The sequence below is a fragment of the Schistocerca serialis genome, unplaced genomic scaffold (assembly GCF_023864345.2).
Source record: "Schistocerca serialis cubense isolate TAMUIC-IGC-003099 unplaced genomic scaffold, iqSchSeri2.2 HiC_scaffold_1458, whole genome shotgun sequence".
In the NCBI taxonomy this organism is placed as follows: domain Eukaryota; kingdom Metazoa; phylum Arthropoda; class Insecta; order Orthoptera; family Acrididae; genus Schistocerca; species Schistocerca serialis.
Genome location: NW_026047689.1, coordinates 500,865 through 789,222, shown reverse-complemented (window position 1 = coordinate 789,222; position 288,358 = coordinate 500,865). Strand labels below are relative to the sequence as shown.

At 42.4% G+C, this 288,358-nt stretch overlaps 4 protein-coding genes across 6 annotated transcripts; 1 reads left to right on the top strand and 3 right to left on the bottom strand.

Moving 5' to 3' along the window:
* Positions 1–17,095: 17,095 nt before the first annotated feature.
* Positions 17,096–42,075, bottom strand: LOC126443344 (poly [ADP-ribose] polymerase tankyrase-1-like). Its single transcript, XM_050090939.1, has 3 exons — positions 41,495–42,075; positions 24,908–25,057; positions 17,096–17,670 (listed from the first exon to the last, which is right to left on the bottom strand). Exons 1-3 carry the CDS (start codon positions 41,902–41,904, stop codon positions 17,184–17,186), a joined length of 1,047 nt encoding a protein of 348 aa, XP_049946896.1. The 5' UTR covers positions 41,905–42,075; the 3' UTR covers positions 17,096–17,183.
* Positions 42,076–82,587: 40,512 nt separating this feature from the next.
* Positions 82,588–144,520, bottom strand: LOC126443339 (ankyrin-2-like). 2 transcript variants are annotated; one of them, XM_050090932.1, is made up of 6 exons: positions 144,499–144,520; positions 130,488–130,622; positions 130,318–130,365; positions 111,206–111,767; positions 106,650–106,799; positions 82,588–83,875 (listed from the first exon to the last, which is right to left on the bottom strand). In XM_050090932.1, the coding sequence occupies exons 2-6, from the start codon at positions 130,573–130,575 to the stop codon at positions 83,368–83,370; spliced, it is 1,356 nt and encodes a 451-aa protein (XP_049946889.1). In that variant the 5' UTR covers positions 130,576–130,622; positions 144,499–144,520; the 3' UTR covers positions 82,588–83,367. The 2 variants fall into 2 exon arrangements, with proteins under 2 accessions (XP_049946889.1, XP_049946890.1); XM_050090933.1 differs by lacking the exon at positions 144,499–144,520 and adding an exon at positions 142,651–142,746.
* Positions 144,521–153,319: 8,799 nt separating this feature from the next.
* LOC126443342 (ankyrin-3-like) lies at positions 153,320–196,232 on the top strand. Of its 2 annotated transcripts, none has more exons than XM_050090937.1 (6): positions 153,320–153,400; positions 173,585–173,754; positions 173,870–173,914; positions 180,699–181,275; positions 184,086–184,235; positions 195,702–196,232. In XM_050090937.1, exons 2-6 carry the CDS (start codon positions 173,667–173,669, stop codon positions 196,192–196,194), a joined length of 1,353 nt encoding a protein of 450 aa, XP_049946894.1. In that variant the 5' UTR covers positions 153,320–153,400; positions 173,585–173,666; the 3' UTR covers positions 196,195–196,232. The 2 variants fall into 2 exon arrangements, with proteins under 2 accessions (XP_049946894.1, XP_049946893.1); XM_050090936.1 differs by having other exon boundaries at positions 153,342–153,434.
* Positions 196,233–235,198: 38,966 nt separating this feature from the next.
* On the bottom strand, positions 235,199–244,605 carry LOC126443343 (speckle-type POZ protein-like). The gene is made up of 2 exons (XM_050090938.1): positions 244,053–244,605; positions 235,199–235,433 (listed from the first exon to the last, which is right to left on the bottom strand). The coding sequence occupies exons 1-2, from the start codon at positions 244,595–244,597 to the stop codon at positions 235,310–235,312; spliced, it is 669 nt and encodes a 222-aa protein (XP_049946895.1). The 5' UTR covers positions 244,598–244,605; the 3' UTR covers positions 235,199–235,309.
* Between the last annotated feature and the right edge of the window lie 43,753 nt (positions 244,606–288,358).

Genomic DNA, 288,358 nt, shown 5'->3' with positions numbered 1-288,358 from the left:
ACTTAAATCTATACTCGATGTTAACAAATTTCTCTTCTTCAGAAACGTTTTCCTTGCCATTGCCAGTCTACATTTTATATCCTCTCTACTTCGACCATCATCAGTTATTTTGCCTCCCAAATAGCAAAACTCCTTTACTACTTTAAGTGTCTCATTTCCTAATCCTATACCCTCAACATCACCCGACTTAATTCGACTACATTCCATTATCCTCGTTTTGCTTTTGTTGATGTTCGTCTTATATCCTCCCTTCAAGACACCACCCATTCCGTTCAACTGCTCTTCCAAGTCCTTTGCTGTCTCTGACAGAATTACAATGTCATCGGCGAACCTCAAAGTTTTTATTTCTTCTCCATGGATTTTAATACCTACTCCGAATTTTTCTTTTGTTTCGTTTACTGCTTGCTCTATATAAAGATTGAATAACGTCGGGGAGAGGCTACAACCCTGTGTTACTCCCTTCCCAACCGCTGCTTCCCTTTCATGTCCCTCGACTCTTATAACTGGCATCTGGTTTCTGTACAAATTGTAAATAGCCTTTCGCTCCCTGTATTTTACCCCTGCCACCTTTAGAATTTGAAAGAGAGTATTCCAGTCAACATTGTCAAAAGCTTTCTCTAAGTCTACAAATGCTAGAAACGTAGGTTTGCCTTTCCTTAATCTTTCTTCTAAGATAAGTCGTAAGGTCAGTATTGCCTCACGTGTTCCAGTATTTCTACGGAATCCAACGTTGCTAGTGAGCGATAACGCCCCCGCTTTTGTTTCTAAACAGTTTAAACAATTCTGTTTTGACCGGGGTATTTCTCATATTACCACTACACCTTATTATCCCCAACCGTCCTTCGCTGAAAGAGTCCATAGGAATTTAACGTCCGCGCTCATCGCGTACCATTCTGGGTCACAACGACAGTGGGATTTCTCTCTCCACTGGTTATCTTTTGCTTTTAATACCGCTCACCACGAAGCGCACAAATTTTCTCCTGCTAAATTAATGTTTGCCTTCCCGTTGAATTCTCCCTTGTCCAATTTGTGTTCGCTTAATGATCTGCTACCAGAGCAGGTCAACCCGGAGGAAAGTAAAGTCAACTGGGAGGCAGCACGCAGAAACATCAGGCTGGTACATCGCCGGGAGCAGCTGCGTTACAGTAAGGGTAGGCAACCCGCGCAAGTCCAGATGGGGCAGGAAGTGTACCTTAAGAATTTTTGGGGTCAGAGTCAGGCCAGTCAAGGTGTCACTGGGAAGTTGCTGCCTAGCTTTGTGGGTCAATATAAGGTTATTAAGATACTCTCACCGGTGAACCTTCTACTGCAGGACCTTAAAACAAAAAGAAAGGTGAAGGCAGGGGTCAGCTCAAATTGAGTACGATTGATCGCCGTTGAGAATGTCAGGGGGCAAACGCAGGTTTTCCAGCCCCATTTCCGCCTTTAAAAGGGGGGGGGGGCGGAGATTAAACCGTATCATCTTCATCTTTGCCTAGGTTTGGTGTGTCGTCTTTCAGAGCCTCGGCTTTGCTCTGCCGCGATTGGTCCGTTTGCTTATGGAGGGCGCTGCGTGCGAGGAGAGACCTGCTGACGACAAGGGTATCGAGTGCTGCTGCCAGAGTGAGACGGGGAGTTTTGTTTCCGGTTGTGTGGCAGCGCAATGTTGCGGGAAAGGTGGTATAACTTCCTGTGAACGCACGTGATTGCTACGAGCGTGTGTACTCGGGAAGGCGGCAGTCGTTCTGGACGGGCTGTGTGATAAGGAAGCTCGGCGTGGCAACTGTTGACGCGGCGCTCCACGTTGCTATGGCGGATCTGGGGCGGTTGACATAACCCAAGTTGGTGCTGGTTGCAACCTGTCGCCGAATGCTTGTCTGCCTTCTGGACTAACGATGAGAATTTCTTGACTTGAGGTGTCTCACTCAATTTCTGCCCGTGTCGTCGGGTGTGTTTTGCTCTAAGGGCGTGTGCCATGGTGTTTCGCAATTTTAGTAGGCTCAGGCGTGCCCGGAATCCCGATTCAGTGATCTGCTGTTATATTGTCAAGTGTAGCTATCACTAGAAAAGAGTGTTAACTCTCTGTGCCTTAATAACTGAACCTAAAATATTATCTGTGGTTGAAATTTTATTCTGACCCAAGTGCAATAACGATCTTGTATTTTACAATTTGTTGTGTGGTATTATTATTTAGGTCTGGCTGTCACATTTACTAAGATGAAGATTTACGAAGGCCAGTGGGCGTCATCAACAGCTCCTGCCTAGATAGGAGTTATATTTTGAACCATGTCTTTCAATGTTTAGTAATTTTTATTTTATGTGTTATAGAGAATTGCTGTGGTGCCCTATGTGAACGATTCGCCACGTAGGTGAAGTTTCTAGTTGTTCTGCTGGTCTGCGCCATATTGCTAAAGCAGGCAGTCCTAGCACAGCTGGCCAGCCGGAGTGGCTGAGCGGTTCTAGGTGCTTCAGTCTGGAACCGCGCGACCGCGACGGTCGCAGGTTCGAATCCTGCCTCGGTCATGGATGTGTGCGACGTCCTTAGGTTAGTTAGGTTAAAGTAGTTCTAAGTTCTAGGGGACTCATGACAAATGTTAAGTCCCATGGTGCTCAGAGCCATTTGAATCATTTGAACCTAGCACAGCTGATTGTAAGTTTTTCCTAGTTGTGAGGAGCACGGGCTGGTTTCAAGTGCTAACTCACTAACTTCAACCATTCTCAAATATTTATTACTACTGATATTCAGGCCCTTCAGGCCGAGTAGCGACGTCACTACCCTTTTTTGGTTATTAATTTTATCTTGTTAGCTTGTTTCATTAAAAAAAAACACACACCTTTGGAATATGAATTTGTCATTTTGTCTTTACTGTTCCTTTGGAGGAAGTAAATTAACTGTTGGTTTTGCATTCTTGTAGCATTATCAAAACAGTATTTGTGGTTATATTTGATTGGCGTTTCTGGCCTAATGATTAAAGTCATTCCTTCGAGTAACTTATTGTATTGGTGAATAATTAATCAAAAGTTTTGGGTCCTTCAGACCGTGATTACCTCCTTATGTTGAATCTTAAGGTTGTCATTCTGACATTACAGCTGTGAATGTTCAGCCGCCCTTCAGGCCTGGAATTTAAAAAATATTATTGTGTTTTGTGATATATATATATATATATATATATATATATATATATATATATATATATATATATATATATTTGTACCAGTGCACAAGTGTTTTTCAATGTTTAATAAAATTATATACATTACTGGTCATTAAAATTGCTACACCAAGAAGAAATGCAGATGATAAACGGGTATTCATTGGATAAATATATTATACCATAACTGGCATTTTCACGCAATTTGGGTGCATAGATTCTGAGAAACCAGTAACTATGACAACTACCTCTGGCCGTAATAATGGCCTTGATATGCCTGGGCATTGAGTCAAACAGAGCTTGGATGGCGCGTACAGGCACAGTTGCCCATGCAGCTTCAACACGATACCACAGTTCATCAAGAGTAGTGACTGGCATACTGTGACGAGCCAGTTGCTCGGCCACCATTGACCAGACGTTTTCAATTCGTGAGAGATCTGGAGAATCTGCTGGCTAGGGCAGCAGTAGAACATTTTCTGTATCCAGAAAGGCCCGTACAAGACCTGCAACAAGCGGTCGTGCATTATCCTGCTGAAATATAGGGTTTCGCAGGGATCAAATGAAGGGTAGAGGTACGGGTCGTAACACATCTGAAATGTAACGTCCACTGTTCAAAGTGCCGTCAATGGGAACAAGAGGAGACCGAGACGTGTAACCAATGGCACGCCATACCATCACGCCAGGTGATACGCCAGTACGGCGATGACGAATACACGCTTCCAATGTGCGTTCACCGCGATGTCCCCAAACACAGATGCGACCATCATGATGCTCTAAACAGTACCTGGATTCATCCGAAAAAATGACGTTTTGCCATTCGTGCACCCAGGTTCGTCGTTGAGTACACCATCGCAGGCGCTCTTGTCTGTGATGCAGCGTCAAGGGTAACCGCAGCCGTGGTCTCCGAACTGATAGTCCATGCTTCTGGAAACGTCGTCGAACTGCTCGTGTAGATGGTTGTTGTCTTGTAAACGTCCCCATCTGTTGACTCAGGGATCGAGACGCGGCTGCACGATCCGTTACAGCCATGCGCATAAGATCCCTGTCATGTTGACTGCTAGTGATACGAGGCCGTTGGGATCCAACACGGTGTTCCGTATTACCCTCCTGAACCCTCCGATTCCATATTCTGCTAACAGTCATTGGATCTCGACCAACGCGAGCAGCAATGTCGGGATACGATAAACCGCAATCGCGATAGGCTACAATCCGACCTTTATCAAAGTCGGAAACATGATGGTACGCATTTCTCCTCCTTAGGCGAGGCATCACAACATGGTTTCACTAGGCAACGCCAGTCAACTGCTGTCTATGTATGAGAAATCGGCTGGAAACTTTCCTGATGTCAGCACGTTGTAGGTGTCGCCACCGGCGCCAACCTTGTGTGAATGCCCTGAAAAGCTAATCATTTGCATATGACAGCATCTTCTTCCTGCCGGTTAAATTTGGCCTCTGTAGCACGTCATCTTCGTGGTGTAGCAATTTTAATGGCCAGTAGTGTAGAAGTTGCCGGCAGCAGTGCTGTATTCTGTCTGTTTACATATCTCTGTGTTTCTATAGGTGTGACTATACCAGTTGCTTTTTTCCCTTCAGTGTATATGTGGTGTCCGTTCTTTCAGACATCTCCTAAAGAACGGGCACCATATGTGTATTTAATAAATGCTTTTGTCAAACTGACATACATATTTCAAATGACGACGTGATACAAGCAAATTCAGTAAGATGAGTTGTGGTCACTAGCAGGTTTGAAGTGACTGATGAGGCTGCTTCTATTACATGCGTTTGTGCTTTCCTTGCGGACTTGTAGTTTTCGTCAAAGCCTGGGCAGACGTTCCGGTCTTGAGCTTCCATGCGATCAGCGCCTGCCTTTCCATATCTACATCTGCCCTCCGTAAGTCGCTTACGGTGTGTGGCGGAGGGTATTTCTGCTACCACTGTTAATTTCCTCCCCCCCCCCCCCCCCCTTGCTTGTTCCATTCTCGAACGGTGTGTGAACCGAATGGCTTTCTATAAACATTCGCATTGGTCCTGCTTTCTCTGATTTTCTGGTTGTCCTGATTTCACATGTCATGCGTCTCTTATTTGATCGCACAATCTCGAAATCTCAGCAGCAACCCACTGCATGGTACAAGGCGCCTGTCTTGTATCGACTGCTACTACCACTTCCTAAGAATGTTTGTAAGATTCCTGCGTCGAGTGGACGATCCCGTGGCGAAACGCGCGACTCGTCATCGAATGTTCTCCGTCTCTGCCACTCATCCTTCCGTATGACTCTCGTACGCTCGGGTCGGTGCTCTGCTGTCGGGCAGAGGCTGCACAGCGACTCCTTATAGCCGGGGATTGCGCTCTATGCGTTTGAGTGAGCCAACACCAACTCTAGTTAGTTGGCCATAAGTTTTCTTCGAGATTTCCGCTGCCAGCTGCTTATCCAACGACCATTTTCCAATTCTTGATTAAAAATCGTTTATCTATACAATTTATTATTAAAGGGGAGATAAAAAGTACCACAGAGGAAATTCGGGCTTTTACTTTAGTAGTGGAAAGTAATTAAAGCTAAACAGCACATTTTCAGTGGACTTGCAGACCTGGAAAAAGCGTCTGAGATCGTATAGTCGATACCTAAGGAAATATAGGTAGAGGGTGACACTTGCTGGACGACATGAAACAAAATCGTCAAAACTTCTGAACGGTTTGCGTTAAGACGTTCGAACTGCACGGTTGGCTTCCGGGCAAGATGGGAATTAATATGCGCATGCCGGTTTGGTTTAGCGACGAAGCCCACCTCATTTACTTGGGTTCGTCCATAAGAAAAACTGACGCATTTGGGGGGCTGAGAATCCACATTGTCCGACACATCGCTTATGTAAGTCGAGATAACTGGGGGTCCTTCTGTAGTGTCTTCCGACATACACACAGTGGGACATGGGTTTCTGTTGAGCTGTCGCTCTCTGTTATTTTATAGTGTACGAGGTCTGTTAAAAAATTTCTTGAACATTCGTAATTTCGGACCAATGGTGTGTTGGGACGAATTGGGTTGGCATCCCTGAAAACGCCTGTGTTTAACGTGTAACTGTCCGCCCCCATTAGCTGAGTGTTAAGCGCCACAGAATGTCAGTCCTAAGGGACCGGGTTACATGCCTGGCTGGGTCAGAGATTTTCTCCGCTCAGGGAGTGGGTGTTGTGTTGTCCTAATCATCATTATTTCATCCCCATCGACGCGCAAGTCGCCGAAATGGCGTCAAATCGAAAGACTAGCACCCGGCGAACGGTCTACCCAAGGGGAGGCCCTAGTCACACTACATTTACATTTTAACTTGTAACTACCGGAAGTTCCATTGCTGTATGTCCGTTAGTTACGGTTCAGTGCTGTAGTGAGTAGAAAGTTGTATCATACAGTGTGCAAATTTCACGATGGCAGAGTTAGAGGAGCACGGCGTCTGCATTAAATTTTACGTGAAAGTCAAGGAAACCTTTACAGAGGCCCACCAAGTGATGCGGGAAGCCTACGCTGAGTAGTTAAGCCGTTACGAATGTTCCACACGGTTTAAAAACTGCCGGACGGAAGTTGAAGATGACCCTCGTTCAGGACGCCCTTCGACGTCTGCCGAAGACGCTGTCAGGAACGTGAACGAAATTGTACCTGTCAATAGAAGACTGATTGTCCGAGAGATTGCAGTAGAATGTAGCATTTCAGTTGGATCATGTCACGAAATCCTGACACAGCATCTTGGAATGCTCCTAGTTGCTGTTCGATTTCACAAATGAGAACGAGATGTTCTTTAAGAGAATCATAATTGTGATGTGACGTGGCTCTATTGTTATGATGTTGATGCCAAGGAATGATGTGGAAGGAAACATCAGAACCCTAGGAATCAGAGGACGGAGAAGGAAAGTAAATGGGAGGAAATTGTTGAGAAGGCTATGACCCATGCATCGTTGTAAAGGCACAAAACTAATTAAAATGGTTTTGCAGCCTCATCAAATGTATATCTCATTTTTGTGTAGTTAAGAGTTGAAGTAATGAGAACTGGTCTGATTTTTCAACAGACTCTGTTAATAAGGTGTGTTGGTAGGTAAGTAATTATTGATTCTTCTCTCAGAAATATAACTCGTACGCATACAGGGTGTTTGGAAATATCTGTTACAAATCTAGGACTTACAGAGGTGAGTTCATAATATCTTGAATAGGAAACCACATCTGTAAACATACTGTTTTCGTTCTATTACAGTTTCAGTTCAGATACTGAACTCATCCACTTATACTTGATGAATTGAATGATCCGTGACACAGTATAGTTATCAGGTAACAATTCGAAATGAAACATAACGAAACATGGATTTATCACTTAGGCACATTTATATGTATTAGCACTTTAGCGTCATGGCCTGTGTGTTTGTACAAAGAGCTTATGTGGCTCACCATGTAATTTTATACAAGACAGATGAGGAAACAGCATATTTACTAGACATTTTTGCAACACAGTATGTTTACATTCGTATCAAGTTTTCACCCAACACAAGAACATTTGCAGTATCCCACAGCATACTACAGTATGTAATGTACTGGTAAAGTATGTTATTTTCATCTGGAGTACGCAGAGAGCGCCAATGGCCTTGCCGCAGTGGTTACACAGTTTCCTGTCAGATCACTGCAATGCCTGACAGCTGGGCCTGCCACAGCCTGAAATTCGTTTCGATTGAAGTTCGCTGACAGTGCTGCCAACAGCCGAGTGCACGGCATTACCAATATTCTTTTGCTGTTGTTGAGGAGAGTGAGGAAATAGGCCTTGTATTCAAGTGGCAAGTTTGAGCTTATTGTCTCTGAGAGAATCAGTTTGTTGTGCAGAACAGACCATTGTGTAACATGCACGCTACCCCCTGCAGACTAAGGGAACGACTTAGAACAGTGTATCAGGACAGCAGGAAAGATGAACAGCTGTTCTTGTTCCAGAAACATAAAAAAATTCTGAGTGATGTTACATTAGTTGCTGACATTTTAACATATCCCCTACAGTACATGGTAGTAGCAGCTTCGTGTTCCTAACTATCTGCACTGCAATTTCTAAGTGTCAGCACGTGAGATATAAGAGTCTGTTTTCATTGAAGAACCGCAGACTTTAGTAACGTGCAGCTTTGAGAAGTATTATCGAAAAAAAACCTGGGAGATTCATACCATGATCCAACATGTTCAAATTTGTTTTAAAATCAACGTCTTCTGGCTGTTTGCCGCTTTACCATAGAGAAAGCTAAAAATGCGGTTATGGATTATCTCCAAGCTAATAGCAACAATACCAACCATATAACTGTTAAACTATGACACATGGCTTACGGTTTCTTTCTTTTTCGTGTGCGGTGAGATTTACAAAGAAGGTTTGAGAACCCTCCACGTGTGTGATACCACTGTTAGAGATATTTACAAAATTTTTTTTGAATAAATTGTTTCATATTTGTCTACACTATGGCCTCAATAGTTTACAAGCAGATGAAGTTAAAATACAGCGACAAAGAGCATCAGCAGACGAGAGATCGGCGGAGCAGCGAGTCCCAGCAGCGGTTTTATAAATGTGTGCCTATTGTTCAGTAAGAATCCGGTGACAGTAGTTGTTACTGTATTTATAGGATAGACACAGCAATTTTTCAAGGTGTTTACTTAAATTATCTAGCAAACATAGGCTGTACATGTATAATCACCTTACACCAGTCTGCCATTTACTGTGCATTGCACTGTTGGGTTCCTCAACACCAATACTCACACTGTACAAACCCTACAGGTAGGTGGCAGTGGACCATTACAACTGTACGATATGGTACTCTTAACTTCTGTTTTCTTTCCATTCTCATGTGGAACACAGAAAGAATGCTAAATTTAAATACTACAGCGAAATACTGTTTGTGATGTCCTTTTTGTAAGCTTTTAAAATCCCCTGTTAGTTCTATTCTCTACAAGTCCAACATACTATATCAACGTTCAAGAATGGATACAAAGGAGTTTTGTTGGCTGTTTTCTTGTAGACTCACTGTATTTTCACAATATCAAGCGAAATAATCGTAGTCTGTTATCTACTTTACCTATGACTGTGCTTTTGTGGTCGTTATGGCCATATCCCTACAAACAGTTATCCCTAGGTATCTCTATGGGTTGACTGATTCTAGATTTTATTCACTGATATTCAAATCATAGAACACAACATTTTCGCATTTTGTATAATGCACAGTTTTATATTTCTGATCAATTAAAGCTAGCTGCCACTTTTTGTATCGCTATTAAACGTTATCAAGTTGTTACGATTTGTGCACTTCCTCCACCTAACTGCCTTTATCCATGGTCTTAGGGGTATCTTGCGAGGAAACCGTGAGCTGGAATTTTTATGACCAGTGTCTTCAAAGTCGATGCAAATTGACATGGATTAGGTTAATTTTTTCTGCATACTTATCAATGAATACTGGAGATAAACATCTGCAAAACATGTTTGCAATGAAATCTCCTTATTCACTGTTGAACATGGAATGGTTGACTGATTATTGTGGAGGGTATAACTTACTCAACATTTACATAGAGTAGTATGAGACATTCATAGCCTGCAGCTGATTTTGCTTGGAGCCATATTGGATACCTTAACTTTTACAAAAACTGAGAAGAAATATTTTGCTTTAGCATCCTGCAACAGTCAGAGCCACTCTATAATTGCGATCAATAAACCTATCGACCTTTCATTTGATTACTGAAGCACTAACTTAATTTGAATTATGTACTTGATTTATAGGCCAAAGTAGAGAATTTTATTGCCAGTACTCTAACTACAACCGTAATTGCACCCTTGTGGCTGATGTGTGTGTCCAGCATTGTGAACTATGTGTTGCTGTTTTGTGCCCATAGTTGACTGTCTGCCTTCTGTCTGAAGTGCAACTTCAGTTCTTTTGACGGTTGTATTTTGGTGGCACAAAATAGGCAGGACAATATTAAGATTATACTAATTTTATTTTTCGTATGCGCCGTCTTCCATTCACGGCTGTATTAGTGCATCTCGTCACCCCTTCAGCTTTCTTTACTCTAAACGAAATTGATCTGTTGTTCATATTTCATTGAATATAACTTGCTTTTGGATACTCAGTCTCAAAGAGTATTGTATTACATTGTCATTATACCAAAGATTGTTAGCTGTTAACTGGCAGTCCCTGGCAATCCTCTGTTTGAGAACTGACTCTGCTGACTGTAATCTTCTACTGTCTGTTTTGGCGAAACCGAAAGATCTCTCTAGCTTTGTAGCCATTTTTTTTTTAAATAGCTTGAGTGGTTTCAGGTTTTACCCCTTGAGAGTGGAGTGGCATTTGCACACTATCTGACATGTTAAATTTTCTGACACAATCGCCCACACTAATTCCTCATTCACATGTACATTTCCTGCAAGCAGTAGTTGGTCAGACTGATGCCTGAGGCAATGGAGATGCTATCGGCAGGGGCGGCTGTCTGGCCAGGGCTGCTGTGCAGCTGGTAGCAGGGCGGCCCCTGCAGGTGCGTTGTAGACGTGATGCCTGACAGAGGAAAATGCACTGAGGACGGCCAAATGGAATATGTGGAAAAAGAGAATAATTTCTCTGGCTTCCTGTAATGTGATAGAGGAGATCAATGTTACATGATACCTGGTAATACATCTCCTAAGTGGAGTATTACATCTGTGAGTTTTATTTCTGATCATATGTGAATTCTTTTTAATTTAAGATAACCTATTGCGCTTTTCAAATGATCAGCACATAACTGATTATTGCTGCAGTTGCCACACTGTAATTATGCAGATTAATCACTGAACCATCTGTTTTCACATACATGAGTAAATTTGTTCTGGTGTAAAGTCAAACCCCATCACACCAGTCAGGAACGTTAGAGCAAGAGGGCTGTGGAGAAGATATCAGCCAATAGCACGCCTCTCGAGGACGACAACGTGGAAGCAGCGGCCTCTAGGCGAAGAGAACATAAGCGCCACGCCCGTCTAGTCGCTGTCACTTCTACAGCAGCATCGAGATTAGGAACATCAAGACCAGCGACTTAGGAATTGTATATACTGAAGAGATTTCTTATTTGCATGTCGCCCTTTCCTTGCCACACTTCTGTGTTATTGTCAAAGTTAGGTATTGTCATTGACTCATTTAGTAATAAGTCTCTTTAATACTATTTGCTTCAATTGCTGTCTAGAAACCCCCGAAGCAGGTTTCCTAGGCTCCCCATTTGCGACATCGAGGGAGGATGCAACATGAGCGGTGAGTATTAAGAGGAACCCAGTGCATGATGGCCACTGATTCTCTTTCGTGTTTTGTTGCCACCTTAAATCTACATTGGCTTTTCTTTGCAGATGCGTGTTTACATGCTTCAATAGTGTATCTTATAGTGTTTTTGCTAATCAGTGTTTTCAGGAGGGCGTTGCGGAAATTTTCTTTGCTTTTGTACTTACTTTTTTGCTTGCTTAGTCTGTTTATTGCATTTCTCTCTTCCAAAATGAACAACCCACCTCTCCCAGCCCCTGCTCCAGGGCCACAGCGGCAAGTGATAGATGCAACGCACCTGACACAGATCACAAATGTTTCAGCTGCAGACTCAGCAAATCGCAACTCTACAGTACAGCAGCTGCTCACCGCTCAAGTCACTAATGCAGCCCAAAATACCCGCCCTCTAGCTTCGAGTGTCATACTGCCTTTTCGCCAGTTCAATTAATAACAAGAGGAAGGGCTCGAATGGTTGCAACAGTTTGAAGCCCAAATACCTGGTCACAAATACCAGGTACTGTGAAACTCCATTATTTCTTATCAGCAGTAGGAAGTGCTGTGTTTCGCCTCACTCAGAGATTATTCCCTACTACAGCTCTGAGAGAACTTTCTTGAGATCAAGTTGTAGATTCGATAATTAAGTATTATGACTAACAAGTCACTGTTGTAGAAGCTAGGTATCACTTCTTTCACTGCAAGAAACGGTCAGAACAAACTTATCATGAGTGGTTAACAGATTTGCAGGGTATGATCAAGAAATTCAAATTAAAATGTGCTTCTGGTGCTTTATATTTAGATGTTATGTTGCGTGATGCGATCATTTACAATGTAACTGATGTCACACTTAGAGAACAAATTTTGAAACTGGCCGATCCACCATTTCAGCAAGTAGTGCAAATACTAGATCAGTGCAGTTCAGGTGCCATGTCGGCTGATAAATCTGAGCGGCCACCGGTTTGTCGGGCTGAGTGTCTTGCTCACGAGCGGCCTGTCAGGCGGCGGCTGCCTGCGCACGCCGCGCCTCGTAAACAGTTCTCTACTCAGTGTAAGCAGCTCTCTGTAAGGTAATGAGAGTTGAGTCATGCCCTTTGTGCTATTCACAGCACAAACGCCAAGATTGCCCTTCTAGACGAGTACAGTGGTATGCCTGCAGAAAGAAAGGTCACAAACAGTCAGTATGTTTGCAACTGAACAACCATAAGATTTCTGTTCACTCACAAAATTCTAGTCATAAGACCCATGTAATCAATGCAGTGTACTCAAAGCCTGCTGCAGGTATTAGCATAACTAGCAACCACAAACGTTTTGTTAATTTGCATATTAGTGAAAAACGTGTGAAATTTCAGTTGGACATGGGTGCCTCTGTAACGTACCTGAATCGTAACACATATGAACTTTTTGGCTCCCCATGCCTGTCTAAAACTAGCACGCACCTGATGGCCTATAATGGACAAGACGTTCATGTTCTCGGAAAATGTACTTTGCCTGCAAAGTATCACTCACGTACACGAACTGTAGCGGTCACTGTGCTACAATCATGCGATTGTGAGAACATACACTACGTGATCGACAGTATCCGAAAACGTGGATGAAAATGACTTACAAAATCCTGACGCCTACCATCGATAATGCTGGAATACAGTATGGTGTTGGCCCACCCTTAGCCCTGATGACAGCTTCCACTCTCGCAGGCATAGGTTCGATCAGATGATGGAAGGTTCCTTGTGGAATGGCAGCCCATTCTTCACGGAGTGTTACACTGAGGAGAGGTATCGATGTCGATCAGTGAGACCTGGCACGAAGTCGGCGTTCCAAAACATCTCAAAGGTGTTCTATAGGATTAAGGTCAGGACTCTCTGCATTACAGGGACGTTACTGTCGTGTAACCACTCCGCCAAAGGCCGTGCTTTATGAAGAGGTGCTCGATCATGTTGAAGGATGCAATCGCCATCCCTGAATTGCTCTTCATCAGTGGGAAGCAAGAAGGTGCTTAAAACATCAATGTAGGCCTGTGCTGTGATAGGGCCACGCAAAACAGTAAGGAGGGCAAGCCCCTCCATGAAAAACACGACCACACCATTACACCACCGCCTCAGAATTTTACTGTTGGCACCACACACACTTACACATGACGTTCACTGGGCATTCGCCCAATACACACCCTGCCATCGAATCACCACGTTGTGTACCATGATTTGTCACTCCACACAATATTTTCCTAAGAGGACAACACCTGAATTGTGCTACTTGATGTTGTCGAGTTCATTGGCACAGCAAAAGGAAACTTGCTATTAGCGTATACCACAACTAACCAATGAGTGTTTCAGAAAGATCCCACAAAGTCTATGTTTTGTCTCGAATGCTTGCCTGCTGTCTTAGGGTTGGACAACAGCCCTGATTTCATGTCAAATGAATTTAGAACATTCTGTGTACGCAATGGCATACAGCAACTAACTAGTGCACTGTTCCATCCACAGTCAAACTGGAAGGTGGGATGTTTTGTCAGAACTTTCAACCAGCAGATGGCTGAACATCGCAAGGCACACATTAGGCATCGAGCAATGCAACTGTTTCTTGTCTCCTATCGTTCACGTCCACGAGATGGAACATCGCTGGCGGACACTACTCCACCCTCCTCAACATCCGGCGCCCAAGTAAGGACACAGAGGATGGGTGTGAGACGAGATCGTTCGTCGACTTGGCGCTTGCATGTATCTGATTTCAGGCTGAGACGGATTGCAGGGCCCACTTCACAATCAAATTTAAAAAAAAATGTGTGTGAAATTTTATGGGACTTAACTGCTAAGGTCATCAGTCCCTAAGCTTACACACTACTTGACCTAAATTATCCTAAGGACAAACACACACACCCATGCCTGCGGGAGGACTCGAACCTCCACCGCGACCAGCTGCACAGCAATCAAATTCGCCACTGTTAGTGCACAGTGACTCTTCTGTGCCTCTTCCTCAAGATTCACGTATCCCGTGGACATTGCGGCCACAGCAGCCATCAGTGGGTGTCATCACAACATCTTGGGACACAACGATGGAGACGGTGCCGTCACCTCCTCTAGTCCTACCGATGGCGCTGGAACCACCCACACTGCAGCATCTGACGCCTCCTACATCTGGTTATTGGCTTCCAGAGGTGGATGCAAACCCTTCTGGTCGTTTTCTGGGGGACGTTTCCGCCAGAGTGAAGGCCGGATGGCGGAGTACCACTGGAAGCCTGACATCCCCTGCAGCCACAGCTTCCGGTCCATCGCAGCGACCACGACCCTGCCTCCCCTTCCCTCCAGACGGCAGTCCGTCGGTTTGGGAGGGGAGGAAAGTTCCGGCAGAAAGCCAAGTGCCGGCACGCCAGTCGGGAACGTTAGAGCAGAGAGGGCTGTGAAGAGGACGTCAGCCAATAGCACGCTGACCGACCGACAGCAGCGGCCTCTCGCCGAAGAGAACACAAGCGCCGCTGCTGACTGGTAGCGGCCACTTCTATAGCAGCATCGAGATTTGGTACATTAAGACCACCGACTTAGGAATTGTATATGCTGACGAGATTGTTATTTGAATGTCACCCTTTGCTTGCGACACTTCTGTGTTGTTGTCAAACTTAGGTACTGTCATTTACTCATTTTGTAATAAAAGTCTTTTATACGTTTTGCTTGAGTTGTTGTTTGCCAATCCGAGAAGCGGATTTCCTAGACACACCATATTCGGCAAATAGGCAGGATACAACAAAATTCAGCATGTAATCGAAACTAATGTGCTGTAAGTACTGGTGATAATACCACTTTGAAACTACACACCAAAGATGCGGGATCATCAGCACATTAGATACAGAAGTAAATTCGGTCGAAGATCTAAAATGAAGACGTGTTTTAAGTACAGAAGTTATGTGTCAGGAGTCTGGAGTTTTATACAAGTTCCAATAGCACCAAACATTTACCGAACAAGTATTTAATAATAAATATTGTGAGAAAACTGGTGTTTAATAGTAATCGAGAATTATTCAATTTCTTTTGAATTTTCAGCAAAAGGAGATTCCCTCTGATATGGCGCCTGCCGCTATCCTGTGATGTTTAGAGCGCACGCTATAATGGATTATAGTTCACTGTTCTGGTGCGAGTGGCGCTGCGGTGGTGATTTGCTGTTACATCACTGGCGTGTAATTGCAGTGGCCGGCGGAAAGCGAGAGGGTAGTCGGTTTCCGGGTACTGCACGGAACGTGAAGTTCGCTATGCCTGACCTGCTGGTGACTAGCGCTAAGGTTGTTGTGCTTCGCAATATGAGCAAGGTGGTCTGGGGCGGAGGCGACTCGCCGCTGTTCTGGCCATGCGGTGGTGATTAATCTGAGTTGGCGTACTTGTTCAGCCTGCCTGTCTGATGTGGAGGTCTGGTGGTGTCCTGTGATACTCTGGCCCGGAGACAATTAGCTGCTGAATTTTGGAGTCGTCTGCTAGGTTGGGATGTGAGGGTTGGTTAGTCAAATTTTCCGCTGGAAGCTCCAGAACCGGTTTCTGAACTTCATTCTGATGTGGGACGGCGTTGCTGGAAGTTTGTGCTGTGTGTGTGTGTGGCGCGTAACGATATTTGTTGGTACTAATTTGTTTGCTCAACTGGAGTACCTTTTGGTTATCCTGCTGAGTGGGTCGTTGCCCACCCAGTCTGCTCAGCGTTACCTTTGGTGGTATCTGTTTGTTCCTTTTTTGAAGTAATTCACGTAGGTGGTTACTGTTACCTACCCGGAGTTGTGTTCATGAATATTTGGCATTTGATGTTTTAGGTAAAGTCTGCCTAAGACAGGCGTTTTTGGAAAGTATATGCATACTGATTTACTGGTGCTTGGTATATGTGGTCTTCTGCGACCTGAACAACATGATCTCGTCAATTTGGTTTGTGTAACAGAATTTAGTGATATGTTTTGTATTTTTTTCTCACTTTGTTATTATTAACTTGGTGGAATAGTCGTGTTTGGTATCATTAAGGCACTTCTAAGACTGTGGTTTTACTATTCATATGCGCTTGGCTTTTATTGTTTTGTTTTAAGAAGCGAGAATTGCTTATTAATATTTGTGTGTGTTGGCTTCCGGCACTTGTTAAGAGCGCCCGAGTTAACGGCGCCGTGGTTATCATGTGCTGTCGGGATGTTATATTGTTATTTGATTTTTTAATTTTATCTTGTGTTGATGTTATCTGTCGTGTGTTACAGAACATAACCAAGGTGCATAAGTAGTGGGCAGTTGTGGGAGGCATGTCAGGGAGCTCTCAGTGGTTTATTTCGGGGACTGTTTCTAGTGGGAAGGCTTTGAAGTGTTGAGAGCTCGCTCGTTTGTGATTGCATTGGGGATTGGCCTTGCCCTTTGGTTGTATCAAATTATTATTTTGTTGTTATATTTATTGGTTGTGTGTTGCGCTTCTTCGATTTTATAGTGCCAAGTGCCATTATCTTTCTCAAGGTTTTTTTTATATAAATGATTTTAAATTGTAACATGAATATGTTATTACTTAAAAGAGTTTAGCGTTGGCAATTTAATAAATTGTGTACAAAGTCTGCTGTTTTGATATTATTGGGCGGAAATCCGTGGATAGTTGTCCTATAAGGACACACATTCCACCCTCCTTCTACCTACAGTTCTCACTCTAGTTGTAACGGTAATGGATCCGTTGTATGTACTACGTAAATATGGGCGCAAAGCAAGACTGCAGGATTAACTTTTCTGAATTGTTTATTTTAAAAGTAGCAGAGGTTACACAGAAAGCTTTATTTATTTTACTCCGTAGTCGTCTGCATTACACTCAGCTTGATCTTAGGATGTCTATGAGCGACTGGTGGTTGTTCCGCTCGGCTAGGTCCAGCGGCGTGTCCCCACCATAATTCCTGTCTTCCCTGTTGGCCCCTGCCTCTAACAGTGCAGCCGCCGCCTCTGCACGGCCACGCCGTGCTGCATCGTGCAGTGGCGTGCTCCCACTTTGATCCATGGCGTTGTGGTCGGCAGAAGAAGCTGCCAGCAGCCGCACCACAGCTGCATGACCTTTCCATGCAGCCAGATGGAGAGGCGTGTTCTGCCAGCGGTCCCTGGCGTTAACGGCTGCTCCTACCTCCAGCAGACGGGCCGCCACCTCCCCGTGCCCCATGACTGCTGCCCAGTGCAATGCTGTCCGCTTGTTCTCGTCCTTCGCCTCCACGTCCGCCCCCATTGCCAGTAACGTTCGCACTTTGCTCACTGACCCCTCCTTAGCTGCCGCAATCAGCATCTCGCCCTTCATGTCTCCAGATAGATTTCTGCAACAAAAGGACAATACTAACAAATTTCTTCAAAGACGCACGTCTGAGGACGAAACACTATCGCAGAAGCAGAACTGTGATGAGTTCCAAGAACTCATGTCCCCAAGAAGGTTACCACAATACACTGATCTCCAAAATTAAAGCAACAAACTGCGATTTCCCTGTCCTGTGTCTAATTCACGATGTGATCATGCATACTATCTACAGATGTCAGCACCATCGTGTTCTACACGGAAGACAGCATTCCAGTCTACAGACAACCAAGCTCACAATGAAGTCAGTGCACCTATGAAATGGGGTAGTGTTTTCTGGGTAGTCAGTCCCACATCCACAATCTCTGTAGGCACAGTCACAGACGGTGGAGTATGGTACAGAGAAGACGCATGCCAGGCTCTCTGCAGTGGAGGGCCATAGGATGAATGGAAGGAGCACAATCACAAACTGAAGTGGCCTGGTGGCTCAATGTGGATCTTACTGTTGTTTCTCAGATGTGGCGATAGTTTGTAGAGACAGAAACTGTATCTCGAAGACGAGGGCAGGATCCAACACACGTGTTGGTTCCTGCCCTCGTCTCCGAGATACAGTTTCTGGCTAAAGGGCATCACGGTACTGCCTTACTACTGCATGGCAACTGGCATCACACCTCGCAGCATGCACTGGATGTGTTGTATCGAAGCCAACGTTATACAGAAGGCCTCAGCAGAGTAGCCTATATAGTCAGCGACCTGTTGTATATGAACCCCTGACACATCTCCACAGAGAGTAATACGTAAAGTCATCAACACGCCAACTGGATGGCCGAACCATGGGCCAATGTTATTTTCACAGGTGAGTCCCAGTATGGACTGTAGAGTGATTATCGACAGATTTGCATATGGAGGGAACGTGGAACAGGATTTTGGAGCCCAAACATTAACAAGCCTGTTATCCAGAAGGATCTTTAATGGTGTGGGCAGCGATTACGTTGACAACTTGAACACCTCTTCATGACACTGTATGGGTGAATTGGCAAGGGTTAAGTCCTGTCAGGTATCGTAACGAGATCTGGGGAACTCATATGCCATTGTTGCGAGGTGCTGTGGCCTCATAGGGATATGCCTCACACAGATCGGGTGATTGACGTTTTCTTGGAAATAGAAGATATTGCACACATGGGAGATCCCAATTTGAATCCCATTGAGCATGTTGCATATACACTAGGGAGACGGGTTGCATCACATAAGCATCCACAAACAATTCCATAAATGTTGTGAGTTGCTCTGCAGGAAGAATGATGTTATTGCCTCCACATGAGAGTGATGACTTCATTCGCAGCTTGCCCTGTTGTTGTCAGGGTAGTATCAGCCACAGGCGGTCACAAACTATGCTGAGCACATTAAACCAGTAGTCGAATTGAGTGTGCAGTTCCGTTAAGTTGGAAAAAAAACGAAGAACATTTTCGTCTACCATAGTGGTCAGTGCTAATAGACAAGCAACACTGCGTGAAATAAATGCAGAAATCGATATAGAATGTACGACTAACGTATATGTGAGGACAGTGCGCCTAAATTTGGGATTAATGGGCTGTGGTAACAGATGTCCAATGCTAGTACCTTTACTAACAGTATGGTATCACCTGCAGCTCCTTTCCTGGTCTCGTGACCAAAATGGTAGGATCCGAGACGGCTGGAAAAGCTTGGTCTGGTCAGATAAGTCTCGAATTCCATTGGTGAAAACTGATGGTGGTGTTCGAGTGTGACGTAGACCCCACAAAGCTGTGGACCCTAGTTGACAACAAGGCACTGTGGTGTTGGCTCCATAATGGACTCCATTTCCTCAAACAACGATATAATGAGCCACAACTGTCCGCAACTGATTTGAGGAACATTGTGGACAACTGGTGTAAATGATTTGGCCATCTGGATCGCGCAACATGAATCCCATAGAAGATTTATGGGACATAATCGACAGGTCAGTTCCTGTACAAAATCCTCCACCAGCAACACATTCGCAGTAGTGGGTGGCTCCAGGGACAGCACAGCAAAATATTTTTACAAGGGACTTCAGCGACTTCTCGGGTCCCCGCCACGTCGAGTTGTCGTACTAGGCTGGGCACAAGAAGGTCTGACACGATATTAGGAGGTATCCCACAACTCTTGCCACATCAGTGAATGTAGCTGTATTCCTGTCTTTCTCTGAACATTTCTATATTTTCTTCTTTCGTCGATCAGTTGCAGTATTTCTTCTGTTACTAAAGGTTTCTTCGAAGTTAGCTTCCCTTTATCTGTGTTGTCTGTCCACCGTCGGTGATTTTACGTTCTAGAGATGTACACTCGTCTTCAACTGAACAGCCTACTGTGTTGTTCCTTACCGCCATATCCACATCATTGGTAAGCTTCAAATACATCTCATCATTTCTCAGTACTGCATGATGATACATCCTTCTACACTGATTCTTCTGGACGATTCTCTTGAACTTCACTCTACTCTTCAAAATTATTAGATCTGTATTTACATCTGAGTACACCTTACAGTCCAATATCTGATTTCGAAATCTCTGACCATGATGTAATCCAGCAGGACTCTTTCAGTGTCTCTGGGTCTCTTCCAAGTATATTTTTTCGTCACACGATTCCTGAACAGAGTATTCGTAAATACCATCTCACATTGGTTGCACAACTCAATTAGACTTTCATCTCTGTCATCCCAATGCCAATCCCATATAGCTGATGACCCTTTCTGCTTCTCCTTCCCATGCAACCGCATTTTAATTTCATACTTTCTTTTCTCCTTTTTACTTGTGTCATTGGCATGTGTACCTGAACTGTCGCTGTCTGCATTCGTTTGATGTCGAATCTGGTGAGAGAAACTCTGTCGTTGAGAAGTTCACAGTAGTCCGCTCTCTCCCCTATTTTCCTATTCATAACGAACCCTGCTCCCAACATACCATTTCCTGCTGCTGATGATATACCTCAATGTGTCTTAAGATAAATGCTTAGCCTTTTCCTAGTTCACATCAGTGACCCCCAATGTATCTAGACTGGGCTTTTGCACTTCCGTTTTTAGACTCTAGCTTTCCAATTACAATCAAACTTCTGAATTCAAAGCTCCAAGTCATAGAATCTTATCCCACAATAACTTATTCCGTCTCTATTTCATAGTCACTTCCCCCTTGGCAGTCAATTTGCAGAGATCCAAAAGGGTAACTTGTCTGGAATCTTTCCACAATGCAGATGGCATCATAACCGTTTTCCTGTTACTGTTATATTTCCTGTGGATGCAAGTTATGTGGTTTTAATTTATTAGATTCCATTGCCTTCTGCATCCTCATGTCATTGATCACTTTTGATTCTCCAGCTTTCTAGGGGCAGTTTACTACCTGAAGGGCAGTAGAGTTCCTTGAAGCTCTATCCTTTCCTCCTCCCTCTTAGACCCTTCTATTATTGGTTGTCAGGAAGCTGATAACCTCGGCGATGAGCACCTGTAGCCCCAAACACACACACACACACACACACACACACACACACACACACACACACACACATTCTTTGGCCTTTGTCAGAAAGATGGTGACTTCTTATACTGGATGACTTCTGCTGCCACTGCTCTTAGTTTTTTTCAGAGGTTAAGCAGCGTCTGTGTTCGAATGTTTTCATTACTAATCAATGGCGCACTCCTAAACCATTGGTATATAACAGAAACACTGTCGCAGCATTTATTTGACTATCTTGCAAAAATGTGAAGTAAGTTTTTGAAGAGCTTTTTGAGATTCTTGGTGACAATGTTAAAAAACGTCTTTTCCCTTTGCAGTGGTATATACATTGACGGAAAAATATTGCAGCACGAAGAAGTAGTGTGACAGAAACGAAAGTTGGTACGTGTGTTTCTACATCTGAATGATGATGACTCTGTGGCAGTCGCGTCGCTTAAGAGTGGCGCTAGTAGTACCATTATGAGGAAGCAAATCAAGCTTGTTGTAATTACACGCTGTAACGAGCGTGAGCGTTAGTTACCTTTGAGATTAGATGCAGGAAGCTGATGTTAGTCAAAATTTCCTTCGACACGACAAAGACGCCGTTATGAACATCTCACAGAGATTAAACGAAATCTGTAATAGGGGCTATGAGAAGCTGGATGTTCCAACCGTGATGCATAAATATTTGACAGGCATGTAGCCACTATGCAGGCCTGCTGGCTGCGGTGATTCCAAGAATATTCCGTCGCAAGAAGACTGGGTTCCAGACAGCCACGTGACACTACTGAGATGGAAGACCATCGTGTTCACCGTATGGCTCTGGCGCACTGTAATACATCTCCAGCAGCAGTTTGAGCAGCAGTTGGCACCAAGTAACATAATCAAGTATTACAAATCGGTTACTTCACGGACAGCTCCGAGCCAGATGCTCTGTAGCGTGTGTTCCACTGATCCCACACTGCACCGTTTGGCACTTCAGTGGTGGCAAACTGAAGGGAATGGTCGAACTCTGTTGTATTTTCTGATGAAAGCTGGTTCAGCCTCGCTACCGGTAATGACCATGTTTTGATTTAGAAGGAGGCCAGTTGGGGGCCTACAACCAACCTGTCTGTGTGTTAACACATTGGACCTAAACCTGGAGTCGTGGTCTGGGGTGCGATTTTATATGACAGCAGGAACACTCTCGTTGTTATCCCACACACCTTTAGTGTAAATATCTGTTTCAATCTGCTGATTCGATCCATTCTGGTGCCATTAATGAACAGCATTCCAGGGGGAGTTTTCCAACAGGATAACGCTAGCTCACTTACCGCTGTTGTAGCCCCACATGCTCTATAGAGTGTTGACATGTCTCTTGGCATGCTCAATCATCAGGTCCGTTCCCAGGCGAGCAGATATGGGACATCATCATACAGTAACTCCAGCATCATTCACAAACAGCATTACAGTCCCTGTACTGACCAACCAAGTGCATCTGACATCGAACTCCATTCCACAAACTCTCGTCCGATACTTGTGCAACACAATTCATGCATGTCTGCATGTTTTAATTCGACCTTCTCACAGTGTATGACCATTTCACGTTTCCAGTGGCTCATCTCACACCTACATTGACCTGCGATCTTGCAATGATAATCAGTTAAATATGTTACCCTGGCAAATGTATCCTTGATGTTTCACTACTCTGTATTGACAAGTTTTTGGTTTTGTGATTCTTTTCTATCAGTGTATTTATGATTGTAAACTATTTTTGTTTAAAGTAGTTGTCGCTTTTAGTCTTCGAAAGACTGTATTTTTTTATGTAGGACCTTTTATTAGTCACCACAACTGTCTGATGCCCAAGAAAAAAGGAAGCCTTCACTGTCTTCGCCCTGTACATTGTTATTCACATCAGTACCATGTTACGCTCGATCTGTTCCCCAGCCTGGTTTTCTTAACTCTCTGTCAACAAACTTTTCACTCCATTATCAAGTATTTTGTTAATATATTTCATTTCCTGCTCTTTATGTTTTATTTCCGCCTGCTGTTGTTTCCCTCTCGATTTTTAGCCAGCTTTCTCAACTTTTTATGTCAGTCTTTTTATGCTGAAACATTCTTCCCTTCCATGTCTTGTTTCTAAGTCAACCACAATAATTTATTTTCTACTTTGTTGTCTGCTGCTTTTCTACTGAGATTGTACTAATTTCGTGTCCAGTATGTGCAACGTAATTTAAAGGCTATCCCTGAAATTGCATTCAGCGTTATTAATTATGCTGCATAATGAGTTTCTGGATTATCCACAAAGTATTCTTCCCTGTGCTCTCTATCTTTAGTCTTTCCTGCTACACTTCCTTATCGTCGGTTGTCTTCTTATGTTGAATGGCTGATGCTATTTGTGTACGAGAAATTAGGTAAATACCCGTCAGGCTATCTTATTTACATAATTTCACCATACCTTCTCTGTATCGTTCAACATTATCAGACCCATGGATGAACTTTTGTTGACTGCTTGTGCTGCGAAAGGCGTTCAGATTGGGATAAGTATTCTTATAAGTATTTGCTCAATTTGGCACAGACATTAAATCTAATGACATTGTACATCTGTGGCTGACCATAAAAGGTAATTAAAGTCCGAAATCCTTGAATAACTGGGAGAGATATGTTTTCTTAAGTCACCTGAAACATTACTTATCCCATTTTCAACGTTAAAATACTGGGTAACCTTCCTTATTTCCCCTTGAATAGGTACAGACTCCTTTATTGTCCAATAACTTGTTGGATTCTACTCTGATTAATTGTAAAAGCATGTTGAATACTCTGAATTGCCACTTTTGGGCCTGTAGAATTCAGCTAGCCACTGAAATGCATTTTGCAACAATATCAGTTCACTATCAGACTATCATTGTTTCACGAAGCGACAGTCAAATATCTGTGACTACCACTACAGATCAATAATTTCAAAGAAGAAAAGTGACGTGATGACGAATTTACGCTGAAGCTGGTCTGCAGTGAATAAAAAGAAAACTTTTGCAATGTCAGCTGGAAAACTCCCTGAGCCACAGAGGGTTTTACAGCTGGCGAGATATGGCTGCTGTGTCCATCTCCACTCAACGATCCCCACGCATTACAATTGACCTGATTTTTATTGATCCAACATGCCTGCGTTAATCAGCAAGATATCGACAGTTTAGTAGAGGCTGATGTTGTCACGAATGATTTCCAAAAACTGCCACTAGAGGTTCTCACGTACATCTTTCGTAGTAGGGTAAGACATGGATCTCAACTGATTCTCCTCCCCCAGTGGTGAGGTTCCCACAGACCCTTGAGAGAATATCTCATTATAGTGTTGGGAGAGTAATCGCGGAAATGCAAGTGACGGTGGGAGTTTCAGAGATTCCTGGTTATTTGGTGAGGCAGCCCAATACTGAATAATACTGAACGTGGTTGCAAGTCAGAAGAAACAAACAAGATCCAGTCTCTGCAGAATTAATTCATAATATAGCAAATCATCGCCGAAAACACAAATTGCCTCTAACTCACCAACACAGTCGCTATCTTTGGGGAAGTATCTTACACAAGTAACTGCATTAAGTGGCTCAGTTGTGTTAGGAACTGAAAATACGTCACGATGCAGACCTGTAGATCCTTGCCTCGTCAAACAGCATAATTTATAAAAGAAATCTTAATACCAGAACTATAACATCTGCTTCGTCAAAACATAAAGTAGCAACATTCGATTTCTTCACTTTAACACTGGGCTAACTGCCCAACGCGTAACGCTGTTATTGTGACAGAACTCACCGCAGGTGATAGACGGCAGCGTCGTCAGGCTGTGGAGTGGCCTGGGGAGTGGTGGGGGGCACAGCTGTGGCTGGGCTCCGGCCGTCGTCGCTGTGGCCACTGTGCGGCAGCGAGGAGGGGCCGGTCCTGCTCTCTCCAGCGCCTGGCGTGCTGCGCAGAAGGAACACTGCTTCGAGAAGGGTTTTCACATCGAAGCCAGTGGTCAGATTACCACAGACAGTACTGCTGAGGTACTGTCCCCACACAGATAATGGAACACACACTACCAAAGACAGTAGTGGGACAACTAAGGCGTTCAGCTAACCACTTCACACATTGCATCTCCTAATTTTCTCATACTTGTAGGCTAGCATACTACACAGTATTTGGTGCAAAATAAAGCACAAATGAAAGGCTCATACTAAGCTCAACAAGTATGCTTATGACAACTATTAGTCAACATAGTTTCAATACATAACAATATAAATCACAAAGATATTTGAATGTCAGTATCCCTCCAATGCACTTAATGTAGTGCTGTCGTTATGGGATGGTGTTCCTAGCTCGTGTGTTATGGGGGGTAGGATGTCAAGCCGGCCGACTTGGAACAGGAGAAACACCAGAGGACATTTTAGTTTCCACAGTCTATACTTTTACAAATAAAATCATAAAACTTCGTCAGAATGTCCAGGAAGGATTCAGTATTCACACTCATAGCAGTGGAACTGCAAAAACATAAAGAAAAAATTTTTTTTACATGTGAAATTTCATAATTTTTCCTCTTCCTATCGGCTGCAGCTGTCGCTATAGGTACACCTTTCTTCATAAGTAAGAGAGATCTTTCGATGAATCTTGCACGGAATACAAACCATGCTTACAGGTACATGAAACTCTAGAATTTATTTAATTTATGAAAAAATGAATGTGCTGTAGCATTTTTAACTTCATCTTTAGAGAAAACTCAAGTTTTATAGTCATATTACCTCAATTTTTAGCACAGTTTTTAATCGACTTGCAAAATTATAGAGATTTGCATTAAGGAGTTCGTGTTTAATGAGCATACCAAGTTTGAAAGTAATAGGATACTTATTATGAATGTTACATGCACCTAAGTTAAGAAATGTCTGTTTTGCGGAAAATGGCCATTAAAGTTTCTGCTTGTGTGTATCATTCCTTTAGAACTGTCCAGCACTATAAGCAAGTTCTTTTCCATTTTCTTAGTCGGTTTTCTTTCTTTTCACATTCCTGATTTTATCACCTCCAAAAATAATTTATCTCCTTTCACTACACACTCTCTATCGCATACAAAGCTTTGATGCAGTTCACTCCGGTCTTTATTCCCATTTTCTCTAAAACATATTTCTTGCTTTGCACACAATCGTTAAAACATGAAACCGCGTCATAAACACAAATAGCAACTGCATTTTGTCCAACAAAAATGGTTTTAGGCAATATTTCCCATACACATTGGTTAAAACTTTCATTTGGTTTTTGGGTGCCACCATGAACACATTTCTTCAATAAGTTTTCATTTGCAAGGTCCCTGATATAGGTTTGGTGGCTTCCATTAAAGTCCTGAGCCATTGGTGTCACATTTGTTGCAGCACCCTTTGCTCTGTATTTGTTGCCCTGGTGACTTTGTGTAGGATTCAAGCTGTGCAAAGGGGTTTGGCTTGTAATCACTAAAATGTATATTTTTTATACATCGTACTATTCAGGAAGATATGCGGTACAAAATACGCATATCTTTAAAAAATCAATTTTCTAAAATTTTTGACATTCTCCCCTTAGCAGTCACGAATCCGACTGTTGGGGGAAGAATCTGGAGAGACGTGTGCTAAAAATCTTTTTCGGTTGTTTCGTCCCTGTTGTGTGTAAGAATGATACGAAAATAAACCTAGAACACGAAGAAATGGGATACAAATTACAAAGGGGAAATTATACCGGTGATATGATGTTGTGCAGTGTTGTTAGTTCGAGGGATGTCGGTTCCTAAGATTATCGGTGCATTCATATCGCAAATTAATTTGTACTTCTACTTGTACTCTAAACATCACCATACACTTATTTTTTCTCCAAAATGTAAGTAATATATACAGATTGAGTTATCCCACCATCTTTTACACATTACAAACATAGAAATTCTTCTACAGAATAGGAGTTGTCAAGGAGAGACTTTTTCAGTTTATTTTCACATTTCACCTTGCCATCTGTTAGACGTTTTATATCACTGGGTAAGCTGCCAAAAAATTTTTTGCAGCTTTGTACACCTCCTTCTGTGCTAAAGACAACCTTAATGTTGATTAATAAATGTCATTTTTCTGCTAGTATTGTAATTATGTACCTCATCGTAGCTTTTGAACTGTAGTGGATTATTTACAAAAAAATTCATAAGGGAGTAAATATACTGTGAAGCAATGGTCAGAATACCCTACTCCTCAAACAGATGTCTACAAGGTGATCACGGGTAAGCACCACATATTGTTCTCGCAGCACGTTTCTGGGCAGCAACCTCAGATCATTATTCGATATGACATTACTGAATGTAAATAAGCAAAATATGTAAACTTACTGATTTCTATCTCTTCAAAATTTGCTATGACTAAGTTAAAACGTGGCTAAACTAAATTGTTTTAGGGGTTCCGAAATTTGTGTTTTTTCCAATTTAAATTCTCATCAATATGGGCACCACAGAATTTTTAATTTCCCACTATATGAATTATTTCATCACAACATGTTACACTTATCACTGGTGCAGTACCCCTGGAGGTATAGAACTGAATAATATGTGGCTTTGTGAAATTCAGGGTGGGACCATTCGCAGAAAACCAGTCAATGATACTTTCGAGAACTTTGTTCACCGTTTTCCCAATTTCTGCACGTATACTGGGAGTGATTACCATATTGGTGTTACCTGAAAAAAGAACTAGTTCTGCTTGTTGTACATTAGACTGTAGATCATTTATATATGTGAGAAACGCTAGTGGACGTAAGATTGAACCTAGGGGAAACCCATACGTGATTTCTCCCCTGCCAGAATTATGTCCCTGGATTCTGTTTGTTGAATTACTAATAAGTACAAATTTTCGCATTCTTTTGGTCAGATATGACTTGATCCATTGGTTGGCTATACCATCAATCCCAAAAAACTTCAATTTATCAAGGAGTATGCTATGATTTGCACAATCAAATGCTTTGGATAGGTCACAGAAAATACCTACCAGTACTATTTTGTTATGTAATGCTTGTAATATCTGGTGTGTGAACATGTAAACAGCATTCTCAGTAAAGCAACCGTTCTGAAACCCAAATTTTGATTTTCTGAGGACATTATTGTTGCCAAGATGTAATACTCTTTTAGAATACATCTCATTCTCAAACATTTTGGAAAATGATATCAGCAGTGATATAGGTCGGTAGTTACTGATGTCTCTCTTATCTGTGAAATAAAAAGTGTCGACATTCCAATTCGAAACTGAACGCTATTCATTCTGTGAATCCCAAGAAGAGCGAAGACACGGATTGAAACAAGTGTGCTGTTACGAGTCACTGTTCCATAACTAATAATTCGCTGCCTGACAGATAAATTGAAGCATACAGGGAACACAGTCAGAGGTCGCTGTGGCTTTTCCGTGACGCGCCGGGAATTCTGCATCAAGAGGATCGAAGATAACAAGAAGAATTCGCTTCAGCAGAGGAGGTTCGATCCGAACCAGTTTTGTCATACAAATATTCATGCACAATAGCGGTAACAAGAAAAGGATGTATGTAAATTTACGAATGCTGAATGCTGAATACATGTATTGAATATTGAAGGTCTGTTTCTATTAGAGCCAGTTAAAGTTCACACAGGATATGTGTACCTTCCATTTTTTTTCAATCATTCTTTCAAAATTTACTTTTTAATTATTTAAACAGCAAATATTTATTCAGATTTCCAATATATATCACATTTCTAGTCCCCCCGCCACTATTCAATGGCAACCGTGACACGACGGCGCCGAGAGGAATGTGAACAGACCTTTCAATTCTTGAAGAAAAAAATTTTTTTAGGTAAATGATCCATTTCAGCTGAAAAAACAAAATTCATGACAAATACAAAAAAATGCACCAAAATACATAGAAACACAAATAGGTAAAATAGAACGAGTAAATAAATTTAAATACCTTGGAGAAACTATACAACAGATTGGACTAGAATAATCTGGAATAGATGTAAGAATTAACAAAATGGAAAGAGCATATGGTTTGACCAAAAATATTTACAACAAGAAATGCATATCTAGAAAAATAAAACTAAAACACTACACCACAGTGGTACAACCAGAATGTTTATATGGATCTGAATGCCTAACGATGAACTGCAAGATGGACAAACTAGAGGTACTGGAAAGAAGGATTATTAGAAAAATAATGGGTACAATGAAAACCGCAGATGGTTGGAAAATAAGAAGTAATGAGGAGATCTACAAAAATATAGAGAAAATATCTGCAGTAATGGCCTAACGAAGATTAACCTTTTTTGGACATCTCCACCGAAAGAATGGAAATAGACCAACAAAACAAATACTGCTATATTTCTGGAAGAAGAAATCGACAATAGCATGGATTACAGAAGTAAGAAAAAATCTTGAAAGAAACAACATAAAAGAATCAGAAATAGCAGAAAGAAACCATTTTAAAAACAAAATACTAAATTTGGAAGGCTTTCAAAGGAGAAGAAATAAAAAATCGTGAACAGCATGGACAGAAGAAAAGAAGAGACTTCATGGGGATGAAATGAGGGAATCCTGGAAAAATAGGATACAACAACAATGGAAGAAGAGGAACTGAAGTTGTTAACGTGATCCTAGTAAGTCAATACGATTGTAAAAAAAAAAAACAAAAAAATCGATTTTATCGTTACAAAGAACTAATGAGGCCTTTGTTGGATTTTTACACGTCCGTGAGGTTGAAACTATTAACAACTTGAAGGAGCAAATTAAAATGAAATTCTCCCTACGAACGAGATGTGCTGGGAATGCGAATTTCAGCGGTTAAAGTAGGAAGTTGCTACGCTGTATGCTTATATGGCCCTGCTTGGCGCCGTCTCTCTCACAGTAGATCCTTGTTCCTTCCAATTAATATCCTTTACGGAAAGTGGATTTCTATAGAAAAGACGAAGATATGTGTAAAGTCAACATTTAATTGAAGGATACGATTCAAACAAAATTTCATGTTTAAAATTATTTTCCTTTCATAATTTTAATAGAAACTGTTCAGAGTGGAGTCAAAGGAAATGGCCATTGTTGAAAATTCATTACAAAATGCAATATGCCAAGATGGCGGAAATTCGAGCTTGTCAACATTTGAAGGTCACGCACCAACTCGTGAACTGGCCAATGACTACCAAAACGACGAGGTTGGCGTCCCATTATTAAAAAATTGTGATACTGGTAATATAACTAGTCATGAGGCCGCTCATATGACGCTCTATGAGCCAATTTCTGAGGTCTCACCGGGAAACATTTTCTAAAGTAGAGAATCTGACGTGCGCAATAGCGAAAATTTCTTTGATTATCTGCTCACGACGTCGCGGACGCAAGCACAGGAAACAGTTCACAAAAGCAATGCAAATACCAGTGAAACACACACTCTGACACAGCTAATGCAGCTAATAACACAACAGTTTGCACAGCAAAACCAGGCGTTTAACGATTCCAAGAATAGTATTAGTCAACAGTTGAGAGAGGTGGGCAAAAATGTACGCACTGAATTATCTGACGAATTATCCGGTAAGTTCACAGAGCACGGTAAACAACTAAAACAAGAAATAATTACCGACATGTCCCGCAATATAAATATGTTAACGGAAAAGGTAAGATCCGCAAATTGTAATCGGGAACAACTTGCAGGTGAGTTGCAAAACCTCAGTAAAGCATTTAGTCAAGTTCAGGACACGCAATCCCATGTGGATGCGTCGGTAAAAAATGTCACGAACGTAGTCAACGAGCTGCAAGACGTATGCAAAAACCTAACTACAGAAATACAAAACTTGAGTCTAAGAGTAGATCATTTTAGAGTCAGAATTTGCTAAAAACAGAGAGGTATGCTATGTGTAGATGTAAAGGAAGTAACTGAAAAAGCTGAACCCGGGATGCTGGAGAAGGGCAGCACCCTTGCTGGAAAGGTAGTGTCAGAATGCAAAATCTATGTAGGTACTGTAAAATTTGTACATTTGTGGTAAGATCTTATGGGACCCAACTGCTTAGGTCATCGCTCCGTAAGCTTATACACTTAACTAACTTACTTACGCTACGGACAGCACACTCGCCGATGCCCGAGGGAAGATTCGAACCACTGACGGGGGGAGCCGCGCGGACCGTGACAAGACGCTTTAGACCGCACGGCTACCCCGCGTGGCCCTTATGTAAATCCTGCAGGGCTCTTTAGAGCTCTAAAAGAGACGTAAAGCCAACTTCTTGCTAAAACAGACTAGGGTTATAGGAAGCAGAGGAAAGGTTGCGAGGCAGTGTTGCTAAAACTACGGACATTCCAAAACAGCATATGACAGAAAACAAAGCTATGCTCTTAGATGCCTTCACTGGTTACCAACAATTCAGGATTAGCCCTTAGAAGGGAAATAGCGAAGGTTGCACAATGCAACTTGCAACTTGCCGGCAGTTGCACCTGTCGAGCAGGCGCAGTTGCCATGGATACGCCACAAGCGACCATAAACACGACTGTCACTGACAGCGCGGCCTGTTTGTCAACATTACTTGCAGATGAATGATTACTTACGCATCGACATTCCCGATATTTGCTTCTGAATGGAAAAGAACAGACCCTGTGGTCTTTATCAGAGCATTTCGACATGTTTTACCTCGTACCTGGACCGAAGCCCAGAAAATTAGATTTCTTCTTGGATACACACAGGGTGACGTTCTACTGTAAGCTACGGACATATCGGAACGTTGCCAATATTATGAACGGAATGAGACGGCATTTCTGAGTAAGTATTGGTCTGAGGCCGTACAAGAGAGGCTCAACGTGAAGTATTTAACCCAGCTCCGTTCAATAGCAAGTATGGAAGCTTACGAGGATATTTTGAAAAATATTTGAATAAAACTAGGTCTGGACGATCCAGCTAAATTTTCAAAAAAATTTAAAGAGCCGTATTCCTGCCCACGTTAGGGAAAAACTCATTAACATCCCGTAAATCGACACCGAATACTTTCTATCTCTACTGGACTCAATAGATTTGATAAACGAAGAGATACCAGTACAACCTAAGCCTGTTAATAACCCGATAGCGTCACAGAGATTTACGGATAATGGTAACGATAATCACAACGGCAATGGAGAAAGTCGTAAATGTAAAGGCGCATATAAGAGAAATGGGCAAAACTTTAGCAAAAACAACTACAACAGGCGCGTAGCGTAAGGCCAGCCTGTACAGTATGTACAGACACAAGGCACCGGCAACAGTCAGCCGATCGTTGGCAAACGCAAAACAATAGTAGACAACCAAATAACCCACAGACAGCGGAATGCCGCCAGAAATGTAACGCAAATGTGCTGAATAACGCTCAGAGGCAAAGAGAATTTCAGTCGAAAGCCTCACAGGATACCAAGTGGTGTAATCAAACACCAACACTCCACACAGTGGAAGCTACACCTAACTCAGAGGCCGATGCCATCGCGACGCCAGAAAACTTGAACCGGTCACGGTAGGCCCCGACCGAGCGAGGTGGCGCAGTGGTTCGACACTGGACTCGCATTCGGGAGGACGACGGTTCAATCCCGCGTCCGGCCATCCTGATTTAGGTTTTCCGTGATTTTCCTAAATCACTCCAGGCAAATGCCGGGATGGTTCCTCTGAAAGGGCACGGCTGACTTCCTTCCCCATCCTTCCCTAATCCGGTGAGACCGATGACCACACTGTCTGGTCTCCTTCCCCAAACAACCAACCAACAACGGTAGGCCCCCGTTCCGTGACCTTGGAGGAGAGTGGGGCACATGTTTGATCGACACTTGCTTCATAAGGTTACTTTGAATAAAGAGGTTTAGGGTAGCATGTACAGCTCAAAGAACAGATCGTGCTTGCCCTAGCTGCACATGTCACTGTGTCTGTCTCTGATCTGAGCAGCCCATCATTGTGTCCGTCACTAGAACGGAACCTGCTGCGGCCACAGCTAATGTTCATCTTTCTTCAACCACTTGATAGGCTAACGTAAATAACAGCTTGCTGTACACATGCAATTTAATACAAATGACGACTGCAAATAAGACCAAAATAATTCACAAAGCTATGAACGTCTTGGCTATTGCAGGATTTTTGGAGGCTAACTTACGTGCTGACATACTGAGTTTAGTACGGTGATTTGATGAAACTCTTACGAGAATTTTACGAAAGCAACGTGAGCCACCAGAAAATGCTATTGCTAGTTTCAGTGTCTGTGTTTAAGAGCCTACTATGCAATGTCCTTCAGACATGCATGCATGTCTGAAAAAACAGATGCTGCTGTGATCTACAGCTGTGTAAAGTACAGGAAACTTATTCACAATGGCGAATACGTCACTCCAACTGCACAGTTTACTGTTGACGTATGAAACTTGATACCAGACCTGGACAGGAATCAGAATTTCCCACTGTACATGAGTGGTCGCCGTAACCACTTTGTCTATGCGAGCGTGCTTCAGTGCCCGACCCAAAACTCGACACATCACCGTGAGTTTCCATGTCTTGCTGTAGAACAGTCACTGTAACACTCACACAGGAAGAAACACACTTATTGTTGTTGCGGCCTTTGCCTGGGCATGTAAATACTACTCACAGTGCCTGTGTTTAAAAACCTTCTATAGCATGTCCTTCAGACAAGGATTCATGTCTGAAGCAACAGACGAAATGTGTTCAAGTTGAGAATACGATCACATTCCAGCTCTGTAATTTATTGGTGACGTATGAATATTTGTGCCAGACTGGGATCCCAACATGGATATCCCACTTCATGCGAGCAGTCGCCTTAACGACCTCTGCTATTCGAGCATACTTCCAGGTTCCGGGTTCGAGTCTCAGTCTGGAAGAAGTTTTACTATGACTGAAAAGAATGGCGGATATTGGAAGTGCTATTCATGTGCTGCTCTCATACAGTGGATTGGAACTGCGGGGCTCGTATTGTTAGCTATACAAAAGATTGTATTAGTAACTAGGAAGTGTATTATTAGTGAAAAATTACACTTTTCGAAATACACTCCTGGAAATGGAAAAAAGAACACGTTGACACCGGTGTGTCAGACCCACCATACTTGCTCCGGACACTGCGAGAGGGCTGTACAAGCAATGATCACACGCATGGCACAGCGGACACACCAGGAACCGCGGTGTTGGCCGTCGAATGGCGCTAGCTGCGCAGCATTTGTGCACCGCCGCCGTCAGTGCCAGCCAGTTTGACGTGGCATACGGAGCTCCATCGCAGTCTTTAACACTGGTAGCATGCCGCGACAGCGTTGACGTGAACCGTATGTGCAGTTGACGGACTTTGAGCGAGGGCGCATAGTGGGCATGCGGGAGGCCGGGTGGACGTACCGCCGAAATGCTCAACACGTGGGGCGTGAGGTCTCCACAGTACATCGATGTTGTCGCCAGTGGTCGGCGGAAGGTGCACGTGCCCGTCGACCTGGGACCGGACCGCAGCGACGCACGGATGCACGCCAAGACCGTAGGATCCTACGCAGTGCCGTAGGGGACCGCACCGCCACTTCCCAGCAAATTAGGGACACTGTTGCTCCTGGGGTATCGGCGAGGACCATTCGCAACCGTCTCCATGAAGCTGGGCTACGGTCCCGCACACCGTTAGGCCGTCTTCCGCTCACGCCCCAACATCGTGCAGCCCGCCTCCAGTGGTGTCGCGACAGGCGTGAATGGAGGGACGAATGGAGACGTGTCGTCTTCAGCGATGAGAGTCGCTTCTGCCTTGGTGCCAATGATGGTCGTATGCGTGTTTGGCGCCGTGCAGGTGAGCGCCACAATCAGGACTGCATACGACCGAGGCACACAGGGCCAACACCCGGCATCATGGTGTGGGGAGCGATCTCCTACACTGGCCGTACACCACTGGTGATCGTCGAGGGGACACTGAATAGTGCACGGTACATCCAAACCGTCATCGAACCCATCGTTCTACCATTCCTAGACCAGCAAGGGAACTTGCTGTTGCAACAGGACAATGCACGTCCGCATGTATCCCGTGCCACCCAACGTGCTCTAGAAGGTGTAAGTCAACTACCCTGGCCAGCAAGATCTCCGGATCTGTCCCCCATTGAGCATGTTTGGGACTGGATGAAGCGTCGTCTCACGCGGTCTGCACGTCCAGCACGAACGCTGGTCCAACTGAGGCGCCAGGTGGAAATGGCATGGCAAGCCGTTCCACAGGACTACATCCAGCATCTCTACGACCGTCTCCATGGGAGAATAGCAGCCTGCATTGCTGCGAAAGGTGGATATACACTGTACTAGTGCCGACATTGTGCATGCTCTGTTGCCTGTGTCTATGTGCCTGTGGTTCTGTCAGTGTGATCATGTGATGTATCTGACCCCAGGAATGTGTCAATAAAGTATCCCTTTCCTGGGACAATGAATTCACGGTGTTCTTATTTCAATTTCCAGGAGTGTAGATCAACGCCTATTGACATTAACAAATTAGAAGTAGAACAAATCAGATGTCACTGGTGTTTGTTGAGGATTATGGTGCGAGTCGTTTTCGAGATACAATATTCTGAAAAGTTTCGACACTGACATTTATATGTGATATTCAACCTGCTTCGTTGCTAGGTACAGTGTTGTTAAGTTTGCTTACTGAGTGCTTGTGTGTACCTTGAGTGCATTTCGACTTGCTGTTCAGGTAGTGTCTGAGAATCCAAGCAGTAGGTCGCGAGTGAATAACGGGATTTACCAATGCAGATAATGCCGGCATCTGTATGACGTATGGAGAGTGTAGGAAGAATGCATTTCTCTCTCGTACAGTGTATGTGGAGAGATATCCCAATAAACATCAGCCACCTCAGCAATTAGGGCCAATGGCCTTGCCGCAGTGGTAAAACCGGTTCTGGTCAGATCACCGAAGATAAATGCTATCGGGCTGGGCTAGCACTTGGATGGGTGACCATGCAGTCTGCCTAAAGCTGTTGGCAAGCGGGGTGCACTCAACCCTTGTGAGACAAACTGAGGAGCTACTTGATTGATAGATTGATAAGTAGCGACTCCGGTCTCGGAAACTGACATACGGCCGGGGAGAGTGGTGTGCTGACCACATACCTCTCCATATCCGCATTCAGTAACGCCTGTGGGATGAGGATGACACAGCGGCCGGTCGGTACCGTTGGGCTTTCGTGGCCTGTTCGAAAGGAATTTAATTTGCATCTTAGCAATTATTTATCAACCTCCAAGTTCATTAACTGAAAGAGGTAATGTAACACATAGACAACGTAACAGAAAGAAAAAAGTGACGACAGAAGAGGGGCAATTTAATGTGCTTCCTGATGTTCCAGATTAGCTGCCGTGTAATCGCATGAGGACGTGGCATGGGTCAGGCAATTGTCGTACGTATTGTTCCTCGACATATGTTCCATTACCATCACATCTCTCTCTCCATCAAGAACTGCATGGAAATTATTATGACAAACGTGTTACCTTCTATACATGGGCCTTAAGACAGAATACTCCAGGTGTATCATGTATCTTGTTCAGTGATGAAGCCACAGTTAATAAACATGGCCAAGTAAATCATCGACACATACCCTGTGGTCTGTTGACAATCGCTGTCGGCTTCGTCAGATGGAGCGTCAGCATCCATGGAACGTAAACATACAGTGGGATAGTGAACTGCCAGTTCACAGGTCCGTTTTTCATATACGCCAATCTGAATGCAAACAAGTATCACAGCTGCCATCATCCATGGATGCTCTGCTCTTCCTCTGCAGACTAGGAGGAACCTGTGGTACCAACATGATGACTGTTCAACCAATAGCGCACGAAGTACTGCAGTATATCTTCACGAATTCTTTCCAAATTGCCGGATTGGATGCTGAGGACCTGTACCTTGGCTGTCCCACTCCCAAGATTTTACGCCTGTAGACATTTTTCTGTGTGGAAAGCAGAAAGTCTCTGTCTACGGGGACATACAGACTACAGTCGATGATATGCAGCGACGTATTACTGCAGCCTTCTTGGACATCTCCGCTGAAATGCTAGCATGTATGGAAAGGTCGTTGAAACCAGACCGGAAGTGTGTTTTGCCGTTGCTGGTGCTGCTTTTGAACCCAACCTGTGATGGTCAACTGCCTCGTTGCTGGCCAGAATCCACATAACTATTGTATGCACTTCTGCTTTTCTTTATTGTGTGCTACCACAGACACTCTGATCTGTAGATTGAGAAGGAAGAATGAGTAAATGAAATTAAAAAAGAGATTTTATCCTACGTTCAGAGCCAAATAAGTCACTGGGAGAACTTGAAAGCAACACAGCATGCGGTGTAGATGACGTTCCGGCGGAAATCTTAAAGAGTTTAAAAGAAACAGGCAAAAATGAGTTGACCTCTCTCTGCAACTACATCTGCGACAAATGTGAATGGGCAGAAGACTTTCTCGTAAGTATAATAGTCCCAATCCCAAAGACTAATTATCCTAAAAAGTGTAAAGACCACGGGACAATCAGCCTCATACCGAAGGTAGCAAAAGTAGTTCTTCGGATTCTAAAAAGGAGGCTATATGGAACACTGCAAGAAACACTTGGTGAAGAACACTATGGTTTCGTAAGGGGAAAGGTGAACACGAGATGCCATTGCGGTTCTAAGAACCATCAGCAAAAGATACATAGAAAAGAGCATAGAAGTGTATGCTGTCTTCATAAACCTTGAAAGGACATTTGATAGAGAGCAGTTCGATAAGCTGTTAGGTCTTTAGAAAAAGAAGGGAATAAAGTGGAATGTGAGAAGACTGATGGCAAATCTGTACCTGGATAAGAAAGCTTGGGTACGAATAGGTAATGAGATGTCTGGAGACAACAGGATTGGGAGAGTTGTTAGACAGGGCTGTTGTCTCTTGCCGATCTTATTTAACATCTGTCAGAAGGAAGCACTGGAAAGCCGACAAGAGGCGTCAGGATAGGTCGACAAAATATTGAATGTATAAGATTTGCAGATGACATGGCGATCCTCACAAAAAATCAAGAGAAGCTGACTCAAGTGCTAAATGACTTGAATGAAGTCTTTGTAGTATATGATATGACAATTAATAAAAAGAAAACCAAAAGCATTGCCATAAGCCTAAAGAAAAGAAAAGTAAAAATTAACTTGGAGTCAGAAATCATAGAACAGGTAAGAGCATTCAAGTATTTGAGAACTTGGATTAAAGAAGATACGGACTGACAACAAGATATCAAAGTGAGAATGGCTCGGGCGGAACACGCATTTCAAAAGCAGAGAAGACTCTTAACTAGTTGTTTAAACAAGGAATTAAGGAAGCGACTGGTTAAGTGCTTAATATGGAGCATGGCCTTGTATGGAGCAGAAACGTGGACTTTGATAAAGCAGAATGAGAAGAGAATTAAAGCTTGTGAAATGTGGATATGGCGTGGAACGAAGATCAGCTGGACTGATAAAGTTAGGAATTACTCAGATATACTGAGGAGAGTTGGAGAAGAACGGAGGATGCTTCTAGCGATGTAGGACAGGAAACTAAACTGGATAGGCCACAATCTAAAAAGAGATTGCCTTCTAGTAGAGACAACTGAACGTTTCCTTCTGGGAAAGACAAGGAAGGGCAGAAGAAGGTTTCAGATGCCGAATGATGTCTGCGGGCCACAAGGTGGGTACCAAAGAATGAAGAGAAACGCAGCAGACAGAGAAGCATGGAGGGCTAGGCAGTTAAAACCCGCTGCAAGGCAGACAACCCAAAGATGATGATGATGATGATGATGATGACCACAGCTATAAGTTTTGGCGTGGGGACTTTTCAAAATACGATATGTCGTAATTGAGTCACATAGAATCCTACACCAAACAGCATCGACATTCTAATTTACCTTACTTTTTGTTGATTAGTATCACTGGCATTGTTCCTTTTAAGGAATTGAATGTTTTCACCAAGAAAACCCATTCTATGTATTATTACAATCTATTGATATATTTTGTTGATTAGTATCACTGGCATTGTTCCATTTAAGGAATTGAATGTTTTCACCAAGAAAACCCATTCTATGTATTATTACAATCTATTGATAAGTGAATAACACGAGTCCCTCACTATTAATCAATTTTGTGAAACTGCACATCAATTGTGCTTTCTATTTTTACATCATTTGCAAGTTTCCAGTGATTCACCCTATATTGTGTACTTGGCGTGTCATTGTATTAGCAGTTGCAAATGCATTTCTTGTATTTTATACAGCTGTCGGTCATAGCAGTGTGTGTTCCCACAGATATGCATGCATGTATGGAGGGTATTCCATAACAAATAAAGACACTGGAAAATTTTTACATGTCTAGGAAAGACCATGACAATAATAAGTAAGTTTCTTTCTGAGTGAGAATCAAAGCATTTGTGCAAATGCAGGATGTGGACACATGGTGAAGTTTGGAGGTGTGGAAGCGTGCTTGGATAGCTGAAGTGGTTGAGGCAAGCTGTCCCATAAAGTGGCAAGCCTAAGCTCGAGCTCCACTGCAACACAAATTCTAATATGTCGTCAGAGAACTGTACAGCTGGAGTCTCATCCTACTTGCAGCTGTAAATACATTACTTACATGATGTGATCAAAAGTATCCAGACACCCTCCAAAACCATGAGTTTTTCATATCAGGTGCACTATGCTGCCAAGTACTCTATATAAGCGACCTCAGTTGTCATTAGACATCGTGAGATAGTAGAATGGGGTGCTATGCGGAACTCACGGACTTCGAATATGGTCATACGTCTGTACCAGAGATTTCCACAAGCCTAAACATAACTAGGTCCACTATTTCCGATGCGATAGTGAAATGGAAGCGTGAAGGGACATATAAAGCACAAAACGTTCAGGCCAACCTCGTCTCTTGACAGACAGAGACTGCCGACAGTTGAAGAGGATGGTAATGTGTAATAGGCAGACATCTATCCAGACCATCACACAGGAACTCCAAACTGCATCAGGATGCATTGCAAGTACTATGACAGTTATGTGGGAGGTTTGAAAACTTGTATTTCATGGTCGAGCAACTACTCATAAGCCACACATCACGCTGGTTAATGCCGAACCACGCCTCGCTTAGTGTAAGGAGCATAAACGTTGGACTATTGAACGGTGGAAAAAACGTTGTGTGGTGTGACGAATCACGGCACACAATGTGGCGACCCGATGGCAGGGTATGGCTGTGGTGAATGCCCAGTGAACGTCATCTGCCAGTGTGTGTTGCGCCAACAGTAGAATTCGGAGGCGGTGGTGTTATGATGTCGTCGTGTTTTTCGTGGAGGGTTCTTGCACCCCTTGTTCTTTTGTGTGGCAATATCACACCACACTCCCATATTCATGTTTTAAGAACCTTTGCCACTGTTGAAGGGCAATTCAGGGATGGCGATTGTATCTTTCAACACGATCGAGCACCTGCTCACAATACACGAGCTGTGTCAGACTGGTTAGACGAGAATAACGTCTTTGTAATCGACTGGCTTGCACAGGGTCCTGACCTGAATGCTATAGAACACCTTTGGGATGTTTTGGAACGCCGTGAACTCCGTGAAAAATGGGCCCAAAGAAACCTTCCAGCAGCTGTTATGAAGGCTGAGGATGGGCCAACACCATATTGAATTCCTGCATTACCGATAGAGGGCGCCACGAACTTGTTTGTCATTTTCAGCCAGGTGTATAGATACTTTTCATCACATAGCGTATACAAGAAACTGGATATTGTAAGTAGGCTGTTTAGGTTTTTATATTGGTAACGCCACGTAGCGCTCTGTATGAAAATCACTGGCTGTGCTGTGTGCAGTCTGTGGCTAGTTTGCATTGTTGTCTGCCATTGTACTGTTGGGCAGTTGGCTGTTAACAGCGCGTAGCGTTGCGCAGTTGGAGGTGAGCCGCCAGCAGTGGTGGATGTGGGGAGAGAGATGGCGGAGTTTTGAAATTTGTAATACTGGATATAATGAACTGCTATATACATTATGACTTTTGAACACTATTGAGGTAAATACATCGTTTGTTCTCTATCAAGATCTTTCATTTGCTAACTATGCGTATCAGTAGTTAGTGCCTTCAGTAGTTTGAATCTTTTATTTAGCTGGCAGTAGTGGCGCTCGCTGTATTGCAGTAGTTCGAGTAACGAATATTTTTGTGAGGTAAGTGATTTGTGAAAGGTATAGGTTAATGTTAGTCAGGGCCATTCTTTTGTAGGGATTTTTGAAAGTCAGATTGCGTTGCGCTAAAAAAATATTAAGCACAGTCATGTATAATTTTTCTAAGGGGACGTTTCAATATCAATAGTAGTGTATTTTACGATGCAGGCACATCTAATTACACTTAGTGGTGGACATTTTAGGCTTGTCAGTACGCACACGTAGAGCTGTGTAACACAGATGAGCAGCTTGTCTCATGCTTACCTGGTGTCTGTTGGTGTCTCTGCAATCAGGTGAACCAACTCCATAAAAGTTTGTGGGTCGCTGACTACAGCCTCATCCCAGCCCTGCGTCGCCATCACACTGAGCAAGTGGGCCTTTATGAAGGCGACGGCAGCCTGCTTCAGCATGTTAGCGGAGTGCCTAATCGCGAGAACACCTGTGGCTGATGCAGTCTCGACAGACAGCTGCGCGGCCACCTGTTGCTCGCACTGCACCTTCAGTACTGACAAGCCGTATTGATCAGCGGCGACCAGCAGCTGCGGCGCCATGCTGGGCAGCTGTGGGGGCTGGAGGGTGTAGAGGTGTGCCAGCACCTGGCGCAGCACAGGGCCCTCTATGTCGGAGAGTGCGAGCTGGCTGCTGCTGGCCTCTAAGGTGAGACGACGGAGCATGCCCGCAAACACAGCGCTCCTGGCGGCCAAGATAGCCCTGTGTACCACTAGCTGTGTATTGTCCCCGGCCAGCAGAGTCACCACAGCGCCGTCTCTGGCGTCCAGCAGGGCACCCAGATCCACGGCCGTGGCCTCCTCAGCCTCATGAACTCGTCCCACTGTTAGGGCTTCTGGAACACGGTGTCACTGAGCAGTCCTTTGCCCTCATTCAGTACCCTCTACACTTGTATGAGCCACAATCAAATCTGTATAAACCTCCAGTTGGGATCTGTTTCCAATCACACGCCATTTGCAACAATATGATATACTTTCTGTGTCAGACTGATGCCACAAGCGAATAGATGCAAATCATTAAAAAAACTGTTTCGGTAGGTATGTAACAGAAAATGTTTATTTAAAAAATCATTACAGCCACATTTATTAATGTAGAAATCTAAAATTTTCCGTGCATAAAGCAAATGAGCAGCGTTTTAACAGAAAAATATATTGAAATAAGCAGGATTAATAATTTGCAATTAATTTGAATTTTTAATTTTTATTGTTTTCTTATAAAAAGCCATAACTTATATTCTAACCATGCAATTAATTTGAAACTTTTATTGTAGTGTTCTAAGAAGGTTATAAGACCATTGAACCGCAGTTATTAATCTATGGCACAAACTGTGTCATTAAGAAAGTTTTTAATCTTGCACATCCAAAATTAACTTTTTCTACATATAATCATCTAAAATTACGAATGTATTTGGAGGATCTCGAATTTTTTAGTTCCGAGGAGACAGCAGTACGTGGCGAACACTTCACGAAAATTTCAAAGCATTAGAGCATATACTTTTTGATAAAAGGTTTCTAATAAAGTAAAAATTGTGAAACAGAGGAAATGATGTTCAACGTTTATCTTCTCATATTTAAACATGCAATAATCTTACCTCAATTTTAAAATCCTCCATACTGATATTCCTCATCCTTCAGGTTTCTCTTCTCTCCTCTTCGAATCTCCCTGGCCTGCATTTGCAGCTAAGACACTGATCTGTTAGCTTTCTCGATGGTGTAAAATGCTTTTCTTGTAAACACATCAAGATATATACCAACACTCTTCAGAACTTCAATTCTGCCATTATTTCCGTTATTGTGACATATAACTGCATAATAGACACCTATTTTGAGTACTTCAAGTGCACAGAATGTCCCTTTTGAGCATCTAATCCAAATTAAATAACTGAGGCTTTCATTTTCATTTTGTGTCTCTCCATGAAGACACTTCCTAAATAAAGAAGGTTTTACAACAAACCTGAATGTGGGTTTAAATGCATTCATAACATGTTCTGGTTATGAGTGTTTATGTAAATACGTCTCATTTCTGTTATTTAACTTACACAGATTTGTGCATTGGTGCTTGGTCAGTGGATAAGCTGAGAGCTTATATTCTTCATTTCTAGCTACTTATTCTTTTTTGTTGGTGAACCGATTTCCATGAAACTTCCATCAGCTAAACACAATTTTTCCACCACCCATTATGCATAAATCTAGACTTCCACATATAGGTTTGCGAATTCCACTTTCCACCTACAAATATGTGTTAGTATTGTCAAAACGTAAATAAACCACATAAAACCAAGTTTTCAGGCAAAGATATAGATGTCAGCCAAAGATATTGAAAGAAAATAGCTTCAACACTGACAAAAATTGCGCTGAAGCCACCAATTCCCCAATTGTCGGGAGAGGTGGGAGTGGCCTGCAGTGCAGATTTAATCAGTTTAACAGTATAAAGGCATTTCTAAAACTGCTATCACGATAAAATTCGCACACAACATAGATTAAAGTGTGTAGATCAACAGAATGATATTTTTGAAAAATCGATTTTTCGGACCAAAATCTCCCCTTAAAACTTTCCTATTTGCTAGTACAAAAAGCCCCAGAAGGAATAGAGACCTCTTATCGTTAGTCTCTTTCTACAATTATTTGCTCAGAATATCAAAATGGAGATCTATCAGATTACTAAGAGCGTCAGAACGTACTGAATTCGTAATTTATTCAACACAAAGTTCCGATTTCTAAAGTTATTTAAGAAAAATATGATATTTTACGCCTGAAATCTGTATCACACTGTCCTTAACCGCCAATCTAACATGTTTCTCTGCAGGAACTGATACCCACAGCGGATCAACTAACTGCTATCATAGTCTGGAATGACTTTCTAGGAACATTACATCAAGGTGGCGGGCATAGCTGGATGGCAACTTCTGACATAGTCCAATATCACAACACACAACGTCGTGTACAGTAGTGGCATTGTTACACCCCATACCCCCACCCACAATGCATAAAATTAAATTTCGTGAGGGATAAAGACAAATGTGTCTATCTGTGTTTCGATCACAATACTAAATTATTTAAAAAAAACGTCGCTCTTATTCTTACTGCTTCATAAAAGTATAATAGTTATTACATAGGTTACCATTAATTAACTTTTACTTTCAAAAATAGCATTAACGAATGACACAATGTGGTGAGGATAGAGCTAGTCAAATGAATGTATGAACCTCATCTTCCACACATAATCCTCCTGCTGTACAGAATAGTTCGTACTTTTTACCATGCACCTATGATAGATAAATCGAGACATATAAATCATGTATGCTTAAATATCTCATAAAGGTTCTTGCGATAGACCAGAAATTTCTTCATTTCTCACTTCATCCAAAAAGCATTGGCAAGTTGAAATCGTTCGATTTCTAACAGTTAAGAAGTAAGGTTTCCCGCAGTCATGTGCTTTAGAAGCAGTAAGTACAGTGCGCGGATTTTAGCTTCATCCATTTTAAGTAAGGCTGGAGCGAGAGGGTGAAGCAACTGTCATGAGAGAGAGAAGTGGTGTAGAGGAAACATGTTTTCTAACAAGTGTATACCGTCAGAGCAGACCGTTAGTTAACTTTTGTTTTTGAGGAGCAGTAAATGCAATGAGAAAGGCTACATCAGTCTATGAAAAATGGTTATTACAAATAAGAAGTACAAATTGTGTCATTGACTCATTAGTCTGAGGTTTAATAAAGCGTCTACAAAATCTGAGTATAATTTATGTTTCATCATTCGGGAAACAAAAATTACCAAAGAAAATATTCTTCTTTGTAAAGTTCAGTTAATCGGTAAAGATGATGATTTGGTGTGTGTGTATGTGTTTGCAAGTCCTAGCTCTGGTACTATGGTTGGAAGCTATTACTGCAGGGCGATATGTCAGGGCCAGTTATGGAGAATATGCCACCTTTTCAACTAACATATTTGCCATCATTTCATAACTGATGTCATGCTACCACATTGTTCCAGGTGGTATTGATAACTAATCTTTCTTGATATAAGTTCTTTATTACACGGTATAATTAGTGCTGAAGATAGTCATAGTTCCAGTTACTACATTAGACGATCAGGTTGATCCTTTAAATGACATGTTAAATGATTATTATTTATTGCAGTTTTGTATCAACTAGCTCTGAGAATCCTGAGAAACAAGAAAGCACAAGGGAAACACAACATTCCTGCTGAATTTCTCGAACCCGGAGGAATCGAAATCAGAAGTGTGTTATATACTCCTAAGTGCAAGATATATGAAGAGGGAAAACTATCCTTAGATTCTAGAGAAACATAAAATTAATCCTAAAAGGAGGAATGTCTTAAAATACTAAAATTGCCGAAGTCTTAGCTTAGTTGTAAGTGCCTCATAAAATAAAAGCGTCCATTGTCTTCGAATCTTCGAACAGTTGACATAAGATTATCAGAGTCAGTTTGGATTTAGAAAAACCCGAAGTATCGAAGAAGGAATAATATCTTTAAACTTAATTTTGAAATGTAAATACACAGCTTATTTAGGTATACAGAAAACGTTTCATAATGTAAAATGGCTAAATAAACTTTGAGTTATAGAAGAATGTAGGAATATGCGCAGACACTGATATGTTCTGTGGAAGCTGTATACGAAAAGAAAGGACTTTTATTGGTGTGCGCACTACACAGGTTCTACACATGTTCAGAAATGAGCCCAGCAAGGAAGTGTGCTATAAACAATTATTCTTAATCTATTCAACGAATAGGTAGAAAGTGAGAGTGGTTTTACATGTACAGGTAAGCATGGCACAGCTGTTTTTTCTGAAAGTGAATCCAATCGAGGCCCATGCCAGTTGAATCTGAGTGCCCCAGAGCCAGAATGCAGTCTCCAAAGTGCTTCTCGAGGACATCAAACGCTCTACTGCTTCGATATGGGTCGAGCCCATTCTTGCACAAATCACATCTCGTCGTAATCACTGGCACTTTCGATAATGGGGATGAAATCATTTTTCAACACCTTCACGTACCATTCCGTAGTCACCAAAGGAATATCCACCGATTATTCGGTGAATGGAAATTGCAAACCACACAGTCTCCTGTTGAGAGTGAAGAGACTTTTCGACCGCCAAATGTAGACTCTCAGTCCCCCAGATGCGCCAATTACGCTTATTGACGAATCCACCCAACTGGAAGTGGGCTTAGCCGCTAAACCAAACTGTATTCACATCAATTCTGTAGACAATAGTGTTGGCGAAAAATAACGGCTGTTCAATGGCCCTGGGAGTTAAAAATGGCTGATAGGTCTGAATTTTATATGGGAAGAAATGCGGGTCTTCAACAACAATTTCTTTCAGTGTGTCCCAGTAGATTCAAAGCTGTTATGCAGCTCGTTTCACCGATTTCCTGGGGCTAGTTTGAAACAATGCAAGCGTCTTCTTGGTGTCTTCAGGCGTTTTCATCCTTTTTCGACGACCGACATTGCGAACTCAGTCAGCACGAACGCTACCCGTCTCTCAAACTTGCGAATCATATTCTCGATCGTTAGCACACTTGGACCGGTTGTCTTTAGCCTGAACTCGGTCGCAACACTTCCTCTGAGCCGCAGTTGGGCTGTTATTGCTAGCACAGCAGGCCTTCACAAGCGCTCTATGTTCAGGTACGCTGTACCGTGACGTTTTCTCGCGCAAATAGACGACAACAAAAAGGAGAGCGCGCATACACGTACCAATTACAATCATGCCCCGCGGCTAACCGTACAGTTTGAACGTCATAACGCAAACCATTCAGAAGCTATGACGATTTCTTTTCATGGTTCAAATGGCTCTGAGCACTATGGGACTTAACATCTGTGGTCATCAGTCCCCTAGAGCTTAGAACTACTTAAACCTAACCAACCTAAGGAAATCACACACATCCATGTCCGATGCAGGATTCGAACATGCGACCGTAGCAGTTGCGCGGTTCCGGAGTGAGCGCCTAGAACCGCGAGACCACCGCGGCCGGCTTCTTTTGATGTAGATCAAAAATTGTCATCCGGTATGAATAACGTAAATTCCTGATTTCCATCATAAACATGTTGCTGCTGTTGTTGTGGTCTCCAGTCCGGAGACTGCTTTGATGCAGCTCTCCATAATACTCTATCCTGAGCAAGTTTCTTCATCTCCAACTACCTACCGCAAACTACTATATTAGTGATGCCTTGATGACTGAGAACATGTCCTACCAACCGATCCCTTATTCTAGTCAAGTTGTGTCACAAATTTCTCTTCTCAACAATTTTATTCAGTACCTCCTCATTAGTCACGTGATCTATCTATCTTATCTTCAGCATTCTTCTGTAGCAGCACATTTTGACACCTTCTATTCTCTTCTTGTCTAAAATATTTATTACCATGTTTCACCTCCATACATGGCTACACTCCATACAAATACTTTCAGAAACGACTCCCTGACACTCAAATCTGTACTCGATGTTAACAAATTTCTCTTCTTCAGAAACGCTTTCCTCTCCACCGCCAGTGTACATTTTATATCCTCTCGACCATCATCAGTTATTTTGCTCCCCAGGTTGCAAACTAATTTACTACTTTAAGTGTCTCATTCCCTAATCTAATTCCCTCAGCATCACTCGATTTATTCGACTACATTCCATCATCCTCGGTTTGATTTTCTTGAGGTTCATCTTATATCCTCCTTCAAGACACTGTCAGTTCCATTCAACTGCTCTTTCAGGTCCTTTGCTGTCTCTGAGAGAATTAGAATGTGATCGGTAAACCTCAAAGTTTTTATTTCTTCTCCATGGATTTTCATTCCTACTCCGAATTTTTCTTTTGTTTTCTTTACTGCTTGCTTAATATATAGATTGAATGACATCGGGGATAGGCTACAACCCTGTCTCGCTCCCCTCGTCACCACTGTTTCCCTTTTATGCCGTGGAGTCCTATAACTGGCATCGGGTTTCTGTACAAATTGTAAATAGCCTTTCGCTCCCTGTATTTGACCGCTGCCAGGTTCAGAATTTGAAGGAGAGTATGCCAGCCAACATAGTCAAGAGCTTTCTCTAAGTCTACAAATGCTAGTAACGTAGGTTTTGCCTTTCGTTAATAAACCATATAATCATAAACATACGCCAGTGTCTTGCTCTTACATCACTCACCTTAGGGAAATACACTTTCTTCAACTTTGGAAGGCAAGACACAACTATAAATGAAAAACTAACGTAGGGTTGTGAGTGCAGGACAGGAGAGCATAAGTCTGCTGGAAAAACAGGTTATCACAACTACCCAGTGGTCGCAGGAGCAGCCTTGACGCAACCATTGTCTGTCTTACTTCCATGGATAGTGTTCCTTTGTTAACTACAGAGCTATCGCATACAGATACCTTTGAAACAGGCTCACAGAATTGACAGCCAGGGTGTAGTTCGTAAGAAACGCAAGGGGTGAGGGAGGCAGATCGTGTCACTACCTGTGGGTCCTTTTGGAGGGAGCCACCTGGCTTGCAATGGCGATGCCTGGAACCTAGAACAAATGGGCGATGGAAGGATGCATGGGGCTGGTCGTTAATTCTTGCTGCTGCAAGGTCCATGTCTACATCAAAATTTGCGTGATTACTATGCTACTCACAACAAACTGCCTGGCAGAGGATTCAATGAACCACCTTCAAGCTGTCTCTCTCCCGTTCCACTCTCGAAAGGCGCGGGGGAAAAACGAGCACTTAAATTTCTATGTGCAAGCCATGATTTATCTTATTTTATCTTGATGTTAATTTCTCCCTATGTAGGTGGGCGCCAACAGAATGTTTTAGCAATCGGGGGAGAAAACTGGTGACTGAAATTTCATGAGAAGATCCCGTCGCTACAAACAACGCCTTTGATTTAATGATTGCCACTCCAATTCACGTATCATGTCTGTGACACTATCTCCCCTATTTCTCGATAATACAAACCAAGCTGACCTTCTATGAACTTTTTCGATGTTATCCGTCAGTTCCACCTGATGTCCAACCCACACAACACAGCAATACTCCAGAACAGGGGGGAAAATCGTGGTGTAAGCAGTCTCTTTAGTAGACCTGTTGCAACTTCTAAGTGTTCTGCCAATGAATGGCAGTCTTTGGTTTGCTCTACTCACAACATTATCTATGTCATCGTTCCAATTCAGGTTATTTGTAATTTTAATCACCAAGTATTTAGTTGAATTTACTTACTTGAGTTTTGTGTCACTTATCGCGTAATCGAAATTTAGCGGATTTCTTTTAGCACTCATGTAAATAACTTCACTCTTCTTTATTCAGGGTCAATTGTCACTTTTCATACCATACAGCTATCTTATCTAAATCATTTTGCAATTCGCTTTAGTCATCTAATAACTTTACAAGACGGTAAATGACAGTATCATCTGCAAATAATCTAAAGACGGCTACTCGGACTGTCTCCTAAATCGTTAATATAGATCAGAAACAATAGAGGGCCTATAACACTTCCTTGGGGAACGCCAGGTATAACTTCTGTTTTACTCGATGACTTTCACTCTATTACTACGAACTGTTACCTTTCTGACAGGAAATCAAGAAACCAGTAGCACAACTCAGGAGATATTCCATAAGCATGTAGTTTGGTTAGAAGACACTTACGAGGAATGCTACCGAAAGTCTTCTGGAAATCTAAAAGTATAGAATCAATTTGACATCCCCTGTCACTTGCCCCCATTACTCATTACTTCATGAGTATAAAGAGCTATTTGTGTTTCATAAGAACAATATTGTCAGAATCCAAGGTGATTATGTGTCAATAAATCGTTTTCTTTGAGGTAATTCATAATGTTCGAACACATAGATGTTCCAAAACCCTACTGGAAATCCACGTTAGTGATATGGGCCTGTAATTCAGCGGATTACTCCTACTTCCGTTTTGGGGTATTGGTGTGACCTGAGCAATTTTCCAGCTTTTCGGTACGGAACTCCCTGTGAAAGAGAGGCTGTATATAATTCCTAAATATGGAGGAATAGCATGAGCATAATCTGATGGGAACCTGACAGCTATACAATCTGGACCGGAAGCCTTGCATTTATTAATTAATTTAAGCTGCTTTGCTACAACCTGGATGTCTACTTCTATGTTTATCATCTTGGCAGTTGTTATTTATTGGAATTCAGGAATATTTACTTCGTCTTCTTTGGTGAAGTTTCAGAAAACCGTGTTTAATAACTCTGCTTTAGTGGCACTATCATCAATGACTTCCCCGTTGTTATCGTGCAGTGAAGGTATTGATTGCGTCTCGCCACTGGCGTGCTTTATGTATGACCTGTCGCTGTCCTTGATCACTGTCAACTGTCTTCAGTGCGTGATTGGCCGTAGACACGCACTGCTGCTGGAGGAACACCGGTTTCTGGAGCTGAGCCGTTGAATAAAGGTTGGAGAGTTGTTTTGCTCTCTATGCAAGTCTGTCTGGAGACTACAGATCGTGTTCCTCGATGCTCCAAATGCACTCTCTATTCTTCTCTTACGTTCCTCCTTTGGGGTTTCTGCACCTGGGGGGGGGGGGGGGGGGGGAGGGGGTCAGCACAGATCAGGCGATTGCATCAGTCTACGCCTTTCATTCGTCAGTGAACACTATACTGTTATATGCATTTTGTTAATTCTCTAGGATTTATCTATAATATCTGGTCTCATTCCTGAATAACGACGGATGTCTCTGCTGTACACATATTAACTCTGTTTGTTACCAGATTTTTCTGACACAATGTTAAAGATTTCTGACACAGAATTTAAAGATTAATGGGATTAACTTTACTTGTATAGGCATTTAAGTATTTAGGAACCATGTCTAGATTTTTATATATTTTACGTACTGCACCATCGTAATTATACCTCAAAGTGGACTACCACTGTCGCTACAAACTTTCTTTTCGCCTCTATGCATCCACACTTCAGCACCTGACCTACTGACCACAGGAAGGTACATTTTTAATGACTTGCTTGTGCCATCCGTACTTGCAAATGCTAACAGGTATAAAAACATACGCTCTGTAACAGCTATAATTATAAGTCTGCAAATCGTGTAAGTACTGATATAGTATTGTTTAGTAGACTGTTCTCACTCACCGATAGAACTATCTGTACTTATACACCTTGCACCATGTGTGTCTGTCTATATGTAGGCAGTTAAATGGCTCTGAGCACTATGCGATTTAACTTCTGAGGTCATAGGTCGCCTAGAACTTAGAACTAATTAAACTTAACTAACCTAAGGACATCACACACATCCACGCCCGAGGCAGGATTCGAACCTGCGACCATAGCGATCGCTCGGTTCCAGACTATAGAGCCTAGAACTGCACGGCCACTCCGGCCGGCTGTAGGAAGTTATATGATTTGGACGTATAACTAACTACACACACTAATCATTTGCATGTTATATATACCGAAGAACCAAAGGAATTTCGTATAGCGCCCCCCCCCCCTCCCGATCATGCAGGAGTGCCGCAAGACAAGACGACGTGGCACGGCCTCAACTAATGTGTGAAGTAGTGCTGGAGGGTACTGACACCATGAATCCTGCAGGGCTGTCCATAAGCCCGTAAGACTACGAAGGGGTTCGAGATCTCTTTTGAAAAGCACATTACAAGGCATCCCAGATATGCTCAGTAATGTTCATGTCTGTTGAGTCTGGTGACCAGTGGAAGTGTTTAAATTCTGAAGACTGCTCCTGGAGCCACTCTGTAGCAATTCTGGACGTGTGGCGTGGTGCATTGCCCTGCTGGAATTGCCCAAGTCCGTCGGAATGCACAGTGGACACGAATGGATGCAGGTGATCAGGCAGGATGCTTATGTTTACGTCATCTGTCGGAATCGTATCTGGACGTATCAGGGGACCCATATCACTCCAACAGCATACGCCCCACACCATTACAGAGCTCTCACCAGGTTGACCAGTCTCCTGCCGACATGCAGCATCCACAGATTGATGAGGTTGTTTCCATACTCGTACTCCTCCATCCACTCGATACAATTTGAAACGACTCACCCGACCTGGCAATATGTTTCCAGTCATCAACAGTCCAACGTCAGTGTTGACAGGTCCAGGCGAGGCATGAAGATTTGGGTCATGCAGCCATCAAGGGTACACGAGTGGGCCTTCGGCTCCGAAAGCCGATATCGATGATGTTTCCTTGAATGGTTTGCATCCTGATTCTTGTTGATGGCCCAGCATTAAAATATATAGCAATTTGCGGAAGCGTTGCACTTCTGTCACTTTCAACGAAATGGTTGTACGGGAAAGTCCCCACTTCATCGCTACTTCGGAGATGTTGTGTCCTGTCGCTCCTGAGCCGACAATAACACCACGTTCAGACTGATTTACCTCTTGATAACCTGCCATTGTAGCAGTAGTAACCGATTTATCAAGTGTGCCAGACACTTGTTGCCTTTGTAGGCGTTGCCGACCACATCGTCGTGTTCTGCCAGTTTATATGTCTCTGTATTAGATTACGCAGGACTATATCAATTTCTTTGGTACTCCAGTACGTTCTTTGCGTATTGCCCGTTGGCTTTTCCTTTCACACACTTGTAACAACGCGAAAAACGTTCCGGTGGTTATGTAGCTTCGTATTTATATCCAGACATAACTTACCAGGCTTGGTCATTAAATGTTCTTCTCATATGTCTTCCTGTGAACACACACGTACTCCTTTAAAAGTACTGATCACAGACAATCGTCTTCTTTTCATATTTATCGTTTGATATACACAGACCAACGCAGTACTTTTATTTCAGCCACGTTAATTACTTAAGACTGGATTTTCGAGTTATACCGAGTACTGGGCAAGTGATTCATGCCGCTCAAAACAGAGGAAGTATTTCTGTTTAAATTCTGTGCAGTCAAATATTTTGGTCACTGAATTTTTTCTCCTTTTCTGTCTGGTGCACACACGAATAAATCAGAACACATTCCAACGTCTCATAAGGCCACCTGCAGCATTTGAGAAGCATGGATTCGCCAAAATTTAGTACTCAGACTTGTAGCGAACATCGCTGTGCTTTGTTGGTGGTCTCTGAAAATGTGAGACGCATCGGGAACAGCAAACCTTTCAGCTTGAACGGCATATCTGCTGGGACCATTGGGATGCGTCGTAGCAGTATATCTTTTCCTGCCATGCTCCCATTTAACATAGTGGCTTCAATGATATTATCATCGTTTTTTGCAGAAAACGTGGTGCCGCAGCAAAATCGTAGTTTCTTTATGTTTCGAAGAGGAATGACAGCCAAGAAAATTTTCATATTTAAACCGTGCAGCGAAAGGCCTGGCAAATCAATAAATTCAGGAACTTGATTGAATTTTTAAGAACTTAATTCTGATTCATTGCAGTATCAATACATAGAAATACAGTCGCTTCGCCTGATACTTTGTTTTAAACGCAGAAGTTGACGGCACTGACATCGATGAATAGGTATGTTTAGGGATCCGTAGTTCATGAAAGAACTAGTTAAAATGAACTATTCTGAGAAAGGATCTGTTAGAAGTGTCCTTTCTCTTACTAACATGTAGTTCATTTCTTCTGCCTTCCCCTGCATATTGGAAATTAGAATCCGTGAGAACGAATTTCCCCTCCCTCGATACTGAGCGCAGCCGACTCCCAGGACCTAGGTGTCCTTAGTCCTGACATCCTAATGGTGGACTGTGCGGACGGCATCTGACTGGAAGACTGAAACCATTCCGTCAGTTTGCAATCTCACCCCTCCTTTCCCTTTCCATTTATTATCCACATTAAGCAAAGTTTTTTATCAGGAGTTGAGACGTGCGTAGTTTACAATAATCTTTCTAGTATGCTTAGCGTGCCATGTTGAGTTGGCTCCAGTTCTTCTTGTCTTGGGGTCTGATTCTTTAAGATGTAAATGTCAGATCAGATCCTCTCGGTTGGTTTAAACCAAATAAATTTGAATATTGTTGTTGGAAAAATTTTTGTATGTAGATGTATTTTCTCACATTTAAGTATATCATACAGTATTTTGAGTTTTCACCTTAACAAAGCCGAAATTAAATTGTTCGCACAAAAATACCTCCCATCACGTCATAGGCATGCTTACGACTCTCTTACCCTGAGGAAATAACAATATTTCAAATGTTTTACTACTTTTCTTAACAAATGAATCCCTTGTAGTTTTATTTACATTATTAATTTGTATTATTATTTCATAAATGAATCGAGAAACAAATACAGTAAAAAGTACAGGGCTATGTAATTAAGTATAGAAATTTTAAGTGTGCCAATAATTATCAATTTGAAGTGTTTGCAAAAAAATTATTTTAACTATATATCCAGAAGTAGTACGTATCGGTTATAACATCGAAACTAAAATATCGTATGAAAATAGTTACTTTTCGTAAATTTTAGCTCGAAATATAACATACTGTATATAAAATTATCTGAAAGTTTTCAGAAAACCAACTGAGATAATACTGATCTGTCCTAAATTCGGAAAATAATACTGGTATCGACAAATACTGTTGAGGAAAACGAAATGCTAGAGGAGGACACGGTCAGAAGTTCTGTTACTTAAGTTCAGGCTCCATTTCCGAACTGTGCCAACTGTGTAGGATAGAAGAGAGAAACTGTTCCCTTAGTTCACTTAGTTCACCTCAGTCTACAGTACCTGTATGTAAACATTTCTTTCCTGTGTTAAGACTTATATATTCAATAAGAGCTAGTTTTTTCTATTTCTAGGGCTTGTTAGATAAGAAAATTAGAAAGCAGATACTCACTCTTGGTGGCAAGGAGAATACTTCCATCTTTAATGCCTCCCACATCCCGGGTTCCCAAGTAAAGGCCTAGGTTAAAACTAAAAACGCTCAGCCATGTGTGTGAAAAAGATTGCATGTAAAAAAGTCGTAGAAATGTGCACTCTGGTTTGTTTCTGAAGGTCATTCAGTTTGGTACCCCGCCTCTATCGCTGAGTTCGGCTCGCGCAGCCGTGTGATGCGGACGTCTGCTCGCGCCCCGCCTGTTCTGGAGTGCACACGCGCCATTTCCTTGTTTACCTCTTGCCGCGGTTTCGAGTACTGCGTCCCTCTTATGGGCGAGCCATGGCGCACACATAACACTGGGTAGCGATCAAAATAACATTTCAAGTTGAATATGCATAATTACGACCTTTTGAATCGAGAACTTTGCTCGGGATGATGTTTGCCTGGACCCACGGGACGTGACTGGCATTCACTTTCCCATTATCGGAAACGTTGTAGGTATCATAATTGTGTACCGATATTGAGAATCAGCACGTGCAACACCTCAACCTGACGGACATGTAGAGGCCTCCATTCGATCAGTGTCTTTGACCTTCCATTTGAGGTCCCACCAGACATCATCATGTTGGTTTCCAAGTCATATGCCAATGTACTCAATCACCAGGTCGACAAATGGAAAACCTTTGATACCTATACTTCTCTCTGTAGTGTCCATTAACTGAAAACTGAATTAGTGAAACATGTGCCATTATACCTGGTTATAGGACGACGGAGGGTCATCATCACATATGATAGGCTGTAACTAGGAAGGACATTCCGCCATAACTGTCTCTGACGCCAGCTTAGAGAGACACCACTCAACGACTCTGCCCCCATTGCGACGTCCACTGTCCATCCCGTGACCTATGCCGTGGTCACCACACGATCTTCAGCACAACTTACGTGATCCACTACAAACAAAGACTGCCATCACAGTGACTGATCCGGCACTTGTAACATCACTGTTACCTGAGTTTTCAATGAGGGGAGAACTCTCCTGCCTAGTACTGATGGCAACAATACAGAAAGAGCACCTAGTGTTGTAGCGACTTCTGCCTTCCTTCCATTGGGCAATGAGTCAACAAACAATTGCTACCATTTTAAATCTGAGCTGCATGTTCGAAACAAAGGTTGCCATGGAAGCGCCAGAAGTGGAAACGTGACACTTAGATGATTACCTTCAACAAATGGCTGTATGATGGCAATAAAATGTTCGATGACACAAATTCCTGTCACCTTGGCCCACAAATGCTTCATGTAATAGTAACACAGTGGCTCATCCCACATGACTTCCCTCTTGTGACACCAACTCCACTTGTGTGTGCAGTAGACGACCCACCAAACGACAGAATATCTGTACTAATGAGCTTCTGGGCATATAAGGTATAGGATGACACCATACTACCACCTTGTACCACAAAAGATAATGTCCTGAAGGAGGTACTGGGCAGAGCAACGACAGAGTTACTGACCACACTGTGGATGCCACAGCTGGTACACCCAAGACAGCTACTGACAGAGTGCATTATCACATTCCAGGTAGACATGGGAACTCAGCAGTACCGACAGGCCATGCTCAACGTCAATAACATCCATGTGGAGCATAAACTGACGAGGTTACATAATACACTGAACACAGCAGATATAGACATAGCCATCCCTCAGGAGGTATATGTCAGGGATTTTATAGAGCGTTTCGAATACGACACACACATCACCCACACATCTGGCACTGGCAGTGGCATGGGGTTCTTCTATTGATGGCTTAAGTGCCAAAGACATCACTATTCTCCTTGGCAGGAGCATCATTGCGTACACTCTTCATAGCACCAAATCCATAAACATCTACACACCCTCCGGATTAGGCCATCATGGAGAATGGTCTCCTTATTTCAGGATGCCTTCATGCCACTCTTGATGGGTGTCAGGATTTCATTTTCGGTGGTGATTTTAACTACATCCAGGTAGCTAAGGGCCAACTGCCACACTACACTCTATGTGTAGCCCTCTCCACCATCGGAATCAGCCCACAATTCACTGATGTGTGTGAAAATGTACATGTCGATAGGGAGGGTTTCACACACCATATCAGCCACTCCTCCAGCCACATAGATCGTAACTATCTCACATGCTCCAATGTTTGGGGCAAAGAAGTCACTTAAACATGGCTCATTGGCTTTTCCTATCATGCAGCCTGTATAGGTACTTTCACCTTTCAGTGCCAGATGGTATGGCATTGGCGAGGCCACTGGAACTTGAATGTGTCTCAACTACATTTTCTTGTATGTCAACAGCTAATGGGAGCCTAGTGGACATCCTGCATCCTCCTGGCTTCCTTTTAGGGTTGCTTGATTCTGTTGATAAACCAAACAGAGGATCTAGCGTCAGTGACTATTGGCTCTGTCTTCCATGAACTCTTCACTGGCTTTTGGCAGCCAATTTGAAAAGTGTTACCTGCTTAGTGGTACACCACAACTAGGCATCATCATGAGGTAATTACAACTTCTGGACTTCCTTAAGTCGATACTGTGACAGGACTGCATTTATGCAGACATGGTGCGTGATGGTACTCTCGGCCTCATTTTACTCCAGCGAGGACTTTGATGGGGTTAATCACTCTTATCTGGCAGTGAAGATCCAGAACATGGAATTCCCAGACAGCTCTGGGATACGACATCTTGGATTATGTACTATGGTCGTCGGTCGTATTATACCATCTATCCTGGTCCAAGGACTGGTATGGAATGGATGCCCTGTTTCCCCAGTCCTGTACGTTGGCACCATAGATCTGTTACTTTGCTGCGTCTGCCGACACTTCATTGACTCTTGGCACCGACACTTCTCGTTCCATGGCCTAGGGGGGTGGCCTGGTCGTCCACCTACGCAACAGCAACGTTGTTGAAGCAGCAATGGGGTGGGTGGGGAGGTATCATACTCCTTCAGTAGCGTCATTACATTCACCAAATCTCGTGCACTACCTATAGTACATGGGCTGCCTACTGATTGTGTCACACCCGTGCAGGTCTGTGGCATGACAACATATCTAGGTATTGATCTATGGACCTTAACAGTAGGCATGTATTATGTTAGATCCGGCCAGAGCTCTTTGACCATCAACTCTGAACTGTGGGCTTGCTGCAAAGGACGTGCTATGCAAACATTTATGTCACATTACAAATCCTGCACATGGCCCAGACTTTCCAATTCTGCCATCAATGGTGAGTCGAGGCATGTTGTTTAAGGTCAGCTATGAGTTCCTCATACTTGTGAAGGGCAAAGGAGGCCTCAATATCTGTCAGCTCCTAGATCAAAGAACAATCTTGCATGTCAAGATGCGGCTACGTATTCTGACTTGCCTCACCAGCCTATTGAGAGGACCCTTACCCCAATCTCTCTCATTGCTACAGAGCCACTGACAGATGTCGCAGCACCTTTTTCCTACTTATGCTATTTCTTTCTTGAATACAGCTACATCCAGATCCTGCTTCCCCCTCCACAGCCTAGTGTAGTGTATGCGTTGCTGCAATCGCACCTTTCACCAAATATACCTGAGAAAACATATGACCTCTTCTGGTGGAATTCAGTGTGGAGGGAAGTGCAGACCCCTATGCTCATGTCAGATGTTCAGTCCACCTGATACATGACTGTCAGTGGAAAGCAAGTATGAAAGACACGTCTCTACCAGATACATCTGGTAGCATCGCCATTATGTACCACATGTGGAGTACAACGATGGCCATCTAAGCGAGGCGAGTGATGTTTAGCCTTTGGTCCACCAGATGTTGATATCATCTCATGCATGAATCCTGACATCATTACAGCACAATTGATTCTCATCCCTGGCACGGACTATTATTTGTGGACTAAGATCTACTCAGTAATTTGGATTCGTGGACACACTGTCCACTACCTGTCAGGTGGTGGTGAAAAATGATCTCTCAGTATCTGGAAATACCTTAACGACCAACAGTGTGAAGTTTTGAACAACCGTAAGTACCAACGATATAAATCGAAATTTCTTCAGAGCACTTCCTGCAACAACCCTTGTAGCTGGATCACCCATACTACAAGCATCTGACATACCTTTCTTTCCTCCATTGTACAGAGATTCCCACAGCAGTTATTTATACACACTTGTGAAGAGATAAGCATCAGTGACCTATAAATACATCTCCCAGTGATGTTCAAGGTGATGTCTTTGTGAGGATGTGTTGGTGCGACAGAGATGACTAAAAAAAAGAGGTGGTAGATGTTAATGGTGTCTTACTGATTGGGGCCTACACATGAAGTGGTGGATATTATTTGGTTTTGGGGGGGGGGGGATGCTTCTTATTAAGTTTAAGGTAACAGTGGCGATACCATTGGCTTCTTTTCCTTTGTAGGCCTAGGTGTAGTAAGGAATGTGAGGAATGTGGTAAAAAATGTGGTCAGTGCAGCGTAGCTGATATTTTCTCCACTCAGAGATTGGTTGTTGTGTTGACTTCACCATCATTTCATCCACATTGACACGCAGTCGCCAAAGTGGCTTCAGCTGAAATACCTTGCAACAAGTCGCTGTACTCTGCACAAGTGGGTCTCCTGGCCTGGCCACATGCATCATCATTTTATTCAGTTTTGTAGGCAATGAAATTATTAAATTTTGCTTTCAAATTATTAGTTTGTAGGCATTTATTAGTGCTCTTGTTTCTTGGCCCCTTTACATAAAAATTAATTATGTAACTAATTTGAAATGGTTGATCGAACTAATTCAATAGGAAGAAATACCTCTAAAGGAGTATTTGCGTACAAAATGTCTAACGATCTTTTTAAAATTCTGTGGGATATTTCGAGAAATTGGAGGATCATTTTGTATGTGATTGCTCTGACTTTGTGGATGTTTGTTGGCAATGTGGTACAGTGTGATGATTTATCGGTTGTTATTCTCCCATTCCAAATATAAAACAACTGTGCAGCACAACGTTCAACAAATGCATCATGTTGCAGTCGCTCATTCATATTCATCTCCAAAGTCAGATTTGTACCTCTTGCCGTAATACCGATGGTTGAGAAGTGCTTTCACTTCATCAGTGGCTGCTGAATACGGTAACATTTAGAAATGTTTCACCAAACGTCTTGTCTCGCCCACCTCTTACAGAACTGTCATTTTGCCAATTGACTGTTGCACAATTAACATCTACTTCAGCAATGAGAGTATGACTTGGAAACTTATGTACTAGTGAACTTAGGTTTTCTCTATAACTTTTTGGTTGCATCTGGAGTAAGTCTAGAAAATGATACAAGGACCATATTCGAAATTAATACCCGCCCTTGATACTTTCTCAGACAGAGAAGTTAAAAAATGGTCACTACTCAGTGACTGACGAACACTGTTTCAACTCCCTCACTTGAAAGTCGAATCGAAGACATTACTCGTGCCGACCGCCGTGTGACTGTGGAAACTATAGTCGATAAGGTTCCAGTTACTACTGGTACAGTTCATAACATTATCGGTAACAAGCTGAAGTACCGTAAAACATGTGCAAGATGGGCCCCAGAGGAGTTGACGCGGCTACACAAGAAAACAAGGTTGAGAGTGTGGACAGAGCTAAAGGAACGTTATGAAAGAGAAGGTGAGCACTTCCTCAACAAAGTTTTAACTTGTGATGAAACTTGGGTTCACTGTTGTGAGCCAGAATCAAAAAGACAAAGCACCGATTGGAAGAACATCAACTCACCTGTCAAGAAAAAATTAAAAACCAAAGCATCAGCAGGAAAAGTCGTGTTGACGGAGTTTTGGGATGCTGAAGGTCCAGTTTTTTGTGATTATCTCAACGATTAGCGTACAATCAACAGCTAATACTACTCGGATTTGCTTTTAAATGAGGTGAAGCCAGCCATGAGAGAGAGAGGTCGTGGATCTCAAAGGAGAGGTGTGATTCTCCAGTAAGACAACGCACGTCCTCATATTGCTCAACTAACACATGAAACCATCGACAAAATAGGCTGGGAAGTACAGCCTCACCCCCCTTACAGTTCTGATTTAGGACCTAGTGATTAGTGATTTCCATTTGTTGGGTGCACTGAATCAGGCATTACATGGGAAGATGTTCGAGGACAACGAGGACATGAAAAAGTTTTTGGGAGATTGGTTGAAACATGTAGGTAAATAGTTCTTGGGAGCCGGCATGAAAAAGCTTGTAGCCCAATGGCACATGTGCTTAGATTTTCAAGGGAATTATGTTTGAAAAGTAGAAAAAGTATTGTTGCGAAAAAATAAACGTTATTTTCTCCAGACCAATTTGTCTCTATAATTATTGAATGACCCTCGTTTAATGCGTCGTCAAAAGAAACTGTTGTTTTGTCACATATGGCTGGACTGACTATATTTATTGCTAGATTGGGATTGCGATCTATAGCAGTCTAGCTACATGTGGTGATTTATGGTGAGGTTTGTGGTGGTACTGCGCACCCGATAGGAATATCCGATCTATTTGCGTATTTAATTACATTCTCGAAGTGTTTTACTACACTTGCACCTTCCAAAACTGAATAAAATGCAGAGTATGATGAGCTATTCCTGCCAAATAAAGAGACTCAAGCACAGAAAATTGTTATGAAAATTGAATTTTGTAAATAAAAACTATAGCCTCTGCACTGTAACTGACACTATTAGATGATACGGAAAGTCATCCTGCTGCATGACCATTATTACTGAACGGTATTCTCCTTCTTATTCTCGTCCATTATCTAGCCTTTCCAATCGCCATGTAGGGCACTATGAAGATAGTCTTCAGTTGAATGGTGGGTTAGAGCGTAAGGACTGATTGCTTTAAACTAAAGTTGACATTTGTAGCAAGTACTGTGCATTGCGTGTTACAAGCTTGGTGACAGTTTTTGTGACTTTATGCCAACACATGAAACATATGTTTTCCAAAGTGCTTACTTCAGTTACTTAGTGAATCTAAATCCGACATGTGAAACAAACCTACAGCAGATCAACACTCAATATTATACAGTTTTGTGACACGAATGCTTCAGTTGATTTTTCTACATCTTTTCTTGACCGAATTAATGTTCGTCGCCCTAGACGAGAGACTGTATTTGTGAAACGCACAGGCCTAAATAAGCACAGTTACGGGAAGCTTAATACAGCCACCATGCCACAGGTTACCATCCACATGTCTAAAGTGGTCCTATTGCTTCAGTTGTTTCTTTCATATAATCAGGAAACTTTTTATAGGGGGGGGCATCAGTCTTCTGACTGCTTTGATGCGGCCGCCACGAATTCCTCTCCTCTGCAACCGTTTTATCTCAGAGTAGCACTTGCAACCTACGTCTGGGCGTATTCCAGTCTCTGGCTTCCTCTACAGTTTTTGCTCTTCACAGTACCATGGAAGTCATTCCTTCATGTCTTAACGGATGTCCTATAATCCCGTCCTCTCTTTTTGTCAGTGTTTTCTACCTATTCCTTTCCTCTCCGATTTTGCGCAGAACCTCCTCTTTTCTTACCCTATCAGTCTACCTAATTTTCAACATTCGTCTGTAGCACCACATCTGAAATGCTTCGATTCTCTTCTGTTCCGGTTTTCCCAAAGTCAATCTTTCAGTACCATACAGTGCTGTGCTTCAGACATACATTCTCAAAAATTTCTTCCTCAAATGAAGGCATATGCTTGATACCAGTAGACTTCTCTTAGCCAGGAATGCCCCTTTTGCCAGTGCTGGTCTGCTTTTGATGTCCTCCTTGCTAGAGCCATCATTGGTTATTTTGCTGCCTAGCTAACAGATTTCCTTAACTTCATCAGCTTCATCACTCCTGATGTTAAGTTTCACGCTGTTCCCTTTTCTGCTGTTTGTCATTACTTTCGTCTTTCTTCGATTTACTCTCAGTCTATATTCTGTACTCATCAGATTGTTCATTGCATTCAGCATACCTTGTAATTCTTCTTCAATTTCACTGAGGGTAGCAGTGTCGTCAGCGATTCATGTCGTCGATACCCTTTCACACCGTATTTTAATACCACTCCTCAACCCTTCTTTTATTTTCATCATTGCTTCTTCGATGTACAGATTGAACAGTCGTGGGGCAAGTCTACATCCCTGTCTTACATCCGTTTCGGTTAGAACGCTTCGTTCTTGTTCGTCCACTCTAATTTTTCCCTCTTGGCTCTTTTATATATTGTATATTACCCGTCTCTCCCTATACCTTACCCCAATTTTTCTCAGAATTTCCCACATCTTGCACCATTTTACATTGTCGAACGCTTTTTATAGGTCGACAAATCCCATGAATGTGTCTTGATATTCCTTTAATCTTCCTTCCAGAACCAATCGCAATGTCAGAATTACCTGTCATTTACCTTTACCTTTTACAAGGCCAAATAGATCGTCATTTAGCACATGCTCAATTTTCTTTTCCATTCTTCTATGTACTATCCTTGTTAGCAACTTGGATGCATGAGCTGTTAGGCTGATCGTACGATAATTCTCACACTTGTCAGCTCTTGCTGTCTTCGAAATGATGTGTATGATGTTTTTCCGAAAGCCAGATGGCATGTCCCCACACTCATACATTCTGCACACCAACGTCAAGAGTCGTTTTGTTGATGGTGATTTTAGAAATTCTTATGGAATGTTATCTACCCTTTCTACCTTAGCTCTCTTAAATTCTTTTTCTGGTACTGGATCCCCTATCTCTTCTAAATCGACTCCTGATTCTTCTTCTATCACATCAGACGAATCTTTCCCCTCTGCATTTAACAGTGGAATTCTCATTACACTGTTAAATGCAGAGGGGAAAGATTCGTCTGATGTGATAGAAGAAGAATCAGGAGTCGATTTAGAAGAGATAGGGGATTCTCATTGCCCCGTGTGGAGTTTGCTGGTCTCCCATCGGGCGCCTCCCCAGGTGGCGGATAGGGGAATGCTCACCAGATATGGTGGGTACCGGGGAAATAAAATACCCGGGGTGGACCAAAACTAGCAACTGCTGCCTTGTAGTATGATATTGGCTTATCAAAGGCTAAAGGAAGAAAACCTTGAGTAAAAATTACCTGGTCCTCCGGGTTGGGGGTTGTGCAGTGGGCCAGCTCCTCACTCACATAAAAACATAAAAATGCTAAAAAACCTAATAATATGCCTCGGAAAAATTGGAACTTTGGACGACGAACTGGCGATGAGAAACGGAAAATTATGTTTGGATGCTGGAATGTGCAAATGTTTCCACTAAAATAAATTTACTACTTGCAGAACTTGACATGTTCAGCATGGATGTTGTCGTACTCTCTGAAACAAAGAAGGAAGGCCAAGGAGAAGAAGAACTGGATAATTATTTACATATCTGGAGTGGGGTATCAAAAGCAGTAAGAGCCAAAGCAGGAGTCTCCATTATGATAAAGAAATCATGGAAAGAAAGAATCACAAATTGGACATTCATCAATCAATGTATTATAACTGTTGAAATGACATTATTTGCTAGGGAAGTTATGATTATTGGCGTATATGCACCCACGAACGACACAAAAGATAAGGAGAAAGATACATTTTGGGACACCCTCAGGGAGACTATTGAAAAAATCCCAAGAAGAAAGGAACTGATTATCATGGAAGATCTGAATGGAAGGGTAGGAATTAGAGAATCTTGTAGAATAGTAGGAAAACATGGAGAGGACGAATATAATGACAATGGGGAACGATTGATTGCAATTTGTGAACAATTTGATCTAAAAATTACCAACACATTTTTCAAACATAAGGACATTCATAAATATACTTGGCAACAGAACACCAAAGACCTTCGTTCTATAATAGATTATATTATCATTAGGCAAACAAGTAGTTTCAAAGCAGTAGATGTCAGATCTTATAGGGGAGCCCAGTGTGGATCAGACCACTATCTAGTTAAAATGAAGTCTTTCTGGCCATGGAAGAATGCAAGGAGTGACACAAGTAACATAAATAAAACAAACCACATTGAGAAAGATGAAAATTTACCTTTTAATATTGACAGCCTACAAGACGAAAGTATCAGAACACTCTTTGAGGCCAGGATGGAAAGGAAACTGGTTGAATCATTTGAAGGAAGTACAGAGGAAATATATGACTATATAAAAGCTAATGTGAAAATCATAGCAACGGAGGTGTTGGGTAAAAAAGATAGCAACCACAACCGTGCAGCAGAGTGGTGGTCAGAGGAACTAGAGGTCCTAGTTAGAGAAAAACGAAATGCGTTCCTTCAGTGGTTGAATGATAAATCAGAAGAAACAAGATCAATATACAAGGAAAAGAAGAATGAAGTGATGAAAAAAATAAGGATGGCAAAAAATGAAGCATGGGAAAGAACATGTGCCAAGGAGAATAGCAAATTAGGATTTGGGAGAGCAAAAGAAGCGTGGTCAGTATTGAAAGGGCTTCGACAGGATACAAAAAGCAAAACTAATCTCCAACTGATAACACAAAAGGAATGGGAAGAGTATTTCCAAAAATTATTAAATGAGGACAGAGAAGAATATCTAGGAGAAGGAACAGGGGAAGATAAAGGACATGAAGATGATGAGATCCAGATTTTAGAAAGTGAAGTACTTCAGGCGTTGAGAACAGGAAAGAATGGTAAATCACCAGGACCAGGCAATATCAATCTGGAGTGTCTGAAATATGGTGGTGACAAAATTGTGAAACTGATAACACAGCTCTTCAACAAAATGATACATGGAGATTCAATACCTAACGAGATAAAGCTAGGTTACATTAATACAATATTTAAGAAAGGGGATCGCAAAATTTGTTCAAACTATCGAGGAATTTGTGTTACAAACACATTAATGAGAATTTTTGCGAAAGTAATTAAAAACAAACTGGAAAAAAATTTTAGAACCCAAGAAGAACAATGTGGATTCACGGCTGGGAGATCATGTGTAGACCATATTTTCACATTACGACAGATTTTGGAGAAACATAGGGAAAAATCAAAAAATATAGGATTAATTTTCATAGATCTAGAAAAAGCATATGATACTGTTCCAAGAAAATTACTTTGGAGAGCACTACATATGGCAAACATAAACCCTCCCTTGATTAAAATAATACAACAGATGTATAAAGATAACATTTGCCAAGTGAAAGTTGGTAATAAACTTTCACAGAAATTTAGAACAAGCAAAGGCCTTTTACAAGGCTGTCCCATGTCACCATCATTATTTAAAATCTATATAGATATTAACCTTAGAACATGGTCTCGTAAATGTAATAGTATGGGATTAGAAATAAGAGATGGAGTTTACCGACATCATTTATTATTTGCTGATGATCAAGTAGTCGTAGCACAAGATGGGGAGGATGCTAACTATATGTGCAATCAACTAGCAGTAGCATACAAAACTTGGGGTTTGAAGATTAATTACGAAAAAACAGAATACTTGACTAATGATTCAGATGAGCTATACATTGAAGGAAAGAAAATCAAAAAGATAAACACTTTCTGTTATTTAGGATCCATTTTAGAAATCGAGGGAAAATCAGAGTCAGAAATCAATAAAAGAATTAGTAGCGGACGGAGGGTCATTGGGATGCTTAACTCAGTCTTATGGAGCAGGAATGTAATGAGCAGAACTAAAAAACTAATATACAAATCCATGTTAGAGAGTGTGGTTCTGTATGGAACGGAGACCTGGACAATTAACATGAAGCACATTAAAAAATTACAAGCTCTAGAGATGGACTTTTGGAGAAGATCGGCAAGAATCTCCAGGAAAGAAAAGATAAAGAACACCGAAGTAATAAGGAGAATGGAAATAAAAGAAAGAATATATGATGTAATGGATAGGAAGAAATTACAGTGGTACGGGCATATACGACGAATGGAGAAAACCAGAATACCAAAATTGATACTGGAGTGGGAACCGGAGGGGAGAAGAAGAAGAGGACGACCTATGACAACCTGGCTCCAAAATGTACAGCACACAATGAGGAGAATGGGCGCAGAGGAAGAGGACACACAAGATCGAAACACCTGGAGAAATATTTTGAGATTATAGTTTAAGAACGTTTATTGTTTGTATTGTAATTTCCAAATAAATTATTATGTTGGAGATAAGCCTCTGTAATGAGGAAAAGCTCAAAATAATAATAATTCTCATTGCACTCTTTATGCTATCACCCTTGCTTTTAAGGTCACCGAAAGTTGTTTTGATGTTCCTACATTCTGAGTTAGTCCTTCCAACAACCATTTCTTTTTCGATTTCTTCGCATTTTTCATGCATCCATTTCGTCTTAACTTTCCTGGACTTTCTGTTTATTTCATTCCTCAGCAACTTGTATTTCTGTATTCTTGAATTTTTCTGAACATTTTTGTACTTCCTTCTTTCATGAAGTATTTTTTCTGTTACCCATGGTTTCTTCGCACTTACCTTCTTTGAATCTACATTTTTCATTCCAACTTCTGTGCTTATCCGTTTTAGAGACGTGCATCCGTGTTCAACTGTACTGCCTACTGAGCTATTCCTTATTGCTGTGTCTGTAGTCTTAAAGAACTTCAAGAGTGTTTCGTCATCCCTTAGTACTTCCGTATCCCACTTCTTGGTGTATTGGTTCTTCCTTACTAATCTCTTGAACTTCAGCTTCCTCTTAATCACTAGTATACTGTGATCTAGTCTATATCTGGGCCTGGGTACGCCTTACAATCCAGTATCTGACTTCGGAGTCTCTGTCTATGATGCAATCTAGCTGAAATATTCCTGTATCACACATTCTTTTCCAAGTACACTGCCTCCTCCTGTGGTTATTGGACATAGTATTCGCTATTACTAGCTGAAATTTAATACAGAAGTCAGTTTGTCTTCCCACCCCCTCATTATTTGTCCCAAGTCCCTATTCTCCTTTAACCTTTTCTTCTACTCCTTCCCCTACAACTGAATTCCAGTCCCCAATGACTATTATATTTTCATCTCCGTGTATATACTGCATTACACTTTCAGAATCTTCATATCTTACTCTATCTTCATCTTCAACTTGCGATGTCGGCATGTATACCTCAACTATCGTTGTCAATATTCGTTCGCTATCGATTCTGATAAGAACAGCCCTATCACTGATATGTTGATTGTAACACACTCTTTCCCATACCTTCCTACTCATAACAGATCCTACTCCCGTTATATCATTTGCTGCTGGTGATATTGCTCTATACCCATCTGACCAGAAATCCTGGTCTTCTTTCCATTTAACTTCACTGATACCATCTATATCTAGATTGAGACTTTATATTTCCCTTTTCTGATTTTCTAGCATTCTACCACAATAAAGCTCCTGACATTCCTTTCCCAGCCTCGTGGAACGTTATCGTTTACTTGCTTATTCAGTATTTCCCTCATAGTCACCTCCCCCTTGGCAGTCCGCCTCCCCTCCCTTACTTACTACTTACTTACTACTCGTGTTGGCGTATTAGTCCCGCCACGTTAGACGAGTAACCGCCGAGGACATTTTAGTTCGGGTCCTCTACCGCACATCTCATACTGCCTGAGTCGCCCGTTGCCCTGGATAAACGCGATACCCAGGGATGAAGTAGAAAACAAGCAGTTTTACGGGTAACTGCCGTGCGGTCTGCCAAGGGGCTCATCGTATCTCCCGTAGGAGAACTCGGATACTAGTTCACGCGTGAACCGACACCTCAGACGACTACCCCAGCAGCTACCCTTTAAAGGGTACTCGTTTCAACAAGATTTCTCTTGTCACATTGACGAGTTACTGTCCGAGGTCGCTTCGCGATCGCGAAACTCTACCACACCACTCCTACATACCAGAGAGCGCCCGTTGCCCGTGGGTTCTACCTTTTGAGGCACGGGATTGGGTAGCTTCTGGCAGTTTTGTGAGTAAACCCCGTGTGGTCTGCCAAGGGACATCGCCGTTACCACACAGGGTTCGGATACTAGTTCACGCCACCACGTGAACTGACACCTCAGACGGCTATCCCAGCGTTTACCGCTTGTTCGCATGGTATTTTACCACCACGCTACTCGTGTTAGCAAGACTCCTCTTGCAGCGCGTGACGAGTTACCGCCGAGGTCGCCGACGCGATCCTCTACTGCACTGACGATCTGCCAGTCTCGCCCGTTACGACCTAACTCATGTGAGCTAGGGATTGGGTAGAAACATGACAGTTCTAAGGGTAGTTGCCATGCAGTTGACAGGGTAACATCGTGGCCAAAAGGCTCTCGGTTACTAGTGATTCCCACGTTAAAGAACGTGGCCCGACCCCTCTGACGATGGCCCTGGCCAACAACCCTCTTTACCATGGACTATTCTGGCACCACCTATTCAGCATATTCGGCAGCAACCCTCCACTACAGAGGGCCCCATAACAGTCACTTATTCAGTATATTCCCCACACCCCCGTCCTAGAGATCCAAATGGGGGACTATTATGAATTATTTTGCCAATGGAGAGATCATCACGACACTTTATCAATTACAGTTCACAAGTTCTATACCTTCTGCATCCTCATGCCGTTGATCATTGCTGATTGTTCCGCCTTTAGGGGCAGTTTCCCACATCAAGGACAAGAGAGTACCATGAACCTCTGTCCACTCCTGCGCCCTCTTTGACAAGGCCGTTGGCAGAATGAGGTTGACTTCTTATGCCAGAAGTCTTTGGCCGCCAATGCTGATCATTAATCAAAACTAGAGTGATGGCGTGTTTCTAACCAGGGACCGACGACAGTTTGATTACTAATCATAGATGCTATCCCAAGAGTATGGGTGCATCAGTATACATACTGAATCTCTTTCCATAACTTGTCTGATATCCTCATCACATGGTCTGTTCTCTTTTTCTGTCTACAACAACACCTCATCAAACATATCATTTGTACTGAGTGGACCCTTTCTTTTATTCACATTGTCAGTGTCCATTCTTCTGCCTTGTGTGTCACAATGTTTTGTACAAATAACTGGTACAGCCACTTCCTTGGAATTTTGGATGTATTTTCACTTCCCACCTTTCAAATTTTTAGTCATCAAAACTGTGACACTACTTTGGGCTGCAAATTAATGTCACACTATATGTTATCAACTTCGTCATTGTATACACACCATGCGGCGTGGGTCGATTACGTTTGTTTGGAAGGTTCCTTCAAAGTGTTGTGCATATCAATAATAATTCGCATACAACAGACTATTGCAACCTAGCCCGCCGATGTGGCCAAGCGGTTCTAGGCACTGCTGCTATGGTCGCAGGTTCGAATCCTGCCTCAGGCATGGATATGTGTGACGTCCTTAGGTTAGTTAGATTCAAGTAGTTCTAAGTCTAGGGGACTGATGACCTCAGATGTTAAGTCCCATAGTGCTTAGAGCCATTTAAACTATTTGAACTGCAACTTACTCGTATCCTAGGGCAGTGAACCACTGGTTGGAGTCATTATCAGGCAGACGTGTCGGTAGGCAGGAAACGAGTTTTAGGGAAGTTCGATGGCACTATTTGTAAAAAAATCCGCAGTTCTTGGTGTTAACGTTGCTGTCCTTGGATCACGGAGTCTTGGGTTCGATTCCCAGCCAGGTCGGGGATTTTCTTAGGCCCGGTACTGGTTGTTTGTGTTGTCCTCATCATTTCATCATCATCCGGGAAATAGCGCGACCAAACAGCGAAAAGATTGGGCGCTCATAGCTATGCCGTTGAGAACCTCACAACACAAATTTTCCGTAAACCCAATTTGGATAAATATAAAAACCGGTATTGAAGGTAAATTGTGCTACACTTCATGTGGCTGCTTTCTTTATCAGTGCAGAGATCTCTGGAATACGATAGTGGGACTATTTTCTTTTTGCTGTCCACTCATGATACCGGTAGTAAAGGCTACTGCAGTTACAGCATGATAAACTGATAGTAACCATACAATAACGCTGATACGTCTGCTAAATATGCTGTCAGATAATTGTTACTCAGAAGTGGAAGACAATTGGAAAATTGCGTCAGATAATAATTCACATCTAGTACAACCGACCGGTATTACTCCAAGAGCACTAATGGAATATAATTAAAACCAAGAGACAGTGATAGAAATACGATAATTTATGGTTGTCAAACCTCTCTGACGTATGCAAAAATAATTATAATAATGTATTCTAGTTAATATTTACCTGTAATTCTAGGAGCTGTTGTTGTTGTTGTGGTCTTCAGTCCTGAGACTGGTTTGATGCAGCTCTCCATGCTACTCTATCCTGTGCAAGCTTTTTCATCTCCCAGTACCTACTGCAACCTACATCCTTCTGAATCTGCTTAGTGTATTCATCTCTTGGTCTCCCTCTACGATTTTTACCCTCCACGCTGCCCTCCAATACTAAATTGGTGATCCCTTGATGCCTCAGAACATGTCCTACCAACCGATCCCTTCTTCTGGTCAAGTGGTGCCACAAACTTCTCTTCTCCCCAATCCTATTCAATACTTCCTCATTAGTTATGTGATCTACCCATCTAATCTTCAGCATTCTTCTGTAGCACCACATTTCGAAAGCTTCTATTCTCTTCTTGTCCAAACTATTTATCGTCCATGTTTCACTTCCATACATGGCTACACTCCATACGAATACTTTCAGAAATGACTTCCTGACACTTAAATCAATACTGGATGTTAACAAATTTCTCTTCTTCAGAAACGCTTTCCTTGCCATTGCCAGCCTACATTTTATATCCTCTCTACTTCGACCATCAGCAGTTATTTTGCTCCCCAAATAGCAAAACTCCTTTACTACTTTAAGTGCCTCATTTCCTAATCTAATTCTCTCAGCATCACCTGACTTAATTCGACTACATTCCATTATCCTTGTTTTGCTTTTGTTGATGTTCATCTTATATCCTCCTTTCAAGACACTGTCCATTCCATTCAACTGCTCTTCCAAGTCCTTTGCTGTCTCTGACAGAATTACAATGTCATCGGCGAACCTCAAAGTTTTTATTTCTTCTCCATGAATTTTAATACCTACTCCTAATTTTTCTTTTGTTTCCTTTACTGCTTGCTCAATATACAGGTTGAACAACATCGGGGAGAGGCTACAACCCTGTCTCACTCCTTTCCCAACCACTGCTTCCCTTTCATGTCCCTCGACTCTTATAACTGCCATCTGGTTTCTGTACAAATTGTAAATAGCCTTTCGCTCCCTGTATTTTACCCCTGCCACCTTTAGAATTTGAAAGAGAGTATTCCAGTCAACACTGTCAAATGCCATCCATGAAATACACGACCACACCATATCAGCACCACCTCCAAATTTTACTGTTGGCACTACAGATGATGCAGATGTTCACTGGGGCATCCGCCATACCCACACCCTGCCATCGGACTATCACATCGGAAAAAGTGGACCTAGGGATAATTGGGTGTGTGGAACTCCCGCTTACAGACATATGACACAAGTGACAGCCAATTCTAGGAGCATTGTACCAAAACTATGTACCAAGTATTTGCAGATAATCTGACGATAGCTATTTATCATAGCAGGCATATTGTGACGAATAAAACGATCTCCTGTAGCATCGCTTTTAGAAATATAATTACATATTGTCCTTGAATGACATACTCAATGCAGCAGGTACAAAAGGCTATAAATTGAATCAGTACTTGTATGGTGTTTTACTATACATTGTGCTTTTGGGATTATCAACATTTCTCCAGCAATATCCGCACTCTAAAAAATGTTGAACTACATGGCAGTATATGCTTCCCATTGTACGACATCGTGCGGCCGTTAATCCATTGCTGTCGGGGTATTCTGGGAGAAATGCGTGATGGAAATCCGTTCTGGTTGCCATGTATGAGGTCTTACTTCGTTGATAATCATTCAATGAGAATACACTGAGGCGACAAGTGTCATGGGATAGCGATATGCATATATTAGGTGGCGGTAGTATCGCGTACACAAAGTACACTATGTGATCAAAAGTATCCGGACACCTAGCTGAAAATGACTTAAAAGTTAGTGGATCCTTCCATCGGTAATGCTGGAATTCAATATGGTATTGCCCCAACCTTAGCCTTGATGACACCTTCCACTGTTCAATCAGGTGCTGGAAGGTTACTTCGGGAATGGTAGCCTATTCTTCATGGAGTGCTGCACTGGGCAGAGGTCGGTGGGTGAGGCCTGGCACGAAGTCGGCTTTCCAAACCATCCCAATGGTGTTCTATAGGGTTCAGGTCAGGACTCTGTGCAGGCCACTCAATTACGGGGATGTTTCGTGGTGTAATCACTCCGACACAGGCCGTGCGTTAGGAACAGGTGCTCAATCGTGTTGAAAGGTGCAATCGCCATCCCCGAATTTCTCTTTAACAGTGGGAAACAAGAAGGTACTTAAAACACCAATCTGGAAAAGTGCTATGGTAGTGCCACGCAAAATAAGAAGGTGTGCAAACGCCATCCATGAAATACACGACCACACCATATCAGCACCACCTCCAAATTTTACTGTTGGCACTACAGATTATGCAGATGTTCACTGGGGCATCCGCCATACCCACACCCTGCCATCGGACTATCACATCGGAAAAAGTGGACCTAGGGATAATTGGGAGTGTGGAACTCCCGCTTACAGACGTATGACACAAGTGACAGCCAATCACCTGACCACGTTCGAAGTCTGTGAGTTTCGCGGGGCGCCCCATTCTGCTCTCTCACGATGTCTGGTTGCTACTGAGGTCGCTGATATGGAGTACCTGGCAGTAGGTGGCAGCACAATGCGCCTAATATGAAAAACGATTGGTTTTGGGGGTGTCCGGACACATATGATCACACAGTGTATGACAGGACAGCGCATTGTCAGAGCTGTCTTTTATACTCAGGTGATTCATGTGGAAAGGTTCTTGTCGTGATTGGCCCCACGGCGTTAATTAACAGACTTTGAATGCGGAATAGTAGTTGCAGCTAGAGTCATGGGACATTATATTTCGGAAATCGTTAGGTGATTCAATATGGCGAAATCCAAATCGTCAAGACTGGGCCGAGAATACCAAATTTTAGGCATTATCTCTCACCGCGGACAACGCAGTGGTCGCGGCCTTCACTTAACGACCGAGAACAACAGCGTTTGTCAGCAGCAGCCTAGAGTTGTCAGTATTATCAGCCAAGCTAACCTGCGTTAAACGACTGCAGAAGTCATTGTGAGACGTACGATGAACGTATCTGTTAGGACAGGGGAGCAGAATTTAGCGTTAATGGGCTGTACCAGTAGACGACCGACGCAGGTACCTCTGTAAACAACTCGATATCGCCTGCACCACCTCTGTTGGAATATTGACATTAGACTTCTGGAAATCCGCGAATTGATCACATGAGTCCAGATTTCAGTTGCTAAGAGCGAACCCTACGTAATTATGGGCCCAGGTTGACAGCAAGCCGCTGTCCAAGTCGGGGACGGCTCCACAATGTTGTGGGCTGTGTTTGCATAGAGCGTATTGGCTCCTCTCGTCCAACTGAGCCGATCGTTGCCTGGAAACTGCTATGTTGTGCTGTTTGGAGACCATTTGCAGCCATTCACGAACTTCATGTTGCCTAACAACAACGGAATTTTTATGGATGACGGTGTCCCATGTCACCGGGCCACAAAAGTTCACGACTGGTTTTAAGAATTTTCTGCACAGTTCGCGCGATTAACTGCCCTCCCAGATCGGCCGACATGAATGGAAAAAAATATGGAACATAATCGAGACGTCACTTTGTCATAAAATCTTCCAATGGCAACATTTCTGAAGTTTGTAACGTATATTCAACTAATATATGTAACGTGGCTATAGCCAAAATTGCCTATGTTCATCTGTGAAACTGGACTCGGTAAGCAACGTGGGCTATCAGTAAGCGGAATCTAACCTTCATTACGCTGTGTGCGTGTTGTATGAGTGTCATATTCACTGTCATATCAGCCCTCAGCAGATCGTTACATAAAACCTTAAAACTAACATTTGGATAAGCTATCTGTATGCGTATTTTAATATGAAAAACTACAGGAACAAATGAACCTGAAACAGTACCCAAATTATCTGACTGCGTTTTTGAACCAGAATTTACAGGTAATACAGAATCTGACTTGTGCAACGGAACTCACTGGATTAGAGTACATGACATGTTGTGGTGAGTCAGTGTCTCTGTTTTGGCCCTAAGTTCTGCACTCACCTCTTTAGATGACTGTCTTTTTCCATGTCGTTTACAGCAATTCTCAGCAGTATGCAGCAGCAGCGGCTAAAGCTTATTGTTACTAAGAGTAAATTTAATAAAAAGTAGTTTGCTCGGGCCCTGTTGACTACTAAATAACTTGTGAGAACAGATTTTATCAATTAACTCTATTGTAAACTTCAGAATCATCATGAACAAGTATTAATAGTGACAATGACAAATGACGTATGTGTCAATAATGGCTGAGTGCCAGATTAACTAATTATTTCAGTTTCATAATTGCGTTAACATTTAGTAACCACAGCATATTATTTATATGTGGAGAATATTTTTTATTATTTGGAAGATAAGGAGCCTTCTTTCACTGACAAGCGAAACATGGGATTATTGCAAACTCGGACTAACAATCACGAGTCTAACCTTGTAATTGCTTTTGCGCTAGGCTTGCGAATTTTACTTGGAATTCCATCTCCAAGCATAGTTAAGCCATCTAAATCTCTCCTGGCTGTATAAATGACATCAGGCCTCGAGTTTGGTGAGATCCGCCGTCACAGCCGTGAGGGCACCGTGACACGCCTTCTGTCTCCGAGCTCTCGACCGACACCACTGCTTCCACTCCTGCAGACGCACCTCGTCCCACAACAATGCGCTCCCATCTTTCGTCCTCATATTGTTACTACCGATATCTGAGTGCTTACACAATGGGAAGAATAGCGTTGAGTTGGATATATTGTTTCTTGTAGTGGAGAGTTCTGACCCACTCCTTACAAGTTAGTGACAGCTGTAGAGGGAGCATGGTTCAGTATTTCGGCAGGGGCCTTCCAGCGACTTGTTGAGTCAATGCGACGTCGAGTTGCTACGCGCCGGCGAGCAAATGGTGGTTTGACACGGTATTAGCAGGTATCTCAAGACTTTTGTTACCTCATAGTGTTAAATCGTGTAAAAGTGTACATTCTGTCCTAGTGACCTGTACACTGTAGATACAAAATATTGGATGTAGAACGTAAACCATTAAGAGGTTAAGCCTTAGGTCTGTTCAGTCTGGGCAACTTATGCCTACAAATCAGACTGATGAGCTGTCTATGACCGTGGTCCTTGTCATCGCCATACAGCCAATAATTCCACCTGCTACTGCCACAGATGTATCCTGATGGTATCACCAGTTCTTCATTCGAGCAGCTACTCCACTGGCCCCACAGGGCTGGGTGGAACCTTCTCCAGACTTCCTGGCCGCATAGAAAAGATGAGGTGGTTCCAGAATTCGAACTCCCGTCCTCCCACACTGAAGGCAATGACGATAACTATTCGGCTATGCTGGCGGCCAAAAAAAAAAAAAAAATTCTAACTCGTCTACGCTAAAACAACTCATGTGTAGGTTTTAAATGAAATCGCACTGAGGATTGAATATGCAGCAGGATTTTGGAACATGTATTGTATTCGAACATTATGAATTACCTCGAAGCAAAGAGTCTATTGACACACAGTCAACAATGATTTACAAAACATCGTTCTTGTGAAACACAACTAGCTCTTTATTGGCATGAAGAGGTGAGTGCTATTCACAAGGGATTTGAGATTGATTCCCTATTTCTGGATTTCCGGAAGGCTTTTGACACTGTACCACACAAGCGGCTCGTAGTGAAATTGCGTGCTTAGGGAATATCGTCTCAGTTATGTGACTGGATTTGTGATTTTTTGTCAAAGAGGTCACCGTTCGTAGTAACTGACGGAAAGTCATCGAGTAAAACAGAAGTGATATCTGGCGTTCCCCAAGGTAGTGTTATAGACCCTTTGCTGTTCCTTATCTATATAGACATTTGGGAAATAATCTGAGCAGGCATACTAGATTGTTTGCAGACGACGATGTCGTTTATCGACTAATAAAGTCATCAGAAGATCAACACAAATCGCAAAACACTTTAGAAGAAATATCTGAATGCTTCGAAAATTGGCAGTTGACCCTAAATAAAGAAAAGTGGGAAGTTATCCACATGAGTGCTAAAAGAAATCCGTTAAACTTTGGTTACACGATAAATCAGTGAAATCTAAAGGCCGTAAATTCAGCTAAATATCTAGGAATTACAATTACGAAAAACTGAAATTGGAAGGAACATACAGAAAATATTGTGGGGAAGGCTAACTGAAGACTGCGTTTTATTGGCAGGACACTTAGAAAATGTAACAGACCTACTAAGGAGACGGCCTACACTACGCTTGTCCGTCCCCTTTTAGAACACTGCTGCACGGTGTTGGATCCTTACCAGATAGGATTGATGGAGTACATCGAAACAATTGAAAGAAGGACAGCACGTTTTATATTATCTCGAGATATGGGAGAGAGTGTCACTGAAATGATGCAGGATTTGGGCTGGACATCATTGAAACAAGGGCATTTTTCTATGCGACGGAATATTCTAACGAAATTTCAATCACCAACTTTTCCTCCGAATGCGAAATTATTTTGTTGATACAGACCTACATAGGGAGAAACGATGATCACGAAAAAATAAGGGTACTTAGAGCTCGTACAGAGAGATACAGTTGCTCGTTCGTTGCACGTTATACGAGATTGGAATAATAGAGAATTGTGAAGGTGGCTCGATGAACCCTCTGCCAGGCACTTAAATGTCATTTGCAGAGAATTCATGTAGATGTATATGTTGTTGATACTCCCCAAGTGAAGGTCAATAGCTGTGCAGCTGAAGTATGAATTCCTCATTATCTATAGGTACTGATAGCTTAACTTTTACAAACGTTTGATAGACATATTATGCTTTATCATTCACGGAGAGTCAAAGAAGCTGTTTAGCTTCCATCAATATGGATATCAGCAACTCAGCTGACGATCACTAACTTAATCACAATTATTTACTTGAATTATAGAAAAAGTAGTAAATTATTCCCTGTACTTGTGTTATTTGAATTACCACCTCAGTTGCACCATTCTGCCTAGGGTGGGTTCCATTTCATGTCTATCTTTGTGAAATTTGTTTGACTGTCTTGTGTTCATAGGTCGCAGTTTCACTTTTGTCTGCATGGGAACGTCTACCCTTTTGACAACTTTATTTGGATGATGAAATGAGTGCATGATGCAATGAAGATGCTATCAATTTCATTTTCGATGTGTAATATATTCCATTTCCCATCCATGGACCATAGACCTTGCCGTTGGCGCGGAGGTTTGCTTGCCTCAGCGATACAGATAGCAGTACCGTAGTTGCCACCACGATGGAGGGGTATCTGTTGAGAGGCCAGACAATCGTGTGGTTCCTGAAGACGGGCAGCAGCTTTTTCAGTAGTTGCACGGGCAACAGTCTGGATGATTGACTGACCTGGCCTTGTAACATTAACCACAACGGCCTTGTTGCTCTGGCACTGCGAACGGCTGGAAGCAAGGGGAAACTACAGCCGTAATTTTTCCGAGGGCACCGCTTTACTGTATGGTTAAATGATTATGGCGCCCTCTTGGGTAAAATATTCTGTAGGTAAAAAAGTCCCCCGTTCGGATCTCTAGACAGGAACTACTTAGGAGGACATATTTATCAGGAGACAGAAAACTGGCGTTCTGCAGATCGGTGCGTGGAATGTCAGATCCATTAATCGGGCTGGTAGATTAGAAAATTTAGAAAGGGAAATGGACAGGTTAAAGCTGGATATAGTGGGAATTAGCGACGTTCTTTGGCAGGAGAAACAAAACTTCTGGTAAGGTGAATACAGGGTTATAGAGGTAATGCAGGAATAGGATTAACGATGATTTAAAAAAAAGGAGTGCGGGTAAGCAACTACGAAAAGCATATTGAATTCATTATTGTAGCCAAGATACACACAAAGCCCTCGCAGTGGTTGAGAAGGGAGTGAGACAGGGTTGTAGCCTATCCCAAATGTTATTCAATCTGCATATTGAACAAGCCGTACATTTTCTGCAATTCATCACACTGCTGACTAGGGCACCCGCCCTGCCAGAGTTTCGGCACCTGCAGGCGCTCTGCCGCTGAGACGCCTGGTGCAGGGAGATGCACAGACGACGGATGGAAGGCAAAAATTGAAAAAGGGAAAATATGCTGCAGCACCCTGCAATGTCACCGTGAAGGTCTATTTTACCCCACACATCGTAATGTGTTGTGGAACTACAGTTTTACAGCTCTGTTGGGACATGTGTTACTAACGGTTTTCTACAATTCATTGTAAATAAACGTAATCCTATTATATTGTGTCATATCATGCGCAAACGATATGGTGCAAATATTGGTACTAACGCCATGCTACGAACACACTAGCTTTCAAACCATCTCTACTGCTGACACATGAGTAAATTTAGTCTGGGATCAGAACTAAGTGTTGTGAATATTGCTATTAATGTCATATTATAACAGAGGTCGCCAATTAATGCATCGTCTACACACACAGAAGCAGTCTTAGATTTGAAGTGAAAATGCATTCTAACCCTAGAGTTCATATGCCAGTAATATGGATCTGTCACACACGTGTTCTGTTTCCTTGGTACCAGTGTGTATCAGTAGCTCACGCGCACTCTTTGGTTCCAGCGAAGCTAAGAGTTCCTAGCTCCGCTGGTCAGCTGTAGATGCCCGAGCACAGGGTATTTTGGGCACATGAAGGACAATTTTACATGGCCGATGGAGAATTTCGTGGTCAGAGTCATAGGCGCTGACAGGGACCTATTATTGCTGTGTTTGCGGTTGTTGGACTTTGCAGAGTCTTGGATTGTAGATGACCAATGGAGCTGCGTGATTAATAACTCAGGCCTTAGGCGGAAGGAAAATGGTTTGGACTGCCCGATACTGCGATTCTTGTAATTAACTGTGACACTTGATATGTCTCACCAAGTACTGGTTTCACATCGCAGTAATCCATCGCATTCTGGTTCCACCTCTATCTTTGTTCAGTTAATGTTCTCCTCTATGATTTTGCTGGCACCTTTACCTGGTCAATTTGTACGGAGTTGGGCAGTTATATATTGCGTGCAGTGGTGGAACTTCAGATACATTTCTGTGTGGTCAATTCATGGGCTGTGAGAGTAACTGATCTTCGGTGTTAACTGCAGATTTCGTTAGTTGTGATTGATTTGTGTTAGTATTCCGCGCTTCTCTTACAGACCTATGCTCTGTTTTAGTGTGACTCAACTGATGGACTCTTCTGAGAAAAATACTGATTTGGCTGCTTGTTATTTATTTTTGTTGTTGTGTACTAATTCCTACTATTCTTGCCAGTGACTTAAGATCTAGTATAAATGTCCATTATTAAATAAAAATACGAATAGTACAGGCCTAAGCCAGGTTTTGTGACCAAGGTCATTACTTGTCTTAAAGGGGAGTCTGGCTAAGTTCAAAATTGTACTAATCCACGTAACACTGTTTATCCATCGTCACTCATTCTTCGTTCGTATCGTTTATTGAGGTATTTGGATATATTACGTTTCCTTTAATAGTAACCGTAGGCCAGTGTGTATTAATTGCAAGGTAAGCTTATTTACTCTTCCTCGTGAGCCTCCTACAGGTATCCAGCGTAGTGTTAACTTTACTCTGTTTGTAACCTGTGGAACGCTGTTGGCTGTTGGGCACTACTCTGCCCAACAAGACTTCTGCTAAGTCGTTCCAGTTAGAGCAATTGGTTACTTAAGTTCATTTTCGTCTTCTTTTTATCTACTAGTTTCACACAATAGGTAGAAGTTTATGCCAAATTATATGTATGGTCACATTTGACCGACATATATGAAGTTCCTTTTCATACATTCATTTATTTACAGAGAGAAGTTAAGCAAGAGCGCCTTATCTGATGCCTCTTGACCAGCTAAAATGCACACATCAAGAAAAGTTTTGCATCAACTCGGTTCGGAGAGTTTCGCAATATGTACAGAATCTGGAATAGAGCTCAACATAAACATCATTTCCTCCCTTTTTATTGCCCATAAAAACTACACACTGCATGTTGAACCACCATAGAACGAGACGTTCAGAGATGGTGATCCAGATTGCTGTACACACCGGTACCTCTCATCCCCAGTAGCACGTCCTCTTGCATTGATGCGTGCCTGTATTCGTCGTGGCACACTACCCACAAGTTCATCAAGGCACTGTTGCTCCAGATTGTCCCACTCCTCAATGGCGATTCGGCGTAGATGCCTCAGAGTGGTTCAAGGGTCACGTCGTCCATAAACCGCACTACCTATCCCAGGCATGAGCGATTGGGTTCATATCTGGAGAACATGCTGGCCACTCTAGTCAAGCGATGTCGTTATGCTGAAGGAAATCGTTACAAGATGTGCACGATGGGAGCGCAAAATATGGTCCATGAAGACGAATGCCTCGCTAATACGCTGCCAATATAGTTGCACTATTGTTCGGAGGATGGAATTCACGTATCGTGCTGCCATAATGGCCCCTTCCATGACCACCAGTGGCGTATGTCGGCCCCACATAATGCCACCCCAAAAGAGCAGGGAACTTCCATCTTGCTGCACTCGCTGGGCAGTGTATCTAATGCGTTCATCCTGACTGGGTCACCTCCAAACACATCTCTGACAGTTGTCTGACTGAAGGCATATACGACTGTTATCGGTGAAGAGAACTTGATGCCAGTCCTGAGGGATGCATTCACATATTGTTGGGCCCACCTGTACCACACTGCATGGTGTTGTGGTTGCAAAGATGGATCTCACCATCGACATCTGGAGTGAGGTTGTGCATCATGCAGCCTATTCCACACAGTTTATGTTGTAACACGATGTCCTGTGGCTGCACAAAAAACATTATGCAACATGATGGCGTTGCTGTCAGGGTTACTCCGAGCCATAATCCGTGGGAAGCGATCATCCACTGCATTACTGGCCCTTGGGCAGCCTGAGCGAGGGATGTCATCGACAGTTCCTCTCACTCTTTATCTCCTCCATGTCTGAACAACATCACTTTGATTCACTCTGAGACGCCAGGACACTTCCCTTCTTGAGAGCCCTTCCTGACACAAACAATGCGAACGCAATCAGACCGTAGTACTGACCGTCTAGGCAGGGTTGAACTACAGACAACACTAGCCATGCACCTCCTTCCTGGTGGAATGACTGGAACTGATCAGCTGTCGGACTCCCTCCGTCTAATAGGCGCTGCTCATACATGGTTATTTACATCTTTGGGTGGGTATAGACAACTCTGAACAGTAAAATGGACTGTTTCCGTGATACAGTAGCCAAAGTCAACATCTATTTTCAGGAGTTCTGGGAACTGGGGTGATGCAAAACTGTTTTTCATGTATGTAATTGGCTTAGAATAACATGTAAACATAATCTTAAATTACTCTAGATGAGATACAGCTCTGAGCATTGTTTGATAGATTGTTACATTGACTCTTAAGGCCAGATTAATAATATTTTACCTTTTATTTCTTTAAGTTGTCGTTATCTTACGGTTTCCACTTTGTGCAGCATACTACACGGAAGAACCAGTCAGTAATTGTTTTACCAAAGATGATTTATTTTCATGTATGTGGACTCCTTCAATGAAAATTTCTGTGGGTGTATGCCTTATCATAAATTTTGGAAATTGTTGCATTGTGAACACATTTGCATCTCCGCAAGACATGGACATAATTAGTGAGTGTGTTTCTCTTGTAAATGCTTGTCCTTGGCAAGTAAGAAAATTCTTGATGTTTTTAAGAAGTGCTGTAATATCTTTATGGTATTGTAAGAGGAATGGTTTGTTTTAGTAATCATTGTTATTTTTTCCACAGCTAATGTGATACTGTATCACAGTATTCTGAGACACAAACTAAGCCTCTATGGTTTCCTTGGGGATGACTGATGTTCCTGCTCAATACAACGTGCTCTTTTTCTGTTCAGATGACTGTCTTTGGACTTTCATCATAACTGTTTACTTAAAGTCATACTTGACGGACACTCACTGGCAGTGTTTGCAAACTGTGCAGTTGGCTGAATAAATAAATTGTTGTTGATTAAATTGAAGATTTATTGTTACTGTAGTCCAGCAACTTACCGCAACAGTACAGCGCCTTACTACCACACTGGCTGTGGTGTTATGTGTAATAGCATATTTTTACCAATTACTTTACAATAATGAATTTAGTTAAAAACATGTTTATTATTAATGATATACGTTTCAATTATTGTTGAGTTTTCATGGAAGGAAACTCGCTTCTTGCTACACACATTAGTGTATATGAATCTCAGATTGTCGCTACTGTGGTGATTTTACTAGAGCAGTGTTCTATTTACTTCAGAGGCGTGTATTGTAGTGCCAGTCTCGTGTTATCCTGTCTATCCAGTGTTGGTGGTTGAACTGCCTGGCGCGGTCCACTGGGGTTTTCCCCTTGTGATTCCTGGCCCCGCTGTCAGCCCCTGCATCGAGTAGTGCAGTCGCCTCCTCCGTGCGGCCATGCTCAGCCGCGAAGTGCAGCGGCGTGTCCCCGTCCACGTTCCTGGCATTGGGGTCTGCAGAGAACGCCGCCAGCAGCCGCACCACGGCCGGCCGGCCGCCCCATGCAGCCCAGTGCAGCGGCGTGTTCTGGACCCAGTTCCCGGCCCCCACCTCCGCGCCAGCCCCCACCAGACAGCTCGCCGCTTCCACGTGACCCTCCCAGGCTGCCCAGTGCAGCGCAGTGTTCTTGTTCCCATCCGTCGCACCCACATCAGCCCCAGCTGCCAGCAGCATTTGCAGCTCTTGCACTGTCCCATCGTTAGCTGCCTTGATCAGCCTCCTGCCTTTCTCCGCTGCAGAGAGGGCCCTACACAAAACACAGAAACTCTCATACTTTCCTTCAGACACACACTTCCGATGAAGAAGCGTATCGGAGTGGTACAACTGTAACCAATTCTAAAACTCATCTCTCTGACAACTGATAAATCTCCCATCTGTGATACAGAACACTGAGAAAGTTGTTTTATATTAACGTACAGATGCACAGTTACGTCATTCTCTCAAATTCTTCATGCACTCTCCACAAAAAATTCCTACACTCCAACTCTCAAGATACAAAGTTATCACATTTGGTCACTTTAATTCGTGATCGTTAGTTTTTTGACCTTAGAATTCTGTCGTTATAGAAGTTGTTTCCTTCCACTTCGTTCAGCCATTACTACATCTCTGTGTGCAGCAGTCCTCTCTGACACTTGCAAATGTGACAAATAATGCTAATGACGTCTCCTGCTATTTAAAGATAAGTTTCTGTTATTACAGGAGCAAAAGTAAACCCAATTATCAACAAGTTTCTTGACACAAACTCGTCAAACAGAGAAAGCTACTGTTAACCAGGAAACCATTTAGTAGTGACGTTTAGGGTACAGCAATGATACCAAACTGGACTCCTCTACCCCTACACACAATCACACTCATTGACAGATGAACATACACACAAGAACTAACACAAACAAACAAACAAACAAACACACACACACACACACACACACACACACACACACACACACACACACACACACGCGCACAGAAACATACACATAGAGAAAGAGAGAGAGAGAGAGAGAGAGAGAGAGAGAGAGGGAGGGAGGGAGACAAAGAGAGAGAGAGAGAGAGAGAGAGAGAGAGAGAGAGAGAGAGAGATAGAGAGAGAAAGAGAAACTTTCGTCTTATATTCCTCTGGCCGTGATGCGCCTTAAGGCGACAGCGAGATCATGAGAGTAAATTAAAGTTTAATGTACTTGTCTCGATATGACAACGTTGGAAAGTAAATCTTGTTTCGTGGAAAGTGCTGCAGTATGTAATTTACATGCGACAATCTCGCTAGGATGGTTCTAAACGAAAATACCTACATGCTGATACAACACACTGTGCGACATGTGTTCAGGAGAAGAATTTAGTAACATTTTCTGAAACTAAAGTCAATTAAGAAGTAATGGTAAATGACGTATTAAATTAATGAATCCAATATCCGCTGATCGATAAAATATATAATTCCTTTTTCTAGAAATATTTTGGGCAGACAGATTTGCAAATGTTGCTGATTCTATTGAAAATCATACAGCTGACATACTCAAAACTCATTTTATAGTTATGATAACTGCATGAGATAATAATGGTTCTTTTCTATATAGAGAGAAACAAACGTGAATCCTGAATGACTGTACAGGAACCAACAGCTCTGAAGCCCTTTTGACTCCCACAGTGTTTCACTTGGTGTGGTCCCGGTGAAGGCAGTGTATTTATGTTTGCCTGGCACATATGTTTGAGTGTATGTGTGTTTTGTGCGTGTGTGTTTTGTGCGTGTGTGTGTGTGTAGTCTGGTGAAGGTGTACCCACGGTGTGACACTGAATGTTTGAAGTAGTGCTACTTAGTTTTTAAATGCACAGATCACTGACAGAGTCAAAGTCACATCTCCAGATTCAAAAAACTCCTACAGATGAGAGCCAGTCTCTGAGCTGTTTGGGCAATTTAATACGGAGCTATGGAAGCTGCTTCACAAACAGGCGTTAAACTATCATTACTGGTACTTTAATGGTAATCATTTATAACCTGACCAGAATCAGTGACAATTTAAGACACTTGATCTACTACGGTTTCTCATTACGACTGTATATTTTGTGGAATCCCCACTTTAATTACAGCTCGTTGGCTCATGAGTACACCCAGTGCATGATCCCCTCTCCTCCAACCCAACAGATTTTCTGGGTGGACAAGATGCTGCAAGTCTATATTCTGTTAGATCAGTCGTATGTGGGCTTCTGGGCCACAAAGTTTATCGCTGTTAAAAAATGATCCGCTACTCTGTACTCTAAATCTGTTGCTGAAGCAGCCACACACAATTTCTACAGAGCGATGAGTCTTTGCCGTTCATATGTGTGGTTATTGGGGCTGGTATTGGTACCACCCAGCATGGGCGTGCCTCAACTGTGAACCGATGATAGCCACCTTCTGTACACGAGTGATCTCTGATGGGGTGTGGTGTAGCAGGCAATTTATTGAGTGGTGTTTCTAGCACTGATGTACAATGGATTTGGTGGAGACCTGCAAACCATGCCCAAAATTGAATGCATGAAAATGAAAACTACACGCCATAAGCTTTCCTAGCATTTTCTCCCATATTTTTGACAAATATTACATACATATAAACTTTGTTAGTAATAATGAGTCACTCCCAATTCTTTCAGTATTTAGCAGCAGTCCTTCCACTGCCCAAAAAATTTCCTAACAGAACACAGCCAGTGGTGTGTCACTTTCTATGTAATGACAGCATCTTCAAGACTGCCTTTAGTGTCACAGTGCTACAGTACATGCAGATGTAGGATCTCAAACCATGGGACTGACTGTGCTCCCATAAATTTCCTAACAGAACACAGCCAGTGGTGTGTCACTTTCTATGTAATGACAGCATCTTCAAGACTGCCTTTAGTGTCACAGTGCTACAGTACATGCAGATGTAGGATCTCAAACCATGGGACTGACTGTGCTCCCATAAATTTCCTAACAGAACACAGCCAGTGGTGTGTCACTTTCTATGTAATGACAGCATCTTCAAGACTGCCTTTAGTGTCACAATGCTACAGTACATGCAGATGTAGGATCTCAAACCATGGGACTGATTGTGCTCCCATAAATTAAAAGTTCGCTCTCTGCATATGGATTACTGTACGTAAAATACTAACAGGAAATGGGGTAACTTATGATTCACTCTGAAATGTAAGAATGACTTTATAAAATATTTGTTATACTTAACGGACTTTTAGCTGAATGATTCTCAAAACAGTGTTTTTCATTTATAATTTTGGCGCACAATTTTTCCTCTCTAGTGATGAAAAATAATGTTTCACCTCATGAAAGTAGCAGGAACACAAACCTACTATAAAAATATAATTCACTTATAATAAGATGTTTTGAGAGGCCCCCGGCCAGGGTGGCCGAGCGGTTCTAGGCGCTACAGACTGGAACCGCGCGACCGCTACGTTCGCAGGTTCGAATCCTGCCATGGGCATGGATATGTGTGATGTCCTTAGGTTAGATCGGTCTAAGTAGTTCTAAGTTCTAGGGAACTGATGACCTTAGAAGTTAAGTCCCATAGTGCTCAGAGCCATTTGAACCATTTGAGAGACAGTATGTGCCATAAACAATAATTGAAGTGAAATTAATCTAATGCACTAAGAAAGAAGAAGCCAATCACACTGAAAACAAGGAACATGCACTGAAGTGAAATGATACCCTGGAAAACCACTCAGAAAAGTTGAATTTGCAAAGTAATGTAATGAACATTAGTGACAGTTTAAATTTTGTTTCACATCACAACCGCAAGTTAGATTTCCTGCTTAGCATGAACAAGGACTTTAACAGATTTTTTAATCTTTCACTTTGAGAGACAGTTAATAGGATTTCTTTTCTTTAAAATAGTGATTTAGTGCATTGGTGATCAGTATATTTCGGTTTAGGAATGCACTTGAATTCCGTGTGTTTGTAAGTTGCTCTGTTGGTGAACATGTTTTTTCCACCATGCAGCTCCATTCATCGTTTGTCTACTATTCAGAATTGCAGGCAAAGTAAACTTGGAGGGATAGGAAACTGTATAATTTATCTGTGATGGGAACATTATCACAAATTACCTCCTACCTGCTGGTTCTGAGTTTTGTGGTCAGCAAGGGATTATTTAGATTATTCCCTGAAAAAAAACTGTGTCCAACTAATACTCGGAAACAGAATCTAGCTTGTGATTTATTAGATCTACATTGATCGAAGTGTATCTGCTAGATGCTTCATATGGAATGAGAATGCATTTGGACATAGCAGTAATTTCTTGTCTTTCGTGACGTTCAGTTCCGTGGCTTGAGATCCAACATCTGCAAGTCCTGTAGCATTGTGACACTAAAGATGGTCTTGAAGGTGCTGTCATTACACATGAAGGAATACACCACTGCCTGTGTTCTGTTTGGAAATGTTGTGAACAGTGGAAATACTACTGCTAAATGCTTTTACCAATGGTATAAGTCTTCATGAAAGTTACCACTTGTATCTTATAAGTAATTTTTGTGTCACAGCCGTCTAGCCTTTGAAGCACTGACATACGGTTATGTTCCTAACTAACTCAAACCATATTGTAAATTGTGGGAAAATACATAAGATCCGCAAGCATTTATGGATATGATATTTAGGCTAGTTTTATGAGCTGGAACTGTTTCGTAGTCAATTACTGGTCTCGCTGTTCAAACGTGTGCAGTTTTCTGCAAATTTTAGTTCCTGTTGAACTGCAAACTGATTTATGAGCATTTTCCTTACATATCTTCTTCATCTTGGAAACCTGAAGTCCTTGTCATATTACGAGATGTGATTTAAAATCAGAAGCATGTGATGTTGCTGGCAGCAGCCATCCCATACTAATCTGGGTATAGTGTTGTCATAAGATGCTGACTAACGATGACTGTGGATGCCTCGTTAATTATAACACTGTATATCATGTTAGTCACTCATCCGTTAAATCGCATTTTGCTCACAGTCATATTAAAAATTGTTTTTCACTCAGTCATATGCATTGTCAAACCCAACTATCATTCTCGCTGGATGTGATTTACAAGCTGAGGTCTGATATAAAATATATCTGTACATTCTGGCAATAGATCTGACATGTTCCTAGCTATAGTACTACGAAAACTGCATTGAGCTCGATTCTTTATGAGAAGCAGTTTTAATTGGTTGGTTGGTGTGGTGAGTAAAGGGATCAAATTACGCTGTCATCTGTCCATTACCCAACATTCAAACAGCTCTCAGGTTAAAAACATTACCAAAACGATTTCGGGAAAGTACAAGGCGAAAGACTGACTGGAAACCACACTGAAGAAGAAAACAAAAAAGGCTAACAAAAGTGGAAAACGTAAACTAAAAGAAAAAACAGTGGATGGTATCAGAACAATGCAGCAGATGGCCAGGACTGGGTGATCACAACAGGAATAAAGGATGAGCGAGCCACTCGGCAACACACTAAAACCTCCAGCCTTAAAGACATGGCTAGACGAACTTGGACAGGGAAAATACGAACACCAAGGCTAAAAAACAGCAAAGAAAGAGTGAGGAAGAGTTAAAATAAAGATAGAAAAAGCCAGATGCTCACCATTAGATTGTGTGATAAAAATTCCCCTCACAAATAAAACGTAAAACGATGTCAACTGTTAAGACATTGACTCCCAACACCGTTAACAGTGTGATGGGTAGGTTAAAAGTCCACTGCAGAGCAACTAAACTAGAGCAGTCCAGTAAGATGAGGACGACAGTCAAGTGGGACCTACAGCAACACTGAGGTACGTCCTAGCGACGGAGGAGGTGTGTGTGTGTCAGCCAGGTGCGGCTGATGTGGGGTTAGCAAAGGACAACAGACTCCCTGCGAGTGGCTTGCATGGATAATTATCACAGATTTGTATTCTCCTTGACAACACATAGTTTATTTGGTGTACTGACCGTGTGTCATTAAGCATCCCAGATCCTGAAAACTTTACAGCATAAGACCAACTGGAGATCAGTCTCCAGTGCGAAGATTTCCAGAGTTGGTTTACTGGTAGCATGTTTGGTCAGCCTGCCAGCAAGTTCATTGCCCAGGATCCCAGCATGTCCTGGGGTCCTAATGTAGGTCACCGAATGTCCGCTGTCGCCGAGGGCACAAATAGACTGCTGGATAGTTAACAGCAAAGGGTGGTGAGGGAACCACTGATAGAGAGCTTGTACGCTACTTAAAGAGTCACTAGAGATGACGAAGGACTCACCTGTGCAGGAATGGATATGCTGAAGAGTGCGCGAGATAGCTACCAACTGTGCAGTGAAAACACTGACGCAATCCAGCTAGGAGCTCTGTTCAGCATCTCCAACGTGAGCGTAAGTGAAGCCAACAAGAGCCATTGAGCCATCTGTGTAGACTGTTTCTGAGTCCTGAAACTCACCAACAATAGAGAAAAACTGCCAGTGGAGGCCACAGGTAGAACTGAGCCTTTTGGGCTTTGCGATAGGTCCAGACGAACCAGTGGCTGTGGTATGGACCACAAAGTGAACACATAGAAAAGTGATTTTTCTGACGTTCCGCCAGCACGAGTGGCTGGCATTGTCAAAGCTTCACCCTCCATTGCCGGTGGTGAACTGGAGCCGAGCTCGCGGCCGCAGACTATATGTACATGGCGCGCCAACGTCCCAGGGCTTCTCCGCCGTCATTTCCGGTGCGGTTCTCCTCTTGCTACCTGCGACGGTCGTTCGCTGCAGTACGGGCAGCCAGGATCCGTTTACCTTAAGGCTTTCCTCTTTCTTGTTGAAACTATCAGCGTGTTTTTGTATTTCTACAGCTTCTCTAAACAAGCGCGTGTGATAGTGCTTCTCTACAGCCAGAACTTGCGTGCCGGCGAATTTTATTACGTGGTCGGTCTCATTCAGTGCATGCTCTGCCATGGTCGATTTCTCCACCTGCCCCAACCTGCAATGTCGCTTATGCTCTTTGATCCTGGTGTTAATTGATCGTCCAGTCATTCCGACATAAACTTTTCCGCATGTGCATGGTATACGGTATATTCCCGACATTGCAAGTGGGTCTCTTTTCTCCTTCGCCGATCTAAGACACTCTTTGATCTTCCTTGTCGGTTTGAAAATCGTCTTTACGCCGTGTTTGCGCAATATACGGCCGATTCTGTCCGTCACTCTGGGAATGTATGGCAGAAAGGCCGTGCCCGACATTTCTTTTTCTGGTTCCTTACTTCGCCGAGTGTTTGGCTCTGTTACACTGCTAATGTAATTTGTGGAGTACCCATTGCTCCGCAGAGCAGTTTCCAGGTGTTGCATTTCTCGTTTGAGGTGTTGAGGTTCACATATTCGTCCTGTTCTCGTTACGAGCGTACTAATCATGCCTCTTCTCTGGCTGGGGTGGTGGTTTGACAGATTGAGCAGGTATCGGTCCGTGTGTGTCGGTTTCCGATACACGCTGTGTCCCAGGTTTTCGCCGTCCCTTGTGACCAGCACATCTAGAAATGGCAGTTTCTTGTCCTTTTCTACTTCCATGGTAAATGTTATGTTGGCACGGAGGCTGTTCAAGTGTGTTAGGAATTCACCGAGTGGTTTCCACACCACGAAAGTATCATCGACGTACCTGTACCACACCTTAGGTTTGCAAGTCGCCGAGTCCAGTGCCTGTGCTTCGAATTGTTCCATGAAGAAGTTGGCCACCACTGGACTGAGAGGACTACCCATGGCGACACCTTCCAGCTGTTCGTAGAAATCGCCATTCCACGTGAAATCGCTCGTGGTGAGACATGCATGGAAGAGCTTTTTGATGTCTTGCGGGAACATGGAACCGATGTGCTCCAGAGCGTCACTGAGTAGTACTTTCGTAAATAACGAAACAACATCGAAGCTGACCATTATGTCGTTTGGTGCAAGTTTCAGTTCCTTCAGCTTCTCAATGAAATGTCCTGAGTCCTTAATGTATGTGTCGGTCTTCCCCACGTGTGGCTGGAGCAGAGAGGCCAAGTGTTTCGCCAGTTTATACGTTGGTGAGCCAGGAGCGCTAACGATCGGTCTCAGTGGAACGTTGTTCTTATGGATCTTGGGTAATCCATACAGCCGAGGCGGTAGGGCTTCTGTGTTGCGCAGGTTTCTCTGTATGTCCGCCGGCAGAGAAGACGCCTTGATTAATCGATTCGTATTCCGAGTGATACGCTGCGTTGGATCTGCGCTTAGTTTTCGGTACGTCGTCGGATCTAATAGGTCTCGGATCTTTTGCTCATAATTTTCGGTCTTCATTACGACGGTCGCATTCCCCTTATCGGCAAGCAGTACCAATACACTCTTGTCGGCGTTGAGATTCTTAATGGCTTGTACCTCTTCTTTCTTCATGTTGCAAGCTGGTGGTTTTGCTCGGCGCAGTATCCTGGCTGTTACAGTGCGTATTTCCTCTGCCCTTTCACAAGGAAGGGTCCGAATGGCTGCTTCGGTGTAGGCAATGATGTCCTCCATAGGTATAGTTCTCGGGATGATAGCGAAATTCCCTCCTTTTTGAAGAACAGACACTTCCTCTTCGGTCAATTGTCGTTCAGTGAGGTTGACCACTGTGTGTGACATGTCAGGAATCGCCTTGTCGGTCTTCTTCCGGCATCTTTCAAACTTTTTCTTTTGCCGCTCAGTGCAGCGCTCGAGTTCGTTCTGCATGCTCCTGTGAGTGATGCTGTCGATCTTGTCCCAGTCGTCTCGATGCATTCTGCTACTTAGTTGATAGAAAATGCTCAGAAGTTCCCGATCCGTTCTTGCCAAGTCTCTCCGTGTTGTATGTATTCGCTCACGAAGAAAAGCTCGTTCCATTCTGTCGTAGATACGATGTGCTTGGGCGGTGGTGAATAGGCGCTTGCATCTCAAGAACTTCGGTGTAGCACATTCATCTCGGCACCGTGACAGAAAGGCGAGAGAGGACATCAGTCGCGCTTTCTTCTTCCGTCGTACTCAAGGCGTCGGTACAATCTGCAAATCTCCTCCCCGTAGATGCATAATACAAAATTGTTAAGGCTTTGGTGGTCACTTGTTGACAAACTGCCTATTGGCTTCTGTCTCGGGTTCTTCGGCCGACGTTCATCTAATGATTTTTCTGACGTTTCGCCAGCACGAGTGGCTGGCATTGTCAAAGCTTCACCCTCCATTGCCGGTGGTGAACTGGGGCCGAGCTCTGGCCGCAGACTATATGTACCTGGCGCGCCAACGTCCGAGGGCTTCTCCGCGGTCATTTCCGGTGCGGTTCTCCTCTTGCTACCTGCGACGGTCGTTCGCTGCAGTATGGGCAGCCAGGATCCGTTTACCTTAAGGCTTTCCTCTTTCTTGTTGAAACTATTAGCGTGTTTTTGTATTTCTACAGCTACTCTGAACAAGTGCGTGTGATAGTGCTTCTCTACAGCCAGAACTTGCGTGTCGGAGAATTTTATTGCGTGGTCGGTCTCATTCAGTGCATGCTCTGCCACAGCCGATTTCTCCACCTGCCCCAACCTGCAATGTCGCTTATGCTCTTTGATCCTGGTGTTAATTGATCGTCCAGTCATTCCGACATAAACTTTTCCGCATGTGCATGGAATACGGTATATTCCCGACATTGCAAGTGGGTCTCTTTTCTCCTTCGCCGATCTAAGACACTCTTTGATCTTCCTTGTCGGTTTGAAAATCGTCTTTACGCCGTGTTTACATATAGTCTGCGGCCGCGAGCTCGCCTCCAGTTCACCACCGGCAATGGAGGGTGAAGCTTTGACAATGCCAGCCACTCGTGCTGGCGAAACTCCAGAAAAATCATTAGATGAACGTCGGCCGAAGAACCCGAGACAGAAGCCAATAGGCAGTTTGTCAACAAGTGGCCACGAAAGCCTTAACAATTTTGTACATAGAAAAGTGATAGAAGGAAAGTGTCGAGATCAGTAAGAAGCAAACACAAATTGCAATTGGCATCCACAATGTGCGCTGCTGTTGTCAGGGATGGTTCAAATGGCTCTGAGCACTATGGGACTCAACATCTTAGGTCATAAGTCCCTTAGAACGTAGAACTACTTAAACCTAACTAACCTAAGGACATCACACACACCCATGCCCGAGGCAGGATTCGAACCTGCGACCGTAGCAGTCCCGCGGTTCCGGACTACAGCGCCAGAACCGCTAGACCACCGTGGCCGGCTTGTCAGGGATGGTTAGCCATATTAGGGAAAGGAGATCATAATTTGAATGGTAAGGCGAATAATGAATATGGGAAGTATAATTTGCAAGCAACTGCTGTCACCTAATTCGCAATGGAGAAACACCAGCCTTTACAAGGACGCTGGTTTGGGAAGCTCCTGTCGCACAGTGGTGTATAGAGTCCAGCAGCTGGAATGCTGATGGCAAAGCAGAACCACACACCAGGCATCTATAGGAAAGAAGGGGCTGCAAAGTGCTTTGCACAGCTGCAGCAGTGTAGGGCGATTAGCACCCCATTCGTTGTGGTGCAGGCACTGAATAACATTAACATGCTGCCAGCACATTTCCTTAAGCTGACGAAGATGGGGAAGCCAAGTTAAGCAAGTATCAAAGACCAGTCCCAAAAAGCAGAATGTCTCCACTACATTAAGTAGTTGGTCATCAAGGTAAAGTTACAGATGGAGATGGCAGTACAACAAAAACAGAAGGGCATGACAAGTCTTGGCAGCTGAACACTGAAACCTGTGAGTGAGGACCCACTGCTGCACCTTTTGTATAACTTCCAGCAGTCGACGTTCAGCCACACCAACAGAAGAGGAGCAAAGGGAAATACAAAAATCATCAGAATATAGGTAAGGAGATATTGAGGACCATTAACGATGATTAAAAAGATTGGAACGCTCAGGACAGAGCCGTGAGAGACCCCATTCCCTTGGATGTGAGGCGAACAGTGTGAGGCACCAGCTCGAGCTCTGAAATGCGTAGCGACAAAAAGTTCCGTATAAAAATCGGGAGCGGGCCCCAAAGACACCACTCATGCAGAGTAAAGAAGATGTGGTGTCGCCAAGTGATATTGTAGGCTTTCGTCAGACCAAAAAAGGTGGAAATGAGGTGCTGACGCCGGGAAAAGACCATTCAGATCGCAGTCTCCGGGTAGAGTAAGTTGTCAGTGGTAGAGCGAACTCGCCAAAAACCGCCCTGAGACTTGAGGAGCCAACACAACGGCCAGCTCACCATACATTCAAGCAGCTTGCCCAGAACGTTGGTGAGGCTGATAGGACGATAATAGTCCAAATCTAGCAAGTTCTTACCAGGCTTTAGCACTGGGATGATCATACTCTCCTGGTACTGCGATGGGGAGTCGCCATCGCTCAAGATTCAGTTGATGATGACAAGGATGTGGCACTGATAATCCACTGACAGACGTTTAAGCTTTTGGGAATTGATGTGGTCTGCCCCAGGGGTTGAGTCAGGAGAATTGGCAAGGGCACTGAGCAATTCCCACTCACTGAAGGGAGCACCATATGTCTCGGATTGGTGTGGAGCGAGAGATAGGAATTGTCGTTTCATCACTGTTTAATTCTCAGATGCTGAGGTGCGAAGATAATGATCCACGAGACATTCTCCAATTATGTGTGGATCGGCATATACAGCTCCATCTCGAAATTCCATGTATACCTGCATGAGTCTCATATCCGTAAAGGCATCTGAACTTGGTCCAGACCTGGGAAGGAGAGGTTCTTGTGCCAATGGTGGAGTTGTATCGTCCCCAATACTACCATCATGCAATGAGCTGACATACCTGGACACGATGCTGTTTGAAGGCAATGACGTGCTCTAGAAATCCATGGTGCTTATGATGTTGAAGGGCCCACCTACAGTCTCTAATGGCCACAGCGATTTTGAGTGACCACCAAGGCACTGATTTCCACTGGGGCAACCTGAGGAACTAGAGATTCAAGATTCAGCTTGGGCAACAATGGTAGTAATGGTGGTCCTATAAAAAGGAGATTCTACAGTTGTAGTGCACTTGAAAGCATCCCATTCAGCCTTGGTAAGAGCCCATATGGGCAAGTGTCCAGGCGATGCTGGGGTAGGGACAGAAAGAGTGGAAAGTGGTCACTACCACACAATTCGTCGTGAGATCTCCAGTGGATATAAAGGAGCAGACCAGGACTGCAAACCAAGGGATCAACGGCTCAGTATGTGTCATATGCCACACTAAAGTGAATGGGGGCACCTGTAATGAGGAGGCAAAAACTGAGGTGAGTTAGTAGATCATTGAAAACCTTACCACAGCAGCAATCTTGGTTCCACCCCAAACAAAGTTAGGGGCATTAAAATCACCCAGAAGTAGGAAAAGTGGGGGTGGGGGTGGGACTTGAGAAATTAGGGCAGCTAATACATGGTGCAAAACTTCATCGTCTGGAGGGACGTATATACTGCTGATGGTAATTTCCTGCATTGTCCTCACAGCTCCCAAAAGTGTTTCAAAGAGCATAGGTTCGCTACAGACATAGATAGATGCAGACTCCACCTTGCAGTCTGTCACAGTCAGTACATTTTTTGTAGTACCCATGTCAGGCAGAAAGGGCTGGGGTCGACATCACAGGAAACCACGTTTCCTGAAAAGCAATGCAAAACGCAAATGTAATGCTCAAAAGTTGTCATAATTCAGCGAGGTGGGAGAAAAAACCGCCGCAGTTCCACTGGAGCAATAGGTAGTCAGTCATTTGGGAATGCATGAAGGGATCAAGGAGAAAGTTTATGCCTCAGTGTCACCACGAGTGCTGGTATCCAGGACTGTTGCGTCTGAAGCGTCAGCAAGATCTAGGACCTTGAGGGATTCTACGATCTCCACCTCGTCCTCAGACCTGGAACTGCTAGGGACTGGTGGTGTTGGGACCACTGGTGAGCCATAGTAAAGTTAGCTTTGAAAAGCGCGCCACAGCACGTAGCGTGAAGCAGTCGGCCTCCTTTCTCTGACGGTGGTGCTGTTGTCGCAATTGAAGGCTTCGGTGTCTCCCTCTAGAGGGAAAGGGGAAAAGTGGGCTGTTCGCGTGGGTTTATGATTTGGCTGTGTGGGCTCTTGTGGAGAGTTTGCAGTTGCGGCATGAAGAAGCGACTTCTCTGCTGGTGCCAGAGGTACAGCGCGCAGACCGCGGCATCAGCGTAAGCGACGCGAACAGCGGCTCCATGGTATGCGGCATTAACTGCTCGTCGCGAAAGGAGTCTTCCTGAGCGTGGGTCTGCGAGGGGCCTAATTTGCAGTTCGGCCGTATGCTGTCGACCGGCGAGGAGGTTCTGAAAATCGGCGCGCCTTCCTGCGTCCGTTGAAATGCCTGGCAGCGGGCGGCTCGGCAGAGGTGTTGCGTTGGTTCAGCCTGGGAGTCGTAACGCACCAGAAGTTGAGTATTGATTGTTACAGATTTTCTGAAGTTTAATTGAATTCAATGTACTTATTCATGTTAATTATATCAACCGTATATTTTGGGGGTTTCCCGCCATTCATTCTCGTCTGCCCACCTGCGGGAAGGTGGTAATATTAGAAAGGGTGGTCCGTTTGTCCCCTTTTGAGGACCAAAGGGGGGCGAGTCAGAGTAAATCTGTGGTTCGGATTGCTTCTTTCCTCTCCCAGCTTACCTACGGGTTTGGTTCAAATGGCTCTGAGCACTATGAGACTTAACATCAGGTCATCAGGCCCCTAGAACATATAACTACTTAAACCTAACTAACCTAAGGACATCACACATCCATGCTCGAGGCAGGATTCAAACCTGCGACTGTAGCAGTCGCGCGGTTCTGGACTGAAGCGGCTAGAACCGCTCGGCCACCGCGGCCGGCCACCTACGGGTTTATTCGACTGTTAGCCTCTGCTATGTCTGTGAAAGTCTAAGGCACCAATGGTTGTACTGTTTAAAATGCAAGGCACTAAGAGTGATCCATTCTCTCGCCTACCATAACTGGTATTACTAGACTCACATGTAAAAGGTACTCCAAGAAAGAAGAAGAAATTCCTTTTTCCTCGTAGTAAGAACGAGTCAATTGCATAAGGAATTCCTGTTCATCTGGAAGCTCTAACTTACGTAAATTTGTGTTTATGTATATATGGCTATAATCAAGCAAGGTTGTTAATGTATGCCGTAGTGGATTATTTTATATTGTTTATAGCCAGCAAGAACTGTTGTGTGTTTTTTCTATTCAGTACCTTTTAAGGCTTTTACTCAACGTGCTTACGTGTTTTATACAGTTAGTTGGTTATGAGTGTGTTTTCTTACCATGCAAAAGTTTGCCATTTCATTATGGGTAGAAATTGTTGCCTTGAAAGGAGAATGTTGTAACGGTTTGCAAGTCTCAACATGTGGTGCTGGAATTGCTGTGGGAAAACATATTCCCAAATTACCAGCAGTTCAAGCACCATATAGGGGGTAGGACGTATGGTTTTACATCACATCGATATACCATCACCTTGATTTTTTGGGAAATGAACCAACTTCAAAGGGCAAGATGTAGGCACCAGTAGCAACCATATTGTTTTTCAGTCCCGTATAGATATGCCGAATGACATGAACACCCCACTGTTCTAAATTGGTGTGGTGCTTGTCGTCAGATTGCAAGAGAAGGTCCTGGTGGAAAATAATCCCCTCGACCATGTTGTGGGGGACCATGTTGATGGGGGATGACAGGAAGAGGAATATGACTGAGCAGGTCACAGGCGAGCAACGCCCAGGGCTGGGCTCAGGATACTGTCTAATTTAGGACTGCCGCATTTCTCATTTTCGATAATACAGCCACTTCGTCAAACTCGTCCTCCAGGTTCTTGATAAAGAAAATAGAGGCTTTATAGCCAGAAAGCAGTGCCCATCTATTCTGCTGCAGACTAAATAACTTGGCGAACGATGTTCTCTCTTTTCCATACTCCTTTCTTCCTCTCATGGTGTAACTACGGAGGAGAACAATTCAGGATCATATCTGTCAACATTGTAGTTTACCCTGCCCTTCTTAGAGATTGCTGGCGCCAGTCACCAACAAGAGATGACTTGGTGCACTTTATTGTAGGTCGTGCGCCCTGATGCCACGCACTCTGATCAGAGGGTCTCTCCACAGGCGCCGCCCAGCCACAGCAAAGGCCACCTGGCATGATGGCTGTGACCAGGAGTCCTGATTCCCCAAGAAGATGGGCATGTAGTGCTTGGCAAATGTGGGGAGTTTGCAGCTCAGACATCAGCAGTGCGATCCCTGTGTTGTTAGGGGGCTAGGACCAAGAGGGTACCTGACAGCTGCCCAAGATGGATGGCTACCATGCTGGATAGTAGATGCAGAGAAATCCTCTATGGTGAGGGGGATGAAAGAGGACAGTGGGGACATGTTGTGTAATTCCTTACTATGCCTGCTGTTGCGTTCCGTCCTCGGCCACTAACTGTTCTGTTGGCACCTACTTTGCTTTGCTTGTAGTGTGCAATGTGTAATGCCAAAGAATCAGATTCAGTGTAACTGTCACCCTTATTTAGCCTTTCTGTGCATAATTCTGATTAAATTTATGTGTGTGTTATCTCTACATTTACACAACACTGTGCTCTCGAAAATTATGGACTACTGCTTTGTATTCGTGGAGGTGACGTCTGAGAGCTAGCTAAATGTGTTCCATCAGGTTCACACGCTGCAAATTATGTGGACGAGACAAGAGGAGTTCAGTATCATTCTCCTCCAGTCACTGTACCACAATCCTGTCTTCGTGACAGGGTCATAGTCGTTGAGGAAGACATAAAGTATGAAAATGTACAGGTTATCCGCATTAGTGTACAGGTAATCCTCAGCTGTCATGGTGGCATCGGTGACAGATGTCATGTAAGCCCAGGTGATAGCACCCACCACATACTCCGGCTCTCACTGTGCAGCATATATGGACCTGTGCATCTTTTGGGTAACTGTCCACCTGGACGATGGCATGTCTGGACATGGCCATCAGCATAATGTAACCAAAAGAACATGATTCATCCTACTAGAACATACGTTTCCAGTGATCCACTGTCCAGTCTCGATGAGCCTGCTGCCACTACAGTGGTAGTGACGGTTCTGGCATAACCACGAGCGCCAGAACGAAGAAAAAGAACTCAAGACCAGAGAAGGCAGTGAAACGACATGGGCCAATGGTGCACTGATTAGGGCCGCACCATACCTGCAAGAAGTGTATATAAGCGCCGCTCCTGACAGCCTCGCCTGGACATTTGTGGACAGAATTAGCATGGCATAGCAGAGAGTGCTACGAGAACTGATAGTTGTGATCCACAAACTTTGTGACAGACTTGCCTGAACACTGCATGTTACACAAGACTCTGATTTATATTGCGTGTCCCTCATCGTTTGCGACACCTTTGTACATTAAAATTGTGCATTGTCAATCTGCTTTAACGAAGTGAAACTATTAAAGTTATTAACTTGAATTGTTATATAGAATTCCGAGAAGGCAGCAACCTATACGAGGCGAGTGGGCAAGACCAAACAGTGGGCGACAAGGATGGGATGGTCCATCGACTTGGCGCTTGCATGTATCTTTTTTAAGTTCCAGATGCTTTGCAGTGCCGCCATCAAAATCAACTTCGCCACTGTCCTGTACACAACGATTTTTGAGTGTCTCTTCCCCCTGATTCACGGGTCCAGAGAGCAAAGTGGCCACAGCACATCAAGACACTGCAGGACGACCCCATTGAGGTGGAGCCTTCGCCTCCTCCGTCCCCTCTCGTCCTACCTATAGAGCTGGATCCGCCCACAACACAACAGTCGCCGCCTTCTACATGTTCTACACCAGGAGGTGGACGCATACCCTTCTGGTGGTATCCAGGGGGCCATTTTTGCCAGAGCACAGGCCGGATGGCGGGGTACGGCTGGAAGCTTGATGTCCTCTGCAGCCACAGCTTTCGGCCCATCGTTGCGCCTACACTCATTCATCCGCCACCATGGTCGCACTCAATACAAGACTCCTTTAACCAAGACGAAGAACGCAAGACCAGAGAAGGCAGTGAAACGACATGGGCCAATGGTGCACTGATTAGGACCGCACCATGACTGGATTGACACCTGCGGGAAATGAATATAGGCGCCGCTCCTGCCAGCTGCGGCCAGACATTAGTGGACAGCATTAGCATGGACTAGCAGAGAGTGCTACGAGAACTGGTAGTTGTGATCCACAAACTGAGAGACAGACTTGCTTGAACATTGCATATTGCACTAGACTACTTTATATTGCATGTCGCCCATCGCTTGTGACACCTTTTTACATTAAAGTTAAGTATTGTCAATCTGCTTTATAGAAATAAAGCTACTAACGTTTTAAGCTTAAGTTATTGTGTAGAATTCTGAGAATGCAGCATCCATTAGGCACCCTATACAAGACGAGTGGGCAAGATCCAACAATGATGATTTAATCTGTCCACATGCAAACTTGTATCAGATCATGCAGTATGCATATTCACATTCAACAACGTGTGCCAGGTTTTTGCTGTGAACCACTTGTGCTGGCACCAGAATTCTACTGTGCCGCCAGACCACCACCTGCCCTGCTGTACAAAACTCTGACCTCAGTGTTCTGAGATGGGATGTGGGCGCTCAACACATCACTGTCTGCTCGTGGTTTTACTGGTCTCCAGCCACTTTCTCTAGATGCCGACGACATTGGCACGTTCGAAGCCTCTCCGTTTCTGAGGCTATCATTCGTAGGCACTTAGTCTTTCATAACTTGTGATCTTTTATGTAAGTTGTTTTACGCCTTCGCACAGCCGTCAGCGAGGAAGGTCTTAACTTTCTTCTACCTGTACATCGATGTGCTTATTGGAACCATGCATAACAAAAGTCTTTCTCGATACACGTTCTGCTCTCTTCTTGTTATCCTTACTAACACAATTCTCGACCAGTCTTTTAAATACTGTCGTAGTTTGTTTGTGTTCTGTTCTAACATTTATTTCCTTCTCCAGTAGTTCCCTCATCGCTTTTTGATATTTTATTAGGATTGCGTCCCTCAGGTTTTCGTAACTCTATAAATTGGTATAATTCCTTTTCTGTCACGTACTTTACTGAGATTCACTAATTTTGAATATACTACATACAATATATTTTAAACTTTTTCCTCAACAGTATGTACACTGTGCATAACGATGTTGTATGTTTTGCGGTATGCATGTTTGCTTGTCACCTCAAGCAGAGAGGTACCTGGCATTTCTACAGATTCCCGCTGTGGTCTGTCTCTTTAATAATTTTTTTGTATACTTTCTTCTCGTTGGCTGTTAGCATGCACCTCTTCTTGTGTTACATCACCTGCATTACTTTTATGCACGACATTTGGCAAATGCTTGTCAGTTACCAGTTCGTGATATAACTTCAGAATAAGTGTCCTGTCTTCCATGATTATGTATCATTGTGTGTGAATTGTATTGTCCACCTATGGCGTACGAGGCTTCTAAATGTAAATTGAATCTACAGTTTATGCATGCCCATGGCTTACTGTCCTGGTTCACCAAAGCACGAAGTACTGGAATCTCTGTGGAGCAGGCGTTGTGTTTCCTTAAATTCACGTATGGACTTTGTACCAAACTATAAACTTTACAATTCTTCTTTCGCTCCCATATATCCCCTTGAATAATAAAGAAATTCGTATGTCACACAATAGCTTATTTTATTACGCCTTAATTATATTAAGAAAGCATGTTGAATACTGTCATTGTTGCTAATTGAGGGCATGTATACGCATTGTTCACATGCAAAATACATAGTATTTGACTTTAACAGTAAGTGCATTAGCAATGAAATCACTATATGGTCCTGTGCATTCACTACAAACATGTAATACAGCTCTCTTGGGAGCCTTACTATGCTTCGCAGCAGGTGCATAAACACACTGCCTGTGTCCAGTGGCCTATGGAAGCACAGTGAGGCTAGGACAGAGGAGCATGCTACTCAGAATGCTGCGTGCTTTTGGCACCACGTCAGTAGAAGCCTTGTGTGTGGATCTGGGGTCTTGCCGCATTGACGTCATTATCCACCACAGAGCGGCGGTGTGCTGGGTCATGAGGGGTACACACTACAAGATTCCAGTAATAACAGGGGAAAACTTTGCAGACACGAGTCAATTAAATAACAGCCACCTTGAGACCTGAAAAATGGACTGGGAGATGACCGACAAAGGCCATCGTGTTTTCTCCTTCTTCCACAATTTACAGGTACAGCTTCATCAGAAGCATACGGATCCAAGCCGTGCCGTTGTTCACATTGCGACTGGGCTTGAACGGAGTGGGCCTTAGCTAAAGTACTACACGCACATGTGGGGAATATGGGTCTCCTGAACATGTGACATTACATTCAACACCCTCACACATGTAAGATCTGTAACAGAGCATAACGACATCAAAGAAATGCTACGAGACCCAGACAAATAGTGTGCTCTAAGCAACGCAACTGTTAATGTTTCAAGAACACTGCACGAAATCTACAGACGAGGAAACTCATAAGGCAGATCTCAGACAAGCACATAACAACCACAACAACACGATCCTTGGGAGGACACAAACTCAGACACACCACAGACATTGACGTAAATGCGGGAACAGAAAATGACACAAGCACAGCAACAACATCAGACAAAGACTCATAAGATGTTCAATACCTGAAACAGACAAAGAAAGATAACTATAAGAAAGGAGGCATCGCATGTGATTTTTTCATTTACCTGATATGCATTTTCAATGCAACAGTTAAAAATGGGAAGGAAAACGACTAATTGAAGAACTGAGACACTCATTACATCTAAGGAATATGCTATATGGTGAGGCGAATCTTTAGGTACTGTGGTTCCACTCCAGCCTATGACATTGCTTAAAGATAAAAACATCATGCTCAGAGACATACAAGATAACAGCACACATACGACATGTATATGGGTAACTACATCTAGCCATGGCAACACAAATAGTGCAATAGTATGCCCTAGACAAGATCTAATTAGTGTCGCTGCTCCATAGACAGTATAAACAAATACACTCGCAGTCACTCGTGATGTATTTCATTTAGTAAGGTTTCTGCCAAGGCCCTCCCACATGGAATGGCAACCACACAAATCATAATTTATATGTTATATTTTGTTTTAACAGTAAAATAATATTTGGAGATCATTCCTTTCCCATGTTTCTATTTTCTGTTCTAATTAATATCATTTATTAATACTCTATTTCCTACAACTAATTTAATTTACTTTGTAATTCATTGTTATTACCCTCCTTTTATAGTTCAAAACTAATTTTACTAGTGATGTAGAACAATGCAGTATTATATGTAAAATTGCATAATGCACGACATGCTTTTTAAAATGTCAGGTAGCAGGTCTTTAAATATGTAACAAATGTAATGCAATGTGCACTCACAGTTTTTCGTAAAGTCATCTACCATTATCTGCTACCATCGACAATCGATTTGCATTAATATAAGTCGATATCAGGATCCATTTACGCAGAAATTTCCCCATGCTGAGTCAAGATCTGTACCCACAACACCTGTGACACACTGTCAATTGCAGGGATTTGTTTACAGAAGACGTCGTACGCCACTACACACGACTCGACCTGACCACACGCGCAGCTGGATTGCCGGATTAACATGAGCAGCCATCTTGACCATTATGTAGTGACCACCGAAAATTTGTCCCATACTGGATGTCGAATACGTATTTCTCGCTCATCACAAGCAGTCGCCTTTACTACTAGGCTGCCTCGCCACACGACTGCACGTGTGACTCCCAGTTTCGTTGAGGCTGATGTTCCAACAAATGATTTCCAACAACTACTGCTAGACGACCTCATATTCAGCTCTCGTGGCAGACTGAACCTCCGTCTCTTACAGACGCCATTCATTCAATGGTGCTATTCCGGCTCATCCCGTGAAACGTAATTAGAGTGTCTGCAAAATGAACATGGAAATAAGTGAGGTCGTTTGATAGGATGGCCTACTAGTTAAGGCTGCTTGTTGCAAATGTTAAACAAGTATTGTACACCCAGTATGGCGCAAGTTTTCAGCTGTTACTAAATACTGAAACGTCAAAAACTAATTTGAAGAAAAAGTGCAGGAAATCACATAAAAATTAAACTTCACTCTACAACATTCCATAACCTTATTCTCCTGATGGATATTATTTTTACATCTTTTCCTTCATAATGACCCATCATCATTTCCTTTTGACGACCATAACGAACTTGTACATAATTATTTATTCACATTAAAGTAATATTTTAGTTACAATGCAAAGATGTAGCTGTAACACCAATTTGATACAAATTTACTTTAGGAGATGGGAAACCACCACTGAAATGATAGCTTTCACCCGACACACCTATTCATTCACTACATTTGGAGAGTAAAAGTTGTTTATGGTACCTTTGTCAAATAACTGCATGAGTGGACCAATTGTGGTCTGAACAGGTTGTAATTCACACTCTGTTCCCACAAAAATATCTCGAGAAACACTATGATACATGCTTACACAAACATCAAAAATTAACAAATAAAATTCCGATCCTTGACAATTATAACTTATACACTCCTGGAAATTGAAATAAGAACACCGTGAATTCATTGTCCCAGGAAGGGGAAACTTTATTGACACATTCCTGGGGTCAGATACATCACATGATCACACTGACAGAACCACAGGCACATAGACACAGGCAACAGAGCATGCACAATGTCGGCACTAGTACAGTCTATATCCACCTTTCGCAGCAATACAGGCTGCTATTCTCCCATGGAGACGATCGTAGAGATGCTGTATGTAGTCCTGTGGAACGGCTTGCCATGCCATTTCCACCTGGCGCCTCAGTTGGACCAGCGTTCGTGCTGGACGTGCAGACCGCATGAGACGACGCTTCATCCAGTCCCAAACATGCTCAATGGGGGACAGATCCGGAGATCTTGCTGGCCAGGGTAGTTGACTTACACCCTCTAGAGCACGTTGGGTGACACGGGATACATGCGGACGTGCATTGTCCTGTTGGAACAGCAAGTTCCCTTGCCGGTCTAGGAATGGTAGAACGATGGGTTCGATGACGGTTTGGATGTACCGTGCACTATTCAGTGTCCCCTCGACGATCACCAGTGGTGTACGGCCAGTGTAGGAGATCGCTCCCCACACCATGATGCCGGGTGTTGGCCCTGCGTGCCTCGGTCGTATGCAGTCCTGATTGTGGCGCTCACCTGCACGGCGCCAAACACGCATACGACCATCATTGGCACCAAGGCAGAAGCGACTCTCATCGCTGAAGACGACACGTCTCCATTCGTCCCTCCATTCACGCCTGTCGCGACACCACTGGAGGCGGGCTGCACGATGTTGGGGCGTGAGCGGAAGACGGCCTAACGGTGTGCGGGACCGTAGCCCAGCTTCATGGAGACGGTTGCGAATGGTCCTCGCCGATACCCCAGGAGCAACAGCGTCCCTAATTTGCTGGGAAGTGGCGGTGCGGTCCCCTACGGCACTGCGTAGGATCCTACGATCTTGGCGTGCATCCGTGCGTCGCTGCGGTCCGGTCCCAGGTCGACGGGCACGTGCACCTTCCGCCGACCACTGGCGACAACATCGATGTACTGTGGAGACCTCACGCCCCACGTGTTGAGCAATTCGGCGGTACGTCCACCCGGCCTCCCGCATGCCCACTATACGCCCTCGCTCAAAGTCCGTCAACTGCACATACGGTTCACGTCCACGCTGTTGCGGCATGCTACCAGTGTTAAAGACTGCGATGGAGCTCCGTATGCCACGGCAAACTGGCTGACACTGACGGCGGCGGTGCACAAATGCTGCACAGCTAGCGCCATTCGACGGCCAACACCGCGGTTCCTGGTGTGTCCGCTGTGCCGTGCGTGTGATCATTGCTTGTACAGCCCTCTCGCAGTGTCCGGAGCAAGTATGGTGGGTCTGACACACCGGTGTCAATGTGTTCTTTTTTCCATTTCCAGGAGTGTATTTTATCGAAAAATACAATAAAGTGAAATTCTGTGTTTGGATAAGATCACTTGGCTAACGCCCTCATAAGTGGTATAGTGAATGTGGAAATCGTGCATGTATAGCGACAGTACTCACCTCAGGAAAGAGACGGAAGCATCATCAAATGTGGGAGTGGGGCAGGTAGCTGTGTGCTTTGCATCTGGAACAGGAGCCCTGCTGCAGTTTTTGTGGCCCATGTGCAGCTCACTGGTGGGGGTGACCTCGCTGTCTCCAGCGGCTGGAGTGCTGTGCAGAGACACAGGGTGTGGTCACGCAGTGCACGCAGAGGACAGAGGGCAGCCTACTGCAGACAATGCTGCTGAGAATTTGTCCAGACACAACTAATAGAACACACACTTTCAACATCAGTAGTGGGTCCTCTGAGACACTTACCCCTGTGCTAATCGGTTTAGCCCCCACACTAGTAGCATCGCTTAGCAAACAACAGGCTGAATAAATTAAAGTACAAATAAAAGATACAAGCTAAGGTCAACATTTAGGTAGAACTGATATGACAACTAGTCATCAGCGTAGTTTAAATACATAAAAACAACATTCCCACAGAAATAAAAATGGAAATAATCTTTACATGTTCAACTTGTACCATTATCATCAGATAGTATCGGTAGCTGTTAGCGACTTGGCTGTAGGATGCACAGTTGGTAAACTACAGAAGAGTAGATTCTGAACTGTGCACCAAAAGAAATTTAGAGAAGCAAGGGTTACAGAATGTGTGATACTGAGCAGCTACTCCCTTAATACGTTTAACTGTCACCAAAATAGGCAAGTAAATATATTTGTTTCACATTGGCCAACGAGCATTCTCAATAAACTAGCGAACATTGAGCATTAAGATAAAAAAAGGCAAAGTACTCTATACATACACTTATGCAAGATATGTAATCGTAAGTTGTTATTCGAATGAAAATAGAAATTCTGTTTAATTCTTATATTCTACATATACAGTTCTATGAGACTGTGATAAGGAGATTTGCTGTAGAACGAAGGAAAGAGTTGGATTTAAATTAAGGAGACATGGGTTACATAACACAGGAGACAATGTAAAGTTGTGTAAAGACGCATTAAATCATTATTAGTCATTACATGTGACTAAAGTAAACTGTGGTTGCTACAAGTGAGGAGAAGATACAGATTGATAAGTGGAAACTCTATCAGTGATGGAAGCATACATAGCGTGTTTGGAAATTCTCTTTACAAACTACTAGGACTTTTAAAGGGGAGAGAGCACGTAATATTTTGTACAGGAACCCCGTCTGGAAACGTACTGTATGCATTCTACGACAGTTTGAGTTCACATGTTTAAATCATGCAATTCTGCTTCAGGAAGTGAATTAGGCATGATGTAGTACAGTTATTAGGTAACAGTCCGAAAGTAAACATAACGAAGCATCCATTTATCAGTTCCGCACATTTGTTTTCATTAAAACTTAAACATTACCTTCTGCATGTACAGTATGCTAGGTAGATTTTTTGTTTTGGGGTAATGTGAACACACAATATTTAAGTGATAATACAAACAAGAGGCTTAGCTGATAAAGGGATCTTTCGCTGTGTTTCTTTCGAATTTTTATCTAATAACTGTACTGCATCACGCCCAACTCAGCTGCTCAAGCAGAACTGGATGAGTTAAACATCTGAACTGAGACCGTCATAGGAGGGAAACGGTATGTTTCTGGACATGGATTCCAGTTCTCACTCCCCTCTACAAATCATATAAGTCTCTAACGGAAATTTCTGAACACACACACACTCACACACACACACACACACACACACACACACACACACACACACACACACACACACACATATATATATATATATATATATATATATATATATATATATATATATATATATATATATAATTGAAAACTATTGGGCGTTAGGATTTAATGGTGCATTTGTTAAGTGATATAGCATATAAAAATGATAATGAGACAAAAGGTCTTATGAATACTCATATTGTGGGAGATGTATCTGTAACTGCAATGTATGGGCTAGGGAAGGTCCTAACACTGTGAAGTTCTTTGGGCAGCCTTTAGAAACAGCATGGAGAAGTACAAGCAAGGCCGGCAGGTTGCTAGACAACTGACAGATGTTCCACCAAGAAGCACATACAGCGTTTTGACTAATAAAACCACCTCTCCTAATGTGCTAGAGAATGGGAATGTCCAAATTACAGCATATATCCTTTGGAACAACTGAACAAAATGCGAAAGGAAATGGGAAGCGTTGTGTGGATCTGCGCATTTTGTGGATCTTTCTGAGTTGTAGAGACTGGTCTGTTGTCTCCTGAAGTGGCCGCAGGCTGTTTGAGGAGTAAGTACCTACAGCTTCCTGCAGACGTACTTGTGTCACCTCCTGCAACGGAAGTCTTCCTCATGATTCTATTCAGCCCCGCACCCTTCTTCTTGGAACCTAGCACACATCTTAAGACGTGTATCTTATAACACTGTACTACTTGGGGAGAATAAACAAAGTTTGTTCTGTAACCGTAGGTATATTTCAGAAATGAACATAGAAAGTGAAGGAGAAACATAGAAATCAAACTGCAGTAGTAATGTGGAAATAGCGATCAGTCTGACCGTTTTCTGTACAGCACCTATTTTTTCCAAGGTTTAATATTTATGTCATGACAACATCAGAGATGGAAAGTTTTAAATTCTTTTCTGATCTCTTTGAACTGCGCTGCAGAGTTCCTGGTGTTAATGTCGGACTACACGCTTGTTGATCAACGTCATCTTTCCTTTATGCAGCATATGTCACTTGTAAGTATCTCATTGTGAACACCAGCAGAGACAGCAGAGAACAATATATGTAATAGTGAGTAAAGAGATTTATAGTGAATTGCACAGCACACAGAATAAAGCCTGTAGGCTCGCTGCCCTGGCTGCTCGTACTACACATCTTGTTGTCCACGGTACATCTGCTGTGAGCAGCACATCACTGTGTCCACCACTGAAATGGCAAATTTACCACTTATTCAGATACTTTACACCAGAACCTATAAGGCTGTTCCACATATGCAGTTCAGTACAAGTAATGACCGCAAATAATGTTAAAACCACTTATAAATCAACGAATAATTTAGTTCTAAGATGACTTTTTTAACCTAACCTATCCGTTAATAAACCCAGTTGGATCTAGTACTTCTCTAAATCAAGCAGGTGTGAATATTACAGTTTAACAAGTCAAGGCTGCATAATATTAAACACGAATTCTTTACAGACGAATGGAAATGGTAGAAAGCGAGCACGGGAAGACCAGTTTGGATTCAATAGAAATGTTGCAAGACGTGAGGCAATACTGACCCTACGACTTATAAGATAGATTAACGGTAGGTAAACCTACGTTTGTAAGATTTGGGGACATAGAGAAAGCTTTTGAGAATGTTGAGAGGAATACTCTTTTTCAAATTTTGAGGGTGGCAGGGGTCAAATACAGGGAGCGAAAGGCTATTTACAATTAGCACAGAAACTAGATGGCAGCTATAACAATTGACAGGCATGACAGGGAAGCAGTGTTTGGGAAGGGACTGAGACAGAGCTGTAGCCTATCCCTGATGTTATTCAATCTATATATTGAGCAAGCAGTAAAGGGAAAAAAAGAAAAATTAGGAGTAGGAATTAAAATCCATGGAGATGAAATAAAGACTCTGAGGTTTGGCGACAACACTGCAATTCTGTCACAGACAGCAAATGACCTGGAAGAGCAGTTGAAAGAAATGGACAGTGTCTTGAAAGGAGGATATAAGATGGACATCAACAAAAGCAAAAGGCGGATAATGGAATTTAGTTGAATTAAATCAGGTGATGCTGAGGGAATTAGATTAGGAAATGACAAACTTAAAGTAGTTGATGAGTTTTGCTATTTGGGGAGCAAAGTAACTGAAGATAGTCGAAGTAGAGGGGATATAAAATGTAGACCAGCAGTGGCAAGGATAGCGTTTCTGAAGAAGAGATATTTGTTAACATCGAGTATAGGTTCAAGCGTCAGGAACCCTTTTCTGAAAGTATTTGTATGGAGTGTAGCCATGTATGGAAGTGAAAGATGGATGATAAATAGTTTAGACAAGAAAAGAATAGAAGCTTTCGAAATGTGGTGCTACAGAAAAATGCTGGAGATTAGATTGGTAGATCACATAACTAATGAGGATGTATTGAATAGAATTGGGGGGAAGAGGAATTTGTAGCACTTGACTAAAGGAAGGGATCCGTTGGTTGGACATATTCTGAGGCATCAAGGGATCACTGATTCAGTATTGCAGGGCAGCGTGGGGGGGGGGGGGGGGGTTAAAACTGTAGAGGGAGACCCAGACATGAATATATTAAGCTGGTTCAGTAAGATGTTGGTTGCAGTAGGTACTGGGAGATGAAATAACTTGCACACGATAGAGTAGCATAGAGAGCTCCTTCGAACCAGTCTGTGGACTGAAGACCACAACAACAACATTAATCTAACATGAGAAATCAATGAAAGCATCGCGAGATATCAGAAAATGTCTGTCAGTGATGGTGTATTTTGCAGCACACATACACGTAAAGATACTCAGGGGCTGGAAATACACGCACACACACAGAACTACACAGGACTGGACAACGTAGGCATGTAGCTTGTCTTGTGCTTACCCGGTTTCTGCTGCTGGCTCAGACAGCAGCTTGAGCACTTCAATCAGATCTTCAGGCTGACAATGTAGCGCATCTGTCCAGCCCTTCGTGGCCATCACGTGTAAAATATGAGTCTTTATGAAGGCGGCGGCGGCCTTCTTAAGGCTGCTACAGGAGTTCCGAATAGCGAGCACAGCTGTGGTCACCGCAGTCTCAACAGACAGCTGTGCGGCCAACTGCTGCTCGCACTGTGCCTTCAGGCCTGACAAGCCGTACTTATCAGCCGCGACCAGCAGCTGGGGGGCCATTCTGGCCAGCTGCGGGGCCTGCAGGGTATACATGTAGGCCACGAGATGGCGCAGCAGCGGGCCCCCCACGTCTGGGACTGTGGCCTCCAGCGTGCCGTGGCTGAAAACAGCGGCGAACACGGGACTCCTGGCGGCCAGGACGGCCCTGTGCGCTGCCAGACGGGTGTCGCCCGCCACCAGAGTCACCACGGCGCTGTCTCCAGCGTCCAGCAGGGCGCCCAGGTCCACAGTGGGAGCCTCTTTCCCCTCCTGGACCTGTCCTGCTGTGGGCGATTCTGAAACACAGCGTCACTGAGTAGACCCTTCCCCTTGCACAGCACCCTCCATGTGAGAACATGCTTGAGCCACAAGTGGATCTGCGTCAACCACCACTTCCTAACACTAAATGAACTAGACTTCGCCATACCCCTGGTAATACCATGTGGGTCATTTTTACCCGCAGTAGAAAACCACCATTTTGTTCGTATCTGGGTGGTATTATGAGTGTCTTCATGTTGACAATACGTCTCTAAAATGAATAGTACACGGTCAAATATGAATTTTCTCTAAGTAAACATTTTTATTTTATTTTAAATGTTACAGAAGAAATTCCACAATATTTCGTAAATTTGGTAAAGCAATGTTGTAATGTTTTTCTTTATAAAAAGATTGAAACTGAATCAAAACATATTGTTTATGTGAGTATTAATAGTATTTTTCCTTTTATAGAAGAATAAGATAAGCACCAAATATTAGTGAAACATTCTAAAAAGCAGTAGGTGACTAAAATGCTCTGCATTTTTTGTAGTTATTGCAATGAAGGAAAAAAAAACATAAGAACAAATTACTTCAGACTATAATTATAAATATTTAAGTATATTTAAGAAAAAGGACGTGACAGAATTGCCTACTCTGGGATTCAGAAAGCCGACAACAGTTTTTGTTCGGCATCTTTTGCACACATACTTGTTGCACTTGACGTTTTATTTCCCTTTGTAGTTTTGTTATCAGCAGGAAACCTGAATTTGAGAAGAACTTCGAACTCCTTATTGGCCAATGCCAGTATGGAGTGCCTGTACGGGGAGACTGAGTTTTGTCTGAAGTGTGTAAGAGGCAGCGAGGTCATCTGCTACTCTGAGGATAAGGTCCCGCCGTGAAATCTTATTAGAGGTTTTTTTTTTTGGTCATTAGTCTACTGACTGGTTTGATGCGGCCCGCCACGAATACCTTTCCTGTGCTAAACTCTTCATCTCAGAGAAGCACTTGCAACCTACGTCCTCAATTATTTGCTTGACGTATTCCAATCTCTGTCTTCCTCTACAGTTTTTGCCCTCTACAGCTCCCTCTAGTACCATGGAAGTCATTCCCTCATGTCTTAGCAGATGTCCTATCATCCTGTCCCTTCTCCTTATCAGTGTTTTCCACATATTCCTTTCCTCTCCGATTCTGCGTAGAACCTCCTCATTCCTTACCTTATCAGTCCACCTAATTTTCAACATTCGTCTATAGCACCACATCTCAAATGCTTCGATTCTATTCTGTTCCGGTTTTCCCACAGTCCATGTTTCACTACCATACAATGCTTTACTGCAGACGTACATCCTCAGACATTTCTTCCTCAAATTAAAGACGGTATTGGATATTAGTAGAATTCTCTTGGCCAGAAATGCCTTTTTTGCCATAGCAAGTCTGCTTTTGATGTTCTCCTTGCTCTGTCCGTCATTGGTTATTTTACTGCCTAGGTAGCAGAATTCCTGAACTTCGTTGACTTCGTGACCATCAGTTCTGATGTTAAGTTTCTCGCTTTTCTCATTTCTACTACTTCTCATTACCTTCGTCTTTCTCCGATTTACTCTCAAACCATACAGTGTACTCATTAGACTGTTCATTCCGTTCAGCAGATCATTTAATACTTCTTCACTTTCACTCAGGACAGCAATGTCATCAGCGAATAGTATCATTGATATCGTTTCACCTTGTATTTTAATTCCACTCCTGAACCTTTCTTTTATCTCCATCATTGCTTCCTCGATGACCAGATTGAAGAGTAGGGGCGAAAGGCTACAGCCTTTTCTTACACCCTTCTTAATACGAGCACTTCGTTCTTGATCGTCCACTCTTATTATTCCCTCTTGGTTGTTGTACATATTGTACATGACCCGTCTCTCCCTATAGCTTACCCCTACTTTTTTCAGAATCTCGAACAGCTTGCACCATTTTATATTGTCGAACGCTTTTTCCAGGTAGACAAATCCTATGACAGTGTCTTGATTTTTCTTTAGCCTTGTTTCCATTATTAGCCGTAACGTCAGAATTGCCTCTCTCGTCCCTTTACTTTTCCTAAAGCCAAACTGATCGTCACCTAGCGCGTTCTCCATTTTCTTTTCCATTCTTCTGTATATTATTCTTGTAATCAGCTTCGATGCATGAGCTGTTAAGCTGATTGTGCGATAATTCTCGCACTTGTCAGCTCTTGCCGTCTTCGGAATTGTGTGGATGATGCTTTTCCGAAAGTCAGATGGTATATCGCCAGACTCATATATTCTAAACACCAACGTGAATAGTCGTTTTGTTGCCACTTCCCCCAATGATTTTAGAAATTCTGATGGAATGTTATCTATCCCTTCTGTCTTATTTGACTGTAAGTCCTCCGAAGCTCTTTTAAATTCCGATTCTAATACTGGATCCCCTATCTCTTCTAAATCGACTCCTGTTTCTTCTTCTATCACATCAGACAAATCTTCACCCTCATAGAGGCTCTCTATGTATTCTTTCCACCTATCTGCTCTCTCCTCTGCATTTAACAGTGGAATTCCCGTTGCACTCTTAATGTTACCACCGTTGCTTTTAATGTCACCAAAGGTTGTTTTGACTTTCCTGTATGCTGAGTCTGTCCTTCCGACAATCATATCTTTTTCGATGTCTTCACATTTTTCCTGCAGCCATTTCGTCTTAGCTTCCCTGCACTTCCTATTTATTTCATTCCGCAGCTACTTGTATTTCTGTATTCCTGATTTTCCTTTCATCAATCAACTGAAGTATATCTTCTGTTACCCATGGTTTCCTCGCAGGTACCTTCTTTGTACCTATGTTTTCCTTCCCAACTTCTATGATGGCCCTTTTTAGAGATGTCCATTCCTCTTTAACTGTACTGCCTACTGCGCTATTCCTTATTGCTGTATCTATATCGTTAGAGAACTTCAAACGTATCTCGTCATTCCTTAGTACTTCCGTATCCCACGTCTTTGCGTATTGATTCTTCCTGACTAAAGTCTTGAATTTCAGCCTATATCTGCTCCTGGGTACGCCTTACAATCCAGTATCTGATTTCGGAATCTCTGTCTGACCATGATGTAATCTAATCTTAGAGGTACGTAACTTAAAAATTGTGCGAGCGTTAATCATGGCGAGGTCAAAGAAAAGACACTTACTTACAGGGCATCGTTGGGTAACAACTCTGAGACTGTAGTATCTAGCGATGTGGTCATAAACATCTACTCCATCCTTAGTGTCATTATAAAACTTCACTGTTTCTGGAAGTTACTTCTCAGTATTCTCAGTCTTCTGACATCCAGCATGCATGTTACTCAGGATACGGATATCTTTTACGTTTTCCCATCGTAATCTGTGAGGAGATGGTCGCCTGACTTGTGAGTGTGTTGCATACAGTGTGTCGTCTCCACTTCAGCGCTCATCTGCCTGTTTAATTTAGGTGAATAAGCTGTCAGTTGTGACGTTCCATAAGGGCGACGCGACTGACATCTGCTGTAGTGTAAGAGAACTGTTAGCAGTGCTCCAGACAGTAGTGTAGGGAGGGGGGGGGGGCGGTGGGATTCTGCACTGTATAATATGTTGTCTCGAATGAAAAACAGCCCACAGTTGCTCTAAATTTTGTTTATTTTAAATCTAGACCAAGGTTTCTGGTATAATAATATAGCCGTCTTCAAAACTCATACACACAAATAAATGAATAATGTCTTAGACCAGCAGCTGTGTCAAGACAAATAAAATAGTTTCAAGACACATAAGCCTGTTTCGAACATAAATAAAATTACATATGGCAACGTATGTCCTCCGCCACTACCTCTGTTATACTGTCGCTGCCACGATGAAAGTAATGAAGTATAATATGTCATATGTTATTCTGTAGTTTTGCAATGTTACTCCGCGTAGTTCTGCATGTCGCCAGTCCATAGAAAACGGAAAGCCTCGCTGACATAATGTATCATTCGAGAACCGAATACTTCGTATTTAATGTTCTTTTTGGCCCGAAGTATAATATACTCTAACAGCTCGTGAATAACGTCGAGGCGTGCCCAGATCATATTTAGTGACAGCAAACCGGTGTTACCTCATATCAAACTGTGCGTTAAATAGGTATGGGTCAAAAATGACCCACATCGTACTACTGGTATAACAGATAAATTTTTCATACTTCCAGGTGCGTGAGCTAGGGGGGAAGAAATTTTGGTAAGTTGTACAACCCCATAAATGATGAAAAGTCACGGGAGCGTTTCGTCGTGCGATGATTAGAGAGGCGGGTAACGGCCTCGAAAATCCATTGTGGGTCAAAAATGACCCACATAGTACTCCTAGTAGAAATATTGTTCTTCACAAGTCTGTACAACAATACGACATTCTTCCTGTGTCAAAATAATAAGTCACGTGAATACCCACATATCCTTAACGACACCATTTGATCCAGCACATCTTAGATTCCACCTTCAATGAAGTGGACAAAGTCATGACGAAACTGTATTACTAATGGTTTGTGACAAAACGGCGACAAATCAGCGTCCATGTACCTGTCGTGGATGGCCACGTACTCCGACACTTTGTTGCTGATTTAGGAAATAAAATCGCTGGAGGAGTAAAAAGCGAGGAAAAAGTGATAATCCGAACAAAACATAGAAAAAAGATGTTAGCCTCTAAAACTGACTGCTAACACGCCAGTAAAATGCTTCCAAAAGCGCGTTTGTTGTGTTGCATCTTGTAAATGTGTGATCTGGACTCTGTGATGTAAGGAACTGAAAAACGGAATACTTTTGAAATGTGTTGTTAAAGGCACACCGTGAAAAGTCAGAGGGACTAATAAGATAACAAATAACGAAATCAATAAAATAATGCTGGCTAGAAGGGATTTGTTGATTATCTGTTTAGGTGAAATGGACATATATATATATATCATCAGAAAAATACCAGAGGAAGTCCACGGTTGAAGTTCGAGAATCAAACTACGAGAGATGCCAGCTGCTACAGCCACACACAGGTGGCAAAATCATGGGATAGCGGTATGCACTTTCACATATGGCGGTAGTCCAGCCTACAAAAGGTATGAAGCGGCAGTTTATTGGCCGAGCTGTCGATTGTATTCAGGTGATTCACATGAAAAGGTTTCCAGCTTGATTATAGCCGCACTATGGGTATTAATAAACTTTGAACGCTGATTAGGAGGAGGAGGTAGACAAATGGGACATTCCATTTCGGAAATCGTTAGACAATTCAACATTTGGAGATCCACAGCGTCAAGAGTTCCGCTGACCACAAACAAGGCAGTGGTCGACGGCGTTCATTTAGAGGCCGAGAGCAGCGGCGTTTGTCAGTGCTGAGAGGCGAGGAACACTACGCGAAACAACCGCAAAAATCAATGTGATACGTACGATAAACGTATCCGTTAGGACAGTGCAGCGAAATTACGTAAATGGGCTATGACAGCAGGTGGACAACGTGAGTGCATTTGCATAACGGCGGGACTTCCCCTGTAGCCCTTCTCCTGTGCTCGTGATCCCACTGGTTGGACCCTAGACGACTGGAAGACGGTGGTCTGATTGGATGAGTCCCGATTAAAGTTGGTAAGATCTGATTGTAGAGTTCGAGGATGGTGCAGACCCCGACGAAGTCATGGCGCAAGTTGTCAACAAGACACAGCGTAAGCTGGTGCTAGCTTCATACTGGTGTGGACTGTGATTACATGGAGTGGACTGGGTCCTCTGGTCCAACTGAGACGATCATTGGCTGGAAATGGTTATGTTTGGCTGCGTGGAGACAATACACGATCGGGCTGTAACTATGAGATAAGTATTTGTTCGCTAAGTATAAAAAAAAAAAAAATTGATTACCACATGAAGCTACAACAATTCCAAAACTTTTCTGTGCCTAATGCAATTTATATATTTCCCCTCACTTTGCAAATTTGCCAGTATCGTACATTCAACTTTATTTAGTATACTCTGCCAAAGAGGACGGTGTCTTCTGTAAGTACTGTTTGCTTTTCGCTATGGCGAGTCTGGTAAAGGTAGTAATCAAAATGTTACAGCCCTGGAAAACTCCAGGTTTCTGGTGTGGAAGCATGATCTTCAATATTTCAACATCCAGGCGTGCAGTACTTACTATATAGCTACTCTAATCCATTGTCAAAATTTTGTTCACATGATGATGAACAAGGCAAAAGATATGAAACATCGCCAGGACTAAGGCTTGGTGGAGCAGGTGGGAAGGAAACAGAAAAGGGCTAGACCCTTTCATCGATGTGGTGATTATCTGTGGATGTCAGGAGATTGCATTAAGGCCCCTTAATGACTTAGATCCTACTGAAGTTGATAAACAAGATGACAAGTACATGGGTAACTTCCGTGCAATTATAAAGCACGTTTCTGAGGACAGGCCTGTGACTGTGCTGCATCTATGTGGGGGAATTCCTGTGGGCCTTATGCATTCATACAACAGAGCTACCATTTAGCTGTTTATTCTCACTGTGGAGCTCATAATTTCTGCAAAATCCATCTGTTTTTCGTTATTGAGTATCCCAGTTGAAGCAAAAAAATTTCTTAGTTCCATTATTGTCTGTTCGAAAGGAAAATTAACTGTCACAATTTATAATTACAATCAGACTATACCTCCTCTGCGTTTCCGAACAAAATACAATTCAGTGGATTTGGCTCCACCTAGATCCCTGGAGCCGGAACTCAACATTGAAATGACCAACAATCAGTGAGAGCTCTTTTCCAAATCAGAAGCCTACTTCTCGCCGCTAAGTTGTCGTCATCGATAGCGTAGAGACAGTAGCATGAATCGGCCAACTCTCGTCGATGGGAACCGTCCACAGTGATCCCTGGGTTTCCTTAAATAGTTATTCTTCAGGAAGAACCGTGCTGTCCCACTCTAACTCGTGACCGTATACGGGCACGGTTTGCGATAAGGCCAGCGACCTCTTACTTTTGCCTTTCGAGATATCTATTGGTCTGTAGTTCTTGGTGCGCCTTCTGAAAATCTTGCGTGGCTGTTATGGACTGCATGAGTGTTACATTCTGTGGCATACATGGTACAACCATAATTCATATTGCCACTGCCCGCCATTCTCCCCCAAAAGTGCATCTAGGCCACAGCAGTCCCTGGAGGCCTCGACCGTGTTGGAGCATTCACCATTCTGGGGGGGGGGGGGGACTGGATCCACTTCTATTCATATGGGATGAGAACGTGAAGAATTGTGGCTGGCCACAGGAGGTCTTGGGTTGGGGGAAATGGTAGATGACGCAAAGAGAGTCGCATTACAGGCATCTGGAGTGCACCCATTAGTGGTTTGTATCCATGATGGGCCCATACATCATACATATGCCAGCAGCAACAGCCTCTTTGCAGCAACTGGAATTCAAACATTGCCTGCCAAATCAAATGGAGAATAAATGGAGGGTGTCCACAGCTGCACTGGATCCTGCAAAGAAAACCTACACAATCCATTGATACAAGAAGGTATGTGGCTGTTCTGATTCTAGGGAAAATGGTGATTTGTGAGGATGACCATGTGGACTGATGAAATTAAATTGAATAGCAAGAATCAGAATTCTGTTGATGATAATTGGGGCCATTGTCAGTGACAAAGGCTTGTGTGACGCCTTTAAGGGCGAACAACCATGCAACAATCTGGATCGTCTTCGCTGAGGTTGTGAATGGCACGAAAAACACAAAGCAGAACCCACTGCTCACAATCAAAATCAGACGCCACACAGATCCAAGCAATGGGCCAGCAAAGTCCAAATGAAGACAGGACCAATGAGTCACCATAGGAGGCCATGGAAAATACTGACAGGAGGGCACAGCTTGCTTGTTTTGACATGTGAGGCACCCTTTCACCATTCTCGCATTAAATGTCTCCATACCCTTCCAGTGGATGTATTGCTAGGAGAGTCAAAATGACTTCCCAATGCCATAGGGTTCTGGGAATGAGGACCTGAGCATGGCCCATCGCGACCTTTATCAGCGCAATGTGATGCAAGGATAAAGACTTTTGCTGCGTGCCGGCCGCGGTGGCCGTGCGGTTCTAGGCGCTGCAGTCCGGAACTGTGGGACTGCTACGGTCGCAGGTTCGACTCCTGCCTCGGGCATGGATGTGTGTGATGTCTTTAGGTTAGTTAGGTTTAAGTAGCTCTAAGTTCTAGGGGACTGATGACCTAAGATGTTAAGTCCCATAGTGCTCAGAGCCATTTGAACCATTTTTTTGCTGCATGCTACAGAAGGCTTGGAGGTCTGGGTACATGAGACATTACTTTGTCTGCAGGCTGTCTTTCTGTTGTATAATGCAAATCCTCCTGGAGGACATGGCCTGTCACTGTGTGATATCCCACAAAGCGTGCATCACTTGGAAGATGGGTCTTTGATGATGGCAGTCTCACTGTCCTCATGAAAACAGACTTCTGGATCCTCATGAAATTCTGGGTTGTGACTAACATGAAATCGCGATAGGATATCGGCATTGGCATGGGCGGCATTAGGGTGATATTGGATACAATAGGCATATCCTGAGAGAAACGGGGCCCACAGTAGCAAGTTGCTGAATACTTGAAGAGACGCATTAGAGGCTTATGATATGTCATGAGTGTGAAACGGTGGCTATAGATGCAGGCAGGGAAGCGTTTGCTGCCAAAGATGATGACCAAAGCCTCCTTTTCTATGTAGTTCCGCTATCCTGCTGTAAGTATCTTGGATACAAATGCAGTGGGTCGCTCCACGCCATTCTCAATATGGGACAAAAGTCTGCCAGTCAGTATCGGCCACTAATACCAATGGTTTCGTTGGATTGTATGCCATGAGACAGGTAGGTCGAAGAGGGCCTTCTTCAGGTTTTGGAACACCTTATTACATTAGGATGGCCACTTCCAGGGAACTCTGTTACAGAGCGAGTGGTGCCAGCATCGCTGAAGCATGGGGCATGAATGGTCTATAACAGTTTGGCTGACTTCGGCTGGAATGCATCTATCGAGGCTAGTAATTTTTGGATGGTAGGCACACAATGTAGTGTGAGCCATACGCCTGATGTCCTGAAGATGTGTCCTAAATATTCGATCTGGTGGATGAAAAAATAACATATGCCAAAATGAGATTTTCACTCTGCAGCGGAGTGTGCGCTGATATGAAACTTCCTGGCAGATCAAAACTGTGTGCCTGACCGAGACTCGAACTTGGGACCTTTGCCTTTCACGGGCAAGTGCTCTACCAAATGAGCTACCGAAGCACGACTCACGCCCGGTACTCACAGCTGTGAGTCGTGCTTCGGTAGCTCAGTTGGTAGAGCACTTGCCCACGAAAGGCAAAGATCCCGAGTTCGAGTCTCGGTCGGGCACACAGTTTTGATCTGCCAGGAAGTTTCATATCAGCGCACACTCCGCTGCAGAGTGAAAATCTCATTCTGGAAATATCCCCCAGGCTGTGGCTAAGCCATGTCTCCGCAATATCCTTTCTTTCAGGAGTGCTAGTTCTGCAAGGTTCGCAGGAGAGCTTCTGTAAAGTTTGGAAGGTAGGAGACGAGGTACTGGCAGAAGTAAAGCTGTGAGTACCGGGCGTGAGTCGTGCTTCGGTAGCTCAGTTGGTAGAGCACTTGCCCGCGAAAGGCAAAGGTCCCGAGTTCGAGTCTCGGTCGGGCACACAGTTTTGATCTGCCAGGAAGTTTCAACATATGCCAAGTTTACAACAAAGGTAAGCTTCTGTGAATGGGGAGAAGAACAACATCAGCTGTATAGTTTCCTACAACCAGAAAATTGTCAAGGTAGCTCATGGTCCCTGAGACGTCTTTAAGTGTAGCTCATCGCCCCCCCCCCCCCCCCGCCGTGAACCATGGACCTTGCTGTTGGTGGGGAGGCTTGCATGACTCAGCAATAGAGATGGCCATATCGTAGGTGCAAACACAATGGATGGGTATCTGTTGAGAGGCCAGACAAATGTGTGGTTCCTGAAGAGGGGCAGCTGCCTTTTCAGTACTTGCAGAGGCCATAATCTGGATGACTGACTGATCTGGCCTTGTAACACTAACCAAAACGGCCTTGCTGTGCTGTTACCGTGGACAGCTGAAAGCAAGGGAAACTACAGCCGTAATTTTGCCCGAGGGCATGCAGCTTTACTGTATGGTTAACGATGATGGCGTCCTCTTGGGTAAAATATTCCAGTGGTAAAATAGTCCCCCATTCGGATCTCCGATCAGGGATTACTCAACAGGATGTCGGTATCAGAAGAAAGAAAATTGGCGTTCTACAGATCGGAGTGCGGAATGTCAGATCCCTTAAATGGGCAGGTAGATTAGAGAATTTAAACAGGGAAATGGATAGGTTAAAGTTAGATATAGTGGGAATTAGTGAAGTTCGGTGGCAGGAGGATCAAGACTTTCGGTCAAGTAAATACAGGGTTATAAATACAAAATCAAAGAGGGGTAATGCATGAGTAGGTTTAATAATGAATAAAGAAATAGGAGTGCACGTAAGCTACAACAAACAGCGTAGTGAAAGCCTTATTGTGGCCAAGATAGACATGCAGCCCATGACTACCACAGTAATACAAGTTTATATGCCCACTAGCTCTGCAGATGATGGAGAGATAGATGAACTGTATGATGGGATAAAAGAAATTATTCAGGTAGTGGAGGGAGACGAATATTTAATAGTCATGGGCGACTGGAATTCGAGAATAGGAAAAGGGAGAGAAGGAAACATAGTAGGTGAATATGGATTGGGGATTAGAAAAGAAAGAGGAAGCTGTCTGGTAGAATTTTGCACAGACCATAACTTAATCATAGCTAACACTTGGTTCAAGAATCATAAAAGAAGGTTTTATACATGGAATCATCCAGGAGATACTAGGAGGTATAAGATAGGTTATAAAATGGCAAGACAGAGATTTAGGAACCAGGTTTTAAATTGTAAGACATTTCCAGGAGCGGATAAGGACTCTGACCGCAATCCATAGGTTATAAACTGTAGATTGAAACTGAAGAAACTGCAAAAAGGTGGGAATTTAAGGAGATGGGACCTTGATAAACCGACTAAACCAGAGGTTTTCCAGAGCTTCAGGGACGGCATAAGGGGAGGATTGACGGGAATGGGGGAAAGAAATACAGTAGAAGAAGAATGGGTAGCTCTGAGGGACGAAGTAGTGAAGCCAGCAGAGAATCAAGTAGGTAAAAAGACGAGGGCTAGTAGAAATCCTTGGGTAACAGAAGACGTATTGAATTTAATTGATGAAAGGAGAAAATATAAAAATGCAGTAAATGAAGCAGGCAAAAAGGAATACAAAGGTCTCAAAAATGAGATCGACAGGAAGTGCAAAATTGCTAAGCAGGGATGGCTATAGGACAAATGTAAGGATGTAGCGGCTTATCTCACTAGGGTTAAGATAGATACTGCCTACGGGAAAATTAAAGAGACCTTTGGAGAAAAGAGAGCCACTTGTATGAATATCAAGAGCTCAGATGGAAATCCAGTTCTAGGCAAAGAAGGGAAAGCAGAAAGGTGGCAGGACTATATAGAGGGTCTATACAAGGGCGATGTACTTGAGGACAATATTATGGAAATGGAAGAGGATGTAGATGAAGATGAAATGAGAGGTACGATACTGTGTGAAGAGTTTGACAGAGCACTGAAAGATCTGAGTCGAAACAAGGCCCCAGGAGTAGCCAACATTCCATTAGAACTACCGACGGCCTTGGGAGAGCCAGTCCTTACAAAACTCTACCATCTGGTGAGCAAGATGTATGAGACAGGCGAAATGCCCTCATACTTAAAGAAGAACATAGTAATTCCAATCCCAAAGAATGCACTTGTTGACAGATGTGAAAATTACCGAACTATCAGTTTAATAAGTCACAGCTGCAAAATACTAACACGAATTCTTTACAGGCGAATGGAAATACTGGTAGAAGCCGACCTCGGGGAAGATGAGTTTGGATTCCATAGAAATGTTGGAACACATGAGGCAATACTGACCTCATGACTTATCTTAGAAGAAAAGCAAACCTACTTTTCTAGAATTTGTGGACTTAGAGAAACCTTTTGACAATGTTAACTGGAATACTCTCTATCAAATACTAAAGGTGGCAGGGGTAAAATACAGGGAGTGAAAGGCTATTTACAATTTGTACAGAAACCGGAAGGCAGTTATAAGAGTTGAGGGGCACGAAAGGGAATCAGTTGGTGGGAAGGGAGTGAGACAGGGTTGTAGCCTCTCCCCGATGTTATTCAATCTGTATATTGAGCAAGCAGTAAAGGAAACAAAAGAAAAATTCGAAGTAGGTATTAAAATACATGGAGAAGAAATAGAAACTTTGAGGTTCACCGATGACATTCTAATTCTGTCAGAGACAGCAAAGGATTTGGAAGAGCAGTTGAACAGAATGGATAGTGTCTTGAAAGGAGGATATAAGATGAAAAACAACAAAAGCAAAACGAGTATAGTGGAATGTAGTCGAATTAAGTCGGGTGATGCTGAGGAAATTAGATTAGGCAATGATACACTTAAAGTAGTAAAGGATTTTGCTATTTGGTGAGCAAAATAACTGATGATGGTCTCAGTAGAGAGGATATAAAATGTAGACTGGCAATGGCTAGGAAAGCGTTTGTGAAGAAGAGAAATTTGTTAACATCGAGTATTGATATAAGCGTCAGGAAGTCGTTTCTGAAAGTATTTGTATGGAGTGTAGCCATGTATGGAATTGAAACATGAACGATAAATAGTTTGGACAAGAAGAGAACAGAAGTTTTCGAAATGTAATGCTACAGAAGAATGCTGAAGATTGGTAGATCACATAACTAATGAGGAAGTATAGAATAGAATTGGGGAGAAGAGAAGTTTGTGGCACAACTTGACAAGAAGAAAGGACCGGTTGATAGGACTAGTTCTGTGACATCAGGGGATCATAAATTTAGCATTGGAGGGCAGTGTGTAGGGTAAAAATCGTAGAGGGAGACCAACAGATGAATACACTAAGCAGATTCAGAAGGATGGAGGTTGCAGTAAGTACTGGGAGATGAAGAAGCTTGCACAGGGTAGAGTAGCATGGAGAGCTGCATCAAACCAGTCTCAGGACTGAAGACCACACCAACAACATAGTACCTCCAAGAAATTGATGTAACTTTGTCGATGCCAAACGGAAGCTATGTATATTGGAGCAATCCAAAAGGAGTAGCTATGATGTTTATGATTTCAGTCTCCTGGGAGCCGTTACGCAGTGTGAGGTGTAGATACGCATCATGAAGATCATTTTGGGCAAATAAGCATAATGAAGATCATTTTTGGCAAATACCATAGACCCAGCGAGATGTAAACAGTGTCCTGAAGCATGGGAGTGGTATATCTGACGACTACAGATTGGGCATTCACAGTGTCCTGGAAGTCACCACCAATGCAGCCAGCGCCTGATGGTTTCTCCACAGTCAAATAGGAAGGGCCCTTTGGCTGTGTGTTACTGGGATGAAGACGCCCGCATCCTGAAGATGTTGCAAGTCCTGTTGAGGCTTATCCTGGTATGCAAACTCGATGCTACGGACCTTAAATAATTTTGGAGTTTGGAGCTGCAGTAGGTGTAAGGGATATATGCGACTGGATCCCCCGGTTGCTAACTGGCAGAACACTGGTCCTAATTTAACCAAGATGTAGGTGGTGTAGGGAGAGGCCCAGTGCTTGGACTGCATGAGAATTGGCGCAGAACTCAAGCCCCAAGGCATGGAATAAGTCTATGCTGGACAGGTTAGAGACCTGAGGGGCCACAACCATCAGAATCCAAGCTGGAGTTACTGTAACGCCACAGTAGCGTTTGCTATGGAAAAGTCCTCTAACAGGTATGTCCTGTAACAGAAATGGTGTTTTTACTAAAACTACATAACTCTGTTGTGCAGGGGTGCCTGGAGGAGACTTAATGGCTTGTGTAGCCCAGTCGATTACTGTAGCTGATGACGCAGTGTTAGTCTGGAAGGTGACTGGCTTGCTTTACAACTTGACTTGTATAGACAGCAACTGAGTGGACTGCAAGAGTATAGATAGGTACCAGCGCCGCTTCTGTAAAATATGGTTGGGAAGAATATTCCTTGGTGTCGCCCAGTCACCAGTCCACAGACATAGAAGTGGAGGTGTGGCAAATTTCAGCTTTGTGGGCACACTAACACCTAGTAACACAATTCACCTTGTGGAAATGGCATTGAGGACTGTCCCTGACTTGTGCTACAACCAATGTTCTTCCAATTTGGGTTATGTGGCAAATACCAGAATTGGGTCTTCGATAAAAGCTGCTGCTGTGGCAGCCTGCTCAGAAGCTCGAATGATAGGAAGTCATGAGATGAGCAATGGATCTTTGAGGTTCAGAAGATTCTATTGGAGGTTTTCATCAGGAAAGTGAGCTAAAATCTAGTCACAGATGAGAGCTGATGCACAAGGGATGCATTGTGGCACATGGGGACCAGCTTTCCTGGGAGAGACCCCGGACCCTAGATATTGATTTAGGAATGTAGATTCTGACAGCTAAAGAACTTGCATTGAGCCGCAGCAATGTGTATCTGAGCATTGAAGTTTTATACGGCTTTCATGCATTCATGGCTGGACTATGGGTGCATAGTTTATGCATTGACGAGGCCTTTTGATTTGAATTGACACTGTCCACCTTGAGGGTCTGCAGTTGGCCACAGGTCGCTATAGGACAAGTCCCATACCCAGCCTATGTGCAGAGGCTGGGGGGGGGGGGGTCACCAGCAGGTCCACCTACTGCATCAGGCATGCAAGTTCCTCACAGCTCCAACTTCACCCACACTCTATAACGTTGCTCATCCCACTTATTTCCTACCGTTGAAGAGCCACAATGCCATTTGCGATCCACGTGCACCATGTGCTGGAGTCCCTCAGTGAGGAGCCAGTACTGCCCCAAATCCAGGGTTTTAACTGCCTGCTGCCATGGTTACTGGAGAGACCCAGAGTGATTTTAGATTTGGGGCGCTACAAGAGAGATTACACTCCTGCTTCCGCTTTTAATGACATATTTTCTGACATTTTACCTGGGCACCACAACAATATAGCTGTTTTTATGCACTTATCGCTACAGGGGGATCCTGTTGGTTGCTATGTTTTTTTGACAGATCTTGTCCTCAAGATCAGACTGCCTTAAGCGTTTACTGTCTTTTATGCAGAATTTTATGCGATCTTGCGGTCATTGGAGTGGGTGAGACGTTCTTCCAGTGATAAATTTCTTGTCTCATCCGATTTTCTACGTTCCCTTCACCCTGTGAGACGTTTGTACTCAGCAGGGAAGCTAGTCTCTGCTCCATCTACAACGACTGGGGATTTAGGTGTCTTTTTGCTGGGTACAAAAACACATCGGAATTGTGAGGAATGAAAGGACAGATCTGGCCGCCAAGAGGATTGTCTCGATTCTCAAGTATTACAGGGTGCCATCCTCCTGTATGCTATCACCTCGATGTTGAGCTTAAGAGTCTTGCATCCGTGGGAGGGTGAGTGGCTGGAGGAGACTTTGGTCCACAAAGAAAGCTCTGTTCTGGAGAACAGATGTAGCGTAAGTGCATAGGAAACACGACAGAACCCAAAACACATGTGCTGCATTGCACTTCGTAATGTATTCAAGAGTTAATAAGAATCTAGATACTTGTATAGAATTCTTCTACCTAGGAAAAGCGTTCTACAGCGTGAAATGACTAGAAATACCGGGAAATTTGGGTATACAATGATATATATAGGAACACAAAAGAAGCTATAAGAACGGAAGACTATGAGAAAAGAGATGTGCTTAATGAGGGTGTAACTTAATGGAACGGTGTTTCTCCGCCACTGTCTAATCTGTACATTTAGGAAACCGTAATTAAATAAAAGACAAACGTAGGAGATGGATTAACAGTCATGGTTATAAGTGCCATGGGGAAAATTCGCTGAAAACATTACTGTCAGTGAAGATCAGGAAGAATTATTAGGTCTGTTGTGTGGAATGGGGAGTCAAATGAATGCAAATATATACTTAGTGTGAACAAATGAACGATTAACGTAATGAGGAATACCAGAAACGAGATTAGCGTTAAATTTAACGTCAAAGTCTGGGATCACAAAATAGATGAAGGAATTTTGCTTCCTTGAAAGCAAAATTACAGATGAAGGACAAAGTAAGGCGGATTTCAGAGGCAGACATGCAGAGGGAAAGATGGCTTTCCTCCGTCGAAGGTGTCTACTACAACCAAACATAAGGAAAATATTTCTAAGATTTTACGTCCTGGTACGAATTTTCAACATGGAACGTGAGATAACCAGTTCTACTCTGAAGGTAAGAGGTTGGCACAGGGTGGAAGTTGCGACAGTGCATCAGACTAGGCAGAAGGTAAATGACACAAACTGAACAGGTACATGAGATGCTCAGATGTCACTGACATTAGACTTGCAGTGTATATCCTACAACAACTAACTCCCAATATTTTACATGAAAGTTATGAGTCACCTGTCTGTAACCACTGGGTAACTCAACCAAACCATTCTGCCTTCCAGAAATATACATCACATGATGTGGCAGTACATCATGTAAACAGCTGAAAACCTACTCTGGGGAACTAGATGGAATACATAGATATCATTCATGTTTTAATGCAACACTTCACCACAGTATTTGTCTTATCAAAACGAAATACACCATCATATGAACTCTTTAGAAAAAGGTGCCTTACACAAAATTCCAGGGAACTCTAATTGGATGTTACAAATGTGGAGAACCTCAAATTATTAAAATAATTAATTCATACAATCAAATGTATTGAATTCTTTGCAATTAGGAATAAAAATAATTTGGCTTTCAGAGGAATATTCCTATCTTTGTATTTCTGTATACCTTAGAGCGTTGACACAGAAATTGTTCTTCTGTAAATAGCTTGCGTGATTTGACTAAAGCCTTTGTGCTGTTCAGCCTGCTATTAGCAATTATAAAATCAGTAACTCATCAGTTAACCGGCTAAAAACTTGTCTCATCACAGGAAGTTTCTGTGACATCAGAACAAGGAGTTACATTTTTGTATAGCCTAGCGTCCCCTTACGCTTCAAGTTTCTGGTAACAATCTGCACACAGCAGGCGTTAATTATGTGTGAAATTAAATTAATGCTTACAGACGACACCAACGTGGTTACTTAAAATTTATGATCTACAGACATCAATTACGTCTCATTCTAGAATGACATTTTGTTTACCATGTGGTTCCTTGAAACAGTGTACGTATCAACTACATACTGCCGGCCACGGTGGTCTCGCGGTTCTAGGCGCTCAGTCCGGAACCGCACCACTGCTACGGTCGCAGGTTCGAATCCTGCCTCGGGCATGGATGGGTGTGATGTCCTTAGGCTAGTCAGGTTTAAGTAGTTCTAAGTTCTAGGGGACTGATGACCACAGATGTTAAGTCCCTTAGTGCTCAGAGCCATTTGAACCATTTTTGAACTACATACTGCTTCGAAAATGTAGACCAACTTGTAGTTACTTTCTGTAACGTATTGTTACAGAAAGCAAATAGCAATAATTTGATGGACATTCACTCAGATAGCAATCATAATAGGGAACATGACATATCTCACACTGTGAAGAGGAACATGGTTTATTATTGATTTACTAATGTTACTAACAAGAGAATCATAATGCTACTGGTATAGTTGCAGTATGTGCCATGTAACTGGCTCTTAAGGTCATACCTGTCTTCCTAAAATAACCATTATTTCCAAGAAAAGAGAAACTAGTATGTTGTTCAAAATAAACTGAAGGAGTAAGTGCTACAAGTTATCTATATAGATGGGAATACTTAACACTCCTTCAAAATTTACTGTTTGTGTCCATGTGAAGGTTCTATGGAACTATGTTTTACATGAAAGCAAATCTTCAGCTGAACCACAATAATGACATCCACTATTAATTTAAAAACTCTGCCACTTATGAAAGGACACGTTGTAAGCAAACGTACCATAATTTTGAACCCATATCTCAATGAATTTAAACAGATAAGAAACAGGGATATAACGTAGTCAGCACAAGCATTACAATTTCTGATGGATACCTCCTGAGATGATTACCATTATCAGATTCCTGTTTCTAATTGGTTATATAAATATTGTGAACGTGAGAAGGTTTTTCTGTAGTCAATATAAATTTATGGAAGGCGGTGTACAATGTACTACTGTAATCCTGGAAGACATGTCAAATACCTGTATATCACGACTACTTATGTGAAATAGATTCTGTTTAGCTTCGTCTATTCATGTGTTATATTGATCTAGACGGGAGCACTAAACCTTTATGAAAATAATTTAGAAAAAGGCCATGATTACCACTCTCAAGGTCTACCAACACGTATGTAACACATATGTAAACTGTATTCCAACTCATACCGACTATAAAAACAAAAGTAATAATATAGAAACTCAGTGAACTTAGAGATTTTATGCATAATAATCAAATGACCCAAATCAGTTATTAAAACATCAAATACGCCTACCAATGAGATAAGTTTGCACTGCATGATTTTCTTGAACCATGAAAAGTTTCTGGAAATAATGGAAAATTATGACACTTACTCATATTGTCAGTTCCAAAGTGGTAGACTGTGACTTCGGGATCTAATCCTGAAAAACAAATATATAAAATACTTAATGAAAATATTGAATATGTTTTTCATTACCTACTAAAACTGGTTATTCATTATCATATACAGACTTACGTCAATTTATACAAGTAAAATCTTTACCTGTACTGGGATGAGAGTCGCTATAGTCGGCAGCAGTGAGAACTGCGACAAAAATGCAGATGAACCAACTAACGCTTCTGCAGAACATGATGTAAGGACAATGCTGTCAGGCCAAATAAACAACTGCTGGAGAATCTGTAAATTTATGAGTAAATATATCTCCACAATTCATTTACTTTCAACAAACTGGATAGAAAATCTAAATTAATATAATAACCTAATTTGGATTACGATGGTTAATGCGGAAACCACACTAGGAGGTTCGAGAAATCGTTAAGCTAACTATCCAAGAGTACTCTGTCAAAATTTCAAAGCGAAATTCGCATTCGTACAGAAGGAAATTCTTCCCATATAAGATTTATCAGGGGATGAATTACTGGAGAAATGTGTAGGTGGCCACACACAAAATGCTAATGAAACTTTTAATTCCACTATTTGGTGATTAGCTCCCAAACACTTGCACTCCGGACTAAAAGTGGTTGATTTGGCGCCGTATTTAGCAGCTGGCTTATTCAATGAAGGAAATTCATCCCTTCTGATGGCCATGAACGAGGCAGGAATTTTAGGAGACACGTAAAGCTTCAGTTATGCCGAACAAATGGGTAACCAGCGCGTATGCCGGCAGAATCGACCTAGTTCATTGAATCGAAGGAAAGTCGGAAAGCTAGGAAAGCACTGCTGCAGGCGCAAAATGAAGCCTGTGAGGAAGAAGAATGGTTACTATATGGTGCTGGAATCGCAGATCAATTGGTAAGCGTTTTACATTATTGTTGACTTCCTTGAATTTCCAGTTTCCAAGAATTGATTTCTCAAACGCGTTCATCTCCAAATGACTATTTTGACATTTGCGTCCAGTCTAACTCAAAAAGTATTGAATCGATCATTATTATATGTGATAATATGATTGTGTATAAAATTACTAATTATATGAACCAACTTATGAGGAGATGTCACGATTGCACGGGTATTTTTCTTCGCCTAAATGGAGAAAAAAACGTGAAAATCGCAGTAAATTGTTCCAACGCCTGCACAGTTTTTAATTTTCATTATTTTCACCTGCATTGAGGCTCATATTCTTAGAAAATAAGTTAGTAATGTAAATTCAAATCCTTTCTGATTTCAGATGAAAATCGGAATGGCTACACTGCACGTAATTGGAGAACTATACTCACAATCTTCAGCGGATATCACAGAGCAACTCTGTTATTTTTGGCTGAAATTGATCAAAAAATTCACAAAAACTCACGGACTTTGAACATCGTCTGGCGATTAGACGTCACTTTTATAATACGTGTGTATGCGAGATTTCCACACTCCTACACATCCCTAGGTCCACTATTTGACATGTAATGGTGAGATGGAAACGTGAAGCACCAAATACAGCACAAAAGCGTACAGGCCGACCTCGTCTGTTGACTGACAGAGACTGCCGACAGTTGGAGAAGGTCGTAATGTGTAACAAGCAGACATCTATCCAGACGAACACACAGGAATTCCGAACTGCATCAGGATCCACTGTAACTACTATGACAGTTAGGCGGGAGGTGAGAAAACTTGGATTTCACAGTCGATCGGCTGCTCGTAAGCCACACATCACGCAGGTAAATGCCAAACAAAGCCGCGCTTGCTGTAAGGAGCGTAAACATTGGACGACTGAACAGTGGAAAAACGTTGCGTGGAGTGACGAATCACGGTACACAATGTGGCCAGCCGGTGGCAGGTGTGGTTATCGAGAATGTCCAGTGAACGTTATCTGCCAGCGCGTGTACTGCAAACAGTAAAATTCGGAGGCGGTGGTGTTATTGTGTGGTCGTGTTTTTCATGGAGGGAGCTTGCACCCCTTGTTTTTTTGCGTGGTACTATCACAGCAGAGGCCTACACTGATATTTTAAGCATCTTATTGCTTCTCACTGTTGTAGAGCAATTCGGGATGGCTATTGCATCTTTTAAAACGATCGAGCACCTGTTCATAATGCAGAGTCTAAGGCGTCTGTAGAAGACAATAATATCCCTGTAACGGACTGTACTGCACAGAGTCCTGATATGAGTCCTATGAAACACCTTTGGGATGCTTTGGAACACCGACATCATGCCAGGTATCACCGAAGAACATCGATATATCTCTTCAGTGCAGCACTCCATGAAGAATGTGCTGCCATTCCCCAGGAAACCTTCCACCACCTGATTGAACGTATGCCTGCGATTATGGAAGCTGTCATCAAGGCAAAGGGTGAGCCAACACCATATTATATTCCAGCATTAGTGATGGAGAGGCCACGAACTTGTAAGTTATTTTCAGCCAGGTGTCTGAATACTTTTGATCGCATTGTGTATTTTCAAGGTCAAAATCTTACATGAGTCATCTCGCATATATTAAGAGAAAATCAGGCACTCCCTCATACATTACTCACTCACTGTCTTTATGTACAACAAAGCATTTACACATCATTACACAGAATGTTACCAGTTTCCTGTATAGTGGTAAAGTCAAAACCAGTTCACAATAATTGTAGAAATCGCACCACTTGTGGAAGTGCACTGTGTCAAGAATGCGAGGGAAGAGCACTGGCAGAGAAACCAACATTCTGGTACATTTTGAAAATTACGGGGTACACGAGGTCTTGTCCAGGCTGGACTTGAGGGTCGTTCATCAGTCTGTTAGTGAAGTACTGGTGCAGGAAAGAGAGAAGAAGGTAGCGCACGTTTAGAGAAAGCTGGTTTCTGGTACCAGAGAGCAGAGAAGGGAACAGTCCGCAAAGTGCGGTCAGCTACGACAGAAGGCTGAAAATACCGGAGCGTCTGCTCTGCATGGCGACTGCGTCACAAGAGGGCGACACTTCAGTGTCCTCTGCTCCACAGGACGCGCCCAGTGGCAACATGTGACCCCTTTCTCAAGCTTCCCAAATGGCTGTGGGGTACATTCAGCAGAGGAATGAAATCGTACCCTGTCAACGGATTTTTCTAGATAGAGCCCCATATGCTATGCAGGGTTCTACATCTACATCTACATCTACGTGATTACTCAGCTACTCACAATAAAGTGCCTGGCAGAGGGTTCAATGAATCACCTTCAAGATGTCTCTCTACCGTTCCACTCTCGAATGGTGCGCAGGAAAAACCAGTACTTAAATTTTTCTGTGTGAGCCCTAATTTCTCTTGTTTTATAGTGATGATCATTTCTCCCTATGTAGGTGGGAGCCAACTGAATGTTTTCGTAATCGGAGGAAAAAGCTGATGATTGAAATTTCATAAGAAGATCCCATTGCGACGAAAAACACTTTTGTTTTAATGATTCCCACTCCAATTCACATATCATTTCTGTGGCACTATCTCCCCTATTTCGCGATAATATAAAACGAGCAGCCCTTGTTTGAAATTATCAGGTGTCATCTGTCAGTACCACCTGATGGGGATCCCACACCGCGCAGCAATACTCCAGAATAGGGCGGACAAGCGTGGTGTAAGCAGTCTCTTTAGTACACCTGTTGCGCCTTCTAAGTGTTCTGCCAACGAATCGCAGTCTCTGGTTTGCTCTACCCACAACCTTATCTATGTGCTCGTTCCAATTTAGGTTATTTGTAACTGTAATCCCTAAGTATTTACTTGAATTTGCAGCCTTCAGATTTGTGTGAGTCATCACGTGATCGAAATTTAGCGGATTTCTTTTAGTACTCATGAGAATAACTTCACAGTTTTTTTTATTCAGTGTCGATTCCCATTTTCAACACCACACAGATATCTTATCTAAATCATTTTACAATTCGGTTTGGTCATCTGATGACATTACAAGACGATAAATGACAGCATCATCTGCAAAGATCCTAAGACGGCTACTCAGTTTTTTCCCTATGTCGTTAATATAGATCAGGAACATTAGAGAGCCTATAAAACTTCCTTGTTGGACGCCGGATATTACTTCTGTTACTCTATGTCTTTCCGTCTGTTACTACGAACTGTGACCCTTCTGACAGGAAATCACGAATCCAGTTGCACAACTCAGGCGATATTCCATAGGCACGCAGTTTGGTTGGAAGAAGCTTGTGAGGAACGGTGTCGAAAGCCTTCTGGATATCTAAAAATAGGAATCCCCTGTCGATAGCACTTATTACTTCGTGAGTAAAAAGAGTTAGTTGTGTTTTAAAATAATGATATTTTCAGAGTCCGTGCTGATTATGTGTCAATAAATCGTTTTCTTCTCGGTGCTTCATAATGTTCGGATGTACCGATTGGTCACATAGGCGCTGCAAAAACTCATGCTAGTTTCCAGGACAGCAGCTTGGCTGCAGATATGTGTGTAAAAGAAAATTTAAAGTATACAAACAGGGCGACTAAAATAAAATTAGCACCGAAAATATTGCGGAGATGGAAAGTGCTGTTGATGCGCAGTTATCACAGAACGTGCAGATAGTCAGGGGCTGTTTATTGTTGGCCAATAAACAGTTTGTAATAATATTTATAAAGTGTATTTTTTGTGCAAAAGTACACTTTTTGAATGGAACAATTCTTATTGACATTAAGAAACTAAAAATAGCGTAAATTATGTTAGTTGATTTGTTGCAGGATTCTAGTGCAAGCTGCTTACAATATAAATACTTTGGAAAGTTGCCACACTGTCACTTGTACAATACCTGTAGTAGTACACACCAAAGAACAACACAAATGCATGCACTAGTTATGTGCATTCTGGGCCGTAACGAGGTAACTGTCCATCACAGGTTGTGTTCAAAATGACCACCAGCAGTGGCAGCACTCGTCTCCTATCTGGTATGGAGCGACTGCTGCACACATGCTAGCGTTTCGTCGAACATCTCCGAGCAGGCTGCAGTTATGCGTCGTTATGTATCATTGGGTGTAGTTGGTATGTCCTTGCAGACAGCGTCTTTCAGCTTTCCCCACAGAAAAAGTCAACAGGCATCAAATCTGGAAAATGGGGCACCTAACGTACTGGTCCTCTGCATCCAATCTAACGTTTTGGAAACAATTTGTGAAGACATGCTGTAATACTCCACGCACTATGTACTGGACAGCGGTCATATTGGTAACACAGGTTCCTCTCTGTGTGCAGAGGAAAGCCTTCTAGTATCTGTGGGAGATGGTTTGTTAGGAGGCTGTGATAGTTGTACGCATTCAGTGTTCTATCTATGAAACTCATGCCTATGATCTGACGGTTTACTATCCCACAGCACTGTTTACACTCCATGGGCGCTGATGTTCCACCTGAGGAAGCCAATGGGGATTGTCAACACACCAATAGCGCACGTTTTGGTGGTTTACCTCGCTTCACCACTAAACAAGGTACGTAATACATATGGAGTACTAGTCGCAATTCCCATGTACAGAAGTTAACACGATTCTTATAATTGATTCCATGGAGCTCTTCATTGCGGTAGATGTAATGGGGATGGAATTTAGGCTGATGGGGAATGTGTAGGACACTTGCCTGACCCATGTCACTTACACATGCGATTGCACAGGAGGTAAAGTGTTGATCAACTGCAACAACAGGAAGAACGTTAATTTCCCGCTCTTCTGTCATCACTTGCTTCATTCTGTTACGTTCCCTAGTTCTTACACTATCACTTTCACACAACTGATTGAGAAGATGGTCGAGATTGGGATCCTGCCGCAAGCACTGTAGAAGAACAAACTGCATTCTTCCTACACTCTCCACGCACCATGAGCATGTCAGCTTTTTCTGCACTGATAAGTCCCGTTGTATACACATGAGCTACTGCTTAGACTGTCACATAGAAAACTGATAACAGTGCTCTCGAGGAACACACAAGCTCACTGTAAACGAACATAACAACATCGATCTAACAACTACGCAGGTCGAGTGGCACAAAGAAGTGTCAGTGTGGAAACTTCTCACAACGTGGTATTTCATAACTGGATTGCACTAGACTTCTGCAGCAAACAGCACCGAAATTCTAGTTTACCCTATTTTTAGTTTGTTACTGGCAATAAGATTTTTTCATTAGGAAAATCGCAGGTACAGAAAATACACTTTCTAAGTATTATTACAATCTGTTTATTGGATAACAGTACGAGACCCTGGCTTCGAATTCATTCTGTGAAAACTGCACGTCAATAGCACTTTCCATTTCCATAATATTTGCAGTCCAAGCTTTAGATGGTTCACCCTGCAGACGCCATACAGAGCACAACCACATATATGTCAAGAGAATTAATTGGTTTCAAGCCACCCAGTATTATAGGTGTGTTGTGGGAGTATTATCGGCTTGTTTTGTCGTCACGTTTAATAGGGGATACATGTCTGGGTGAGCATGGCTGGGGGAGGTTGAAATACATGGAAAAGGGGATGCTAGAGACAAGGGCAGATGGTGATGGATTGGGATAAAGAGGAATGGAAAGAGAGATGGAGCATCAAGAGATGAATAATGAGAGCTTTATAGCGTGAAATCACGAATTCAGTCGCAGATAGGATTGTAATTTTATTAGAAGCTGGTTGTAAGCAACTGTTTCAATAGTTATCGGTAGGCCTAGAATTATGAAATCAACTGCAGGTCCTCTGTCGATAGCAGTAATTACTTTGTGTGAACAAAAATCCACTAGCGTTCCATAAGAAAGATATTTTCCGAGTCAGTGCTGTCCATGTGCCAATAATTCAAGGTACTTTATAAAGTTGGAACAGCCCGTATGCTCCTAAATCGTACTGACTATAATGTCTGTGATATATGTGTACAGTTTAGATGACCAGTTGTATGTCACTGTCCCCACAGTTTCACTTGCGAACCTGTATGGCTCATATATTGTATACATCTCTGCCTACTCGCTGTCTTCACCCATCTCCACTTCACCCCTCTGTCTGTCCATCTAATCCTATGCTCTCATCATTTTCCATCTTACCACTACTCATCTACACTATTCATTTGGCTCCTGCATCCCCCCATCTCATTCTCCCTCTATCTCTGATTGTCTCCTCCATTTTCTCTCTCTACATCTCCTCCTCCCCTCTCTCACACTGTCCATATTCTCCACCCCTTCTCTCCATTTTCTCCTTCCCCTTTTCTCACTGTACATATCCTCCATCCCACTTTGTCAACAGCCTCTCCTCACCCTCCCTCTCCATCTCTTCCTGCCCCCAGTCTGTTATTCCATTTAAATCTGCCCCCACTCTATATCCATTTCCTCTTGCACCCTCTCCCTTCGCATCTTCCATCCTTCCCTGTCCATATCCTCCTGGCCTCTTTCTCTTATCCATCTCCTTCTGCCACCATTTCTCTTTCCATCATCACCTACACCTCTCTACCTTTCTGTCCTCATCTCCCTCTTCTCCAAACCCATCTCTTCTTCGCTGACCATTGTGGCCGAGCAGTTCTAGGCACTCCATTCTGGAACTACAGGGCTGCTTCGGTCGCAGGTTCGTATCCTGCCTTGGTCATGGATGTGTATGATGTCCTTAGGTTAGTTTGGTTTAAGTAGTTCTATGTCTAAGGGACTGATGACCTCAGATGTTAAGTCCCATACTGCTTAGAGCCATTTATAACCATCTCTTCTTCCCCATCTTTGTTCCTCTCCTCCTGCCCATCTCTCCCACCTATCTACTGTAGTCCCCTCTCCTCATTCATCTTCTACTCCCAGCCTATCAGTGTTCATTTCCTCCCACACCCATCTCCCTTTATGTTTTCTATTGCCCCTCCTCTCTCGGTCCATCACCTCCTATCATCTCCCCCTGCCTCCACTTACCCTGCCCATCATTTCCTGGTCCCTACCTCAGTCTATCACCTCCTCTATCTATTTCAACATTCCTCAGCCATGCCCACTCACAAATGTAGCCCCCACTAAACATGTCGATAAAGCAGGCTGATAATATTCCCACCACATACGTATTGTGAAGTGCAGCTTACACATCAGGGGCTTGAAACCAATCACTGCTCCTGTCAAATAAGTTGTCATGCAAAGAAGATCGATAAAGCAGGTCGGTTCTACTTGAACCCAACACACTATCGTTCAGTACAGCCTACCCACTGTCAAACCATTTCGTACTCTCGGTTAGTAGGCTTCACAGTAAAGCAGGTTCCTAAGGCCATCCACTACTACTTAAACACAACTTGCCTATTATACGGCTCAGCCAATATGGCATGGGCTGACAAAATACGATATTGTCTCTATTCCCACTCCTGTCGGGCTGGAAGGCTACAAGACAAGCAGTGATGATGCTCGTACAGTCATGTAGTTTGTTTGTTTGCCATGTTTCGGTGAAATGGGTCCAGTGATTTAATGGGAGATCATAGACATACACTACGTGAACAAAGGTATCGGGACACCCCCATAAACACATGTTTTTCATATTATGTAAATTGTTCTGCTACCTACTGCCAGGAACTCCATATGACCGACCTCTGTAGTCATTAGTCACCGTGAGATAGCAGAATGGGCGCTCTGCGAAACTCATAGACTTCGAATGTGGCCCGGTCATTGGGTGTCACATGTGTCATATGCCTGCACGCAAGATGTCCACAATCCTAAATATCGCTAGGTCCACTGTTTCCAATGTGATACAGCACAAAAGCGTACAGGCCGATTTCTTCTGTTGACTGACAGAGAGCGCGTAGAGTTGAAGAGGGTCGTAATGTATAATAAACAGAAATCTTCCCAGATCTTGATACAGGAATTTCAAACTGCAGTACGATCCACTGCAAGTACTATGACTTAGGTGGGCGGTGAGAAAACTTGGGTTTCGTGGTCGAGCGGCTGCTCATAAGCCACACATCACACCGGTAAATGTCTAACGACGCCTCGCTTGGTGTAAGGTGTGTAAACGTTGGAAGATTGAACAGTGGAAAAACGTTGTGTGGAGTGACGACTCAAAGTAGATAATGTGGAGATCAGATGTCAGGGTCTGGGTGTGGCAAATTCCTAGTGAACGTCATCTGCCGGCGTGTGTAGTGCCGACAGTAAAATTCTGAGGCGGTGGTGTTATGGTGTGGTCTTGTTTTTCATAGAGGGGGCTGCACCCCTTGTTGTTTTGCGTGGCACTACCACAGCACAGGCCCATATTTATATTTTAAGCATCTCATTGCTTCTCGCTGTTGAAGAGCAATTCGGTAATGGCGACTGCATCTTTCAGCAAGATCGAGCCCCTGTTCGTAATGCACTGCCAGTGGCGGAGAGATTAAACGACAATAACATCCCTGTAACGAACTGGCCTACACAGATTCCTGACCTGAATCCTATAGAACACCTTAGCTATGTTTTGGAACGCCGTGGCAGGCCTCACCTACCGACATCGATACCTCTCCTCAGTGCATCACTCCATGAAGAATTGTCTGCCATTCCCAAGAAACCTTCCAGCACCTGATTCAACGTATGTCTGCGGGAGGGTTAGCTGTCATCAAGGCTAAGGGTGGGCCAGCACCATATTGAATTCCAGCATTACAGATGGAGAGGCCACGAACTTGTATGTTATTTTCAGCCAGGTGTCCAGACACTTTTAATCACATTTTACGTTTTGTACAGCAGAATGTCTTCAATATTGCGAGTGTCACATTCACTGAAGTGCATAACGTCTTTGCAGAGAAGTCTGGTGCGCTCTCCCGAGTCCATTAGGCATCTACGGGGGGCAAAACCTTCGTCAGATGCAGCAGGTATCCTGGCGAGAAGAGGTCCAACGTCAGAAACTGGTGGTACATACCCGGGGACTTTGATATGAAGCCTCCTCCCGCACCGTTGTCAAGCTTTAATGACGTCCGACGTTCGAAAACAAAACTCAAGAATTTGCATGTTGGGTCAGTTATCAATACTGAGTGTCTCAAGCTGGGCCACATCACAAATACATCTTCCATACAGGGTGATTCACGAAGATATGTAAATATTTTAATATGTCGTTCTATATGTAACAATATAGAAAAAAAGGTCTTATAAACATAGGTCCGCAATTGTTCAGTTACGGAGTTACGGGTAATAAAAGGTTTTACCAGAAATTTAGCAACTTCGATATTATGAAGATATCGCACAACTTTAAGAGGTTAAAGTAAAACACGATTTCGACTTATTTTGTTATTACTGGTGTGCTGAATATAATAAAACATGTCCCAGACGTGTACCTGCAGTGTATCGTCCAGAGAAGGAAAGGTTGTAACACAAGTAAATTTGTTTATTTTTCATTAAGAATGTAGAAACGTGTGTGTCATTGTTGGCTACCTTTAGTGAGTTGTTGCAGACGTTCCCTAACCTTGAAACGACTTAGTTTTCTGTACTGTTCAGTGAAAGAACACAATGAGAACAGTGTATTTAAGTAAAACCACATAGTAACTGTTGTAGTTTGTAGATTATTTATGAAATAGGAATGCCTTTCAAATTTACGACGTAGGAATACGCCACTATGGTGTTTATTTATGGAAAATGTTATGGCAATGATACAGCTGAAATTAACGAATATGGCGCACGTTATTCAACTCGATGGCTTCCAAATGGACGAATCATTAGTGGATTTCGATGTTACGGGAGACATGTTCTCTACCTAGCTTTCATAATCAGTACGAGAGCTCGATACGTGAAGACGATTATGAGGATATTATGGATGCTGTTCAACTTAGCCTGTGTACAGTACACGGCGTATCTCTCAACTATTAGGCATTTCACAATGTAAGATATGGTGTACAATGAAGTAAAATAATGTGTGTCTCTGCCAGAAACAAAAAGTGCATCAGTTATCCGGGAGATCCAGCCCTCCGCTTGGAGTTGTGCAACTGGTTAAAAACTAATTGACAGTTACACAAATACGTTTTATTTTCTGATGAGGCACAGTTTACTCGAGATGGTATAAACACTTTATTGGACCATTCATTTTCCCAGGACGTCTAACTGGCGGGTCGTACTTACAATTCCTTCAAGAAGAAATGCCCCACTTACTCGAAGATACTCTGCTTGCTACGCAAATTCAAATGTATTTTCAACATGACGGCATGCCTCCACATTTCGCCAACGGAGTTACTGCACAATTAAATGAACATTTTTCCCAGAGATGGATTGGTGGTGGTGCTACACGTCTGTGGCCACCCAGATTTCCCGATATAACACCAACGGATTTTGTGTATGGGGATGGGTGAAAGATAATGATTATAATGACAAAATCAATACACGTGAGGCACGACTCGGTCACATTATGAATGCAATAGAAGAAATTAAGAACAACCCTGTGAAACTGAAACGAGCAACAAAATCTGTACACGTGCAGCTAAATGCACTGAACTAGGTGGAGACGTTTTTGAACATTTACTGTGATTGTGATTGTATTGCGAAATTGTATGTACTTTGTACAAGTTTCTTAACAGTGAGCTTTGTTTTTTTTCGGTTTAAAACGAATTCACGTGTGCTGTGGTATACATAACATCAGATTATGTGACACATTCATACGGTTTCAGATAACGCTTTTACCATAAATTTTCCAAAATTAAATTCTCTACACTTCCGTTGAAAACTTTGTGCAGTTGTCTGGAATTTAAAGAACAAATTAGACAAGGTAGTTAATAAATTCAAAATTTTACGAAATTATGCCTTTGCTTCTCTGGATGTTCTGGAAAACTACTGTGCATATGGGACATGTTTTGCTAGATTCGCCAGACCAATAACAACAAAATAAATTTAAATCATGCTTTACTTTAACCATCTATAGATTTGCGATGGCTTCATATTAGCGAAGTTGCTAAATTTCAGGCAAAATCTTTTACTACCCGTAGCTCCGTAACTAAACATTAGCGGACCTATGAACTTTTTTCTTTAGTTTTAAACGTAGCGTAACATATTAAAGTATTTTCATATCTTCGTGAATCACCCTGTAAATTAGGCCTGTACAGCCGTATTCCAGCAGATCTCTACTACTTCCATTGTCCGATCTGACAAGTTTGTATCGGAAGTACAATGCTTTCATGAATCTGTTTCGACGGCATACAACATATACCAATAATTAGTGCGGCTAGTGACGCCATTACGTAGACTACGCCGTAAGAATCAGTAGCTGCTGAAATGCGTAGATGACGTGAACCTATGACGGAATGCATATCAAGAGCTATTGCGCTATAGGTCGTAGGTACCGTTTTTGCGGGGGGTACCATTGAGAGCAGGAGACCGTCAAGTTGAGGAAAGTGATACGCTGAGCACTCCGCCACAGTGCTGGAAGAAACACGTAGAGACTTACCATATGTGTGAGTTCTGCTCTGTGCCACTGCAGCCAGTGTAGTGGGCTGTCGCGAAGACAGCCTTTTATCCTTATCTTGGCCACTGCTGGACTCGGCTGACACGTCCCACCTACTGTATCCGCAGTCTGCCCTCTGCTCCACAACCCCTCCCCCTCTCACCTCCCCCCCCACCCCCTCAAGCGTCGTCAAACTTTCCTGACATCCGACATTGGAAGCGTTGTTGCGCAACGCCTCGCAGCACTGACCTCAAGGGCACGTGATAACTATGGCAACCGCTCTGCTGCCCATTCTGACCTCGCGGCATCTTCCAAAACGACTCCGTGTTAGCCAGGTACCTGCTCACATCAGAGCCCGTTCCAGCCCATTCCCTGAGAGGCACGCCCTGAGGATGCAAATACCGTCAACATTGCGTGTGCCCTTGACAGTGGCCTCCATTCGGCGACTAATGAAGTTCACGGATTTCGTATGATATACACCAAATGATGACTACATCTCTAGAGCTAGTTGTCGGTGGTGAGCTGCGATCACACGCTGTCCCAGGAACTCAAAGACTCGCATTTTTATGGGACTAAGATCCATTTATTTAGTGGGGCTATTAAGATGTGATCGCGTTCCTGAGCGTTTGTCAAGAGGGGGACGTGTCCATTCAGTCCTGTGAATGTGGCTGTTGGCATCTATCCAAACGGGAGAGTCTAAAGCACGCTCAGCAGGAAGTGCAGAAGTAAGTGGTAAGGTGGTACCACACTACGCAGGGCACATGGGCTTCTGGAGTGGAATGCTGATCTCATTTGTGGACACAAGAATTTATTTTCAAAACGATAATTAAAACAGAGCACTGTTAACAACACAGTGTTTAATTAGGTTTTGCAAAATGGGATGATCTACAGCGTTTATTCAATTGTATAAAACAATGAGAATAATTCAGAACATAATTTTAAAGAGAAACAGCCACATGGCCATAACTTTAAATTCATAAAAAATTACTTTACAGAAATATAACCGTATCATAACTACAGATCTGAGTTCACTAGTGACCTGTGAATATGAAAAATTACAATTTGTAAAAGGTATTTGGTCTCAAGAACAATACTCAAACAGCAAGGTCTCATAAATACGTGATTTAACTATTATGGAAAACGTTCTGGAATATGATGTTATGATAGCCTGAAAGATTTACACATCCATCAGCACATTCTCGATGGCCGCGCGTGTGAATTCCGTGCTCGAGAGCTCAAGTGAGAACGACACGCAGGACGACCTGCGCACGCCAAAAACGGCTTCTAGAACACACAGGCCCAGTATTAATACACTGTTCACAAAAATACTAAAACTAACAGCCGAGCACTGGATAGCTCCAAACGCAGGAGGAGATGTTAAACGTTGTAGTGTGTCAATTGCAGTTACTGTTAAAGCAATAGTTGATTACACAATCTCGACTGACGTCAAATTTCACTTGATAAATTTACAAACCACAACCAGTTCAAGATGATAATGATCCGACAATCCGCACACAACCTTAAATACCAAAGCGTCGTTTGACGGTGCAAAGTTGTAACTGTTATAGTTGAAAGCGACAAGGAAGTTGGCGATTCCGACTTAAATTGGTGGCTGAAGTTTTATACTGACAATAAACTTTGATTCATAAACCTGACCACTTAACGAATTAGCAACCGTAATAAAACAAGGAATCGTCAATTATCGGCCACACTCGTAAGGCAACGGAACCAGGGCAGTTAGATGGACTAATATCCCGAACCCACGTCCAAGTGATTTAAGGAATGACTAGTGAAAATCAAAGAGGCTACACGGAGCAACGACATTCTAAAGTTCTACAACAAATGGCTCACCATTTAAAGTTAGTCCAGGAGCTCGCCGTTAAGTTGCACGCCGGGGTAAATTCCCGCGCTCTGCTCAGGATTCCAGACAGACCCAGCTCTCAAACAGAGCCTGTGTTGGCCGGTGACTGCTTCTCCATTCCAGTTGCGCTCGCCGCCAGACCCAGGCGCCGGAGTGTCAGCGCGGTGCGTCCCCGCAGTACACGGAGCGCCGGCCGACTGCTCGCGGTGCCTCGCGCGCTGCCTCCTTCCCCCTGTGGCTGCCGCCTCTCCTCCAGAGCCGCGGCCGTCCTAATTAGAGGGCGCTGGCCAACCTGGACGCCGCAAAGTGCGTTACTTCGACAGGGAAACTATCCTGACAAGAGCATCGCAGGCAAGAAATCACGGCTCAGTAACGGCAACACCTGGACACCGAGATTGTACGAAAGTACACACGGTGGTCCACGTTCACGGTAACCTGAATGAACGGGCCTGAGTGACGGTACGCGAAACACCGCAAAAGCTGACTGAGCCGCTTCCAGCGTGAACTGCAGCCTCCACACGTACCGGGCAGAACGCCTCGTTGCTTCTTCGGTGCACTCAGGGCCTCGCGTCATCTGACGAGGGAGCAGACCTGTGATACGTCGGGCCAAACGGCACACCTCCAGCCGGCCACTGACCTGTTCCCGTGCTGTCTGACACAGCTGAAGACCTGCAGTCTCGTGTGCTGCTGGCTACTAGCGCTAAATGGCCATTGTATACGGTTCTATTCGCAAAGTTCACTCGCAAACTTGTCGAAATGGCCAGACACACAGTGACAGCATCAATTAATAATAGGTTTGATGCCTGCTGTCATTAACGAGGTGTGACACTCGTCTTGTTTCTTACGATCACTGTCCCCACGTCGCATTACATGGAGGTGAACGTTAAGACACGTTGGGCAGTCCGCTTTGGTATACACTCAAATCAGCCACCTTTATTCAAGTTGTAGTCCTACCTCATACTTCCCTTGATTGTTTCTGATGAGGTCGTCAGTCTTTTAATTTCTGTATAACTACAGCAATCTATATCCATTTCAACGTACTTACCTTATTGAAGCCTCTGTCTCCTTCCACAACTCTTACCACCATTGACCACGTATCTTTCCACAATGAAATCGACAATTCATTATTGTATCAACACGTCTCCTATCAACTAGCTTCTTCCTTTACTCAAGTTGCGTCATAAATTTCCTTTCCCTCAATTCCGTTAAGTACTTCGTCACCTAATCAAATGAAAGTATATGGTTCCAGAGATCTCTTCAAGTCTGAAACATCTGTGTAAAATATATATATATATATATATATATATATATATATATATATATATATGTGTGTGTGTGTGTGTGTGTGTGTTGTGTGTGTGTGTGTGTGTGTGTGTGTGTGTGTGTGTGTAGACTGGAGCGAGAAATGAAAATTCATACCAAGGCCGTGATCTGAACCTGCCTGGCCTGCACACTAGGCAGATGTGCTGGTTAGTACGGCACCCTGCTACAGTGGGTTTGCAGAACAGTGTGCACTACCCTTGCATGCCTCAATGTTCAATTAAAGTTCCCATTCCTACCAAACGGCCTCAGGTGTGAATATGGATTTGGTTTGGGGAGGGAGGTGCTCTAGGATAGTCTGTGGAGTTGTGCAAAGCCATTGTGCCAGCGTGGCGCAGTGGTTACTGCTTCTCCGATGTGCGCAGGATCCTCATTTCAAATCCCAGCCTTGGTACAAATTTTTGTCTGTCTCTTCTATCTTCTTCATATGTTATTCAGTCCATCGTACCTTCAACATTTTTTAAAATAGAACCATGCTGTAAAACCTTATATTCACTTCTTGTCTGATCTGCTAATCATCCACGATTTACTGCCAAACAAATATCTACATGTCATACTCCCTAACACTTAAACTGATATTACACCTAAACCAACACTTCTTCTTCAGTATAGCTATCCTTGCTATTGTCACTCTACACTGAATATCCTCTGCACTACAGTCTTCATCAGTTATTTTGCTGTCCAAACAGTATAAGACATCTACTACTTTTAGTGTCTCATTTCCTAATCGAATTACCATGGCACTGCCTCATGTAATTCTGCCACACTTTATTGTCGTTGATTACTAATCTCGATGTTCATCTTATAATATATCATCAAGTCGCTATCCATTTATTCCAAGTGCTCTTCCAAGTCCTTCGCAAGCCTTATAACATTAGGATGTCGTAACCATACTTAAATGTTTTTAATTTTTTACCCTGAACTTTAATTACCTTCCAAAATATCTCCTGATTTTACTTCAAAGCTTGCTCCACGTACACACTCAATAGAAGCGGCGATTCTTTTCAATCCTGTCTCTCTCCATTCTCGACACTTATAACCACCTTCTTGTTTCTGTACTTAATGTGAATAACCTTTCACTACGTACAGTATCTGATCAAAACTATCCAGACACCCGGTTCATAATGACTTACAAGTTCGCGGCGCCCTCCATCGGTAATGCTGGAATTCCTTTTGGTGTTGGCCCCCCCTTAGCCTTGATGACAGCTTACACTTTCGCGGGCATACCTTCAGTTAGGTGCTAGAAGGTTTCTTGGGGAACAGCAGTTCATCCTTCACAGAGTGCTGCACCGAGGAGAGGGGTCGATGTCGATCGCTGAGGCCTCGTACGAAGTCGGCGTTCCAAAACATCTCGACGGTGTTCTACAGGATTCAGGACAGGGCTATGTGCAAGCCAGTTCATCCCGGTTCTTGTCGTGTAACCAATCCGCCACAGGCTGTCAATTATGAACGGCTACTCGATCTTGTTCAAGGATGCAATCAACATCCCGAATTGGTCTTCAACAGTGGGAAGCAAGACGGTGCTTAAAACATCAATTTAGTCCTGTGCTGTGATAGTGCCACGCAAAACAACTAGGGGTGCAAGCCCCCTCCAAGAAAAACACCATCACTCCGCAACACCACCACACTACACATGCTGGCAGATGTCGTTCACTGGGCATTCGCCATTCCCACACCCTGCCATCGGATCTTCACATTGTGTACGGTGATTCGTCACTCCACACAGCGTTTTCCCACTATTCAATGTTTACGCTCCTTAAACCAAGCTAGGCGTCGTTAGTCATTTACTGGCGTGATGTGTGTCTTACGAGCAGCCGCTCGACCCTGAAATCCAAGTTTTCTCACCTCCCGGCTAACTGTCATAGTACTTGAAGTGGATCCTGATGCAGTTTGGAATCCCTGTGTGATGGTCTGGATAGATGTCTGCCTATTACACATTACGACCCTCTTAAACTGTCATCAGTCTTTGTAACTCAACAGACGAGGTCGGCTTGTATGCTTTTGTGCTCTACGAGTCCCTTCACGTTTCCACTACAGTATCACATGGGAAACAGTGGACCTAGGGATGTTTAGGTGCGTGGAAATCTCGAGTACAGACGTGTGACACAAGTGACACGCAATCACCTGACCACATTCGAAGTTCGTAAGTTCCACGGAGCTCCCCAGTCTGCTCTCTCACGATGTCTAATGACTATTGAGGTCGAAGGTATGGAGTACCTGGCAGTAGGTGACAGCACAATGCACTTAATATGAAAAACGCACGTTTTTGGGGACGTCCGGATATGTTGGATCACAGAGTGTGTATTTCATCTCAGTGTCTTTGAGAACTCGAAGAGGTATTTCAATCAACATTGTCAAAAAATTTCCCTAAATCTACAAACGCTATAAAAAATGTTTGCCTTTCTGTTCTAGAGAAAGTTGCAGGGTAAGTGCAGCCTGGTGTATACCTGCATTTCCTTGGAGCATATGCTTATCTCCCCCGACATGAGTTTTTTGTCACTTTTTCCATTCTTCCGTAAATAGTTCGTCTAAACATATGGCGACTGTACCTCACTAAATTAGTGAGTCTGTAGAAATTTCACTTGTGAGCATCTGCATTATGTGAAATAGGAACTCTCACATTCTTCCAGTGGTCTGAGGATGTTTCGCCTGGGCCTGTCAACACTGATATTGACTGTTGATGACTGGAAACATGTTGACTGGTCGGAAGAGTCACGTTTGAAATTGTATCTAGCGTCTAGACGCCGCCTCATGAATCCATGCGGCCTGCATGTCAGCGGAGGTCTGTTCACTGTTCTATAATGGTGTGGGGCGTGTGCTGTTGGAGTGATATGGGACTCCTGATATGTATAGATACGACTCTGACAAGTGACACGTATGTAAGCATCTTGTATGATCACCTGCATTCATTTCTGTCCATTGTGCATTCTGACGCACTTGGGCATTTCTAGCAGGACAATGCGACACCACCACACGTCCAGAATTGCTACAGAGTGGCTGCAGGAACACTCTTCTGAGTTTAAACACTTCCGCTGGCCACTAAACTACCAAGACATGAACATTACTGAGCATATGTGGGATGCCTTGCAGTGTGCTGTTCAGAAAAACTTTCCACCCGTTCGTACCCTTACGGATTTATGGACAGCTCTTCCGGATTCATGGGGTCAGTTCCCTCTAGCACTACTTCAGACAATAGTGGAGTCCATGACACGTCGAGTTGTGGCACTTCTGCGTGTTCACTGGGGCCCTCCATGAAAATATGCAGGAGTACCAGTATCTTCAGCTCCTAGAGGATATATGAAGTGGAAACGAGGAGGGAGACGTACAGCAGAAGAGCGTACAGGCCGAACTTTTGACTGACAGAGAGCGCCAACAGTTGAAGAGGGTCAAAATGTGTAATAGCCAGACATTCATCCAGACCATCACACAGGAATTCCAAACTGCATCAGGATCCATCACGCTCTTTGGCTGTACCCCAATGTTGTGGAAGAGCATGTACTCTCCGCTGGTAAAAGCTCTTGTCCTGCGGGCGTAGCCATGTTTTCACTGCATAACTTGACCTTTCGTGATCATCAGTGTTCCCCGTAGTGAATCTTCAAGCGGCGCAAAGAGATGGAAGTGGGGGGGGGGGGGGGGGGGGAGGTCTGGACGGTAGGATGGATGCCGCAATGATGTACAACCCAGTTTGGCGATGTGTTCCCGGGTACTCATACTTATGTGCGGGCATGCATTATCGTCTAGGAGCAAGATCTGGATTCTTGTCCGATCGCACATGTCGGAAACGGTTCTTTATTCAGAGTCTTCAGGTATGTCAATGAATTGATGGTTGACTCCCTTGGCATCACATCTACCAGAATGACGCCATCACAATCCCAAAATACTGTCATCATGACTTTTTTCAGAGTCTGCAGGTATGTCAATGAACTGATGGTTGACTCCCTTGGCATCACATTTACCAGAATGACGCCATGACAACCCCAGAATACTGCTATCAGGACTTTTCCGACAGAGGGGGTTGTCTTGAATTTCTTCTTTTGTAGTGAATGAGGATGATGCCACTCCATCGACAGCCTTTTTGTTTCCGGCGCCAAGTGGCGCACCCTGCTTTCGTCACCGGTAACGATCCGTGACAGAAAAGTCCCTCCGTCGGTCTCAAAACTTCAGATGAAATGGCTCTTCTTTTAATCTTGTGGTCCGCTGAGAGCATTCGTGCAACCAGTCGTGAGCACCTCTTTGCATATCCCAGAGTCTCGATCATTGCAGACGCACTTCCAGTGCTGACCGACAACCGTAGAGCCAATTGTCGAGTTGCGTTGCGCCGGTCGGCACGAATAATGGGTTCCCCACCACTCAGAATGTCTGTGACAGGACGTACCGAGCATGGCTGATCATGGAGTTCTGTTTCTGAATTTCCTGAGCCTGTAACTTTCTTTACCCATCGTCCAACTGTACTTCTATCAACTGCATCATCGCCAGAGACTGTACGCAAAATTTTATGGATGTTGACCCCAGTTCGTTTTCCTGTACACAAGAATTCAATAACAGCATGCTGCTTGTAACGTGAGTCGTATGTAGACGCAATGTTGACGCTGTACTACGGCTCTGCCATCTGCCAGAACGGTTCGAAACTTCACCGGGCACAGAACAAACATAAAATGTGATGCATCAACAAGGACATTTGTCTTTGTACATTAACGCATTTTCAAAAAAAAAATGTGGAACATTACTTACTCAGTGACCCTCGTACAATGAATATTCTTTTTTCATTAACGGGAAACTGAAAAAGTTTCTTTTTCATACCTTTTCGTAGGTGTTCAATATGCTTCCCTTGACATGAATGGCAAATGTCAATCCGGTATTCAAACTGTTCCGCACTGCAGCTAGCATGTCTTCAGTTACAGCCTCCACAGCTGCTGTTATGCGATGTCTCAGTTCACTCATTGTTGTTGGTAATGGAGGCAAATAAACACAGTCTTTTATAAACCCCCATAAGGAATAATCACATACAGCCAGGACTGTAGACCTGGATGCCAGTAATGTAAGGGTGAATCATTTGGTCCATTGCGATCGATCCATCGTTCAGTAATCCTTTGATTTAAAAATTCCCGCACTTCCAGACGCCAGTGTGGTGGTGCCCAATCCTGTTGGTAAATGAAGTCGTTCGAATCCAGTCTCCAACTGTGGGATAGGATCGCTCACAAACATATCGAGGCTTATGCTTCCTGTAACAGTGTTCTCGGCAAAGCAAAATGGACCGTACATCTTTTACCCTCTAACTGCACAAAACCCATTAAAATTTGGAGAATCCCTCTCATGTTGTACAACTTCATGTCGTTGTTCCGTACCCCATACTCTCGCAGCATTACGGTCCACCTTTCCTTTAAATGGAATGTTGCGTCGTCACTTAACACTAAGGGTGGAAGAAAACTGTCACCCTCCGTCTTGCTGACAGCGAAATTACAGAACACACGTTGTTGTTTGTCACCTTCACGAAGAGCTTGCAGTGGCTGAATTTTGTACGGTTTCACGTGTAAACGTCTGCGCAACACACGCCAGACGGACATCGGAGGCATGTTGAGCTGTCGGCCTGCACGGCGAACGGATTTCTGCGGCCTCCTTGTGGAACTATGGCGGATGCGTTCGACGTTTGTGTCAGACACTCGCAGATGTCCCGGCGATTTGCCTTTACGGAAACAACCTGTTTCTCGCAATTGTTCGTGCCATCGTCTAATGTGCTGTAGCTCTGCTGTAGCAGGATCCACACCATACCCAGTACGAAAGTCACGCTGAAAAGTTATTACCGTCCCGCACTGCACAAAACGTAGAACACAAAACGCTCTCTCTTGTCTTTACTAGAACTGAAGTGGCTGCACACTACTGCTACTTGGCGAGAACCATGTAAAACTTGAGAGTTTCCTCTTTCCATCAGTACATTATTCACGCACATATCTCAAGTAACGTAATAGTTGCATTTTTACCGGGTCATCGAATTTTACACTTACTTGATTGGAATCGAAAGAAGGTCAGAAAACTCGGAAAGAACAGCTGCAAGCGCTGAACGAAGCATATGAGGAAGAGGAAGGGTTACTATTTGCTGCTGGAGTCGCAGATTGATCGGAAAGCATTTTACATTATTGTTAACTTCCTTGAATTTCTAGTTTCCGAGAATTTATTTTTCAAAAGCGTTCATCTCGAAATGACTTTTTTGACATTTGCGTGCAATCTAACTCAAAAGGTAGAGAACCGATCATTATGAAATTTGATAGTATGATTATTTATAAAATTACGAAATATTTGAACCACCGTGTGAGATGATATCATGGTTTTAAGCGTATTTTTCTTTGCTTAATTAGAGAAAAACAATCCTGAAAATCGAAGTAAATTGTTCCAACGCCTACAGACATTTTAATATTCATTATTTTCATCTGCACTGAGCTTCATATTCTTAGAAAATAAGCTATTAATGTAAAATCAAAAACTTTTTGATTTCAGATGAAAATCGGAATGGCTGCACTGCACGCAATTGGAGAACTATACTCACACTCTTCAGCGGACATCACAGCCTAACTTTGTTAATTTTGGCTGAAATTATTGAAAAAAATTCACAAAAAGTGTTCGAAATATGAATTAAGTGGTATAAAAATTGCTTCAAATTCTAATTAAATCTTCCTACCCCAAAAGAATCTCGAAAATTCGGTGTCAAACAGCTTCCTCGTGTGGTTTCCCCCTCAATCACAAAATTATCGACAGTTTTGTACACTTTCAGGTGCGAACCCCTTCTCGTCCAACAGGAAGGATATAGAAAAGGCCAAGGACCGTTAGGCAGAGCGAGTGAAAATAAGCAGTCAAGATCTTCTCAATTTTGTAACTCTACAAATCTAGTCATCAATTGTAGGGCGCATCGCTGGAACGAGACCACTGTCATGGCTGGACGCAGTGCTGACGGCAAGTGAGAGGCGCCTCCAGAGGGCGAGTAATGGTCTGTCCGGGGTGCGTATCTCGGACAAGGAGAGGGAAAGGCGACTGAAATGAACACCTCGTGGTGGGCAAGTGCGTCGCTGCCGGGAAATGGAGTGGACAGAGGCTGGGAACGAACAGCATCTGAGGTGGCACACGTGGCTTTCTCCTAGTCAGAGGTTCCAGCCACTCTGTTCCGCGATCGCTTATCTCAGTCTCTGCAGTTTGGGGCTTCGTGCGATGGTCGAAAGAAGGGACCGTATTTCACGGTGAAACAGTTTAGAAATACCGAATGCATCACTTTGCATTACGGTGCCAGAATGGCCACTGGGCGACAGAATACGCGTTATGAATTGACTTACAGCCTTTGCGTAAGAGCAAGAATTCTTAGTGTTTCGGCTAAGATCACATGGCAGAAATATTTCGAACGTCAGACCTATACAAGGGTTATCGTTGTCGGTGCGGAGGGGGGAGGGGGAAGGAGTGGGGGAGGGAGGGGGTCTCGAGGAAAACTGCGGACAGAGTGGGTGGGAGGCGGCAGCCCAGTCCAGGACAAGAAGCGAGTCCCGCTGGCGACCACCACTGCACTGGCTGCCGCGGCGCCCGACGTGTCTGGTGAGTCTCCACGTACTCCTGCCATCAACGTACGGTAGGTATATACTGTGCGTGTAACTTCCCTCAATTTGACATTCTTGTGTTCTCAGTGTTATCCACACTTAAAAGCGGCGAGTATGAAAGCGGGGGAAAACTAAAGGGAGACTGAGATGTTTTTCACTTTTCCCAACTATTTTCCTCGACCTGTAGCGCGACAGCTCTTATTATGAACTGCTGTATTGTCTCACGTCAGCTATGATCTTTAGTAAATACACCTTCTTACAGCACAATGTAAATAATGGTGCTGCCAGCATTAGTTATTATTGTACGGAGTTGGATGGTTTTGATACAGGTTTTAGAACGAATGTTGCTTTTGATGTATGCTTGTCGGACCTAAAAGACAACTGAAGCAGGCGAGGCTTCCGCAATGAAATTTTCACTGCGCAAAAGAGTGTGACTAATATGAAACTACCTGTCAGGCCACTTTCCCGCGAAAGGCAAATGTCCCGAATTCCAGTCTCGGTCCGGCACACGGTTCTGATCTGCCAGGACGTCTCAGGCGACAGTTGCTGGAACACTTTTACAGAGTGGTAATGTATGTAACATCTATCTGCCAGCTGGAAGAAATTCAGATGCTCTGGGTTCATAAATGTTTTTACTAAACTAAGAAAGTTGGATGTTGAATTTATGTAGAGGCTGATTCCAAAAGTTTACTCAGCAACGTTGTGCACAACAGCAGGTGTTCGAAACGACGACTAAGTGGAACGCCTGCAGCCTTATCTGTGCAAGTACGTGACATACACGATGCTACATATCCCAGTCACTGGATAGAATGGGGAAACCAATTTGCATGTCTCCTGTGCTCCCCTCATCGGACGCCTCTTAATGTTTTTTATCTCTTGTCATATCAGCAACATTGTCTACATGACACGGTGTCTGTAAAAGTTCAGTTTCGTTAACACATGTTGCAGTAAAATTTATAGTCCATCACTCACGTTGGATGGTGTCACTTTATTTGAACTCACATTTTTGAGAACGTGTGTTTTGGTCCTGTCATTAAATAATTTGTGCAATACTTAATCAGTTTATTACTTCCCATTCGCTCAAGCTCCAAGTCGGTACACACTCACGTTTTATATCAAAGTCTGCACCATTGCTGTAGTTCAAAATCTCACTCTATTTCTGAGACCATATAACTGTTTTATTTCGTACACATCCTCTCTTTGTGTAACGTATACTCGTGTTCTGTAACAACTATTGGTACCTTCTCGTACTTCCCTTGTCTTCATCCGTCTTCTTGGTAATCTTATATCGTTTCCGTCGATACACAGCTGAAATTAAAGTTCTTGGACCTTTTCTCTTTCCTCCTCCTTGTCTTCGGACTTTTCTTCGAAACTAATAGTGTGATCTCCTTTTACATTTTAGTACTGTAATGCGATAGTGCTGCTGTGTTAATATGCTGGGTGCTCAAACTACTTCAACTTCCTGCGTGCTATAGTTCTTTTCCCTCCGACTATTACTTTTCCTACTCATAAAACAAGACTTCCCTTCTGCCCACCTTTACACAGCCACACACCTGGTTCAGCTAACTCGCTTTCGTTTTCACAAAATTTGCACAGGTTAAAATTTTCATATCGGACTAAAGTATTCTCGTTTACGCACAGAGCAATAGGAATCTTATACACACTGCGTTTAATTTAGTTTAAGATCAGTAATACCTACTTGTGTTGGCAACAGGTAATTATTGCATGTCTGAAACCACACTTCAAAGTGGCTAGAAGACGATATAGTATTATGAGGATTAACAACAAGAGTGTGCCCTTTAAGGGACCTCGCGCGACATTTTCTCCCATTCCGAGGCAGTTTCATCCCTGGGACACCCTATGATTTCCGTTATGAAGGTCCGACTCCACCAGTATAGAAATGATGCCGTTAATGCCACAGCTAATTGTCTGCTCTGTAGAGCTTTGTGGCTCACAGAGTGGAAGAATTTGACAACTTCGCAAAATATACAGCGGGATATTTAATTTTGCTTACCTCTGCAATCGTTCAGTTTCTGAGGTTCGGTAGTGTTTTCTCCATACAGAACTCGTTGCGAAAGGCAAACAGTGCGGCTGGTAAGAAGTTTTGGTCAGTCACACAAATCAGTATTCTATCCGAACCACATTCTCATAGACTTTTGAAAGGAATTGAAGGACTCTAATAGGTCTGTAACTAATTTCGCTTATCTGCATTTTTACAGATCTCTGTTTCCAAACGTCATTGAAGTCTGTCAGCAAGTACGGCCCCAGTCATTGAATGATTACAAACAGACTTAATTATATTCCTATCAACTCTGGACCAGATTAAAATAGAAATACATCTAATGCGCCTGTACTGGGCTTGTAGCCACTTTGAAGAAGTAACCAGAGTCGCTATGGCAGAGATTGACACGGTAGCGGGTCTGATCCACACGGTAATCAGGTTATGAGGGAGCTATTTATTTTGGTAGGTACCTACTACGACGATGTGGCACTGATAAACTGTTTTTCATAATTCCTTAGTTTCTCGTCGTAATAAATTATGCTTAGTTTTCTCCACACATTCCCCATCCACAAAATTAGTAGGAATCACCTCTTAGCTCAGATACTAAGTACGCACTTGGTTACAGCAGTTATAGCTGTATGGCGCTCTACTTAGCGACTACGATAGGTCGACCATTATAGAAGGCCAGAAAGGGCTGAAAACTGTACTTCTGATTGTAGATAAACTGAGGAATGAATGAGGTAACAAGTCCGCATGAGCGCTTTACATTATGTCCAGAAAACATGTGATCACACTCCCATGCATGTATTGACCTGGTATGTAAGCGTACTTTAGCATTTGTGTGTAGTTGTTGTAGTAATGGTGGTAGTAGTAGTAGTTGTTGTTGTTTATTAGTAGATCACTATTTACAGGCATATCGGACACGTCCTGGTATTACAATCTAGGATCGATAAAATAAGATAATTCACATATAGAGACATTTGTAGGCTTATAGGTCTAGAATGGCAAGAGTGTGACAAATAGTTAGCCGTGGCCTTATAGTAGGAATAAACCTAGCATTTATCGGAGATGGGTGGGGACAATGAAGAGCGAACCATCCACCCTCCCGAATACAAGGCCAGTCAGTTTAAGACAGTGCTACCTCATTCGGTTTATCCCTTGCGTACAGTACTTCAGGCGGCAGGGAACTCGGTTGGAGGGGTAAGCTACTACCTGAAACAGTTTACAACACAATACGAATTCATCAAACACACTCGATGTCTTGAAAAATTACAGAATTATCTGTGTTACATAATAACAAAATTTAAATGTACTTATTACTCTGAGGTCATCTAGCAACATTACTCATGCTTCACAGCAGAGGTTGCTTCGAACTTTACACCGAGACAGGCATTTAGTGAAATTCAAACAGAATGAAATAATTTGTCAAAAAATAAAGGAATCATTAAGTGAAATTAAATGTATATGAAAGGAAGGGGAAACTACAGCCGTAATTCTTCCCGAGGGCATGCAGATTACTGTATGCTTAAATGATGAAGGCGTCCTCTTGGGTGAAATATGCCATAGGTAAAATAGTCCCCCATTCAGATCTCTGGGCGGGGACTACTCAGAAGGACAGCGTTATCAGGAGAAAGAAAACTGCCGTTCTACGGACCGGAGCGTGGAATGTCAGATCCCTTAATCGGGCAGGTAGTTTAGGAAATTTAAAAAGGGAAATTGTTAGGTTAAAGTTAGATATAGTGGGAATTAGTGAGGTTCCGTGGCACGAGGAACAAGAACTCTGGTCAGGTAACTACAGTGTTATCAACGCTAAATAAAATAGTGGTAATGCAGGAGTGGGTTTAATAACGAATAAAAAAAATTGGAGCTCTGGTAAACTACTACAAACAGCATAGTGAACGCATTATTGTGGCAAAGATAGACACGAAGCCCACGCCTAGCTCAGTAGTATAAGTTTGTATGATAACTAGCTCCGCAGATGATGAAGAGATTGATGAAATGTATGATGAGATAAAAGAAATTATTTAGACAGTGAAGGCAGACGAAAATTTTATAGTCATGGGTGACTGGAATTCGATAGTAGGAAAAGGAAGAGAAGGAAACGTAGTAGGTGAATATAGAATAGGGGTAAGGAATGAAAGAGGAAGCCATCTGGTAGAATTTTGCACAGAGCATAACTTAATCATAGCTAACACTTGGTTCAAGAATCATGAAAGAAGGGTGTATACATGGAAGAGGCCTGCAGGTACTGGGAGGTTTCAGATAGGTTATATAACGGTAAGACAGAGATTTAGGAACCAGGTTTTAAATTGTAAGACATTTCCATCGAGCAAATGTGGACGCTGATTACAATCTATTGGTTATGAACTGTAGATTAAAACTGAAGAGACTGCAAAAAGGTGGGAATTTAAGGAGATGGCACCCGCATAATCAGACAGAACCAGAGGTTGCAGAGAGTTTCAGGGAGAGCATTAGGGAACGATTGACAAGAATGGAGGAAAGAAATACAGTAGATGAAGAATGGGTAACTTTGAGAGATGAAACAGTAAAGGCAGCAGAGGATCGAGTAGACCAAAAGACGAGCGCTAGTAGAAACCCTTGGGTAACAGAACAAATATTGAATTTAATTGATGAAAGGAGAAAATATAAAAATGCAGTAAATGAAGCAGGCAAAAAGGAATATAATGTCTCAAAAATGAGATCGACATGAAGTGCAAAATGGCTAAGCAGGGATAGCTGAAGGACAAATGTAAGGATGATGAGACATATATCACTAGGGGTAAGATAGGTACTGCCTATAGGATAATTAAAGACCTTTGGGGGAAAGAGAACCACTTGTATGAATATCAAGAGCTCAGATGGAAACGCAGTTCGAAGCAAAGAAGAGAAAGCAGAAAGTTGGACGGAGTATGTAGAGGGTCTATACAAGGGCGAAATACTTGAGGACAATATTCAGGGAATGGAAGAGCATGTAGACGAAGATGAAATGGGAGATATGATACTACGTGAAGAGTTTGACAGAGCACTGAAAGATCTACGTCGAAACAAGGCCCAGGGCGTAGACAAAATTAAATTAGAAGTACTGATAGCCTTGGGAGAACCAGCCCTGACAAAACTCTACCATCCGGTGAGCACGATGTATGACACTGGCGAAATACCCTCAGACTTCAAGAGAATATAATAATTCCAATCCCAAAGAAAACAGGCGTTAAAAGATGTGAAAATTACCGAACTATCAGTTTAATAAGTCACGGCTGCAAAGTACTAACAAGAATTCTTTACAGACGGCTGTAAAAACTAGTACAAGTCGACCTCGGAGAAGGTCAGTTTAGATTCCGTAGAAATGTTGCAACATGTGAAGCAATACTGACCCTACACTTATCCTGGAAGATAGATTAAGGAAAGGCAAATCTACGTTTCTAGTATTTGTAGACTTAGAGAATGCTTTTGACAATGTTGATTGCAATATTCTCTTTCAAATACTGAAGGGGGCAGTTGTACAATAACGAAAGACTATTTACAATTGGTACAGAAACCAAATGGCAGTTGTAAGAGTTGAGGGCCATGAAAGGGAAGCAGTGGTTGGGAAGGGAGTGAGACAGGGTTGTAGCCTATCCCCGATGTTATTCAATCTGTATATTGAGCAAGCAATTTTGCGTAATCTCCTTCGGAAACTTAGTGTTCAGTTCTATCCCTTTACTTAAAATTATGCTTATTTTTTCTTGCTAAAGTAAGTTCCGTCTTCATCTTGTTCCAGCTCTTCGGACAGTAAAAGCGAATGTCATCTATCATGTGTACAACTTGTTTGTAAATGTACACACACGGTGCACTTAAGACCCCAGTGTTTTGAACAGATCTTTGCCAATCACGTCCAGTTCTACGCTTGGTTACTTATGATATGACACTTTTCTGCAGTTTTGAAAATTGTGTTCGTATTTTGTACATTTGATTCCCAGAAGAGAATATTATAATCAAGATTTGAGCGTACATATGAACAGTGTGTAACTACAAGATGCTGGCTGTTATACACTGAAGAGTCGAAGAAACTGGTAGCGTGCAGGGCTCCCTCGAGTGCGCAGAAGTGCCGCAACACGACGTGCCACAGACTCGACTAATGTCTGAAGTAATGCTGAAGGGGATAGACACCATGAATCCTGCAGGGCTCTCCATAACTCCGTAGCAGTACGAGAGTGTGGTGATCTCTTCTAAACAGCACGTTGCAAGGCATCCCAGATATGCTCAATAATGTTCATATCTAGAATTGTCCTGCTGGAATAGGCCAATCCCGTAGGAATGCACAACGGACGTGAATCGGTGGAGGGGAGCAGACAGGATTCTTACGCACACGTCACCTGTTAGTGTCGGATGTAGATATATGTGGGGTTCCATATCACTCCAACTGAACATGACCCACACTATTACAGAGCCTGAACGAGCTATAACAGTCCCCTGCTGAAATGCCGGGTCCATGGATTCATGAGCTTGTCTCCATAATCGTACTCGTCCGTCCTCTCGATACAATTTGAAACGAGACTCACCCAACCAGGCTACAAGTTTCCAGTCGTCAGTAACACAATTTCGGTATTGAGAGGCCCAGGCGAGACGAAAATCTTTGTGTTGTGCAGTCATCAAGGTTACACAAGCGAGCCTTCGGCTCCGAAAGGCCGTGTCAATCACGTTTCTTGAATGGTTCGCTCACTGACATTTGTTGATGGCCCAGCATTGCAATCTGCAGAAATTTGGGGAATGGTTGCACTTCTGTCAAGATGAACGATTCTATTCAGTCATCATTGGTCCCATTCTTCCAGGATCTTGTTCCGGCCGCAGTGATGTAGCATATTTGATGTTTTACTGGTCTCACGGTATTCACAGTAGGCTCGTGAAATTGTCGTACTGGAAAATCCCGACTTCATCGCTGCCTCGGAGGTGCTGTGTCCCATCCCTCGTGCGCCGACTGTAACTTCACGTTCAAACTCACTTGAATCTTGACGAAGTGCCATTGTAGCATTAGTAACCGATGTAAAAACTGCGTCAGACACTTGTTGTCTTATGTAGGCGTTGACGACCACAGCTCTGTATTCTGCCTTTTTGAAGTATGTCTGTATTTGATTACATATGCCTATACCAGTTTCTTTGGTGCTTCAGTGTATAATGACGGCGGGTCTCTAAGGGAATAGGATGCTGAATACATCACGTAGCAAGTAACTTTCGCTGTTCAACTGAGATTCAGTATTTATCCCTAGAAGCTCTTCATTTGCTACATTGTCTATAGAGGTGCCACTACATTTAAATGAATAGGATCACTTTCCCTTTTCAAACTGAAATTCATGACGTTTGTTCTCTTTATGTTAAATGTCACATTATTGCTTATTTTCCGATTGTAAAACTCCTTAAGGGCCTTGTTTGCTCCCCCTACAAGGAGTTCCCTAGTTTTCTCAGAGTTCAGCAAAGATATTATTTCTCCATGACTGTCACTAGTGGGAGAGCCTTCGATGTATATCAGGAAGAGTATTGTTACTAAAATGCTACCCTCAGACACTCTTGTATTAATATGTTTTGACTCTGATAAATGCTTTACTAAGACCTTATGCTTATTTGAGGTATGTGTTATCTGTATGATTTTTACCCTGTGTGATAGGTATGGTCAGAACCAGTCACTAGCTACTGCTCTTATCACTAATGTTTCTAACTTATTTAGCAGAATGTTATGGTCAACAGTATCACAAGCAATCGAATCATCTAAAAACTACGTGTGACACACTTATCTTTGTCAAGAGCATTAAGTTATCAGAATGAGATTTTCACTCTGCAGCGGAGTGTGCGCTGATATGAAACTTCCTGGCAGATTAAAACTGTGTGCCCGACCGAGACTCGAACTCGGGACCCGAGTTCGAGTCTCGGTCGGGCACACAGTTTTAATCTGCCAGGAAGTTTCAGCATTAAGTTATGATTACACTATGGCTCATTCTATACTTCTACTACTTCTAGAGTCAAACAGTTATTCACTTAAAATGTATTTATTCAAGTAACTCATTAATCTTTCATAAATGTTCATATTTTCCAGAATGGTCATAACAGGGTAATGGGCCACTAATTTTCTATACTGTCTGCTTACCTCTCTTTAGCAGGGGTGCAAATCTTGCCTGTTTTAAACATTCTGGAAATTTCCCTGATGTCAAGAACTCGTCTGTCGTGTGTATTAAGGGAGCATGTATACTCTCTATGCAGTGTTTCAGTACACACATTGTTACTTCATCTAATCCTTTTGACCTTTCATATTTTAGTTTTGCATAGTTTTACTAGCTTCTTGCTCTGTTGTTCTAGCAACAAAAGTGTACTTATGAGTTTTTGCCACAGTTAGCAACGTTTTTAAATCTTTCGCCACTTGCGATAAAGATTTAATAATTCTGGCTCATTATGACTGTTTTTAATGTAACTGAGGTACAGAAGCATTTGGAAAGATTTCTTAAGAACTGCTGTTATCCATTTATTTTTGTGAAACATTTTTAGTGATTTGCGTGCTTTTCAAAAGGTCTTTTGAAAATTCAATTTAAATAATGTTGAGAATATAGACGATTTTACATTTACATTCGTTTCTCATTACAATTCATCCCGTGTTTGGTTTGCTGGTTCTTTTGGAAAATCTTGTACTTTGATTTCTGATAAATATGTTTCATAAGTTTGCAGTTTAGGGAATTTTCCATACCCGATTTTACTGTTGTTTGACTGAAACGCTCTGATAATCTAAGATCTAGTACAGCTATTTCACACTTTTCTCTGTCTATACTTTTGGCCACATGGTCAATCACTGATGCCTTTGTTGTAGTAGCCATTGTTGTACTATTGACCAACTGGGATATCCCAAAACCCTGAAGGATATTTGTGGGGATGCTACTAGTTTCTTTTGTGATACTCGTCTTCATGTTTATGTCTTCGCACAACAATATGTAGACTATTCTACTTGAGATTTTAGTTGGTACTTCTGTTAATTTATTGAGGAAAATGTCCACACTATCACCAGGAGATCGAGATAAACACATACATATTGATTAATTTCTTCGCCATTAAATAGCCGATGTAGCAGAGTTTTTCTGTATTTATCGTGCTAAGCTCAAATCTTGCTTCGAATTCTGATCCTTTTCTGAAATAAATACATGACCGTCCGCCATATGAAGTAGTAGTCATACAATAAGAGTCTCATCCAACGAAAATACTGCATGTTCTATATCTGTGACTCTACACAAATGCTCAGTGACGCCCCTGGCAGCTGAGTGGTCAGCACGACAGACTGTCAATGCAAAGGGCCCGGGTTCTATTCCCAGCTGGGTCGGAGATTTTCTCCGCACAGGGACTGGGTGCTGTGTTGTCCCAATCATCATCATTTTATCCCCATCGACGCGCAAGTCGCCGAAGTGGCGTCAAATCGAAAGACTTGCACCAGGCGAACGGTCTACCCGACGGGAGGCGCTCGTCACATGACATTTCATTTCAGTGACAGAAAGTATTGTACAGTAGAACGATTACACTCAAGATAAAATATCTGTATTTCATTTTGTATCTATTACATGTTTATTTCTTATTCAATCTACCCATCTAATCTTCTGCGTGCTCCTGTTGCACTACATTTCAAAATGTACCATTATCTCCTTGTCTGAACTATTCATCCTCCACGTCTCACTTCCAATTACGGCTGCACTCGTAACAGATACCATTAATTGGCACTTAAATTGATATCAGATCTTAATAGATTCCTTCTTTTCAGTAATTCTTTTCTTGATGTTTCAGTCAGCATTTTATATCCCATCTACATTGGTAATCAACAATTATTTTCCTCTCTGTATAACAAAGTTTAGCAACTGCTTTTACTTACTCATTTCCTAGCCAATTTTTCTAGTCATCACTTCATATAATTCGACGACATTTCAGAACTATTGTTACACATTTATTGATGCTCATTTTACACCCTATTTTCAAGACTGTATCCATTATGTTCAACTGATCTTTCAAATCATTTGCTATTTATGACATAATTACAGTTTCGTCAGATAACCTTAAATTTTACAATTCCTCTCCCTTATTTTCTTATTTCCTTGCTCAATTTGTCCTTGGTTTCTTCGCAAGACACTCAATGTGCAGATTCAATTACGTACGCTAAAGGCTTCAAAGCTATCGTTTCATGTCCTTATAACTGCAGTTCAATTTCTGTACAAGGTGTAGATAACGTTCCATTTCCTGTTTTTTACTTCTAATACAATACAATTAGAAGTAATTCTAATACAATTAGACCCCCCTCCATGAATCATGGACCTTGCCGTTGGTGGGGAGGCTTGCGTGCCTCAGTGATACAGATAGCCGTACCATAGGTGCAACCACAATGGAGGGATATCTGTTGAGAGGCAAGACAAACGCGTGGTTCCTGAAGAGGGGCAGCAGCCTTTCCAGTAGTTGCAGGGGCAACAGGCTGGATGATTGACTAATCTGGCCATGTAACACTAAAAAAAAAAAAAAAAAAGAAGAAAACAGCCTTGCTGTGCTGGAATTGCAAACGATTGAGAGCAAGGGGAAACTACAGCCGTAATTTTTCCTGAGGGGATGCAGCTTTACTGTATGGTTAATGATGATAGCGTCCTCTTGGGTAAAGTATTTCAGAGGTAAAATAGTCCCCCATTCAGATCTCCGGGCGGGGACTACTCAAGAGGACGTCATTATCAGGGAAAAGAAAACTCGCGTCCTACGGATCGGAGCGTGGAATGTCAGATCCCTTAATCGGGCAGGTATGTTTGAAAATTAAAAAAGGGAAATGGATAGGTTAAAGTTAGATATAGTGGGAATTAGAGAAGTTCGGTGGCAGGAGGAACAAGACTTTTGGTCACGCGAATACAGGGTTATAAATACTAAGTCAAATAGGGATAATGCAGGAGTAGGTTTAATAATGAATAAAAATAGGAATGTGGGTAAGCTATTACAAACAGCATAGTGAACGCATTATTGTGACCAAGATAGACTCGAAGCCCACGCCTACTACAGTAGTACAAGTTTATATGCCAACTACCTCTTCAGATGACGAAGAACGCGAAGAAGTGTATGACGAAATAAAAGAAATTATTCAGATAGTGAAGGGAGACGAAAATTTAATAGTCATGGGTGACTGGAATACGGTAGTAGGAAAAGGGAGAGAAGGAAACGTAGTAGGTGAATATGGATTGTGCCTAATAAATGAAAGAGGAAGCCACCTGGTAGAATTTGGCACAGAGCACAACTTAATCATAGCTAACACTTGGTTCAAGAATCATATGAGAAAATTTATACATGGAAGAAGCCTGGAGATACTGGCATATTTCAGATTGATAATATTAAGGTAAAACAGAGATTTAGGACCCAGGTTTAAGTTGTAAGACATTTACAGGGGCAGATGTAGACTCTGACCACAATCTATTGGTTATAAACTGTAGATTAAAACTGAAGAAACTGCAAAAATGTGGGAATTTAAGGAGATGGGACCCGCATAATCAGACAGAACCAGAGGTTGCAGAGAGTTTCAGGGAGAGCATTAGGGAACGATTGACAAGAATGGAGGAAAGAAATACAGTAGATGAAGAATGGGTAACTTTGAGAGATGAAATAGTAAAGACAGCAGAGGATCGAGTAGACCAAAAGACGAGCGCTAGTATAAACCCTTGGGTAACAGAACGAATATTGAATTTAATTGATGAAAGGAGAGAATATAAAAATGCAGTAAATGAAGCAGGCAAAAAGGAATATAATGTCTCAAAAATGAGATCGACAGGAAGTGCAAAATGGCTAAGCATGGATAGCTAGAGGACAAATGTAATGATGTAGAGACATATATCACTAGGGGTAAGATAGGTACTGCCTATAGGATAATTAAAGAGACCTTTGGAGGAAAGAGAACCACTTGTATGAATATCAAGAGCTCAGATGGAAACCCAGTTGTAAGCAAAGAATGGAATGCAGAAAGGTGGAAGGAGTGTACAGAGGTTCTATACAAGAGTGATGTACTTGAGGACAATATTCAGGGAATGGAAGAGGATGTAGATGAAGATGAAGATGAAATGGGAGATATGATACTGCGTGAAGAGTTTGACAGAGCACTGAAAGACCTGAGTCGAAACAAGGTCCCAGGAGTAGACAACATTTCATTAGAACTACTGACGGCCTTGGAAGAGCCAGTCCTGACAAAACTCTACCATCTGTTGAGCAAGATGTATGAGGCAGGCGAAATTCCCTCAGACTTCAAGAAGAATATAATAATTCCAATCCCAAAGAAAGCAGGTGTTGACAGATGTGAAAATTACCGAACTGTCAGTTTAATAAGTCACAGCTGCAAAATACTAACGGAAATTCTTTACAGACGAATGGGAAAACTAGTAGAAGCTGACCTCGGGGAAGATCGGTTTCGATTCCGTAAAAATATTGGAAGACGTGTGGCAATACTGACCCTACGACTTATATTAGAAGCTAGATCAAGGAAAGGCAAACCTATGTTTCTAGCATTTGTAGACTTAGAGAAAGCTTTTGACAATGTTGACTGGAATACTCTCTTTCAAATTCTGAAGGTGGCAGGGGTAAAATATAGGGAGCGAAAGGCTATTTACAATTTGTATAGAAACCAAATGGCAGTTATAAGAGTTGAGGGCCATGAAAGTTGGGAAGGGAGTGAGACAGAGTTGTAGCCTCTCCCCGATGTTATTGAATTTGTATATTGAGCAAGCTGTGAAGGAAACAAAAGAAGAATTCGGAGTAGGTATTAAAATCCATAGAGAAGAAATAAAAACTTTGAGGTCGCCGATGACATTGTAATTCTGTCAGAGACAGCAAAGGACTTGGAAGAGCAGTTGAACGGAATGGGCAGTGTCTTGAGAGGAGGATATAAGATGAACATCAACAAAAGCAAAACGAGGATAATGGAATGTAGTCGAATGAAGTTGGGTGATGCTGAGGGAATTAGTTTAGGAAGTGAGTCACTGAAAGTAGTAAAGGAGTTTTGCTATTTGGGGAGCAAAATAACTGATTATGGTCGAAGTAGAGAGGATATAAAATGTAGACTGGCAATGGGAAGGAAAGCGTTTCTGGAGAAGAGAAATTTGTTAACATCGAGTATAGATTTAAGTGTCAGGAAGTCGTTTCTGAAAGTATTTGTATGGAGTGTAGCCATGTATGGAAGTGAAACATGGACGATAAATAGTTTGGACAAGAAGAGAATAGAAGCTTTCGAAATGTGGTGCTACAGAATAATGCTGAAAATTAGGTGCGTAGATCACATAACTAATGAGGAGGTGTTGGATAGGATTGGGGAGAAGAGAAGTTTGTGGCACAACTTGACTAGAAGAAGGGATCGGTTGGTAGGACATGTTCTGAGGCATCAAGGGATCACCAATTTAGTATTGGAGGGCAGCGTGGAGGGTAAAAATCGTAGATGGAGACCAAGAGATGAATAAACTAAGCAGATTCAGAAGGATGTAGGCTGCAGTAGGTACTGGGAGATGAAGCAGCTTGCACGGTATAGAGTAGTGTGGACAGCTGAATCAAACCAGTCTCAGGACTGAAGACCACAACAACAACAACAATACAATCAGAAACTGAGAAGAGACAATTCCAAATCTAGGAACGCTTCGCTCCTGAAATGACATACGGTACAGTGCTTCTAGAAGAGGAGAAAATTCTTTCGCATACTCTAAATAGAAACAGATTGACATTCTGTCAGATCCAGTGGCTATTCCTCTGTAGAGTGATTTCAGTAGTTTTTGTGCCCAATCGACGTTTATTTCGGCAAATGTCATTCAGGCGATCTCTTGACGAATTAAATAAGGAACCACTGTAAGATCTTCCTCAGAGAAACAATTTTGGAAAAAAGTGTAGTATGTCGGTTATCCCTGTCATCCTCCATTTCGATGCCGTAATGTGGGGACTTATCACTTCAATATTTTGACTGACCTAATAGAAGGATAAAACCACTCAGCATTTTATTTGAAGTCAGCAGACGTAATGTATCTTTCCAATTCGTTGAATCTTCTTATTTTCTTTTGTCCACAGGACTTGCAGAGCAGTAGAATTGAGTTCCTTCATTAAATAATTTATTTATCCTATTTTAGAGTTCTGTACTGTGAGTAGAAAACTTCGTATTGCGCTACTGTCAAAAGACTTCGCGAATTTACATATAACAAAACTTTCGGTTCGGTGTTCAAAGGAGATAAATCCTAAGCTGTACATTTTATTTGCAAATGAGTCTCTTCTCTACCTTCTGGCAGCGGTGTCTGGACGTCACAAGGCCGGAATATCTGACCTGCACTGCGGGCTGACTACTCGCCTTTATGTGTCACAGAGGATAGTCGCACACTGGTGTTTTAATGCGCCGTTACGCAGATAAGAAATGATCCATTTGTCTAACAATTTATAGGATGTTTATAGGATGTATTGAGAAATGGACTGAACAATCAAAACCGTAGGGCTAATAAAGTTGACTAACACAATCGAATTACAGTTCATCATTCATAAATATTTATTGATATTACAGAAATGTCTGTGAATGGAGATCTCACTTCATTGTGGATTCAAAGCAAAGTCATTAACAAATAATCATAAATAAAGTGCAGAAGTACAGCGTAAAAGCAGAACATATGCTTGCAGATTTCTTTTTTTCTCAAAGCAGTAATTATCGAAACTGTGTGCAAACATTTCAAAAAATTTTGATCCTTCACACGATGCAAAACATCGTTCACTGCTCACATGCAACCAATAACACAGCTGTAGCAAAATAATCTACAGGGTCAGAATTATTCAACTGTATGAGAAAAATCGCGAATTAGTCACAAGCTGTCGGGCGTGCACGCACTTTATTCAGCATGTGAATATCACTACTGATATTCGTCCATGGGTTATGAGACGTTCGATATGCCTGCCATCATTGGTGATGATGTGGCGCAGACGAATAGGGAAATTCTGCGTGACCCGCTGAAGTGTCGGAACGTCGATGCTGTCGATGACCTCCTGAATGGCTGTTTTCATTTAAGCAGTGGTCTCGGGGTTACTGCTGTACGCCTTGTCTTTAATATAGCCGCACAATGAGGAGTCGCATGTGATCAAGTCCGGAGAATATGGCGGCCAGTAGAGACCCTTGACAGTAGCCGCTGGGTACCCCAGAGCCAGAATGCGGTCCCCAAAGCGCTTCTCCAGGACATCAGACACTCTCCTGCTTCGATGGTATCGAGCTCTGCCTTGCATGAGTCACATCTTGTCGAAATCAGGGTGTCTTTAGATAATGGGGATGAAATCATTTTCCAAAACCTGCACGTACCGTTCGGCAGTCACCGTACCATCGAGGAGTATCACACCGATTATTACGTGACCCGTTGAGGGTGAAGAGATTTCTCGACTGCGGAGTGCGGATTCTCAGTCCCCCAAATGCGCTTGTTTTGCTTATCGACGAATCTACGCAAATTAAAGTGGGCTTCGTCGCTAAAGCAAACCAAACGCATGCACATGTTAATTCCCATCATGCCCCGTGGCTAACCGTGCAGTTTTAACGTCCTAAAGGAAACCGTTGACAAGTTATGGCGATTTTATTTCATTCAGTTCAATAATATTCACCTTGCAAGTTCGTTTCTGCCTTGGTTCTCACTAGCACGAAGCTAAAGTTCCAACAAATTCTCCAAAATAAATAATCGAAACTGTATTTGAGTGTTCCAAATCCTGCACCAAGTAAGAGTGTGGGGCAGAGCTCAGTGAATTAAGGGAAGTTCAACGCTCTGCACCCGGAAACAGTGCGCGTTAACTCGCCGACTAGACCTCTCTACAGCTTTACCTCTCGTGAGATCACCGGAATGACCCTCCGAGACAGAAAGCTGCCGAAACTCGAACGACGGAACACCAAGTACCGAATGAACCGAAAGACGCAAAGAGAACACGCGCAGTGGTCCACGCCCTTCCACATGCTCTGTGGCATCGCCCAACACTGACTCAACGTTTAACACTGAGTAATATTCATATTTAAGGCTGTCCCACATGCATACTTTACATTAAATTCAAAATAGTTAAATTCAAAATAATCTTAGTCGTCACGGACATTTTGTGGCCACTCGAAGCATGAGCAGTGTGATATTACATAAGATATTAACAAAAACGTAAATCACATTCAAGTTAGTCGTTCTGTGCACACACGAAATATGCTACTTAGAGATATACGATTAACGTGTCGCTAATGTAAGAGGAGTGCCCATCCGCCATCTGTTCATAAAGTGGAGCTTTTCCTTTTTTATTTACAATTTTCACTAATGCCCATTTCCATTAATCAGTAAACCTTGGATTAAATAGCATTCAACATCAGCTACAGTAATCATCATCGATTATGATTACGTTTGAATCTAAATATCTCAACCTTCCCCTTATTACGTGCAACTGTGGCAAGTTCAGAGTATTGGCACATTTAATAAACCGTAATGCTACAAAACAGAGCAAGTTGCGTAAATGAAACCTGGTTTTTGTAGTGTTTAGCTTTGAGGTGACACCTCATATGCTACTACAGCTCGAAGAGCGTGTTAGTTGTTACTTGTCAGTGGTCTCTGACAATATCCGTAATCAAAAGCTTCGTAAATGTTGTAATAATTGTCACAAAATTGTGATCAATGTTGCGGTGCGCTCATTTCTTCACCAATAGCTCTGTGATATCTTCGGTTTCATGATAGATTGCCCCCATTCGAGTCAGCACTCAGTTGTCACCATATACAGGGTATATGAAAAATATTTATCCTATTTGACACGTCTATATTTCTGTAACTAACAAACTTACACAATGACTTTTGTGTTTTGATTAACGGAAAACTCAAAAAGTTCTTTTTTTCATTCCTTCTGATAAGTGTTCAATATGCCGGCCTTGAAATGTACGGCATATTTCAGTGCTGTATTCAGATTGTTCCCACACTGCAGCGGGCATGTCTTGAGTTGCAGCTTCCACAGCTGCTGTTATGCGGTGTCTCGGTTCATTCACTGTTGTTGGTAATGGAGGCACATGAACGGAGTCTTTCATAGATCCCCTCCTATAGTCACATACAGTCAGGTCCGGTAACCTTGGAGGCCAGTAATGTAAGGGTGAATGATTTGGTCCATTGCGATCGATCCATCGTTCGGTAATCCTTGGATTTATAAATTCCCGCACTTCCAGATGCCAGTGTGGCTGTGCCCCATCCTGTTGGTAAATGAAGTCTTTCGAATCCAGTCTCCAACTGTGGGATAGGAACTTTCTCCACCATATCGAAATATGTACTTCTTGTAACAGTGTTCTAGGCCAAGGAAAATCGGACGTACGTCTTTTACTGTTCTAACTGCACAAAACACATTCAATTTTGGAGAGTCTCTCTCATGTTGTACAAGTTCATGTGGTTGTTCGCTACCCCATACTCTCACATAATGACGGTTCACCTCTCCATTTAAATGGAATGTTGCCTCGTCACTAAACACTAAGCGTGGAAGAAAACTTTCATCCTCCATCTTGCTAAGACCTAAATGACACAACTCCACACGTTGTTGTTTGTCACCTTCTCGAAGAGCTTGCAGTGGCTGAATTTTGTAAGGTTTCGTTCAAATGGTTCAAATGGCTCTGAGCACTATGGGACTTAAAATCTGTGGTCATCAGTCCCCTAGAACTTAGAACTACTTAAACCTAACTAACCTAAGGACATCACACACATCCATGCCCGAGGCAGGATTCGAACCTGCGACCGTAGCAGTCGCGCGGTTCCGGACTGAGCGCCTAGAACCGCGAGACCACCGCGGCCGGCACGGTTTCGTAAGTAAACGTGTACGCATCACACGCCAGGCGGACATCGGGGGTATGTTAAGCTGTCGAGATGCACGGCTAACGGATTTGTGCTTACTCCTTGGGAAACTATGGCGGATGCTTTCGACGTGTGTGTCAGACACTCTGGGATGACCTGGCGATTTGCCTTTACACAAACAACCTGTTTCTCGCCATAGTTCACGTCATCGACTACTGCTGTGTGCTGTAGGAGGATCCACATCGTACACAGTACGAAAGTCACGCTGAATGGTTGTTACTGACACGCAGTTCGCAAAACGCTTTCCGTTGTCCCGACACCATTTTTATTATCAGGGGAACTAAAGGTGGCGAACACTGCTGCTACCTATTGGTAACCATGTAAAACTCGAAAGTTTGCTCTTTCCAGGAGTGTGTTGTTCACCCACATATCTCAAAGAATGGTTCAAATGGCTCGAAGCACTATGAGACTTAAAATTTGAGGTCATCAGTCCCCTACACTTAGCACTACTTAAACCTAACTAACCTAACGACATCACACACATCCATGCTCGAGACTGGATCCGAACCTGCGACCGTAGCAACAGCGCCGTTCCGGACTGAAGCGCCCAGAACAGCTCGGCCACGGCAGCCGGCTCACATATCTCAAATACCATAATAGCTATGATCTTTTTGAAATCGGATGACACTTTTTGACACACCCTGTGTTTCATAGAGCGCAGTTTCCACCAGCACCGCACTCGGATGTACCCGCTGGCGTGTCCTTAGCCGCCTGAGGGTCGCCTAACTCGGCTAACGACACTGCTCCAGCTCTGCATAATACATCACCACGTATTGACACACACTGCAATTTCATTTGAAAAAGAGAGGCTGATCCCCGCCCCCTGCAGTTAATACGAGTACGACGTCGCTCATCCAGCAGTTCCTCGCAGTTAAGCAGGTGCAAACATGATAACGATCCCTTAAACGGTTTCGAAACTGACGTAAACAGTTCAGCTGATCAGCCAGTATACAGGGTGACTCACGAAGGTATGCAAACATTTTAACATTATATTCTACAAGTAAAACTAAAGGAGAAAGTTCGAATAAACATAGGTCCACAAATATTTAGCTACGGGGTTACGGCTCATAGGAGATTTTGCCTGAAATTTAGCAACTTCGCCAATATGAAGCCATCGCAAAACTGTACGAGGTTAAAGTAAAAAACTATTTCCATTTACTTTGTTGTTATTAATAAGGTAAATCTAATAAAACATTTTCCCACGACGTCTAACAGGCGAGACGTACTTGTAATTCCTTCAACAAGAAATGCCCCGCATCCTCGAAGGTGTTCCACTAGCTACGCGATTGCAAATGTATTTTCAACATGACGGTGCGCCCCCAAATTTCGCCAACGCCGTTACTAAACGTTTAAATGATCATTTTCCTCAGAAATGGGTTGGTCGTGGTACTACACGTCTGCGGCCACCCAGATCGCCCGATTTAACGCCAATGGATTTTTGTATGGGGATGGATGAAAGACATAGTTTGTGAGGAAAAAGTCAGTACACGTGAGGCATTACTTGCTCACGTTATGAATGCAGTAGGCGAAATTAAGAACAACCCTGTGAAATTGAAACAAGCAACAAAATCTGTTCCTACACATGCAGGTAAAAGCACTGAACTCGGTGGAGACATTTTTGAATATTTATTTATAATGTATTGAGAAATTGTATGTTCAATGTACAACTTCCTTAACAGTGAGCTTTGTCTCTTCTGGTTTAACAGGAATTCATGTGTGCTGTGGTATTAATTAAAGCAGATTATCTGACACATTCATAGAGTTTCAGTTAACGTTATTAGCATTATTTTCCAAAATCAAATTCTCTACAACTTCTGTTAAATACTTTGTGGAAACGTCTGGAATTTATAAAACAAATTGGGCCAACTAGTTTATAAATTGAAAACTTTATGAAATTACTTCTTTTCTTTTCTGGATGTTCTGGAAAATTACTGCAGATACACGCCTGGGACAAGTTTTATTAGATTCACCAGACCAACAACAACAAGATAAATGGAAATCGTGCTTTACTTTAACGTCGTACAGTTTTGCGATGCCTTTATATTAGCGAAGTTGGTAAATTTCAGGCAAAAACCTTTATTAACCGTAACTGCGTAAATAAACATTTGCGGACCTATGTTTATATGAACTTTTTTCTTTGATTTTACTTGTAGAATAACATATTAAAACAACTGTATATCTTCATGAGTCACCCAGTATATTCGGAACAACGGAGTGGCAGCCGCCTCATAAAATGGTGAAATGAAGATTAATTTACGCTAATTTATTTATTATGAAGCTAGCTGCTAGAAAATGTCTTTTTAGGTTACACTTATTCCGTAAATTTCAGGTTGTTCAGCAGACTGCAAGTTTGGTGAGGTTATTTTCACAGAAAAGTTCCTTACTTGTCGCGACACCTGAGACCTTCCGCCATGTTCTGCAGAAGCTTTAGTTGGTTCGTCCGCATTTTTGTGGCGGTAGTCATATCTACTGGCTGCAGCCACCCAATTTCTGTTACAGGTAAAAATTTTACTTTGTTCGATCCATATGAGTCTGGGTATGATAGTAGATAACCATAAGAAATGAAATATATTTTTAATTTTTTCATTGAGATTGTTACGAATTTCTCTTTCAGAATTCTATACAGAAGTCACCGCACATAGTTTAACAACCACCAAAGGTAAGTGTTTCATCCATTGCTGCTACAGACACCTCATGGTCCACGTGGTTCTTTTGGTACTAGTTATTTTAATCACAGTAGTCTTATCTCGTGGTTTGAGACGTCCTCGCCGGCGCCGTGGGGAGGCGAGCGTGTACAAGCTTCCCTCCAGCTGCCTGCGCCACCTGTTGCCTGCTTCTCGCCGTGGCGTGGCGGTCGTATTCAAACACACTGCATTGCTACTTATTTTTAGAACGGCGAAAGAGGATGTAAGATGATTGTACACTAAATTAATCACAAATTATGTGATATCTCATTTGTTCAGAAATCTCTCTCGTCCAAGCGTCACACAAACTTGTATTCAGCACTGTTCGTTGCTCCTACATGATAGGCAATACGTGCCTCACACGCTACTGCTTTTCCAGTAGCATAACTGGCAGAGACGGGCGCGACCCACCCGTGGTACACGCCGGCGTCGACTTGTTGGAATATCTGCTTTGTGTCAAGGGGAAGTCACAAGAATTCTGCGACCGAACTACGCAACGCCGTTGGGTTTCAGTGTATCATTGCCTTTGGTATTGTAGAAAGCTCCAGTTGGAATGCCATTTAGTCGTCATGTTGCACATACTGGGTGATTTTTACCACAGTGTACAGACTCTAGGGATTGAATCGATGAGGGGATACGGAACAGAAATGTGTAACGAACTTATGTCCGAAAATCCATGGTTTCCACGCTAGAGAATCTTTATTCAGTCACATACTGTTACAAAGACTGCCGTATAATTCGCGCTGTACCACGCAGCGACAATTACAGTGTGTGCTGAAAATCGTTTCCAACGCATGCGTGTATACGCGCCGTAGCGTGCTCTGTCTCACACGCTCACATCGATCAGGCTGCAGCCGAACAGTGTCAGAGGCAGGATGAATACGCTGCCCCAGTGTCTCCACGTCTGGAATGGACTTTTCATACGCGCTACTTCTTAGTTGACCCTGTAACCAGAAATGTAGCGGGTTGAAATCTTGTGAACGAGCAGACCGTATAACTGGATCTCCTCGTCCGATCCTTCAACCAGAAAAGATGCGATTGAGATGCGTCCAGGCGCTAATGGCGAAGTGGGCTGGAGGACCATCGTGTAGCAGCCACATAACCCTTAGAATCATCAGTGCACTGTTTCCAGCAAGTCACCCACAAGAAACGCCGATATTTCCGACCTGTCAGGCGACGTGGGAGGAAGACTGGTCCCAAAATAGGTCGCCAATTATCCGAGCCCAGACATTCAGGCTGCCACGATGCTGATGATTCGCTGTCATCATACCATGGGCCTTCTGCATACCATCCCAAAGATGGCTGTTGTAAAAGCTGAAGATCACGTAAGGATGGCGTCATCTTTGAATAGGATGGATGACACAGATTCCGGAATCGTGGTTACCTGGTGAAGAAACCAGTGACAAAACTGGTACAGATGTGGAAAGTCTGTCACTACTAAGCCCTGCACACGCTCTAACTGATAAGGGTAGTACCAGTTGTCATGGAGAATGTTCTACACGGTCGTCTGGCTTACCCTGTAGTGGTGGGCCAACTGCCTGCTACTGATATGGCGGTCGCCTTCCACAGTGCTGATTACATTTTCTTCCAACTCTGGTGTCCGATCATTTAGGTTACGTCCTTCATGACTTTCTGCATCCTAGGTCATTATGTGCGAGAAACAGTATCACCCTCTAGGAGAAAACCGTGAATACTGTAACCGTCGCTGCATGGAATTACACTGTAGCTTCTGTAACAAAGTATGATTCAATAAATGGTGCCTAGCATGCATTTCCGGACATCATTAGACAGTTTTTGTTCCGTATACTCCCATTCATCGACTCCTAGGGTTTGTACATGGAATTTTCACAAAAGTTTACCAACACTCCTTTAGTTGAGTTGTGCTCCACACCGCACTTTTTTCCCATGGCTATTTACTCACAATTTCCTCTATTTCCTTCGTGTCCAAGTAAAATCAGATGTGTCAGATTAATTCGCCTCTAAAATTCGGGTCCCAAAACTTCTCATCAATTTTAAACATGTTCTTTGTGTCAACTGCATCAAAATCCGAGCTTGTGTTGCAATAAATTAAGTATTTTCGTATGCTGTGTGCCACGGGAAACGTACTTTGTGCTATAACGTCAGTTGCGTTTAACATTTCTCCTCGATAAAAACTTTGGACTAGCAACCCCATTCAAAGAAACATTTACCAAATATTTTATTGTGTATCAACGTGAATAAACGTAAATTTTTGAGAATTTCAGTAAGTTACCAATGATGTGTATTGGTACGTCATAGAAAACCAGTGTGTGTGTGTAGTGCTTGTTGTAAGTAACATGTCGTGTTCTGTTGTCTGCATTTGCTGTAAACTAACGATGATTTTGATTTTGTTTTCGATTACTACATCTAAACACTTTCAGGAAATTAGTAGCTTTTATAGAAGGTGCTACTGCTGCCGTAAAGAAAATCTCGATTTGTGTACAGACTGCTTCAGATCTTAATGGTAACTAGCTATCCTTCGAACTTAACTGGTCCAGAGTATAAAAAAGAATAGAAGGATTACTTTAGCGATACTTGTTTGCCGTTCTGTAAGACATTACACCAACCATACTGCAGCCACACTCTGTAAACTATCCTTGAAAGTGGGAAGAGTCAGCTGACGTTTATAAGCTAGGATCAGTCGACTGGGATCTGCTGTGCATGGGTGTTTCTGGAGAGTTCTCAACAGTCATCTATCAGATATACCACAGATACCTGAATTACTATCACCTCTTGCTGTCGCTTCTACAGGAAGTACGTGATCTGTCACTGCTTATCTACTTGGCTGTCAGCAGATTCTACAACAAGTACATGATCAGTCACTGCTTATCCACTTGGCTGTCAGCAGCTTCTACGGGAAGTACATGACCTGTCGCCGCTTATCCACTGGACTGTCAGCAACTTTTACAGGAAGTACATGATCCCTCACTGCTTATCCACTTGGCTGTCAGCAGCTTCTACGGGAAGTACATGATCTATCGCCGCTTATCCACTGGAATGTCAGCAGCTTCTACAGGAAGTACATGATCTGTCACTGCTTATCCACTTGGCTGTCAGCAGCTTCTACAGAAGTACATGAGCTGTCACTGCTTATCCACTTGGCGATCAGGAGCTTCTACGGGAAGTACATGATCTGTCGCCGCTTATCCACTGGACTGTCAGCAGCTTAAACTTGAAGTACATGACCTGTCGCCGCTTATCCACTGGAGTGTCAGCAGCTTCTACGGGAAGTACATGATCTGTCGCCGCTTATCCACTGGACTGTCAACAGCTTCTACAGGAAGTACATGATCTGTCACCGCTTATCCACTTGGCTGTCAGCAGCTTCTACGGGAAGTACATGATCTGTTGCCACTTATCCACTACACTGTCAGCAGCTTCTACAGGAAGTACATGATCTGTCACTGCTTATCCACTTGGCTGTCAGCAGCTTCTACGGGAAGTACATAATCTGTCGCCGCTTATCCACTGGACTGTCAGCAGCTTCTACAGGAAGTACATGATCTGTCACTGCTTATCCACTTGGCTGTCAGCAGCTTCTATGGGAAGTACATGATCTGTCACCGCTTATCCACTGGTCTATCAGCAGCTTCTACAGGAAGTCCATGATCTGTCACCACTCATCCATTTGGCCCTGAGAAGCCTGTCAGTTGCAGGACTGGGCTCCATGCATCAGGGTGGACTCAGGGCGTCATACCCATGACCCTGACGAATGAGACAATGACATGTCTGGTACATCTTATTTGTAACAACCATTTTTCGTAGTATGATGTAGCCTTTCTCATTGCATCTACTAGTCCTTGAAAACGAAAGTTAACTGTCTCCAGTGAAGGTATATACTTGTTGCAAAACATGCTTCCTCCACACCACTTCTCTCTCTCTCATGACACTTGTTTCACCCTCACCTACAGCCTTATTTAAAATCAATCAATTTAAAATCCTTGCACTCTACTTACTTTTTCTGAATCACTTGATTGCTGGACTCCTTACTCCTGTACTGTCAGAAATCGAACTATTTCATTTTACCAATGCTTTGTGTCTTACTAGGTGCTACAAATAATAATCATAATAATAGTAATAATAATAATACTGTACACACCCTACAACAGAACAGGGGCCACTACATAATATGTCTTGAGTTAAGGTTTAATTTATTTCATGTATTGTTATGGAGATATTTAAAGGTATGTGGTTTGTGTATCTCGATTTCTCTATCATACGTGCATGGTACAAACTACTGTGCATTTTATGAGACATTTACCGTATGCAATTTATATGCCTTGATATCTTTACCATAGGTCCATGGTACAAAGTACAAACTACTGTGTATAGCAGGAGGATTATGTGTGGAAGATGAAGTCCATACATTCGTTTGGCAACCTCTATTTGCACCACATCGTGTAATTCGTTAATGCTTTATTTGAAAATAACCATTAATTAATGGTAACTTATGCAATAACTATCACATCATTATGAAATAGTAATAGTAAAAGTAATCTTTTGGAAATAATTTAGTATTGTGAGCGAAACACATTTAGACACATTTGTTTTCATCCCTCATAAATTTAATTATATCCATTGGGGGGGGGGGGGGGCTAATTATGCCTCTACTCAACACAATGTTGGGTGTTGTGAGATTGGAGAATGTCAGGATTTGGATCTAGCTATGCCCACCATCTCGATGTTATGTTTCTAGAAAGTCATATCAGACCGTGATAGCAGTTAGTTGATCCCCTGTGAGTATCAGTTCCTGCAGAGAAACTTGCTGGATTAGCGGTTAAGGGCAGAGTATACAGATTTCAGGCGCAAAATATCGTTGTTTCCTTAAATAACTGCAGAAATCAGGACTGTGTATTGAATACACTACCTTCTGACGCTCTTAGTATTGTGCTAGATCTCCATTTTGATATTCTGCACAAGTAATTGTAGAAAGAGATTAACGATAAGAGGTCTGTTCCTTCTGGGCTTTTTGTACAAGCAAATAGGAAAGTTCTAAGGGGGGATGTAATAGATTTAGGTCCAAAAATGGATTTTTCAAAAATATTATTTTCTTCATCTACACAGTTTACTCTATGCTGTGTGTGAATTTTATCGTGATAGCGGTTTTAGAAATGCCATTAAATTGTTAAACTGATTAACTCTACACAGCCGGTGCCTTTTCCAACAACTGGGAAACTGGTTGCTTCAGTGGAATATTTGTCACTGTCAAAGCTATTTTCTTTCGATTCCTTTGGCTGACGTCTATATCATTGCCTGAAAACTTTCTTGCATGTGGTTCATTTACGTTTTGACAATACTAATACATATTAGTAGGTGGAAGGTTGAATTCACAAATCTTTACGTGGGAGTCCACATTTATGCATAATTGGTGGTGGCAAAACTATGTTTAGGAAATGGAGGTTTCATGGAAATCGGGTTACCAAAAAAAAGAGGAAGAAATTAGAAGTGAAGAACTTAAGCTCTTAGCTTATCCAGTGACAAAGCGCCAGTGTACCATCTGCGTCTAAAAGACGATCAGTGTAAGTTGAACAATATAAAATGAGATGTATTCCCATAACACTCATTACCAGAATATGTTATGAAAGCATTTAATCCCACATTCAAGTTTCTTGCAAGCCCTGATTTATCGAGGAACTGTCTTCACAGAAAGTCACAAAATTGCATATGAAAGCCTCAGTAATTTAATTTGGATTACATGCTCAAAAAGGACTTTCTGTGGACTTGAAGTACTTAAAATAGGTGTCTATGATGCCGTTATATGTTACAATAATGGAAATAATGGCAGAATTGAAGTTCTGAAGAGATTTGGTACAGATCCTGCTGTGCATACAAGAAAAGGATTTTACACCATCGACGAGAGCAGGGTCAAGGAAGCTAACAGATCAGTGTCTTACCTGCAAAAACAGGCCATGCATATTCTAAGAGGAGAGAAGATAAACCTGGAGGATGAGGAATATCAGTATGGAGGATTTTAAAATTGAGGTAAGCTTATTACATTTAGAAGTATGAGAAGAAAATCTTTGAACATCATTTTCTCTGTTTTACATTTTTTTTACTTTATTGGAAGCCTTGCCTCAAAAAGTATGTGTTCTAATGCTATGAAATTTTCAGGAACTGTTAACAACGCTCTGCTGTCTCGTTGGAACTAAAAAATTGTGGATCCACCACTTACTTGCGGATATTTAGATGATTGTATGTAGAAAAAGGAAATTTTGATGCGCAAAATTAAAAACTCTTAATGATACAATTTGTACCACAATTAATAACTGTGGTTCAGTGGTCTTATAACCTTTTCAGGACACTACAATAAAATTTTCAGATTAATTGCATCATTAGAATATGAGCTATGGCTTTTTATAAAAAAGAAAATAAAAAATGAAAAATTAAAATTTTGGCAAAATATTAATCATGCGTATTTTATTATATTTGGCTGTTGAAACACAGCTCTTTTGCTTTATGCATACAAAATTTTAGATTGCACATTAATAAATATGACGGTAATGATTTTTAAATAAATGTTATCATTTTCCGTTACATCCCCCCTTATAAAGTATTTTTAATGATTTTTACCTATTCACTTTCGGCATCAGTCTGACACAGCAAAGAAATCATATTGTTGCAACTGGCATGTGATTGGAAACATATCCTAACTGCAGGTTCATACAGATTTGATTGCGGCTCATACAAGTATAGAGAGTATTGTGTGAGGGCAAAGAAGTGATCAGTGACACTGTGTTCCAGAATCCCTCACAGTGGGACGAGTTCAGGCGGCTGAGGAGGCCACGGCCGAGGATCTGGGCGCTCTGCTGGACGCAGGGGACGGCGCTGTGGTGACTCTGCTGGCCGGAGACACGCGGCTCGTGGCTCACAGGGCTGTCTTGGCCGCCAGGAGTCCCGTGTTTGCGGACATGTTCCGTCGCGTCACTGTAGAGGGCAGCAGCAACCAGCTCGTACACTCGGACACAGAGGGTCCTGTGATGCGCCAGGTGCTGGCATACCTCTACACCCTGCAGGTGCCCCAGCTGCCCAGCATGGCCCCAAAGCTGCTGGTCGCCGCCGACAAATACGGCTTGTCGGTACTGAAGGCGCATTGCGAGCAACAGGTGGCCTCACAGCTGTCTATCGAGACTGCGGCAGCCACAGGTGTTCTCGCGATTAGACACTCTGCTAACAGGCTGAAGCAGGCCGCCATCGTCTTCATAAAGTCCCACTTGCTCCACGTGGTCGCGACGCAGGGCTGGGGTGAGGCTGTAGTCAACGACCCACAAACTGTTGTGCAGTTGACTCACCTGATTGCAGAGACGCCAACAGACACCAGGTAAGCCACTCATCTACGTTGCACAGCTCTGAGTGTGTGTACTGCCAAGTATAAAACGTCCACCACTAAGTTTAATTAGATGTGCCTGCACAGTAAAATTGATATCATTTTCTGATATACACTATGTGATCAAAGTATCCGGACGCCTGGCTGAATATGACTTACAATTTCGTGGTGCCCTCTGTCGGTAATGCTCGAATTCAATATGGTGTTGGCCCACCCTTAACGTTGATGACAGCTTACACTCTCGTTCGATCAAGTGCTGGAAGGTATCTTGGGGAATGGCAGCCCACTCTTCACAGAGTGCTGCTCTGAGGAGAGGTACCAATGTCGCTCAGCGAGGCCTGGCACGAGGTCGACTTTCCAAAGTATCCCAAAGGTGTTCAATGGGATTTGGGTCAGGATTGTGTGAAGCCCAGTCCATTATAGCGATGTTATTGTCGTGTAAACACTCCGCTATAGGCTGCGCATTATGAACAGGTTCTTGAAAGTGGTGAAAGATGCAAACGCCATTCCCAAATTGCTCTTCAACAGTGGAAAGAAAGAATGTACATTAAACTTCAATGTAGGCCTGTGCTGTGATAATGCCACGCAAAACCTCCATGACAAATACGTCCACATCATGAAACCAGCGCCTCCGAATTTTACTGTTGTTACTGCACACGCTGGCAGAAGACGTTCTTGGGGTATTCGCCATACCCACACCCTGCCATCGGATCGCCACATTGTGTACCGTGATTAATCACTCCACACAACGTTTTTCTACTGTTCAATCGTCCAATACTTACGCTCCTTACACCGAGCGAGGTGTCATTTGGCATTTACCACCGTGATATGTGATTTAAGAGCAGCTGCTTGACCGTCAAATCCATGTTATCTCACCTCCCACCTAATTGTGACTGTACTTGCAGTGGATCCTGATGAAGTTTCGATTTCCCATGTGATGGTCTAGATAGATGTCTGCTTATTCCACATTAAGACCTTCTTCAACTGTCGGCAGTCAGTCAGTCAACAAATGCAGTTGGCCTGTACGCTTTTGTGTTGTATATGTCCTTTCACGTTTCCACTGCGTTATCACATCGGATATAGTGACCTAGGGATGTTTAGGAGTGTTGAAACCTCGCTTACAGATGTATGACACAAGTGACACATCAGTCACCTAACCACATTCGAAGTCCTTGAGTTACGCAGAGCGCCCCTTTCTGCTCTTTCACGATGTGTAATGACCACTGAGGTCGCTGATATGGAGTACCTGGCAGTATGTGGCAGCACAATGCACCTAATATGAAAAACGAATGTTTTTGGGGGTGTCCAGATGCCTTTGGTGACATAGTGTATGTCATACAAACACAGGTGTTGTTACCATTGGACTGTCACACACTAACTGAATAGCATGTTGAAATGCTCTCAAAGAACACGCAAGCACAATGTAAGCAAATATAAAGAAATTGTAATTAGTACCTAAGCAGGATAGATGCCTCAAAGAAGTGCCGATCTGGAATATTTCAAAATTCGGTATCTCGTAAAGGACTCCTGCAACAAACACCAGTGACATTCTGATTTACGCTACTTTTAGTCTGTTAATGTCAATAGGAGTGGTTCTATTGAAAAACGTGTATCTTTGCACAAAAATACGATTCCTAGGTATTACTACAATCTATTGATTGGCTAACAATACTGATACGCCCGCTAAACCGGCTGGTCAGAACAGGTAATAAGATTGTGGAAAGGGCCAAGGGTTGAAGTCAGTTACTGCTTCCAACCGTCATTCATTCTACATTAATAACCTTTACTACCAAAATGGCACATAGCCACGAATGTAACTCTTCAATAGCTGAAGGCCTCCAACAAGAAATCTTAAAGATAAAACCCAATTAAGAAAACAATAAAATAATTCAGAAACAACATACGCAAAGTGCAATACAAATGGCTGAGGGCCACAATTAAATTCGAAAATTTCAGAATATATTGGCATAGACCTTTAAAGGAAGAAGGCGAACAAGAAACCTTACAAAAACCAAAAATTCCGTTAAGACGGCAATAAAATAATTTAAAACCCCCAAAAAAAGCAACATATGCAAGGTGCAACAGAAATGGCTGAGGGACACAAATTTCATAACTTCAGACTATATTGCCATAGACCTTTAAAAGCACAAAGCCAGCATGTTTAACAACAAAAAATCTTAAAAATCAGCAAGATAATAATCCAGTTAAGATAGCAACAAAATAATTTTAAGGGGCAACATATGGAAAGTGCAGTACCAATGGTTGAGGGCCACAATTAAACTTCAAAATTTTAAATTATATTATCTTAATCTTTAAAGGCAGAAGGCTGCAGTGTTTAAGCTTGAAAGCCAAATTTAAAAATTAAGTTTGCAAAATTTTAAGAAAACAAAACAAATAACCATAAGCCTAAAATTTAAAATAACTGACAACAGATAATTAAAAACCGGTGGCACTCAGATGGCCTCCAGAGAGGTCGGTCTGCTCTCGTTCACTTTGAAACTATGTCAACACATAGCTGTCATAAGCATAATTGCTGAGCTTCGTACGAGCCTTATATTTATGTATTATTTTGTACCAAATACTGTGTAATATTCTAGGCCACAGGTACGAGAAAATTAGGAGAAGCAATGTGTAAACTGATTATCTGAATTCTGAGTAATTCATCTTAGCGGGCTCGCTACTGTCTTTGGCAGTGTGTTTCGCATTATCTGTGTGTGGACAGTACCTCAGCGTACAGTCTGTGGTAATCTGACCACTGACTTCGATGTGAAAACCCTTTTTGAGGCAGTGTTCCTTCTGCGCAGCACGCCGAGCGCTGGAGAGGGCAGGACCGGCCCCTCCCCGCAGCCGCACAGTGGCCACAGCGACGACGGCCGGAGCCCAGCCACAGCTGTGGCCCCCACCACTCCCCAGACGACTCCACAGCCGGATGACGCCGCCGTTTCTCTCCTGCGGTGAGTTCCATCACTTCATGTGCAGACTGTCCACAACTACAGCGCGACATGTTCGGGAGATAGCCTAGTGTTAAAGCAAAGAAATCGAATGTCGCTAATTCCTGTTTTTGACAAAGCAGAAGTTATAGTTCTCGTATAAAGTTACTTCTTTTATAACTGTGACGTTCGACGAGGCAAGGATGCAAGGGATTCTCTACACTCTTCTATGGGTTTGCAGCTTGTCGTATTTTCAATTCCTAACACAACTGAGCCGCTTAATGAAATTATTTGTTGCAAGATGCAATAATACTGAATATATCCCCCAATATAGCAACTGTGTTGGTGTATTAGATGCAGTTTCTGTTTACAGGGATGGTTTCCTATCTTATGAATTAATTCTGTAGGGGCTGGATCTTGATTGTTGCTTATGACTAGCAATCACCTTCACACTTTCTGAAACTTGCATTGTCTTGCATTTCCACGAATACTCTCCCTACACTATAACGAGATATTCTCTCACAGGGTCTGTGGGAACGCGTGAGTCGTGTTCATGCCATTTATTCCATGTCATCTTCTATTACATTACTCCCGCCTCGTTTACTTATTCTACTTACTAGCGTCACTAACTTCCTACCTTACTTGTCCGTGAGCGGCAGCAGCAGCGCTTTCCATACGTGCACTGTCGTACCATCTCTGGAGCAACCGACAGTATTTCCGTGTCGTCGTGTGTCTGGTCGTCAGTGAGGGTGATCGGACCTGGAGCGGTTGGAGTTGGAACGCGGCAGAAGTGCAGTCCAAACGTAGTTGCAGTCAGATACTGAGCCTCCGGGAGGTCCGCACAGCTAGTACCAGCGAGGGCTACCGTTGGTTGGGCGTTCGGTCGGTCACCTCATCGACGAGGTGTATTTTCAGTCGGTTCCTTCCTGTGCAGAGATGTCGGTTGTGTTCCCTCTGCATGGCTGGGTCCGAGCCAGCGTCTCTGGGACGTCGACCATCCGAAGAAAGTCGGCTGAGTTGGAGACGGACCAGCAGTGCAGTCGGGACGCAGCAGCAGTGAAGTCGGGGAAGGAGCGCCGGTGAGTCGCAGACCGCTCGTGACACAGGATGAACTGTTTGACGGACGGAGATTGGAGCGGGACGACCGCTGGTCGTCTCATCGGCCGACATATATTTGGTCTTTTTCACCGCTTCTGGGCCACATCACTGGCTCATCTTGCAGGATGTGGTTCGGTTCCTTCTTGTGCAGAACGTCTTGGCCAATGGGCAAGAGCTACCTCTGCATGATTGGGTCAGAGCCATTGTGCCAGGATCGCCGTGTCTCCCACTTCCCGAGAGACATGGGGTTCAGTCGGTTAGGAGCTGCATTGAGCTCCGGACAGGCGAGACTCGCCCGACCGTTGCTGATACACGTGGTTTGAGTGCAAATGACCTTGGTTGGTTGCTGGTCGGTCGTGTGGTCAGACGACGTGTTTCGTCACCGACTGTCCTTCGGTTTTGTGTGTGTGTCCTCCTGTGATATGTCCTACTTGTTCATCAGTCATTCCTTTTACGAGTGTTCGAGTTTCTTGTGGCAGTGTTTCGTGCAACACTGTGTACCCTGTGTCAGTTCGACTGAGCAATACGTTCCCCTAGGTAGTGTTATAGGCCCTTCGCTATTCCTTATCTATATAAACGATTTTGGAGACAATCTGAGCAGCCGTTTTTGGTGGTTTGCAGATGAAGCTGTGGTTTTTCGACTAATAAAGTCATCAGAAGATGAAAGCAAACTGCAAAACGATTTAGAAAAGATATCTGAATGGTGCGAAAAGTGGCAGTTGACCCTAAATAACGAAAAGTGTGAGGTCATCCACATGAGTGCCAAAAGAAACACGTTAAACTTCCGTTACACGATAAATCAGTCTAATCTAAAAGCCATAAATTCAACTAAATTCTTACGTATTACAGTAAAGAACAACTTAAATTGGAAGGAACACATATAAAATGTTGTGGGGAAGGATAACGAAAGACTGCGTTTTATTGGCAGGACACTTACAAAATGTAACAGACCTACTAAGGTGACTGCCTACACTACTCTTGTCCGTCTGCTTTTGGAATACTGCTGCAAGGTGTGGGATCCTTACCAGATAGGACTGACGGAGTACATTGAAAAAGTTCAAGGAAAGACATCACGTTTTGCATTGTCTCGAAATATGAGAGAGTGTCACAGAAATCATACACGACTGGGGCTGGAGATCATTAAAAGAAAGGCGGACGGAATCTTCTCACGAAATTCCAATCACCAACGTTCTCCTTCGATGCGAAAATATTTTGCTGACACCGACCTACATAGGGAGGAACGATCACCAAGATAAAACAACGGAAATCAGAGCTCATACGGAAAGATATACGTGTTCATTCTTCCCACGTGCTATGCGAGATTGGAATAATGAATTGTGAAGGTGGTTCGATGAACCCTCTGCCAGGCACTTAAATGTGATTTGCAGAGTATCGATGTAGATGTAGAAGTTCTGTAATGCTGTCTGCTTACTGCAGTAGCCAGTTGATCGGCTAAGACACAGCAGCGTGTGAATGTTTTCATACTGAGTTGATGCTGTCCCCCACGACGTGTAGTTCCACAGCCGTTGCGACGTTCATATATGTCAGTAGTTATTGTGCCTCGGCCTATTAACACAACAATATTTTAAGACGAGTGTTAATGGTCTCTTCGCCTCGCTGCAAATTTGGTTGTAGTGTTTTTGGTCCGGTGACCGAAATCAGGTGCTTGCTTCTTCGGCTGTCTGTCGGTTGGGTTGCCTTCCGATTTAGAGACTGCTGGTCAAGCTGCCTTTCTCGCCTAAACGGGCATTAGTGTTACGATCCCTGGCTAACCGTTGGAAACTTCTGAGGGCCGTTCCTTGTGTGCTAATAGTAATTTCCCTGTTTGGGTTTTAGTTATTTTATTGATGTGCGGCCTTCAGCTGAGTTTTAATATTTCTTAAATTAATTTCCTTGTTTTGCCCTTTTGCATGAAATGTTTTAAGATAGAGCTTTGTCCCTTTTAAATTGAAACTCTTTTCTAGGCCTTTAGCCGTTGAACAATTTGTTTGATATATGGCCTTCAGCCAAGTATCAATATCAGCTAAAATTAATGTTCTTACCTTGTCCTTAAGGCATGGGATTGTTATTTTTGTATAGGGGCCTTCAGCCTAATTTTATATGAAAATTTTTAAGATACGGCCTTGTGTCTTTTAAAATTCAAACTCTTCTTTCTAGGGCTTAACCCATTACATTATTTGCTGATGTGCTTCCTTCAGCCAAGTTTCAATATCTCTTAAATTAATGCTCTTGTCTTGCCCGTTTGCATGAATTATTTTAAGATACCTCCTTCTGCCTTTTCATGGTAACTCTCCTTAGTGTTTTATATGCAGCCTCCAGCCAGGTTCCATTTAAATTAAATTGCTAAGACCTTCAGCCTCTTTCGGTTGAGGATTTAGAAAATATTTTAGGGTGAAACCTCCAGAAGAACCTTGTCGTGACAGCATCTGCATTGAGAAAATATTCTGGACAAGTTACCCTTTTGGATCCCTGGGAATGGACTGTCAAGGTGGAAGTGACCGTAGAATAAGTAACTTAGGGATAACATTTTATGACTTGGAGCTTTGAATTCCTAAGTTTGGTTGTAGTTGGAAAGCTAGGGAGTTTAAAAACGGAACTGCAAAGACCCAGTGTAGATACAGTGGGGGTCATTGATGTGAAATAGAAGAAAGCAAAGGATTTGCCATAAGACGCATTGGGGTAATATCAACAGCAAATTGTATAATGGGATTCGTTATAAATAGGAAAGCAGGGGAGTGTGTGGGCTACTGTGAACTGCTCAATGACAGTTTTTCTCACCAGATTCGATATCAAAAATGGTTCAAATGGCTCTGAGCACTATGGGACTTAACATCTGAGGTCATCAGTCCCCTAGAACTTAGAACTACTTAAACCTAACTAACCTAAGGACATCATACACATCCATGCCCGAGGCAGGATTCGAACCAGCGACCGTAGCGGTCACGCGGTTCCAGACTGAAGCGCCTAGAACCCTTCGGCCACACCTGCCGGCGTTTCGACATCAAACGAATACCGACAACATGGCAACGACACAAGCAAAAGGAGAAAAGACAGGATGTATGGAATTGAAATGCGATAGTAGAGTAAAGAAAAGAAGAAATTATCATGGGGATTATGGGCTTGGCACAGTGATGAGAGAGGTAAAAGTCTAATTGAATTCTGCAGTCAAATTGAAATGGTAATAACAAATACTCTGTTCAGGAATCGTGTGAGGAAAAATATGCTTGGAAAAGACCCAGAGACACTGAAGGATTCGAGCTGGATTACTTCATTGTCAGACAGAGATTCCGACATCAGATATTGGAACGTAAGGTGTACCCAGATGTACACAAAGATTTAATAATTATTAAGAGTAGAGTGACGTTTAACAGAATCGTCCAGAAGAATGAGCATAGAGCGATGTAGCATCATGCAGTAATGAGAAATGATGAGATGTGCTTGAAGTTAATGAACGATGTGTAAATGGCGGTAAGGAATATCACAGTAGGCTATTCAATTGAAGAGGAGTGGACATCTCTAGAACGTAAAATCACAGGTGGTGGACAGATAGACACAGATAAAGGGAAGCTAATTTCGAAGAAACCTTGAGTAACTGTAGAAGGACTGCCACTGATCAACGAAATAAGAAAGCATGTAAATGTTCAGAGAAAGACAGGAATACAGCTACATTCACTGAGGTGGCAAGGGTCGTGGGATACCTCCTAATGTCATGTCAGACCTGCTTGTGCGCAACCTGGAGCAACAACTCGAGGTGGTGGGGACCCAAGAAGTCGTTGGAAGTCCCCTGTAAAAATACGTTGCCAGGCTGCCTCTATAGCCATCCACAACTACGAAAGTGTTCCTGCTGCAAGATTTTGTACAAGAAATGACCTCTCTATTATGTCCAATAAATCATCGGTGGGATTCATGATGCGCGTTCCGGGTGGCCAAATCATTTACACCAGTTGTCCACAATGTTCCTCAAATCAATCGTGGACAGTTGTTGCCCACGGACATTATATCGTTGTTTGAGAAAATTGAGTCAACAAATGGCTGAAAATGGTCTCCAAGTAGCCAAACATAACCATTTCCAGTCAATGATTCTTTCAGTTGGACGAGAGGACCCAGCCCTTTCCACGTAAGCACGGTGCATGCCATTACAGAGCCAACACCATTTTGCACAGTCCCTCTTTGGCAAGTTGGGTCCATAGCTTCGTGGGGTCTACGCCACACTTGAACATTACAATCAGCTCTCACCAACTGAATCCGAGGCTTATCTGACCAGGCCACGCTTTTCCAGTCGTCTAGCATTCAACCATCATGGTCACGAGACCAGGAAAGGAATTGCGGGTGGTAACATACTGGTAGTGAAGTCACTCGCATTGGTCATCTGTTGCCACAGCACTTAACGGCAAATTTGGCGCACTGTCCTAGTAGATACGTTCGTCGTATATTCTACATTGATTTCTGCGGTTATTTCACACAGTATTGGTTGTCTCTTAGCACCGACCACTACATGCACAAGCCGCTGCTTTTGGTCGTTACATGAAGGCCGTCAGCCACAGCATTGACTGTGATGAGAGATAATGCCTGATATTTAGTATTCTTGGCACACTCTTGACACTGTGTATCTTGGAATATTGAATTCCCTAACTATTTCCGATATGGGATGTTCTATGCATCTAGCTCCAACTACTATTTGGTGTTGAAAGTTAATCCCCACTGTGTGGCCATAATCACGACGGAAACCCGTTCACACGAATCACCTGAGTACATATGACAGCTCTGCCAATGCACCGCACTTTTGTACCTTGTGTATGTGATACTTCCGCTGTCTGTATATGTGCACACCACTATTGAATGGCTTGTCACCTCAGTGTAGGCCATTTAGAAATGACATATGTGGGATCTGCCGCGTAGACTAGGTGAAACAACTGCAGAAAAATTGTGAAAAAACTAAAAAGAAACAGTCTTTTGCAGGACTGACACATAATATAGAAAAATCAAAATTACAAACACCATGGGAATTCCACTGCCAGCCTCAGAAGACAGAGCACATAGGTGGAAAGATTACATTGAGAGCCTCTACGAATGGGGACCTTGTTTGATGATTTGATAGAGGAAGGAATCTGTGTTGACGTGGAAGATATACAGGATCTACTATTAGAGCCAGTAGTTTAAAGAACTCTGGATGATTTAACAACGAATAAAACTGACAGGGTACCTAACACTTCATCAGGACTACTAAGTTCAATGGCTAAAGTGGCAACCAAACGACAATTCAAGTTGGAGTGTAGAATCTGTGAGTTGGCGACATACCACCACTCTTTTACAAAAATATCATCCACATATTTCCCAAGATAGCAAGGGCAGATAAGTGTGAGGACTAGTGCGCAATCACCTTTCTTACTCATACATCCAAGCCGCAGACGAGAATGATATACAGAAAAAGTGAAAAGAAAATTGAGAAACTCTCAGATGACGATCAGATTGACTTTAGGAGAAGTAAAGGCACCAGACATGCGGTTCGAAAGTTGTATGTTATAATGGAAGCAAGCAAAAAGTTTTTTGACCTAGAAAAAGCGTTCGACATTATATAATTCTGCAGAATCTTCGAAAGTCTTACATAAATATGATTATATTACAGGGAAGGACAGGTAGGTTACAACATGTACAAGAAACAAAAGGGAACAGTATGACTGGAAGATAAAGATCAAAGTGCTCAGATTAAGTGTGTAGGACAGGAGCAGTCTTTTGCTCCTGCTATTCCATCTACGCATTGAAGAAGCTGTGATGGAAATATAATAAAAGTTCAAGGGTGGGATAAAATTCGCGGTGAAAAGATGCCAATGAAAAAATTGGTTGATGACATTGCTATCCTCAGCGAAAGTGAAGAGTTACAGGATCTGTTGATTGAATGGAGAGTCTGGTGAGTAAGGAATGTGAATTGAGAATGAATCACTAAAAGAAAATTCTACTGAGAAATAGCAGATGTCAGAAAACTTAACACTTAAATTGGTGGTCATGAAGTAGCCGATATTAAGAAATTCTGGAACCAAAATAACCCTTGATATACGAAGCAAGAAGGGCATGAGAAGCATAGTAGCAAAGGCAATATGGGTACAACTAGCCACCATAATTCTCCTGCTATGAAACATTTATGTTTGGATTACTACTTTGTATGATATTGAACCGTAGACAGTGGCAAAAAACCGAAACTGAGGAGACTAGGAGCGTGTCAAATGTGGTGCTAGAGAAAAGTGTTGAAAATTAGGTGGACTTGTCAGATATGGAATGAGGGGTTACTCTCCAGAATCAGCGACATACGGAAACACTGGCAAGACGAAGGAGATGTAGAGCGTAAAGACTGAAGGGAAAGACAGAGATTTAAATACATCCAACAATCAATTGAGTGTGTAGGGTGTAAGTGCTACTTTCAGATGAAGGTTGGTGCAAGAGAGGAATTCGTGGCAGGCCACATTAAACCGAGTAGAAAACTACTTGCTAAAATAATCTCATTTGACAGATTAATAGAATGTATATTGTCTTTAGTTCATAAAGGAAGTGCTACATATTATTGCTGAGCATGCAACACGCAGTTCGTAGTATCAAAATGTAGGTGTTTACGTCAGATGTAAATAACATGGCCCGTTTCTCAGTAGACATTCAGTTTCATCGACTGTATATGGACACCTGTTAGAGAAAATTAATAAATGGTGTGTCAAAGTTTAATCTCTATCAAGGCTTTTATTCTGCTGAGGGAACTTTGAGTAATGGGTGTGAACTTCTGTGGAAAATGAGAACCCATTATTCCTCAACGTTGGACGCTTCAGTCTCCAGCGAAGCCAGCTTCTAACTCATCCAGAGCAATTGCATTGGGTTTAGCTCGGAATTCTGGGCGGGCAGTACATTCATATAATGTTGTTGTCCAAAAATTCTTGCCTGACAGATAATGATTTATGATAAGAAGCACTGTCTTGCTAACGCAAACAATGATGATCTACAGTATGCAGTACACGAAGCTGGGAAACGTGCTTGCTATGCTGTCGAATTTAGTGTTCTCTTAAGCTCAATAGGGGAATGATACCATAACCACGGAAATGTGCCAATAATTTAACGCCATCTCCTCTCTCCTTCACTTCTGACATTACACAAGATGGCAGGTAACAGTCATCAGCCAAAAACAGAGCCTTCCATAGGATTGCCACAGGTGGTTCATCTGTGCAGACCATTCGTTTCCATTCATCCATTGTCCAGTGGCGTCACGCTTTTCACCAATTTAAGTGTTGCGTAGCACTGACTGCAGAAATGTGTGCCTCATTGAGGGGGGGGGGGGGCTGCTTGACCATTTTACAACATTCTTTTTACCTCCCTATGCACAGTCTTTGTGCTGGCTGCAGTGCTTCATGCGATTTTTTACAGCGACCCTCCATAAAGCTTCATGGTTCCTGTCCATCAGTACATGCCTCTTCTACCTTTTGCTATGGTTGTTGCTCTGCATTTCCACTTCACAACAGCGTCTCCAAAAGTCGCCTAGGGCTACTGTGTAAGGGTCGAAACATTCCTGGTACATTTGTTACTCAGGTGACATCCAGTGTCTATCGGACATTCGAAGTCCTTAACCCCCCTGATGGACACATTCTGCTATTTCTGGTTCTGTACTGACGACACAAGTCTCTCGGCCTCCTTTTATACTGGCGGATCGGCCTCTCATTACACTTGTTGTTCAGACACACATTAGATAGAGGTATCTAGATACTTTTGATCTGACAGTGTAGCCTATCCCTGTAGTTATTCAATCTGTATGTTGAGCAAGCTGTAAAGGAAACAAGAGAAAAATTTGCATTAGGAATTAGAAGCCATGGAGAAGAAATAAAAACTTTGACGTTTACCAATGACATTGTAATTCCGTCACAGACAGCAAAGGGCCTGGAAGAGCAGTTGAATGGAATGGATAGTGTCTTGAGAGGAGGATATTAGGTGAACATCAGCAAAAGCGAAACGAGGATAAAGGAATGCAGTCAAATCAGGTGATGCTGAGGGAATTAACTTAGGAAATGAGACACTTAAAGTAGTAAACGAGTAAAGCTATTTGAGAAGCAAAATAACTGATCTTGGTCGAAGGAGAGAGGATATAAAATGTATACTGGCAATGGAAGGGAAGGTGTTTCTGAAGAAGAGAAATTAGTTAACATCGAGTATAGATTTTAAGTGTCAGGAAGTCTTTTCTGAAAGTTTTTGTATCGAGTGTAGGCCTCTATAGAAGTGAAAGATGGACAAGAAACGATGTAAACAAGAAGGGAATAGAAGAGAAATGCAGTGCTACAGAAGAATGCTGAAGATTAGATGGGTAGATGAGGTAACTAATGAGGAGGTACTGAACAGAATTGGAGAGAAGGAGAATTTGTGGTACTACTTGACTAGAAGAAGGGTTCGGTTGGTAGGGCATGTTCAGAGGCATCAAGGGATCACCAGTTTAGTACTGGAGGGCAGCGTGGAGGATAAACGTCGTAGAGGGAGACCAAAAGATGAATACACAAAGCAAATTCAGAAGGATGTAGGTTGCAGAAGTTACTTGTCGTTGAAGAAGCTTGCACAGGCTATAGTAGTATGGAGAACAGCATCAGAGCTGTCTCTGGACAGAAGACCACAAGAGCAATATACCTAAATGCTGTCAGGTCTTTAGTGTTATAAGAACGTAGGATTCCGCGACCAGTGTCATAGTGATTAAAATTCTTCTGGGTATTATGCCGCGTCATTGCTAAAAACTAACAACAATAATAAACTAAAACCGACGTTTCGGCCCAATCAGTAGGTCTTTAGTATGTTTACGAAGCCAACATGCAGCTCGGCTAGTAATTTGAATGGTATAAATTTGATGTACCGTAGTTTCCAAAATTAAAGCAACAAATGGAAATTTTGCAAGGTTACGTGTATTTTACCATAAAATAGTTGAAACAGGTGATAGTAAAATAGAAACGTTGTAAAATATAAAAAGATAAACAGCTACAAAATGCACAAAGGTAGATAAAAATGTTCTTCTTTTTTTAAAACTTAACCGATTTGCACTCACAATTCGACATCTGGTTAATGTGTTCAGCATCGGGTGTGACCACCTCTGACTCATGCAAGCCTGACAGTGACAGGGAAAGCTGTGAATGGTGTCATCGATCTCATGTGGAGGCAATTACACTATTCTTCCTGCAGAGCTACTCGCAAGTCTTAAAGAATTGTTGGCGGATGCTTATGTGATGCAACCCATCTCCCTAGTGTGTCACTGGCATGCTCTATGGGATTCAAATTGGGAGATCGAGCGATCCACTCCATATGTGCAATATCTTCAATTCCCAAGAAAACGTCAATCACCTGATCTCTATGAGGCTTAGCATTATCGTCCACCAATACGAAGTCTACGCCAGAGCACCTCGCAAAAACCGCATATAAGGTCCCAAGATCTCGTCGCGATACCTGACAGGAGTTAAACCTAGCCGATTCACCCATACAACGTCATGAAGAGGTGTTCGAGTAGTCAACATAATCTGTGGCCACACCATCAGGCGTCCTCTTCGATATCAGTCTCTTACAAAGCTGTTTGGTTTCCGAAATCGTGTTCCGCATTCCCTCCATATGCAAATCCGTCGAGAATCACTCGACAGACTATATTGGAACTTACCTGTGAAAAGGACATGGATCCTTTGCTCGGCCATCTAGGTGGCATGTTGACGACTGTAACATTTCTTTCTGTGAAGATGTGTCAGAGGTACATATACAACAGATCTCTAACAATAAAGGCCACTCTGCTGATGATGCCTTCTGTATAACGTCTACCTCGATACAACACACCCAGTGCATGCTGCGAGGTTAGATGGCAGTTGCCATGCAGTAACAAGGCGGTGCAGTGATGCCCTTTTAGCCAGATAGCGGCCCTCCCTTTCTGGTATCAGAAGTGTTGGGTCCTGCCCTCGTCTTTGAGATACAGTTTCTGTCTCTACAAACTGTCCCCACATCTGAGAAACAACAGAGCGCAGGGAGCCTGGTAGGCGTCTTCTCTGTAGCATACTCCACCGTCTGTAACTGTGTCTACAGCGATTGTGGATGTGAGACTACCCAGCAAACACTACCCCATTTTGTAGTTTCACTGACTTCATCGTTGTAGTTGTTCAGTGACTGGAATGCCAGCTACCATGCAGAACACCATGGTTCAGGTACCTGATGACAGTTGGCATGATTACATTGGGAATTAGACACACGATGGGGAAATCGCAGTTTCTTGCTTTAATTTTGGACACCAGTCTATTGTGGTAACCTTCTTGGAGAGATGACTTTTTGGAACTCATCACAGTTCTGCGATAGTGTTTTGTCCTCAGACGTATGTGTTGGGAGCAATTTGTAAGTGTCTTTCTTTTGATGTAGGGATCTTTCTGGAGAAGAGAAGGACCAGATGCTAATCGTGGCAGCTAAGGAGGGGTCAGTGAGCAAGGTGCGAACTTTGCTGGCAGTAGGGGCCGACGTGGAGGCGAAGGACGACGACAAGCGGACACCACTGCACTGGGCAGCAATCAGGGGACACGTGGAGGTGGCGAGGTGTCTGCTGGAGGATGGAGCAGATGTCAACACCAGGGACAATTGGCAGAACACGCCTCTGCATCAGGCTGCATGGAATGACAATGCGGCTGTGGTGCGGCTCCTGGCGGCATCCTCTGCCGACCCCAACGCCAGGGATAGCGATGGGGGGACACCACTGCACGATGCGGCATGGCGTGGACACGCAGATGCGGCGACTGCACTACTGGAGGCAGGGGCTGACAGGGAAGTCAGGAATGACGATGCGGACACCCCGCTGGACCTAGCCGAGCGGAACAACCACCAGCAGCTCACATACATCCTAGGATCAAGTTCAGTGTAATGCAAACGAATCTGGAGTAAATAAAGCTTTTTATGCGACCTCTGCTACTTTTAACATAAAGAATTACGAAAATCCTGCAGTCTTGCTTTGCACCTATATTTACATAGTACATACAACGACCCCAGTACCATTACAACAAGAATGCTTCTAGACTACTACAGGTAAAAGGAGAGGCACTCCTTTTGCTGAAAATTCAAAAGAAATTGAATAATTCTCATTAATAATAAACATCAGGTTTCTACAGTATTTTATTGGTGGAAAATGCTTTTTAGGTCCATGTTTGGTGCTGTGTGGAACTTCTATAAAATGACAAAATTAATAGATGTTTTTGAAATGCCTGGGCTAGCAGGACAGAGCAGATTAGGTAGTGGAAAGGGGCCAAAATAAGTTGATGTCAGGTGATGAGACAGGATGCTTACGTACGTGTCACCTGTCAGATTAGTATCTAGGCTTATCAAGGGTCCCATATCACTCCAACTACACACGCCACACACCATTACAGAGCTTCGACCAGTTTGAATAATCCCCTGCCGACATGCACGGTCCATGCATTCGTGAGATCTTCTCCATACCAGTACATGTCCATCCGCTTGATACAATGTGATACGAGACTCGTCCGACCAGGGAACATGTTTCTGGCCTTCAACAATCCAACGACGGTGTTCATGGACCAAGGTCAGGCGTAAAACTTTGTGTCGTGCAGTCATCAAGAGTACATGAGTGTGCTTTCGGCACCAAAATACTTTATCAATGATGTTTCGTTGAATGGCTCCCACGGTGATACATGTTGATGACCCAGCATTGAAATTTGCACCAATTGGCGGAAGGGTTGCACTTCTGCGATGTTCAATGATTCTCTTGAGTGGTCCTTTGTCCCGTTCTTGCAGGATCTTTTTACGGCCACAGCAATGTCGGAGTTTGATGTTTTTCTGGATTCCCGATATTGCTGATAAACTCGTGAATTGGTCGTACGGGAAACTCCCCACTTCATTGCTACCTCGGAGATCCTGTGTCGCATAGCTCGGCGCCGACCACGTTGAAACTCACTTAAATCTTGATGACCTGCTATTGTAGCAGCATTAACCGATCTAACAACTGCACCAGACACTTGTCTCATACAGGCGTTGCCGACCGCAGCACCACATTCTGCCTGTTTACATATCTGTCTATTTGAATACGCACGCCTGTACCAGATTATTTGGGGCTTCAGTGAATATTATTGAAAAGTACGTTGATTAACTCAAGAAGCATGCCTGGGATGATTTTTCAATTAAAGTTCCATGTTGTTCAATTTATGAAGAAAAAATGAATACAGCAACGAAAATTAGAATTGCTCAATAGATTGCATACTCCACATTTTTAGTGGAGTTGACTGCACACTGCCCACTATAAGACACCACAAATTAGTTTGCTTCTGATTTCGTGAGTTTGTAATGTTATTGCATTAATTTGTTCTGAAAGCGGTGCTCATATTCAAGACCATAAAAGTGGGTTAAAAGCTGTGAGCTATCTGCGGAAGTTAACCTTGCATTACTGCGCAACTGTTTCACCAGGTATCCAGTCTAGCTTATCAAATTCCCAACCAGACTAACATTAATTATAATCTTTTAGTACTCATCTTACGATAATCGGTGATATATATATAAGAAGACAATTTAAATAAAAAGCAATATATCAATTTACATTTGGAAATTTATTTTAACATTGATCATTGTTCTGTTAAAATTTCAGCATATCAAACTTGATTCATAACTAAACTGGTGCCTTATGTATCATTGTGAAAATGTGAGTTTGTAATCTTACGGAACACATCAGATAGGGAGCCAAGATTGGGAGACTACATACACCACAGCATTCATAAAATAACACATGAAGAACGTTGAGACATATGCAAGAGAAAATTAACCACAACCAACAGATTAAATTTTCACCCAAAGAAGTTACGTTCATAGCGCAATCCTGTCCGTCATGAAATTACCACACACTGGTATACTAAATTCATACTAACTCTCTGTGAAATCTTCCTGAGAAGAATAGCTGAGGGCTACTTTGATGCTTACACCACATGCTTCACGTGGTCAACTTGGTTTACACAAAGAGTGTAACTCCACAATAATTTTGATAATTGAAATAAATTACATTGAAACACAATTTACAAAAGAAAAACCTCGAACTGGTTACTATCGTCTTACTATTAACCTGATGGGTCAAAAAATTGTATAAGCACGTGGTACTGGTCTCACAAAGTACACCCCACGTGGGTTTAACATAAAGAAAAGTTGCTATATTGAAAAATATTGTCAAGACGAGACGTTATAATCTCACGCACATTGGCATTTAAGATTGATGATCTTAGTTAGAGTTACTGATCAACACGTGGTTCCACTTTACTCACAAAGTAGTGACAAAGCAACTACCGGAAGATATTCTGAACTTCACTGCGTTGCAATTTAAGATAACATTAGATATTTTAGATCCAAACCTGAAATAAAGGTGATTAAATTTTCAGTTAGGCTGAACTTAAGAAATCCATTGTCCTACGGACTTAGCAGACACGCGCTTAGCCGGAGATCTTACCACTTCAGACGCTCGCCGTGGACAGACTGACCTGGGCCCCTACTGAGCGTGCTTAACAGATACAAACGGAAGTGACCAGAGAGGCAGCTTCCTACACCAACATGACAAGGGACGGACAGGACCATACTAGGGATAGAAACCGCTCTGCTTTTAGAAAGAGTAGCTACCTGTTCCGACGTTGGTCCTACAGTTCTCTAGCAGACAGGCTTGTCTGCTACCATCCAGCATGCAACTAGAAATACATTTGCTCATTCATGCTCTCACACAGAAGGGAAGGGGGATGACAGTATCTTATCATATACAGTATATAAAAGAAAGTGGATGTAGGTTCCGTATGAGACTGTGTGACATGAATTACATATAAACTGTGTTTTAAAGTGTAGTAGTGTGACAGATCGTTCTTGTTTATGTGTAAAAGTAACACGTTTCACTGCTCAGTCTCTTCCCAGATAGTCAGAAACACCACAGTAAATTTAGAAGAGGAATTTATGCTCTAAATGACAACAGATTTAAGAAATTAACATGAAAGGAATCCAACAGAGACCTTTCATAACCCCAACGCTCCAGGAAAAGACTGTGCAGGGAATTTTCTGCCCATGCTAGGACATTCCCAAGCAGGCTTCTCACACCCAACTTAAACCAAAAATGTAAAGAAAAGGGAAAAGGTCACCAGCTACTTGCTAAAACACAATCATTTCAACACATCTTTAGAATCTACCAATTTCAAAGGGAAAAAAACAATCTGTAACACCTATTTCAAAGATAGTGTAGACCTAATTCGGTCAGCAAGTAAAAACAATGGTCCCTGTGTCATTAATATGAAAACAATTTCTGGTTGTTACCCTAATGGAGTTCACCAGTATTTGCTCATTGCAAGAGCCAACTGATCACAGGAAAATTTATGACTGTTTATTAACAAGTAAAATTTATGAAAGTAGCAAAGGTGCCACAGCATTTAAAGATAACATGAAAATAACATCAGTATTATAAAGCAGAACATTACAATGCACAATCCGCAAAAGCAAAAAGAAAGATAAGGGAAAAAACATGTTTTACAAAAAGGACATCGCAAAAAAGTTCTATATCTTATAAAACTAATTATTTGTAGAATTAAAATAACTTTGTGGCACTAATTTAATCACTCTACTATATTTCAGTTAGTTAGCAAACAATGATCACTGTGTCATTATACTAAAACTACAATTAATTATGTGATTGTAACCCTTAAGGGGTTCCTCAATATAAATATGTCCCATGCAAAGGCTAATCGATCACAGTCCGATGAGCATGAATAGCTATTTGACTGATAAACGAAGCAATGCCACAGGAATGAATTTACGAAACAAAATATCTCAAATCTAATACAACACACAAAAACAAACATTGAGAAATAAAACAGCTCTGAAAGTACAGTAGTCAACGTCTAAAAAAAAACACCAATAAATAAAACACCTGCAAAATACAAGAGTCAGTCTAATAAAAAAAACACCAATAAATCGAACCCCTGCAAAATACACGATCAAAGTTTCTCTGAAAGGAGGCACGTATATGCATTGGACTAAGAACTGTATAATCACTGTTCACTGGCACACTCAGTAGTTCCACTGTTCCGAGGCACAATATAAGAGGGGGAGGGGGATTCGTCACCGCAGCTGTCAATAGGGATTTTTGTCCATCTGTTGCGTGCAATCCCGCCGACTCTGCCCTCTCATGAAGTTTCTCTTGGTGGCCCATGTCACGTACATCTCGATTTGGTTCCATGTTTGTGTTGTCAAATTCGTGTAGTATCCTCGTTTGACACGCCATGTGGGCAAGGATGATACTTAATGGCTCTTCTTTGTGCCACCCTTAGCTACCAGAGAACATCGAATTATGATTTACTGTCGCTTGAAAGAGGGCATCCACCAGGAAACGTTGATAGGCGTCGATGAAGTCTTCCAGTTTCTCTGGACAGTATGTGTCAAAAGGCTCCACGCCCCTTGTGTTGTTACATTCTTGAGTTATCCTCAATTGGCTCGCCGGTTTGATATTCCTGGGCAAGGATGACACTTAATAGCTCTTCTTTGTCCAACCCTTAGCAACCAGAGAACACTGAACCATGACTTTCTGTCATTTGACAATGGGCTTCCGCCAGGAAATGTTGTCAGGCGTCGTTGAAGTCTGCAAGTTTCTCTGGACAGTACCTGTCAAAAGACTCCACGCCCCTTTATCCCCTGTCTTCTGTCGTTTCACCGCGGCCGTCTCGTCATGGTCGCGTGCGTGTGGTGCGTTGCCAGCAGAAGGATTTCCGCGCGGAGGACCGCTCGGCCATCCCAGGTCATCGCCTCCATGAAGGGTCGCACTGGTGCGGCCGGCCATTAGCTCCGGGTGCAATGGAAAGTGTTTGCCGCGTACCCTTCTTTTGTTGTCGACCGCGCACCCGAAGTGGCCCGGTTGACACTGTGTCCTGCTGGGAAACCCGCCTGGTTACACCTAGTTCTCCTCCTCGCTGCTCCCTCTGTCTCGTAAGAGTTTAGCCGGTTCGCTTTCACGTTCTCAACTGCATTCACAGAAATTGTTCATCATAGTTATGTGATTACAAAATGTCATACATAATACCACTTAGTATTGTCTTTCACAATTTTTTAATAAAAATAAAAATTAAATGAACTGACAATATTATATCTAAATCCACATCACTAATGTGGTTCACTTGCGTTTTAATAAATCAAATGCTACTTATTAATTCACTAAAATGAATAGGATTATGCCTTGTGCAAGTATAGGTCAGGACAGCATAGGATTTACATGCTATTTACAGACACACATGCACATCTGTTGTCTATTCTACAAACTAGCTACCCATAAACATGAATTACTCAAAATTTTACTTCAATCCACTACTAGTTAATCCAACAAGCTAATTCAATGCTACTTCAACACAGTGTTCATACCACTACAACATTGTTCTAATTCGTCCTCTTCCTGATGCTTGCGGCATATGTCTTGTCACGTGATAAATATGGAGAAACTTTCCTTAAACATACACAGTAAAAAGAACAATGGTTATTTACACGCCAAAACATTTTTACCAGTTGACACACCTGATAAGAGACTCGCAATTATACATTTATCATACTCATATGTTCATACATAAAACAGTAAGACAATTTCATCTAAGATTAGGTCATCACAAGAATTAATCACACAGATGACTCTGAGAAGGGTAAAATACTTTCATCATACAGGTTATACTATATTTTCTTACCCATTTTGCTCCAATTTCGTTCCTTCTTTAAGTTAGCTTTTGCTTCCAAATCAGTTATTTCGCCTGTGGTGGTTATTCTGGATTCATTTCTCATGAATGGCAAAATTGTGGTCTCCTCTATTCTGTAAAACAGTTTCGTCTTAACATCCTATTGAACTTACAACTGACACAAAAGATCCGAATCCTCCTGTAGTTTAAATGACAAATGTTTTTCTTCATCCCTATTACATTAAACCAAGCTTTCCTTCGGTCCCATAATCAAAATTATTTAATCTTCCTCTACCTTCAAGAGGGAAATTTCTTCAGTTCAACTCATATAGGCTGCAGTGCATCCCGCACCAGCAAAAACAGTAAGCTGTAAGCTTACAGCATCAGCAAAACATATAAACGTCGCTTTTCTAGGGCAAGTATTAAAGCAGAATAATTTTTCAGGCTCTGGCTCAACATCAGTCAAGACTACAGAAAGGATCCATATTTCTGTTCCATTCCTCATCTGCTGAAAAACCGCTCGTGTTTGAGTACCACAATAATATTTCAGGGCCACGTAAATTACACAAACCACAATTCTTCTTTCACCTTGAAGGGAATCAATATACTGACGAAATTCACAGACAGCACTTTACATACTCAGCTATAAAGAACAAAAAGACATATATCATTAATATTAACATATCATCGCATATTGGGAAGCCCATGGTTAAACAATCGTATTATTGCATCCTGTTTTCAAGATTCCAAACTTACTCATCCCTTTCTCAGAGTTCTCCTATTTTAAAATATTCATACAGCACGCATGCTATAGTAAGAGCTCCTCATTTATACTGACAGATATAGAATAGTAATAGATAGATAGTAGCACTGAAAGCAAAAAATCGGAAACAAGGCTACAACAGCTGGCGACCTGGGTTTGCCAGACCCATAATACCCACAGATCGGATATTCCCCTGAGTTTTGCATTAATTCAACACAGATCTTGCTTCCCTCAGGAGCTACTCTTTTCAATTTATACAAAAAAAACCATAAACATCACTTCAATCAATCACATAGAAACATCTTTATCATTATTTTTACCAACATGTTATTCAAAATGCATTTATCACAAATGTAAGCTAATCAATTCTTTCTCTTCACCGTCCTCTCTACTCTTCACTGTCCTTTCTACTCAATGTATGGTTTTACATTTGAGACATGGTATAGCCCTTCTGATTTCTTCGATCGAAGAGTTTCAACTTCTATGGCGTTTTCATGGGGAATCTTCCTTATCCGATACGGGCCGTTAAAGACATTAAAAAATTTCTTGCAGACACCTGACCGTTTGTTAGACAGCTTGTGTGATCTGATATGAACATTTTGTCCTACATGAAACACTGTTTTTCTCACGTTTTTCTTATACGCCTTGACTCTGGCTTCTGCTGCACGCTTGATGTTGCGTAAAGCTAAGTCAACAATTGCGTTCCGGCGTAGTCTCGGCTCTAGTGGCCAAGGCACCACCTCTTTGATTCTGCTCGGGGGCTCCTTGTTTTTTAGCACAGTGATTGGCGGAAGCTTTGTTGACGTACTGGGCAACTCATTAATTATGTTCTGAAATCCTTTTAGGTGTATGTCCCACGATCGGTGATCACGACTGCAGTATAACCTACATAATTTTCCTAATTCACGCATAATACGCTCACTGGGGTTCGAGCTGGGGTGAAATAGAGATATATATATAGGTTTAATTCTTCTCCTTCGAAGCATCCGCTGCCAGTATTGCGATCTAAATTGTGGTCCATTATCCGAGATAACCCTTTTCACGCTCCCAACTTTATGCAGAAACTGCTTTGCAAATGCAGTTGCCACTGCCCTTCCTGTGGCTCGCTTCAACGGAGTCAGACACACAAACTTGGAGGTTAGCTCCACCGCTACGAAAACATATGCAAAACCTGCTTTAGATCGTACTAGTGGCCCAAATACACTCCTGGAAATGAAAAAAGAACACATTGACACCGGTGTGTCAGACCCACCATACTTGCTCCGGACACTGCGAGAGGGCTGTACAAGCAATGATCACACGCACGGCACAGCGGACACACCAGGAACCGCGGTGTTGGCCGTCGAATGGCGCTAGCTGCGCAGCATTTGTGCACCGCCGCCGTCAGTGTCAGCCAGTTTGCCGTGGCATACGGAGCTCCATCGCAGTCTTTAACACTGGTAGCATGCCGCGACAGCGTGGACGTGAACCGTATGTGCAGTTGACGGACTTTGAGCGAGGGCGTATAATGGGCATGCGGGAGGCCGGGTGGACGTACCGCCGAATTGCTCAACACGTGGGGCGTAAGGTCTCCACAGTACATCGATGTTGTCGCCAGTGGTCGGCGGAAGGTGCACGTGCCCGTCGACCTGGGACCGGACCGCAGCGACGCACGGATGCACGCCAAGACCGTAGGATCCTACGCAGTGCCGTAGGGGACCGCACCGCCACTTCCCAGCAAATTAGGGACACTGTTGCTCCTGGGGTATCGGCGAGGACCATTCGCAACCGTCTCCATGAAGCTAGGCTACGGTCCCGCACACCGTTAGGCCGTCTTCCGCTCACGCCCCAACATCGTGCAGCCCGCCTCCAGTGGTGTCGCGACAGGCGTGAATGGAGGGACGAATGGAGACGTGTCGTCTTCAGCGATGAGAGTCGCTTCTGCCTTGGTGCCAATGATGGTCGTATGCGTGTTTGGCGCCGTGCAGGTGAGCGCCACAATCAGGACTGCATACGACCGAGGCACACAGGGTCAACACCCGGCATCATGGTGTGGGGAGCGAACTCCTACACTGGCCGTACACCACTGGTGATCGTCGAGGGGACACTGAATAGTGCACGGTACGTCCAATCCGTCATCGAACCCATCGTTCTACCATTCCTAGACTGGCAAGGGAACTTGCTGTTCCAACAGGACAATGACAATGCACGTCCGCATGTATCCCGTGCCACCCAACGTGCTCTAGAAGGTGTAAGTCAACTACCCTGGCCAGCAAGATCTCCGGATCTGTCCCCCACTGAGCATGTTTGGGACTGGATGAAGCGTCGTCTCACGCGGTCTGCACGTCCAGCACGAACGCTGGTCCAACTGAGGCGCCAGGTGGAAATGGCATGGCAAGCCGTTCCACAGGACTACATCCAGCATCTCTACGATCGTCTCCATGGGAGAATAGCAGCCTGCATTGCTGCGAAAGGTGGATATACACTGTACTAGTGCCGACATTGTGCATGCTCTGTTGCCTGTGTCTATGTGCCTGTGGTTCTGTCAGTGTGATCATGTGATGTATCTGACCCCAGGAATGTGTCAATAAAGTTTCCCCTTCCTGGGACAATGAATTCACGGTGTTCTTATTTCAATTTCCAGGAGTGTAGATCCACGGCCGCGAGGTCACAAAGTTTGCTTGGTATTATCGGGTGCAATGTTGCAGCATAAGTCACTGTGGCCGCCTTTGCTCGCTGACAAGGTCCGCACACTCTAAGTACACCACGAATACGCCGTATCATGTTATTAAAATAGCATGTCTCTTTCAGTTTTTCACAACATTTCTGTGCTCCGAAGTGACCATAACTCAAATGTACGTACCATATAATTTTGTTTACGAGTTCCTCCGGAATCACCAACACCCACCTGGAGTCGTCCGGGGCTCGTTTCTTGAATAGTATTCTATTGCGCACTAAGTAGTACTGGCGTATTCCTACATTCTCCTTGTCCTCCCACTTCTTCTTTATATCTTTCAATACTGCGTCCTTATCCTGTTCGTCCGCTATACTCCCTAAAGAGGTGGTAACAAAATTCTCGGACGCTACATTCTGTAAGTATAGGATGCTAAAATTATTTTCACCGAGTTCCCCTTCTTCTGTGTGAACCAAACCTATAGGAATGCGCGATAAAGCGTCAGCAATTACATTTTTCTGTCCAGGAATGTATTCTACAGTGAAATTATATTCCTGTAGGTATAGTGCCCAGCGTCCTAGTCTCCCATGCGTGATTTTTGTGCTCATAAGAAATTGGAGTGCACGATGGTCAGTGTACACCCTGGTGGTCCTCCCAAATAAGAAATACCTAAATTTTGAGAATGCCCAAACTATCGCGAGTGCTTCGAGTTCTGTTACGGAATAATTTATTTTTTTTCACATCGAGAGAGCACCCTGTTCCCAAACGAGATTGTTTTCCAAGTTGTAATATCATTATTTCCTTCCGTTTGAAACAGTACCGCACCTAATCCTGACAAGGAACTGTCTATCATTAAACAGAATTCTTGTGTCAGGTCGGGATGCACGAGGATGGGAGCCTCTACCAATGCCTTTTTCAATTTATAAAATTCATCCTGTGCCTCTTGATCCCAGACCCACAAAGCGTTCTTCCCTGTTACTCCACATAGACGGGGTGTACCAAGTACACTAAAATTTATAAATCGCTTATAAAAATTACACAGGCCTAAGAATGCTCGCAACTGTTTTTTATTTGTCGGCATTGCACACTCCGCTATCGCCGCAATTTTCTCCGGGTCAGGTTGTATTCCATTTGCTGAGACAATATGGCCTAAGAATTTTATGTTCTCTCGTCCGAACTGTGACTTATCTAAGTTGACTGTTACACCTGCCTTCTCAAAAACATCCAGTAGTCTGTTCAGAACGTCATTATGGTCCTCCCACGACTTTTCCGCAATTAATATGTCATCCACGTAAATTGTCACTCGCTGTTTCAAATCATCAGGTAAAATGCTATTTAATCCCCTTGTAAAAGCAGCTGACGAGACGTTTAGTCCGAACGGGAGACGCCGGAATTGGAAACAATTTCCGTAACACAGGAACGCTGTATATAATCTGCAAGATGGGTGTAGCACGATTTGCCAAAAACTCGAACGGAGGTCGACAGATGATAGTACCTTTACCCCGTGGAAACGTTGTAAGAGTTCCTCAAGGCTCTCAGGCCTGTCCGTTTCCGACATAATAATTGTGTTTAATTGTCTCGAGTCCAGCACCAAACGAACCGAGTTGTCGCGTTTTGGTACGACAAGCAAGGGTGAATTGTACGAGCTTACTGCCCGCTCAATTATTCCTTGTTCTAACATCTTGTTTATTTCCTTCTCCACCTGGGCTTTATACGCCACTGGAATAGGGTATGGTCTAACAGAAAACTTCTGATGGTCACGTACTCTGAATTGATAAGTAAAACCCTTAATCGCCCCCGGAGTCTCAGAAAATACCCGTTCATGATTCCTAAGTAGGCAATACAATTTCTCCTTTTCCCTGTCCGTGGTTCTGACACCCGCGATGCTCTTTCTCAGTGCATCAGCAAAAGCAACATCTTTCCCCTGCTCACCAGACGTAGAGCACGACTCACTTACATAGTTCACGAGTAGCTCCAGTCTGGGTTGTGACTCGGTTTGAGCTTGAAATTTTAGGCAACTATTTTCTGACTCGGCACGTAATATGCATTCATCAAATACTAAAGTAATTGACTGATCCCCAACTTGAACTGTCATTACTCCTCTACCCATGTCAATTACTGCATGGTGGGCATTCATGAAGTCATTTCCTAAAATCATTGCCACATTCAGCATTGGGAGCACAAAGAAGTTGTACTCAAACTCTCTTCCCTGGCAGGTAAAATTAAGCCGAGTCTGCCTTCGGATTTCTATGCTCTTACCGTAGATTGCGCCCTTCACCTTTATTCCTCGCACTTGAAAAACGGGCCAAGTCCCAGTCCCTTCGCATTTTTAAAATGCTGCCTCGCTCACTATCGAGAAAGGGCTTCCAGTGTCAATGACACACTTAAAACATATTTTGTTTACTGCAACTGTCACGACTGGATTTATTCCCGAAATTTTAGCACTCGTAGTTTCTTGCAACAAATCCTCTCTAATATCTTCCCTCTCTATATACTGTATGCACTCCTTTCCAATGTCGTTCATTTGTTCCGATTGGGCGCCTTCTGCACTGATCGTTTGTCATTGCCGGTTTTGTTCATTTCCATTTGCTGGATTATGTCTAGGGTTAGCTGGCCGAATTTCAACATCATGAAGTGCTCCGCCTATAGTCCTATTCCCACCGTGTTCACCGTAGTATCGATTCTGGTTGCCGTAACTGTTCCGTTCACGATTCTGTCCACGTCCTCGATCATTTCCGTTGTTCCACCTGTGTTCGCGACTATTACCCCAGTTTCTATACGGCCTGTCCCGATTATTGTTCCGTTCGCGTCGCGACGACCAGTCACGCCGTTGATTAGTACTACGGCCACGACTGCGATCGCGCTGCTGTGCCCCGTAATAACTTTGTGCCTGATTAGGAGGGCATTCTGCTGTATTATATTCCAACTCTTGGAGAAGTGTCTTAAACGTTTCCACGTCCTCTTTGCATCGTCCCGCAAGAATGACGTGCCGCAAGTGCATCGGCAATTTGGTGATGCATATCCTAATTAGTTCCGCAGGCCCGTATGGGTCGTATAAAAATTGATTTGCCTGCAGCATGTGGTCGAATAGGCGTGCAGGGCTGCCGAAACCAGACTGGTTCAAATTTGGCAGCATAATTATGCCATGTTTGACCCTGTCTTGTGCCGCTTCCGACCAATAGGCGGACAGAAAGGCTTGTCGAAACTCCCGAGTGGAGTTGCAGTGACACGCTGCCGACCTCATGCGAATCGCCGATTCGCCTTCCAAATAGCCACACATATATTCTATCTTATGTGAACTTGCCCAGTCGGGGGGAAGACAAAACTCAAATTGCTCGAGCCATGCACTTGGATGTATTCCTTTTTGCGAATTTCGAAATATCTCAAACTTTCTCACCGTAAGGAAATGTTTGATATCAAATCCCCGTATTTCCTCCTGGCGAGGCCCTTGAATGTTTCTATTTTTCTCACGTCTGCCCCTCAAATTACATTCTTCCCTGTCGTCAAAATCTCCCTCGTGGCCGGAGTCCCTCTCTGCACTGTTCGTACGGCTATTTTTAGTGCTATTGGCCTGTTCGGAATCACACGCCATGCGGTTTTCCAGATGCGCCACGCGTTCTTGTAATTTGCCTGTTACAGCTTTGTGCTGCCTGTTCACTTCGAACTGTTCCTTTTGAAATCTAAGAAGCGAACGCACTTCTTCAGTCTCTGCGGCCGCTACCGGTGTAGTATTGTTCTCGCTTTCCGTCAGCTTCATCGTGCCTACAATGTCCGCTAATGCCGCAATCTTATCATGTATTTGTCTCTTGTCCTCTGCTCCAGTCTGCTTCAATTGTTCTACTTCCTGTTCGAGTGCGTGTATCGCTTGACAGTTGTCCGCTACTGTGTTGCTAATGGACGCTGGACAATGCGTTTCCGCCTCCTGGACCCTCGAGAGTACCTGCTGGTGTTCCCTTTGGCATTCTTCTCTCAGCGCTTGGAAATTCCTAAGTAGCTGTTCTTCACTCTCTTTATATTCCACATCGCGACTCCGCTTGCCCTGTTCTAAGGCTTGCAGACGGTCATCGATTTGTTCAAATGTATGGCCTAATTCTTTCATAATATCACTTTTTATTTCACTTGCCAGGTTGTTTATTCTTTGTGAGATATCATCGGACACTCTCTGCATCGACTTGTCAACTTTATTTGTCTGCTGGATTAGTTTTTTGTCTATTTGTTTGCCTAGCTCTCGAATCGATTTTTCACATGATTCTTTTTGTTCTCGGAACGATTTTTCTGATTTCTCTGCGTTTTCTTTATTTTGTTGCAATAAGGCTTTCATGAGTTCTCCCAAATCAATTTGGTTAGTAGGAGGCAAATTAATTTCAGGCTCTGCTGTGAGCCCATTCGTCCTGTTTTGCATTTCGTCTGAAGTATTTCCCATTGTATTTTCGGAACTGTCCGACGCGTTAATATTCGAAATCAAATTATCCCCTTGGTCCATGTTGCTTAAGTTGTCGGACCGCTTACTTTTAGCTTGGTTACGTGTCTGCATTAGTGCAATTTATATCCGGTACGTGACACACTAATCAAAATAAATGTGTCCCCCACAAATTACGACAGTCACACGAAAGATACCCAACCTAGTACGCACTTTTTCACACGCAAAATAAACTTTATCTTTGATCGAAACAGTGGAATTTACAAGCGAGAAAAAAAAACACACACACACATATAAAACACACAAATATAGAAAACAAAACAACAAGACAAACAACACAACGCCGCTCAACAACGCCGTGAATCATTTGAAGGTCTGCTCAGAAACATCGCAGAAGTTGTTTGAGCGCTGCAGGAGGAAAAAAATTAAGATTATAACACGCTCGCAATCTAACGTTTCAGAGATTCCAGAGTCTAGCGGAATCACAGAACAGGGTCGCCATGTGTAACGTTGTTGGTTTATTTTGTGGTGTAAGCGGAACTGACAGCCAATAAAAGCGGGTTAAAAGCTGTGAGCTGTCTGGGGAAGTTAATCTTGCATTACTAAGCAACTGTTTCACCAGGTATCCTGTCTAGCTTACCAAATTCCCAACCAGACGAACATTAATTATAATCTTTTAATAGTCATACGACAACCGGTGATATATATATAAAAGAGAGAATTTGAATAAAAAGAAATAAATCAGTTTATATTTGGAAATTTATTTTAAGATTGATCATTGAAATTTCAGCATATTAAAATTGATTCCTAACTAAACTGGTGCCTTATTTAGGATTGTGAAAATGTGAGTTTGCAATCTTACGGAACACATCAATTATGGAACCAAGATTGGGAGACTGCATACAATACTGCATTCATAAAACAACACACAAAGAACGTTGAAACGTATGCAAGAGAAAGTTAACCACTACCAACAGATTCAAATTTTCACTCAAAGAAATTACGTTCGTAGCACAATCCTGTCCGTCATGTAATTACCACACACTAGTATACTAAATTCATATTAACTCTTTGTGAAATCTTCGCGCAAAGAATAGCTGAGGGCTACTTTGATGATTACACCACATGCTTCATGTGGTCAACTTGGTTTACACAAAGAGTGTAACTCCACAATAATTTTGATAATTAAAATAAATTAGATCGAAAAGCAATTTACAAAAGAAAATCCTCGAACTGGTTACTAACGTCTTACTGTTAACCTGACGGGTCAAACAGTTATATAAGCACGTGGTACTGGTCTCGCAAAGTACACCCCACGTGGGTTGAACATAAAGAAAAGTTGCTATATTGAAAAATATTGTCAAGACGAGACGTTATAATCACACAAGCATTCGCATTTAAGATTGATCTTAGTTAGAGTTACTGACCAACACGTGGTTCCACTTTACTCACAAAGTAGTGACAAAGCCACTACCGGAAAATAATCTGAACTTCACACGAGAATTACACTGCGCTGCAATTTAAGATAACATTAGATATTTTAGATCCAAACCTGAAATAAAGGTGATTAAATTTTCAGTTAGGCTGAACTTAAGAAATCCATTGTCCTGCGGACTTAGCAGACACGCGCTTAGCCGGAGATCTTACCACTTCAGACGCTCGCCACGGACAGACTGACCTGGTCCATTCCTGAGGGTGGCTCACAAATACAAACGGAAGTGGCCAGAGGGGCAGCTTCCTATACCAACATGACAAAGGACAGACAGGAACATAGATAGAAACCTCTTTGCTTTTAGAAAGCGTAGCTACCTGTTCCGACATTGATCCTACTGTTCTCTAGCAGACAGGCTTGTCTGCTACCCTCAAGCATGCAACTAGAAATACATTTGCTCATTCATCCTCTCACGCAGAAGGGAAGGGGGATGACAGTATCTTATCATATACAGTATATAAAAGAAAGCGGATGTAGGTTCCGTATGAGACTGTGTGACATGAATTACATATAAACTGTGTTTTAAAGTGTAGTAGTGTGACAGATCGTTCTTGTTTATGTGTAAAAGTAACACGTTCCACTACTCAGTCTCCTCCCAGATAGTCAGAAACGCCACAGCAAATTTAGAAGAGGAATTTATGCCGTAAATGGCAACAGATTTAAGAAATTAACATGAAAGGAATCCAACAGAGACCTTTCAACTTGACATTACGAATGTATTAAATAAACTGACATCTGTATCTAAATCACTACCGGACAACAGTCTTAATTGAGAAACAATGCTTTTCAAATCCTTCTAACAAGAAATACAATTCGCTATTTAGATATGTCTGTTTATGTGCACCAGCTCAACTCATTTCCACAACGAAATCTATTCGGTATATCACGTATTTACCTGGATCCAGTAATTACTGTTAGTTGTGTGTAGTTCACAGGCTAAGTACTAATGATATGCCGTGTTGGTATCGACATTCTCTGCATAATTATGCTGTACAAATACAGGTGATATTTTAATTTTAACTACTGACGACGCGTTTGGCATGATTGTTTTATGTATCTCCACTGCAGGATGCGATTTTAGTATATTTAGATATACTGAAACCATGGTCTAGGATTTCAATAAATCTTTATCCTGTAACTGTTTGGCTGTTATCAATTACCGTGAAGTGAATTGTCTATAAGTAACGAGAAAAAGGATCTGATACTAAATGAACACTAACAGTAATGTCATAGAATCTTGCAAAAAAAAAAAAAAATAGGAAAATCGATTGAAGAAGCAAATATTATGTGCTTAGAAATACCACATTTGAAATTTACACTCGGTTGTAATGTCTCAATTTAAGCGTCCTGTTCAGCTTCGCTGCTTCGCTACAGCAATGAAGTGCAGACACTAAGCAGTTTCTCAACATAATTACTGTGGTAACTGTTGAAATTAAAATTATTCGTTTCCATCGCGTGCTAATTGCATTGATTACGAGAATAGTTGGAAGAGTACAGACTTTGATAAACAAAATTCGAACAGTTTGGTTGTGAGTTGGCCAAGCCAAAGATTGTAACTGCGAATCTATCATTGTGGTAACATCTTGATCTGCTGCAGAGCCTCATATCTGCGTTCGCGCTATGTTTAACACACTTTTCGTTATAAAAATAAAAAGTCCAAACTGAGTTCAGAAAATCTGTATAATGCAATGAACAAACCTCCAACGAGTATTTTGATACATATTACATATGCCTCTTGGACACTAACTACAAAAAATGCAAGTAGAGAGGGGGCGATGTTACACTTTTACAAAAGGTAGTTAACCTGCTTCTCACAAGGGATTGCAGTCGCAACCTCTTCTCATTCTTTGTTATTTACATTTAACAGATGACGATCTATCGTTTTTTCCATCACATTAGGGACATCGACATATCGACAATGACTTCGAAAAAAAGTTCGCGGGGGGTATGAATCATTCTGGAACCCACACACACAACGCTTCTTAGTCGTCATTACTGCAGCAAGGCATCTGTGACCAAACAGTAGTTATGGCGCTACTAGAATACGTAATGGGCCTCATAAGAAATTAAAATCACTTCACATCGAAACGAAATGCTTGGTAGGCTGTTAACATATCGCAGAACTTTGACGGGTGTGTTATCTGTCGCTCTAGAGCTGTTTGAATATGAGCGAGAGCACTGCAACTGCTGTTTGCATACCAGCTGTAACGGTGTCGTTCTGAACTTGATTCTGAGTGCTTCCTGAGGTAAACCGGTCTTCAAATCATTTTCCTCATTTTGTCGGAAGTCTATTTACAGCAATAACAGATTAGAAGCACAAAATATTGAAAAATTTTAGAAACTTTTCGTAACAAAAAATTTGCACGTGTAAGTGTTCATGTTTTTACACGACAATAGCAAGAGAGCTGAAAGATGAGGCGATATTGGAGTTGCTCTAGGAACACTTTCCATCTGGTACTGACGCTCCTATTCCATGAACGAATTTCTGTTTAAAAACTGCTAGCATGAGTGTGGTTGCACGAGCGGGACTACAAAATAATGCGTCCATAATTCGTTCCACATCATTGCGATACGAGAATCGTTCAAATGAGCTAACTCTACATCCACACTCCGCAAATCATTGTGAGGTGCATGGTAGGGTGTACTTCCATTGTACCAGTTACTTAAGCTTCTACATACTTCTGTATGGGACACGGGAGGAATGGTTATTCAGATACCTCCATCTGTGACATAATTAATCCACTCTAGTCCTAACGATCTCTACGGGAGCAATATGTGGGCGACTGAAAGATGTTCCTAGAGTCATAACTATAACTTCGTTAGTAGGCTTTCTCGAGCGAGTTTGTGTCTGCCAGTTCAGTTTCTGAAGAAATTCTGTGATGCTGTGCAATAGGCCAAACAAATCTGTGACCATTCAAGCGGCCCTTCTCTGCACGCATTCAATATCCACTGTTAGTGCTATTTGGAACAAGTCCCACACACTTTCACAATATTCCAGAATGGGTCACGCAAGGGATTTGAAAGCATGTCCTTTGCAGACCGATTGCATTTCCACAGTTTTTTTACCAGTGATACGACGTCTGCCACCTGCTCCACTTGAGACTATGTAATCATTGCCTTTCATATTCCTATAAATTGTTGCATCAACGTATTTCTACTAGTTGACGTATTGTAACTATCAGAGGATTATATGTTTGTACATTTGAAGCAAGTTTCCAATCATTGTACCACTTCAAAATTTTATCAACACCTGGCTGAATATTTGTGCATATTTCTTCAGACAGTACCAGATTATGTACAACTGCATTATCTACGACAAGTCTGAGGTTACTATTGATACTGTATGTAAGGTCGTTAACATACATCATGAACAGCAACGGCTCCAACGAACTTTCCGGGAGCATACCCGAAGTTACGTCTACATGTGTCGGAGACTCTCCATCCAAGACAACTTGCTACATCCAACTTACCAAAAAACCTCTCAATCCAGTCATAAATTTCGCTTGATAACCAATACGCTTCCACTTTTGATAACAAAAAAAACAGAACTGCTGCGACTACCTGACTCCCTTAACCCATGAGTTTCAGGACATCACGTCAGAAAAGTGTGGGTTGGCTTTCACATGCTCGATGTTTGCGGAATCCGTTCTCGCTGACAAGGTAAAAAGAATTTTGTTCAAGATAACTCACTAAGTTTGAGGTCAGATTTTGCAGCAAATGGGTATCAAGGACATTTGACAGTAGTTTTGCTGTAATGGTACTTTGACTTCCGCGCCTCCGCCAATACCAAGATATAATTTACGATCGCGCATGCAGAAGAGCGCTGCGCCAGCGAACGATTTTTATAAATAATTTTGTTCGTCTTTTTACTTTTGCGTAGGTTTTTTGTTTTTAACAACTAATTGATTACACTCTCTCTCTTGTCTTCATACGAAAGACGTGTATTTTCGGCGATGTGTTGAATGTGCTTTTTGGGTGGAAATTAAAATTAAATTACAAAGTGAGGTTGTTTCAATAGTGATTCGAGGTGGTTATCGCCTAATTTGCAAATTGATCATGACAGTGACAACTTGAAGAAGCTTTTCAACAGACGGAGAAAAGTGAAAGACGAGTCGTCCTACAAGAGAAATTAGGAGGACAGCCATGAAGACTATATTGTAATTAATACTGCATATCTAACAAGATTATAAGGTAAATTTCAATTAGTTTTCTGATGCTATTTCCGTACAGTCGCTTTTTGTAGTGTTGCCGACCCGGTCTGCCATGCACGGTCAAATTACAGCACGATCTCAATCAATAATAAGTCCGCCTTATCCGTAACTGAAACCACCAAAATTCAAGACATCAATCAGATTTTCAATTTTATATTTTTCACGGCAGAGCCCCGAGGATAAAAGGGAACACTACAATTAGCGTCCTGGTGACAGGACTTGCAATCTTCGGATTTGATACAAGTGCAGTAATTATAAATTTTGGACATTTTATCTAATTTTAACCACTTAATAGCATCAGAAAATGAATTTGGACTAAGTGTCATTCATTTCAATTGTAATGTTACGTGCATGAAATTTACAACAATATTGTTTTCCCTGTTATTAAATCGTGTTAATTTTCATTTTCATGCTGAGGAAATTAATTTGGTAAAAAAAAGGGAAAAGAATAACGTTCCATAAAATAATTTGCACGGATGCGAAAGAAAAATTTTGGATTGAAAACTGTATATTTGACGCTACATTTGCAACATAAGACTGAAGAACAAAAAAAAAAAACAAATTGGTGAGTACAGAAATTTACATTTGTTCCAGTTTCAAGCAGCCATCTGTACTTCCTTTATTCCGATCCATTTATTTCGAAATTATTTTTTCAAATTGTAGTTAAAATTGATTTACTATTATTGCAAATGTTAAGTGGAGAGCATATTCACAGTCATTTATTTGTGAGAGGGAAATTTCAGTCCCAGTTTAATAATTCAATTTCTAATTAAAAATCATATAGAAATATCCATTTCCATAAGAGAAATTTCAAATTTCAACATATCATATTTTAAATTATTTTTTTTTTGCCATTGAAAAAATTTATTTGCAATTAATTACGAAAATCGCAAGATGGACGCTAGACGCATAGAAATTGTTTCCGCGGACGAGCTTAGTGAAAGTGACACATTGCAAAACATGTCCGACAGTCAAATGAATATTGAACTTAATTGTGAGGATGTTCAAGACATAATTTTACCGGATCGATAAAGACAACAACCCGTATATTTAAACAGATATACAGGTGAATGGACAGTGAGTACTATGCGACAAAACGTGACATTGACAACGTCAACTTCAGAACCAGACATCAATCAGACACGACAAAATGACGAAACTAAGACACAGGACTCTGTCTGACATGCTCAACCAGATTCTGAAGTTACTTGGTGACCAAAACAGAAAATTTGACAAAAGATTTGACGCTTTAGACTAGAAAAATGACAATTTAAAACGTGACATTGGGAAATTTGACACTAAATTCGATGAACTGACACGGGACATAAAACAAAATTTTGAAAAACAATCGAGACAAATTTGGACTTGACAGAAACCACCAGTAGTCTTGGAAAGAAATTTACTGACTTATCAGACAAGGTTACAAGACAAGAAAAGGTATTTGTGGAATTGAGTGACGAGACAAAAACTGACTTACAACGATGTAATGAGAAATTGTTAACAGTAGTTTTTGAACAGCAGAAAACCAGTACCCAAGTTGACGAATTACGACAGTCACACAATTCCGTAAAAACAAACCAAGAACACTTAGACCTGACGATTACAGACCTTTCAGACAGATTAATTGATGTAACATTGGAGCAGAAATCCTTACAGGAAAAGTTAGAAAAACTTGAAGACAGAGCAGATATAGCATCTTTAAAGAATGACACAACTCTAGCAGAGAAACTCGTACATGAATGCAAATTATGTGATGATTATTTAGATGAGAAGTTTGAGACAGTGACACAGATCATTTTAGATAAGACAAAGGAACAAGTAAAGGGAGAAACAGATAATATTCAGAAAGAGGTACGTAAATTTAAAGAAAATGTAATACCAAGTTTGTCAGTGATACCAAAACCCATAACAGGCAACCAAAACACAAATGAGAATTATAATAATGCTAGACCCAGCACACAGCCGAAAATAGAATTACCAATGAGTGATACAGATCCCAATGAACCATTTTCAATGCTACCACAAGATTAAAATTACTATCAGACATCACCACATACTATGCACAGTTTGACACAAAATGCAGGACCCATAATACCATTGGGAGTAGCTGATGAAACATTAGTACGACATGGATACTTTCAGACATTTTCATGTGATGAGAAAGACAAAGTGCATCCGATTGTTTTCATCCGCTCTTTTGATGGTATTTTCCCGAGACATTGGTTAGAAGCCGATAAAATTCGATATGTTACAAATTTGTTACGTGGAAGAGCAGCTAAGTGGGGAGCAGCAATGAAAAGACGATGTTTAACATTTGAACAGTTTGAACAAGCATTTCTTGAGGAATTCTGGTCGATCACAGAACAGCAAAGTTTAAAACGAGAAGCATACAATCCAGAAATTTACAACCCGAAGAAAGAGACTTTACGTCAATACTTTGAACGCTACCTAGACAAAACATTATATTGGACAAAACCAGCTGATTTACCAGACGTAATTAGAACACTTAAAAGCCACTTACCATTTCCTTACCGTGACAAATTAATAGGAGTGTCCGAGAACAACATAAAGAGTTTTTTCAGTTACGTTGATGAGATAGACGTTGTTTACAGAGATGAGATCAGGAATTTCAATCAATTTTATCCGATCCATCCAAGCAATTCGCGTATGCACAACAGAAATGACAGAGGCTATTGGAATCCGCCTCCGACACCACAACAAAACACTCAAACAATTCGCACTACAGTGGGACAAATCCATTCATTATTAGGAGAAACAACTCGCAGCATTGGCAAGGAAACAGTAATTATTACTATAATGGTTATCCGAACAGTAAATACAATCAGAACAATAACAGTTATATTCCAAATAACAACAACAGAAGAAGGAACCGAAATCATAGAGATCAAAGAAGAGAGAATAACAGGTACCATCCAGGATATTTTCAGAGAAACAACATCCAACAACATCCAAACATGTATTGCAGGAATAACAGTAATGACAATACCAGTTACAGTCATGGGTGAAATAAAGTATGAGGAAATCACAATGGACCACCGCCACGACACATGCAATACAGCAGCCCTCAATTCCTACCTAACGGAACTCCCAATGCGACGCGAGGTAATGTCAACAACCAAACAGCTGATACTTGGGTGACACGCGACAGAAATGTAAATATTATTGAGTTGGGCAATGACCCCAATCCGCAGCAACACCCGAATTTGCCGGAAAACGAACGACGACCGAGCTAAGCGCTCGAGTTACGGTCGATAGGGAGCAGAGCGCAACGGAACCGACGATTTGTTTTCTCCGACATGATGACAGTAAAAAAATAGAAAAAGAATTATATCAGGATGTAGTTTTTAATAGTACCAGTAAAACAAAGAAGATTATTCAGGCTATAACACGAGTTATGATCGGTAGTTATGAAGTGGAAGTAATGTTAGATACAGGAGCACCAGCAAGTGTCATTTCAATGTCCTTACATAATGAACTCAAACAAATAATGAACATACAAACATTGCCAGTACAGAATTGTCACATTATAAGTGCCACCGGTAACAAATCCAAGAATGTGAAATTTCAAGCGCTAATTAACTTCACATTTTCAAATATACCACTCAATTACAGTTTTCTGGTAGTAGACAAATTAGTTATGCATTGCATATTAGGAATTGACTTTTTGAATGAATATCAAGCAATCATAGATTTAGGAAAAGGGAAATGTCATTTAACCGTAAACCAACAACAGCTGACAATAGAGTTAACACAGGGTAAAAACTTAAACAGTAAACAAGGTAAGTTTGAAGAGTTACATTTTGTGTATCCACCAGCAACAAACGTATGCGATTTAACTTTTAATGAAGCTGTATCTCAGGGAGTTAAACCTAATGATTTATATGACAAATGCACAGAATCTGAATATCTGACGAAGGAACAACAACTTGAATTACTTGACGTTTTGCAGCAATTTGCTGAGGTATTTGTGGAGGAACCTGGAATTATTACAGGCTATACTTATGAGATGGATGTTAAACCACACAAAACATACTGTAGAACATATTATAATATTCCTTGATCAAAGAAACCCGCAGTTTTGAAAGAGATTGAAAAAATGCAAGCTTGGGGTATCATTGAAAGGTCACATTCACCATATTGCAGTCCGATACTAGCAGTTAATATAGAGGATGGTAGTGTAAGGTTAGTGCTGGACGCATGAGAAATTAACAAAGTTATAATCCCAATCAACACACGAACTATAAATTTGGAAGAACGACTTTTAAAATTTCATAATGTACAGTATTTAACCAATATCAACCTCTGCTCATCATTTTGGCAGGTGAACCTCCATAAAAACAGTCGTAAATACACTGCATTTCAATGTGAGGGACGTAGTTTTCAATTTTGTGTTCCACCCTTTGGTCTACGAGTGAGTGCTGGAGTATTTATTGCAGCCTTAGATGCTGTTCTTGGACCACAATTGTTATCGCAAATCACAGTTTATGTTGACGACATTGTCATTGCCACCACTACTTGGGAAGAACATGTTAAACTTTTGAAGCAACTTCTGACTAAATTTTCTGACGCAGGTGTCACTATCAGTTTATCAAAGACTTAATTAGGGAGGAGAGAAATCAAATTCCTTGATCACATCATATCAATTGAAGGCATTTATCCACACTCAAGAAAAATTGATGCAATAAAGAATTTTCCATCCCCACGGAATCATAAACAACTCAAAGCCTTTCTTGGTCTATCTTTATTCTTCGGGAAATTTGTACCCTACCACCTTCTTAACAGTCCACATCTTCTATCTTTACTCAAAAGAAATAATATTTGGAAATGGACAGAGTTCTGTCAGACAGATTTTGAAGCGATTAAGAATGCTTTAATAAATGCACCATTGTTATGTCATCCTGACATGACGTCAGACTTTTGCCTAGTAACAGATGCAGGTTCCTATGGGCTCGGAGCATTTTTATTCCAAATTCATGTAGAAAATGAACAAACAGTCATCAAACCTATAAGTTTTGCTAGCCGCACGCTCACTGAATGCGAAAAGTCATATTCTGTGACCGAGCGCAAAACACTTGCCATAGTATGGGCATTTCGCAAGTTTCGCTACTTTCTATGGGGAAATCAAGCTCAAGTTATTACATTCACGTCTTGCACGCTGGTGTGCATCACTACAAGAATATGATTTTGATATTATATACATAAAAGGAGAATCCAACATTATAGCCGATGCTCTATCTCGTTTGCCACAAGGTCTACAAGAATTTTCAGATGTGACAGAACAAACATCAGATTTCAAAATTTTACTCATGTATGATGGTACATTTGCACCTTACTACAAAAGCATGTGCAGGAAGTTAGCCATATTGCAGGACAATGATCCCAGGTGGATCCAGATAAAGAATAAATTACGTGCAGGAACAGACCCACATCTTGAAAAATATTACACATTACACAAAGAAGTATTATTTCGCTGACGAAACCCTGAATCACAGCATTGGTGTGTTTGCTTACTTGAAGCTCATGTTGATGATTTTATTTTATTTACACACAGAACTTGGGGACGCTATGGTGTAACCAAATGTACAGATAAGATTATGCAATATTGCTATTTTCCAAATTTAAGGCGAAGAGTATTGAGTAATATTAGGAAATGCATCACATGTCAGAAAGCCAAATATTCTAATCGCACAATCATGGATGAATTGCACCCAATCATACCTAAGAGACCATTACAGCTAATTTCTTTAGATATTGCAGGACCCTATCCACAAGCACGTGGAGGAATTAAATACATCCTTGCTGTGTTAAATGTTTTCACAGAGTATTTAAAATTATATGATTTACATTCAGTTTCTACCACTGCTATTACCAGACGTCTATTAACAGATTATTTTGTAAGAATAGGAAAACCTGAAGTTATGATCACAGATAATGCAGCATATTTTACCAGTTTAAAATGGAAGACTTTTATTGAAGAACAGAATGTTAAACATATTTTAATTTCAAGATTTCACGTGGCAGAAAACCCAGTAGAAAGAACATTTCGAGAATTTGGACAGTTTATGAGAACACACATACCAGAAAAACACACAAAATGGGTAGAATACCTAGCACCATTTGAACAAATAGTGAACAATTTAACTCACATTTCTACTGGATACACACCAACTGAATTAATTATGGATAAAACAGCAAGAAATGAATGGACAGACCCTCTACCTAAATTTACGGCAACAACAAATCATGTTAGTGTAGAAGAAAAGGTAAGACAAGCTTACAAAACATTATGTGACAAAGCTAAGGAAAGAAAGCAGAAATATGACAGAGGTGGCAGGAAAGCAAAAACATTTCAAGTTGATGAGTTAGTTTTACTAAGAACACATCCTAAACCCACAAAACTGAAACATTTAAACAGGAAATGGCAGATCTTATACTCTGGACCATACCGAATTGCAAATATTCCACACCCTGGCTGTTATTCATTAGAATATCCATTAACACATAAACCCAGAGGTGTACATCCACACAGACATTTGAAAAAATACATACAGTAGAATGTTTGTTAATGAGAAGAAGATAATTAATATGATATACAGTTATGATGAGCCTACATTTAAGTGATACATATACTTACAATCTAATGAATGCAGGTAAGTCTAGAAAGCAATGTGAACCATCCAAAGCTAATAAGATCTTTGGTTATAAGAGGAGTTGCTATTGAGGCATATACACATTAGAGAAGGCATATACACATTAGAGGAGGCAGAGAACTGAAGAGAATTATTTTCTTTAGGAGGCATGTGATAATAGTAATGTTGATATGAGTGATGTGAGTGACTGAAAGTGATGAGTGAATATAATTTTAGTTTAATAAGAGGATAAATAGTAATATGAAGAGAGGTAAATGGAATATAAGATGAGAAAAGGGTATTATTATTATTACTATTGTTGAAGTAAAAAAAGTACATGATGATGAATAAGAGGAATATATATATATATATATATATATATATATATATATATATATATATATATATACATAATGCTGAGGAATAAGTATATGTTATTTTGTGAAGAATGAATAATGGATAGGTGAGAATGTTATGAGTAATTGAGAATTTTTGAGAGGAGAGAAACTAGATTTGAACGCTATATCACATGTACTCATGGAATACAGAATGAAAGTAGTGGAAAGATTATTATTTATTGAAAGATTGGTATGCCTGAGATAAAAACTTATGTGATGTCTCATATATTCTTATAACTAAAGGTGAAAGTATAGATTTATGTGGAAAGAATTATTTACAACAGCCACTGTTGGAAATATACCAGAAGATTTAAATCTATAACACTTTAACACTAATCTAATGGGAACTTGTAATGAAATTTTTGGAGTTATGTAGGCTTGACACTTCAGATTGGAAGAATTATTTAAGAGAACATATTTAGCAGTCATCTAATGACATAATTAAAGGTCATCTACTGAACTGAACTAATGCACCATTAAATAGAAAGGAGAATAAGGAGAAAACAAAACGGCTCATACTTTCATCCATCCAATAGAAAAATTTATACATGTTGATGAAATATTTGACATTATATAATTCATGATTATCTGACAGTATGGAGAGACAGTATGGAGAGACATACACACATTTATTTATGAATAGAATTTTACAGGTACCATAAGGTAAATACAGAATGGATATACAGCATGGAACGCAGCAGCAATTATCTAAGAAGATTTATTCATTTATTAAGTAAAACATTTATTTATATTGCTTGATACTCATGAAAGGAAGGAGATGAACTACACAAACTTTATAGGAACTTGATTGACTTGAACTATATATATATATACACTTACCACACTGATGTACGTGCTTGTAGGATCCTAAGATGTTTAGAGGGTCACCGCTCTTAGAAACGGTAATAGAGGGGTACCACTCTTAGAAACAGCAATAGTGGGGACACCCACACTTAGAAACGGTATTAGGTATAGGAACTTTTACATTATATTAAGTTAACATGTATTTTATTCATCATATTTTATTTTGTGTAGTCCACTGTAGGAGATGACTTTACTAGTATTTATGAAGTAGTTAGCAACCATCCCATGAACCTATCCTCCTACAGAGGGCTGTCTTGAAGCTTGAAATACGCGTAAATTTTATTCCAGGATGCAAGATGAATTTTAAGTTGAATATTCTAGCGAGTTGCCACAATTATCTTCAAATGTTGCAAGTGTAACGAAATGGAAAGAAACAAAATAAGAAAAGAAAAGAAAAAAAGAATGAGCTAACAAATAAAATGTATATTTCAATCTGAATGTAATGTAATTCACATGTCAGCACAATGATATTGAATGTAACGTAAAAATTTACTATATTTTTCATTTAATTCTGTATATGTACTATATGACAACAATGTAACTATCTTATGTAATGATTAATTGTAAATATTTGTATATTTATGTACTTACTATATCATGAAATGTATTTTAAAGAGATATTAATGAACTGCAAAGGACTTGTGCATGTAGCACATGATTCATATAAATGGAACTGAAAATGCAAAGAACAAACCAACATGATGGAACACTTGTCAAGAAATAGTTATGTAGTGTCAATATGCCTTGAAGTGTAGGGTGTAGTGGAACCAGGCAGGTCTTCAGGTTGGTGTAAAAGACAAGCTGATCACCTGTCGTAGGCAGTGAGGTGTTTCCTGCGCCCTCATTGACCATTTATACCCCGGTAGACACCACCAAAATTCGACTGCTGGAGATCACAATTTCATGTTGACACATTGAACAAACTTCGGATTTTCTTCCATTGTAAACATGAATCATGTGAACTGAATTCAAACGCTGTGGTAAGCATCGATAATACGTTGCAATTCTAAGACATTAATGTTACAACTCCTAAAGAAGATACACACCAAAAAGACTGTATACAAAGACTGATATGCAAAGAGCATTTTGCTCAGAAATGTTTTCTGTAATATGTAAATTTCTTATTTTCTCATATATATGTATCTATATAAATTTTCTATACTGCCACGCTCTCTTGCAGAGCGTGTCAGTAGAGGAGGCATTGTAATGGTACTTTTAACTTCCGCGCCTCCGCCAATACAAAGATATAATTTACGATCGCACATGGAGAAGAGCGCAGCGCCAGCGACCGATTTTTATAAATAATTTTGTTCGTCTTTATACTTTTGCGTAGGTTTTTTGTTTTTAACAACTAATTGATTACACTCTCTCTCTCTTGTCTTCATACGAAAGACGTATAATTTTCGGCGATGTGTTGAATGTGCTTTTTGGGTGGAAATTAAAATTACATTACAAAGTGAGGATGTTTCAATAGTGATTCGAGGTGGTTATCGCCAAATTTGTAAATTGATCATGACAGTGACAACTTGAAGAAGTTTTTCAACAGACGGACAAAAGTGAAAGACGAGTCGTCCTACAAGAGAAATTATGAGGACAGCCATGAAGACTATATTGTAATTAATACTGCGTATTTAACAAGATTATAAGGTAAATTTCAATTAGTTTTCTGATGCTATTTCCGTACAGTCGCTTTTTGTAGTGTTGCCGACCCAGTCTGCCATGCACAGTCAAATTACAGCATGATCTCAATCAATAATAAGTCCGCCTTATCCGTAACTGAAACCACCAAAATTCAAGACATCAATCAGATTTTCAATTTTATATTTTTCACGGCAGAGCCCCGAGGATGAAAGGGAACACTACATTGTGAATCACCTCCACTGGGTGTAGTCTGTGTTTTCTGTCAACTATTGGAGGGATCTTCGACATATTATAGTTAAAACAGAGGCTAACTCTCCGAAATTTGGTATAGAATTGGGTAGGGATTCCAACGGGTTCTGGAGCCTTCCTCATCTTAGAACACCTCGAACACTAATATCTGTATGATTCATCTTTGCAATGTGTAACGTGACATCCTTCTCTAGCTTTACTTTTCCTCCATAGCAGTTGTCGATACGAATACTATTTTTCGAATTTTGAACGTGTCAGGTTTATATGAGTTGCTTTTCTGAAAACTTTCACATAATTTCATACAGAGTATTTTATATTTCAAGCTAAAATGTATGAAAATGAATTACTTTATAGAATGTTTTACTCTATGTTATAACCCATAAGTACTAGTTCTGAGAGCACAGTTAATTTATTTTTTAGAAGCATTTGCAATCACGAAGTATTGGCATACTTAAAATTTATATTATTAACTATGTAATACTGTACTGGCTATTATGTTTATTTCTGGATTCATTTATGAAATAATTATTGAAAGTAATGATGTAACAGAAATTAGTAGAAATGCATTTATTATGAAAACTTGTAAACCCTTTGTACTATAGTTATTTTCCACAGAGTGTGCGAGCCGTAAGCATGCCTCTGATACGATTGGACGTATTTTTGTATTTTGTGTGAACAATGTAATTTCGGCTTTGTCAATGTGACCAAAAGGCTGTGTGATAAACCAAAATGTGAGGAAATAGATTTACGTAAAAATAAAAATTCTGCAACAAAAATCTTCAAATTTATTTACATCAATCGAACCGTGAGGACCCAAAATGTGATATTTTCAGCTTCAGAAATCAGACCCCACCCCATAGACAAGACGAATAGGAGCCAACTCTATATGACAAGCTAAGAAAACAGAAAGTTTTTAGTATTCTTCGACCCTTTCAGATTTTTCGTAGAAGACTACGCTTATTGTGGACAATTGCTGCAAGTAAGATAGAGGGGCGTAGATTAGAAGTGGAGTGAGAATTAAACTGGATTTTCATTTGCAAATGAACATCTGAAAGAGAAATATTTCTTCTTTTATTTCGCTACTCTCAATTTCAGCCTCTTTATCGTGTATGAGTGGTTGTAGAGTAAGTTTGGTGCCATTAACAGTCTTTACATGTATGACCAAAATTTTTTTGGGTTTTGTGAGAGATCTCTTTCAACGTTCCTCTTCAGTAGGCGTTGAAAGCGTCATGCATTGCCCTCTCGGCAAAAATGTGTTTAATTTAGCAACTCTATCTCTAGACCGAATCTTTGTTTAACGTTTATTATGCAGTAGTCTGTTTCTTTAGACGTTTTTTACCGGGGTTGTATGCTGTGGAGTGCGCTTCCCACGATGAAACGTTATACTAGGTACATATCTATCGAACACATGGTCAAGTAATCTTATAAACGTGAGCCAGAGTGCTTCAACATGCTTAGAATTCCTAATTGAGATACAACGTTGCTATCCCACCAACTGCCAGAGATCGAAAAAGGACCTGAGTACTCAGGTGTTAAACTCCAAAGAAGTCTGCCCTGAATGTGGTGTGACAGTGTTCATGACTCTAACTCTCCAGAGGACCTCAAACACTAACTGGTGGAAAAGAAATGTCACAGTGTTGAAGAGTACTTTCCACATTAAATTTGTGTATATTGTTATTAGTAATCATTGATGTTAGAGCATAGGGAAAAAGCTAAGGAAGTACATGATAATGAATGTTTTCTTTTGTGACATAGGCTATATTACGTATACACCTTGTAATCCTACAGGATAAAATAAAATTCGATACAATTCAGTCCCCCTCCATGAACCATGGACCTTGCCGCTGGTGGGGAGGCTTGCGAGCCTCAGTGATACAGATGGCCGTACCATAGGTGCAACCACAACAGAGGGGTATCTGTTGAGAGGCCAGACAAACGTGTGCTTCCTGAAGAGGGGCAGCAGCCTTTTCAGTAGTTCCAGGGTCAACAGTCTGGATGATTGACTGATATGGCCTTGTAACAATAACCAAAACGGCCTTGCTGTGCTGGTATACCGAACAGCTGAAAGCAAGGGGAAACTACAGCCGTAACTTTTCCCGAGGGCATGCAGCTTTACTGTATGGTTAAATGACGATGGCATCCTCTTGGGTAAAGTATTCCAGAGATAAAATAGTCCCCCATTCGGATCTACGGGCGGGGACTACTCAGGAGGACGTTGTTATCAGGAGGAAGAAAACTGGCGTTCTACGGATCGGAGCGTGGAATGTCAGATTCCTTAATCGAGGAGGTAGGTTAGAAAATTTAAAAAGGGAAATGGATAGGTTAAAGTTAGATAGAGTGGGAATTAGTAAAGTTCGGTGGCAGGAGGAACAAGACTTTTGCTCAGGTGAATACAGGGTTATAAATACAAAATCAAATATGGGTAATGCAGGAGTAGGTATAATAATGAATAAAAAAAATTGGAGTGTGGGTAAGCTACTACAAACAGCATAGTGAACACATTATTGTAGCCAAGATAGACACAAACGCCAAGCCTACTGCAGTAGCACAAGTTTATATGCGAAGTAGCTCTGCAGATGATGAAGAAATTGATGAAATGTATGATGAGATAAAAGAAATTATTCAGGTAGTGAAGGAAGCCGAAAATTTAATAGTCATGGGTGACTGGAATTTGAGAGTAGGAAAAGAGAGAGAAGGAAACATAGTAGGTGAATACGGGTTGGGGGTAAGATATGAAAGAGGAAGCCATCTGGCTGAATTTTGCACAGAGCATAAATTAATCATAGCTAACACTTGGTTCAAGAATCATGAAAGAAGGTTGTATACATGGAAGAACCCTGGATATAATAAAAGGTATCAGCTAGATTACATAATGGTAAGACAGAGATTTAGGAACCAGTTTTTAAATTGTAAGACATTTCCAGGGGCAGATGTGGACTCTGAAAACAATCTATTGGTTATGAATTGTAGATTAAAACTGAAGAAACTGCAGAAAGGTGGGAATTTAAGGAGATGGGACCTGCATAAACCGACTAAACCAGACGTTGCAGAGAGATTCAGGGAGAGCATAAGGGAACAATTGACAGGAATGGGGGAAAGAAATACAGTAGAAGAAGAATGGGTAGCTCTGAGGGATGAAGTAGTGAAGGCAACAGAGGATCAAGTAGGTAAAAAGACGAGGGCTGTTAGAAATCCTTGGGTAACAGAAGAATTATTGAATTTAACTGATGAAAGGAGAAAATATAAAAATGAAGTAAATGAAGCAGGCAAAAAGGAATGCAAACGTCTCAAAAATGAGATCGACAAAACTGCTAAGCAGGGATGGCTAGAGGACAAGTGTAAGGATGTAGAGGCTTGTCTCACTAGTGGTAAGATAGATACTGCCTACAGGAAAATTACAGAGACCTTAGGAGAAAAGAGAACCACTTGTATGAATATCAAGAGCTCGGATGGAAACCCAGTCCTAACCAAAGAAGGGAAAGCAGAATGTAGGAAGGAGTGTATAGAAGGTATATACAAGGGCGATGTACTTGAGGACAATATTATAGGAGTGGAAGAGAATGCAGATGAAGATGAAATGGGAGATACGATACTGCGTGAAGAGTTTTACAGAGCACTGAAAGACCTGAGCCGAAACAAGGCCCCGGGAGTAGACAACATTCCATTAGAACTACTGACAGCCTTGGGCGAGCCAGTCCTGACAAAACTCTACCATCTGCTGAGCAAGATGTATGAGACAGGCGAAGCACCCTCAGACTACAGGAAGTATATAATAATTCGACTCAGCTCAATTCAGTTCAGATTCATCTCTGCTCAGTTCAGATTCATCTCAGCTCAGTTCAGATTCATCTCAGCTCAGTTCAGATTCATCTCAGCTCAGTTCAGATTCATCTCAGCTCAGTTCAGATCCATCTCAGTTCAGTTCAGATCCATCTCAGCTCAGTTCAGATCCACCTCAGCTCAGTTCAGATCCATCTCAGCTCAGTTCAGATCCATCTCAGCTCAGTTCAGATCCATCTCACCTCAGTTCAGATCCATCTCAGCTCAGTTCAGTTTCATCTCAGCTCAGTTCAGATCCATCTCAGCTCAGTTCAGATCCATCTCAGCTCAGTTCAGATCCATCTCAGCTCGGTTCAGATCCATCTCAGCTCAGTTCGGATCCATCTCAGCTCAGTTCAGATCCATCTCAGCTCAGTTCAGATTCATATCAGCTCAGTTCAGATCCATGTCAGCTCAGTTCAGATCCAGTTCAGAAATATACAGCTTCTCTTTCCCTAAATTTAAAAGATTCCTAGCCCAACTGACTGTAGTTGAAACAGTTAAGCCTTTGACATTACAATTTAAACAATTTAACCCACTGCAATTACCTTAAGTTCAGAACCCAAGAGCTCATTTCTCCAAAGTTTTAAATGGTGAGATGATTCAAATTTCACTTGTTCTAAAATTATAATGGTGAGAAATTCACTTATCCTAAGTGTAATATGACAGAGAGCCCTCTGGTTGTCAGACCTAGATCGCTTATACCATACTGTATAGCTCTCTGGTGTAGCTAGTACAGTTGGCACATGAGACACTATGTTTGGGATGGGGATAGGAGAGGTAGGCACTCACGCCTTTATTTAGACAGCAGGAAGGGCCTCCAGGTCGCAGTCTCAGGATGCATCAGAAGCCACGCTGTGTCCTGTGTGCCCACTGAGCCGTGCTGCTCCACTGTTGGAACCTCCCTGACTGTCAAAGGCAGCACATGCTGCACACCCACCTGTGAGAGGCACCACTCAGGCCAGCTGCCTCTGTGCAACTCAGAGCTGCTGCTGCCATACAGAACCTCCAACATGCTCTGCATTGCTTCTCATAGTCTACTGGCCAACAGGCAGGAAGGAGTCCTGTGCTAACAGGAGTATCTCTGCACGCTGCAATGTAGGTAAACAGCTGTTTGGGGACAGGCTGAGTATAGTGCCACAGTAGACTACACAACTCAGAATTTCAGATCCAGACAGTTTCTCACCTCTTTTTCCTCTGGAATGCATCGCTTTCAGACAAACTTTTTCTGATGTCTCAACCAAGTCTCAGTTTTACAAGTAGTGTGCAACCAGAATTGACGATTATGGCTGCACGCTACAGAGCTGCAGCCAAAGAGAGAATCTTCAGCGCTCAAGTGGGTCACATGTCAAGTCGCATAACAATATATCATCTAGGTGACTCACAGTGCCCACATTAGTACACCTATTGTCATGAAGTGGCACCACACACTAACTCTAGGTGCATGCCATGCTCTTAATCCAACTACTTGTCCTTCTGACAGAAACTGTATTAACCTCAAAGAGATTGATTTCAAGTTAGTTTTACATTTTATTTCATACGTTATACTGTCCACCAGCGTTCCATATGAATATTCCAGAAGAATTTGAATATGTTAATACACTTTAGCAACGACTTTCAAGCAGCTATAAACCATGATTTTCGATTGTGAGGCTAGCTCTCCTTCACTCATTCTTTCCATACACCATTCTTGAATGGATCAAAAGAGAGTGTGGGGGCAGTAGCCACCCTACGTCAGCCTATGCTGACTCTCCCATATGCTGACTCTTCCATCACTACCTTTTCTTCAGTACTACACAATGCCATAGTGCCACTGCACTGCACCTGCTTGTATTACAGGAGTTTCTGCCTCTCAATCTATTGTAGACACCCCTTTACAGGATAGGCTGTGCCATCATCTCCTAAGTATTTCTCTTTCCCTGAACAGTCCCTAGACCCTATGCTAGCCTCAATGTTTGACAGTGTGAGAAAACGTCATCGTTCCGATGGCCTGACAGTGAAATTAATCATACTTTGCTCTCATTTCCCAGTATGTAGATGAAAAGAACACATTGAAGGCCTCTATGAGGGGTAGGGGTTGTTGGCTGATTAGGTGATAGAAGAAGAAGAAGCAGGAGTTGATATAGAAGAGAGGGGTGATACAATATTAGAATCAGAATTTAAAAGAGCTTTGGAAGATATCTCTAAAATCACTGGGGGAAGTGGCAACAAATCGACTGTTCACACTGGTATGTAGAATGTGTAATACTCACGATATACTGTCTGACATTCAGAAACCGGTATCCACACCATTTCGAATTTCGCAAGAGTCAGTAACTCCGAGAATTCACCTTAACAGCTCATGTGTCCAAGTTCTCAACAGGAATAGTATACAGAAGATTGGAAAAGAAAATTGAGGATCTGTTAGATGGTTTATTTTTAGGAAGGATAAAGGCACAAGGGAGGCAGTTCTGATGTTGCAGTTGATAAGGGAAGTGATACCGAAGAAAATCGAGACATTTTCATAGGATATGTTGGCCTAGAACAGGTATTCGACAATGTAAAATGGTGCAACATACTCTCAATTCTGCCAAAGATATGGACAAGCTACATAGAATAACAGGTAATATACAATACGTACAAGAACCAAGATGAAGGCTAAGTCTGGAAGACCTAGAATGACGAAGTACACAAATTAAAAAGGATGTAAGACAGGGGTCTAGTATTTCATCGTTGCCGTTCAATTCATAAATTGAAGAAGCAGTGATGAAATAAAAGAAAGGTTAAAGAGTGGGACTAGAATTCAAAGTGTAAGGATATTGATAATATTTGCTAATAGTAGCTCTATCCTCAGTGAAACTGAAGAAGAATGACAGGATCTGCTGAATGGAATAAACAATCTACTGGACTACAAGATATGAATTGAGACTAAATCGAAGAAACGCGAATACAATGAGAAGTAGCACAGATGACAATAGCAAGAATAGGTTATCACAAAATACATGAAGTCTAGGAATCTACCATTTAGTCAGCAAAATAACCAATTATGGACATAGCAAGGAGGACATAATAAACAGACCGGCACAGATAAAAAAAGACATTCCTGGACAAGAGAAGTCTGCTAGTATCAAACATAGATCTTAGTTTGAGGAAGATTTATGAGAACGTACAATTCGAGCACGGCATTATATGGTAGTGAGACATGGACCGTTGGAAAACTAGAACAGGACAGGATCAAAGCATTTGAGATGTGGTGCTACAGAAGAATGTCGAAAATCAGGTGGACTGATAAGGAATGAGGTGGTCATCCCCAGAAAATACAAGCAAAGGAATGTATGAAAAACACTGACAAGATGAAGGGAAAGGATGATAGGACATCTGTCAAGATATCTGGAAGTAATTTTCATGATACTGGAGGGAGCTGCAGAGAGTAAAAACTGTAGAGAAAGGCAGACCTGACTAATCCAGTAGGTTGCGGTTTCTACCTAGTAGGTCACAGGTTTGATATGGGTACCACTCAGTAAGGGTGTGCAGTTTGAGTGAAGCAAATCAACATTTGTGTCTTACTATGTGGAAATTTTTCCGACAGCTTGCTTCAGTTATCTAGTAAACGAAGATTTCATGTGTAGGACACGCTTACAGCAAACAGTCAACATAATGCAACTTAGGGACACAAATATTTCAGTTAGTTATTTTACAGTATTTGAGGGAGTGACACTGCACGTCGCCATAGACCAGAAAGCAGATTTGTGGAATGTAGAGGTGAGCGTGTACAAATAGAGAAAAATTAAACCATCCCACCTAGTCAGATGTTAGCTCTGACATGCCTTACATGCCCATAGCGTTCTTGTTGCACATGAAATGCCTCCATCATGGGGATAAAACTATTGTTCATGTAGACTGCCAACAAAACTGTGCCAAGTGATGACTAAACCACCTAGTGCTTCCATCATTCATTTGACGTTCATTTCCTACCCCGCCCATTACTTTGGTTTAGATTAGTTCCTCAAAGTGAATTCTATTAGGCGAGTGTCACAACTGCCCACCCTAACGGACCCCATACAAGCTGAGCTCTCACTAGCAGGGTCCAAGAATCTATCACTGGGTAGACTGTTGTAGCTCCTTCGTCACTTAGCACAGTTTTATGAGCAGTCTAAGTGAACAATGCTTTTATCCACATGATGGAGAAATTGCAGATGTTAACTGCTATCCTCTTCAATCGAAAATTCATTTTAAGACCACATTTAATAAGGAGTCACCATATTACACCCTGGGATGGTTGTAACAAAGCTTTGCTTTCTTAATGAGTCATGAGTTTTGACACTTTAGACATTCACTTTAGGCTCTAGAATTCAGAGTTAAGCTAATCTGATAACATTTCCATTGGTTATACAATTGATCAGTTTACAACTTCAATGTTGGTATATCCTACATCGTCTCTAGCCTTATGCAGTGTAATTATCACTGTACATTAGACCTATAATGGTGGTTGTGTTGTCTAATAAAAGAACCTCTATACAGCTAATATGACCCTGAGGCATTTTCATCGCTTCTCAGAACAAAATTTTAATCGATTTTTAAAATTTTGGAGAATTTCTGTAAATTTCTTTACACTAACAATGTACGAGTGTAGCTAAAGCTGTTGTTGCTCCGACTACAAAATATTACGACTCTTCAATATTTGACTGAATGTCCAATGGCCGACTACATGAAGGACATCAGTTTGCAGAAATGAGGAAACAATATGGTCGGCAGTCTTGTTTTCTGCAAACTGATTCATTAATTCAGCGCCTAGATACTGATATCGTGACAGCATAATACACACATCAAAAAATGTTTTGCATCACCCCAGTTTCCAGAACTCCTTTTGTTTTCTGCAAACTGCCAAGTTCTATCTATCTGCATAGCTATTCCATAAAATGTAACAAGTACAATTTTCTTCCTTCTTTAGGATTGGGGTGGCATATGTATCTATCGTGAAGTGCTCCTTTTCGTGACCTAGTTGTCTACAGAAGTACGATACGTTCTGGTATCGGCTGTAGAATTCCTGCAATCTGTAGTTACAAAGACTGCCAACGGGGGCAGTGTGGGTGCTGTCAGCAATGGCGCCTGTCTGTCCAGAGTTGCTACAAGCGCTCATCTGACGATATCTGGATAGGGGAATGCACAGAAGGTTGAAAGAAGGGAAATGTGTAAAGTAGTGAGATCTGCCAAGGCATCCCATACGTGGTGGTATTCAACACTGTCTGTCACATCGTAACATGTTTCATGTCAGCAGCATTACAGCCAGATGAAGATCATGAGATTTGAGATTGAGCTTTGCTTCTCTGTAGTTAAACAAGAACTGCTTTTACAATTACAGATGACCAGCACATAAGGTAATGCGAATTATGCTACCAGTATGACACAATAATAAAATATATGAACTATTCCATTATTGCAGCAGACGCAGAAATAGATACCGTCTTATATCATAGAAACATATTCTTAATTTTTAATCTGGAAATTTGGCTGTGTCCTTTTCTTTTATAAGAATTTAACTGATTTTTATTCTATTGACGATGATGCTTCAGCTGCATTATGACATAGGACCATGAACAATTATCATTATAACAGTTGTAAGATTGTGCTGTATAGAATTGCTTGTCTAATCATTTGTGTGTCAAGTCTGTGTGGCAGGCACCTTGCATGAATGGCTGCTTAACCCCAATTGCCTCGCACACCACAGAATACGAAGTCTCTGATAATGGGACCACTGTATTTGAGTCCTACTTAAAGGTGAGTACAAATGATGGACTGCAGTATTCACCTTTGCATTCTTTATTTAGAACAATATCAGACAGATGCAGAGAGTCATTTCAGCATTATTGCAGAGATGTTTGTTGAACTGAATCCTTCACGATAGCATCTCCACGAGTTGCTGCTTGCCGTTCTGCCTGGCGATGACACAGGGTTCGTGCCCGTGTGCGTCCCTGGCCTCAGTGTCAGCTCCTGCATCGAGCAGCACGGCCGCCACCTTTGTGTGGCCGCATCTTGCTGCACAGTGCAGCCCAGTGCAGCGGCGTGTTCTGCCTGCTGTCCCCGACATCCACCTCTGCTCCACCTTCCAACAGACATGTTACTGCTTCCAGTTGTCCCCTCTCAGCTGCCCAGTGCAGAGCAGTTCACATGTCCTCGTCCCTCGCCCCCACTTTCGCCCCTGTCGCAAGAAGCACCCTGAGCTCCTCCACCGCCCCCTCCTTAGCTGCCTGGATCAGTCCTCGGCTAATCTTCTTTCCAGGAAGGCTCCTGCACAAAACATAAAAATTCTCCCACCTTCCTGAAAACATACACTTAATAAAGAAAACATACAACCAAAAATGTATACATATGTCCAACAACGACCCTACTATATTCCCCTTCTATGATACGAAACTCGTATATTAAGGTATAGTGGTTCTGTCTTCAACCACTATCCATTAAAAGTTTGTTTATGCAACCTCTCAAGATTTTCATCTGTCAAATTCCGACACGCTGATTGCTGTAACTAATTTTCTTTCAACTTGGGGTGCTGTTTCTTAGCAGTCATTATATCCGCTACAATAGATGCTTCAGGAAGCTTATACTAGTTCTCAGTGAAACTATCAAAGATTACACACAAAACAATTGACATTTACATGTTAAAGACTTTCCTGACGTTAAAGCAAAATCCTTCAAACCTCTTATTGGTATATTTGGTGGCCTTTATCAGCAAATTTCGCCAGCTTCTGTTTCACATAAAAGAAATTCATCGAAACGTTTTACATGTAACAATGGCACCTAATCTACTACTTCTCCATCGTGTGTGTGTGTGTGTGTGTGTGTGTGTGTGTGTGTGTGTGTGTACAACTGAAGCCTGTAACAGTGTACAGTCTTCTTCATGAACATATTTGAAAAAACGGGGAAACACCGACACACACACACAAAGTGTCACTTGTATCTGACAAGTTCACTACATTCATCCTAGAAAAGGATACATATTGTAAAATACGTGTGACATGCGCTGGTAACTAAAATGTGGCAACTTCTGGACAAACAAAGCAAATAAATGATATGTACTTTTCTTATTCTGCAAAGAGATTTATTACAACTTATCAACATAATATTCATCTTCCATATGCCCAGATCCATTCTGATAAAATATCAGATGCGCACTAAAATGGTAATACGACTGTTCCAGTTAAAATAAATCCATGAAATGGAATGAAAAATTAATGAACTCTTACATACATCATGTACTCTCGATGAATAAGTTTTTTTGAAAATTTATGTAACATTCCATAACCAGTCCTATTGAATAATGAGGTAGAGAATGTGAATCATGAAAAAGTCTACAATATTTAACAGCCTGCAAATCGTGTTGACCCCCATAGTGCTTTACTAGGTCCACCAATGGTTGTGCTGGTTGTGCTAGTGGTGGTGGTGGTGGTGGTGCTTGTGCTCTACTGCCTACCTCTATTGTGTCCACTGGTTTACAGGGAACAACAGTGACATTTACTACATAGTAGCAATGTTGCTACTTCATTTTAGAACACAGAGTGCACAGAGATACCAAAATCAAGTTAAAGCATCATGGGACTGTGAATGAATAGACCCTGTTGTTTGGAATCCGAGGCTATGGTAAAGAGCAACTAAGTCGCTTCATCTATGTCTATATGTATACCATAAAATGACATGTCATGAGTAAAGACAAAACGACTCATTTTTGCCTGATCAACTGACGTAATAAAACCATTTAAAATATTTACAAATACATTGCAATAGCACTACTAATATCATAAAAGAGCTTGGATCCCAATTCCTACCAAATTTTTGCAGTTTCTTAAAATGTTTGTCCGAAAGACTACATGCGCGTCATGGGATAAATAAGCCATGGAAAGGGCCATCAGTATAGTAAACAAGAATGGAATCGGCTGATTGAGAGCAGCCAGACAATTTGGTGTATCACAGGTGACTTTCAGAACGCATGCCACAAACGAAGGGTCAGAGGTTTCAGACTACATTTGACGAGGGGTTTATGCAGGATATAGTGTCCCAAAGGAACTAGCTTACTAAGCCGCAAAACAAAATAGTATCTCTCAAAAATGTAATAAGGACTGACTGACTGACTGACTGAATGGATTTATGCCACACAATCCTGATTTATCTTTAAGGGAGCTGGAAGCTGCTACTTTGGCTCATGCAATGGTATTTAATAGAGTTCAGGTTAACAGATTTTACACGCTATATGAATGTCCTCAATAAAGAAGGAATTTCACCAGCATGAATTTATCTGTACTTTCATGTGTGGACATGAGGCAAAAAATTTTTGCAATGACTGGAGAAACAAGTGGGGGTACTTACAATTGTTGAAAGGAGGTTGCACATTACAACATTAGCGTGCATGAATTCTGCTGCTAGCTTTATACCTCCAGCTTTACTCTACCCCTGAAAAAACCGAGAGAGCAATTAACTGATGGAGTACCTATAAGAACTCTAGAAATAGGGCCAGAAAGTGGATGAATGGCTGGAGAAATTTTTCTAGTTTCATTAAGGTAAGCAAAGAGAATAAAGTGTTTATCACTGATGATGATTGCTGGAATCTCAAACATGTTCAAGTGCTGAAATGTGCCAATGAAAATGGAGTTTCTCTATTTTGCCTACTATCCCACTGTAATTGCCAACTTCAGCCAATACACGTTTGCATTTTTGGGCCCAGGAAGACCCATTATAATGAAAGTTTCAAACCTCCTAGAAACACACCCAACGTCACCCAGTGCCAAATGCGTTAGCTCTTTGCCACTGCATAAGGTATAGAAGCATGTGTGGTTAATACTAAGAGTGGATTTCCTAAGGTTGCTTGACTCACTCCAGGTCACACTGTTGCTGCCCTCTCGTTCGCCTGCATCACTTAGCTAGCTGAAATGTCCACACGCAAAAAGGGAGGCTAAGTCAAGGGAAAGTGAAAGTACCACTCAAGCAGGACTGGGCTTCAGCTCCTAGTCAGCAGAATCCACCCTCTTTTGCGCAAGGCTAAGTATGCAGAGCGTGTGGGTGCCTGGGCACCATTGTACCTCGCCGCCATCACTGAGTACCTAGCAGCTGAGTGCTTGAGCTGAATGGAATCGTAGCCTGCAACAATAAGACATATGTCACCCTGCACCACTTGGACCTGCAATCTGCAACAATAAGATGCGCAACAAGCTGCCCTCTGACATCACCACAGAGGCTTTTGTCCTGCCCAACATCCAAGCAATCCTGTTGCCAAAGGAGAGTGAGAAGAAGGCATAAACGGCGGCCGCCTCTCTGGCTCATGGGACACACAGTGCTGCATGCTCCCTGTATGCAATGGGCTCGGCCGGCAGCTTGGACGAAAACAATCTTCGCCTGTACATAGTGACCAAAATTCACATCCACCTAAGTGTGACAACAAATATCCCAATTTTCCTGCATGTTCACATGTTTTACAGAATATTTCACCATCTGAAGAGGAATACTTCCACAAACAGCTTTGAGACTTGTAAAAGATAGCTCTAGATGACTCAAGGCACCATTTGATGAAGTATTTCCAGTTTGTGCTGCAGTACAATGCTCATTAAAGAAACGTAAAATAACTCTGGTTTCTTCTGGCTTTCTGAGTAGCTGTACCAACAACAAGCTTCTAGAAGAGAAAGTGCACCAGTGAAAATTAACTGAGGATTGACAGATATTTCGACAAGCTTGCAAAAGAATATAGTTAAGCAGATAACTCTATAACTCAGATCTCAGTGCAGATGATGACTGTGTTTGTATGTACTGCACTATCTTCTTCCATTCAAGACCAGGGGAATCGTGCATTAAATATACTAGATGTAAGGTATGGGCTCACAGTATGCTGATATCCCAAGTACAGTTATGAATTTTTTCAGACCTTAGAAACATATGCATTGATATGTATTAAACCCTCAAGAGGTTTTGGCTTAGGGTGTTTACTTTTTCTGAAAATTGTGCACTATCTTTTTGTCCCTATTGTAAGTATAAAATGACACATGAGCATAGTTTCTTGTCTTAATTTTTTTCTTAGTATTGTAGTTTCATGTTTAATGATTTCTAATAATTTTTGTGGACGTCCTGGATTTTGAAGTGTTTACATAATAAAAAATGATTAAATTTTTGAATAAAAACAAAACATTAAAATAGTGTGTCATTTCTGGAACTGTTCCCTACAGCATTACAGGTCACTAAGGAACCAATAAAAAAGGAAGTTCTGGAAAAACAAAGCAAAATGGTTGCTGGAAAAGTGTGAGCATTCAAGATCAAGAGTAAGAAAGGAATTCTGTTGTTAAAAGCAGAGCAGAGCAAGGTTGGAAACAGTATAGTGAAGACCTCTATGAGTGAAAGGAACTATCAGATGACATGACCCAAGAAAAAAATGGTCATCAAATAATAAAACATAGGGGACTCAGTATTAGAACTTAAGAAAAGCTTTGGAATACTTGCACACATACAAGACAATCTGGTTGGATAATATTACTTAGGAATTTCTATAACTTTTGGTGAAAGTGACACCCATACGACTGTTCACGTTGGTTGCACAACCTATGACAAGGGACATACAAGCAGACCTTCAGAAAAAAATGTCATGCAGATACTATAGAAGCAGGAAAAGGCCAATAAGTGAAGAGTTCCACACAATCAGCTTGACAACTCATGCATCCAAATTTATGACGAGAACAACATACAGTAGAATGATAGGGAAAGTTTAAGATCTATTATAGTCTGATAAGTTTGGATTTAGGAAAGATAAAGGTCTCAGAGAGGCACTTGCACTTGGTAATGGAATCAATATTTACCAAAATTAAAGGAATGGTCATTGGATTAGTCTACCTTTAGGAAGCTTTGGCAGTGTAAAATGGTGCAACTCGTATAAAATCCTTAAAAATAGTTTAATAAATAGGGGAAATGCAGGTAACATGTAGTTATATACAATAATCGACAGGGAAAAATAGGAATGGAAGAAAGAGGAACTAATTCAAAATATGCTAGAAATGGTTCACCCTTATCGTTTAAAACGAAAATCGAGGTATCACTGCTGCAACTGAAGAGATTCAGGAATAGAATTAAAATTCAGAATGAAAGGATTTCATGATAGGATTCGCTGATGGTATTGTTATCATTAGCAAAAGTGAGAAAGAATTACCAGAGCGGTTGAATGTAATGAACAGTCTAATGAATACAGCATTAGGATTTACAATCAAAAGAAAGATGAATGTATTGGGTAGTAGTAGAAATGACAACGATAACAAAGTTATGAAAATTAAGGACCACACTAGCAACAAACATAGACATGAGGGACAATGAAAGTTACTCCAGCAGGGTAATACGACATTCCTCAGAAAACAAGACTACAAATACCAAACACAGGCCTTAATCTGTAGAAGAAGTATCTGAGAATGTACATCTGGAGCTGAGTAGTGAATGAAAATGAATCGTGCGCTGCGAGAAAAGCAAGAAAAGAGAATACCACATTCAGAATGGGAGGCTATAGGAAGATGTGAACTGATAAGAAAGGAACTGTGGAAGTTCTCTACAAAATAGGTGAGGATACTCATATGTGGGAAACTGACAAGAAGAAGGGACAGGGTAATAGTATGTGAATACATCAGGGAATACAGCCATGGTACTACAGGGAGCAGTATTGCTACTCTCATGTGAAGAAACTCACGTTCCTCCCCCCACCCCCATATCTCACATAAACGTAGGTGGTGCTATCAGCACTAAATTTCTTGGAACAGCCAGAAAAGTAATCTATAACGGTTACAGTTTCTGCTCTGTATGTGTGTCAATGCTGGGACAGGCTGTTATGCAAAACTGCAGCAGCGTGACCAAGGTGCTCCATATCTTGAGGAGCTCAGGCAGAAGAGGCCTTTCCCACTTTCTTCTGATTTGATTCTTTAAGATCGTGTTTATTGTTACCAGTAGGTATTTAATTCAGAATTCTAGGAAACTTTCTCCTCTCTCATTCTTTCCAATAATCTTATATTGTCTCTTAACTATGTCTTTTTACCTTCCCCTATTACAGCAAACTAATGATTATTAGATGTTTCTCTCTTTTTACATCCAGAGATACCTATTCACTATTGTTGTATACTCTCTTACTGTCAGTTGGTTTTCTGGGAGTGACAATGGCTTCCTAACCCGAATTATTGTTGCTATTGTTTTGCTAATTATGACACAAATAAATCACTGAACTCTTCAAAATTACTCCTGGGTTGCTATTCAGTGCTGACCTTTTCCTCAACTTCCTCATCCTGTTGATATCATCACATTCCTCTAACATGTCATCCTTCTTTCCATTTCAGTTCGCTGGTCACGTTAAATCTAGATTCAGGCATCATATTTTCTTTTTCATATTTCCCAGCCTACCTACAATTCCCCCCTTTCCCCCTCACCACTCCAATCGAGGATCTTTGGGACTACCTCGAGTGTGCTGTTCATGCCATGGATTCTAAACTGAGAAGCCTAGTGCAGCTGGCCTGTCTGTACCTTCCAGAAACTCATTGACTCTCTTACCACATACGTTGTGCTGCCAAAGGAGCTTATTCAGGCCTTTGACAGGTTGTCACATTAATGCGATTAGATAGTGATGTGTTCCGAAAACAGCTTCTTTAAAGAAAATGTAGAGCAGTTTTAATATATTTCGTGTTTCAAACATGAATTTTCATGTCATGCTAACCAAACAAGAGAGAATCAGGCTGAATAATTAACAATAGGGGCTAGAAGTTAATTATCAATGATCTAGGGAGTGCAGCCAATTTAACCAAAAGAGAAAATTTCTAGTAAGTAAACAGCACAAAGTATTGCATAAATATTTAAGTCTAGCCAAAAATTTTATTAGCTATCAGAAATTCAAGGGAATATATAACTAAGTGGTGTAGAACAAATGGAAGTTAAATATCAGTGACTCTTCAATGTTCAGGTTATCGGAGAAGGTACAGCAGCAGCAATGGGTAGAGTAGGGAAGGCCGTCAGCAGCACCCTAACTGAATGAAATCCTGTGGTAGTCACTGGAGAGTTTTGTGAAGATACAGAAAACTTGAAAGACAGGCAGACAAATATGACGCCTTTTCATCAAGGATGCAAGCAAAGCATGTTGACCACTAAACCCCTTCTGTGGGAGTGAGTGTTGCATGTGCTCTGCATGATGGCTAAACAGAGAGAAACAATATGGGGACACTCCAAACTGTATGGGAGCACCCAGAGCTGCCGTTAGACCTGGGTTCTTATCCTCTGAGCTGGTCACAGGTTGCATGCATAATGGTCAACCTCACATGGGTGCACAGACGCTCACTTCACCTTTTCTGCGAATCATCTATACAAGCCATTAATGAGAAACAGTTTCATCTGCTGTGCCTTAAATGTAGTTAAAAAGTTTTCTTGTACCGTCTAAAGACAGTAAAGGATTGTGCTGAGAAAATTATTTTCAGATTGTAAACACCGAGTTGGGAATAGCAATTGCTCTGAGTATCTACTTTACACGAACTGATTTCCTCAGGTCTATATTAGCTACATCATCAATCGAAAACTGTAAATATATTGTTGCTCAACATGATCTGTGCTGCAGTAGGCTACTTTGTACCAGGTGTTGGTTATGAGTGACACACTTAGTCCTCATCTTTTCTTGTGTTTACGCAGCGTGACACTATTGCTAGGTATTTTACTGTGAGTAGCAGTTGCAGAAGACACACTGAACCGCTTTAAACTCTACTTTATGCAAACAGGATTTTAGTGACCTGCACAGTGCACAGAATGAGGCCTGAGGCACAGCTCATCTTGGCCCCAAACTAGACACATCACTGCTTCGGCTTATGTGCTCAGCAACGCATCTTTGTGCCCACAGCAAAATGACTGATGCTGTATACAAAGGGTTTGTACCTTTGTTGAGATACCTGATGCAGAAAGCTATAGGGCAACGTTTTGTACACATGCAATTTAACAGTGACAACAAATAAGGAGGGACTGTTTAAAGGTCAAAATGTTTGAAGCTACGAAAACTTGGGCTATTTCATGACATGTGCTGGTAAACACTGTTAAATTTAGAGATATGTCTGAATGTGACAAAACTGCCTATTGGCTTCTGTCGCTGGTTCTTTGGCCGATGTTTGTCTGATGATTTTACTGATGTTACGGCAGCATGAGTGGCTGGCATTGTCAAAGCTTCACCCTCCATTGCCGGTGATGAACTGGAGCCGAGCTCACAGCCACAGACCATATGTATCTGTTGCACCAATGTCTGAGGGCTTTTCCGCGGTCATTTCCGGTGCAGTTGTACTCTTGCTACCTGCGACGGTCGTTCGCTGCATTACAGGAATCCAGGATCCGTTTACCTTAAGGCTTTCCGCTTTCTTGTTGAAGCCATTCACGTGTTTTTATATTTCTACAGCTTCTCTGAATAAGCGGCTGATTTCTCAAGCTGGCCCAACCTGCAACGTCTCTTATGTTCTTTCATCCTGGTAATGATTGATCGTCCAGTCATCCCGTCTGTGGCAGCGAGGTGGGCTCCAGTTCACCACTGGCAGTGGTGAAGCTTTGACAATGTCAGCCACTCGTGCTGGCGAAACGTCAGTAAAATCATCAGACGAACATCGGCCAAAGAACCCGAGATATAAGCCAGTAGGCAGTTTGCCAACAAGTGGCGACGAAAGCCTTAAGAATTCCCTTTCAATCTGCCAGGCAACAAAAGTATTCTGAGGTACCAGCAAATGGCTGTTGTAGGCATCAATGAAGCTGCATTTTACAGGACAGAGACATCTATACAAACTCAGTGGCAAACATTATAGCCTTGAACACACACACACAGACACAGGTATGGGGACAGAGTTTCACACTTAACAATGGGAAATGCAGGTGATCATCTTGTGTCGCAGTTACCTGGTTTCTGTTAGTGGCCCACCGAGCAACTGACTCACTTTGACCACCTCATCAGGGTGGTTGAGGACCGCATCGGCCCAACCCGCTGTGGCAAACACCAGCGAGTTGGCTTTTATGAAGGCGACAGCGACCTCTGCGAGGCTGGGACAGGAGTGCCTCACTGCCAGCACCGCTGTGCGCGCCGCGTTCTCTGCTGACAGCTGACTGGCCAGCTGCTCCTCACACTGGACCTTCAGCCCCCACACGCCGTACCTGTCTGCAGCTGCCAGGAGTTCTGGGGCCATGCGGGGCACCTCGGGAGCACGGAGGGAGTACATGTAGGCCAGCAGCTGGTGCAGCACCGGGCCCTCCACGCTGGGGACTGTGACCACACTGCTGCTGGCCTCCGGCGTGTCCTGGCAGAGCATGGCGGCGAACACGGGGCTCCCGCCTGCCAGGACGGCCCTGTGCGCCTCCAGCCGCGTGTCCCCGGCCACCAGAGTCACCGTGGCCCCTTCCCCAGCACCCGTAGCAGCAGCCTCTTGCACCTCCTTGGCGGCTGCCATTGCGAATGTTTCTGAAACAAGGCATCACTGAACAGCCATTTGCCCTTACACAGCACCGTAAATTCATGTATTAGGCATACGTGATCTGTGCTCAGCAGCAGCGGGTAAATATCGCCTATTACATGTCAATCACAACTGCATGACATCCTTCCCTAGCCATAGGTGATAGCCACGTGTCTTCAACAATACAATAACAAACACCCGTATTTCTTACAAGAAGTCGACAGAAAGGGGTGATGACACTATTTCTGCAATTTCTAGTCGCAGTACAGTGTTACAAAACAATGAAGGTTTTAAATATGGAGATCAGGAACAATACAAACAAGACCTGGCGAATCTACAGCTCATAATCACTCCAGGTATTTAGGAAACTGCTAGTAATTACCTTTCCTGTTCCACTCCCAAGTAGAGCGACAGTGAAACAAGTACTAAAATGTAGACTTTCACGGCCGGAAATATCATGTCCATTATAATTATCCGGGCTGTTATGCCGTGGTCGGTTGATGAATTCTGTGTCAATTCCCGACGTTTCGTCTCCGACTGTGGGAGACATCTTCAAGGGGGTCAGTAGCTCGATGGAAGGTCCAACACACCCACTACAGTCAGTAGCGAGCCAGTGTGTGTGTTGGACCTTGCATCGAGCTACAGACCCCATTGAAGATATCTCCCGCAGTCGGAGATGAAACGTTGGGAATCGACACAGAATTCATCAATCGACCACGGCATAACAGCCCGGATAATTATAATGGACAGTGAAACAAGTGTCTATATGCCTCCTTATGAGTCCTAATTCCTAGCATCTTATCTTTGGGTTCTTACGCTAAATGTACGTTGGTAGCAGCAGAATCGATCTGCTGTCAGCTGCCAAAGCCAATTCTCTACGTATTCTCAATGGTGTTTCTTGAAAGAACAACAGCTTCCCCCCAGGGATTGACATTTGAGTTTCCACAGCAGCTCTGTAACATTTTCTTCAAACCTATTGCTAGCAAATGTTAGAAGCCTGCCTCAATTTCTTTGATGCCCTTCCTTCAATCCGACCCGGTGACGATCAACACTCACGCAGTACCCAAGAATGAGTCGCATTACTGTTCCATAGACATCTACTTTACAGGTTATTTACACATTCCTAAAATGTACTGAGTACACGCCTTCCCTTCTACCCTACTTACGTGCTCGTTCTATTTCATATCGCTTTGCAGCGTTACTCCAGGATATTTAATCGACGTGACTGTCAAACAGCACACTTCTAATGCTGTAGTGGAGCACTACTGGGTAGTTTTTCCTAATCATCTGCCATAGCTTACATATTTCTACGTTTAAAGGTAGCTTTCATTCATTATACAAACAAGAAATTTCGTCTAAGTCACCTTGTACATTGCTAAGTCACTCAAAAACACCACCTTTCTGCACCTCAGGATCATCAGCAAATAGCTGCAGACTGCTGCCCACCCTGTATGCCAGCTCATTTATGTATGTGGAGGATCACAGGGGTCCTCTCACACCGCCCTGCCGATACCCCTGACACTGATGAATGCTCTTCATCAAGGACAGCATATTAGATTCTATTATTGAAGAAGACTTTCAGCCACTCACATATCTGGGAACCTTTTCTGTTGCTATCTCCATTAACTGGCTGCAGTGCGACAGTTGCAGATACTTTCCGGAAATCTAGCAGTATGGACTACCTTTTGCCCTTAAACCAGAGTTCGCAGTATAATCATGTCAAATAACAAAGCGAGATTCACACATGCAGTGCTTTCTGAATTTGTGCTGATTTGCACACAGAAGCTCTTAAATAAAGGAAATTTATTTTCTTTGAACTGATAACATGTTCAAGGATTCTACAGCAGACGAATTTTGAGAACATTGATCTGTAATTTTGCAGATTCGTTTTTTTATTCTGGTTATATGGATGCACTTTTTTCCAGTCGCTTGGAGTTTAGTGCTACACAAGAGATTCGCGACAAATGAAAGCTAAATTAGGGGCCTATGCCGTATATCGGGTGTCACCAAACATTTTAGCCTAAGGGTCACACTGGCTGTTCTGCAAAATGCCAAGAGCAAGACCTGGCTAGAGCCTCTAAGTTTTCCTGAGGCCTGATACAAGTATTGCTCTGCTATCCTCGGTACAATTCAGTTTTTGTGACGCTTATCACTGTCGTCGTTCTTTACGAGCTGACAGTGGCACTGCAGTTGCCATGACGCAATGAACAGCTATTATTGCTTGAAATCCGGGAAGGAACAAAATGTGTAAGACTCTGTGAGTAATCACACTGAAGTCGGAAACGAAATATCAAGCAAAAATTGGAAACATTAACAGAAAGGTAGAAAAGCTGTTAAAAGTGTTAAAAACAATATAGCAGGTGGCCTTGGCTGGCTGACTGCAGTAATAAAAATGGATGAGCCAGACACTGCCACACACTAAAATCCCCAGCCTAAAAGCAAAAGGCAAGAGAAACACAAATGCTGAAAAGATGAATACCAAATCGAATACACAGCACCAGAGGGGGCGGGGATGAGTTAAAATACAGGTAGGGTGAACGGATGGAAGACAAGGCCACATGCCAACCCTTAGACTGAATGTTAAAATCCTCCTCTCAAACAAAACTTCAAGCTAGATTGGCTGTTCAGGTCGTGCAGCGACACTTCTGCGTGCTCGTGGGGGCCCTACAAGAAATTCGGCAGGTTGTAAGGGAACAACTGTGTGAGGGGAAATGACAAGTTTAATGTCGCAATATTTCTCACCAAAATTACAGCTTTTCACACAGTTTTTAACTCGCCAACATAAAAACAGCGTAATGCATAACACATCTTGCAAACATCAAAAAGTGATATAAGATTACACACAACAATGTTAAATGTTAACTCTCTGAAAGCACATTAATCCTAAATACAATATTATGGAAGTTTAATTCGAAGTATCTTTACCTTAATCCCAAGCACTATAATATGAAAGTTTAATTTGACGTTTATTTACAAAACTGCTCCTACACATACATTATGATGTTGGTCAGTAGTACGAAAATCGTCCGATTCCAGTTCAAAGTTCGGTACTATTTAGGATGACAATCAAGTCTACGATGGATGGTTAGTCAAGTGACAAATTTGAGCGCAAGATTACCCAAAGCCGCTCGAGTTTACAGTGGACGCAAGCTGGTGAACCGACAATGTTTACGCCTCTGCACGCAGCATTTACCTTAAGCTGCGACGTGCTGCTGTCTGCAAGGCCGCCCTCTCACACTGAAATTCCTACAAAACTAATCTGGCCTTTGCTGAACTTTCCAGCAGAAACCTTCCCTATGTTTCTCGTTATGTGAGAAAACATGCACTCAGCCCTAGTCTTATTATGTGGCGATATACACGCACATGGTTGGAGCAGCATGCATATTATAGTGCACTCTCAGTTCTCGCTACTTGGCTGGTTCGTTTCTCCACAGTTGGAGACAAACGTTGCCACAGCTGATTCTTTAGCTGGAGTGCAGCCACTGTGAACGCAGCGTCCACACACATTTCTTCTCTGCATCGTACAGAGCGTCAAGTGCTCCGTTCTGCAGTTGACACCAGATCAGACAACAGTCCCCCCAAAAAATTTCTCTCTTGTCCTACTCATGGCAGAACTGCATCCCTCCACTTGGGTTCCTTTTTCACGTCACGGCTTTTTTCAACCAATAGGAGCTTTCCTCTTATTTTGTACAAAAACCTTCTACCAATCACAATGTCCTTTCTATCAAACTGCGTCGAAACACTAGTATTTTTCTCCTTCCTAGCGTGTTTCCGCCAATCGGACGTTTTGTGCCCGTTCTAGATGCCTAAAGTACATTGACATTTCCATGTCTTGTACTCGCTGGACGAAAATGTGTCACTTGCTTTTGTTTGTATCCCATTAGAACTCCAAAAAGCAGTTTTCTAAGGCTTCTTCTATGCCCTTGAGCAGCTGCCTCGTGCCTCGCTACAGGCAGGCCTCTGGCTTGAATCACCTGTTCCGGGGTCGCTGCCCTCCTTCCTGCCACCCCTTTAAGTGGTTTCCAGCGTAACTCCAGCAGTGCAGCTTCACTACACCATTGTAGAGCTGGCTTTTCAAAACTAAAAGCGACTCGACTCGTGTTCCCTGTTCTACCTTCCGCTCAATGACACACATTGTATAGGAATTGTGTGTTAATTACAGTCGATTGGCTGTCATCCGTTTTTGCATTACATATTGATAGGCAAATGTTCTAATAACTGCCGATTTACGTTAGGTGTCATCTTCACCTTTTCATTGCGATTTGTAAAGGTCTTCTGTGAGGTGTGAATCTGACCATTTATTCTGCCACCTTACAAGGTGTAACAGTTTCACTAATAAGTTGATAGTCAGGGAAGAGTAACTGGTTCTCAGTACCTGAAACTGTTGAAAGGCAAGGTAACAAAGAAAGAGGAAAGTTTGTAAAAGTTGGCAAAAATAGATGTGCTAAGCAATATTGAGTTCGTAAGTAATTTTTCTGATTGAGACAACAATGAATTAGTGAAATTTGCTAGAAAACAGCGAATGGATTGAAAAGGTCACTTGGTAGAACTGAGTGATGAGGTTATTCATTTTAAAGCGTGCGTGAAGAGCAACAAAATTAAAACCTGCTCCCCAAGTCCTCTGTGCAGAGTGTTGCGTGAACACCCAGAGCTCTCTTTCTCACTCCTCAAAAGACTCGGCAGTTACTTGCGGTCGTCCATGTCACAGGGTTGAGTCGAGAGTGTTGCCATCCTCTCAGTGAACCCTGGCATAACACAGCAACCAGAATGTGAAGATGTGATCGACGAATTTGCTATAAACAAGGGACAAAATAGACAACTTTGCCTGACTTGAACGTGAAGAGTTCAGGAAGTATGTCTTTATTATATTATGATTATTAGCGGCAGCAGCAGTCGTAGTATTAAGTCACATACAGATGTACGTTACAAGGTGGTGATTTTATGTCGAAATGAAGGGTGAAAATATTTTTCTCTGCCTAGGGACAGAAACTAGCAAAATTCACCCTTGCCATAGACTGACCGGCAGTTGGTGTTTTCATTTTAGCGACGCACTCCAGCAGAGCTATTGATTTTTTATGTTTTACTTGTACACAAGGTACATGATCAGTGAGATTTCGATTTATCCAATAGAATTATGATTTTATGGGTCAGAATATGAAAGGGTACTCATTGCAGTGAATTTCGTTTGTTTCGTATCGTTTGACAGTAATGTTTCACAATTACAAGAAAAATATTGCGGCGTAATGACAAGGGGGTACGCTAAACAAACTAGTCAGATAGAGTAATGTTTTCTTTATCTTTGAGAAATATTGCCACGCATTTTGGGATAGTTTGAGATTACGAGTTGTGTGTGTTGTTGTTGTTCGGATGTACCTCCATCAAGAGCAGTTCGTGGTCTGGCGAGCCCCGCCGCTCTCCCGCGCCCTCCTCGCCCTTTAAACATGGCGACACGTCCGTAAACGCACCCCTGCTGTCTGGTCGCCGTGTGCACGTGAGCAGCCGGCACTGAGCGGCAGAGAATCTCAGCAGGTGGGGGTAGGGCGTTAATTGACTCCCCTGTCCAGTTAAGACAGAGCTAACCTGTACAGTCCACATGTCACTGTACAGACGTAACGTGGTTTCGGCGTCACAGGTAGCTATCGAAGACCGCAGGAACTGCTATTACACTTGTCAGCGTCCCGGGGGGAGGGGGTGCTTCTAGACACCGTAGTGGACTTCGCATCCCAAATTACGTATTATAAAACTGTACCGTTTCAAGGTAACGGTACATTGAAGATTTGTAAAAACACGTCAGTTTCTTTCAGATTTGTTATAATTGAACGTCATGTAAGGATATATCGGCTGTTAAAGCCTTCATTAAAGTTTCGGTACGAAGGCTGAACTTGCAGCAGCACGTTCAGAGACCGTGAATAGTTACAATAGAAAGAAAACAGCCCTTGGTCATTATTTTTAACCTCAGCCCGTTTTGCAACCTGCACCACGCTAGTAACGAGCAACCCTTAGTGGCTCGCCATCACAGTTTACTTTACCTTACATTTCTTTGTGACTAAAGCCCTTTTGGCATATTTATTACTTTATAAATGACATATAAGTACTGCCAGTCTTTCACAATGATTGCGTACCTATATTCTGTACCATACGTTTTTAGTCATAATTCTGTGACCATCTTATAGACCATTCTTTGATTTACATTCTGAGGAAGACGCTCCTAGCAATGTTGAAACCCGGTTTATTCGTTAAAAATAGTGACCGAGGGGTGTTTTCTTTCTATTGTTCCAGCAGTACATTGTCAGGCAGCGGTTATGAGCGCTGAGGTACTGAGCACACGCTAATTATGGGGATGATTCGCGTCCTGCCACATCCAAAAATTGTTCTTCACGCCTTCACGTTTGTAAAAAGTTCCTGGGACTTCTCTGTTAAGCTAATAGAAGTATGTTCTGTAATATTTGATGTTGTGTACATATAGCAGCTCTCTGTCTCTCTCTCTCTCTCTCAGCTGTGAGTTGTCATTGTCAGTAATTTACAAATTAAACGTGAAACTTGCAAATGCAAATGTACATTCACACACACATTGATCATCTCGCAAACCAAATCATTATTGAAAATATAAATTATAGAACCAACTCACTAATTTGCAACACAATTAAAAGATAATGTAATCTGTAATATATGAAATGTAACTATATATAAAGTGTATAAATTACAATTTACGAGCTAGTTCTTCTAGGCAGCTTCTTCCACATACAAACGTCTCCAATTAAAGTGCATTTTAAACCACAAATATTAAGTTTTTCATCATTTTATTACAACAAATTTTTACTAGTAGCGACTCGTTTTCTAGAGATCTTGATTGTGTTGGTGTTTTGAAACAGCATTTGCTCGTGGGACATCAGGTGAGTGAGCTGCTGCCTTACCTCGCCTGTTGGAGTGGCTGCCCGCCCTTCCTAACTACAGACAAACTCCTGACACTAGTTCTTAGAGTTTCTACAAACGAGTTTATCTTGTTGAGACACTGTAATGAAAAATCGAGAAAGTCGACAGACAACTCGTTTCGTCTTCCATACAGCCTGTGTCGTGAAAATGACATTCATTCATTCTTTATTTTTATTTTATGCAGTCAGATGGCGTGCTAATATTAGTCAGGGCCAACCAGTTACGAAACTACGTAACCGGTCACACAGCTACTAAAATTATTGCATTTATTCATTAATAGTTTTAATTAAGACCCCATGCAGTATTACAACTATGAACAACTTGAATTTGAAAGAACACATAGAAAATGTTGTGGGGAAGGCTAACCAAAGGCTGCGTTTTATTGGCAGGACACTTAGAAAATGTAACAGACCTACTAAGGAGACAGCCTACACTACGCTTGTCCGTCCTCTTTTAGAATACTGCTGCACAGTGTGGGATCCTTACCAGGTAGGACTGACGGCGTACATCGAAAAAGTTCAAAGGAAGGCAGCACGTTTTGTGTTATTGCAAAATATGGGAGAGAGAGTCACAGAAATGATACAGAATTTGGGATGGAAATCATTAAAAGAAAGGCGTTTTTCGTTGCGACGGAATCTTCTCACGAAATTCCAATCACCAATTTTCTCCTCCGAATGCGAAAATATTTTGTTGACATCGACCTACATAGGGTGGAACGATGTCCAAGATGAAATAACGTAAATCAGAGCTTGTATGGAAAGATATAGGTGTTCATTCTTTCCGCACGCTATACGAGATTGGAATAATAGAGAATTGCGTAGGTGGTTCGATGACCGTAGCGGTCGCGCGGTTGCAGACTGTAGAACCGCTCGGCCATCCCGGCCGCGGCCGCCTGCAGAATATCCATGTAGATGCAGATGTAGGTGAGTTGCCAGCGGAAAACAAACACGAATACTACCAACATGTCTCTCCGGTACGGAAGCCTCGATGGTGCAGCTCCGTAGCTGGCAGCTCCTGGAGGCGAAGGCGACGTGGGCGTCGTAGCAGTGGCAACAGAGTGAGATACCGACTGCGGGAACGGGTTCGCTGCCGGCGTCTGGCCCAGGAAACTACCTCAGAGTGCCCTGGTCGGGCTCAGCCTGGGCACTGAGCTGAACACTGGTCAGGCGCCAGGACGCTGCAGGCGCTGCTTCCGGCCGCAGAGAAGGCGTGTGGGGCCGGCGAGCACTGGCCGGCTGCAGCCCGGCCGCCGCTCGCCTGCTGTCTGCGCAGCCGAGCTGTCCCCTGCGAGCCGCACGCCCGAATGACACAACTGTGTTGCCGGTTGCCGGATGAGTAGGCGCTAGGCTTGAGACGGCTGCTACACTTCCACGGGCAAACGTGGACTGTATCCCCAATGTAATGTTTGCGAAATGAAACTGTTTTACGCCTTTTTTTTAATTTTTCAGTTTCCGTGCTGTTGCAAACCATATTAGAAAATACTTAAAAGCTTTAGGGTGCTGTCGCAATTAAGTTTTCTTTCCATTCACTGCATTTATGATCCTATTCCATTTCTACATCTACATCCACGTCCATACTCCGCAAGCTACCTGACGGTGTGTGGCGGAGGGTACCATGAGTACCTCTATCGGTTCTCCCTTCTATTCCATTGTTCGTGGAAAGAAAACTGTCACTATGCCTCTGTGTGGGCTCTAGTTTCTATGATTTTATCCTCATGGTCTCTTCGCGAGATATACGTAAAGGGGTGCAATATACTACGTGACTCCTAGGTGAACGTATGGTCTCGAAACTTCAACAAAAGCCTGCACCAAGCCACTGAGCGTCTCTCTTGCAGAGTCTTCCACTGGACTTTATCTGTCACCTCCGTAACTCTTTCGCGATTACTAAACGATTCTGAAACGAAGCGCGCTGCTCTCCGTTGGATCTTCTCTATCTCTTCTATCAACCCTATCTGGTACGGATCCCACACCGGTGAGCAGTATTCAAGCAGTGGGCGAACAAGTGTACTGTAACCTGCTTCCTTTGTTTTCGGACTGCATTCCCTTAGGATTTTTTCAATGAATCTCAGTCTGGCATCTGGCATCTGGTCATTCCATTTTAAATCGTTCCTAATGCGTACTCCCAGATACTTTATGGAATTAACTGCTTCCAGTTGCTGACCTGCTATATTGTAGCTTAATGATAAAGAAACCTTCTTTCTATCTATTCGCAGTACATTACACTTGTCTACATTGAGATTCAATTGCCATTCCCTGCACCATGCATCAACTCGTTGCAGTTCCTCCTGCATTTCAGTACAATTTTCCATTGTTGCAACCTCTCGATATACTACAGCATCATCCGAAAAAAGCCTCATGTTATCCGCAAGATGAATAGCAACGGTCCTACGACACTCCCCTACGGCACACCTGAAATCACTCTTACTTAGGAAAACTTCTCTCCATTGAGAATAACATACTGCGGTCTGTTATCTAGGAACTCTTCAATCCAATCACACAATTGGTCTTATAGTCCATATTCTCTTACTTTGTTCACTAAACGACTGTGGGGAACTGTATAGAATGCCTTGTGGAAGTCAAGAAACACGGCATCTACCTGGGAACCCGTGTCTATGGCCCTCTGAGTCTCGCGAACGAATAGCGCGAGCAGTGTTTCACACGATCGTCTTTTTCGAAACCCATGCTGATTTCTACAGAGTAGATTTCTAGTCTCCATAAAAGTCATTACACTCGAACGTAATACGTGTGCCAAAATTCTACAACATTTGTTGTTCTGCTTGCATTTTGTTTTTCAAACTTACTACTGAACTACTGCATCTGTCCACTTGTTCTACCTCTGCTCAAACCTGACCACACACCATATCTTCTGGTTCAACACGGTGTTGTTCTAGGGAGCGTAGCTTTAAATGCCAACATTAAGTATGGAGGTCCAATAATGAGCTGTTTTACGGTACACAATTGATTGTACCTACTGGATGTTCACGTGACTCGGATGTGGGACGTTGCGACGTGCTGTAACAGTGGTGACAGCTGACGTGGCACCCGTCCTGTGGCAGCGCTGTGAGAGATCGGACGCCGTGTACCAAAAACATCGCTCACAGCAGACATGAGTAAACAACTTGCGATGGAGGAAAATTAACATCGACCTACACAAAAGCGTAAATAGTGGAAATCAGCAACAAAAGTCTACGAGCTGGTCTCTGTCCGAGCAAATTGCGTTATAAGAAAGACTGATACCATGTGGCGTGTCAAGGCTACACGCTCTCCCGGCAAACAGACATGTAAGCTACTAAATAGAATGTACCTGCGATAGATTTCGGTAACAAAACTGGCGACAATGCAGCGAATGTCTTACGATTGAGAACTGCTCAAAAACATGAGAGCACGTCAACCTGCATGATACTGAACCAAATCAAAACTAAAAAATTATGTATTTTTGAAGACAAATGTTGATGGTGTTACGACAGCAACCAGCCACAAATTTACTTTCAGTTCCTTTATTCAGAGGGTACTGTTACCGGTTTCGAATCGTTGTGATTCATCCTCAGATGGTTTACACGCTATCTTTATGACATGTGGTGTGTTTTTTACAGATTAATTGTTTTAAAATATAAATAATACATAATTATAAACACGCCACACACAGATGGTTGCGTTACAGATTTTCGTTGCATATGACTTACGTGAAACGTCGTTTTGGAGTGCTTGTTTCCATAACATTCTTCCAATAGATGTAAATGCATTCCCACTGCATTCTTATTGTTGCACACGTAAGGGACTCTTGGAGGTATTTACATCATGGATTACGTTTTTTTTGTAATTTATTATTTGTGGAAAACTGATTGTGATATGTTTTACTGAACAAATATGAAATACGTAACTGCATAGCAATGAATCCCTCAGCACTAAAACTGTGTGCACAGCCAAAGGTTCATAAAAAGAAGTCCCATTCGCGAGTATGTTAACTCAAGAAACAGCCCTGCATACTTCATAAGCCGTAAATTAAAAGACCTCATTACCAAATACGATACATTTGAAAATAACTACACCATACATAACACACATGAACTCATAAACTTAATTAGACTTCCACATCCCACCAACAGCTAAATTAGCATCACTAGACATAGTCAACCTGTACATGAACATCCCTGTCAAAGAGACTATTAACATTATAAGAAACAATCTGCTTAAATATAAGAAAATTAGTGTTGCAGAGATCTGTGAACTCATAGAAATACTTTGACTTATTCTAGAGCATAATTACTTTAGCTTTAACAACAAACTGTACCAGCAATATGATGGTTTGGCAATGGGAAGTAGCTTAGCTGGGATATTGGCTGACATTTACATCAACCATATAGAACAAAAATTCTTCTCAACCAACCAGCACATCTCAAACAAAATAATCTACTACAGAAGATATGTTTATGATACAATCTTGCTTTTTGATGGTACCAGCAATGAAATAGATACGTTAGGAGAAGATCTAAGCAAAATGCACAAAAATATTAAATTCACAGTTGAACATGAAACTAATAAAAGCATTAACTTTCTTGACCTGAAAATTTGCAATAGTAACAATAAACATCAATTTAGTACTTGCAGAAAACCTACCACCACAGATGTCAGTATTGGCAACTCATCTTCCCACCCCCGCCAACAAAAAATAGCATATTTCAGAACGATGCTACACCGAATTGAAAAAGTACCAATGAGTGACACAGACCAACAAAATGAAATCAATATAATTAAAACAGTTGCTTATAGTAATGGATATAAACCCACAATAACAGAAAAACTCCACAGCAAAATGCAGACAAAAACCACAGATCCACTTCACAGCAGTCACTTCAAGCCAAATCAGTGTGCCACTGAAGCCAAACCTAAACATGCTACTCTGCCATACATAGCCCCACTTTGATACCAAATAGCTAACTTATTTAAAAAGAAGAAAAATATCACAATCAGCTTTCCCACAAATAATAAATTACAACAAAAAGTAATCCATTATGTAAATACCTCCAAGAGTCCCTACCGTAAATAAAGAATATACAAACTCAAATGTGACACATGCCCAAAATTCTACATTGGACAGACAGGCAGAAGTTTTGAAATTAGATACAAAGAACATATTGATGCTCTAAGACTTGGTAACTTGAACAAGTCAGCATTTGCAGCCCATATTGCTGAAGAAAACCATTCAGTGCGAAACATTGAGGACAACTTAAAGATTTTGCATCTAGCAGAAAAAAGAGCCAGTATGAATATATTACAAGAATTAGAAATACACACACACAAAAACAGCACCACAGACTATATTCTTAACGAACAAAGAGACTTAGCTGACACTCCTTTCCTGAAAAATTTCCAAAAATTACTTTCCAGCCTCCAAAGCAAATAATATTAGTACACCTATCAGCAGATCAAGTAGCAAATTTATATGTTACTATATTTCTCATGATGCTAAATGTAATTAAATAATATACTATTTTACCTATATAGTTCTATATACATATATAAAAACTTTTTAATCAATTTAACAATATCAACTCAAAAATTCAATGTCTCTGTACTAGTGTAAAAGGCGTTACAGTTGCGTAAATGAATATATGATCCTTTCCAAACATAGGACATCACCATCAAATGTTACGATATATCATAGCATCTGTGATACTCATATGATTGTAATCTCTTTGTATGTATCAAAACATTTGGTGCGTTGTAGAAATCTTCTGTGACAAATCCAAAGTGTATAGTGAGAACAATTTAGGTGTGCAACAATAAGAATGCAATGGGAACACATTTACATCTATTGGAAAAAGTTATGGAAACAAACACTCCAAACCGACGTTTCACGTGTCACATGCAACGAAAATCTGTAACGAAATCATCTGTGTGTGGTGTCTTTGTAATTATGTGTTATTTATATTTTAGGACAATTAAACTGTAAAAAACACACCACATGTCATAAAGAAAGCGTGTAAACCGTCTGAGGATGAATCAAAACTATATTCTAAACCGGTAACATTACCCTTTGAATAAAGGATCTGAAAGTAAATTTGTGGCTGGTTGCTGTCCTAACACCATCAACATTTGTCTTCAAACTACAGCCACGGTCTCCATCATGTCATCATATGACAAAATTGCATTACGTATTTTTTCAATTTCAGTTTGCCAGGTCGTGTCTGCGATCTTAGTATCTGCTTAATATTATGCTGACAGTGCAATAAAGAGTTTCCTTGCGGTTAATAATGTGTTGCTGGTACTCCAGTTTGCGCAACGAAGATGTAATGGAGAACGTATAGGCAGGGGACGCTACGTGTTCATTAAAGAAATCCGTAGCATGGAAAACCGCAGTATATCTAAAGCTGTTCGACGATATTCCACCGAAATAAGTATAACTCGCGGCAAAATTACCCTTAGAACCCGATTTTAGTTGCATTTCCGCCACACTATAGAAAGAGTATGTACAAAACATAATTGCCCGTTTTTGTAATTTTGCAGAAATATGCAGTACGGCGTTGCTCACGTCCAAGGACAGACTTTTGTGGTTGAGTGCTTTACATGAAGTGTACACAGATGTGTGAGCAACCTCTACATACGGTAAGATGGATGACACTCAGAGGTTCAGGACATACCATTCACTGTGGGCATGCGCTGTCACAGCTGGAGTCCAGAGGACTTCCAGCATGCAGTGAGGTAGCCACAGAACGTGATGCTGCTTTCGTTAAGACCACGCCTGGAAAAATACCTTCCTCCAGAATGTAGGCCACAATAGTTTTTCTGGTGCGACACAATACAAACACAGTATATTGCCTATGATTTTGCAGTCTTGTTAAGTGATTTGTAGAATAAAGCAGATTCATTGAAATATAATGTGTATGTAGTGTTAATGGTTATCTTAACTAGGTTGAGAACTCCTTTTTTTCCACGTGGCACCCATTTACCTTGACGCTATTATAAGCTCGCCTCTATGCATAGGTCTGTTAATAAACTTTCATTCAGCACAAAAAAATTTTAAATGTAACTTTACCTGTTTATTGTCCGTCTTAGCTCTTCATAAAATTGGTGAATGCGCTCTGCAAGTGTGTAATACCTAAACTAAACTGAACGTCGGTGGAACAGACGTTGAAGGTTTAACAGCACCGACCGACCGCCGTGTCGTCCTCGCCCCACAGGCGCCACAGCACGCAGTTAAGGAGGGGCGCGTCGCTCTCCAGGCCGCCGTCAGTTTGCGAGGCCGGAGCCGCTGCTGCTCGGGCGGTTGGCTCGTCACAGCCGCTGGAGGCTCCCCGCTGGCCGACAGCAGCCAGCAGACCCGGGCGTCCAGGCAGCCGGGTTGCCAGCCGAGGCCGACAGTGCCTGCCCTCGGCGACCTGACGGGAACCGACGCCACCACTACGGCAAAACCGTTGGCAGGCCAGTAATACCGCTACTCCTAAATGTTCTCGATAGAACGTTGTTCACTATCTTCCAGTATACAGCTGCACAGGGCGTCTCATGGGAAATGGTGAAAAGTTTACGTGGTTGTTGTATAAACTAATTCGAATAAAACAATTTCATATAACATGTGTCCAATTTTCAATCGTTACAGAAACACTGATTCTTCATAGCGATAAATCTTTATTTCATGCACTCCCATTCAATTTGCTATGGGTTTTTTCGAGTGACGTCACGAGATTTTAGTAGCTTCAACGCATTAATGTAGAGGTTGGAAAGTTGCTTATACGTGAAGAATGGTTGTAAATGTAACAGTGTTCTGTAGCTAGTGTCTTTGTCTGTGACAGTGTTGTAGAAAAGGGTGCAACGTGCGCGCTTGACGCTTTGGAGCGAGATGCGGCAAGGAGTCTCCACGCGCCGGCAGCAAGGGTGGTACCGCCCCACCCAGCTGGCCACTGTTCGACGCAGCGAGGGCCGCAGGACAGTAAGTAGGTGATTGGTGACTGCAATGGTATCGTGAAATATTGGTTTCCGTATGGCTACTGGGTGTCAGAAGTTCCGTCCTACACGAGAGCCCTAGGCGAGAGTTGCTCTTTGAAAGTTCTACTTAGGCATAGCGTACAACAGTCACCCAGGGAAAGACAATTGATGGTTGATCTAGTCGGGATCGCAAATATCGTCGATCGGTTTGAACGAAGGATATTGATCTAGAGTTTGATCGAATTTTGGGTCACCAAGTTAGCGTGGCCGGTTTTTGTAGACCAGTTATGCAGTGTGTCTGCTTTGAGTTTATGCTGTTACATAGGACATGTTTAGGGTACGCTGAGGTCAATTAATTTGCGATTGTTCTAGTTGTAAGCCCAGCAAAGGTTTAGCTTCGACATCGGACTTGGTGAATGTGTTACTTGTCGCCGGGAGGGCGTAGGTATGGTTTATTGGTAGTCAGGGAGGTTGTAAGGTGGCAGGCTGCCGTGCTGAGGAAAAGTTTCGCTTGATTTGAGGAAGCAGCTGTGTTCCGTATTTGTACTCATTAGAGTGACAGTCAGTCGCGGAACTCGTCTGTTAGGGCGGTTAGTTGCTTTCCTGGTGAGCGCAAGGCTTCGAAAGTTGTGATTGCATTCTGTAGTGTTTCGAGGAACGCGAATTCTAAAGTAACTGAGCGTTTGCGATAATTTTGTGGATGGTATACGTCGCACACTGTAAGGTAATTGATTGTTGAACAGTTTGCTGAAGTTTTAGTACGCTCTACTGCGATAGTAGTGTATCAAATGGTTCAAATGGCTCTGAGTACTATGGAACTTGACATCTGATGTCATCAGTTCCCTACAACTTAGAACTACTTAAACCTAACTAACCTAAGAACATCACACACATCCATGCCCGAGGCAGGATTCGAACCTGCGACCGTAGCAGTCGCGCGGTTCCGGACTGAAGCGCCTAGAACCGCTCGGCCACCGCGGCCGGCAGTGGTGTAACGAATGTGATTTGTGTACCGTCGAGTTGAAGTCTCAATCGGTGTTTAATGAAAGCCAGGAACCAGAACCTGTTCGGTTTACACTGAGAGAGCACAGCCACTGTTCCCCATAAATGAGTGACTTTAAACAGCGGGGGTAAGTTTGTATCCTAGTGGAACGAACGCACGTAAAACGACAATATTCAATTGCCTCCTGGGTTGATGAGTGACAATTAATTTAAGGACTGTTAGCGGCAACACGAAAGCCAATAGCTGAAGAGGATGAGACTTGATTATAATTTTAAATTTAGTACCAGAGTGGTGGAGACACGTAGGGTTTTTGTTTTCATTTCTTTTGCCATTTCGTATTTGTTTGGTGTTTAGCTTTTGTGCCACTCATTTACAATGAAATATGAAAGTGATATTTAAAATAATTAATTGAACTAAATAAAGGAAGTGTCACACTTAATTCTTAAATTTGCGGTACCTGTTTCAGTTTAGTGGAAAGGACAGAAGTATATTTACACCAGTAGCGTAAACAGTGACAAGATATTATTTCGAGTTTCAGAGCATTCAAAAGTGACTGTCGGAAAGATTAGTCAGTTTTAACAGTATCAAAGATAAAGAAACAAAGAAAGCAGTTTGTCCTTCTTATAAGTCAATCAGGATCGTTGGTTAGCAACCGAATAAATAGGATTGCAATAGTTAATCTCCCAAATTTTTGCGAAAAAAGCAGAAAAATATTATTAGGACACATGCACGTCGAGTGTGTTAAATAAATACTGCGAGATCAAAACAATAAATATGGACTGTGGCCCATACGGCGGGGGAGGAGGTCTCCCGCCCGAAGTGGAGTCATACGACCGAAGAGACGAGCAGTCACCGTTCAACAGCACCAGCAACGAATAACGAAGGAGGTGAAGAATCCGATAGCACTCCACATACATATGTCTGACAGTTTTAATTTAAATGAAGTTTCAAGTTCCCTTCCCTGCAGCGGGACTTTGAGGACTGTACTGGGAGGTAACACATTCAGCACTCAACTTACACAAGCACAGAGTAATAAACCAAGGAAAAATCTTTCGCAAACAAACAGCCAATGTGTGATCGAAACAAAGGTAACAGATATTTCAGTGATGCAGAAGGTCCATTTTATGTATTTGTTTCAGGGATTTAATAGTAATGTAGGTAAATACCAGCCCATGGCCTTTGGAAAGATACTATTTACCTCAGATTCTGATGTCAAGGTTGTGGGGAAAAACAAAATTCGGACTGATTCATCAACGAGAGAGGCTACGTACAAGTTTGTAGAAGAGAACCCGTTCCACCAAAAAAAGATGGTAGCATACATATCAAACCCCAGAACACATCAGCAAGGAGTTATTAGAAATGCAGATCCCGAATTAAGAGAGTTAGAGTTGAAAGACGCTTTTCAGTCTACGATTAAAGTCACCCACGCGTTCAGAATGATCAAGAGGATAATAAATTTAGAAGCAACGAACTAAATACCCCAGAAAATGTATGTGGTCGCATTTGCATCGCAGTTCTTACCAGAATATGTGACGATATATGGCGTGAAGAGTGATGTTGGACCATACATACCCCTATTCAGGCAATGTTTTAAACGCCTTCGGTATGGCCACCTTAGTAATCAATGTCAGTGACAGACTCGATGCAATCAATGTGGAGGGAACCATGAGACAGCTCAGTGCATACGTGAAATAACGTGCTGCGTCCACTGTAAAGGGAACCAAACACCGAGAGATTAAGTCTTGCCCAGTATTCCTCAAAAAACTACGGAAAAGAAAGTATCAGCTAGGCACAATATATATACTTCAAGGAAGCTGAAGATTATGTAAATCAAAGACCTTATGCTGCTGTGCCAGAGAACGCTGGCAGAAGTAAATTCGATTTTGAGAAAGAGTCCCCCCCTCCCCCCCCCCCCCCCATAAAAAGTATTCAGCACAGATTCACAACAGCTGTTCATCACAGTAGGCTGAAACGAATAAAGACCACGCCAACTTCAAGTCCTCTTTTTGCAAATACAAATTTACCAATATCTCTTATTAAAAAGAATTCATATACACCACGACCATACACTCTCCTACCACAACAGGCACTTATATCCGATAATCGAACAGTTGGTGGCTGGAATAACGAACCTGATAACACAGTTCCATCACTGAACAAACATAGTCTGCATCAAGCTAATATACACGGTATGGTTGTTTCGATGGTATCAAAAAATGAAAATTGTTCACGACGGAAATAGGATATACTCACGGTCTACTCATATGAACAGAACAGCGGATTTTAAAGTTCTCCAGTGGAATGCCAGATCCTTACATGCTAAGAGAGAGTCGTTAATACATGAACTTTATACGAATGACTACTCTCACGCTGTTGTAAGGGAAACCTGGATTAAACTAAGTTTGTCTATTACATGACGAGGATATCAAACGAAATCGGATGGAAAAGGTAGAGTAGCCATATTGATTAGTAGAAAAGTCAACTATAAACCAATTACCATACCACTACCTATCCTTGACTTTCAAGCAGCAGCAGTAGAAGTAAGTACTAACAAATGCCAATATCTATTGCATCTGTATATCGTCCCCCAACATGTATGAATTTTGAACAACACATGCACACAGTGTTGCAATATATGCCAAAACCCTTCGTAATACTTGGGGACTTCAATGCCCACCACACAGTGTGAGAGTGTCATAGGAATGATAAGGCAAGGGAATACATAATATCTAGCATTTATGATTACAGCATGATCATATACAATGATGGACCTGTAACATTAAACCAAGGCCCATGGATGAGAACAATGGCAGTGTATATAACATTAGCTTTTCCTAGTATGAACCAAATCACAGCGTGGTTTGTTCTGCAGGATACCATGGTATCAGATCATTTCCCTATAACTATGAATATAAAGTGCGAGAAGAGCAAGTGAGGATATGTTGCCAACAAATTGACCTGGAACATGAACAATGCGGATTGGTATAAATATCACCAAATTCTTCAATTACAAGTAAAATCAATATTAAAAAAAAAAATCTTCACACAGAGCCTATACGCAGCTATAGAACAGCATACATCACGCAGCAAATAAATCCATCCCAAAACGACATTTATCAACAAAAGCAAGGTTACTGGGTAATCCATGGTAGAATGAAGACTGCAATAAAGACGTACAAGACAGAAGAGTAGAGTTATGTGGATATGTTAAACAGCCTAACGTGAACAGATTTTTGCTCTATAAACCAACAGCAGGGAGAACAAAAAAAAATACTGAAATCCATTAAGAAGAGTAGCTGGATAAAATATTGTAGCAGTTTGACCAACAATACTAAATCATCAGACATATGGCAGAAGGTCGACAGATTTAGGAATATCGCCCCTGCAGTCAATAATATATAATCATATGAGAGGATAGAAGAATTCTGTGACCTTATTGCCCCACCAAGTGTTCGCAATAAGCTCATCAGAAAACAAGTGGAAACTCTTGCAACTCAACATGTGCTATCTACACAGTTCAGTAATGCCGAGTTTACGTCAGTAATCAAAGAGAGCCGTAACACTGCCTGAGGAATGAATCAGACCACATATTCCATAACACAAAACAATGTTTGACAATGTCGTAGAATTACTGTACTTCTTCGAATCTATAATGGAATCTAGATGCATCAGGAATTGGTCCCAGAATGGAAGACACAGATCATAGTCCCTATATATGAAAAACGGAAAGATGCATTACTAGCCACTTCCAACAGACGAATTGCATTGTCTTTCATGTGTTGCTAAAATATAGTAGAAACTAACAAAGAGGCAATTCGAATCATGGGTAGAACCTTCGTCCTTACTGGCTGGGTCGCTGTTTGGGCTCCGTGAAGGAAGAAGTCACATGGAATACATGTCAAAATTTGTCTCCTCCGTATCGGCTGGTCCTGGTGAGAGCAAACATACAGCGGATATTGCGAAAGCATATGATAATACTCAGACAAGTATACTATTAGGTACGTTACTACTTTTAGAAGCTCCACCTCAGTTTGTAGAAGGTATGTCGTCATTAATCAGTGAACGAAGTGCTTATGTTAGAAAGGATACTGGACTCAAGGTCCCACACTTGATGGACCACGGCTTACCACAACGACTGGTACTCAGCCCACTACTGCGTGCATATATATCTATGAAATGGTAGCGCCAATAGCTCAACAAGCTCGATTTATACAGTTTCAAGGCGACAATAGTGTATTTACTTCCCAGGAGGTGATGAACAATCTTACATCATCGATACAGAACCCGAATGGATGGTTTTGTGAAAATGGCCTGATGATGACACCTGGGAAGTCTTCAGTAGTCACGTTCACCAGGAATGGTTATATACCAAGAAACTGTTTAATACATGCACATTATAAAATAGTACAAGTTAAAGCACTTGTTCGGATCTTCGGAATGGCATTGGGCAGCAAGCTTACTTGGATGACACATATTAAAATCTTAAGTGAAATCAGTGAGCAAATGCTTAATGTTATTCGATCACTTACTACAGCTCCCACCAATTTGGACTTAAATCCAGATTGGATTACGGATGTATATACTACAAGTACACGACATGCAGAATGTTAGAGAAACTGGGCAGATTGCAGTGCCAGAGTGTACGCACCTGCTTAGGAGTAGTGAAATACACACCAACAAATGCACTCCTGGTGGAAGCGCAGGAGATGCCCCTCCATACAAGGAGGAAGACCTTCGTGGAACGTTATGTCGTAGAGAAATTGTAACGCTCACAGCATGCAATCGGTAAGATTTTACGACTGTACCGTCCTTCTCCAGGAAATTGGGGTAGAAAACCTATTGATTTCATTCCGGCTTATAATTATTTGGCAGATGACTGCAAAGCTATTGCCACAAGTGCATGGAGGCCTGTTTACCAATATCACTATTTCATAATCAGGGATCACATCTCATTCCATATGATAGAGGGAAAGTCTGACTTCTTGCAGACAATTACGGCACTGCAAAGACAAATAGAGGACAGAAGGCAATGGGTAATCCACACACATCCAGGTGGGTCAAAGACAGTGGTAGAGGACAACACAGGATGTGCTATATTTAATCCACAACTGCAGACGTTCCAAAAATATGAATTACCAGCAACAACTTCTACCCATATGGCTGAAGCAATCGCACTGTTAAAGGCTATACAGTGGTGATGAATGAGAAATACACATCCTATGGAATATTATCAGACTCGAAAAGTGTACTTCAAGCAATATCAAATATAAAAATCTCAAAAACCACCATTGAGTACCTACACCAAGCTCGTTTTTGTTATTATGAATGTCTGAGAAAGTGGAAACAAGTTGCCTTTATGTGGGTGTAAGCCCACTGTGGAATCCCAGGCAATGAAAAAACAGGTGAGTTAGCAAAGCAAATGAGTTAGAAAAGCAGGCTACGAGAAACTGAACAGCACTAAACATCAAGCTTCCCTGTAACGAGTGTGGACAACTTATTCGGAACAGGGCACTCCAGCCTTGGCAGGAAGAATGGACGCAGAGTTCGCGATACAAAGGAGGCGACTATGTGCAAATACAACCACGAATTACGAAACCACCTTGGTTTGAATACGTTTGTGGATCCCACTAAGCCATATCCACATTAAATAGAATAAGGCTTAACCATGGGTCATTTTCAGAGCATTTATACCGACTGTATACAAACAAAACACCAGCTTGTGACTGTGACGATATTACACAGGGAGGCAAACCCAACAACAAACAACTATAACTGAATTACGACTGAAGTTCAGTAAATATTAGAAAAAGTTTTAATCAGAATTTCATTTGACATATACAAAAAGGAATAATAACGTTCATAATTAGAAGATTATTGTAAAGTTTTAAAAAGATAAACATAATAAAAGCGTAAGAAGAAAGTGAGATCAGAGATCATCGAAGTTAATATTATCGCAGAGGTACCTATCGCTATATCGATGGTTTATAGTAAAATTATAACTTTGATTGCTACGATCGGAATTCCCGTAAAAAGAGACGAGTTGGTATTTAAGTGATAAGGGATTTTATTAAATCGATGCTTACCATAAGTGAGATTACGCGTAGCTACGGTAAATATTGGGTACGTGAGTTGATGTGCCTTGCGCTTTTCCTACTAATTTCACGCGCTCGTCTGTAGAGCAAGTTACCCATCGATAGCTGTAGTTATCTCGCATGGTGGAGTTACTAAATGTCTTAAAGACGTGGAAATAGGGTCAACTGAAGGATGGGATGCAACCTGTCGGCTTTGACCAATGACCTCACACTTAATTCACATATTATTGTACTTTCGAGCTGTAGATAATAAATCGGTTATCTTCCGTGGCATACCGTCATCATCGTACATTGAAGGAACTGAATGTGTTTTTAAAAGACAGGGGTAGGCACTGTGTGATTTTTGTCGCTTGTATTAAATTATTTGTTCGTTCCAATTCATTCGGTACTTATTTTCATTTTTAGTGAGCTTGAGATATTTTGGGTGAATTGTTTTTCATTTAGGACGACTTGAAACGAGGATATAAGATGAACATCAACAAAAACAAAACGAGGATAATGGAATGTAGTCGAATTAAATCGGGTGATGCTGAGGGAAGTAGATTAGGAAATGAGACACTTAAAGCAGTAAATGAGTTTTGCTATTTGGGGAGCAAAATAACTGATTATGGTCGAAGTAGAGAGGATATAAAATGTAGAATGGCAATGGCAAGGAAAGCGTTTCGGAAGAAGAGAAATTTGTTAACATCGAGTAAAGATTTAAGTGTCAGGAAGTCGTTTCTGAAAGTATTTGTATGGAGTGTAGCCACATATGGAAGTGAAACATGAACGATAAATGGGTTAGGCAAGAAGAGAATAGAAGCTTTCGAAATGTGGTGCTACAGAAGAATGCTGAAAATTTGGTGGGTAGATCACATAACTAATGAGGAGGTACTGAATAGAATTGGGGAAAAGAGAGATTTGTGGCACAACTTGAGTAGAAAAAGGGATCAGTTGGTAGGACATGTTCTGAGGCATCAACGGATCACCATCTAGTATTGGAGGGCAGTGTGGAGGGTAAAAATCGTAGAGGGAGGCCGAGACATGAATACACTGAGTAGATTCAGAAGGATCTAGGTTGCATTAGGTACTGGGAGATGAAGAAGCTTGCAGAGGATAGAGTAGCATGGAGAGCTGCATCAAACCAGTCTCTGGACTGAAGACCACAACAACAACACTGTAAAAAAACAATTTCAACACTAAAAAACCATTCAAATTATCATTAAAATAATAACAATTTAAAAAGTCGAGAGTGATGACGCGCTTCCAAAAGGCACGTAGCTGCATGAAGGTGTTTTATTCGCAACTACCGGTTTCATGTCAGTATAGACGCATATTCAGGTTTAAATAGTTATATTTTCATAATGTACATCGACAGTAACGGAGTCCCAGCATTCAGGGAGTTATCCACGTTACGAGTCAAACGACACTGTGCATTGTCGTAATAAAATTGGGCGCATCTCAAAAGATCGTTCTCAGAATGTACAAAGAATAACTGTTGAATGAACCAGGCCAGATAGTGTCTCGTAGATTATATTACATGGTTTGGTAGACACCAGCTGTGTAAAAAGCAATGTAAGTAAAACTTAAAATCCTGTGGGGTGTGAGCAACCTGTGGAGGCTAGCAGTATGTATACTGCGTCTCTGACCTATGGTTTCCCTCTCCATACAGTTGTCTGTTACGGCTATTATAACCGTGAACCCATCTGTAGGAGCAGAACTGAGTGCCCCGACCGACCTGATGAGAATATTCCTGTGCACTCGGTGAAGAGCCGCATACAGCCTGACCGGTCTGAGTCTGTCAGCGAACAGGTCATCGACCTGGGCACGGTTGAGTACGATCCTCTGGATCTGGTGGACGAACGGAGGAAGCCGAGATTAGCGAGTCCTCTGTTTACATTGTTCACCTCAGGGACGACCGGTAGGCAAGAAGAGCGCAGCCTGCACCTCGCGTAGCCTCGTCTGGCTGCCACACAGTCCTGCAGTCAAGGGTGGGAGGGAGGGAGGGAGGGGGGGAGGCAGGGCAGCGTGGCGTAGACTGCAGGGTCGCTAGAGGTGCAGGAGGGCCTCGGGGCCGGCCGAAGTGGCCGTGCGGTTAAAGGCGATGCAGTCTGGAACCGCAAGACCGCTACGGTCGCAGGTTCGAATCCTGCCTCGGGCATGGATGTTTGTGATGTCCTTAGGTTAGTTAGGTTTAACTAGCTCTAAGTTCTAGGGGACTAATGACCTCAGCAGTTGAGTCCCATAGTGCTCAGAGCCATTTGAACCATTTGAGGGCCTCGGGTTTGATAAGCTTTGAATGGAGATCTGCTGTCTCCTTTTCAAAGGAAGCATCCCAGCGTTCAAGTGATTTAAGAAAACCACAAACAGCGTATGTCTGGATGGCCAGATGGGGATCTCAACTGCCATCCTCGTGAACGTAAGTCCATTGGGCCCCCTCCCCTCTCCTCCCCCCCACACTCCCCTCCGACCACTCCCACCACACAGGTGGTGGCCACAGTGCTGACAGAGGTGAGACGCGCAGCTGGCAGGGCCGTGCATGGGCTGGAAGGGGAGGAGTTGGTTCCACCTCCAGCTTTGACACAAGTGACGTCCAAGGAACGAGTCACTCGCTGCGACCACAAAGCTCTGTACCAGCTGGCCCAGAAAGCTCTGGGCTCTTCGAAATAGCAATATATTGGAAAACAAGCAGCCAAATATTTGTGGCAAGCAAGAATATGCACTGATGACCGAAAACTCCTCATGACAATCTGCTTAATTGCTTGTTTGTCCGTCTTTGGAACGAAATTCGTCAGTGATTCCGCATATCAGAGAGCCAACACTTTGTTCGTAGGTTTGTGAGGGTATGTGATATTAGGTGACTTGACACAGGTCCTGTGATTCGGGTAAATAACGGGCCGCTCATGTGCGAACGCGGTGAGGGATATCGATAGCGACCCTGATGGATTTACATCAGGCGAATTTGGTCTCCAAGAAATCAGCCCCAGTTCACTACAAAGCTCCAGAAACCACCGTAGCACGGTTCTGGCTCCGAGATACGGACAGCTACACTGCTGAAAGATGATAACGCCATAGGGCAACACTTCAAGCACGATGGGTTGCAGGTGGATTGCAGCTGTCAGCGTGTCTTCGATCACTATCACAGGTCCCGTGCAAGCGCAGGAGAGAATGCCTCCCGTAGCATAATACTGCCCACACCAGTGGCGCGCTGCACGTTCCGAGCCGCCGCGCCGTCCACCTCGATGACGACGTTTGTGGAGACTACCAGCGGCCTAGCATAGGAAAAGTGTGATCCACCCAAAGAGCTAACTGGTTTCCGTTGATCGACGACCGAATCGCGATTGTCCCGTGCCCACTGCAGTAATATTGACGATGTCGTCGGGTCAACATGCGAACACGTAGAGGTTGTCTGCTGCGGACGTCCATGTTCGACAATGTACGATGGACTGTGTGCTCCGAAACACTTGTGCGTGCGCGAAGATTGCGCTCTTTTGTCGGAGATGCTGCAGATCACCATCTACCCTACTTTACAGAGCAGACAAGCCTCCGAAGTTTACGTTCTGTGAAGTGTCGAGTATGTCCAACCATTTAGCGCGTAGTGCTAGTTTCACCATCCTTACACCTCCTTCCAGTAGATGCTCAGGACAGTAGCAGGTGAACATTCGATCAGCTTTACTCGTTCACAGGCTCTGCGTCATATTAATGTGCCCTTTGTCAGAGTCGCTTATCTCAACGGATTTCCCCATGTGAGGCCCACGTCTTCGCTAGGACGATGCCCCACCCGTGTCTGCTCTGCTGACATACGTCTGTTGCCCCGTCACGTTCCCACAACGCCGCCACGCGGCATCCATCGCCCCGTTGTGCAGTGGTCGCAATGGTTAGGCTTGTCAGCGTAAATCACATCCTTGGAAGTCGCGATAAATTCAGAAACAGGCAAATGTTTGTCACAAGTAAGAATGTAGTTGCCGTTGCTGCTAGTTTCACTCCCACCGATTTAATCTTTCGTTTTTTTAATCATACTAGTCACAAAATATAAAAGAAGAACTCATTCCAGAGAGAGAAATGTCTTACGTGTAAGCAACAGCGAATATTGCAAACATACCTCAGTCACACGAATAGGAAAGTTGCACATGGTGTTGGAAATGCGAATGTACTCCTTCAGACAGCATAACTTACGTCCGTAACCACTACCCCACAGCGAAGACACAGAACTTGCAACAACAGTGTGATTCATCTTAAGATATACTGAAGACTTTCACTATCGATGTGTAATTAACTCACATTTAATTACAACAGAATATTATCAAGTATGATGTGTTTCCGCCAGATATTCAGATCACCATTCCCTGGAAACGGCGTACTGTCCCAACACTGTACGACATGTGCTGAAACCCAGTACGGCGTCTCTGCAGCTCTCCGTTTCTCGAGTGCCGTGGCAGCCCTGAGCGAGGCGCCGTTTTGCCCCGACTGCCGCGCAGGCCGGTGATTGGCTGACAGCTCGCGGGGCCGCGTGTTTGCCTGAGCTTCGTCCGCTAGCGCCATGCCCGTGCTGACGCGGCACCTGCGCCTACGTCTGCGTGGCTGCTCTGCCAATCGCACGTAAGTGCCTGGCAGAGGGTTCATCGAACCGCCTTCACAGTAATTCTCCATTATTCCACTCTCGAACAACGCGCGGAAAATACAACACCTGTATCTTTCTGTTCGAGGTCTGATTTCCCTTCCCTTATTTTATTACGATCATCTTTACTACCTCTGTAGATCGGCGTCAATAAAAAATTTTCGATTTCGGAGGAGGAAGTTGGTGATTGAAATTTGGCGAGAAAATCTCGCCCAAACAGAAAACGGCTTTGTTTTAATGGTGTCTATCCCAAATCCAATATCATGTCTGTGACACTCTCTCCCCTATTTCGCGATAATATGAGGATGCTTTGAAAAGTTCTCGGAATTGAATAGAAAAAAAGTAATTACATCACTGAAACTTGTAGTCTCCCTGTAGATTAATGTACTTGGTCCGACGATGTTCCAGTGCCTTGATCCCACCTCGAAAATGAGTTTCCTCCAGGCCTGCGAAACAGTTGTCAACTCTGGCCATCAAGTCTTCGTTTGAAGTGAATCTTCGTGTACCAAGAAAAATTTTCAGTTTTGGGAAGAGACGGAAGTCTGACGGAGCCATATGAAGCGGGTAAGGCGGGTGTGGCAACTGTTGATGCCTTACGGTGCTTTCGAATATCAGCGGCGGCTGTTGTCAGTTGCGCGCAGTGGCCAGCGCGTGCTGGGCTGGCCGGCCTGCGGCACTCCTCAGACCGCCGGCTCACAGCACGCCACCCACGCACACCTCACCGGCTGGCTCGCCGCCTCCTTGATGAACTGCGTAGCATTTCGTTAATGCTCCCAGTTATTGCGATACATCGAAATTAATAAACTACTGCAAGAAACTCTTCAAGTTTGCAGTGGAAAGTAAGAGCCGCTATGAATTTGCCTTGCGTGCATGTAACTTCATATGGTTGCTTCGTACGAAACGTAGAAAACATACTGAATTATTCTTTAAACTGGAGGGGATCCGTCTGCAGTCTCGAGAAAATGGAAAGTACCTAAACCACTCCGTCATGAAAGCACGCGCCAGCGAAAAAGCCAGAAAGAAAGTCAAAAGTCCCAAATATCTCATAAATCGTTCCGGGTAGCGAATCAAGATTTTGGCAAATGATCGCTCGTTCTTGTGGGATTCCATTGCTAACATAGCGCACGCAATTTACAGCATGATCAACAACGCCAACATCTTGGCAATAATCTGCATTGAAACTGAAAGCTTTCGCTGTCTGGATTTGTTTCGCGATCTCTTCTTTAACTTGCAGTACACATATATTTATTAATTTATTTATAATGAGTTTTGACCTAAAGGTAATATGACTATCTCTACCCTTACGTTTTCCCTACTTTTTTCTTTTCTTTTTGCTTTCAATAACTGCCTCGAACATGTGGATTTTGGGAAGAGGATCTTACTTCAACTACATTTAGAAACCCACAAAGGAATTGTAGGTATTGTCTGCGAGTGTGCAATGATTTAAATCAATGTGGAATGTTGGAAATTTGTGCCGGACGGAGATTCGAACCCAAGTCTGCTGCCTGCCGGGACGTATCGTCCGTAAGGACAGACATCCCGTGTTCGCAGTTAAGGCGAAAACGGCCAGGGATCTCTTCAGTTCGAATGCACACCAGCCTCGAACTCATACGGGGGTCTGCAAGATGTGTAGCCCCTCTCGTATTTTCGTCGGTTGTAGGTGACATATTTTAATCTGACTTTATTATTTTCTTAGCAATTAAAAGAAACATTTAGTTTCATTACTATTTAAATACAAAGTGATCTCTAAGAGTAGCAAGTAAAGGGAAAAAAAAGAATGTTGTTTTGTAGATTGTTTCGGTCTACACAAGCTGCTGTACGACATTGTTAGCTCTCTTCTGTTTCTCGCTTGCTCCTTGTTGCTTTTGTTGCCATTTACGGTTACTGATTTGATTTCTGCCGTTTTTATTGAGATTGCAGTAAAATTTTTATTAATTTGTGCTGTGTAAAAGAAGTATTAAAAATACAACAAACTTTATTTTAAGCAGTGTAAGTCCTATAACCAGAGATAGCCCTGCGGCAAGTCGGTGCTAATTACATCCTACGAAATAATTATTTCTTAATTCTGAAACTTGGATAGAGGGAGAGAAATATTAACTGTTCCTTAAATGAGAATTCATTAAGAAGTGACTTTTTACTAAATAGGCTGCGAGATTTTTAAAAGTGATTTTAATCAGAAATTTTTAGAGTGAACATTTTGCTACGAACCACAAAGATATTAACAGTGTCAGTCGTATGTTATCTTTAAACTTCAATAGGACGCAGAGAATAAAATCTCCGGTCTAGCCGGAACTTTTTCTTGTCATTAGTTAAATCACATTTTTGGCCCCTGCATGTTAGGAAAGATTAGAAAGTTTAACATAACAAAATTATTTAACTGTACCTTAACACAGGTCGTCTTAAATAATCGATGTAGTCCGTTACATAGCGTGTGAATAAACAGTGCATTATTTACGTGTCCCACGCAGTGCGTATTAAAAGCTATTTAAAAAGTATATAATAAGGAACTGTATTGCTCTGGGGCAGATCGTGTATCTTGTCAATGTCTAAATTCGACCAGAGAAAAATATTTCCAAGATAGCACCGTCGTTACCAAGTGGGTCGTAAGCCAGGAGGCAGACATAGTATGGGGGCCGCGCAGGCTGGGACCCGGCTGCCAAACGCCACCCCCACTACATGGCCAGTCCGACCCTGATTATGCACATACGCACATTGCTTCTGCCCCTCGTTGCCTTCGGCTATGCATGAGTGTCCCTAGCTACAAACAAAACGATTTCTCAAGTTCTCCAGTACAACGAAGAGGTGCTGGAACTTGAGGGATTATTACACTATGTCATCGCAATTAACCGGACACGTGGCTGAAAGTGACTTGTAAGTTCGTGGCGCCCTCCATTGGTAATGCTGGCATTCAGTACGGTGTTGGCCCACCTTAGCCTTGATGACAGCTACCACTCTCCCAGGCGTACCTTCAGTTAGGTGCTGGAACGTTTTTTGGCGAATGGTAGCCCATTCTTCACGGAGTGCTCCACTGAAGGGAGGTGTCGATGTCGGTCGGTGAGGCCTGGCACGAAGTCGGCGTTTCAAAACATCCCAAAGTTGCTGTTGGTGCAGGCCAGTCCGTTACAGGGATGTTATGGTCGCCACAGGCCGTGCATTATGAAAAAGTGCTCGATCGTGTTGAAAGATGCAGTCGCAATCCCCAAATTGCTCTTCAACAGTGGGAGGCAAGAAGGTGCTTAAAACATCAATGTAGGCTTGTGATAATCCCCCGAAAAACAAGGGTTGCAAGTCCCCTCCATGAAAAACACGACCACACCGCAACACCACCGCCTCCAAATTTTACTGTTGCCACTACAGACGCTCTCAGATGACGTCCTCCGGGCATTCGCCATACCTACACCCAGCCACCGGATCGCCACATTGTGTACCGTGATTCGTCGCTTCACACAACGTTTCTCCACTGTTCAATCGTCCAACGTCTACGCTCCTTACATTGAGCGAAGCGTCGTTTGGCATTTAATAGCGTGATGTGTGGCTCAGGAGCAGCTGGTCGACCATGAAATCCAAGTTTTCTCACCTCCCGCCTAACTGTCATAGTGCTTGCAGAGTTTGCAATCGCTGTGAGATGGCCTGGATTCATGTCTGCCTATTACAGATTACGACGCTCTCAGTTGGCGGTGTCTGTCAGTCAACAAACGAGGTCGGCCTGTACGCTTTTGTGCTGTACGTGTCCGTTCACTTCTCCGCTTCACTGTCACATCGGAAACAATGGACCTAGCGATGTTTATGAGTGCGAAAATCTCGCGTACCGACTTATTACACAGGTGACACCGAATCACCTGACCACGTTCGAAGTCCGTTAGTTCCGCGGAGCGCCCCATTCTGCTCTCTCACGACGTCTGATGACTACTGAGGTCGCTGAAATGGAGTACCTGGCAGTAGGTGGCAGCACAATGGACCTAATATGAAAAACCGTATGTTCTTGGGGATGTGCAGATACTTTTGTTGACATAGTGTACATCGATCATATATAGTGCGGGAATATGAAAAGATTTTGAAAGGTTGTTGGTTGTGATTAACTACAATGGTGAATATCGATGTAGAAAAAATAAAATCGTTCTCGTCTCTCTGAAATGAAACAAAAGACACTTTTTCTTCCTGTACCGTTTTCGTTGCTTGCAAGACATCGAAGTATGTGAATTATCTTTCATTAGTTCTGCCGATAGTTGGATATAGACATGGTTTTGCACGAGACTGTTGTTTCCTATTCCGTGATTTACATATGCAACCTTATATTAATGGCGTTCGCTTTGTGCTATTAAAACACAATGCAAGCGTCCCTTTAGCGGGACTTATGAAATCCATTTCCTGTGGCAGCTGATTGGCGGCTGCGTTCCACCTCGCGAAGTGACCTCATTGTGCGTCCCGCGCACAGCCTGGCAAAACCACTGCAGCCGATTTCTTTATTGTGGCCGTCATTCGCTGCTGATGTATATAAAGTGTAGTAGTTTATACGGTGTTTTTCGTTGTTACATACTGCTTATAGACTGAAAACAGCTCACGGAAATTTTTCTGCTGAGCGAGTGTTTTGTAAGCCACCTTTCTCGTGGGTGAATTATATTTTCTCCTTATTTTTATCCCACTCAGCCTGGTAACTGTTTTCGCCGCAGACTCTTTTATGTCGTCATTCCACCTGAGATTTATCCGGACGGTTACTCCAGGCTACAGATAAGACTTGGGACAGCGTGCTGGACAGCGGTCAGTCGGTGAGCGCGAGGGGCGCCGTCTGCGTCAGTGTCGTTACCGCCGGCGGGGCAACACGTCGCCTCTGCCGCCGACACGCCTCGCTCACAGCCGCGTGAGACTGACTGCTCTGGCCAGTTCACTTAATAGCTGTGCGACAGTTTCAAATGAATTGTGTGTACGATTTTGTTATTTATTCCCCACTCGCAATTCATGTCCTTTGTGCCAGTTGTTAACTCCGTTCATTGGTGTTTGTACGACGTAGAGAAGAAAATTCAGGTGAAAGGGGGAGGGTGTGAGTGGTTTGGACGCCAGCAAGTAGCGTGGAGTTGTCCCACTGGAACGTCGTACCTCGGTGACGATGCGGGAACACAATCTGAATGGGCATTATTCGTGCAGTCCACTTCAAAATTTTCGCATCTTGCCCGGAACTAAGGGAAACTGGCCAGCTCGAAGGCTAGTTCCCATCGGCGTTCTGGTAGCACAACCTGAATCGGCGTTATTCGTGCAGTCCACTTCAGTTTCTCCTCAGCGCAAGCAGAGCTCTTCTTGGGCGACACTCCCCACAACACAGTGTCAGAGGGCGGTCACGGGTCAAGCCGGAGGGAAGCTGAGGCAGACAGGAAGTGGCCCAGCTGGATAATAACATGAGTGAGGCACGGGGATTTGCCCAGTTGGAAGATAATGACCTAGTGGTTTTCTATCACTTTAATATTTCATCAAGAAGGCCAAATATTATTCTAGAGCACTACTACTCAGATCTGGATGTCTAAAGACAGCTGGGAGACCAGTTCACACTGATGTTTTGGCAACGGAGTCTGAATGGGAATTACTCGAGCTACCCACTTCAGTACTCCCACAACACACCCAGAGGTCATCTTAGGCCATGTCGCGTGCAACGTGATACCAGAAGGTGGCCTCGCATGTCACTACAGGGGACCTGCGAAAGATAAGGAATGGCTGAACTGAATAACTGCTTAAGGAACGGGTCCCTGTCCAGCTACAAGATTATGACCTAAAAATGTTGTGTACTGTGTGAACGAAACACAAACAAGACTTAATCGTGCTACTCACATTAATGGTCCCTTAAAAATCCCGTATGTTATTTTAGAGCACTTCCCTCTCAAAATAATACCACAAGGCCACCTTCTATGTGACTCTACGTAGCCTCTGAAAGCTAAGGAATGGCCCTGCTAAATGTGTCTGTAAGTTAGGGAAGTGATTTTGTCTACCTCTTATACTGCGTCTGATAACGTGCAGGAGCGGAATCTGAATAAGCGGTATTCAGCCTGCTCACTTCAATGTTACCTCGCAATATCCAAGTAAACATTTTACACTACCATTACTTACAACATGATTCAGAAAGGAGATCCAGTATGTCACCCCTAGAGAACTGAAGAACACAGGGAAATGATCAGGTGGGTAACGTAGTAGGAGAGGAAGAATGTGTTCTGCAGCTGGAAAACCGATTCCCACTGATGTCGTAGGAGCGACATCACTCATGCTGTCCACATCAATATTCTCTCAACACATCCAGATCATTCTTGGCCACTTTACTTACAACATGATCCCAGAAAGTGACCTTCCGTTTTACTGCAGATAAGCAGAAGATAAGCAGAAGGGGATGCGGAATGAGTGAGCTCAATCAATTTTTCTCGACTCCTTGTGTTGCCATTGTCCGGTATCTACGCGGGGTCGGCGCGGTTATTCTTGGGAAGCGGCCTTGTTGATCTGACTGGTGGCCGGATGCCTTTGCTGTCGCCACCTCGTTCTCCCCCCAATAGGGCATCTGCGTACCCAGCTGCCTAAACGAGGTGTTACCCACGTTAGAAAGTAAACGAATGTTCCTTACATAGCGTTAACTTGGGTACCGTCCTGGCATTCACCCAGTCGGATGTGGAAAACCGCCTAAAAACTATATCTAGGCTGGCCAGAAAGCCGACGCCCTTCGTTATTCCTCCAGGCTGATTTGAACTGGGGCCAATGCGCACTCCATTCTGGAAGCGGTCACAGCTATTTGGGCAGGCAACGGTTGAGGTGAATAAAACTTACAAAACGCTTTGGGTAAAATCTTGCTGGAAGATCACGTCTCGATAATATTGTAGGAATGGAATCTCAATGGGCCATTCTCCACGCTGCAGTTTTCAACGTTCTCCCAACAAACAACCCCAGAAGTTATTAGGTTGGCGCGTCGGTTCGTAGTGTTTTTGTTTTGCATGTTTGTATTCCAGTTGCTATGGGCTTATTTCACGATTTGCAGCTTTTATTTGTAGTTCACTTTTGGTATTCGAATTTACATACTGTAATTTTTTGTAATTTGGAGATAGTGACTGGAGCTGTGGGCGCTACGGAATATAAAGTCGAGTGGAGATATCGGAACATATCGGACATATTCTTCTGTTTGAGTCCAACAGAAGGGTGAGGGCAGGGGAGGCGGCCAGAAACATTTGCTCCGTGTCTGCGGATGACGATACTGGACAGAGCACGGCAATAAAATGATTGTCTCGCTCGAAGGAGGATCGTTTCGACATTAGTGACACTTCATATCCAGGAAGATCTTCGGGGTTTGATGAAAATAGTTTAAACGCATTAATCCAAATGATCAACGCCATTGCACTCGAGAACTGCTTGTTTTGACTTTCCTGACTGCTAAACCAGTCATTCCGACAATTGTATTGTTTCTGATTTCTTTGCACATTTTCATAGTCATTTAGTCTTGGTTTCTTTGCGCTTCCTATGTACTGCATTCCAAAACGAATTCTATTGCCGTATTCCTGTCCTTTCCTGAACAGTTTTGTAGTTTCTTCTTTCGTCGCTCATTAGAAATAATTCTTCTATTTCATGCCTTTATACATTAAGAGCCATGATTACGTCTGTTGCCTTTACTTTAGGCACAGGAAGTCTCCAGAGACACCACCCATATATGAAGTAACAGTTTAGCGTTGTAATTACTACTGTGGTCCTACTATTTGCGTCTGCTGGACAGGGTAACCGTGCGTAGCTGCCACAGCAGTGTCCAGGGGTCGTCCAACACGGTCTGCCACCTCGTGTACAGCACGACAGGTGTTGGACCTCAGGGTGGAGGCAGAGTGTCGATACTCACCACGAGTGTTACACAGCGCCATCCCTCCATGGGGAGCCCGGCTTCATTATTAGCAGCATACTGAACGTTACCCATTTTGTCGTTCATGTTTAGGGGAGTTTTCGTTTGTTGAGGATAAACTGAAATGTGGAGGATGTACCCAACACAGTCTTCTATTGCCTCTGCAGCTCTGTAATTACTTTACGTACCAGCAAGACCACGTGCATCACGCACACTGTCTTATACAGCTCCACTACCGCTGACGTACCTCACCTCACCTCACCTGGCCATGACTCACAGGGGCACACTGCTATGTCATGTTGTGTCAAACTGCAGCCCAAGATACCCCCATCTGTTCCGTAATGGAGCAATAAAACTTGCTAGATAATTCACTTGGAAAGTGCCTGGCAGAGGGTTCATAGAACCACATTTACACTAATCCTCTATTACTCGACTCTCGAACAGAGCGCCGAAAAAACTATCACTTATCTCTCTCCGTGCGATCTCTGATTTCCCTTATTTTATTGTGATGATCGTTTCTCCCTAAGTAGGTCGGCGTCAACAGAATATTTTCGTATTCGGCGTAGAAAGTTGGCGAATGAAATTTCGTGAGAAGGTCTCACCGCAACGAAAAACGCCTTTGTTTTAATGAGGCCCACCCCAAATCCTGTGTCACTTGCACGACACTATTTGCCCTGTTTTTCGGCAGTACAAAACGTGCTTCTCTTCTTTGAACTTTCTCTACGTCCTCCGTTAATCCTATCTGGTAACGGTCCCTCACTGTGCAGCAGTACTCCAAATGAGAACGCACAAGCGTAGTGTGGGCAATCTCTTTAGTAGACCTGTTGCATCTTCCAAGTTTTCTGCCAATAAAACACACTCTTTGGTTTGCCTTCCCCGCAACGTTTTATGTGTGTTCTTTCCAATTTAAGTTGTTCGTAATTGTAATTCTTCCGTATTTAGTTGAATTTACGGCCTTTACATCTCACACTGAAGTCCGTGCTAAATTTCGAGCTAATGCAAAATATCGCAAATCTTGGCAATTTTGCGTTCGTTTAAATTTGGTCTGCTTTTTTCGTTGTTTCTGCGACAGTATTCCGAACTGTTTTGCGATCCCAGTTCCACCTCTTGTTAATTTATTTTCTATAAATTTCTCAATTTCTGTCGACACTATTTATTTGAATCAAGTCAAATCTGGTGTACACTTGCAGTATTAATTTGGAAGGGTGGAGATTGTCTCTGAGGAAGGCGTCAAGCAAGTTTTTATCTGCTGCTTTGAATAGATAAGTTTTCCGTTTATTTTGGGGGATTTCGGAGCTACGACAACCTTCTGTTACCTAATCCGTGTATCGGTTTTGATACTCATTAATGTGATTATTTGTTGCTAAGAGGCCAAGTGTGTTTTCACAACTGTTTGCCATTCGAATGGGCGTATGAACTAATTGTTCGAAATAATTTTAAGACAACGCGTTTAGCACAATATCGGATAATGCATTGGCATTGTGTTTACCTCCGGATTTAAACATGTACTTTCGTCAACATATGGAGGTTAAATTGAGGTCACTACCAACTACAGTCGTGTGGGTAGGGTACGTGATTTCCAGTAGAACAGTGCTCCATTATTCACTTTCCTCGTTAAACTTCATGAAGTGCCCAGACGTTGCTCAGCTTGCAGGGCAGTGACAGCACCCACTTAAGTTTTAACCTAAATGTCACTGCCTTCAGGGAACTGTATAGTGAGTAGAATACACCCACTTCTTCTGAGGCCTCCAGCACTTCATGAACTCGGCGTGTTCTCCCAGGTGGACAACGCCCACTCAGTCTCTGGCTGGGTTACACAGCGCCACACTCTTACGCACGCCCCAGTTCTCCTGTGCAGCGACAAGCATCACGAGTTGGGTACCATGTTTCAGCGAAACGTAAGCTGTGGAAACATCTAGTGTTTGATGAGGCAACGGTGAACCGTGGAAAATTATTCCTGCTGTTTCTGCAGCACTTCTTAGAAGTTCAATGGGACATTTTCTTCTGTTCTTCCAGCACGGCAATGCACCTTAATTCATTACTGCGTCACAGAGATGCAGAAACCCAGAAGCACTTGTAAGTAGGCTGTTTATGTTTTCTTATTGGCAACGTTACGCAGCGCTCTGTACGAAAATCACTGGCTGTGCTGTGTGCAGTCTGTGGCTAGTTTGCATTGTTGTCTGCCATTGTAGTGTTGGGCAGCGGCAGCTGGATCTGAACAGCGCGTATCGTTGCGCAATTGGAGGTGAGCCACCAGCAGTGGTGGTTGTGAGGAGAGAGATGGCGGAGTTTTGAAATTTGTAATACTGTATATTATGAACTGCTATGTATATTATGATGTTTCAACACTATTAAGGTAAATACATTGTTTATTCTCTATCAAAATCTTTCATTTAGCTGGCAGTAGTGGCGCTCGCTGTATGGCAGTAGTTCGAGTAATGAAGATTTTTGTGAGGTAAGTGATTTGTGAAAGGTATAGGTTAATGCTGGTCAGGGCCATTCTTTTGTAGGGATTTTTCAAAGTCAGATTGCGTTGCGCTAAAAATATTGTGTGTCAGTTTAAGCACGGTCATGAATAATTTTTCTAAGGGGAAGTTTCATATATCGACCCTTAGCCGAGAATACCTCACTGGAATCTTCTGATTTTTCTTGTAGTTTGAGTAATTAATGTAGATTTTGTTTCTTGCTAGCGCGTAATTGTAGAGAGAATCTCCTTTGTAGTTGCAGTCTTTCATTGTTGTACAGTAAAACAGTTGTGGTATGCATGTAGATTTGCACCAAGTATTTTGCAGCTGCAATTAACTAGATATTATTTTCAGTGCTATGATAATGTGTTCTCTTAATTTTGCTCTTCAAATTGTGCTTTTCTGTGTTGTCGTGTGAAATATTGTGACAATAATGGCGTGTGAAAAACGTAACACTAGGCTCCAAAGTAAACTGAGAAATGACAGTGAAGACGAAAGCAGTGTGTTAACGCCACCATGTAATGAATTAACTAATATTCAAAGTAGTAATTTGGTAACTGTGCATAGGGAAATGGAGTGGGCGTCAAATAATGGTGTAGACAGTGAAACAGGTAGTAAACAGGGAAGCTTTATCGATCGATCGGTCGGCAACAGCTCGCCTCAGGAATTGGGAATGACAGAATACAATATTGCAAATACTGTAGACTCAGGTTTTGGGTTCTCACCGTTTTCTCAAATGAGTCAAGACACATTTTCCGCTTGTTAAAATGTGAATGTTGCCGGTGCAAATTCACTGCCGAAAAATAATTGATTTGGCTCTTAAAAATATAAAATCTGCAGCAGACAAAAGGCGAAAACTACACAGTAAAGCAAATGCAAAGAAATTATATATTGGTCAGAAAGTTCTCATTAAAGCTCATTCATTGTCACATAAGAAGAAACACTTGAGTCACAAATTCTTTCTAGTTTACAATGGACCTTACAGAATTCGACGTATAGCACATGACAATTGCGTTGAAGTTGAAACTCTGCGTACTAGGAAGAGTAAAGGTTTACACCACATTTCACATGTAAAACCGTTTATTGAAAGATAATCTGCTTTTTAACTTGGTCTTTACCATAAAACGTTTCACTTCACGTTACTAGTATGCTTTAGAAACTGTTACCATGCAACAATGTTTGAAGTTAACTATCCAGTCAAGAACCTAGGGAACTTAGACAAGTAATTGCGAATGCATTGTTATTGCGAACAGACGACACAGTGTTATTGTGTGATTACGTTCTTGCTTGTTAGTTCCACGATTACGTAACGACTATCAGGCTTACGTACTTAGAACATTTACCAGTACTGCTAATGAGATTTTAATGCAACATTTTGGTTTACTTGAAAATACATTCTGGATTTAAAGTACTTTCTGTGAAATACCAGATGACACAGTGGTTAGTTTATGAGACAGATACACGATTTCATCACGACACTACTAATGAGTGACAATTTACAATGTTGCTTTCGCGGTGTATCTGTTTTATATCTGCACAGTTTTTCTGAATTATTCTGGAAAGTAAAACATGTTTTAGTAGTAACTTTTGTGGTATAGCTACAATGAGACAGCCTCTTTCGTAGCACGACAATACGTTACAGCACAGTACTTTCTTCATCACAACAATAAGCGTAATAACTAAGATATCTATACGCAAACCATTTCACCTTTGTTTATCATGAGGTAAGTACATTGACTTCTGCAGAACTTAGCTTTCGGAGGACGATAACTATGACACTTCCACAGAGATTATCTTACAACAAGACGCACATTTAGCGCTACAGGACACGTATTTGAGTGATTAATTTTGTACTTAAATCATTTATTTTTAAAGATATTTGAAGTACAATGATACAAAGGTTTTCTGTAACACATTTCATTCCATTCTTGTAATCTGTAACACCTGAGGGTATAATTACATTAATCCTCAGGGGGGTACACGCTTACTTTGTGTATCATGTGTTTGGCAAGCACAAGGAGCCCTAGCTAATATGGTATTTGCTTATACAACTTTACACATCGGTACCATATTCCTCTAACACATAAATTACATAGCTATCTGATAATTTAACTGAGAGAGACAAACTTTTTTACTACAGCAGTGACAGATGTTTACGTCATTAAACCGTTGGATAACTTCACACTTACGAAATTGTATTCTGTCTGTACTTTGTGAACTGTTCATATTTTTTTCGGAACCATTGTGATATTATAAGAGCTTTGAATGATGTATTTGGTTATGAGATCATGATTTTTTTAAAGTACATTTGAGGTAGATTACACTACTGAAATGAGCAGAGAATTTTCTTTAGGTTTTGAAATTATTGCAGAAAGCTACGACATTTTTGAGATTTGACTGAGGTGTTATGATGTTATTTTACGATGACGATGTGTATTATGCTGCTGAGGTATGTTTATGATCAATAAGCTGATGCTATATGAGGAATTTGATTATGCTATGTATTTATTATGATGAAATATTGAAGTGTCGTCGCAAGATTGACATGTCGACGAATATATATATGTGTAATAAGGTAAGGAGTATTGAATAGTGGTTAGGGACTCTGGTTTGTGAAAAAGGTTGTTGGAAACCAAGAATCGTACTTTAAGAGTTATGAAATGTATGTAAACGTGTGAATGTATCACAATGCCGGCGAAAATTTTTTGGACACTGTTATATTTATAGGATTTTGTTTCCACACATTTGTAACGCAAATTCTTGACCTGTGATATATTGTTATATGAGACTGTCACTGTCGCGGAAACTGCTGTTGTAAACATTTTCATAAGAAAGTTAAGTGACCACCTGCACGTAATGCGTCGTGGGCACCCAGCTGAGCGACAGACGCCTGGAAAAAAGCCATTAGTGCCTTTCAGAGGCACAGGTAGAAAAAAATGGGAGGCCATTATCCTCGCTATTGACACTCCTTTGTAGAAAGCACTGCAAATACGACACGCTCATTACTTGGAAAGATACTTACATCTGCACACCTGATTATGACAAGCGTCTTTCTCGAGAATTGAGAGAATTTTTACTGCCTTATGAAATCCCATATGGCTAATGAATGATGTTTCATGCCTTCCTTTGTACATATTTGTTCATTTTCTTTAATATCTAGTTCCTAGCTGCAATGCAGCATTGTTTAAAATAAAATTTTATGAATGTACTAATATAGATATTTTATGCCTACAGATCCAGTCAATTATAAATTTATGATCTATTCAAAAAAAAAAACGATGGAGCATAAAAAGACATTTCCCTTCACAGGAATTGTATACAGAATTTTCTTTTCAACTACTTGGTAATTTTTTTTGTAGAATAACTTCTTGTGGTGCACCACTTTAATTACATAGACATTACGATGTGAATATACATTTCCCTTGTCTGCATTATTGCCTTTAGTGTAATTTTTTTTTTTTTTTGCTTGAGCTATGTCATGTTTAGATATAAGTCGCTGCTGCTGTTTGCCAGGCATAGTGTTACTGAATTTGACTTTGTGTTACTCTGCTAAGTTATTACTGATTTATTTTTCTTGTTTGCTGCTCATTTCATATTAGTTGTAATATTGTTGCTTACTTTGCCAATTTGAATTTTTTGTCCTTGCAGTTTGTGTTAATTTGTTATGTGCTGCTGCATTGCCTCGTCCCTTAGTATAGCATCTGAGCTCAGTAGATTTAAGTTAGCTTAAGAGGGGGTAGCCTATAAGAGAATGAGTTGCGATGAATTTGAAGAAATGCACTGAGAGGCTATACGAGAAAAGTACAGAAAGCAGGTATAGATAGGACTTTTGGAAATAATGAAGAACGAAGGGAGATCTCCGAGAAGTAAAGAAAGTTTTGTTTCCAAAATAATGCAGTAAAACAAACCCTGTCCTTTCCTTGTATTATTCCGCTATATGTTTGTGTACCCTTGTGTATTTATGTTCTTCCTGTCTTTATATGTTTATCTGATAAGACTTATGTTGCAGAATTTTTCTAATACTCAGCTACATGAACTATGATGGGGAATACTGTTATCCTCAAATATAATTTGCATTAATAACATGTTATTTACCTTGTAAATATGCTTAGACATTATTTATTCTGTTTTGTTTTAATGCTCATGTGTAAAGTTGATGTTTCAAAAGTTATTCTGATCTTTATGTATGTACTTATGTCATAATTCCTGTAACACTGATGTATCTGTTTATTTCTATTCTTTTGTAAAGCCTGTACTACAAATGTTATCTGTATTGTTATGTTCTTTAATGATGTATTTTGTACCTTTGTTATTGTATTTTTATGTTATAAAATTGTAATTGACACCAGTTCATCAAATTAAGTAACTTGTAAGTTACATTTCACTGCACACGTTTCTGTTGGTCATAGTATATGGACAATATGTGAGAAGTAGGGACTGTTAGTGTTTGCACGTGTGTTAATAATTCAGCAAGGGACTGGATAACAGCATTGCTGGTTCTAAGGACAATTCCAAAATACTTTGTGAGTGCACAAGCGGTGGTTCATGGACTTGCTATATTCTCCGCAAGACTCTTCGATGGTGAATGTGCACCTGCACAGTCGCAACAGATGGCTGCTGGCCATCTCTACATGGACTACAGTGGGTCTGCATCTTTGATGGCCCATCAATACCATTATTTCTACAAGGACTGCAGTGGGTCTGCACCCCTGGTGGCCCACCAATACCACAATCTCTACCAGGACTACAGTGGGTCTACTCTGTGATGACCTACCTACCAATATTCTTCAAACCGTCGAATGACTCTGCTGTGGGTTTGCTCTGTTGTGGCCCATTACCTGTCAGCATGTCAAGAGTCAGCATTGTCTTTCCGTTGGAAGGACAACACTACTTCTTCAAGACTGCATGGAAATCCACTACTTCTGTGTGCAATTTCTTCTACTAATGAGACTTTGAGAAAAAAAACTGTAATTACTATTATGATGAATGATCAGGACTATCTTTATGGACTGTGAGAAAATTTTAGCTTTTGACCAACATTGTATTAATAAGTGTGTGCAGTTGATATCTTTCTTACTGTAATTACGAAACATTTTTTCAAAACTGTATTGGCCAGTGCCCAAAACAATTTGTAAAATTTTTTGTGGGGAGCATGGAGGCTATGTAAGTAGGGTGTTTATGTTTTATTATTGGCAACGTTACGTAGCGCTCTGTTCGAAAATCACTGGCTGTGCTGTGTGCAGTCTGTGGCTAGTTTGCATTGTTGTCTGCCACTGTAGTGTTGGGCAGCGGCAGCTGGATGTGAACAGCGCGTATCGTTGCGCAGTTGGAGGTGAGCCGGCAGCAGTGGTGGATGTGAGGAGAGAGATGGCGGAGTTTTGAAATTTGTAGTACTGTATATTATAAACTGCTATGTATATTATGATGTTTGAACACTATTAAGGTAAATACATTGTTTATTCTCTATCAAAATCTTTCATTTGCTAACTATGCCTATCAGTAGTTAGTGCCTTCCGTAGTTTGAATCTTTTATTTAGCTGGCAGTAGTGGCGCTCGCTGTATGGCAGTAGTTCGAGTAATGAAGATTTTTGTGAGGTAAGTGATTTGTGAAAGGTATAGGTTAATGTTATTCAGGGCCATTTTTTGTAGGGATTTTTGAAAGTCAGATTGCGTTGCGCTAAAAATATTGTGTGTCAGTTTAAGCTCAGTCATGTATAATTGTTCAAAGGGGGCGTTTCACACTTCAGCGGCATAAACTGCCGACATAGGATATCACGTCGTGGGGAACCGTACACTCTGTTTTTCATTGTTAGCACACCCTCAGAGCAGCCCCTCTCAGAGGTCCAAAAGTAGAACCAATCCGGAAATATTTGCCGACACACATATCACCATGACGCTTTTTCAATTATTCGTTCCTTGTTCGGAGGGCGCCAGTGTCTTACTCATCTCTGCTGACAGTAAAAAATGGCTCTGAGCACTATGGGACTCAACTGCTGTGGTCATAAGTCCCCTAGAACTTAGAACTACTTAAACCTAACTAACCTAAGGACAGCACATAACACCCAGTCATCACGAGGCAGTGAAAATCCCTGACCCCGCCGGGAATCGAACCCGGGACCCCGGGCGTGGGAAGCGAGAACGCTACCGCACGACCACGAGATGCGGGCGCTGACAGTAAAAGCGGTAAGCGGTGCGACATTTGCAGTTTAAAGGCTCGCACTGATTTCTTGCTCACCACTGGACCACCTCTACTGTTCTAGTGCCTCTCGCAAGAGGGGTGTTGGGTGGTGTTTTGTACGCAGCATCTTCGTGTTTCAGAAGACTACCTCCGCAAGATCGCTTCAGAAGTGGCCACACCCTGAGTTCACGTCATCGTCCTGCAGTGTGTTTTGTGTTAAGATATCTGCCATATTTCTGCTGCACGTGAACAAGTAAACAAGAGATAAAATCGATCAGTATGAAGATCCATAGCGATTAACACCTTGATCTCGGGCCTGACATGTTATCGTTTAATACTTGAGATACAAGATTAAACTGAAATACAGTTGGGTAATCAGTTATGGCGAGGTGGTGCAGTAGGGAGGGTGCTGTTGACGCAGCCACGTTACAATAGCAGCGTCAATTCATTTATTCTCATTTCGTGTAAACATCCCCTCGACACCAGAGCGGCAGAGAGTCTTCGTCACCGCGAGCTGCTGGATGCTTGTCTGGTCACAGCCACAGGGGCAGAGGGGCGCAGCTTAGGTGGACACGTAGTGTGCGAACAGGGAGAAAGAACCACCTGGCACTGAACCACGTACACTGTGTTCAGCTCCAACAAAAAGGCGTTCCATCCCGTTTTCTCCGATAACGTTCATCATTAAAATTCTGCAACTAGCATCACTCCATAAACTCCAAAAC

Bases quoted from the DNA above. Each gene is read 5' to 3' on its own strand.
- LOC126443342 (XM_050090937.1), top strand. From the start codon at position 173,667: ATGTTCTGCAGAAGCTTTAGTTGGTTCGTCCGCATTTTTGTGGCGGTA. The intron at 173,755-173,869 runs GTAAAAATTTTA...TTTCTCTTTCAG, and splicing joins CCACCCAATTTCTGTTACAG to AATTCTATACAGAAGTCACC. The intron at 173,915-180,698 runs GTAAGTGTTTCA...ACTGTGTTCCAG, and splicing joins TAGTTTAACAACCACCAAAG to AATCCCTCACAGTGGGACGA.
- LOC126443339 (XM_050090932.1), bottom strand. From the start codon at position 130,575: ATGTTCTGCAGAAGCGTTAGTTGGTTCATCTGCATTTTTGTCGCAGTT. The intron at 106,800-111,205 runs GTAAGCACAAGA...GTCTCTGCACAG, and splicing joins GAGCCAGCAGCAGAAACCGG to CACTCCAGCCGCTGGAGACA. The intron at 83,876-106,649 runs GTGAGTACTGTC...TGTTTTGTGTAG, and splicing joins GCTTCCGTCTCTTTCCTGAG to GGCCCTCTCTGCAGCGGAGA.
- LOC126443343 (XM_050090938.1), bottom strand. From the start codon at position 244,597: ATGGCAGCCGCCAAGGAGGTGCAAGAGGCTGCTGCTACGGGTGCTGGG. The intron at 235,434-244,052 runs GTAACTGCGACA...TGTTTTGTGCAG, and splicing joins GGGCCACTAACAGAAACCAG to GAGCCTTCCTGGAAAGAAGA.
- LOC126443344 (XM_050090939.1), bottom strand. From the start codon at position 41,904: ATGCTCCGTCGTCTCACCTTAGAGGCCAGCAGCAGCCAGCTCGCACTC. The intron at 25,058-41,494 runs GTAAGCATGAGA...CCTTCTGCGCAG, and splicing joins GAGACACCAACAGACACCAG to CACGCCAGGCGCTGGAGAGA. The intron at 17,671-24,907 runs GTGAGTTCTGTC...CTTTTGTTGCAG, and splicing joins GCTGCCGTCTATCACCTGCG to AAATCTATCTGGAGACATGA.